The 215,859-nt window shown below is 43.4% G+C and overlaps 4 protein-coding genes across 11 annotated transcripts in view; 3 read left to right on the top strand and 1 right to left on the bottom strand.

Moving 5' to 3' along the window:
- The first annotated feature begins 2,099 nt into the window (after window positions 1-2,099).
- Window positions 2,100-70,618, top strand: cdkl1 (cyclin dependent kinase like 1 (CDC2 related kinase)). 3 transcript variants are annotated; one of them, XM_070877505.1, is made up of 9 exons: window positions 2,100-2,267; window positions 26,220-26,341; window positions 50,113-50,185; window positions 55,751-55,841; window positions 58,132-58,332; window positions 59,711-59,793; window positions 61,592-61,648; window positions 66,213-66,374; window positions 70,517-70,618. In XM_070877505.1, exons 1-9 carry the CDS (start codon window positions 2,100-2,102, stop codon window positions 70,616-70,618), a joined length of 1,059 nt encoding a protein of 352 aa, XP_070733606.1. The 3 variants fall into 3 exon arrangements, with proteins under 3 accessions (XP_070733606.1, XP_070733605.1, XP_070733607.1); XM_070877504.1 differs by having other exon boundaries at window positions 66,213-66,362; XM_070877506.1 differs by having other exon boundaries at window positions 66,213-66,359.
- Window positions 70,619-73,271: 2,653 nt separating this feature from the next.
- On the bottom strand, window positions 73,272-85,349 carry dmac2l (distal membrane arm assembly component 2 like). The gene is made up of 5 exons (XM_070879244.1): window positions 85,196-85,349; window positions 84,846-84,962; window positions 84,558-84,766; window positions 78,713-78,884; window positions 73,272-73,835 (listed from the first exon to the last, which is right to left on the bottom strand). Exons 2-5 carry the CDS (start codon window positions 84,947-84,949, stop codon window positions 73,721-73,723), a joined length of 600 nt encoding a protein of 199 aa, XP_070735345.1. The 5' UTR covers window positions 84,950-84,962; window positions 85,196-85,349; the 3' UTR covers window positions 73,272-73,720.
- Window positions 85,350-85,423: 74 nt separating this feature from the next.
- On the top strand, window positions 85,424-129,106 carry l2hgdh (L-2-hydroxyglutarate dehydrogenase). Of its 4 annotated transcripts, none has more exons than XM_070879240.1 (10): window positions 85,424-85,554; window positions 89,558-89,673; window positions 93,382-93,533; window positions 106,378-106,509; window positions 110,348-110,510; window positions 112,033-112,067; window positions 115,668-115,835; window positions 122,187-122,344; window positions 123,987-124,118; window positions 128,560-129,106. In XM_070879240.1, exons 1-10 carry the CDS (start codon window positions 85,460-85,462, stop codon window positions 128,753-128,755), a joined length of 1,347 nt encoding a protein of 448 aa, XP_070735341.1. In that variant the 5' UTR covers window positions 85,424-85,459; the 3' UTR covers window positions 128,756-129,106. The 4 variants fall into 4 exon arrangements, with proteins under 4 accessions (XP_070735341.1, XP_070735343.1, XP_070735342.1 ...); XM_070879242.1 differs by having other exon boundaries at window positions 128,540-128,675; XM_070879241.1 differs by lacking the exon at window positions 106,378-106,509.
- A 46,089-nt stretch (window positions 129,107-175,195) lies between these two features.
- sos2 (son of sevenless homolog 2 (Drosophila)) overlaps window positions 175,196-215,859 on the top strand; it is a 165,754-nt gene continuing 125,090 nt past the window's right edge. For all 3 annotated transcript variants that reach the window (XR_011593122.1, XM_070879245.1, XM_070879246.1), the window contains exon 1: window positions 175,196-175,874. Coding sequence is in view for 2 of the 3 variants with exons in the window: in XM_070879245.1 (XP_070735346.1) it covers window positions 175,797-175,874 (78 nt within the window). In the remaining variant the exon portion in view is untranslated. The remainder of the gene's footprint in view (window positions 175,875-215,859) is intronic.

A 215,859-nucleotide genomic window follows, 5' to 3' on the forward strand; every position in this document is an offset into this window, starting at 1 on the left:
CCCCCCCTCCCTTCCTTTCTCCCCCCCATACCCGCCCTCCCTCACTTCCCTCCGCTCTCCTTCTCCCCACCCCTCATCCTTCTCCCCCCCCTCCCTCCTTCTCCCCCCCTCCCTCTTCTCCCCCCCTCCTCCTTCTCCCCCTCCCTCCCTCCTTCTCCCTCCCTCCTTCCTCCCTCCTTCCTCCCTTCTCCCCTCCCTCCCTCTCCTCCCTCCCTCCTCCCCTTCTCCCCCTCCCTCCCTCCTTCCCTCCCCTCCCTCCCCTCCCCCTCCTTCTCCCCTCCCCTCCTCCCTCCTTCTCCCCCTCCTCCTCCCTCCTTCTCCCCTCCCTCCCTCCTCCCTTCCCCCTCCCTCCTCCCTTCCCCCCTCCCTCCCTCCCTCCCTCCCTCCTTCCCCCCTCCCTCCCTCCTCCTTCCCCCCTCCCTCCCTCCCTCCTTCCTTCCCTCCCTCCCTCCCTCCTCCTTCTCCCCTCCCTCACCTCCCTCCTTCTCCCCCCTCCCCCCCTCCCTCCCCTCCCTCCTTCCCCCCTCCCTCCCTCCTTCTCCCCTCCCTCCCCCCTCCCCCTCCCCTCCCTCCCCCCCTCCCCCCCTCCCCCTCCCCTCCCCCTCCCCCCTCCCTCCCCCCTCCCCCCTCCCTTTCCCCCCTCCCTCCTCCCCTCCCCTCCTCTCCCCCTCCCTCCCCTCCCCTCCCCCTTCCCCCCCCTCCCCCTCTCCCCCCTCTCCCCCCTCTCCCCTCCCTCCCCTTCCCCTCTCCCTCCCCCCCTCTTTCCCCCCCCTTCCCCCCTCTCCCCCTTCCCCCTTTCCCCCCTCTCCCCCTTTCCCCCTCTTTCCCCCCTTCTCCCGACACCCAGCTCTATCACCACCACCTCTCTCAACCCTTCCACTGTCCTTAATTTGTCATATAGCTTGTCCAACATCCAGTACTGGATCAGCAGAAATTTGCTCAAACCAGATATTAGGAAAATCCCGACCACCAACTCCGTTCCCTAGCCTTTAACTCCATCCCTCTCCCTGACAACACTCTGGGGCTGAATCATACCGTTCGTAACCATGGTGTCATATTTGACCCCGGGATGATCTTCCAAACACATATCTGTGCCATCACCAAGACCACCTACTTTCACCTCCGGAATATCAGCGACTCTGCCATTGCCTTAGCTTATCTGCCTGCACCTGAAACCCTCATTCATGCTTTTGTTACCGTTAGACTTGGCTATTCCAATGCTCGCGCCTGACTGGCCTCCCATCTTCTGTCCTCCATAAACTTGAGCTCATCCAATACTCTGCAGTGTGCATGCAAATTCCCTCCCTGAACCACTCTGCTCCTTTAAGCTGCTCCCTAAAACCTCTTCGACCAAGCTTTTGGTCTTCTGACCTACTATCTCCTTAAGTGACTTCGTGAGAAATTCTGTCTGAATACGCTACCGTGAAGCTCCTTGGGACGTTTAACTACATTAAAAGCGCGATAGAAATACAAGTTCTTGTTGATTTCTGAAACGCACTGGTTCTGCCACTGGCGATTTCATTTCACAAATGGAGATCAGGAAAATGCTCCGATGTACAAACAGACCTATTTAAAGACAATGAAATGTGCAGTACCTTCTCGCCGAGCACCTGGTGCCCTGAAGGTGAGAATGCCCCGCCCCGAGTCCTCGGCGATTGGCGGCCGGCTCTCTGGGTGTTGGAGCCGGGCTCTGGCGGAGCTGCTGATCACACTTTGGGTCAGGGCAAGCGCTGCTGTTGTGCCTGCGAGTGAGGACAGACACAGGGGAGGTGAGGGCGGCCCATCGCCCCTCCGCTAGAGCAGGAGCAGCGATTCTCCACTGCCTCCTTGGGGTGACGAACTGAGCCCGGGAGCGGAGCATCTTCCAGCGGCGCCGTTCGGGTCCGGGGTGCGGTGAACGGAGGGGCGGGCTCTGGGCTCGGGGGCCCTGCCGCTCTCCCTCCCCCCCCCCCCACCCCCCATTGCCGGGCGGACACTCACCCCGAGCAGCAGCCCCGCCGCGATTTCCGCCCGTTCCAAGTTTCCGCCTTAACGCGCCATTTTTGCCCTTTGGCTCGCAGCATCAAGTGGCGGAAACGCCACCGCGGGCACCTGCCGGGATGGAGAAATATGAAAAAATCGGGAAAATCGGAGAGGGCTCTTACGGCGTTGTGTTCAAGTGCAGGAATAAAGACAGCGGCCAAATAGTGGCGATTAAAAAGTTTGTGGAATCGGAAGATGATCCTGTTATTAAGAAGATTGCGCTGCGGGAGATCCGGATGCTGAAGGTAATCGGGAGCCTCTCAGTCACTCCCCCTTCACGATACTAACCCTGTTTAATACACAACCTTTGTAGGACGTTGAGTGTGAGGCCCTTTTATATAAATTAATGACAGCGTGGGATTATTTTGCATTAGACAAATACTACTTCACACATTCAGGATTGTCCGTACGATTTGAATAGATAGACATTCCTAATGTTTGGCAATTCACGGTCGGTTTTTGTGCAGGTTGGAAATCAAACTCGCTTCTTGCACATCACCAAAGTGCAGATCCCGTGTGTTTAAGGAGTAATCGCTGGGTGTTTGCAGTAGCAATGCACAGGTGGCACCTCCCGCTTTCTCTGTGTATGAGGTACAGGGAATTTGAGCTTTTTGTCATAGTTGTGTGGAAGTGGTGACCGACTCCAGAAAAATGCTGTGTAACTTGCCCGGCGCTAAAAACCTGGGCGCCCCGTATAGGCACTGGACTCCTGCTATTCGACTACGTTGCTGATGGTCTCATTCCGTGATTGTCGATAGACCACTAACCGATTCACATCTCAATAAAATGCATTTTTTAAATGTCTTGCAAATCATCGAAATATGATGGCACCACACTAGTCTCGCTGTGTGTTGTTTCATTGGCTATTTTTGTTCAAAAATCAGACTGTTGCAAAACATTGTCTTGCAGTACAAATATAGTCATGTACTTCAATTACATAAGCAAAATCATCTGCTTGCCCTTGTAATTTCTCAGTTCTAATCCTTTAATCATGACCTGCTTTGACAGCAAATTCCCCATATATGTTACATGTTTGAAGACTTCCCAAAGTGTTTTATAACCAATCAAATACTTTTGAAGTGTAGTCACTGTTGTAATGTAGGAAATACCATGGCCAGTTTGTACACAGCAAGCTCCCACAAACAGCAGTGAGATACATTACTAGATAATCTGTTTTTAGATGTTCGTTCAGAGATAAATATTGGCCAGAATACCAGAACTCCCCTGCTCTTTGAATATTGCCAAGGGATCTTTTACATTCACCTGACGGTTTAACGTCTCATCTAAAAGACGGCAAGTGAAACATTCCTTCTGTATTACACTGGAGTGTCAGTCTAGATTATGCGCTCAAGTCTCTGGAGTGGGAATTGAACCCATGACCTTCTGACTCCGAGGCAAGAATGCTACCAGTGAGCCAAGGCCATCACATTTTTGGTGCTGGATGTGTCCAAATAGTTCTCCTTCATGGTTCAGAACAGCTGGTCACACAGAGAGACCATTTGTGAGATCCAGAACCAAGCTATGAGGTGTATTGGTGGCAAAAGGGAGAAAAAAGGGGAGATTTCTGGACTTTGCTAACATGTGACTCAATACCCTGGAGGGGAAATCGGCTTCGTGTCATGTCACTTTGTGAAAGCCCTCCCAGGACCTGGATTAAACAGTTGATGAGTAAACCTGGCATGTAGCACTGGACTTGGAAGTATGGGACATCAAAGTGGCTGGTACGTCACAAGCTAATCTTTTTATGTTCTCCCATCATGCTGAGGATAGATATATGTTCTATAGTTGATGAGGAAGCTCTGAGAATCAGGTTAACAGCTGCTGGGAAACATTACCTGCAGGCCATGTATGAGAACGTGCTCATATATCCAGGGATTAGAGCCTACCATGATTGGGTTACAGAAAGATAAAGAGAAGCTGCTGAAACTACACTGCCAATTGGTGGGAACACCAACCAGTGTGAGTTGTTGTGTTCAGGAGGATGGTGACAATGCTTTTACATATGGTGACACTTATGAGGAACTACTTGTACTTACTGTCCACCTAGCATAGGCCCAGACCTGTGTTTGTCAGACATTTAATGACCAATATGTAACAGACTTTTTTGAGGTAGCGAGGTTAAGCAGAGTCTCCTTGGGTTCAAGTTGTATACCTGGCAATAGAGGTTTACAACCAAGTTAACCCTCTGTAGTAATCTAATATTTGATGCAGGCAGGTTCACAGTAGTTCCGGGCAAGATTGACAATTGACCAGCCAGCGATCCCACTAATAGAACTTGGGTTAGGCATTGGAGGAAGAGATTCTTCCCACTTGGCTCCAGATAGCCATGCAAGCCATTACCCTAATGTAGGGTGGTTTTGGCTGGACAAGAAGTTGGAAATTTGCAAGTGTTCTGTACTGATAGGCTGTACGATTTTACCTGGTTAAACTCTAGGAATATTCAACGTGCATTTGGGGGTCCTTAAGACTTGGCGCTACCAACTGTGCCTTAGCATTCTGGGCTTGGTTGGGTTGGCCCTCCAGGGAGAGTGTGTATTCCATAGCAGGCAAATCGAAACACTACCTGTGTGGATTTTTCAGTAGCTTGATTTGGAGACTTCTAATTATAGCAATTGGCTTGCATGCATAAAACAAAAATCCTTTCATGATTGAAAATATCAATCAACCCAACAGCTCCTAAAAGTTGATTAATTATGGAATGACATTTTATAAATAACTGTAATCTTTAATTTACTGTAACATTTGATCAAAAGCATCTGGTTTGAGTATTTCAAGTTGAAGAAGTATTATTTGGGAAATTTCTCCCCCTCCCCGTTAATAGTTTAAGGTGATTACATTATCATTTATTAAGGTAGAGAGGTGGAATTACAGTAGACTGTGAAGGAGCATAATTATCAGTAAGAAATTATTTTAAATGTAATTACAATTGCAAATGCTAGCAACATATATTTTACAGAAACAACTTTTTGAATGATTTTTGTTATTTATGACTCTCTCCCAATTACAGCCACAATGGGTTTGAGCCAGATATATTAAAGACTGTTTCATCCCATTGGGCATTTGCACTTCTACTGGAACAGTTAAGGTGGTTGGCTCTAACAACCGTATATTTCCAAAGCTACCTACATTGTTTACCCAATGAGAGTGTGCACACACTATCTGTTAATGCGCTCGCTCTTAAAGCTAGCTCGGATACAGAGAAAGGCAAGAAGAGATGATTCTCAGATGCAAGCAATGCGGAGACAGAGCTGAGCTTTGTTTCATTGGAGAAAAGATTAAAAAAGAGAGGGGAGAACATGAACCCTGTCCTTAAAATTCTGAGAAGCACTAATTATGTGCTATTTATTTGGATTGAACTCTGGACACAGTGAGACTAGAGATTGGAAGGTTTTTTTTGTCATTATGGTGTGGATATGTAGAATAGACTTCTAGAAAAAATAGCTGAAGCTCTGCCAACTGACTCATTCAAAAAAATCTAGTAATTCTGGGATGATCAAACATACATTACTACTGCAAGTTATTGTCTGTGGAGAGAAACAAGCCAGGATTGAATTGTAAAGGTGCGGGAATCAAGTTTTCTTGATTATAGAGATCAAAAAATATTTTGGCAGATTTTTTTTCTCGGTATATAAACAAATACAATTGAACCCAGCAAGTGTAAATAATGCACGTTTATGGAAGTGTTAGATGGGCTGAATTACTTTCTCATTTATTTTAATATTTTCTTAAATGTTCTAGTTATATCACACCGCTTAATGGGGCCAAGTTTCGGCCTGAGTTGCTCCTGTTTTTTTGGAGCAACTGGTTTCGAACGGAGTATCTTAGAAATTTGAATTCTCGGCATTTAGTTTGCTCCAGTTCTAGTCAGTTAGAACAGTTTCACTTTGGAACAGAATTTTTTTTTCAAAAGGGGGCGTGTCCAGCCACTTACCCATGTTTTCAAAGTTTCGGCAGTGAAAATTTACGCCAAACTCACTTAGAATGGAGTAAGTGAAGATTTTTGTACGTTCAAAAAAACCTTGTCTACACTTTAGAAAATCAGGCGTAGGTTACAAATTAGGCATAGGGAACGACGGTGGGGGGAGAGGGGCGAGGGGAGGGGGAAGGGAAGTCATTAAATTCTACAATCAATCCTTAGTCATACTTATACAAATATTATACAAATAAATCCAACCTAAATAAAAATTTATAAGCAAAGAAAAGATTAAATAAACCATGTTCCTATCTGTGTGAAACAGCAGCAGCCTTTGAGCTGCTGGGCTTCAGGCAGGCCTTTCATGTTGGAAACAGGCAGGGGTGTGGCATCAGTGTCTCGATGGCAGCCCCAACAGCGGCAGCAAGCAGCCTTCGAGCATTCTCTTAGTAGCTGGCCGTGACGAATCAGCACCAGACGGATGTGAGGCCATTCGGCCATGGGATAGCAGTGGCGTCAGTGGCTGCCCGGCAGTCGAAGAATCAACACCGGACCGACGCAGCTCTTTAAGGTGCTTGAGGCCATTCGGCCATGGAATAGCAGCGGCATCAGTGGCTGACCAGCAGCCAAACAATCAACACCGGACGGACGCAGCTTTTTAAGGTGTTTGAGGCCATTCGGCCACACTTAAGGGGCGGCGTCAGTGGCTCGATGGCAGCCGAAGATACAGCAGCAGCTTTCGAGCTGTGAGGGGGACTGAGGCCATTTGGACAGGGAGAGGCAGCCACATAGACAGTTTTATACTTAAATTTGCATAATGGGTGCTGCATTGTCAACACCACGTATTATGCAATGGTTCGCCTTCAATTCACTGCATAGGAGAGAATTGATTAGAGCTCACCGCACCTGGAACGTCGTAGCCCGTAGGTTGATGGGCAGGAGACCTTACCTACATCGACAATATCGAGCCAGGCGCTCGTACCTGGATATGAGCGAGACTGATTGTGTGAAAAGGCTGTGTTTTCGCAGAGAAGTTGTCACTGAGATCTGTGATATGGTGAGAGCAAATTTGCAACCCAGAAGCAGAACGCCAACTACCCTGTCTGTTGCAGTGAAGGTAACAGCTGCACTTTCTTTCTATGCCTCGGGATCGTTTCAGGAAACAACTGGAGATGTGTGTGCCATCTCGCAATGTGCAATACATGCCTGCATTTACCAGGTCACGGCTGCACTGTATGCGCGAAAGAATGACTTCATCAATTTCCCAATGACCGCACAAGCGATCCATGAGAGGGCTGTGGGCTTCTTCAGGATTGCCGGCTTCCCAAAGGTGCAAGGCTGCATTGATTGTACCCACATAGCCTTGTGAGCACCTGTGGAGGATTCTGAGCAGTACCGAAATAGGAAAGGTTTCCACTCTATCAATGTGCAGCTCGTGTGTGACGACAAGCAACGCATCATGTCAGTCGATGCGAGATACCCTGGCAGCACCCACAATGCGTTCATCCTACGTGACAGCATTATATCTGACATGTTTGAGCAGCAGCCAAAAGGGCAGAGCTGGCTATGGGAGCCAAAGGCCTGACCACCTGGTTCATGATGCCCCTATGCGTGACACGGACAGAAGCTGACCGTCAATACAACATAGCGCACATTGCAACGCAGCATCATTGAGAGGACCATTGGCATATTGAAACAGCGATTCCGATGCCTGGACCATTCCAGAGAACAGTTGCTATACTCTCCTCAGATTGTCGGTCACTTCACTATTGTGTGCTGCATGCTCCATAACTTAGCCATCATGAGGCAGCAGGAGCTGGTAGTGGAACCAGAAGACCTACGTTAGGGTCCAGTGCATGATGATAGTATTAAGGAAGAGCAGGATGTGGATGATGACCATCAGGAAAGCATGCAAGTGCCTGATGCCGGAGCACGTGGTCGGAGGAGGGCCGTCCATCGTGCCCCTTTAACGATTGCTTGAGCCTTGCGCCAGTAGCTCATCCATGAACGCTTCAACTACTGATGCCTGAGGGCTCTGCGACCACTTTTGCATATGGACATGTTTATTCTTTGCAGTTGTTCCTACGTTGTGTTGTGTTAGTGGAACATGAAACAGTTTTAATGAAAAAATATTTTATTGAAAAGTTAATGTCACTGTAATAAAATATTTGTATCAAACTATACTTTTTAATATGACTCTTGAAGATCACTTAAAAACTTTAAGATCACTTATAAACTTGTAAAGTTACAAAACAATTTCTACGTGAAAAATCTTACACTCTGAAGAACACTTAAACTTCAGGATCACTTTTTAAGTGCAAAATTAAATAAGATACAAAAAAATGTGAATGCATTTACACTATAAGATCACTTAAAAACCATAAGATCCCTTATAAGTTGTAAAGTTACAAAACTTACAAAACAATTTCAATTTGAAAAATGCTACTATAGCTACATCAAGAACAAGAACAAAAGCAGCAAAGAAAGGCTGCAACCATGTCTCATCCATATCTAAGTGAATGTTCACTTCCTCATGGGGGTGTCATTTGATTGGCTGGGCTGTGTGCCCTTATTGTAGCAGCTACCTCAACTAGGCCCTCCCTGATGGCCTGTGCCGACACTTGCATGCCCTCCCTGACGGCCTGTGCCGTTGATTGCACTCCCTCGGACATTCCCTCCTAAGTTCCCATGTCATTACTGCTATTTCTCCCGTCAGGACCGTCAACTCTTCAACCACTGCACTGACGCCACCGATGAGTGATCGGGTAAGCTCATTGGTCTCCATACCCAATGCCACAACCTGTTGCACGCTGCATCTCAGGAGAGCGTGTCTCCAATCTCCTTCTCCTCTGCCTGGGTCTGCCTCATGGCACCACTACACTGGGAGGCGCGGGCACGGACGGTGGGACGCTTGGTGTTGCAAGCGGCACCACTACACTGGGAGGCGCGGGCTGGGACTGTGGGACGCTCTGTGTTCCAGACGGCAGAACTGGAGGGAGAGGCTCGGGCTGGAACGGTGGGATGCTCTGTGTTGCAGACGGCAGAACTAGAGGGAGAGGCTTGGGCTGGAACGGTGGGATGCTCTGTGTTGCAGACGGCAGAACTAGAGGGAGAGGCTTGGGCTGGAATTGCAGACGGCAGAACTAGAGAGAGAGGCTTGGGCTGGAACGGTAGGACGGCAGTACTAGAGAGAGAGGCTCGGGCTGGGATGGTGGGGCGCTCGGTGTTCCAGACGACAGCATTCGAGTGCGAGCCGTGGGCTGGGATGTTGGACAAATGGGTGTAAACTGCTCCATGATATCAACAGCAGCACTGGGACCCGCAGCGTTGGAATCAAAACCATAGTAGGTGGAACCAGAACCTATGCGAGAGGGAGGCGCAGGCTGGGACGGTAGTGCACTGACTGTAGAATGCTGCATTATACCAGCAGCACCACTGGGACCCGCAACATCGGAATCAAAACCATGGAAGGTAGAACCATGACCTATGCTAGGGGTTGAAACTCTGATGCCCCTTGATGGGAGCTCATGAACATTAATTTGGAAGCTCTCCCCTGCAGACATTTCAGTCATCGCTGCCACCATCCAGTCTGGTTCGTCCGCATCTGATTGTACTCGTTCTTGTTCTGTATCCTCAGGGTTGGCAGCAGCAGCATCGTCATCATCATCATCGTTCTGCAAAATACATCAGAACAGTCAAATGCTTAACAGCGAGGGAGGGGGCCGGATGGGTGGTATGAGTACTCTCACACATAGCAGGTTAGGCAGCAGGTTGATTTAAAGGGCCACGATGCATTTTCAGGACTTACCCTCTTCCTCGCGTGTGGGCCCAGCTTGTGCTGTACCGATTGCTTTTCTCCATGTACGACTCATCATAGCAGCTACCCTTTGTTCCAAGGGTGTCAGTGGATGCAGATTGGGAACGCCTCCTCCTGTCCGAGTTGCCTCCCTTTTGCTCTGGGCCAATTTCTTCTGCAAAGAGTAAAATATAACTTTTTACAGAGTATGTCAGTCTGCAAGGTGGGACATACAGATAGCCAGGTTACAATTACGATTACATTAAAAATGGGAAATATTACTTACACTAACTACTTGACCAAGGTCGTGCCATTTCTTTTTACACTGGCTTCCAGATCTCATGGTATGCACCACTGCGCAGTAATCTTCTGCAACTTGGTTCTAGCGTTTCTTCATTTCTTTTGGTGGCACTTTTATGCGACCTCTGTTGCTGGTATTTAGCTCCTGCCATCTCTGCTCAATTACATTGACTAATATCTCTACTTCCTCATGCAAGAAATTCTTTGTTCTTGGTGGATGTTGATCCATTGCAAAGTTGAATTGGCACTCTTATTTCTCAAAACACACAGTCCTTAATTTGCATGCACCAATGCAGCACCGGTTCTGCAAGTTTAGCAGTGAAAAGCTGAACTCACTGATTGCTTTTATTCAACAGTGCTGCTAAAAGCACTCCCTCACTCACAAAAATATCACAAAAATTAAATTACAAGTCTTTCCAGGGGGTCCAAGAGACAAATCTTCACTTTTTCTCCAGTCCCTTTAAAAATGGCCGAGTGCCAATGTTCGTTTGACACTGCGTGTCCGCGCACGCTCCAACACGCATGCGCAGGGTTGCCGGCACGACGTTGGCTCATTTAAATTAGACCCGCTCCCCCCCCCCCCCCCCCACTGCTGACAGAATCAGCGCGAGTGTTTGGCTCCGCCCCCCCCCAGCTGTGATGAGTGTGCCGCGCCAAGCTGAGATCGAGCTCTGAGGAGCCGGAGAATGTCGCAGTTTTTTTCATGCGCACTTTTAGGCGCGAAGAACAGGCGTGCAGCTCGGGGCTGCGCCGTTTTCGCCGCTCCGGAAACTTGGGGCCAATGATTTTATTCCCACATTTTAGGTCAGAACGAAAGAGCAGGTCGTTAACCCGTTCATAGACGGCAGCTTTTTAACTGACTTATTGGAGATGTACAAGAATGGTCAAGGGTAACTCATTTACCTTCTCTTTGCATAGACAATAGCTCAACGTCCATTTGTTCAATGTCTACCGAATGCCATTATCTAAATTGAGAAGACACCATGTGGAGAAACCTGTTGTCCTACTTCTCCACAGCAAATCTATTGGTGCACCAGTGTTATCTCTCCAAAGCACTGTTTATGAACACTATTTTCTAGCTTGCAGGAAATTGACAAATTGAGTTTATGGTCAAGACCTATGGCAATAATCGAACAAGGATTTGAACTTAAGAAAGGAGAGGGATAAAGGTGTGAGAAAGGGAGAATTGTAGAAATACTCTTAACTTAGCCCTGCTTCCGGCTTTGTGGAAAGAAAAATCCAAATCGTTCATATTTTGTTAGTGTCCGAAGATGAAACTGCTAGTGCATGGAAGACTAAACCAGCATGCAATGCATTCTGTTTCTATTCATTCTGAATTTATCAAATTAAGTTGCTCAGTGAATGATAAAACTGACATAGAAACATAGAAACATAGAAAATAGGTGCAGGAGCAGGCCATTCAGCCCTTCTAGCCTGCACCGCCATTCAATGAGTTCATGGCTGAACATGAAACTTCAGTACCTCCTTCCTGCTTTCTCGCCATACCCCTTGATCCCCCGAGTAGTAAGGACTTCATCTAACTCCCTTTTGAATATATTTAGTGAATTGGCCTCAACTACTTTCTGTGGTAGAGAATTCCACAGGTTCACCACTCTCTGGGTGAAGAAGTTTCTCCTCATCTCGGTCCTAAATGGCTTACCCCTTATCCTTAGACTGTGACCCCTGGTTCTGGACTTCCCCAACATTGGGAACATTCTTCCTGCATCCAACCTGTCCAAACCCGTCAGAATTTTAAACATTTCTATGAGGTCCCCTCTCACTCTTCTGAACTCCAGTGAATACAAGCCCAGTTGATCCAGTCTTTCTTGATAGGTCAGTCCTGCCATCCCGGGAATCAGTCTGGTGAATCTTCGCTGCACTCCCTTAATAGCAAGAACGTCCTTCCTCAAGTTAGGAGACCAAAACTGTACACAGTACTCCAGGTGTGGCCTCACCAAGGCCCTATACAACTGTAGCAACACCTCCCTGCCCCTGTACTCAAATCCCCTCGCTATGAAGGCCAACATGCCATTTGCTTTCTTAACCGCCTGCTGTACCTGCATGCCAACCTTCAATGACTGATGTACCATGACACCCAGGTCTCGCTGCACCTTCCCCCTTCCGAATCTGTCACCATTCAGATAATAGTCTGTCTCTCTGTTTTTACCACCAAAGTGGATAACCTCACATTTATCCACATTATACTTCATCTGCCACGCATTTGCCCACTCACCTAACCTATCCAAGTCACTCTGCAGCCTCATAGCATCCTCCTCGCAGCTCACACTGCCACCCAACTTAGTGTCATCCGCAAATTTGGAGATACTACATTTAATCCCCTCGTCTAAATCATTAATGTACAATGTAAACAGCTGGGGCCCCAGCACAGAACCTTGCGGTACCCCACTAGTCACTGCCTGCCATTCTGAAAAGTACCCATTTACTCCTACTCTTTGCTTCCTGTCTGACAACCGGTTCTCAATCCACATCAGCACACTACCCCCAATCCCATGTGCTTTAACTTTGCACATTAATCTCCTGTGTGGGACCTTGTCGAAAGCCTTCTGAAAGTCCAAATATACCACATCAACTGGTTCTCCTTTGTCCACTTTACTGGAAACATCCTCAAAAAATTCCAGAAGATTTGTCAAGCATGATCTCCCTTTCACAAATCCATGCTGACTTGGACCTATCATGTCACCATTTTCCAAATGCGCTGCTATGACATCCTTAATAATTGATTCCATCATTTTACCCACTACTGAGGTCAGGCTGACCGGTCTATAATTCCCTGCTTTCTCTCCCTCCTTTTTTAAAAAGTGGGGTTACATTGGCTACCCTCCACTCGATAGGAACTGATCCAGAGTCAATGGAATGTTGGAAAATGACTGTCAATGCATCCGCTATTTCCAAGGCCACCTCCTTAAGTACTCTGGGATGCAGTCCATCAGGCCCTGGGGATTTATCGGCCTTCAATCCCATCAATTTCCCCAACACAATTTCCCGACTAATAAAGATTTCCCTCAGTTCCTCCTCCTTACTAGACCCTTTGACCCCTTTTATATCCGGAAGGTTGTTTGTGTCCTCCTTAGTGAATACTGAACCAAAGTACTTGTTCAATTGGTCTGCCATTTCTTTGTTCCCTGTTATGACTTCCCCTGATTCTGACTGCAGGGGACCTACGTTTGTCTTTACTAACCTTTTTCTCTTTACATACCTATAGAAACTTTTGCAATCCGCCTTAATGTTCCCTGCAAGCTTCTTCTCGTACTCCATTTTCCCTGCCCTAATCAAACCCTTTGTCCTCCTCTGCTGAGTTCTAAATTTCTCCCAGTCCCCAGGTTCACTGCTATTTCTGGCCAATTTGTATGCCATTTCCTTGGCTTTAATACTATCCCTGATTTCCCTTGATAGCCACGGATGAGCCACCTTCCCTTTTTTATTTTTACGCCAGACAGGAATGTACAATTGTTGTAATTCATCCATGCAGTCTCTAAATGTCTGCCATTGCCCATCCACAGTCAACCCCTTAAGTATCATTCGCCAATCTATCTTAGCCAATTCACGCCTCATACCTTCAAAGTTACCCTTCTTTAAGTTCTGGACCATGGTCTCTGAATTAACTGTTTCATTCTCCATCCTAATGCAGAATTCCACCATATTATGGTCACTCTTCCCCAAGGGGCCTCGCACAATGAGATTGTTAATTAATCCTCTCTCATTACACAACACCCAGTCCAAGATGGCCTCCCCCCTAGTTGGTTCCTCGACATATTGGTCTAGGCATTCCAGGAAATCCTCCTCCACCGTATTGCTTCCAGTTTGGCTAGCCCAATCTATGTGCATGTTAAAGTCACCCATTATAACTGCTGCACCTTTATTGCATGCACTCCTAATTTCCTGTTTGATGCCCTCCCCAACATCACTACTACTGTTTGGAGGTCTGTACACAACTCCCACTAACGTTTTTTGCCCTTTAGTGTTCTGCAGCTCTACCCATATAGATTCCACATCATCCAAGCTAATGTCTTTCCTAACTATTGCATTAATCTCCTCTTTAACCAGCAATGCTACCCCACCTCCTTTTCCTTTTTTTCTATCCTTCCTGAATGTTGAATACCCCTCGATGTTGAGTTCCCAGCCCTGATCATCCTGGAGCCACGTCTCCGTAATCCCAATCACATCATATTTGTTAACATCTATTTGCACACTTAATTCATCCACCTTATTGCGGATACTCCTTGCATTAAGACACAAAGCCTTCAGGCTTGCTTTTTTAATACCCTTTGTCCTTTTAGAATTTTGCTGTACAGTGGCCCTTTTTGTTCTTTGTCTTGGGTTTCTCTGCCCTCCACTTTTCCTCATCTCCTTTCTGTCTTTTGCTGACAGAAGTAGCATACATATTAGCAGTAATTTGAGTGAGCTATGCCTTCATGTGGGGTTTAACAAGAGATTCAATGGGGTCAATTTTCCACATGGCCAATTTTTGGCGCCGTTGTAGTATACGTCTTTTTTTTTTAGTGGCCCGACTGCGCCAAAAACAAGTTCCAAGTTTCGCCGGTATAACCTTTCATTTTGGAGCGGCGCAGATTGTCCTTAAGCTCTGTGGGTGGAGCTTAAGGTCTGAGCCGAAAAACTGAGGTTGCCAGGGTAACGAGGGACGCACTGAAGGGCTGAGGCACAAATAAAGCATTTCCCCTTTGTAAAATAGACCACTAAGTGAGACTTGGGACAACAGACTGATATCTCAAAATATGAGACCAGGAGCCTATGAACGATATGTAGAGAAATGTTGCACAACATGCAAGTGTTCACACCATAATGCCCAAACTTAATATGAAATTCTTTTATTCCGTTTTGGTAATGAGATGAAACAAACTTTATCAATTCTCCTTCCAGATGCAACACTCAAAAATTATCATAAATTCAGAACCAGGGTTCTGTGAACAATGTCTCCAGTCCATCAAGAGTCAAGAGTTTTTGTAACAGCAGTTCATAGCATTTATAGATTTTTTTTTCACGTTTATGGTGCTGGTGCCACTGCTATCCCGAACCAAAAGGCCCCCCCTGCTGGTGCTGCTACTATCCTGGGCCGAATGACCCCCTGCTGGTGCTGCTACTATCTGGGCTGAATGACCCCCTGCTGGTGCTGCTACTATCCTGGGCCGAATGACCCCCTGCTGGTGCTGCTACTATCCTGGGCCGAATGACCCCCTGCTGGTGCTGCTACTATCCAGGGCTGAATGACCCCCTGCTGGTGCTGCTACTATCCTGGGCCGAATGACCCCCTGCTGGTGCTGCTACTATCCTGGGCCGAATGACCCCCTGCTGGTGCTGCTACTATCCTGGGCCGAATGACCCCCTGCTGGTGCTGCTACTATCCTGGGCCGAATGACCTCCTGCCGGTGCCGCTGCTATCCCGGGCCAAAAGGCCCCTGCCCCAGGTGCCGGTGCCGCTCCTGCTCCTATCCTGGGCCGAAAGGTCCCCCGTCCCTGGTGCCTTGTCTTCAGCCTCACTAAAACAATGGCATCTGCTCTGCGGTGAATTTCTTAAGTGCAGGTAAGGTTTTTCAGAACGGTGCACTGTGTAGTTTTTGAAAAAATCCTACTTGGCCAAACTCGCTTAAATGGCTCGAAGTGGCACACCCGACAGGTTCTGCGCCCAGTGACCTCAAAAAATCGGGAACTAAAAATGGACATAAATAGTTTAGGATGGTACAGAAACTTTGGCGAAACTTGCAGATTTTAGTCTTCTCCAAAAAAAAACCCAGCATCGGCCAAAAAACCGGCGCAGAATGGTGGCGCAAATTCAGCCCAATGTTGCTGCAACTCTTTGATTGGAAATTAGATTGGAAATTGAGCATGTTGAAGCATAAGCTGTGAAGTAATACGTCATCTAGAGCTTGCTGGTAATCCACTCATCCTGCCTCAGAATAATAGGTGCCAGTTTGTACTTTTGATTCATCACTAGGGCTCATTCAATTTTAACAATGCAACTTGAGGGGAGAAGCACAAAGTAGAGGCTAAACATGTTACAGGCAGGAAAAGAAAGTCTTATTGAAAGTCAACCTGGGTGCCGCTTGCACACTTCCAGCAGCTGGTTTAAAGAGTGGTACAGTTAGAAGCCTGAGAGCAAATTGTCTCTTACTGGCTTTCAAAAATGGTGCAGGAAAAGGCAACTAATCATTCGAAAAAAGCAATCTAAGAAACAGTAAAGTTAGAGATGGTCTTTTGTTAATGTACTTAAAAAGCGGATGTCAATTGTATGATTTCCTTTACCTTGGATACGTTAAGATGTCATTTAGAATCTGGTTCCAATAGATCTTTGATAGAGGGCATTGACTCCTGGTCTAGCACTGCCTCCTATTTAAAATTCTCATCCTTGTTTTCAAATCCATCCATGGCCTAGTCCCTCCCAATCTCCAACTTCCTCCAGCACTACAACCCACCGAGATTCTGTGGCCCTGCAATTCTAGCCTCTTGTGCATCCCCGATTTTCTTCACTCCACTAGTGGTGGCCGTGCCTTCAGCTGTCAAGGCCCTAAGTTCTGGAATTCCCTCCTTAAACCTTCGTTCCTTGAAACCTACCTCTTTAACCAAACTTTTGGTCACCTATCCTAATAGCTCCTTGTGTGGCTAGGTGTCAAATTATATTTGATAACGCTCCTCTGAAGCGCCTTTGGACATTTTAGTATGTTAAATGTGCTATATAAATGCAAGTTGTTGTAAATGTCTGTGTCCCATAAAATAGGATACATTTGTTTTAGCTAAAATACAAACATAACTAAATTACATTAGTCAATAAGATCACATGGAAGGAAAGCATTAACAAAATGGGTGTTAGTTGATGGCTTACCTGATTATGTGAAGGTTAGGAGAGCCATTCAGCCCAGCAAGATTGAACTCTAAATTAAATCCATACACGGATCCCACTCACACTAACTTGCTTCTCTCTCCTGTCTTAGTGGTAAACATGTATCTGTTTACTATTTTTGCATGATACCTCTGTGAAGGTTTTCTAAGTTAAAGGCACTATATTAAAGGCAAGTTGTTGTACTTCCTGTTGAATCAAGGATCTGTCCATTTTTTTTATTGATTATAAACTGAGGCCACATTCGTTATATTTCATTCCAAAATGAATAACTTGGACTAATGATCTAGAAACCTGGACGAATGCAGAGCGTGTGAGTTCAAATCACATTTGAATTCAGTTTAAATAATCTGGAAATAAAAAGCTGGTGTCAATAAAAGTGACATGAAGCTGTTCAATTGTTGTAAAAACCCATCTGGTTCACTCCTGAACATTCAGGAAAGAAACCTTGCCTGCTCTAGCCTATATGTCACTCCAGTCTCATATCAAAGTGGTTGACTCTTAACTGCCCTCTGATGTAGCCAAGTAAGTCACTAGGTTGTATGGAAGCGCTCACGACTGGAGCGGTTCAAGATCGCAGATCACCACCACCTACTGGGGCAACCAGGGATGGGTAATTAATGTCAGTAATGCCCACATCCAGAGAATGATTTTTTTTTTTTAAACTTGAGTGTAATATATTTTACTCCAGAAGATATGCTTTCCTTGGGTTCTCTTAGATTATAGTTATGCCACCTCGTTCATAAACAAGTTTTCAAAATTCACCTCGCTGATTCCCTTGGTGATTTTAATACTTGGGCCATGCTTTGCTCTTTAGTCAATACATGGCAATGGAGAGTAAATGTGTACATTTGTGTGCAGTGTGTATTCATATGGAGCAACTATACTTTTAGTAAATGACATTTGGAACTCGGGAAGAGACTATTCAACATTCTTCCTTGACTCTTCCCTCCCTTCTTAGTTTTTGAGTTTTATCTTAGTTTTTATTTTCTCTGGCGAATCCACTTTAGCCTCTCCTCTATTGTTTTAAATCCGGCACTATTTTTGTTACTCTTCTTTGAACATTTTCCAATGGCTCGGTCTTTTCATAAGTGGACATCACAATTGGACACAGTACTCGGTGTGTCCTTGCCAATGCTTTCTAGAGTGCCAGTCTTGCGTCTCCAGACCAATAAATTATGGATTTACTTATATAACCGAACATTCAGTTGACGTTGGCAATTGCTACTTTATAATGTGATGCATTCAACGTTTTTCCCACTGCCCCAAATTAATGACTCTAAAGGTTTTTGCTGTTTTAATGATATAAATGGCCTTAAATTTCTGACTAGTTCGTCATTGCTAAATGTCTGCAGATGCCTTTGAATAACATATTTTCCCAAGAACATCCTTCTTTTCCATGACACTGCTTGTTATTAATCTTTTTGTCATCACAATTAAGTATCATCTTAACAGTGATCAGATAATGTGAGAAACCCTAGATTTTCAAATTGACGTCATGGAACGCAATATAGTATCATTTTCTAGTGATGGCAAAATCACTCAGCAAGTTTACTTTTATTAGAAAAGGTAGTTTTGGCACATCATTTTCTATCAACCAATGTTTTCCTGTTCTATTGCATTATTTGTTTTCATTTTTCACATCTGTATAGATGTTGACTAGCAACCAAACAACAGAACAGATTTCCAAGTAGTGTTGCCAGTACATGTTTGTCAGTAACTGCCAATTGTATTAAATATTACATTACCTATGTGGATATTGTGAATATAAACATAATTGATTTTGTTGATCAGGAGATGTGTTTCTAATGTTCTAACATATGATAGATTGTATGATATATTCCTTGGTTTCGTTATCTAATGTAAACAGTAACACAAGTACAGAACTACCTCCAAATATGTACCACATTGGAACCTAGCAATGATCTGTTTTCTTAATGCGGCTGTTGCTTAGAACAGGTTGGCATTTGCAGTAAGTATCCCAAATTCATTTTTTATAGTATGTTTGAGAATATATTAAGTTTGTGGGTGTGTCAAACCAAGCCATTTCCTGAACTACTGGTGTATATCTGGCACAAACTATATATTTCTATCACACTACTTTTGTAATTCACATATTTGTGGATTGCATAGTATTGCTATATTCAGAAAGTAAGTAATTGGCAAAATTGCAAGCCCTCACTACACTTGTGTATTTAGTTAGTGATCATTTGTTAATTGTAGTATATATAACACAATGCTATTATAACATGCTATACTCCATTCATTAAATTATGCAATTTGAAAAGTGAAGTGCAACCTACATTAAGCACAACTCTTGCTGAAAAAGTTACTTTATATGTACAAAGTCTTTGGGAACACTGATTTATATTTTCTGAATGGATGAGGCAAGAGGCATTCTCATCTGTAACAACATTCTGATCTTTCCTATATACAACTGTACAAAGTGTCTTAGCTGATATCTTATGAGGAGCCCAATTTTGATTAGTTTTTAAACCATCATTTGACCCCATCCAAGTTCCTTCCTTCGTGAACCATACTGACACCCAGATTTCCTTATTCAGTGCACCACTTTATAGCCAAAATAATGTTTGATCACTTACTCCCTGACATTTTCTCAGTGCCACTAAGAGGAGTGAGCTGAAGATGAGACAAATCGATTTAAGCCGCCGCTATGGGAAAGCACCTATCTACATATTTCAATGCTCCCTAATGACCCAGAATGTTGCCCTGTAGAAAATTGTAGTTTTGGACCAATAGGCCCACTTTGGGGCACAGCGTTGTATATGTTAGGCTACATTGTTTTAAACTAAATGTTTAATATTTAAACTGAATCTTTAACTTATTGGCAATCACTTAATATTAGCAATATTTGTTGGCTCTTGCTTTAGTCATACTTAGGTTAGGGCCATTTTAGTAACTTTGCTTTGCCTTCAATACACAAATATTTGTTTCAAAATTGAATCTAGGTTCTTATAATTGCCACTAAATAGCTTTAACATTATTTGAAGAGCTGTACTGCAACCAAGTGAGCACATTACATCTAATAATAGAAAATGTATGTTATTCTGATGTCTTTTACTTTCTACATGCTAGTCAGAGTAGAAATAGCAGGATAGCTAAGATGAATACGTGGCTTGAGGAGTGGTGCAGGAGGGAGGGATTCAAGTTCTTGGGACATTGGAACTGATTCTGGGGGACGTGGAACCAGTACAAACCGGACGGTCTGCACCTGGGCAGGACCGGAACCAATGTCCTAGGGGGAGTGTTTGCTAGTGCTGTTGAGGAGGGGTTAAACTAATATGGCAGGGGGATGGGAACCTATACAGGAAGACAGGGAAGTAAAATGGGGGCAGAAGCAAAAGATAGAAAGAAGAAAAGTAAAAGTGGAGGGCAGAGAAACCCAAGGCAAAAATCAAAAAGGGACACATTACAGCAAAATTCTAAAGGGACAAAGTGTGTTAAAAAGACAAGCCTGAAGGCTCTGTGCCTCAATGCGAGGAGTATTCGTAATAAGGTGGACGAATTAACTGCGCAGGCAGCTATTAACGAATATGATATAATTGAGATTACGGAGACATGGCTCCAGGGTGACCAAGGCTGGGAATTCAACATTCATGGGTATTCAACATTCAGGAAGGATAGACAGAAAGGAAAAGGAGGTGGGGTAGCGCTGCTGGTTAGAGAGGAAATTAACGAAATAGTAAGAAAGGATATTAGCTTGGATGATGTGGAATCTGCATGGGTAGAGCTGCGGAATACCAAAGGGCAGAAAATGTTACTGGGAGTTGTGTATAGACCACCAAACAGTAGTAGTGAGATTAGGATCAGCATCAAACAAGAAATTAGGGATGCGTGCAATAAAGGTACTGCAGTTATCATGGGTGACTTTAATCTACATATAGATTGGGCTAACCAAGCTGGTAGCAATGCGGTGGAGGAGGATTTCCTGGAATGTATTAGGGATGGATTTCTAGACCATTATGTCGAGGAACCAACTAGAGGGCTGGCCATCCTAGACTGGGTGATGTATAATGAGAAATGGACTAATTAACAATCTTGTGCAAGGCCCCTTAGGGAAGAGTGACCATAATATGGTAGAATTCTTTATTAAGATAGAGAGTGACACAGTTAATTCAGAGACTAGGGTCCTGAACTTAAGGAATTGGCTAGAATAGACTGGCAAATGATACTTAAAGGGTTGGCGGTAGATAGACAATGGCAAACATTTAAAGATCACATGGATGAACTTCAACAATTGTACATCCCTGTCTGGAGTAAAAATAAAACAGGGAAGGTGGCTCAACCGTGGCTAACAAGGGAAATTAAGGATAGTGTTAAATCCAAGGAAGAGGCATATAAATTGGCCAGAAAAAGCAGAAAACCTGAGGACTGGGAGAAATTTAGAATTCAGCAGAAGAGGTCAAAGGGTTTAATTAGGAGGGGGAAGATAGAATATGAGAGGAAGCTTTCCAGGAACTTAAAAACTGACAGCAAAAGCTTCTATATATATATATATATATATATATGTGAAGAAAAAAAGTTTAGTGAAGGCAAACGTAGGTCCCTTGCAGTCAGATTCAGGTGAATTTATAATGGGGAACAAAGAAATGACAGACCAGTTGAACAAATACTTTGGTTCGGTCTTCATGAAGGAAGACACAAATAACCTTCCGGAAGTATTAGAGGACCGAGGGTCTCGTGAGAAGGAGGAACTGAAGGATATCCTTATTAGGCGAGAAATTGTGTTGGGGAAATTAATGGGATTGAAGGCCGATAAATCCCGGGGCCTGGTAGTCTGCATCCCAGAGTACTTAAGGAAGTGGCCATAGAAATAGTGGATGCATTGGTGACCATTTTCCAACAGTCTATCGACTCTGGATCAGTTCCTATGGACTGGAGGATAGCTAATGTAACACCACTTTTTAAAAAAGGAGGGAGAGAGAAAACTGGTAATTATAGACTAGTTAGCCTGACATCAGTAGTGGGGAAAATGTTGGAATCAATTATTAAAGATGAAATAGCAGTGCATTTGGAAAGCAGTGACAGGATTGATCCAAGTCAACATGGATTTATGAAAGGGAAATCATGCTTGACAAACCTTCTAGAATTTTTTGAGGATGTAACTAGTAGAGTGGACAAGGGGGAACCAGTGGATGTGGTGTTTTTGGTCTTTCAAAAGGCTTTTGACAAGGTCCCACACAAAAGATTGGTGTGCAAAATTAAAGCACATGGTATTGGGGGTAATGTATTGACATGGATAGAGAACTGTTTGGCAAACAGAAAGCAGAGATTCGGGATAAACGGGTCCTTTTCAGAATGACAGGCAGTGACTAGTGGGGTGCCGCAGGTCTCAGTGTTGGGACCCCAGCTATTTCCAATATACATCAATGATTTAGATGAAGGAACTGAGTGCATTATCTCCAAGTTTGCAGATGACACTAAGCTGGGTGGCGGTGCGAGCTGTGAGGAGGACGCTAAGAGGCTGCAGGGTGAATTGGTTAGGTGAGTGGGCAAATGCATGGCAGATGCAGTATAATGTGGATAAATGTGAGGTTATCCACTTTGGTGCTAAAAACAGGCAGGCAGAATATTATCTGAATGGCGACAGATTAGGAAAAGGGGAGGTGCAACGAGACCTGGGAGTCATGGTACATCAGTCATTGAAAGTTGGCATGCAGGTACAGCAGGCGGTGAAGAAGGCAAATGGCATGTTGGCCTTCATAGCTCGGGGATTTGAGTATAGGAGCAGGGAGGTCTTACTGCAGTTGTACAGGGTCTTGCTGAGGCCTCACCGGGAATATTGTGTACAGTTTTGGTCTCCTAATCTGAGGAAGGACGTTCTTGCTATTGAGGGAGTGCAGCAAAGGTTCACCAGACTGATTCCCGGGATGGCAGGACTGACCTATGAGGAGAGACTGGTTCGACTGGGCCTGTATTCACTGGAGTTTAGAAGAATGAGAGGGGATCTCATAGAAACAAATAACATTCTGACGGGACTGGACAGGTTAGATGCAGGAAGACTGTTCCCGATGTTGGGGAAGTCCAAAACCAGGGGTCACAGTCTAAGGATAATGGGTAAGCCATTTAGGACCGAGATGAGGAGAAACTTCTTCACTCAGAGAGTTGTTAACCTGTGGAATTCTCTACCGCAGAGAGTTGCTGATGCCAGTTCGTTAGATATATTCAAGAAGGAGTTAGATAGGGCCCTTATGACTAAAGGGATCAAGGGGTATGGAGAAAAAGCGGGAAAGGGGTACTGAGATGAATGATCAGCCATTATCTTCTTGAATGGTGGTGCAGGCTCGAAGGGCCGAATGGCCTACTCCTGCACCTATTTTCTATGTTTCTATATTTCTATTTATCGTAGGGTTAATGCTCGAAGAATTAATCCTGAATACGTATTTCTTTTGGGGAGTTTTACTACAGCATTGAACTTTCAATGTGAAGTTACTTAACCAATAAAATATATATTTTTTTCACATACCACAAGAACATTGATTACCTGTTTAACACTTAAACCATTGTTTTTTTTATGACGGTACTCGTAAGTATTAGCCTTTTGTATTCAGTGCTTTGTTCAACTTTTCTGGATTCTAGAGTTATGAAATATGAGTTGTACTATTCTGGAATGTGAAAAGGAGCCAAGTAAAGGCACATCAGTGCAAAGTTAAGGGCATCGGAATACAATTACATTTTATAAATTGTCCTGGTTGCCATATTTTATGTACATTCCAGGCACTTCTCTGCATGTTGGGATAGAACTGGTGCTCCTACTTAGTCAAGAGCGCCTTGCGATGTAAAACAAATTATAGGTCACAAACCATAATATTTAATATAGATGATTGACAACCAAATTAAGTAGAGGACTGAAGAGAACAATTCGAGTGCTTTTATTTTGTATAGAAAATCCAGTGCAATATTCTCACAGACTACAGCACTCTTTGTTGTGCATTGTAGATTTTAATCAAATAGCTGTTTTTAATCAGTAGTGTTTTGTCTGCCAAAGTACTTTTCATTGTAAGTAATGCGATGCCTTTAGTCTTTGCGAAACACCACTCCTTTCCATTTCTCATCTGGTGAAAGGACCTGTGTGGTTCCAAAAGTTTGGAAAATAATCAGTTACTCAATAGTCCACTGAATAAGTAGTATCACATTTACTACCGAACAGTGTATCTATATCAAATAACTAGTACTTTAGCTTGTTCACAACCAATTCAGATTCTGATCTGATGATTATGTCTTTCAGTAAGTGTACAACCAGGAAATCTCATTCCAAAGGGACAAGAGAAGGGAGATATTTGGATTCTTCCTGCAAGCGAAATTAGTTTCTCCTACCAAAAATTTAAACTTTTGAGGGAACATATAAACTGTTCACATTACTGTGTTTCAGTCTGATGCTTTGGTATTTTGAAGTGTTCTCCAATAAGGTTTCCTGTTCAAAATGTAAAAAGATGTCCCTCCCTGTGCAAAGGAGTGGCTGAAGTGGAAATTGAGTTGGTTCCAATCCCAACTGAATAACATTGGAAGTATTCAATCAGCAAACATGCTGTTGTAAATATTGATGTTGAAAATCGGATCTATATTTCAAGATCTATATTTTAAAATGTTGTTGCTATATAGTTGCAGTGTTTTTTTTTAATGTAATGCTTCACTTGCAACGAACATTTCGGTATGTTTCTTGTTTAAAAAGAGTAGATGGAAAGCTAATTTGAAACATAAGGTACAGCCAACTGATATGTAGTAGTGGCCATTTGTCCCCGCATTCTGTGATGATCTTGTAAGAGAAATTTGGCATTAGGGGTACCAGCGGGACAAGGGTTAAAGTGCTGGTTCCTGCACAGACCCATAAGGAGGAAAAAGGCCTCTCTTCGGCCTTGTACCAAGGCTCCAGAAGTTATCAATTCAATAATATTCCGACAGGATACGATGTGAGAACCTAAACAGACATTGATAAGACCTTGCGAAGAGGCTCGAGGCGGACTCACGGGCACCAAGGAGAATTAACAAATTCTGACCTAATGAAGTCATTCTAGTCACGGCCTAAGGTGGTCACGAGGGTCTTGGCCTGTCAATCCAAAGTAGCACTAATAAGGTAGTCCAATTAGAGAAGTAGCACTGATAAGGCAGTCCAATTAGAGATCTAGGGAAGTCTTACCAGGGAACGTAGGGGTTTTTGAAATGTATAAAAGTTGTATGATTGTGCTGTTCGGGGAACATCTCCACTCATAGGCGGCTGTGATAAGAGGTGTTCCCGGACATTCGTAATAAAAGATCGTTATACCTTGCCATCCGTCTCTCTGCTAACTCTGGGGCTGTTACGCGGGTTGGGGCGAGCGTCGACCCTCTATATCAGGGGGCCCGCTCGTGGGAGGAGAAGCCTTCCCATTTTCCCCTTAAAATCTCGGTCTTTCAAGTCAATCAACATTTTCTCTAACTCGGAATTTAATTGGTTAATTATCTTTCCAGGACTAAGATGAGCAGTATTAACCACTATTGATTCTAATAATGACTACTCTGTTTGTAATCTAGGCCATTTTTTATTCTGCATTGCCCAGAACTGGATTTGGAAGAATCTCTATCTCGAGGGCTTTTTTGAAGTTTTTTAACTGCATTCCAAGAGGATTTTGCCTTTAAACAGTCTAAAAGTAGGTGGCGCAATGTGGTTTTGTCACCAACAACAACGGCTGGAGAAAGGAGAAGCTACTTGCTGTTAGAGCTATTGATTTTTCATGTGGCAAACAATGTTTGGCTAAGTGTAGCAGTTTTACTGACTGGTAATGGTAGCTTTAATATTTATGTTTAATTCTGACTAAGGAATAGTTAATTTAAAAAGAATACACACTGCAATTAATGTAAAGCAAATCTGTGGGAAAAATATTTAAAGTTGAAATACTGTAATTTTACTTCCTGATCAAGAACAGCTTCATCACTACCCATTTATAACTTGTACTCTTTAAACAGTAGCAGGTAGGGGTGTTTAAATTGATGCAATGACTACATTAAGAAAAACACTTGAAACTTAAAGGGATGAAGACTCTCTTTATTATTATGTATCTATTATGTTCTTTTCTCCTCCTCTCCTCCACCCTGAGGACTTTATGTATGTGCAAAGATACTCTGCCAAACTCCAGATATATCTGCAGGTAGACAAGTGTAATTGATTTATAACCATTAAGCTCTTGATCCCCATATCCCCAACTACAATTGGCTTACATCATGTAAGATCTATTTTAATATTACAGAAGGGGAGAATTATCAACAAAAAAGGCGAGTGGCATATATCTCTAAATATTAAATTATATTTTATTTTTCAGCAACTCAAACATGCCAATCTTGTAAACTTGATTGAAGTGTTCAGAAGGAAACGAAGGCTTCATTTAGTTTTTGAATACTGTGACCACACTGTGTTAGATGAATTGGATCGATACCCTACAGGGTAAGTAACATTGATTGTAGTGTACATAGTAGACCTGACACAGAAACAGAAGCAGAACATGGCATTCTAAGTTTGAAAACTAGACCTTTTAATGGTCAGTGCCCTGGATTTTAGATCTATGGCACTGATTTCTTCTCAGCACTAATTATAGTGACTAGACATTAGTAGCAGTGTAAATCTGGAGCAAGATAGTAATAAATAGAGTATTAATTTTAGTGCTCTTCATAGTTTCCTTCAGATGCCCACAATGTCAGCTTAAAATCTAATTTCCAATGTGAACAAGTTCAGCTTCCCTATCTTTTTTCTTCAAAACTGCTAATACAAGTTTGACTTAATAATTTATTATTGCTCAGAACTATCTAAAAGCAAAATCATTGTATGCAATATCTATCACAGATGATCTCAGAAAAGCTTGCTCAATAGTTATAAGAACATAACAAATAGGAGCTGGAGTAGGCCATTTGGCCCTTCGAGCCTGCTCTGCCATTCAATAAGATCGTGGCTGATCTTCTACCTCAACTCCGCATTATCCCCAAAACGCTTAATTCCCTTAGTTCCCAAAAATGTATCGATCTCTGTCTTGAATACACTCAAAGACTGAGCATCCAGAGCTCTCTGGGGTAGAGAATTCCAAAGATTCACGACCCTTTGAGTGAAGAAATGTTTCCTCGTCTCAGTCCTAAATGGTCGACCCCTTATTCTGAGACTGTGACCCCGTGTTTTAGATTTCCCAGCCAGGGGAAACATTTTCTTGGCATTAACCCCATCAAGCCCCTTAAGACATTTATATGTTTCAACTAGATCACCTCTCATTCTTCTAAACTCTAGGGAATATAGGCCTAGTCTACTCAATCTCTCATCATAGGGCAATCCCCTCATCCCAGAAACTAGTCTTGTGAACCTTTTGCACTCTCTCCAATGCAAGTATGTCTTTTCTTGGGTAAGGAGACCAAAACTGTACACAGTATTCCAGGTGCGGTCTCATCAAGACCCTATATAATTGCAGCAAGACTTCTTTATTCTTATACTCCAATCTCTTTGTAATAAAGACTAACATACCATTTGCCTTCCTAATTGCTTGCTGTACCTGCATGTTAACTTTCCGTGATTCATGTACAAGGGCACCCAGGTCCCTCTCAACGCAAACATTTTCCAGTCTCTCACCATTCAACAAATATTGTTTTTTTGTTTGCTTAGCAGATCTTTGACATCCCAAAACATCACATTAAATGAACTACTTTTTGAAGAATAATAACTTCAAAGAGTATAGCGAATAAGGCAGATGAGCTAAGAGCACAGGTAGACACTTGGGAGTATGACATTATAGCCATTACAGAAACATGGCTGAAAGAGGGGCAGGTTTGGCAGATCAATATTCTTGGCTACAGGATTTTTAGACAAGATAGAGAGGGGGGTAAAAAGTGGGGGCGTTTGCGGTACTGATTAAAGAAACTATTACAGCGGTGAGGAGGGATGATCTGTTAGAGGGATCATCAAATGAGGCCATATAGGTCGAATTAAAAAATAAAAAAGAGGCGATCACACTGTGTATTATAGACCTCCAAACAGTGGGAGAGAGATAGAGGAGCAAATATGTAGGCAAATTGCTGTGAAGTCTAAAAACCGTAGGGTAACAATAGGGGATTTTAACTATCCAAATATTGATTGGGACAAATTTAGTGTGAAGGGTATAGAGGGTGCCGAATTCTTGAAATGCATTCAAGAGAACATTTTTAGTCAGTATGTAACAAGTATGCAACGAGAGGGGGCGGTCTTGGATTTAGTTTTGGGGAATGAAGCTGGGCAGGTTGAAGAGGTATTAGTGGGGGAGCACTTGGGTGCCAGTAATCATAATTCAGTCAGATTCAAGTTGGTTATGGATAAGGACAAGAATAGGCCTGGAATAAAAGTTCCAAATTGGGGGAAAAACTAATTTTGCTAAGTTAAGGAGTGATTTAGCCATAGTGGACTGGAAACAGCTACTTGTGGGTAAATCAGTGTCTGAACAGTAGGAGGCATTCAAGGAGGAGATCCGGAAGGCTCAGGCCAAACATGTGCCCTTAAAAAAAAAAAAAGGCCGGGAAAAATAATTCTAGAGCCCCCTGGATGTCTAGGGACTTACAGGGGAGGATTATGTCATATATCAATGGCTAAATACTTTAGAATCTTTAGAGAAATATAGAAAATTAAGAGGCAAAATTAAAAAGGATATTAGGAATGCCAAGAGAGAGCACGAGAAATTCTTGGCCAGTAAAATTAAGGAAAACCCTAAGATGTTCTATAAATATATTAAGATTAAGAGGGTAACTAAAGAAAGGGTACGGCCTATTCGAGACCATGAGGGTAATCTTTCTGTGGAGGTGAAAGATGTTGGTAGGGTTCTTAATGAATACTTTGCATCTGTTTTCACAAAGGAAAGATGTAATGCAGATACTACTATAGAGGAGGAGTGTAATATTCTGGATGAAATAAATATAGTGAGAGAGGAGGTATTACGGGGTTTAGCAGCTTTGAAAGTAGATAAATACCCAGGCCCGGGTGAAATGCATACCAGGTTACTGAGCGAAGTAAAAGAGGAAATAGCAGAGGCCTTGACCATCATTTTCCAGTCCTCTTTGGATCTGGGCATGGTACCGGAGGATTCAAGGACTGCTGATGTAGTACCCTTGTTTAAGAAGGGAAAAAGGGATAGGCCGAGTAATTATAGGCCTGTCAGCCTAACCTCAGTGGTGGCAAAATTATTGGAAAAAATCCTGAAAGACAGGATAAATCTGCATTTGGAAAGGCAAGGATTAATTAGGGACAGTCAGCACGGATTTGTTAAGGGACGATCGTGTTTGACTAACCTGATTGAATTTTTGGAGGAGGTAACTGTTATGTATGTAACCCTTGGCAACCTGTATCACACCACCACCAGAGGGCCTACCTGTTGGAGTCCCACGGGATCCCTGCATCCCTTAGGACCACTGTATATAAGCAGGCCTCCCACGCTGTACTCTGGAGTTGAATTAAAGGAGCTAAGGTCACACTTACTCATTGCATACAGTACTCCGCTTCATCCTTTATTATGAGCATAATAATTGGCGACGAGGTAATGAACAACTGCGCGAAAATGCAAAGGACTGTTGATATCCTGGAGAAATTCTCAGAAGGAGATGATTGGGAGGCCTTCGTGGAGAGACTCGACCAATACTTCGTGGCCAACGAGCTGGAAGGGGATGAGAACGCTGCCAAACGAAGGGCGATCCTCCTAACTGTCTGTGGGGCAACAACCTGTGGCCTCATGAAGAATTTTCTAGCTCCGGTGAAGCCAACAACCAAATCCTACGAAGAATTGTGTACGCTGGTGCGGGAGCACCTAAATCCGAAGGAAAGTGTTTTGATGGCGAGGTATCGGTTCTATATGTGTCAAAGGTCGGAGGGCCAGGAAGTGGCGAGCTAAGTCGTCGAACTAAGGCGCCTTGCAGGACATTGCAAATTCGATGGATTCCTTGAACAGATGCTAAGAGACTTGTTTGTGCTTGGCATTGGACATGAGGTAATCCTTCACAAACTACTGACTGTTGAAACACCGAACCTGAGCAAAGCCATAACGATAGCCCAGGCATTTATGTCCACCAGCGATAACACTAAACAAATTTCGCAGCATAAAGAGGTTTCGGCTAGTACTGTGCATAAAGTAATGTCATTTTCAAGCGGACTATACATGGCAGAATGTACAAGCTGGCTGCTGCACAACCTCAGATGACCCAGAGTCTGCCATCAATCGTTAATGAGAGGCAGTTAACACCTAGTTGGCGCAGTGGAGTTGATCATCGGGCCCATCAATGCCGCTTCAAACACTATACGTGCAGTGGCTGCAGAACAATGGGACACCTCCAGCGAATGTGCAGGCGAGCTGCAAACTCCGCAAACCCTGCAAACCACCACGTTGCAGAGGAAGATCGATCCATGGTGGATCAGGCTGAACTAGACACTCGAACAGAGGAGGCAGAAGTGTATGGGCTACACACCTTCACCACGAAATGTCCACTGATTATGTTAAAAGTTGAACTGAACGGAATTCCAGTATCCATGGAACTGGACACGGGTGCAAAGCAGTCTATAATGAGCAAAAAGGCCTTCGACAGGCTGTGGTGCAACAAGGCACACAGGCCCAAGCTCAGCCCCATTCATACCAAGCTAAGAACTTACACCAAAGAGCTGATCCCTGTAATTGGCAGCGCAGAAGTAAAAGTCTCCTATGATGGAGCAGTGCATGAACTACCACTATGGATTGTGCCAGGGGATGGCCCCACATTGTTCGGCAGAAGCTGGCTGGGAAAAATCCGCTGAAACTGGGATGATATCCGAGCGCTTTCACCCGTCGATGACGCCTCATGTGCCCAGGTTATGAGCAAATTCCCATTGTTATTTGAGCCAGGCATCGGAAGTTTCTCGGGGGCGAAGGTGCAGATCCACTTGGTTCCCGGTACACAGCATATCCACTACAAGGCACGGGCGGTACTGTATATGATGCGAGAGAAAGTGGAAATTGAGCTGGACAGGCTGCAGCGAGAAGGCATCATCGCGCCGGTGAAATTCAACAAGTGGGCCAGTCCGATTGTCCCGGTACTCAAAGGTGACGGCACGGTCAGAATTTGTGGGGACTATAAAGTAACGATTAACCGTTTTTCGCTATAGGACCAGTACCCGCTACCCAAGGCAGACGACCTATTTGCGACCCTGACTGGAGGAAAGATGTTCACCAAGCTGGACCTGACCTCTGCCTACATGACGCAGGAGCTGGAGTAATCTTCGAAAGGCCTCACCTCCATCAACACACACAAAGGTCTGTTCATCTATAACAGATGCCCGTTTGGGATTTGTTCAGCCGCGGCAATTTTCCAATGGAATATGGAGAGCCTGCTAAAGTTGGTTCCATGCATCGTGGTTTTCCAGGACGACAAATTGGTCACAGGTCGGGACACGATCGAACACTTGAAGAATCTGGCAGAAGTTCTAAGTCGGCTAGATTGCGTCGGACTCGGTGTGTTTTCCTGGCGCCAGAGGTCGAGTTCTTGGGAAGAAGAATTGCAGCAGACGGCATCAGACCCACTGGATGCATTCGAAAACGAAAAGTCATCCATTACGGCCCGTCAGATCAGGACCAGCCAGGATCCTTTACTGTCCCTGGTAAAAAAAAAACTGTATCCTCCATGGGAGCTGGTCCAGCGTCCCAGCGGAGATGCAGGAAGAGATTAAGCCGGTCCACAGGCGCAAAGACGAAATGTCCTTTACAGTCGGACTGTCTTTTGTGGGGTAATTGTGTGGTCTTGCCTAAGAAAGGCAGAGAAACGTTCATATGTGACCTACACAGCGCCCACCCAGGCATAGTAATGATGAAAGCCATAGCCAGATCCCATGTGTGGTGGCCCGGCATCGACTCAAATTTAGAATCATGCGTGCGCCAGTGAAACACTTGCTCTCAACTGAGCACCCAGAGAGGCACCGCTAAGTTTGTGGTCGTGGCCCTCCAAACCATGGTCCACGTTGACTTTGCAGGCCCATTTCTAGGCAAAATGTTCTTGGTTGTTGTGGATGCTTATTCAAAATGGATTGAATGTGTAATAATGTCTGTAAGCACGTCCACTGCCACCATCGAAAGCCTACGAGCCATGTTTGCCACACAGGGCGTACCTGATGTCCTTGTCAGCGACAATGGGCCATGTTTCACCAGTGCTGAATTCAAGGAAGTCATGACCCGCAATGGGATCAAGCACATCACATCTGCCCCGTTCAGGCCCACATCCAACGGCCAGGCAGAACGGGCAGTTCAAACCATCAAGCAAAGCTTGAAACGCGTGTCAGAAGGCTCCCTGCAGACCCGACTGTCCCGAGTCCTGCTCAGCTACCGCACCAGACCCCACTCGCTCACCGGGGTTCCCTCAGCCGAGCTGCTCATGAAAAGGGCGCTCAAAACAAGGCTCTCTCTTGTCCGCCCTGATCTCCATGATCACGTTGAGGGCAGGTGGCATCAACAAAGCATGTACCATGATCGCGCAAACTTGTCGCGATATTGAGGTCAATGACCCTGTGTTTGTACTCAGTTATGGACATGGTCCCAAATGGCTTGCTGGCACTGTCATAGCCAAAGAAGGGAGTAGAGTGTTTCAGATCAAGTTGGCCAACGGACTAACGTGCAGAAAACATTTGGACCAAACCAAATTGCGGTTCCATAACAGCTACGAACAACCTGAAGAGGACACCACCAACTTCGACCCTCCAACACACACACAAGTGGCAACCAATATCACGGTTGACCACGAAGCCGAACTCACCATTCCCAGCAGCCCGGCAAGGACAGCTGTCCAGCAGCCCAGTGAAGAACCAACCAACTCATTCACACCTGCATTTGTACCGAGACGATTGACAAGGGAGCGAAAAGCCCCAGATCGTCTCGCTCTGTAAATAAGTGTACTATTGACTTTACGAGGGAGTGATGTTATGTATGTCACCCTTGGCAACCTGTATCACACCACCACCAGAGGGCCTACCTGTTGGAGTCCCAAGGGATCCCAGCATCCCTTGGGAGCACTATATAAGCCGACCTTCCACGCTGCACCAGCATTCTGGAGTTCAATTAAAGGAGCTAAGGTCACACTTACTCATTGCATATAGTACTCAGTTTCATCCTTTATTATGAGCATAATAGTAACCAAGAGGTTCGTCGTCTGAGGCGAGAGTCTGGGGTTGGCGAGAGGCCTATAAAGGCCGCGAGAGCAGGAGTTGGGAGTTCGTCATCGGAGGTGAGAGTCCTGGGTCGGCGAGAGGCCTATAAAGGCGTGCTTGTGCAGCTACAAGGAGAAGGCAAAAAAGAAGTAGAAAGGTGACATTACAGCCAAGGGGGTAAGTGATTGGCTGGTGATTGGTAAGTAGCTTTTCTTTTTTCTTTTCTATATCAGTGAATAACTTTTAGCACTGTTGTTGCCAATTTAAGTGTATCTAAGGGTTAAGTCAGCAGGAGAGCTTGGACACGTGTTATGCTCCTCCTGTACTATGTGGGAAATCAGGGACGCCTCCGGTGCCCCTGACGACTACGTGTGCGGGAAGTGTATCCGTCTGCCTCCAGCTCCTGACGGACCGCGTTGCAGAATTGGAGCTGAAGGTGGATTCACTCTGGAGCATGCACGATGCTGAGAATGACGTGAATAGCACATTTAGTGAGTTGGTCTTACCGCAGGTAAAGGGTACACAGCCAGATAGGGAATGGAAGACCAACAGGAAGAGCAGTGCAAGGAAGGTAGTGCAGGGATCCCCTGCGGTCATCCCCCTGCAAAACAGATACACTGCTTTGAGTATTGTTGAGGGATGACTCATCAGGGGGGAGCAGCAGCAGCCAAGTTCATGGCACCGTGGCTGGCTCTGCTGTACAGGAGGGCAGGAAAAAGAGTGGGAGAGCGATAGTGATAGGGGATTCAATTGTAAGGGGAATAGGTAGGCGTTTTTGCGGCCGCAACCGAGACTCCAGGATGGTATGTTGCCTCCCTGGTGCAAGGGTCAAGGATGTCTTGGAGCGGGTGCAGGACATTCTGAAAAGGGAGGGTGAACAGCCAGTTGTCGTGGTGCATATAGGTACCAATAACATAGGTAAAAAAACGGGATGAGGTCCTACGAGGCGAATTTAGGGAGCTAGGAGCTAAATTTAAAAAGTAGGACCTCAAAAGTAGTAATCTCAGGATTGCTATCAGTGCCACGTGCTAGTCAGAGTAGGAATCGCAGGATAGTTCAGATGAATACGTGGCTTGAGGAGTGGTGCAGAAGGGAGGGATTCAAATTCCTGGGACATTGGAACCGGTTCTGGGGGAGGTGGGACCAGTACAAACCGGACGGTCTGCACGTGGGCAGGACTGGAACCAATGTCCTCGGGGGAGTGTTTGCTAGTGCTGTTGGGGAGGAGTTAAACTAATATGGCAGGGGGATGGGAACCTATGCAGGGAGACAGAGGGAAATAAAAAGGAGGCAGAAGCAAAATATAGAAAGGAGAATAGTAAAAGTGGAGGGCAGAGAAACCCAAGGCAAAAAACAAAAAGGGCGACATTACAGCAAAATTCTAAAGGGGCAAAGTGCGTTAAACAAACAAGCCTGAAGGCTCTGTGCCTCAATGCGAGGAGTATTCGGAATAAGGTGGATGGTCAGAGGGTCTAGTAAGAAGGAGGAATTGAGGGAAATCCTTATTCGTCGGGAAATTGTGTTGGGGAAATTGATGGGATTGAAAGCTGATAAATCTCCAGGGCCTGATGGACTGCATCCCAGAGTACTTCAGGAGGTGGCCTTGGAAATAGCAGATGCATTGACAGTCATTTTCCAACATTCCATAGACTCTGGATCAGTTCCTATCGAGTGGAGGGTAGCCAATGTAACTCCACTTTTTAAAAAGGGAGGGAGAGAGAAAACAGGGAATTATAGATCGGTCAGCCTGACATCGGTAGTGGGTAAAATGATGGAATCAATTATTAAGGATGTCATAGCAGCGCATTTGGAAAGAGGTGACATGATAGGTCCAAGTCAGCAATGATTTGTGAAAGGGAAATCATGCTTGACAAATTTTTTGAGGATGTTTCCAGTAGAGTGGACAAGGGAGAACCAGTTGATGTGGTGTATTTGGACTTTCAGAAGGCTTTCGACAAGGTCCCACACAAGAGATTAATGTGCAAAGTTAAAGCACATGGGATTGGGGGTAGTGTGCTGGCGTGGATTGAGAATTGGTTGGCAGACAGGAAGCAAAGAGTGGGAGTAAATGGGTACTTTTCAGAATGGCAGGCAGTGACTAGTGGGGTACCGCAAGGTTCTGTGCTGGGGCCCCAGCTGTTTACATTGTACATTAATGATTTAGACGAGGGGATTAAATGTAGTATCTCCAAATTTGCAGATGACACTAAGTTGGGTGGCAGTGTGAGCTGCGAGGAGGATGCTATGAGGCTGCAGAGTGACTTGGATAGGTTAGGTGAGTGGGCAAATGCATGGCAGATGAAGTATAATGTGGATAAATGTGAGGTTATCCACTTTGGTGGTAAAAACAGAGAGACAGACTATTTTCTGAATGGTGACAGATTAGGAAAAGAGGAGGTGCAACGAGACCTGGGTGTCATGGTACATCAGTCATTGAAGGTTGGCATGCAGGTACAGCAGGCGGTTAAGAAAGCAAATGGCATGTTGGCCTTCATAGCGAGAGGATTTGAGTACAGGGCAAGGGAGGTGTTACTACAGTTGTACAGGGCCTTGGTGAGGCCACACCTGGAGTATTGTGTACAATTTTGGTCTCCTAACTTGAGGAAGGACATTCTTGCTATTGAGGGAGTGCAGCAAAGATTCACCATACAGATTCCCGGGATGGTGGGACTGACTTATCAAGAAATACTGGTTCAACTGGGCTTGTAGTCACTGGCGTTCAGAAGAATGAGAGGGGATCTCATAGAAACGTTTAAAATTCTGACGCGTTTAGACAGGTTAGATGCAGGAAGAATGTTCCCAATGTTGGGGAAGTCCAGAACCAGAGGTCTCAGTCTAAGTATAAGGGGTAAGCCATTTAGATCTGAGATGAGGAGAAACTTCTTCACCCAGAGAGTGGTGAACCTGTGGAATTCTCTACCACAGAAAGTTGTTGAGGCCAATTCACTAAATATATTCAAAAAAGAGTTAGATGTAGTCCTTACTACTAGGGGGATCAAGGGGTATGGCGAGAAAGCAGGAATGGGGTACTGAAGTTGCATGTTCAGTCATGCACTCATTGAATGGCGGTGCAGGTTCGAAGGGCCGAATGGCCTACTCCTGCACTTATTTTCTATGTTTCTAATTAACTGCGCAGACAGCAGTTAACGGATACGATGTGATTGGCATCACGGAGCCATGGCTCCAGGGGGACCAAGGCTGGGAATTCAGCATTTAGGAAGGATAGACAGAAAGGAAAAGGAGGTGGGGTGGCATTGCTGGTTAAAGATGAAATCAATGCAATTGTATGAAGGGTATTAGCCTGGATGATGTGGAATCAGTGTGGGTGGAGCTGCGGCATTCGAAAGGGCAGAACACGCTAGTGGGTGTTGTGTATAGACCACCAAACAGTAGTAGTGAGGTTGGGGACAGCATCAAACAAGAAATAAGGGATGTGTGAAATAAAGGTACAGCAGTTATCATGGGCGACTTTAATCTACATATTGATTGTGCTAACCTAACTGGTAGCAATGCGGTGGAGGACGATTTCCTGGAGTGTATTAGGGATGGTTTTCTAGACCAATATATCGAGGAACCAACCAGGGAGCTGGCCATCCTAGACTGGGTGATGTGCAATAAGAAGGGACTAATTAGCAATCTTGTTGTGTGAGGCCCCTTGGGGAAGAGTGACCATAATATGGTAGAATTCCTTATTAAGATGGAGAGTGACAAAGTTAATTCGGAAACTAGGGTCCTGCACTTAAGGAAAGGTAACTTCGATGGTATGAGGCGTGAATTGGCTAGAATAGACTGGCAAACGATACTCAAGGGTTGACGGTGGATAAGCGATGGCAAACATTTAAAGATCACATGGATGAACTTCAGCAAATGTACATCCCTGTCTGAAGTAAAAAAAGATCTGGGAAGGTGGCTCAACAATGGCTAACAAAGGAAATTAAGGATAGTGTTAAAGCCAAGGAAGAGGCATAAAAATTAGCTAGAAAAAGCAACAAACCTGAGGACTGGGAGAAATTTCGAATTCAACAGAGGAGGACTAAGGGTTTAATTAAGAGGGTGAAAATAGAGTACGAGAGGAAGCTTGCAGGGAATATAAAAACTGACTGCAAAAGCTTCTACAAATATGTGAAGAGAAAAAGATTAGTAAAGACAAACGTAGGTCCCTTGCAGTCGGATTCAGGTGAAATTATAATAGGGAACAAAGAAATGGCAGACCAATTGAACCAATACTTCGGTTCCGTCTTCACAAAGGAAGATACAAATAACCTTCCGAAGGTACTCTGGGACAGTGGGTCTAGTGAGAAGGAGGAACTGAAGGATATCCTTATTAGGCGGGAAATTGTGTTAGGGAAATTGGGATTGAAGGCCGATAAATCCCCGCGGCCTGATAGTCTGCATCCCAGAGTGCTCAAGGAAGTGGCCATAGAAATAGTGGATGCATTGGTGATCATTTTCCAACAGTCTATCGACTCTGGATCAGTTCCTATGAACTGGAGGGTAGCTAATGTAACACCACTTTTTAAAAAAGGAGACAGAGAGAAAATAGGTAATTAGACCGGTTAGCTTGACATCAGCAGTGGGGAAAATGTTGGAATCGATCATAAAGGATGAAATAGCAGCGCATTTGGAAAGCGGTGACAGGATCGGATCAAGTCAGCATGGATTTATGAAAGGGAAATCATGCTTGACGAATCTTCTGGAATTTTTTGAGGATGTAACTAGTAGAGTGGACAAGGGATGGATGTGGTGTATTTGGACTTTGCAAAGTCTTTTGACAAGGTCTTGCACAAGAGATTGTTGTGCAAAATCAAAGCACATGGTATTGGGGGTAATATACTGACGTGAATAGGGAACTGGAAGCAGAGAGTCGGGATAAACGGGTCCTTTTCAGAATGGCAGGCAATGACTAGTGGAGCGCTGCAGGGCTCAGTGCTGGAACCCCAGCTCTTTACAATATACATTAACGATTTGGATGAAGGAATAGAGTGCAATATCTCCTAGTTTGCAGATGACACTAAACTGGGTGGCGATGTGAGCTGTGAGGAGGACGCTAAGAGGCTGCAGGGTGACTTGGACAGGTTAGGTGAGTGGGCAAATGCATGGCAGATGCAGTATAATGTGGACAAATGTGAGATTCATTTTGGGGGCAAAAACACGAAGGCAGAATATTATCTGAATGGCGGCAGACTAGGAAAAGGGGAGGTGCAACGAGACCTGGGTGTCATGTTTCATCAGTCACTGAAAATGGGCACGCAGGTACAGCAGGCGGTAAAGAAGGCAAATGGTATGTTGGCCTTCATAGCTAGACGATTTGAGTATAGGAGCAGGGAGGTCTTACTGCAGTTGTACAGGGTCTTAGTGAGGCCTCACCTGGAATATTGTGTTCAGTTTTGGTCTCCTAGTCTGAGGAAGGATGTTTTTGCTATTGAGGGAGTGCAGCGAAGGTTCACCAGACTGATTCCAGGGATGGTTGGGCTGTCATATGAGGAGGGACTGGATCAACTGGGCCTTTATTCACTGGAGTTTAGAAGGATGAGAGGGGATCTCATAGAAACATAGCAGATTCTGACGGGACTGGACAGGTTAGATGCGGGAAGAATGTTCCCGATGTTGGGGAAGTCCAGAACCAGGTGACATAGTCTTTGGATAAGGGGTAGGCCATTTAGGACTGAGATGAGGAGAAACTTCTTCACTCAGAGTTGTTAACCTGTGGAATTCCCTGCCGCAGAGAGTTGTTGATGCCAGTTCACTGGATATATTCAAGAGGGAGTTAGATATGGCTCTTACGATTACGGGGATCATGGAGTATGGAGAGAAAGCAGGAAAGGGGTACTGAAGGAATGATCAGCCATGATCTTATTGAATGGCGGTGCAGGCTCGAAGGGCCGAATGGCCTACTCCTGCACCTATTTTTCTATGTTTCTATGAGGGTAGTTTGTATGATGTAGTATATATGGACTTTAGCAAGGCTTTTGATAAGGTCCCGCATGAAAGACTGGTGATGAAGGTTAAAGCCCATGGGATCCAGGGCAAAGTGGCAAGTTGGATCCAAAATTGGCTTGGAAATAGGAAGCAAAGAGTAATGATTGATAGAAGTTTTTGTGACTGCAAGGATGTTTCCAGTGAGGTTCTGCAGGGCTCAGTACTAGGTCCCTTGCTTTTTGTGGTATATATCAACGATTTAGATTTGAATATAGGGAGTATGATTAAGAAGTTTGCAGAAGACACTAAAATTGGCTGTGTGGTTGATAATGAAGAGGAAAGTCATGGGCTGTAGGAGGATATCAATCTACTGGTCAGGTGGGCAGAGCAGTGGCAAGTGGAATTTAATTCAGAGAAGTGTGAGGTGATGCACTTTGGGAGGACTAATAAGGAAAGGGTATACACATTAAGCAGTAGGTCACTTAATAGTGTAGATGAACAAAGGGACCTTGGAGTGCTTGTCCACAGATCCCTGAAAGTAGCAAGCCAGGTGGTTAAGAAGGCATACGGAACGCTTATCTTTATTGGCCGAGGCATAGAATATAAGAGCAGGGAGGTTATGCTTAAATTATGTAATACTTTGGTTAGGCCACAGCTGGAGTACTGCATGCAGTTCTGGTCGCCGTATTATAGGAAGGACGTGATTGAACTAGAGAGGGTGCAGAGGAGATTTACTTGGATGCTGCCTGGAATGGAGAATCTTAGTTATGAGGACAGATTGGATAGGCTGGGTTTGTTCTCATTGGAACAGAGGAGGTTGAGAGGAGACCTCATCGAGGTGTACGAAATATTGAGGGGCATGGACATAATGGATAGTAAGGGTCTATTTCCATTGATGGAGGGTTCTATTATGAGGGCGCATAGTTTTAAGGTGGTTGGTGGAAGGTTTAGAGGGGATTTGAGAGGGCGTTTCTTTACGCAGAGGGTTGTGGGAATCTGGAACTTGCTGTCTGGAAGAGTGGTGGATGCAGAAACCCACACGACTTTTTTAAGAGAGGTTGGATGGGCACTTAAAGTGCCATAACCTGCAGGGTTACGGACCTAGAGCTGGTAATTGGGAGTAGACTGGATGGATGGCGCAGATATAATGGTAAGTACTGCAGGGAATAGAATACAGCCAGGGTGATCTGGACTCGTTTTGATCACCTGGATGGGTCGGAGAGGAATTTTCCCAGATTTTTTCTCCCTAAATTGACCTGGGTTTTTATCTGCTTTTTGCTTCTCCCAGGAGATCACATGGCTCCGGTTGGGGTGGAGTGTGGATGTTTTCAGTATAAAGGATGACGCAGTTGTGTGAGACGGACTAGTTGGGCTGGGTGCTCTTTGCCTTTCAGTCATTGTTCGTAGGTTTATATGCAAACTTTAGGACTGCTGACCAAGGGCCATACGGCACTTTGTCGGCCGGCGCGGACATGATGGGCTGAAATGGCGGCCTCCTGCGCTGTATATTTCTATGTTTCCAACTGTTATGAAGGTAAACATGGTGACTAATTCATGCCACAAAATCCCACTAACAGCAAACCGAGAGTCGGGATAAATGGTTCATTCTCTGATTGGCAACCAGTAACTAGTGGGGTGCTGCAGGGATCAGTGCTGGGTCCCCAACTATTTACAATCTATATTAATGACTTGGAAGAAGGGACTGAGTGTAACGTAGCCAAGTTTACTGACGATACAAAGATGGGAGGAAAAACAATGTTAACGACACAAAAAATCTGCAAATGGACATAGACAGGCTAAGTGAGTGGGCAAAAATTTGGCAGATGGAGTATAGTGTTAGAAAGTGTGAGGTCATGCACTTTGGCAGAAAAAAATCAAAAGATTGCAAAGTGCCGCAGTACAGCGGGACCTGAGGGTACTTGTGCATGGAACACAAAAGGATAGTATGCAAGTACAGCAAGTGATCAGGAAGGCCAATGGAATCTTGGCCTTTATTGCAAAGGGGATGGAGTGTAAAAGCAGGGAAGTCTTGCTACAGCTATACAGGGTATTGGTGAGGCCACACTTAGAGTACTGCGTGCAGTTTTGGTTTCCATATTTACAAAAGGATATACTTGCTTTGGAGGCAGTTCAGAGAAGGTTCACCTAGGTTGATTCTGGGGATGAGGGGGTTGACTTATGAGGAAAGGTTGAGTAGGTTGGGCCTCTACTCATTGGAATTCAGAAGAATGAGAGGTGATCTTATCGAAATGTATAAGATTATGAGGGGGCTTGACAAGGTGGATGCAGAGAGGATGTTTCTGATGGGGGAGACTGGAACTAGAGGGAATGATCTTAGAATAAGGGGCTCCCATTTAAAACAGATGAAGAGGAATTTCTTCTGAGGGTTGTAAATCTGTAGAATTTGCTGCCTCAGAGAGCTGTGGAAGCTGGGACATGGAATACATTTAAAACAGAAATAGACAGTTTCTTAAACAATAAGGGAATAAGGGGTTATGGGGAGCGGGCGGGGAAGTGGAGGTGAGTCCATGATCAGATCAGCCATGATCGTATTGAATGGCGGAGCAGGCTCGAGGAGCCGTATGCCCTACTCCTGTTCCTATTTATGTTCTTATGTTAAATGTAAATTGTTTTGTTTTCATTTATATTTTCAAGTACTGGCTTCATTGAACAAATAAGGCAGAAAAGATTATTAGTTCTTATATTTTTTAATGTGTTTTTATACTATTGTGTTTTTGAATAAGACCACAAATACTCTATGGGTCTGAATTCGCGCTCCCCATAGGCGCATACGAGGTGCACGCGCCCATGCAGTCCCCACAAGTTCTAGGTTTAGGCATGCTGTTAGAAATTGCCTTTTTATGGCTATCTCTGGTCACTTTAAATAATCAGGTTCGAGTGCAAACCAATATGGTGGATATATTGTGTTTGATCAGAGTTGAAGACGGAATATAACATATTAGTTATACAGTAAAAACATACAACCATAACAATAGTTGAAATCGATCTGATCAGACAGATGGTTGACACACATGAGCAATTCTGTTGTTCCTATCGTATAGGGCTTCCTTCTCTCTCTCTCTCTCTCTTTCTTTCTCCTGCGCTCGCTCTCTTTCTTCCGTCTGTGTCTACAAACTTCCAGGAGGTCACTTTTAACCTATTTTTAGGGGTAGGCCTGAACCTGAATATTGACAAGACCTTTTGACCTGTAGAAGTTCCCCTAAAAACATAATATCCAATAAGGTTTCCAGTTCTTTGTGTCGATTCTTGAAACAAAGCCCACCCTAAAGATGTCTTACGATTTTGGTCACATGTCATAATTTATACCTTATAGAAATCGCTTTTCAGTAGAATTCCTTTCATCTCTCTCTCTCTCTCTCTCTCTCAACCTATTCCCTCGGGTACAATCAATACAAAGCCTAGTCCTCTATCCTTTGAACTATGAGGCCCAAACCAGAGCTTTGTCACCTCAACTGTTCTTTACGACACAGCAAACTGCCTGTGTTTACATTAATTCCTACAAACTTCCTTCGATTCTAAGCCTTTTCATACAAATTGTCTTAAATCTTCAGTTTGTTTATGTATCTTTAACTTGAAAACCACAGATAATTAGCATTTCTGAGCATTCCCTATCGTTCTAAGGACTCACCTCGTCTCCAGTCCAAAACAACGATTTAAAACACGGCATTCATGTAGTTTTATACATTTTTAGACATCCTTAGTTTCTAACAGTCCCCACCTTGAGAAAGAGAAAACTCTACTCGATCTCTTATTTACGAACTTCTACTAACTGTGCCAACTCTAAGGGCCCAAGTTTCCACAGGATAAAAAACGGGCGCCCCTCCGAGCTGGGTGCCCGTTTTTTGCGCCTAAAACGGCGCCAGAAAAAAAACGCGCTATTCTCGAGCGCTCTGCAGCTCCTTGTCTGTTTGGCGCGGAGCCTACACTCGCGCCGATTTTGTAAGTGGGAGGGGGCGGGTACTATTTAAATTAGTTTTTTTCCTGCCGGCAACGCTGCGCGTGCGCATTGGAGCGTTCGCGCATGCTCAGTGTGAAAAAAAACATTGGCACGCGGCCATTTTTGTAGTTCTTTGTCGCTGTTTAATTTTTGAACATTTTTTAATAAAACCACATTGCCATCAGCACATCAGCACTGAGGCTTCCCTTCTCACTGTCTCCTTCCCCTCCCTCCCCTCCGCGGCAACAAGCCGCTGTCTCCTTCCCCTCCCTCCCCTGCGCGGCAACAAGCCGCTGTCTCCTTCCCCTCCCTCCCCTGCGCGGCAACAAGCCGCTGTCTCCTTCCCCTCCTTCCCCTCCCTCCCCTGCGCGGCAACAAACCGCTGTCTCCTTCCCCTCCCTCCCCTGCGCGGCAACAAGCCGCTGTCTCCTTCCTCTCCCTCCCCTCCGCGGCAACAAGCCGCTGTCTCCTTCCCCTCCCTCCCCTGCGCGGCAACAAACGGCGGTTTCCTTCGAACGATGGCTGAAGCACTTTCACACAGGTAGGAAGATGGTTTATTTAATCATTTCTTTGCTTATAAATGTTTATTCAGGTTGGATTTATTTGTATAATATTTGTATAAGTATAAATAAGGATCTATTGTAGAATTTAATGAGTTCCCTTCCCCCCCCCCCCCCCCACCTCGTTCTGGACGCCTATTTTGTAACCTGCGCCTGATTTTTTAATGTGTAGAACAGGTTTTTTCAGTTCTACAAAAATCTTCACTTGCTCCATTCTACTTTAGTTTGGATCACGTTTTCACTGTGGAAACTTTGAAATCAGGCGTCAGTGGCCGGACACGCCCCCTTTTGAAGAAAAAATTCTGTTCTAAAGTCGAACTGTTCTACCTGACTAGAACTGCAGAAAAAAAAATGTGGAGAATTGCGATTTCTAAGATAGTCCGTTCTCCACCAGTTGCTCCTAAAAATCAGGCGCAAATCATGTGGAAACATGGGCCCTAAATTTCGATAAGGGAGACTCAGAAATAAAGATTTCCCTCCTTTTTGCAGTCCATTTCTTTGAGGGGGAGAAGCAACTTCTGACCCCTTTTTCAAATACAATTCATTGTTCCTGTGTTCCAATTCTGCCCCGCCTGGGATATCCTCTGTTTCTTGGATCTTTCCTGATCTTACCCCACTTGGGGTCTCTATGTTTCTTCGGATCTTCTACCATAGCATGTGAAATAATTCGAATCTAAGAATGTGCTGATATATTAAGCCCAATATCCCACCATTATGAATGTTGTGCCACATAATTGTGCAGCTTATACTTAAGTATCTCATTTACTGTCGGTTTCACTTGATCATAGATTTTGAAACAGGTTCTATAAGACCCGTTAAACATGGTACAGAAGGCACCACCAGAACCCTCATACAGGATGCATTCTGGCTTTTCCCACGCTCTGATACCTACAAAACACATTTACAGATAAAGTTATTATTCAGTCTTATAATCAGTAACACATTGACAAAGTATATACACTTCCAGCAAAATTATGCAGACAAAGAAAACAGATATTGTAAAGAAAGCTGAAGTTTAACATCTAATCAACAAGTCATGGACTTAAAAGATTCTCCGGATCTCTTTTACTCGTATCCATCCATTATTCTTACTAAATTCTTACTAAATTTATTTCTCCGTAGCCTTCAGTTGTCCCAATCTTAATTCTATATCGTTTTTACTTAAACACATCTTCACTTATTTTTTTTCATGAATTAGATAGTTTCTTGACGGAGTACGTGTCAGTTGTCTCACTTCCCTGAGCCACATTAACCATTTCATGTCTTGCTGTTGTCAAGTATCTCAACATGTCTGAGACCCGTTCTTCAGTGCAAATTCGCCATGCATTTCCACATGCTAGTTGCCTCATGCGCAACAAATCACATCGGCACTCTTACACTCTTGTATCTCTATGCCATCCGATACAATTCATCTCGGGCTTTCAGGTAATCTCATCAAAAAATTGTCTGGAGATCTTTGCTCATTTTCCACTGCATGTCTCAGGTAGTGGCCATGTTATCAGTGCAATTTTCTTAAAACATTCACAGGCAAGGACACAAATATCTCAGAGAAAGCTATCGCTTTACTATTCTTAACTATGCTTTCCTGACTTTCACTAGAATATTAGAAAAATTCCCATTTGGTGGTGTAATTTTCCTGTTTCTATCTTGCATCTTAAGTTGGCATCCTATTAATTACTATTCATATTCATGAGCTCTGGAGAAACCTTACTATCCAAAACAATATTAAAGATTAACATTTTTTTAAATTCTTTATAACCAGCTATTTTGTAAGTCCATTTTATCATTTCAAACTTATCACAAATCCAAACAGCAGTATTGTCTTGCACTGACAGGTTTTGTCAATATTCAATTTTATTTTTCCACAAACTTCTTTCTTGATTCACAGCAATCATCCCCTTAAATGTCAGCTAGATTTTCCTTTCTCGAGAGTTTGAATTGTAGCTCGGCTTAAGAGCCCAAAGTATTCACTTAAAATTGAGAAGCTTAAATTAGTAATGTTCAATATTTTTAAAATTTCATTCAACAAAAGTTGTTTGGTGAACAAATAAAAGATAGCTATCAGCGGAAAGGGTCAATTCCTTTGGAGTGCTCGCAATTCAATTACAAAGTCACTTCCCCACCTTGAGCACGTCTGTCTCTCATCAAAGAAAACAGCATTTTAGATTGTTTCCAAACTTTTTAGTATGGTTTCTTTTTTTTTTAAGTTTCCAAACCCAAGATTTTCCAGTACAACCAAAATATTTAACAAGGAAAATTGCTTCAAATGTCTCAAAATTCCAATTCAAATACTGCCAATCTTTTTCAAATGTAACCAGAATGTCACTGTGGTCGCAATGTAAGTCAAGTTTTTCACAATTTAATAATTTCAAGAAAACTTTCAGTAATCAAATTAAGAAAGCAATGCTTTGTTACAATTTGAATTGATTTAAAACAAAACCACACCTGTTAATTAACAAACTTAACAGCACTCAAATGGTTAACAGTTTCAGCTCTCGGTACAGAAAAGTGGGTGGAGCTAAAACAAAGTCACAGACACTTTTTTTAAAGACAGCTTTCAGACACAAGCTTTTTAAACATTCATACTTGCTTTGTAAAAAGACATTAACATTCACACTGGAAAAAAAACTGTGCAACATCAGAATAGGGACAGGATCTTCCTTCTCCTTTATTCCATCATAACTATTCTATCCTTTCACCCATAAGCTAATTTTCAATTTTTGATGTTTTCAACTGAATCCCATTCTGTAACCGGAATCCTCTAGTAAAACATGGTGGCAACCTCCATGATCAGTGATCTTGACAAAGGGTCGGCCGTCCTCCCCATACCAGACAGGAGAAGATGGGGTCACTGCGGAGGCCTGTGACCGTCACTGGGGCTGTGAGTCTGGGAGCGCATCTCCGCTACGAGTAACAGACGAAACGTTTTGCTTCCTTGTCTGCTGCCAGAAGACTTTCTAGTTGTTGCTGCACAGAGTTCCAATCAGGCCCATTACTTTCACGGATTGAGGGGTGGTAACGTGGGCCATTATTCGGATATTGACTATAACGGCATTCACGAGCATTCTGTCCGGGCTTACAGCAGTTATAACAAATTAAGCTGCATCTGTTTCCTGGCTGGGAGGAGTCTGTGGAATCAGAGCACCCTCCACCACCAAAACTTTGGACTCAGAAGGGGCAAAGGACGATTTAACTCGGTCCCAAGCTCGAGTGCAAGAGTCCAACAGATCAGCCCACGGGGTTTCCTGTTGGCCGGTAATACCAAGAATGTCCCTTACAGTGGGTAAGAGAGCATTGATGAATGTCAGTTTAAATCCCTCAGTTTCCCAAAACTCTTGACCACCGCGGTTTTCCTGGGACTGGTCGTACAAATCATATAATTGATTTGCAAAGGCCATGGGGTGTTTGTTAGTCTCTTGCTGGGCTTCCCCAGCTGCATGGGTAAAATTGACTGATTTCATGCCCAAACGGTTACAAATTTCATCCATGACATTCCACAACCCTTACTGTTATCATAGAATTCTCGTGGGAGTGACGTCTTCAGTTGCCCTGAGGCACTTGCCAACAGAATTTGTTTCAAGTCTTTAAATTCTAACTCGGGGTGACACTGCGGAAATCACCCCAGTCACTTGTTAGGGCAACTGGGTTCGTCTCCCAGTTTATTTGCCCCAAATTTTCGACCAGTGCTTTGCACTCCGGCAGAATAAAACTTCTATTGATAATAGATATATCCTCATTTGGAGGTAGGTTGTAGACTACAGAGGTATCATTATCAGCCTCACTGTCCGAAAGTGTAGGGTCACCAAATGGTGTAGTAGTAGTGATTATATTAACCTACTTTGTTCCTACCGGGGCAATGGGTGTAGTAACTATATCCTGCTTGGTTTCTACTGGGGCAATGGGTGTAGTAACTATATCCTGCTTGGTTTCTACTGGAGCAGTTTGTCCTGGATAGAGAGGGGGATGCGCAGAGATTGAGGGACTATTTTGGAAGATGAGGTTATTGCACTGGACTTTTCTTATTAGATTGTCCCAATTAATAATGGGATTTCCGGGTTTAAGACGACTGATGGCTGCAACAGTGGCCATTTGTCTCCCCAGTTTTCCCTTCAGCTTCATGATTGAGTACGGTCTGTGCTCGCCAAAGGGTGTTTCTCAAGTAATTCTCTCAGGGTCCCCCTGGCCTTCTCAAGTTGTGAGATCAGGGATTCATTTTTAATTTCTAAAGCCTTGTTATCCTCATAAACCTGATGGTGGCATCTTGAAGCAAGTTGTGCTTCATCTGCTGAAGCTTGCTCTTGAAATAAAAGCTCATAGGTTGTGACGTGTCTGTTCTGTCAGTCCTGTAACTCCCTTTCAAGTTGTGCATTTCTCTCTTTGACTCCCAAGTGAGTGGTACATAAGTGAGCTGTGTATGCCAGCTGATTCTAACTTCCTTAACTTTATATTTCTTCACAGCTACCTGGGAAGCTTTCTCGCCCCAAATCTCAGAGTAACTCTTCTTGTCATCCTGCACTACTTCGGTTACTGCTTGGCCCCTGGGGCCCCTAACTTGTCTAAGAGACTGTTCACAACTCTGTCTCTCAAATACGCAGCTGCCATTCCGATAACAATGCCTAGTATCTCGATAAACCGAAACTGTCTTCAACTCTTTTCAACCTTTTGCACTCCTAGCTGGCCCGATACTGTTAGAAATTGCCTCTTTATTTAAAGTGACCAGAGATAGCCATAATCAGGTTCGTGTGCAAACCAATATGATGGATATATTGTGTTTAATCAGAGTTTAAGACGGAATATAACACATTAGTTATACAGTAAAAACATACAACCGTAATAATAGTTTTTTTCTCTCGCTTTCTTTCTTCTGTAGTCTGTGTCTACAAACTTCCAGGAGGTCAATTTTAACCTATTTTTAGGGGTAGGCCTGAACCTGAATATTGACAAGATTTTGACCTGTAGAGGTTCCCCTAAAAACTCAATATCCAATAAGATTTCTAGTTCTTTGTCTCGATTCTTGAAATAAAGCCCGCCCTAAAGATGTCTTACGATTTTGCCGTTTATACCTTTATCGGTCGCTTTTCAGTAGAATTCCTTTCATCGCTGTCTGTCCCTATTCCCTTGGGTCATCAGAGGCAGTCCCTCGGAATCGAGGAAGACTTGCTTCCACTCTAAAAATGAGTTCTTAGGTGACTGAACAGTTCAATACGGGAATTACAGTCTCTGTCACAGGTGGGACAGACAATCGTTGAAGGAAGGGGTGGGTGGGACTGGTTTGCCACACGCTCCTTCTGCTGCTTGCGCTTGGTTTCTGTATGCTCTCGGCGATGAGACTTGAGGTGCTCAGCTCCCTCCCGGATGCACTTCCTCCACTTAGGGTGGTTTTAGGGCGCCCTCGGGTACAATCAATACAAAGCCGAGTCCTCTATCCTTTGAACTATGAGGCCCAAACCAGAGCTTTGTCATCTCAACTGTTCTCTAGGACATAGCAAACTGTCAGTGTTTACATTAATTCCTACAAACTTCCTTCGATTCTAAGCCTTTTCATACAAATTGTCTTAAAGATACATAAACAAACTGAAACTTTAACTTGAAAACCACAGATAATTAACATTTCTAAGCATTCCCTATCGTTCTAAGGAGACACCTCATCTCCAGTCCAAAACAACGATTAAAACACAGCAGTCGTATCAGTTTTATACATTTTTAGGCATCCTTCGTTTCTAACAATGAGAAGTGCATGCGCCTAAACCTGGAACTTGCGCTTTGTCAAGAATTGCACGCCTCCGAAACTAAAGAAATCACTTTGGGCCTGAATGGGAATACCCCAACTCTGATGGGTTGGGCCGGCCCATGTGATCCCAGTGATGCGTACAAAGCGTGTACGCTGCTGGGATATGTGGGCTTCTATGCCAGCCTTCGCGTAGAGACCCAGGACTAGAAATTTCTGAAACTCCGGGAACGACAGGTACTTTTACAGAAATCTTTGCAGTCGGAGGCATCCGCCTGCAGGAAGCCACCGACCCCAAATTCTGGGCCTAAATCTTTGTATATTTAACATATGTGATCAATATCAAACTCCAAACAAGGAAGGTTGTTGTTTACATTTCAGATATATGGATTCCAGTCTAGAAAATGTTACTAACTTGAGTCACTGGGTATGTTGTAAACATCGACTCTGCCATACTTGTTGGTTTTCAGCAGCTTTTTGCAGGTTGCACTTTGTCTGGTCTTGACTTATTATTATGAGCTATGTCTTTATTGTGACTATTTCATTGAACCCCCAATTAATAATGCATGTTATTGAAGGAATCTCTGCAGACCATAGAGGCCAGTGAAAAATACCATCTATCTTTTTAGCACATGTCCCTCCCTTTCCAGGCTTTTTATTAGATTTATGTGCACTTCCATTCCTGATGAATCTTATAAAAGCTAATGAAATCACAGTTCCTGTATTCTCATGCTTATTAAAGTGGAACATGGGTTCTTTAATAAACATTTGTTTACGAATGTGGTTTTACTTTGTGCATTTTTCTTAAATTTCTCTATGACAAATGTAAAATTACTACAGGAAGTAAGAAAAGGAAGAAACATGTGTAATTTGTATTATGCTTTTCTTTTTTTAGGGTACCAGATAACTTGGTGAAGAGAATCACTTGGCAGACGCTACAGGCTGTGAACTTTTGCCATAAGCACAATGTAAGTTCACACACTACTTTTGTATATAAAGTATTTTACATCTCATAAAGTAGTGCACCTAGAGTACTGTTTTTACAATGCTGATTCACTTTCAGAATGTTTAAAGCTTTTATTTAAATTCAAATGCTACAATTAAATAAACATATATGAAGATTTTAGAATGTGCAATTCCTCCATTTAGACCGAAGCCAGATGTAAAAAAAAAATGACATATTCCATCTACTAAACTATTAAATAACTTTTGATTGGTTACCTTTGACTATTAATTGACAATGCTTTGTATAAATATATAAAAATAATAACCAAACTAACCAGGCCACTAATTGGTTTCAGCCTTTGGGCTAACCATTCCAAATGCTGTTTCATACAGTATGATGAGTAGTTCAGGTATAAGTGACTCTTTTTAAATGAAAGGTATATTTTTATGTCACTAGGTGGTTTGAGTGTACATTACAGAACAAATTTGTGTCCTTCATTTTTGTCAGCTGAAATAAAATGTTTTACCCAAAATATAATAGTAAAACTGCCTGTAGTGTACCAAAATATAAGATGGATAAACATAGTCTTTTAGGAAATTTGTTTTAGTGCAATACTACCAGATGTTGTATTTGTTGTGTTTCTGTAAAGCATGCACTCCCATGTTCCACCACCAGGGAGCTCATCCCCTGAAGTCCCAAGGGATTCCAGCATCCCTTGGGAGCACTGTATATAAGCCGGCCCCTAAGGCCCGTTCCTCACTTTCGAGTGTCTTATTAAAACTGAGGTCACTGTTATTTTAACCTCCCTGTGTGCAGCCTCATCTGTGTTAGGAACACAATAACTGGCGACGAGAATACGAATCCAATGCAAAGGTGCAACAAACTGCGGCATCTTGGAGAAGTTCTCGGAGGGTGAAGACTGGGAAGCCTATATCGAATGGCTAGACCAGTACTTTGTAGCCAACGAGCTGGACGGAGAAGGAAGCGCTGCAAAAAGGAGAACGGTCCTCCTCACAGTCTGCGAGGCACCGACCTACAGCCTCATGAAGAATCCTCTGGCTCTGGTGAAACCCACAGATAAGTCGTATGAGGAGCTGTGTACACTGGTTCGAGAGCATCTTAACCTGAGGGAGAGCGTGCTGATGGCGAGGTATCGGTTCTACACGTGCCAGCGATCTGAAGGTCAGGAAGTAAGCTAAAGCGACTTGCAGGACAATGTGAATTTGATGGCTACCTGGAGCAAATGCTCAGAGACTTTTTTGTACTGGGCATTGGCCACGAGACCATCCTACGGAAACTTTTGACTGTAGATACACCGACCCTCGCTAAGGCCATTGCGATAGCACAGGCGTTTATGTCCACCAGTGATAACACCAAACAAATCTCTCAGCACACAAGTGCTAGCAATGTTCATAAATTAACTGGAGCTGTGTTTGCGAGCAGAAATGTACAGAGCAGAACCCACGAGTCTGCAACTGCCAGCAGGCTTCAGGTGACTCAGAGTCCCCAACAAAGGATGAATGCAAGGCAATTTACACCTTGTTGGCGTTGTGGAGGCTTCCATTCAGCCTATTCATGCCGCTTCAAAGGGTATGTTTGCAAGAGCTGTGGAACAATGGGGCACCTCCAACAAGCTTGCAAATGAGCTGCAAGCTCTGCAAAACCTGCTAACCACCACGTGGCAGAGGAAGATCAGTCCATGGTGGATCAAAGCAATTTCGAGCCTCAGAGAGGAGGCAGATGCTGAAGTACACTGGGTGCACACATTTTCGACAGAATGTCCACCTATAATGCTAAACGTAAAATTGAATGGCTTACCCATAGCCATGGAACTGGACACTGGCGCTAGCCAATCCATCATGAGTAAAAAGATGTTTGAGAGATTGTGGTGCAACAAGGCATTCAGACCAGCCCTGAGCCCCATCCACACGAAACTGAGAACGTACACCAAAGAGCTTATCACTGTCCTGGGCAGCGCCATGGTCAAGGTCACCTACGAGGGCACGGTGCATGAACTGCCTCTCAATTGTCCCGGGTGATGGCCCCACACTGCTTGGAAGGAGCTGGCTGGGCAAAATCCGCTGGAACTGGGATGACATCCGAGTGCTATCACATGTCGATGAGGCCTCATGTACCCAGGTTCTTAACAAATTTCCTTCCCTTTTTGAGCCAGGCATTGGAAACTTTTCCGGAGCGAAGGTGCGGATCCATTTGGTCCCAGAGGCACGGTCCATTCACCACAAGGTGCGAGCGGAACTTCACATGATGAGGGAGAGAGTGGAAATCGAGCTGGACAGGCTGCAACGCGAGGGTATCATCTCCCCAGTGGAATTCAGCGAGTGGGCCAACCCGATTGTTCCAGTACTCAAAAGTGATGGCACAGTCAGGATTTGCGGCGATTATAAAGTAACTATTAATTGTTTCTCACTACAGGACCAATGCCTGCTACCTAAGGCAGATGATCTATTTGCAACGTTGGCAGGAGGCAAAACATTCACCAAGCTCGACCTGACTTCGGCCTACATGACGCAGGGAGCTGGAGGAGTCTTCGAAGGGCCTCACCTGCATCAACACGCACAAGGGACTGTTCATCAACAACAGATGCCCGTTTGGAATTTGGTCGGCTGCAGCGATCTTCCAGAGAAACATGGAGAGCCTACTCAAGTCGGTACCACACACAGTTTTCTTTCAGGACGACATATTCATCACGGGTCAGGACACCGCCGAGCACCTACAAAACCTGGAGGAGGTCCTCCAGCGACTGGATCGCGTAGGGCTGCGGCTGAAGAGGTCAAAATGTGTCTTCATGGCAACAGAAGTGGAGTTTTTGGGGAGAAAGATCGTGGCGGACGGCATTCGGCCCACAGACGCCAAGACAGAGGCTATCAGGAACGCGCCCAGACCACAGAACGTCACGGAGCTGCGGTCGTTCCTGGGACTCCTCAACTATTTTGGTAACTTCCTACCGGGGTTAAGCACCCTTTTAGAGCCCCTACATGTGTTATTGCGCAAAGGTGAGAACTGGGTATGGGGAAAAAACCAAGTAATTGCTTTTGAGAAAGCCAGAAACATTTCATGCTCCAACAAGCTGCTTGTATTGTATAACCCATGTAAATGACTTGTGCTAGCATGTGACGCGTCGTCGTACAGAGTCGGGTGTGTATTACAACAAGCTAACGTTGCGGGGACGTTGCAACCTGTCGCCTATGCTTCCAGGAGCTTGTTTAAGGCCGAGAAAACCTACAGCATGATTGAGAAAGAGGCATTAGCGTGTGTGTTCGAGGTAAAGGAAATGCATCAGTACCTGTTTGGCCTCAAATCTGAGCTAGAAACCGATCACAAGCCCTTCACATCCCTGTTCGCTGAAAACAAGGGGATAAATACTAATGCCTCAGCCCGCATACAAAGGTGGGCACTCGCGCTATCAGCATATAACTATACCATCCGCCACAGGCCCAGCACCGAGAACTGTGCGGATGCTCTCAGTCGGCTACCATTGCCCACCACGGGGGTGGAAATGGCGCAGCCTGCAAACTTGTTGATGGTGGCGCAGCCCGCAGACTTGTTGATGGTCATGGAAGCGTTTGAAAATGATAAATCACCTGTCACAGCCTGACAGATTAGGACTTGGACCAGCCAGGATCCTCTGCTGTCCCTAGTAAAAAACTGTGTGCTGCATGGGAGCTGGGCCAGCATCCCCGTTGAAATGCAAGAGCTAATCAAGCCGTTCCAGCGGCAAAAGGACGAGCTGTCCATTCAGGCAGACTGCCTGTTGTGGGGTAACCGCGTAGTGCTACCAAAAAAGGGCAGGGAGACGTTCATCTCGGATCTCCACAGCACACACCTGGGTGTAGTAATGATGAAAGCGATAGCCAGATCCCACGTCTGGTGGCCCGGTATCGACTCTGACTTAGAGTCCTGTGTACGGCAATGCAGCGTGTGTGCTCAGTTGAGCAACGCGCCCAGAGAGGCACCACTAAGTTTGTGGTCCTGGCCCTCCAGACCATGGTCGAGGGCCCGTTTCTCAGTAAAATATTCCTGGTGGTGGTGAATGCTTTTTCAAAATGGATTGAATGTGAAATAATGTCGGGAAGCACCGCCACTGCCACCATTGAAAGCCTGAGGGCCTTGTTTGCCATCCACAGCCTGCCTGACATACTGGTCAATGACAACGGGCCATGTTTCACCAGTGCCGAATTTAAAGAATTCATGACCCGCTATGGGATCAAACATGTCACCTCGGCCCCGTTTAAACCAGTCTCCAATGGACAGGCAGAGCGGGCAGAACAAACCATCAAACAGAGCCTTAAACAAGTCACAGAAAGCTCACTCCAAACCCGCCTGTCCCGAGTACTGCTCAGCTACCGCATGAGACCCCACTCGCTCACAGGGGTGCCCCCGGCTGAGCTACTCATGAAAAGGACACTTAAAATCAGACTCTGGCTGGTTCACCCCAACCTGCATGATCAGGTAGAGAGCAGGCGGCAGCAATAAAATATAAACGATGGTCACGCCACTGTGTCACGGGAAATTGATCTGAATGACCCTGTATATCTGCCAAACTATGGACATGGTCCCAAGTGGATCGCGGGCACGGTGATAGCTAAAGAAGGGAGTAGGGTGTTTGTAGTCAAAGTAGACAATGGAAAAATTTGCAGAAAGCACCTGGACCAAACGAGGCTGTGGTTTACAGACTGTCCTGAGCAACCCACAGCAGACACCACCTTTTTCGAGCCCACAACACACACCCAAAGGATCAACGACATCACGCCGGACCAGGAAATCGAACCCATCACGCCCAACAGCCCAGCAAGGCCAGGCTCACCTAGCAGCCCTGCAGGGCCAACAACACGCCAGCCCAGCGAGGACACAGCCAACACACCAGAACAGACATTTGTACCGAGGCGGTCCACCAGGGAAAGAAAGGCTCCCGACCGCCTCACCTTGTAAATAGTTTTCACTTTGACTTTTGCGGGGGCGGGAGGGGTGTGCGGGGTGGGGAAGAGTTCCGCCACCAGGGGGCTCACCCCTGAAGTCCCAAGGGATCCCAGCATCCCTTGGGAGCACTGTATATAAGCCGGCCCCTAAGGCCTGTTCCTCACTGTGGAGTGTCTTATTAAAGACTGAGGTCACTGTTACTTTAATCTCCCTGTGTTAAGCCTCATCTGTGTTAGGAACACAATAGTATTCTACCAGCTTCAGATCAAATTTTGCAATTGGCTGAAAGTCCAATTCCTCCTCCGTCATTTCGATTGATTTTCAACCTTCAAGATGAATTGAGTGGTAAACGTGATTAGCTTAGTAAAAAAATAGAAGGCAAAGACAAGGGCACAATGTTTTAAAATAACAAATCTCTGAGAAGAAGTGATGGGGATATAATTAAAAATTGGTTGGATCAGCGTCTGTAATGTCATCAGAGTTCCCCAGTTAAATTAAAACTTTTTAACATTCTCCAAGAAGTCTTTTATGGTATCAAGAAATTAACTGACCTGCATTTTATAACCTGGCGTATTGTTGTCATTTATGCATCTGTTTAGAATCCTTGAAGTAATCATATTTTTGATTATATTTACTTGTATTTTTGCAGTGTATACATAGGGATGTAAAACCGGAAAATATCTTAATTACGAAACATCGCGTCATTAAGCTTTGTGATTTTGGTTTTGCCAGGATATTGAGTAAGTGAAAGTCCAATATTTTCAACAGGTATTTACTGCTGGAACTACTATCTCTTTATACTCGTGTTAATCCTGTGCATGTTGTGTGTATATATGTTTAAAAAACTTCTCCGATTGTTGTTTCATCATCTAAAAAAGAAGCAGTATTATAATTAATGATTTGTACAATGCAAATGAGATTTATCGCAACTGTTTAACCATTTTTTGAGTAACATTACAGTACTGTTAAATAAAAGCAGGGAACAATCTTAGTGATTGAGTGGGACAGTATGTGTAAAACTGAGGAAAATGGACGTGTTGCTATATTGCACTCATGGTTATGAGTTCATTACAATACCAACAACAACTTGCATTTATATCATGCCTTTAATGTAGTAAAATGTCCCAAGGTGCTTCACAGGAACATTCTCAGTCCAAATTTAATACCGATTCACATAAGGAGATATTAGGATGGGTGACCAAAAGCTTGGTCAAAGAGGTAGGTTTCGAGGAGCATCTTAAAGGGGGAGAGGCTTAGGGTGGGAATTCCATAGCTTAAGGTCTAGACAACTGAAGGCACAGCCACAGTGGTGGGGCGAAGGAAATGGGGGATGCAAAAGAGGCTAGAATTGGAGGAAAGCAGAGTTCTCAGAGGATTGTAGAGCTTGAGGTTACAGAGATGGGGAGAGATGATGCCATGGAGGGATTTGAACACCAAGATAAAAATTTTAAATTTGAGACCACGATCTAATGAAGATCATCAAGCTTTGGTGTGATGGGTGAATGGGACTTGGTGCGAGTTAGGATACAGGCTGCAGAGTTTTGGATCAGCTAAAATTTATGGAGGGTAGACGATGGGAGGTCAGCCAGGAGAGCACTGGACTAGTTGAGTCTGGAGAGAACAAAAGCATGTATGAGGGTTTCAGCAGCAGATGGGCTGAGGCAAGGGAGGAGACGGGCGATATTACGGAGGTGGAAGTTGGTGGTCTTGGTGTTGGAGAGGATATGGGGTCGGAAGCTCAGCTCAGGGTCACATAAGACGCCAAGGTTGCGAGCAGCCTGGTTCAGCCTCAGACAATGGTCAGGAAGGAGGATGGAATCTGTCGTAAGGGCCGAAGATAATGGCTTCAGTCTTCCCAATATTTAATTGGAGGAGATTTCTGCTCATCCAATGCTGGATGTTGGACAAGCATTCTGACAAATCAGTTGTAATGGACTGGTCGAGAGAGGTTTGATTTGGATCCAGGCGCCAAGAAAGAATAGACTTTGTTCGAACCCCCTATGCCAGCTATTCCCGTGGTTTATATAATTCACTAAATTCACTGGTTTAAAAAGCTGCAAAACTACTTTAAAATGAGAGTTAGTGTGAGGTTTATTTTCAAAAAGAAATTCACTATTGGGATCTAATCCAATACTTTAAGTGCTGCTCTGCCTTGGGTTTTGTTTTTAAAACATCTTGGAGAATAAAAAGATTCAAAACTGCGTTGAAATAGAAATTTCTCAATTGTCCAGTTCCAAAGTTAAATAGTGGACAATTACACAATGGTGGTTTTAAGTATCGCTCAATGTACTTTGGCCAATTTCGTACATGGAATATATTGAGTATTTTTTCACAAGGAGATATAGGATTTTTTTAGAAGATGACCCTTACTTTGAAGAATTTATTTAAAAACAGGACAGATATGGAAGAGGAAAGCACTGATTAGGGTGTTGGATTTTGGAAAAATATCTTGATTAATTGCTAGCACTTTTGTCTCTGTCAGGAGATTGTTGGGTTAGATCCGTGTCCAAAAATTGTGCACATAATCTCGGCTGACACTTCAGTGCAATATTTAGCTTGTGCTATTCTTTTAGAGGTGCTATCTTTTAAATTAAATGTTAAACTGAGGTTCCTTCTGATTGTTCAAGTGGACATAAATATCTGTTGGCAGTATTCAAAGAGCAGAGAGTTCTTTAAATATCTTGGTTCATATTCCTTCCTCAGTTAACATTACCAAAACAGATTATCTCAATACTGTTTGTGCGACTTTACTGTTCAACAAATAGCTGCTGTATTTGCCTACATCACTAAAGTAACTGCACTTCAAAAGTAATTCATTGCCTTGATCCATTTTGGGACATGCTGAGAAATGTGATAAGACATTGAATTCAAGTTATCCTTTATCTTAAAGGAACATATGGTTTTGTTAAAGCACTATTTCTTCCCATAAAGGTAAAGCTTGGTTGCCTACGATCATTCAGCATTTTCTAGTTTGATGTAAAGGATCCTTACATAATATTTGAAATACATAGTCCTTGTTTTATTTTGTAGCTGGTCCAGGAGATTACTATACAGATTATGTAGCAACCCGGTGGTACCGTGCTCCAGAACTGTTGGTTGGAGACACTCAGTATGGCCCGCCAGTGGACGTTTGGGCAATAGGCTGTCTTTTCGCAGAATTGTTATTTGGAGCCCCGCTGTGGCCAGGAAAATCAGATGTTGATCAGCTCTATCTGATTAGAAAAACACTAGGTGAGTACTGTATTCAAAATATTAGAAAATTATTCAACTTTTGCCCAAGTCAAATTAGATTTCCAAGAGATTCAAATCATTAGTAGTAACATTTTCAAAAAAACTAATTTCTGATATAAGAACATAAGAATTAGGAGCAGGAATAGGCCCCTCAAGCCTGCTCCGCCATTCAATAAGATTATGGCCGATCTACCTCAACTCCACTTTCCTGCACAATCCCCATATCCCTTGATTCCCTTAATATTCAAATATCTATTGATCTCTGTCTTGAATATATTCAAAGACTGAGCCTCCACAACCCTCTGGAGTAGAGAATTCCAAAGATTCACCACCCTCTGAGTGAAGAAGTTTCTCCTCCTCTCAGTCCTAAATGGCTGACCCCTTATTCTGAGACTGTGACCCCTGGTTCTAGACTCCCCCGCCAGAGGAAGCATCCTCCCTCCATCTACTTTATCAAGCCCTGTAAGAATGTTGTATGTTTCAATGAGATCACCTCTAAACTCTCTAGAATATAGGCCTAGTCTACTCAATTTCTCCTCATAGGACAATCTCCCCATCCCAAGAATTAGTCTGATGAACTTTTGTTGCACTCCCGCTATGGAAAATATATCCTTCCTTAGGTCAGGAAACCAAAACTGTACACAATACTCCAGGTGCGGTCTAACCAAGGCCCTATATAATTGCAATAAGATGTCTTTACTCTTAGACTCAAATCCTCTTGTAATAAAGGCCAACATACAATTTGCTTTCTTAATTGCTTGCTGTACCTACATGTTAACTTTGTGATTCATGTAGAAGGATTTCCAGGTCCCTCAGAACGCCAACATTTCCCAATCTCTCACCATTTAAAAAAGACTCTGCTTTTCTATTTTTCCTACCAAAGTGGATCACATTTCTCCACATTATATTGCATTTGCCATGTTCTAGTTAACTAGTATTTAATTTACTAGTGGGTCTGCTATGGCATTGCACAGGGTATGCCACAAGATGCACGTTCTTGTAAATACAGGATTATACCATACAACACAAATGTATTCTGATACCAAAGTGTGTGTCGCTTGAAGGCTACAAGGTGTAATTGCTCTGCATTCTTGAACTCCACCCTTGGATTAAAGACCGGTCAGACTGGCTTTCTTTTTCTCTTTGAATCTAATTGTTAAGCAAATATAGGCTAAGTTATTCAGAGTTTAATTATTGTAGGGTCTCCTGACTGAGGAGATTGGACTCTGCTTGTCAGTTTCACATTGTAGCTAAGATGCACAAAACATTTTAAGATTATTTGTATCATTCTGTGCGACTTCATGCCCTCACTGACGCATTGTCTTTAATATATTCATTATGAATTTAGTAATTACTATTGCATCTTGTTTGCCTACAGGTGATTTGATTCCTCGGCATCAACAAGTCTTTAGTTCAAACCAGTTCTTCAGTGGAGTGAGCATACCAGTGCCAGATAATGTGGTACGGCATTGTATTAATCTAATGAAATTGTCCTTGGGAAATGTAACATTTAATACAAATGGGTTATTCACATGTTAGAGTCTGAGTTTTTGATTCAATACCCTAGACTTTCCAGCCCCCTTTGATTGGGGCATCTCTGCCTACCATGGAAATGCACCCTTGACTCCGGCTGAACTTCTAACCTCAGGAATCATTTAAATAAAAAAAGGCAGGTTTTCCTGTCTCCTCTGGAGATTCCCGTGAAAGAGGTAGAGGTTGGCTTTAGCAGCCTCCTCCGGGCTGTCATTAAAATGGCAACATTTTATTTCCTTTTTTGTAACTTGGGGCCTATGCAAGGCTACGTTCTGAGCAGGAATTTTTTTTTAGCTCAACTGATCTTTGAACACTGGATGCTTGAGCCAAATGGGAGTTCATTGTGTTCAGCATTCAAATGATGGAACATATTATTTCCATACACTTGCCACATATAGGTGGGCTCATACTGCACCGCCCAGCATTGGGAAATGAGGGGTGGCGGTGCAAGTAGCTGGGTATACAGCAGAGCATATCCATGAGCACACTTCCTCCTTCACCTTCCCCAGATCTGCCAAAAAATTGACATGGGCGGGTGGATGATCTAAGCCAATACGTTTAGTTGGACAACCACATCCATGTTGCAGATTAATTTTTGAAAGTGTTAATAAAACTTCCTGAAGTAGAATATCTGATTCCCTTCTATTCAGCACAATCATATTAGCAATATGCCAAATAAATTACCAGTGAATTATACAGATAAACATCAATCTTAAACCCAGAAGCCCTCAAGTGTAAATCTTCAATTATGAACTCTGGTGCCACGCTGGCCCAAAAGCTTACCTCCTTAGACATAGACCATCTTATTCCAGTATGCCTGTGGAGCTAGGGTAACACAAACTGACCTGAGCAATTACAGTACAAGGGAGTTACCAAGAAGAAGCATGAAGAGTTGATGTGATCTTGTTCTTGAAGATTAACATTGACAGAACCAGTCCCATAATGAAATTAATGTAAACTATAAGGTGCATTGTAAAACCTTTTTGCCTTTTGGAGTTTTGAAAAATATTTCAGTTTATCTTTCTCGTGTAATTGGTCTCGTTATTCTGTCAGATAAATATATACAATCATTACGACAACTGAAATGATACTAACGGAGTGTACTAGTAATTTAAGTATTTGACTTCCAGCCAGAAGGCGTTAAAGTTTTAATTCTAAGATCACTGCCTGTGGTGTAAAAGTTGCATGCAGTGTAAGCAACTGTACACAAATTAATTTCAACATTGTCTCTATGACAGTGGATATTGAGATAAGTAGTCATTCGTCGTCATTTTAACTATAGGATAGGAAGTGGCACATACAGTGATCTGTATTGAGTATGAAGGAAGCCCTATATGGTGTGCCTCAGGAACATTCATTACACAGTGACTGCCTGTCACTAATATATAATGTTGGCAATTAATGCTGAAATTAAAACAAGTTAGAAGGGGAAGTATTAAATTCCCACCATTTAACTTGGATTGTACATTCTGCTGGCTAATCAATGAAATTGTTGGCTGGTAGACTATATTTTACAACCAGCCAACTTAAAGATAATAGAGAGGAAACATGAGGAAAACAACCATATTGTGGGGAAACTTAACATTTGCAGTTGGTATGCCAATTATTACTACTGATCACCTGTTTACTAAGTTAGTTTCTTAATGAAAGGTAACTTTTGAAAATTCAATTTTTCTGTGCTTTTTGAACAATATGTTGGTATAACTAGAATTTATTTTCTGTACAGGAGTCTTTGGAAATGAAGTTTGCAAATATTTCCCAACATGCCCTTGGAGTAATGAAGGTGAGTGCTGTTTGTGACGTGCACATTAATAGCCAAGTAGATCAGTGTTGTAATACATGGAGTATAATAAATGGCAAATGTTCTGAGACTGTTTGCATAATTGATTTAAAAAGTGATGTTACTTCTAATATTCCTTCCTAAGAAAATATATTTTAAACTGCTAAAACTCACTTCACGTGCACTCATGGCATTCTTGTTTTGTATTTTACTGGCTCCGAGTTTCAAGTATAAATGCTGTACAGGTATAGAAAACAATCCTAACATAATATGTTTTAAAATAATGATTCAGAAAGACACAAGTAAGACAAAGACCAAAGTAGTAGATTGGAAAAAAGCAAATTTTGAGAGGATGAGAATGGAACTAGGGAAGGTAAACTGAAAAAAGATTTTGACAGATAAAGAGATAGAACAGCAGTGATAAATTTTTTAAATGGTGATCAGTAGAGTTCAGAAGATATCTATTCTGCCAAAAAAATCAGCCAATAATGAAACATCATGGATGAATAAAGAGATATGGTTAACATTGAAACTAAAGAAAAAGGCATACACTAAGTAAATAGACAATAGAGAGAATGTCAAAAGGGAATGAAAAGCGGTTAGAAAAGGAGGCAAAAAACAATTAGGAAAGCAAAAAGGAGCTACAGGTTGAACCTCCCTTATCCGGAACCTTCGGGACCTGGCCTGTTCTGGTTAAGGGATTTCTTTGGACGAGGGGTGGTCACGTTAAATTGGATGGTACAGGTCTTGAGCAGGGGGATATCGGGGCTGGCTGGCTTGGGGCTGGGAGTGCGGCAGAGAGATCATGGTGGGGGGGGCGGTGGATCGCGGGATAAGGCCAGCGATTGCGGGAGTCGGCAGCGAGGAAGGACTTCAATTTGTTCATGTCGGAGTTCTGCGCATGCGCCACCCGGTGGCTGAGAATGGTTCTGGTCGAGGGGTGGTTCCGGATAAGGGAGGTTCAACCTATATTATCAAGGAATATAAAAATAAATAATAAAATATTCTGCAGACACACAAATGACAAACAAAAAATCAGGATCGGGATAGGGCTACTAAACGATGCACAAGACAAATTATTAGATAATGGCAGAAATCTTGAATAGTTACTTTGCCTCAGAATTTACCAAGGAAAATAACAAGGTGGGCATGACATTTTTAGAATGTGACAAAATACAGGAAGACATTAATAAACTTGCAGAATGGATGTGTCATTGGCAAATGAATTTCAATGCAGATAAGTGTAAAGTGGTGCATTTTAGTAGGAAGAATAAGAAGATCACATACTGCTTAGATATTAAGAGTCTGAATGAGGTAGAGGAGCAAATGGATCTAGGGGTAGATACACAAATCACAAAGTAGTGATGCAGGTTAATGAGGCCATAAAAAGCAAACCAGCACCGGGGTTCATTTCTAAAGGGATAGAACTGAAAAGCAGAGAAGTTATGTTAAATTTGTATCTAACCTTGATTATACCACACAGAATACTGTGCATATTTCTCATCTCCATATTATAAAAAGGGTGTAGAGGCATTGGAAAATGTGCAAAAAGATTCACACAGATGATACCAGAGCTGAGAGGATATATACTTATCAGGAAAGACTGAACAGCAGTGGGGGGGGGGCTCTTTTTTTCTAGAGAAGAGAAGGCTGAGGGGTGACCTGATAGGAGTCTTTAAGATAATGATAGGGTTTGATCAAGGGTAGACTTAAAGAAAATGTTTCCACTTGTTGGGAGGGGGGGGGGGGGGGGGGGGAAGTCCAAAACAAGAGGTCATAATTATAAGAAAGTCACTAATAAATCCAATAGGGAATTCAGGAGAAGCTTCTTCACCCGAAGGATGGTAAGAATGTGGAACGAGCTACCACAAGGAGTAGTTGAGGCAAATAGCATAGATGCATTTAAGGGGAAGCTAGATAAGCACATCAGGGAGAAAGGAATAGCAGGATAGGGTGGGACGAGGTTCGTGTGGAGCATAAATGCCAACATAGACCAGTTGGGCCAAATAGTTGCACACGCAATTTAACCTTGCTGAGCCTATAATATAGTCAGACCTCAGGCATTTTACACAGATCTAATTTTACTTGGTGTCTCCAACTGAAATTCCCAATAGCATCTATAAACAATATGTGCTATGACATTTTACATCAGGTGTCCATGATCTGGTCTTAGCCCACCAGTACAGGCCAACAATGATTTTTTGGAATCCCTGGTTTGTATAGACTTTCCCCTTGTGTTTGTTTTCTAGTTGTTACCAAGTTGTTCCTAAACACAACTCAATATACAAGAGCACCGATATAAAACCTTGTCAAGATTCCATTCTAATTGGACTCTCAATAAAGCTTCTTTCTTGCTGTAATAGGAACATAGGAACAGAAGTAGGCCATTCAGCCTGTTCCACCACTCAATGAGATCATGGCTAATCTGCGACCTAACTCCATATACCTGCCTTTATCCCATATTCCTTAATACCTTTGGTTAACAAAAAGCTATCAATCTCCGATTTAAAATTAACAATTGATCTAGCATCAATTTCCATTTGCGGAAGAGAATTCCAAACTTCTATCACCCTTTGTGTGTAGAAGTATTTCCTAATTTCACTCCTGAAAAGTCTGGTTCTAATTTTTAGATTATGCCCCCTAGTCTTAGAATCCCCAACCAGCGGAAATAATTTCTCTCTATCTACCCTATCTGTTCCCCTTAATATCCTGAAAACTTTGATCAGATCACCCCTTAACCTTCTAAATTCAAGGGAATACAATCCTAATTTATGTAATCTCTCCTCGTAACTTAACCCTTGAAGTCTGGGTATGTATCTGGTAAACCTACGCTGCACTTCCGCCAAGGCCAATATACCCTTCCTAAGGTGTGGTGTCCAGAACGGCTCACCATACTCAAGGTGTGATCTAACCAGGGTTTTGTATAGATGCAGCATAACTGCTCCCCCCTTGTATTCTAGCCCTCTAGATATAAATGCCAGTATTACATTACCCTTTTTGATTATGTTCTGTACCTGTTCATGACATTTTCATATATGTACCTAAACCCCCAAGTCTCTTTGGACATCCACTATTTTTAGCTTTTTACTATTTAGAAAGTACCCTATTCTATCCTTCTTCAGTCCAAAGTGGATGACCTCACATTTCCTTACATTGAAATCCATTTGCCACAGATTTGCCAATTCACTTAATCTATCAATATCCCTTTGTAATTTTATGCTTACATCTACATTGCCTACAATGCTGCCTATCTTTGCGTCATTGGCAAATTTGGATATATGACTTTCTATGCCATCATCTACGTCGTTAATAAATATTGTGTGTGAATAATTGAGGCCCCAAGACACATCTCTGTGGGAAACCACTAGTCACATCCTGTCAATTTGAGTGCCTACCCATTATCCCTACTCTCTGTCTTTTGCTGCTCAGCCAATTTCTTAACTAGGTCAATAATTTGCCCTTTACTCCGTGGACTTCTATCTTATCTAAGTCTCTTATGTGGGACTTTATCAAATGCCTTCTGGAAGTCCATATAAATAACATCCATGAGAGGAGATGGTTGACTACAGAGATCAATGTTCAGAAAAGGTCAACAGTACGGTATTACAAAAGCAATGTGCATAAGCTAACCAGCAATTTCGGGGAATTACTGATTCAGGCCAACCAGATTTTAACTCGCACTGTGACACTTAATTCTACAGTAATAAAGCTACTCTGGTGTCAGGAGTAACTTTATTAATGTAATTACATTACTAAAAGAAAATTATTTTAATATTTTTAATACTTGCCCTGAATTCCATTTTCCCTGTTATTAAGACCAGTTTTGAGCCAAGGCTAATACAGCACTGTAGTATCAGTCTTTGAATATATCTTCAGGGGATGAAATGGCTGCCCACTATCCTTAAATTTAAAATTGTTGGCTCCTTCATTTTATTCCTAAAGTTTTTAAACCCCTGCCTTTAAGATTCCAAATCAAATCCTAGACTTAATTAATATTTACAGTCTGATCTCTTCTTAACGTTCGATTTGCCAGCCTTAAGGTCGCCTATGTCCTAACACTCACCAAGTCGCATTCACCCATCACCTCTGTGCTCGCTGACCTACACTGGCTCCTGATTAGGCAACACCTCAATTTCAAAATTCTCGTCTTTGTTTTCAAATCCCTCAATGGCCTCGCCCCTCCATGCCAAAGCCCTAAGCCTCTCTACCTCTCTTTCCTTAAAACTTAGTTCTTTGAGCAAGTTTTTGGTCATCTGCTCTAATATCTCCTTATGTGGCTCAGTGTCAAATTTTGTTTGGTAATGCACCTGTGAAGTGCTGAAGGACTTTTTACTACATTAAAGTTGCTATATAAATGCAAGTTGCTGTTGTAGGGAGGGAATTCCTCCAGTCTGCCTTCTGCACCAGTTAAGTACACCTGCAGTAGGTGAGGATGTCTGAAGACCAGACTCTTGCCCTCCTGATGTAAACAAGTGATGTAGGAAAAAACATTTGGAGGGAAAAATTGACAGGTGTGTCTAAAATATTTGCATAAGGAAACAATGTTCATTCTGATTTGTACACACAGGGCTGTTTGCACATGGATCCTGCTAATCGTCTAAATTGTGAACAGTTGCTGGATCATCCATACTTTGATAGCCTCAGGAAAGAACTGGAAATGGGCAAGCAAAAAGTTCTCAAAAAACGTGTGAGACCACCACGCAGAAATGTACCAGCAGTAAGTGAGATGGCTACATGCTAAACTGAATTAAGGAAAGAAAGACCTGCTTTCATGTAACACTGTCATTCACAAACGATTACACACTGAATTACTTTTGAAATGCTATGACTGTTATCTAGGCAACGTCGGTAACCATTTTATGCACAGCAAAATCCCACAAACAATAATGAATCCCACAAACAATAATGAATCCCACAAACAATAATGGGATCTTCAATGTCCATCTGAACAAGCCAATAGAACCTCAGTTTAACATCTTGTGCAAAGGATGGTATCACTGATTGCAGCCTTCTCTCAGAACTGCAATGATGTGTTGATTTAGATAATGGATTTTGCTAGAGCAGGGCATCTCTCAGCATGCCTGGTTAGTTAGACGTGTTGCTGATAATGGCGCAATGAGGATAATAGGATATCTGGGACCTTGATGAACAATGGAACATCTCCTTAACCAATGAGATTTAAGGACTGAGAAATAAACAGAGGAAGGACTAAGAAGGAGGGTGAATTAGAGTGAGTGAATTCAATGTCGAATTCAATGGGTACATAAAGAGAAATAGAACGGGAAAGAAAGATTGGATTAAGAGAGATAAGAGCCAGAAAGGAAAATAATTTTGTTTTTTAAATTGATATTTTTAAAATTTCCCGGAACAATTCACAACCTGAAGGAATGAAAGACTTATAATTGTTTACTTTCTGAGTAAGAGGTTGATTGGAATTCATGAATAATTATCAGTCCATTAAAAGGGTACTTGTGCTGTTAATTACTTGACCTAACTTTCTGTGGCGAATTGAATGGGCAATTCATATACAAATGTTGCAACTTCATGAAAGTCACGAGGTTAAATGGAGAAAGATTGCAAAGTGCCGCCGTACAGCGGGACCTGGGGGTACTTGTGCATGAGACACAAAAGGATAGTATGTAGGTACAGCAGGTGATCAGGAAGGCCAATGGGGATGGAGTATAAAAGCAGGGAAGTCTTGCTACAGCTATATAAGGTATTGGTGAGGCCACACTTGGAATACTGCGTGCAGTTTTGGTTTCCATATTTACGAAAGGATATATTTGCTTTGGAGGCAGTTCAGAGAAGGTTCACTAGGTTGATTCTGGGGATGAGGGGGGTTGACTTATGAGGAAAGGTTGAGTAGGTTGGGCCTCTACTCATTGGAATTCAGAAGAATGAGAGGTGATCTTATCGAAACGTATAAGATTATGAGGGGGCTTGACAAGGTGGATGCAGAGAGGATGTTTCCACTGATGGTGGAGACTAGAACTAGAGGGCATGATCTTAGAATAAGGGGCCGCCCATTTAAAACAGAGATGAGGAGAAATTTCTTCTGAGGGCTGTAAATCTGTGGAATTCGCTGCCTCAGAGAGCTGTAGAAGCTGGGACATAGAATAAATTTAAGACAGAAATAGTCAGTTTCTTAATCAATAAGGGGTTATGGGGAGCGGGCGGGGAAGTGGAGCTGAGTCCATGATCAGATCAGCCATGATCTTATTGAATGGCGGAGCAGACTCGAGGGGCCGTATGGCCTACTCCTGCTTCTATTTCTTATGTTCTTATTTCTTAGCTTCGAGAAAATGGTATAACGGCGGAGTGGCGCAAATCAGCAACGTGTGACGATTTGCAATTCATGTGTATCTTTTCCTCACTACAAGTTGCTGACCAATTTGCACATTAATAATGATGTGCACTGTTCAAACGGCATTATTTTTTCAACAAAATCTGGCCCAATGTGCTCAAGTCCTGGCGATCATCTTGAACCTTCTGACCAAGAACCCAAATCAACTAGTTTTTCCAGTCTGTAATTAAAGTACAGGATTGCGTCTGGGATATATGGTCATGTTTCAGGATGTTTCGATTATTTTTTTCACACAAAGGATTTGGGGGGGTTACTTTCAAATGTTGGTTTAACGCAAAAATATATCAACACAAATTTTTAAGATAACTTAAGCTTTGTTGCTTCCCTAAATTCTACAAATGATGAGCAATTTATTAGCCTGTCTTGATAATCAGTAAACACCTCCCACCCAGTGTGTGTGGTGTTTGCTGATCAAGTGTTTGATTCTTAATGTTCTCAGAAGACTAGTAAGCCACACAGTTGTATCAAAGCACTACTGCATGCAGTATGGTCATTTTTAATTCCTTTCTAGAGGCTTTCCCCTCCTCTCTGGAAAATAGCTTCAGTTCTACTTTAGTGCTGAGAGTTTACAGCTCCTGTGGGCAAATTTTGTTTTGGGGAGTGATGTATCACTTTTCTCTCATTCTTGTAAACCAATAAGCCTGAAGTACACCATGACCAGCAGTTAGAAAATTATGTTTCAATACTGGTGCAGTGGCTGTACTTCAGTAGTGGGTCGTTGGCTGCGAGGTGTTTTGGAATTGTGAAAGGCGCTTAGGAAATGCAAGTTTGTCTAATGCATTACTGGCTTTGACACAAAGGCCTTAAGTTTGCTGCCCAGTCTGTGTTACTGAGTCAACTGGCCTTCGGTGGGCGGGCAATAGATGGGGCCTCAGTGCCTTTTAGGCTAGAGGTGGGAGGGGGGCGCGGGGAAACTAGGCAAAGTCCCCTCCCCGATGGTTATTTAGTGACCCCCTTTTGGAAAGTGCAGGCGTCAGGTGAATACCTCCAGTGCTTTAGTGCACTTGTTCTCGCAGCTCATGGTGATGAAGTAGCGGAGGAGTCTGTGGGATTCAGAGTAAGCTGGAGTCTTCAGGAAATTGGGGGTGGGCGAGAGAGGGAGGACTGAAATACTGAAACATGCAGAGTTCTAGATGCAAACCAAGTGTGGCTCGTTGCAGACTGAGCAGCGATCCAGACCACCAATGCCGGGAGTTAACCCTGTGCAGGGCAAATTATTTAAAGGTTTTTGCAACAGTCATCTAAAGCCAAGAACATATATGCATTTAAGGAGAAGCTAGATAAGTACGTGAGGGAGAAAGGAATAGAAGGATTTGGTGAAGGGATAGATGGAGAGGTGGGAGGAGTCTCGTGGAGCATAAACACCAGCATAGACCTGTTGGGCCAAATGGCCTGTTCTTGTGCTGTAAATACTGTGATTTTCAGGAATCAATTTGTTTTGGGAATTTTATATCGTTTAAGCTGCTAAACAAAAACAATGAACTAAAGATTTCTCCTTTGCAAGTATCAGTTTGATTAAAAAGCATTCTATTGTTAACTTCTCTCAACCCCTCCACGGTCTATAAATTGTTAGACTGCTTGTCTGACACCCAGTTCTGGATGAGAAGAAATTTTCTCCAATTGAATATTGGGAAGACCGAAGCCATTGTTTTTGGTCCCCGCCACAAACTCCATTCCCTAGCCACTGACTCCATCCCTGTCCCCAACTTCTGTCTGAGGCTGAACCAGACTGTTCACAACCTTGGTGTCATACTTGACCCTAAAATTACCCTCCGACCACATATCCCCAGCATAACTAAGACCGTCTATTTCGACCTGCATAACATCGCCCGTCTCCGCCCTTGCCTCAGCTCATCCGCTGCTGAAGCCCTCATCTATGCCTTTGTTACCTCTGGATTTGACTATTCCAAGGCACTCCTGGCTGGCCTCCCACATTCTACCCTACGTAAACTGGAGGTGATCCAAAACTCGGCTGCCCATGTCCTAACTCACACCAAGTCCTCACCCCTGCGCTCGCTGACCTACAATGGTTTCCGGTTAAGCAGTGCCTCAATTTCAAAATTCTCATGCTTATTTTCAAATCCCTTCATGTCCTCGCCCCTCCCTATCTCTGTAATCTCCTCCAGCCCCACCCCCCTCCCCCTGAGATGTCTGCGCTCCTCTAATTCTGCCCTCTTGAGCATCCCTGATTATAATCGCTCAACCATTGGTGGCCGTGCCTTCTGTTGCCTAGGCCCCATACTCTGTTACTCCCGGCTTAAACCTCTCTACCATCTTTCCTCCTTAAAACATACCTCTTCGACCAAGCTTTTGGTCGCCTGCGCTAATTTCTATTTATGCGGCTTGGTGTCAATTTTTTTAATCTCATACTATTGTGAAGTGCCTTGGGACGTTTCACTATATTAAAGCGCTATTGTTGTTGTTGTAAATAGCTGAAATTGGGTACTATTCTTAGATTCATTCCAATTATTGTACTTCATGATTTTTGTTGTTTTTGTTTTGTATAGTTGCAGTACTTACCGCAGCTTACCGGTAGCAATATATCTCCATCCATGGAAGGCAAGAAGTATTTCAAGCAGAAATATAATTGCCATCTACCTAATATTTGACTAAATGGCAGTAACACCATCAAAGTACAGAAGATACCTACCTGAAAAACCAATACAGTGTCCAAAGGAAATGTTTAAGTAAGGGCTTTTAAACTATGGCAAAGTGAAGACTTGCACCATAACATTACCTAGCCTGAGATTATATGCACTTTTTAAAAAAGTTCAGTATCTTGTTTTTCTTTGCGTGTTTGAATTTTAAGAGCATAAACTTACAATAAATGGAAATGACTAAACCAGGAAATACTTATTCAGAGGTTTTGTTTTAAATGTGTACAATGTTTGTATAAAGAAATATTCTGTGCACTACTACCTGCTTGAAAAATGTTTTAAACTGTAGTCCCACTTGCTGCAAAGAATCCAAATCATGTCTGCATTTATGTCCTAACTTATCTGAGAAGTGCAATGTTTCATTACATGTATACCTAATAAAAGTTGACTGTTGAATCAAGCATACTGCCAACACTATTCTTGCACAGCTCTAAGAACATCAGGCCAAAGATTCTATTTTTGAAAAGATAATTTGTTATTTAGCTTTTGTTGGCTGCGAGCAGCATATTAAGGGGCAGAAAAGTTGGATTCACAACCTCCAAGTCCAACAGATAAGAACCAAAATATTTTTGTTATGTTTTCAGTCCTAACCTGACTCCCACATTAATTTATTTTTGAATCGTTTGATTTGCATTTCTGATCAGTTCGAAGTCGGCCATTTCAGGCACTCCCTGTTGTTGAATGGAATTTTCACTTCCTTTACACTCTTGCCTGGTTCAGATTCCCAATTCTAGCGCAGTATTCAATGTAGTCAAAAACACAACAGTTTTAGTTTAGTAGGTAACCTAAATTTGAAGTAATTCACTTTGGTTGCTTTAAAGTAATTGTTTGGTTGCTCGGCAAATATTTGATTGTAGATCTATCAATCAATCGATCAAATACTGTACAAATAAATGACACTGCATGGCAAGCAAAATTCAGGAGTGTTCTGCTTACTATTTTTACATGTTAGTGAGTTTTTTTTAATTCATTCCTGGGATGTGGGTGTCACTGGCATCTCCAGCATTTATTTTGTATCCCTAATTGCCTTTGAGAAGGAGGTGGTGAGCCGCCTTCTTGAACCGCTTAAGTCCATGTGGTGAAGGTACTCCCACAGTGCTGTTCGGGAGTTCCAGGATTTTGACCCAGCGATGAAGAAGGAACGCGATATATTTCCAAGTTGGTTATGGTGTGTGACTTGGGAGGGGAACTTGCAGGTGCTGCCCTTATCTTTCTAGGTGGTAGAGGCCACAGGTTTGGGAGGTCCTGAAAATGTCTTGGCAAGTTGCTGCAGTGCATATTGTAGATGGTACACACTGCAGCCACGGTGCGCCGGTGGTGGAGGGAGTGAATGTTTAATCTGGTGGATGGGGTGCCAATCAAGCAGGCTGCACTCATCCAGGCAAGTGGAGAGTATTCCATCACACTCCTGACTTGTGCCTTGTAGATGGTGGAAAGGCTTTAGGGATTTAGGAGGTGAGATACTTGTTGCCGAACACCCAGCCTCTGACCTGCTCGTGTAGCCATAATGTTGATGTGGCTGGTCCAGTTAAGTTTCTGGTCAATGGTGACCCCCTAGGATGTTGATGGTGGGGGATTCAGCAATGCTAATGCCATTGAATGTCAAGAGTTGGTGGTTAGGCATTCACTTCCTGGAGATAGTCATTGCCTGGCACTTGTGGTGCAAATATTACTTGCCACTCATGAGCCCAAGCCTGAATGTCATCAGGTCTTGCTGCATGCTGACATGGGCTGCTTCATTATCTGAGGAGTTGCAAATGGAACTGAACACTGTGCAATCATCAGCGAACGTCCCCTCTTCTGGCCTTATGATGGAGGGAAGGTCATTGATGAAGCAGCTGAAGATGGTTGGGCCTAGGATACTGCCCTGAAGAACACCTGCAGCAATGTCCTGGGGCTGAGATGATTGACCTCCAACAACCACAACCATCTTTCTTTGTGCTAGGTATGACTCCAGACAGTGAAGAGTTTTCCCCCCAATTCCCATTGACTTCAATTTTACTAAGGCTCTGTGATACCACACTGTCAAATGCTGCCTTGATGTCAAGGGCAGTCACTCTCACCTCACTTCCTGGAATTCAGCTCTTTTGTACATGTTTGGACCAAAGCTGTAAAAGTCATCTGGAACCTACTTCTCAAGTCAATATTTGACATGAATGAAAATGGATAGTTACAAGTTACTCTTTTTTCTGAAATTACACTGGCACAGATAACCTAACACAATATTTTAGTGTTGGAAAGTTGATCTACCACATTTAAATCAGACATTTCGAAAAAACCTGCAGCAGGTGTGAATACGAATAGATCATAACTTTTATAAAAAGTTAGGTTTTAATCTTGATGAAGTATATTACTTCATAGTTGTAAATGTGAACTGTTTTAAACAGTTACAATTGTTACCCACAGAGATGATAGAATTTGCATTATTTATAGTATCCTGCTTTGATTTCAAAATCTCTATATATATATATATATTTTATACTTAATCACGAATCTGTTAGTATGGGAATAACTTCAGCATCCAGTTTATATATAAGAGCAACAAGTGGATATCGCTTCATTTCATACAATGCTGTTCTTGATAACAAATAAAGTGATAAAATAATGCAGTTTCCTGGTAACTTTATGTATATCCAAGACCAAGGTATTTTAATGTAATGACCACCAGGGGAGAAGGATTTTTTTCCATAATACATTGTTTGAACATTTTCAGCATAATTATAATTCATCCATGTACTTGCAACACTATTGCCACTTTTACAATCTTGATTCACGGATGTTTTGTGTTTTATTATCCATTTGTCAGGACTATAAGGTACTGTAGAGTAACTTGCATTCTCAATTTAAAGGCTTAAATCCAATTTTACAGATGAGTATAAAACACCTTGGGCACCTTCTGTTTTTACGTGAGCACAATCTCATTTCTACATAACACTAAAAAAGCATAAGTTTAACATTTTTGCAGATACTTTCATGTAGTCGCATCTGTCATCCATCCTGCTTATTTGCAAAGTAGCATTATTTACACTATACATAAATTTCCAAATTGTAGCTTTATTCAAGATCAACTTTCACCTCACAGGCAGGTAGAGCTCTTTGTAAAACCTGAAGTGCTTTTTCTTTATCTTCTATGCCAGGTAGATCACACAGAAATAAGTACCTTAAGTTTCTGCAGTAAGACGAGGAAAACAAGATTTTACAATACGCACATAAAAAAAGTGACCGTTAAACATTTCACTGTACCTCAAATCAAAACTGTTAAAATTGGTAGCATTTCCAAGGTATAGCTAATAGATTATCACTCATTTGTGCATTTGTCTGGTTGCACTACAATTTTCATACCTAAATTACACTTATCAGCATACACGCACCATCAAAATTTTCATGCACTTCAGCTGCACATTGGCTATGAAATGCAGAGGCCATGTCAACTTCTATGAACAGATAGATGGTTGAAGGAAAAAAGAATTAAGAGATGCAGAATTGGGACGAGCGCACGTGATTAGGATGACTGTTAGTGTAGAGGATAAACATCAACTCAAACTGATTTGTACAAGGAGATGTATAGGAATGGCTTGAATTGATTCACCGTCAGAATTTCCCATATTCTGAATAGTTAGAGGGTTTAAATCTAAGCCAATTAATACAAATAAGTATCACTGCCATTTTGACCAGGGGAATGCAAGGAATTGAGACCATGAAGCAGACATGCCAACAGAGATAAGCACGGTATCCTTTTACCAAAGAAAGTTAACAGGTAAGCCAGTTTATTTTAACAATTTGATGTTACTTATATGCAGGCTTGAATGTAGAACAAATCTGAATTACATAATTGATAATCACCTTTTTTTCCCAATTAACTTAGGGGATTTTAGCCGTTTGAGTCTTTGGTCATGACACTTCCAGATGCAATAGGCTAGAAAATCCATGGGCCTTTGATCTCAGTGTAAATGCCACTGCCCCATCCTCGTTGGAATATTCCAGGGCTGGGAGATTTCCTAATATTTAATATTATTGGTGGGAATCCGTACCATTATAGAAGCATTGAGAGCCCACCAGATCAGTGGAGGTGGGCAATATAGTGCTGGCCAACCTTTCAGTAGTTTCCTGGCTGCCCTGTCCCGAGTTCCCAAATGTTCAAACGGCTTGACCCAATAGTTGGCTGAGTTCTTTGAGGGTCCAGGCTAAGACTTGGGCCTGGACCCTCTAATGGTTCCAACTTAAGGTCTGTATGACATCCATTGTACCCTGAGGAAATTAACCTGAGAATTTCCTCTCCCGGCCAGGCCCATTCCGAGATAAAGGCTATGTTTAAGTTAGACAATGGTTCTGATCCCAACAGGACCTCCAGAAACTCCAAATACTGACAGTGATCCAGCATATTGGAGTCCGAGTCCAATATCTGGGCCTTCTGCCACATTTCCGGCGGACTTGTACCAGGTATGTGCCAGAATGGCTCGTAGATGTAATGGGGCTAAAATTTCCAATGGCATCTCGGACTTTGGTATGTTGTAATGATGTAATTCTACACTCTGCAATTATAAAATGTAAATCTGAAGTATTCAGTAAACACGTGATTTTTACAAAAGGCCCTTAAATGCCATGTGAGTCATTACAGGATACACCTTGAGGGTTCCTCTTTAGGTTTTTTTTTAGCCCCTTCCCTGACATTTGCTGCTTCAAAATTTTTCTTGTGGGAATATTGTGTTGCTTTTTGCTTCTTCCAAATAAATACATTTCTACAGGGGAGAAGGTAACTTCTGCCACGTCCCTAAATCACATTTTATGCTGGTGAAAATATTTTCAATTTGCTCATAATTCCAATCAATGAAAATGTTTGTGATTTCTGGCTTTCATAATTATAGCTATTAGAATTTATAGTCCAACAAAACACTGAGCTTTGGCCAATTATTTTACAACCTGATTTAAGAAACTTCAGTTGGGTCAGAGTTTAAAAAGCTAAACAAAATTACACATGACAAAAATTTAGTATTAAGATACTGATATTTTTCTCTTTCAACTATTCATGCATTCAAAATATTCAGCTACTCCACTGGACTGATTTTTGATCAAATGTTATTGCCAGTTCTGTTCTCTGTTGCACACTATGCTTATTAATAACTTAAATTCAGTAAAGGAGTGTAGAGAAATATTTTCTAGAAATAAGAAATGGGCTCCACTGTATGATATTCCATAAAGTGTTCTTGACCAATAACAGGCAAGATGTTGTTTCTGCACTATTAAAGCTGAAGCATGGGGGGGGGTGGGGGGGGAGGAGGAGTGAGAGGAACAGTATAATGTATGACATAAGCTAACAATCAAGTATGAATGGAACGGTGTGGAAATGAAGGTATCAGTTTGGCTCATCCGGTCTTTTTTGGATAATTCTATTTGTTACTGCAAAATAGTAACATCCACGATTACATGTAAGGGTATGTTACAATAATTTCTATTGATCATTGGTTCAAGTACCCGAATATGCTTTAAACTGCTAGTATTGTGTTTCAGGATGTCTGGTTTAGTGGTTGAAGGTGTGGTTGTGAACCATACAGACCTGAAAATCCTTAATTTAAATCTCTGGTATGTATTAAGGTAGTTAGTTGATCTCTCCATCCCAGGCCAGGGAAGGAAGAAATCTGCTGGTATTCTCACTCCTGATTGCTATTCAGTGACTCTTACTGAACTGGATATGTAGATGTCGGGAAAGAACGGAATTGGACTCAGCCATAATGCCACGCACTGTAAAACAGCCTGATACTTACAAGCAATGGGGGCTTAGTTGAGGTATGCAGGGCTGCTGGCCAATTTTCCCGTTAATTCTTTTTGGGTGCGCGGCCTCTTTAAGGGACTGCGTGGCCCATTCAAAATACCACACATATGTGGTTGGCGAGTCAACTGCCCAGGGGGTCCAGAGCAAAGGGAACATTGCTGTTGGCATTGTAGAACTTTAGTCCTCAAGGCCATGCCTTCAGAAGAGAAGGCCTGTGCAGTCAAGATTGCTTAACCAAAACCCCGTCTTGGATGAGCCAGAATTTTCTCCAGTTAAACATTCCATGGACCAATGCCATCGTCTCTAGGCACTGCCAAAAATTCTTTCCCTTGCTGCCAACTCCATCCCCCTCCCTGGACATTGTCTCAGGCTTAACCAGCCTATTCACAACCTTGGTGTCCTATTTGATCCCAAGCAGTACTTCTGACCCCCATATCCTTTCCATCACCAGGATTGCCTGCTTCCACCTATATTTTTCACCCAACTCATCACTTTCTCTGCTCATCATCTGCTGAAACTCTCATCCATGCCTTTGTGGCCTCCACACTTGAGTATTCCAGTGCTCACCTGGCCGGCCTCCTATTCTCCACGATCTGTAACTACCTATTCTGTGCCAAGTCCTGCTTGTCCATCACTCCTGTCCTTGCTAAGCTACAATTGCTCCTCATTCCCTAAAGCCTCAAATTTGAAATTCCCATCATTGTGTTTAAATTCCTTCATGGCTTCGGCCCTTCCTAGCTCTGTAACCTCCTCCAGCGCTACAACCCCTCCCCTAACTCTCCGTTCCTCTGACGCTGTCCTTTTATGTTCACCTTTCTCCCTTTGCCCCACTATTGATGGCCATGTCTTCAGTTGTCTAGGCCCTAGGCTCTGGAATTCTCTCCCTAAACTCCCCTGCCTCTCCACTTCCCACTCCCTCGCCTTCTTTAAACCTACTTCTTTGACCAAGCTCCTAACATTTTCTTCTTTAGCTTGGACATCCATTTTATTCCTCACATCTCTGTGAAGCATGTTGGGATGTTCTTCAACATAAAGGTGCTATATAAATGAAAGTCGTTGCTGTTGAAGTAAACATTTTTGGGGGGTGGGAAGGGGAAGGATGAAGTTGGGCTGTGTTTTCACATACTTTAACCAGAGTTCCGATCACTGGGACTCCAAGTTCAAATGAGTTTAGCGTTAGGCACAATCTAGTAAGTTGACTAACAAAAACAAATCTTACTCCTGGTATTGTTGGGCCCAAGTGCGGCAACTTTGTGCACTGGAAAGGGCGCCGGAAAAAAGGGGCCCCATCCTGGCTGCTCTTCGGAGTCCCTGGAGTCCTGGCGTGGGGAGCGGAGCAACAGACCAGCGCCGAAAGCAGTGCCGGCACCTGCGCGCATGCGCAGTGAGGTCTGCGCGCATGCTCCTGCCCTCCCAGCATGTCCTGTGAGCGTGACCCGATGCTCGCAGCCCCTATCCCCGGCCGAAGGGACGCCCCAATCTCGTTGCACCCTATCCCCGGCTGAGTGGCCTCCCGCACTGGCCGGCCGAGTTCCCAGGCGAGGTAGGACTTCGGTTTTATTTTTTATTTATTGGTTGTGCTTGAGAGTTTTCATTTGTGGGGTGGGGGGGGAGGTGGGAAGGAAGAGAAGAGAAAAGAGGAGAGTGTTGTGTATACCAGCATATATATTATATATATATATATATCTCTCTCTCTTAACAATCCCCCCCGCCCCCGCTGACATCGCAGCCAGCAGTTCGCATTTCTCCAGTAGTTTTAATTGTTTGAGCTTTTCCTTGCAATGTTTGGTCGTTGAGGCCCTCTCCAGTTCACTTCCCTCCCCTAATATGCGCTGCTTTTTCTTCACTGCCCGCGAGGTTTTTCAGAGCTGGTCACATACGCTGACTTAAGTCGATTTGGAGTAAGTTTTTGCTGGCAAAAGTGGCATAAATGGCCAAAACTGGCGTAAGTGTCTGGGAACGCCACCTTTTGGAAAAAAAATCGTACCTCACTGACTTACTCTGGAGCAAATTTGGGGGGGGAAATGGCATTTTTTTAAACTTACGCCAGAAAAAACAACTTGCTCCAAAAAAATTGATGCAAGTCATGGCCAAAGTTGGGCCCATTAACTCAATTATCAAATTAGCTGCATAGCAAGCAGTTAGAATAACACTGACTGTCTTGGTTAGCTAACTGCTGTAAACTGTCTTGTTATGGAGGCATGATGCTAGTATGTTTAATGTTACAGGTACTACTATCCTTTTCACAGTATCTTATTCTCTCCCAATATACTTACTTAAGATGGTGAAGAGTTATGATTCCCCGGTCTGTGACATTTCCACAAGAAATAATTTCCAGCCATTGCAGACTCTTTTGCAAATTTTCTATCTTGCATAGTCTCTCAAGACATTCATCTTGAATGTATATACATTTTTGGAATTTAATTTCTTCAACATGTTCCAGATGATCTGCAACAGAATGTATAAATGAGAAATCTTTCAGTAGATCATTAATTTGTCTCCCAACAAATATCTTCATATTAAATAAGTATTTTCACCATAAGGATTGAGTTTAAAAGATCAGGCATACAATACGATCAATAACATCCTTGTCCCTATTTGTTTAAAAAGTATATTAAAAGTGACTGCTGGGCTCTGGCAGTACTCATGGCAGGGGAGATTGTGGGAGGGGCTTGGAATTGGAAGTTCTTGTAGTTTGTGGTAAGAGACCTGGGAGCACTAGTAGGAAGGAGCAGCCAGGCGAAACTTGGGGGTGAGGGGAGGTTGGAGGTTTCAGTAAACTGGTGGAATGCAGCAATTTTGAGGCACTGAGAAATTGGCGGCTATTGCGTGGGAGTAATTGAGGGGAATAGACTGTGGAAACAATTAAAATTGTGGTCTTGGGGTGGATGGGCATGGGAGAAATGATTGGGGGCCGCTGGGGCATAGGAGAAATAGAGTGGGCTAGAGTGGAAACATTAGAGTGCAAGAACTGAATGTGGAGTGGGTTGAAGGAGTTTATGGCAGATGGCCAAGCCCCAAGTACTGGCTTAGGTCTGGTTAGACCTCTGAACTGACCACAGACAAGAAGAAGAAACATGTTTTGCGAAAGTGGTGGCGTAACTGAGGCAGTTGGAAAGAGGCACTACAGAGAAGGAAGGCATAGCTGGAAGAGACTGATGTTTTAGATCGGGAGCAGGCCAATGGTGCTGGAAGGGAGTGAGCACAATTAATAGTCACTATATTTCTTAGAAGTAGCTCGAGTGAGAACAATATATATATATATATATATATTTAAGCCTGCCTTCACTCGTAGTTTATTTAAGCAACATATCCACCTTTAATAATTATCACCAAAAACAATTTAATTCAATAGTTAAATTTAAAAGAAAGATATTTTATGTTCAAGTTCTCAAACATTTTAGGCCAAGTGCTACCAAAAAACTTTTCATACTCCTCTTCTGTATCTTTCTGCTCTTCCATGTCTACCTTTCTTCCCCTGCTTTTTTACCACTCACACCTGCATCACTTATTCACTCTCCTGCATCACTTCACGCTTTTTGTTCGCCTTTACTTTGTGCATTCTTGCACTCTTCAATTCTTGATTTCTTACTCATCACTGCACTCTATTTCACTTGCCTTTCACATTTCATCAGGCTGGTAAGCATTCCTGACAGGAGGGCAGGGAACCAATGGTGGGCCAGGGAGCAGTTGAGACCAATGGGCAAATTGGGAAACACACGGTCAGCTGGAAAGCATTCAGGGTGGCAAGTGGGCTGGGATGCACATAGGATTGATGGGCAACGAAGCATTTGAGCTGGGAAAGTAAAGAGACAGCCAGCAGGTACGCAAAATGGATGGACTGAGAATCACTTGAGCTAGGCAAGTAAGCATATTAGCCAAGAAGTACTCAGACAGGAAGAAAATACGTTTCTTATTAGTTGTTGCAGAATTCAGTCCTTTGACTATAATTACCAATTATAATTGCAATTACAGTCCATGCAGCATAAACTGCAAATCTGGAAATGACTGGGTAGGTAGTATGGGCTATCTTCTTCTAATACTCAAGGAGCCACCTTGAGAAACCTGATTGAGGGCATGTACATAGTTTGTTCTAAATAAGCTATTTAAACAGCACTTCAAACCTAACGGTAATTTTATGTCACCAGAGGGTCATCAGGCAATGTCACACCTACAGAAGGAGTTTGATATGGAAGCCATGCCACAATATAATCCAGTTCCCTTGCTGCTCTTTAATCTGCCTTGTTTATACTGCAGCATCATGCTTTCTCTTCTGAGTTCACTAGCCTTCTATCCTCCCTTAATCTCTCCCTTCATGTAAACTCCCCAACCCGTATTCACGGCCACCCCTTCGACCTTGCCATCTCTCGTGGTCTTGCTACTCCCATCGTGTCAATCGCAGGTAAGGCTATCTCTGACCACTTCTCGTATCGCTCTCCACCCACACCCACACCCCCTTCCACCACCACCGTGCCCCCATCCTTCTGTGACCGCCCCTGGAAAAAAAAACTCTCCTGACTCTCTTACAACTGCACTTATGAACTCTAATTGTCCAGCCTTTGGCCCTCCATTCACCATGACATGTATGCAGCTACAGACCTGCTCAATCTCACCCTCACCGCCACCTTTGATGTCCTAGTCCTTGTTAAAGCAATAACTCTCACCCTGGCCGTTCCCTCTGGTACAGCCCTGATCTTCACTCCCTTAAGTCCAAGGGACACAGAATTGAACAGATATAGCAGACAACTGGTTTAGCCATTCACTGCTAGATCTGGCTGGACCACAAAGCACTATCGGGTCCTGCTCTCGTCTGCCTTAAATTGCTCACTATTCCAGAATCATTCTGGAATGTAAAGATAAACCCCAGCTTCTATTCTCCCCTGCTAACCATCTTTTTAAACCCCTCTCCCCAGTCTCCACCCTCACCTCCGACAATAAGTGTGAGGAGCTCATGGACTTCTTTGTCTCCAAGATTGAGACCATCCGTTCGGCCACCTCTACCTCTTCCCTTCCTTCCCCTAGCCCACCCGTAAAACTTCCTCTATGGATCCCCTCTGCCCTAGCCCTGACCTCACATCTTTCTCCAGTTTCCGATCTCCTCTCATGACCTTTCCGAGCTCATCCTGTCAATGAGACTTACTTCTTGCTCACTTGACCCTATTCCCACCAAACTGCTGACCACCCAATTTTCTTTTCTGGCTCCCATGTTAGCTGACATTGTTAACGGTTCTCTCTCCTCAGCTACTACTCCCCTCTCCCTCAAATCTGCCGTCATCACCCCACTCTTCAAAGAAAACCCCTCGACACCTCTGCCCTTGCAAACTACCGCCCCATCTCCAAACTCCCTTTCCTCTCAAGTCCTTGAACGGGTTGCCCCTCCTAAATCCGTGCCCATCTTTCCAGCAATTCCATGCTTGAATCCCTCCAATCCGGTTTCTGTGCCTGCCACAGTACCGAAACGGTTCTCAAAGTCACAAATTACATCCTTTGTGACTGTGACAAAGGCAAACTATCTCGCCTCGACCTTCTTGACTTGACTTGAACACGGTTGACCACTCTATCCTTCTCCAACGCGTCTCCACCGTCATCCAGCTGAGTGGGTCTGCACTCGCCTGGTTCCATTCTTATCTATCTAATCGTAGCCAGAGAATCACCTGCCCTTCCCTTCCCGCATCATTACCTCTGGGTACCCTAAGGATCTATCCTTTGCCCTCTCCTATTTCTCATTTACATGTTGCCCCTTGGCGAAATCATCCGAAAATACAGCGTCAATTTCCACATGTATGTTGATGACATCCAGCTCTACCTCAGTACCACTTCTCTCGACCCTTCCACGGTCTATAAATTGTCGGACTGCTTGTCCGACATCCAGTTCTGGATGAGCAGAAATTTTCTGCCATTGAATATTGGGAAGTCCGAAGCCATTGTATTCGGTCCCCGCCACAAACTCCATTCCCTACCCACTGACTTCATCCCTCTCCACAACTTCTGTCTGAGGCTGAACCACACTGTTCACAACCTTGGTGTCATACTTGACCCTGAATTAATCTTTCAACCACATATCTGTAGCATAACTAAAACCGCCTATTTCCACCTCTGTAATAGCACCCTTCTCTGCCCTTGCCTCAGCTCATCCGCTGCTGAAGCCTTTGTCCATGCCTTTGTTACCTCTAGACTTGACTATTCCAACGCACTCCTGGCTGGCCTCCCACATTCTACCCTACGTAAACTGGAGGTGATCCAAAACGCGGCTGCCCGTGTCCTAACTCGCACCATCACCCCGGTTAAGCAACGCCTCAATTTCAAAATTCTCATCCTGATTTTCAAATCCCTTCATGTTCTCGCCCTTCCCTATCTCTGTAATCTCCTCCAGTCACACAACCCCCCCCCCCCCCCCCAGAAAAGATGTCTGCGTGCTCTAATTCTGCCCTCTTGAGCATCCCTGATTATAATTGCTCAACCATTGGTGGCTATGCCTTCTGTTACCTCGGCTCGAAGCTTTGGAATTCCCTTTCTAAGCCTCTCTGATTCTCTTTCCTACTTCAAGACACTCCTTAAAACCTACCTCTTTGACCAAGCTTTTGGTCACCTGCCCTAATTTCTGTGGCTCAGTGTCAAATTTTTTATCTCATAATACTCCTGGGAAGCACCTTGGGACATTTCAGTACATTAAAGGTGCTATATAAATACAAGTTGTTGTTGTTTTGTACATGTCCAGTTTCATTAGTCTAACCATAACATTTCCCAAAGTGAAAACCAGAGCTGTCCTTTAAATTAGACTAAAAACAGTTTGCTGGCACCCAGATTTAAAATGGTAGACATAACCAAGGTTGGTAGCAACCAAGGGTTGGAGAAACCTAGTAAAACTCTCTCCCAAAAAGAGTGTGGTGCAATCAGAGGTTACCCTGTGAACTAAGTGGGGTAGAAAACAATCATTAACTCCTGGTTCTGCAGAGATTGATATTTTTAAAATGTATATTAATTCAAATCTCTTGTGCACAGCAACTTCAAGCCGGTTCCCCAAAGATATCATCAACAGTTAAATATTTAAACCCCATTCTTCTTTTAAATGAACAAAACACAAGAATGATGAAGTTAATCGTGATTCCTTTGGTTTTTCTCTTTCTAACTAAATGTTAGTCACTGTCCCATGGTGTTGCACATAAGGAGGCAAGACCAAGTGTAGTTCTTGGGTAAAACAGGATTAGAGGGCATGAGTTAATTGAGCTAATATGCAGTCATAATTCAGTCACCATTGTGTCCTTATTTGTATATTTCCATTGTAAATTCCTACATCCAAATTTATAATGGAAACCGTCTATGTAAAATTAGTCACACTTCTGTGCTGCACTGCCTCTTAATGGGTGTAATAATAGCCTGATAAGTGTACATGGAGTTTCCATTATAAATGTGGATGTAGGAATTTATAATGGAAAAAGTTGATAGTATGTGCAGACATAAGATCTTATTTTTTTATATGTAGAGCTGAGTCTTTTGATTTTTTGCGTTATATTACTAAGGGCTAGAAATTCGGCGATTTTGCGACTGGGTTTTTGGTGCAAACCCAGTCAGCGGAAAATTTGGTGACGTTTTGAGGCGGTGCTTTCCATGTACTGCTGGGCAGAGGAGCGCCGCCGTGCAAGACCCAGAATACCGACTGGGAAAAACCTGTCATAACAGCCCTGCCAGCACGGTAAGTATGAAGACCTGCAAAAAGGTAAGTTAAAGTTTTTATTTTTTAATTCTTTTTCACCGATCCGATAGATAAGTGTCTTATAAATGTTTTGTGATTTTTTTTTTCCAATTTAGTTTTTGGTGTTTTTCCACCCTCCCAAGGTCTCTCTCGTAGCGGTATTGGCCTTGGACTAAAGTTGGCGAGGATCACGGTTAGCGCCGCGAATCCTCGTGCAACGCCGATTATTACCGCAGCACAAACTAAAGGTTGAATTTCCAGCCTGATAGCGATAGCAAAAACATTAAATTTGGCGAGAAAATACTGTTTTTGCTGAGAACCGAATTTCTAGCCCTTAAAGGGTGTTAGTGATTTTGAACAAAATTTCTAAGAGAGAATGTTATACATAAAGTGTTAAGAACTATTACTCAAGACAATCTAAACTGTACCCAGGTAGTCAAATCCTTTGAACATAATGCATGATTCTGTGGCATCAATTCTTTCAATTTTGAATTTCTCCAGTGGACCAGTCGGTAGGTGACTGTAATCTTTTTGCCACTTATCAAAACCTTTGTAACGTACACTGGCACCACAACGAAGCAACCACTCCGATGCTGCTCTGTCTGGACCAACAGCCTTTATACGATCATAATCCACCCTATTTGAAAGGAAATGTATTGTTAAATGCATTATTCAAAGATTTAAACCTGATCAATTATTTTTTCTTTTACCCTTACTGGTTGAAAACAGCATTCAACCATCCCCAGAAACTCCTACAGCCAACTTGAGAATGTGTAATCCGCAGAGCCCTCAAATATTCCGTTGTCTTTGAAAAGAGCATCTTGGTAGATTTCCTGAAATTATAAGATATACGGATTAGTACAGCCAAATGTTGCACTATATTCTGGGAACACTAGGATCAAGGTTTATGCTTGCAATTCGCCATATTGACAGGTTTCATGCCGCTGTGAGAGGGTGATAACAAGCACAGGCCATTGCTTCCTGTGTTATTTTGAGAAAGCAAGTGAGCCAAGCATTAGAAGCGGTGGACTGGATTGTGCAATGTCTTCACATATTGCTCGGTCACCTCCAAAAGGGCAATGTGAAACTAGCTTTAGCTGATGGGTCAATCTCCTTGCTCCCTGCCGGCCGGAAAACCACAACTGGTCGGATTTGGAAAAAGCTCAGCCACCCAGTTGACGCCGCCCTCCGGCTCCGAATTCAAAGCGCAGGCGCACTTACCGTCTGTCCTGCCCACCTCGAGCTGGGGGGTCAAAGGTGGCGGGGCGGGGCTGGTGACAGGTTCAAAGGGGGCAGGGCGGGGCGGCCGCCGAACCTGTTTTTGGCAGCGATGGCCACTGGTGTCAGGCTGGTTTGCGGGGCTTCGCTGCTCAGCAGACGATTCAAAGGGCTCCGAGCTGGTTACGTCTTGCTTAGAAAACACAGGTAAATAATGGAGCAGGATAGGTTGTGGGCTGGGCTCACATAGGTTGCTAGGGTAATACGACTAGTCAGAAAGGTGGTGGGACCTCAATTAATATTTGTGGAGGAGGGATGGCGACCTTAAGGAATTCGAACACTCCTTATTCCGTGGCCTTGGTTTAAGTCTCTCCCAAATTTGTGGAGTAACAGTCCTGAGTGAAATGACTTGGGTTTAGCCTTTGCCACAGGTTTGCGAGGGTGGTATTTGGTGATTGTTAGAGATGGCAGTTTGGGGTAGTTGTTAAAATCCGTGTCTTGTCCTGGCTCGGTTGAGTCGGCATGTGCAGTCTCGCTATACTCCGCCAACTTTTAAATGGGTGGAGACTGTTTAAATGTGCCCAGTGAGTTTGCTGGTACTATTTCGTTATCCAACTGGTTCTAGTCGACAATTGTGGGGAACCTGTGTTCGTTTTTCTTGACCAGTCCTCTCGTTAGTTGCTGGCTGTTCCCGCTTGTTGATCGGTGCAGGTTGTAGCACGCTTTCCATTTTGATTCCAATTTGTCCACTGATGCATCAAGTGGAGCCTAGGGTTCCTCCTCCTCCTCAAGCATTTCCCACTCCAGGGCTTTCGGCATTGCAGTAACTCCACTAGTCTGTTTGTAGTCGTTCGTACAGAATCGAACAGTTTTCCTCTGGATAGTCTCAAGCATCTGGATGTCTCCCTTGTGGTACGGGTCCCATGCAGGGCTAGCATATTCCAGAGTTGTCTAACTGGCGTCGTGCAGATGTTACTCTTGTGATTTGTGTATTCCATCTTAGTTTATTGTATATTTCCACTCCCAGGTATGTATTTGAGGATACTTTCTGCAGCGGATGGTCACAAAAGGTGTAAGTCATATCAGGTGGTTGTGTCTTGGCGATCTTCACGACTACACATTTGGTTGCATTGAAGGATATTGACTATCTGTTTTGCAACTCCTGTCTGTCAGCCAGTGGCTCAGTTGGTACCGCCATCGTCTCTGCGTCAGAAGGTTGTCAGTTCAAGTCCCACTCCAGAAACTTGAGCACAAAAATCTAGACTGACACTCCAGTGCTGTACTGAGGGAGTGCTGCACTGTCGGAGGTCATCTTTCGGATGTGATGTTAAACCGAGGCCTTGCCTGCCCCTTCAGGTGGACGTAAAAGATCCCATGGTTCTATTTTGAAGATTGGCAAGGAATTATCCCCGGTGTCCTTGCCAATATTTATCCCTCAATGAACATAACAAAAACAGATTATCGGGCCATTATCACATTGCTGTTTGTGGGAGCTTCCTGAGCGCAAATTAACTGCTGCGTTTCCGACATTGGCTGTAAAGTGCTTTGGGATGTCCGATGGTCGTGAAAGGGGCTATATAAATGCAAGTCTTTTTGTTTTTCCTCGCGTCTTCTCCGGTCGTCTTGGAGTACTTCAAAGACTTTCTTTGCACGATGTACACCTCAGGAATATCAATCCTGAGCAAACAGTCTAACTCTGCTGCATAGTTTGTCTGGCAGGTCATTGATGTAGGTAAGGAAGTCCAGTGGTCCCATTACAGTTCCCTGGGGAACTCCTGAACAGACTGGTGTTAACTGAATGGGAGTACACGGGACTGTTTTCTTGATTTAAGGAAGCGTATTATCTATGATGTAAAGAACTTTCTTCTCCATGTGAGAATAGACCCTCGAATGCGGTATGCTTGTAGTTTGGTGTGATTTCTCTCTTTGGGCACCTTGTCAAAGGCTTTTCCAAAGTTGAGGAAGGCGACATGGACTGTTTCCCCTTTCTCAATGCAACCAGTGATGTTGTTTATCGTCCATACCAATCCCTCCGATCCAGTTTCTATCCCAGCCACAGTACCGAAACGGCTCTCATCAAAGTCGCAAATGACATCCTGTGTGACTGACAAAGGTAACCCTCCCTCCTTGTCCCTTTTGACTTGTCTGCAGCCTTTGACACGGTTAGCCACTCCATCCATCTCTAGCGCCTCTCCACCGTTGTCCAGCTGGGTTGGACTGCACTCACCTGGCTCCATTCTTATCTATCTAATCGTAGCCAGAAAGTCACCTGCAATGGCTTCTCTACCCACTCCTGCATCGTTGCCTTTGGTCTGGTTCAACTTGAGACATTGGGCAGGGAAGGGTTGGTGGTGAGGGTACAAAGTTTGTGGCAGGGGGTCCAAGAAGATGGCTTCCCAATATTTAATTGGAGGAAATTGTGGCTCATTCAAGCAGTCTGACAACACCGAGGCAGTGGAAAGGTTGAAAGCGGTGATGGAGAGATAAAGATAAGTAATGTCCGTGTAAGTGTGGAACTGACCCCATGTCTTAAGATGATGTTGCCAAGCGGCTGTATGTAAATGAGAAAGGGGGGCCAACAATAGATCCTTGGGTGACTACAGAGGTTACAATATAGGAGTGGAAAGAAAAGCCATTGCTGGAGATTGTCTGGCTACAATTTGATAGGCAAGAGTGGAACCATGTGAGAGTAGTCCTACTGAGCTGGACAATAGATGAAACACACTGGAGGAGGACCGTGTGGTCAACTATGTCAAAGGTTGCAGATAAAAATGAGGAGGGATGGTACATCAGCTCACAATCACAGAAGATGTAATTTGTGACTGATTATGGCCATTTCAGTGCTGTGATGGGCGGAAACCTGATTGGAGAGATTCAAACATGAAACTGTGGGAAAGATGGCCATGGATTTTGGAGGCAATCTTGGAGAGGTAGGCCATTCAGCCCTTCGAGCCTGCACCACCATTCAATATGATCATGGCTGATCATGCAACTTCGTGCATTCTCGCCATACCCCTTGATCCCTTTAGCCGTAAGGGCCACATCTAACTCCCTTTTGAATATAATCTAACGAACTGGTCACAACAACTTTCTGTGGTAGAGAATTCCACAGGTTCGCAATTCTCTGAGTGAAGAAGTTTCTCCTCATCTCAGTCCTAAATGGCTTACCCCTTACCCTTAGACTGTGACCCCTGGCTCTGGACTTCCCCAACATCGGGATCATTCTTCCTGCATCTAACCTGTCCAATCCCGTCAGAATTTTATATGTTTCTATGAGGTCCCCTCTTATTCTTCTAAATTCCAGTGAATATAAGCTTAGTCGATGCAATCTTTCTTCATAGGTCAGTCTTATCATCCTGGGAATCAGTCTGGTGAACCTTTGCTGCACTCCCTCAATAGCAAGAATGTTCTTCCTCAGATTAGGAGACCAAAACTGTACACAATATTCAAGGTGTGGCCTCACCAAGGCACTGTACAACTGCAGTAAGACCTCCCTGCTCCTATACTCAAAGGAAGATTGGAAATGGGGCAGTAGTTTGCAATGACAGAGGGGTGATAATTTTGAAAAGGAGGAGCATAGCACCTGAGGAGAGGGAACCATTTATAATGTCAACTAGCATAGCGGCCAGGAAGGGAAGATGAGCTGGCTGCAGTTTAGTGGGAATGAGGCTGGGGAGCAGGAGGTGAATCTCGTGGACAAGATGAGATGGAAGAGAAATTACAGAAAGATGAGGGTTCAGGGTGGAGTGGGTGGGGTAGGGAGAGCTGGTGGTTAGCTACATGTAGCTAATGGTTAATATATTTGACAGAACTGTTCTAAATACATATGTATTGTGTTGGTACCCTCTGGTGGAAGTAAAAGGAAACAAAACTTTTAGAAATTATGTTATGCGTTGAAGGTTTACCCCAAGTAAAAAGGTTTGGCATCAGTGAACCCTCAATAATGGACATAAATTACTTCCATATTTGAAAAGTTGGGAATCATTTACCAGAACTCATCAATAGCAAAATTAGGGGTTAGCAAAGGTGTTTTGAGTACATTTTCAGTTATTTAGATATTTTTGCATGTTTAGTGAAAAGTATTCATGCAACATTTGCATCAAACAAAGTCTGTTGTGGGAGCATGTTACATATAGAGACTTGAGCTTGTTACAGGTTTGGATTTTGAACAATTTGGATGTTTGATTTTGATTGCACTTCCCTTTTCTAGTTCTTGTGATGTGGCCATTGTTGGAGGAGGAATTGTTGGACTGGCATCTGCTAGAGAACTTATACAGCGACATCCTAAGTTGACCTACATTCTACTAGAAAAGGAAAAAAAACTCGGTACATTCTGGCAATAGAACTATGTTAGAAATGCAAACTTCTGAACATGTCCTATGCCATCAGTTTTCTGCTTTAAACTAGTTTGAAATATTTGTATCACAAAATTCTCCCCAGTAATGTTTTTAATATAGCGAATCCTTGCGTATAGACGGTGAATTAATATATTGTTCTGAACCTGTTCTGTTGAATTTATAACCGCACAGTTTGGGAGAGGGAAAGTAGATGGTTAAAGTCTTTGCCACTGGTAGTTGAGTGGAAAAAAAGAGGGAAATATACAATAGAGTAGAGTTGTAAAATCATAAGGTGTAAACCAGCGTTGTCCAGTGGAAATTGTTGACTAACAACAGGTGTGGCTACAGTGACATGCACTAATTTTAGTAGAAAAATTACACAATACAGATAAATGTACTTCACATGTATATTTACTGAACAAACATCTATGACCATTCAGTAATCAAGGAAGTAAAGCATTCAATGATTTTCCACATTCCCGATTTTAATTGCTTCACCATTGGTGGCCTTGCCTTCAGCTGCCTAGGCCCTGAGCTCTGGAATTCCCTGCCTAAACCCCCCCCCCCCCCCCCCCTCTCTCTCTCTCTCTCTCTCTCTCTCTTTCCCCTCCTGCTCCTCCTTTTTAAGATGCTCCTTAAAACCTACCTCTGACCAAACTTTTGGTCATCTGTCATGATATCTCCTGTGGCTCGGTGTCAAATTTTGATTGATAACCCTCGTGTGAAGCGCCATAGGATGTTTTGCTACGTTAAAGGCGCTATATAAATTGCATTTGTTGCTGTTGATCAAAAAGCACTTGCGCACACTGTTTTTTATCTTATCATTTTATGCATAAAAAGGTTAAAGTACACATGCTATTTGAATATGAGTATTCAGGTCACATGGCCAGTGACGTTGTCAATTGCTCATTTTTTTATTTACTAATCAAAATTGCAATTATGTACATCTGGATTCCCAATTAACCATATGTAGAATGTGGCTAATGTATTGGACAACACTAATATAAGCAGTGATGTGGATTTGGAAGAAATTGTAGAAGTGGGATAGAGCTTTTTACAGGGAGGGACCTGTAAATAAATACAGGAATTTTGAAGTTGCTTCAATAGGACAGGGTGATAAGTGAGTTTAGCTTTGTGAAGGATAAGATACGGGTGGTGGAGTTCTGGAGTTTAGGTAGGATGGAGACAAGGAAACTGGCAAGGAGGGGGTTGAGAAAATTGAGTCCAGTTTGAATGAGGGATTCGATGATAGTGGGGTGAAATGAATGATATTTTGAAGATGATTAGATAGGGGTTTGAATCTCAGGTCAGCTTGTAAGTTTTCCTACTGTTGGGCTTGAGTAGGAATAGAGATGGAATACAGGCTAAGCTGTATAATTTCTGGTGAGGCTGACCAGGATTGTTTCAGTCTTGTCATTGTTGAATTGCAAAAGCTCTGGCTCACAAGATTCATATAATTGAGGATGGTGGAGAATGAAGCTTGGTACTGTTGGATATGGATAATGTTGCAATAAATAGATAAGGAATGGGGGAGGGGGTGACTGTGGGCAATAGATGAAAAGCCATTTCAGCAGATAAGCTCGTTGTGTTGGAACAGGTAGGAATAGAATCATATAAGGACAATGAAATGGAGATATAACAACAGAGGGGAGGTGGTGGAGCAGGGTGCATAGTTGAACATGTCGAAAGTCACAGAGGAGAACAAGGGAAAATGCTGCAGTCAGTCATACAAAATGTCATTGAATTTGCCCAAGAGCTTCGGCATTGTGAGTGGGATAGAAGCCTGAGTAAACTGATTTTGAACAGTCGGAATTAGACATAGTGTTGGTTGGTGATGACCTGTTTCTTAACCTTAGAAAGAAAGATGTTGGAGATGGAATGGTAGTTTGAAAAGAGTGAGGTGTTGAGAATAGGCTTTTTAAGGAATGAGTTCTGAAAGCGGGAGATAATACCCGAGGAGAGAGAACAGTTATTGGCATATATTGAGAAAAGAAAGGGTAGCTGAATGGTTAGAGTCTGAGTCAGTAAGGGATCAAGAAAGCAGGTGGTGGGCTTCATGGAAGAAATTAATCTGGTAAGGGCTGGGTGGAGATTAGGGAGAAGCCATACTATGTTGTGAGGTTTGAGCTGGGATAAGGGGTGAGCTATAGTTGATGGGAGGAGGGCAAAGAAGCTGGAGGAGGCAGACGCAACTCAGCAGGTAGCCTCAATGAATTACCGACATCAAATGTAAAGTTGGAGAAGGGAGATGGTTAGTAGAGGAAAAGCGAAATGTTTTAATTTTCTTTGTCCTCAGGATGATCTATGAGAGGATTTGGCTGGAGTGAGGAAAAGTAATAATGTTTCAAGTCGTTGAGCCAAGTTTGGCAATGGTCAACTAGGCTTCTTGTATACCATATGCTTTCAAACCTGTGACCCTCAAACTTGAGACAACTGTTGATGTTGTACAGGAGAGTGGTGGGGATGGGAGATCATGAGGGATCTGGGGGTGATGAAGGTATCAAAAGTGGAATTCAATTGAGTAAGTCAATAAAGGCAGCAACTGGTCCTTCTCTTCCCCACCCACCAAAAAAAAATTGAGTGTAATCTCCTCGTTCCTTAAAACGTTGACTCTCAACCCCTTCATCTTTACATCACACCTCCAACCTCCTCTTCCCCTCAAGTTTGGGAGCATATCATCGCAAACCAACTCACTGTCCACCCCTGCCTATTCAAATAGTGAGTGGAGAGCAAGAGAAGTGCAATTGGAGAGTTATTTTTCCAGAGCACAATAGTGAAATGTTTGGAAACAGATAGGCAAATGTTAATGACAAGGGAAACAAATAAATGGTTGGAAATGTCTTGTCAGAAATTGAGACCTAGGAGGTAAGGGGAAGAGTTAATATGCAGCATGAGGGTCAGTGAGGACAAAAGAGCAAATAAGTCAGAATAGAGGAGCAAAGGAAATTTATGTCAGTTGAAGTTATCAAGGATGAGGAATCACTGTCTGATGTACTTAATATATCTTTTATGAGTGCTTTTTAAAATGTGACAGGAATATGTTTGTTTTAACTTGGACCCCTCCCCCCCCCCCCCCATTAGCAGTGGTAATGTTAGAAACAATTAGCATTTTAAGTCATTACAAAAGTTTGAGGAATTGTTTGGCTGTAAATAATTATGTACGGCATTTTAAGATCTCAGTCTAAAAATTGAGCAAACTGGAGTAATAACTCAAGTTACTAGCCTGAAGTTATATTATCCATTTATTTAAATTTCAGTATGGGGAGAAGATCTTGCATCCTCTAAGTATCTGTTTTTTCCTTTTGTCCCTTTTTATGATTTGATGCCACTACCCTGCATAATCAGATCAGCCATGATCTTATTGAATAGCGGAGCAGGCTCGAGGGGCCATATGGCCTACTCCTGTTCCTATTTCTTCTTTTCTTATAATAAAGTGGTCAGAATCACTCCATGTGGGAAGTTGATCCAATACTCTACAGCAGTGATTTTGAGTACGAGTGCACTGTGCCACCAAATTGCCTAAATAGTATCATGTTCGTTTTAATGTGTCAATACAAAGAGCAGGGTCAGTGTTGTTACCCTTATAATGTGTTTTTTCAATCGAATTCACTTATTTTCATAAATACTACAGTAACTAGTTTATTATAAATTTAACCTTTTGCTTTCTGACCCAATAATTATTTGTCATCTTGTTCAGCTTTCCATCAGAGTGGACACAATAGTGGGGTTATTCACAGTGGAATTTACTATACACCAGGGTCTTTGAAGGCCAAACTATGTGTGCGGGGTGCTGAACTAAGCTATGCTTATTGTGAGAAGAAAGGTATCCCTTACAAACGATGCGGCAAAGTGAGTATACCGACTGCTGTATAAATGTTGATCACATTTCTTTTTCTATTGCTCGCAATGATTATGTGACTGCACCTGCAAATTACTTATCACTTATCTACAAATTACTGAAGGGTCATCAACCTGAAACGTTAACTCTGTTTCTCTCCATAGATAAGTGACTAGCTGAGATTTCCAGCATTTTCTGTTTTTATTTCAGATTCCAGCATCTGCAGTATTTTGCTTTTGCAAATTACTTATACTATTTTATCAGATATAGTGAACTATGGTTTTAAAATGGGCTGCCAAAATTTCACCTGGGAGAACCAAGATGCAACTCTTAATTATTGATCCACACAATTACTGAATTGGAACACATTTTTAGTTATGAAACCCAGCATATTTATTTCCTACAAAATATTCCTAATTTTTTTCATCTATATAGGTATATTAGCCATCAACAATATTATGGCTGTATAGTTTGTACAGTGACACAGAAAATCAAAGACTGGGGCTGCAGTTTCCTAATATACACTCCGTGTGCACCAGGAGCATGCAATTTGTGAGTTTGCTAGCATTATAATCTTTAATAAACACTAATTTCCATAAACAAACAAAATTATCTCTCAATGCTCAAAGTTGATCACTTATGCAGTTTCCAAATTTTTGTGTGAAAAATAATTAATTAAATCTCAAATGGTTGAGGGAAGATTTTTGAACTGAATATGTACAAGCAAAAGAGATGATTGACTTCAAGTCCATACTCTAGATACAATCTCTCTCTCTTTATTTAACCATCAACAAAGAACTCTCAATAGCATCTATTACTGTTGGCATGTGTTGCTTCTGTTTTTTTTTTGGGGGGGGGAGGAGCTCATGACCAAAACACAACTGTGATGTGTTCATATAAATTTATCACTTGCCTGAAATAAAGTTTTGAACATTCAATCTGTGGTTTCTTTGAGTGTTTTCAAAAAAGCAAAGTAACTTTCATCCTCGCAGGATGAGAGGACTATCTCTCCTACCTTTCAACTCTTAGTATCCTGGAAAATTCTGCAAGCTACACATTTTCAAAATGCACAGATGTGATTGAAAGCTCTGGACAACTGTTGAGGTAAAATGTCAGTCGTAGCCCAGCCTTTTGAGAAAGGCGGAGTCCTTCAAGTTAAAACTTTACTGAAGGTGTTAAAAGATGCAAAATACAATTCAGTAATCACATTTAATCATTTAAAAAAATATCTTGTTTACAAGCTTATTTTGGAGAATATAAATTTCAATTAGTAAGAAAATTGGCATAGATATTTATAAAGACACATATATTGAGTGGTTTCATTGATTCATCAGCAGAGAGTTGAGCAACTATTTAAATAGGGAATTTTAATGTTGGGATTTGAAATAAAAGTATGACAACAGGAAGTAAAGTTCTCCGACGACACTCTGGGGCCCAAGTCCTTCATTGGATATATTCAAGAGGGAGTTAGATATGGCCCTTACGGTTAAGGGGATCAAGGGGTATGAAGAGAAAGCAGGAAAGGGGTACTGAGGGAATGATCAGCCATGATCTTATTGAATGGTGGTGCAGGCTCGAAGAGCCGAATGGCCTACTCCTGCACCTATTTTCTATGTTTGTGGACAGGAAGTGTGTCCATACACAAGATTTTTAGTACGATACTAGTGGATTCTCTGTGGCATTGCTCACCGAAATGTCATTGCGAGTTCTCTTTTTTTCCTGAAAGATGTTTTTTTTTCTTGTTTTCACTACAATCTTTTTTTGTAACTATCTCTTTGTGCCTCTATTCATCTCTGTCACTCAACCTCTTTTTCTGCTTGTTCTCCTAACTTAGGTGTTCCTCTGTCCACCTAAGCCCCTCTCTGTTTCTTGAATCTCTCTTTCTCTCACCCTCCAATCTGCAGCTCTGGCCTCAGACTCTTTGGGGCTGAAATTCAGATATGCCAGAAAACTGGCGCACCCACGATTGTTTACCTTTTTTTCCCACCGGGAGTGATGAGGCAGCCTTCGGAGCAATTTTCTCAACTTTAAACTTTTTTCCCCGTTGGACCGGAAGTCGGTCATAATGGTGGAATTTGGGACGGTAAGTCCTGGTGAGGGGCGGAAGTTGGGGTGGGACCGTATCTCAGCTACTGTCACTCAGCAGCGTAGCGGAGATGACGCAACGACGCATGTGTGTTGCCACGCTCTCTCCTTCACTTAAAGGGGAGAATATTCGGCATTTGTAAACTTCAGCCCACTGGGCCATCTGGGAGGATTTCAGCCAGGCCAGCGGCCTGGCACCCAAGAGTGGGTGCCAGGCTGCCTGTTGGTGGCCCAGCCGAACCCGGGGCAATAATTGGCAGGCTAATTCGGAAGTCGGCCGGCAAAAATATCAACATGGTGGCAGTGGGCCCTCCCCTTGAAGGGTCGCTACGCTGCTGGGCCACACACCGTCAGGAGAAGGTGCACTGACAGAACAAGCTGTCGGGGGCACCGTCCAGCGGCTCGTGGATTTTTGCAATTAAATTTGGGGCGGATTAAAATGTAGGTGCAGGATAGCTTTGATGACGCGCTTGCGGCAGTCGGCAGCAGCGGGGTTGAAGTGGGGACAGGCCGAAAAATCCCAGAGCTGAATTTGGGTCGAGGCAGCCCATCGACTGCAACGCGGCAGCCACTCGATTCCACTGCAAAACGGCGATAACGGGCCTTATGTGGACCCTGAATTTTGGCTCGTTTATCTCTCTCTCTAATTTCTGTTTGGATTAGGCTCTAGAGAACAGCATTTGTAACAAGCAGCAACACAAGAATGGGCCTCCGTTGAGGAGCCCCTCATTGGCTGGTTCGACAGTATGTAGAAAAAAAAAGAATGGGGAAAGAACACCTAGAAGGGTAGGAAAATAAAGATGCCAATAAAAAGAGTAAAACATGAAAATGTTAAATAACTGTCAATTTGCCTGTTGCTTACCTTGCACAGACAAAAAAACAATATGACTGTCAGATCGAGCTTTAGACAGAAGAACCTGTTCTGCAGGGACACCCGGTGACCAGACTAAACTGTTTACAGCCTAAACTTTTTTTATATCATACACTCTCACTGTAAAATACAGTTAATCTGTGATAGCAAGCATGATTCATTATATGACATGCAAGCTGTAACACCATTAACAAATCACCAGGCCACCTACAAGTGCAACAGGCCTTCCAGGTAAATTTGGAGATTTATATAATGGGAATTTTCATAGGACTAGGATGACAAGGGAGTTTTGTGTGTGCCATGTACCAGAGTAAATACACAAGGGTAGCAGTTGCAGTTGGAGGCTTCCTGCGGGTGGATGCCTCTGACCTGCAAAAAATCTACGAATTTACTTGGTCCGGCAGGTTCGTAGATTTGCGCTTCCCGGGCGTCTACGTGTGGGCCTGCGGAGAGGGAGGTTTGCAGATTTGTGCTCCTGGGACTACTCGTAGGCCTGCGTAGAGGCCCAGGTATGCCAAGGGTGCATGCGGTTCGCAAATGCCTCTGAGATCACATATTGGCTTGCCTAACCAATAAAAGAAGGGAATCTCCATTTGTACTTGAGGGGTTCCCATTTGTACGGAAACCCCATAAATATGAATGAGAATAACTTAAAAAAAATACACAAACACGTGAAATACATTAAAAAAAATTACAGGCCAGTCAGCCTAACCTCAGTGGAAGGAAAATTATTGTAACAAAATCTTGAGGGACAGGATAAATCTTCATTTGGAACGACATGGATTAATCAAAGACAGTCAGCATGGATTTGTCAAGGGAAAGTCGTGTCTGACTAACTTGATTGAATTTTTCGAGGAGGTAACCAGGAGGGTCGATGAGGGCAGTGCATATGATGTAGTGTATATGGATTTTAGCAAAGCTTTTGATAAGGTCCCACATGGCAGACTGGTCATGAAAGTAAAAGCCCATGGGATCCAGGGCAAAGTGGCAAGTTGGGTCCAAAATTGGCTTGGAGGCGGGAAGCAAAGAACAAACATAAGAACATAAGAATTAAGAACAGGAGTAGGCCATCTAGCCCCTCGAGGCTGCTCCGCCATTCAACAAGATCATGGCTGATCTGGCCGTGGACTCAGCTCCATTTACCTGCCTGCTCCCCATAACCCTTAATTCCTTTATTGGTTAAAAATCTATCTATCTGTGATTTGAATACATTCAATGAGCTAGCCTCAACTGCTTCCTTGGGCCGAGAATTCCACAGATTCACAACCTTCTGGGAGAAGAAATTCCTTCTCAACTCGGTTTTAAATTGGCTCCCCCGTATTTTGAGGCTGTGCCCCCTAGTTCTAGTCTCCCTGACCTGTGGAAACAACCTCTCTGCCTCTATCTTGTCTATCCCTTTCATTATTTTAAATGTTTCTATAAGATCACCCCTCATCCTTCTGAACGCCAATGAGTAAAGACCCAGTCTACTCAATCTATCATCATAAGGTAACCCCCTCATCTCCGGTATCAGCCTAGTGAATCGTCTCTGTACCCCTCCAAAGCTAGTATATCCTTCCTTAAGTAAGGTGACCAAAACTGCACTCAGTATTCCAGGTGTGGCCTCACCAATACCCTGTACAGTTGCAGCAGGACCTCCCTGCTTTTGTACTCCATCCCTCTCGCAATGAAGGCCAACATTCCATTCGCCTTCCTGATTACTTGCTGCACCTGCAAACTAACTTTTTGGGATTCATGCATAAGGACCCCCAGGTCCCTCTGCACCGCAGCATGTTGTAATTTCTCCCCATTCAAATAATATTTCCTTTTACTGTTTTTTTTTTTTTTCCCAAGGTGGATGACCTCACATTTTCCGACATTGTATTCCATCTGCCAAACCTTAGCCCATTCGCTTAACCTATCTAAATCTCTTTGCAGCCTCTCTGTGTCCTCTACACAACCCGCTTTCCCACTAATCTTTGTGTCATCTGCAAATTTTGTTACACTACACTCCGTCCCCTCTTCCACGTCATCTATGTATATTAATGGTTGATGGATGTTTTTGTGACTGGAAGGCTGTATCCAGTGGGGTTCTGCAGGGCTCAGTCCCTTGCTTTTTGTAGTATATATCAATGATTTGGACTTAAATGTTGGGGGTATGATTAAGAAGTTTTGCAGATAAGACTAAAATAGGCTGTGTGGTTGATAATGAAGAAGAATGCTGCGGAATGCAGGATGATAGCGGCCATGATGTTTCGGTTGGAGGCTTCTTTCGGATGAACGCCTCTGACCGGAGAATTTGTACGAAAGTACCTGGTGGTCCCAGAGGAGCCTGTGATTCCGGTGGGGAGGCCTTCTCTTCCTGCGCTGCAAATCTTCGGGAATTTTTTGAGGATGTTTCCAGTAGAGTGGACAAGGGGGAACCAATTGATGTGGTGTATTTGGACTTTCAGAAGGCTTTCGACAAGGTCCCACACAAGAGATTAATGTGCAAAGTTAAAGCACATGGGATTGGGGGTAGTGTGCTGACATGGATTGAGAACTGGTTGGCAGACAGGAAGCAAAGAGTAGGAGTAAATGGGTACTTTTCAGAATGGCAGGCAGTGACTAGTGGGGTACCGCAAGGTTCTGTGCTGGGGCCCCAGCTGTTTACATTGTACATTAATGATTGAGACGAGGGGATTAAATGTAGTATCTCCAAATTTATGGATGACACTAAATTGGGTGGCAGTGTGAGCTGTGAGGAGGATGCTGCAGAGTGACTTAGATAGGTTAGGTGAGTGGGCAAATGCATGGCAGATGAAGTATAATGTGGATAAATGTGAAGTTATCCACTTTGGTGGTAAAAACAGAGAGACAGACTATTATCTGAATGGTGACAGATTAGGTAAAGGAGAGGTGCAACGAGACTAATGGTACATTAGTCATTGAAGGTTGGCATGCAGGTACAGCAGGTGGTTAAGAAAACAAATGCATAGCAAGGGGATTTGAGTACAGGGGCAGGGAGGTGTTACTACAGTTGTATAGGGCCTTGGTGAGGCCACACCTGGAATATTGTGTACAGTTTTGGTCTCCGAACTTGAGGAAGGACATTCTTGCTATTGAGGGAGTGCAGCGAAGGTTCACCAGGCTGGTTCTCGGGATGGCGGGACTGACATATCAAGAAAGATTGGATCAACTGGGCTTGTATTCACTGAAGATCAGAAGAATGAGAGGGGATCTCATAGAAATGTTTAAAATTCTGACGCGTTTAGACTGGTTAGATGCAGGAAGAATGTTCCCAATATTGGGGAAGTCCAGAACCAGGGGTCACAGTCTAAGGATAAGTAGTAAGCCATTTAGGACCGAGATGAGGAGAAACTTCTTCACCCAGAGAGTGGTGAACCTGTGGAATTCTCTACCACAGAAAGTTGTTGAGGTCACTTCACTAAATATATTCAAAAAGGAGTTAGATGTAGTCCTTACTACTAGGGGGATCAAGGGGTATGGCGAGAAAGCAGGAATGGGGTACTGAAGTTGCATGTTCAGCCATGAACTCATTGAATGGCGGTGCAGGCTCGAAGGGCCGAATGGCCTACTCCTGCACCTATTTTCTATGTTTCTATTTTAAAGCGTGCTCCCATCCTCCAGGTTCGGACGCAGAAGGTGCAGTCATGTCACGTGTGACTGCACAACCAACCAGATACAGTATTCCACAGCTTTCTCATATTAATAGCAATGAGAACTCTATATCTACGCGTTCTCATTACTATTAATAGAAAAAAACAAACACACTAAACACCATTTATAAAAAAAAACGCCTCATTAAAATTAATTGAGTCTTAGGGGAAAAAAATTCCGACTTTTAAAGTTTTTAAATTATGGTTTAAAATAAACTTACCGTAGTGGGCAGGGTTTTTAAACAATAAAATGTGTTTTTTAAAATTTTATTTTATTATGTTTGTCTGTTTTAAAACTTTTATGCCTGTAAAAGTAGTCTGTGCCTGCTTTTATCAGGCATAAGAATTTTCAGGACCTCCCGCTGGGCACAATATGGGTAAATAACGTAATCTTGCCCATGCGAATGTCCTTGCTTCAGAGATGCAGGGGATCTGTGAAGCTGGACTTGACCGATCAGCAAAGCCGGTTTTCAGTGCATGTGCGATGCCTTCCCGGGTCCATACACACTCAGTACAGATCCGGGGAGGCTGGGATTTCTGGGCCATCAATGTACTTGTCAGGTGGGCAGAACAGTGGCAAATGGAATTAAATCTGGATAAGTGTGAGGTAATGCATTTGGGGAGCTCTAACAAGGCAAGGGAATGCACATTAAATAGTACAACACTGAAAAGTGTAGAGGATCAAAGGGACCTTGGAGTGCAGGTCCACAGAGCCCTGAAGGTAGCAGGCCTGATAGAGAAGGTTAAGAAGGCATATGGAATACTTGCCTTTTATAAGTCGAGGCATGGAATACAAGAGCAAGGAGGTTATGCTTGAACTGTATAAAACAATGGTTAGGCTGCAGCTTGGAGTACTGTGTGCAGTTCTGGTTACCACATTACAGGAAAGATGTGATTGCACTGGAAAGGGTTCAGAGGAAATTTACAAGAATGTTGCATAAACTAGAGAATTTTGGCTGAGGTAAGATTGGAGATGCTGGGTCTGTTTTCTTTGGAACAGAGAAGGTTAAGGGGAAATCTGATTGAGGTGTATAAAATTATGAAGGGGCCTGGCTAGAGTGGATAGGAAGGACCTATTTCCCTTGGCAGATGGGTCAACAACCTGGTGTCATAGATTTAAAGTAATTGGAAGGAGGTTTAGAGGAGATACGAGGGGAAATTTCTTCACCCAGAGGATGGTGGGGGTCTGGAACTCTCTGTCTGAAAGGGTGATAGAGATAGGAACCCTCACCACATTTAAAAGATACTTGGATGTGCATTTAAAGTGCCATAACCTACAGGGCTACGGACCAAGAGCTGGAAAGTGGGATGATGGGCCGAAATGGCCTCCTTCTGTACTGTAAATTTCTATGGTTCTATCATTCATTTCATATTTGAAATTAAGTAAAATGCTGTTAAATTAAATATTTTAAACAAAAATGTATTTTTCTTAAATAAAAATTTGTTTTTAATGGGGCTAAAAATAAACTTGCCTTATTGGACAGGATTTTTAATGTATAAATGAGTGACAACATTTTATTTTTCTATTTTTTTTTAAACTCTTGCGCTGCTAAAAGCAGACCTGCTTTTATCAGGCATAAGAATTTCAGAAGTTTGGCAAATAGCTCGCGAATGCCCTTTTCTTTCAGATTCGTACGATCTGTCAAGAGGATGCCTAAACCTGGAACTTGCGAGACCCCTATGGGCACGTACGCACCCATAGGGGCCGCAAATTCAGCCCCATAATAGATAAATGTGTAGATTGAGGACTGCATTCCATGTTAAAGTTGCCTGTTCAACCTCCTTGATTTTGAGGAAGTCACATCCGAAGTGGACCTAAACTTCCAGAAATCGTTTGGCAAAGTTCCGCAGGGGAGGCTATTAGTTAAGATCAAAGCTGTAGTGATCGAGAGTAAATCTTGGGTATGGTTAAGAAATTGGCTGATTGGTAGAAAATAGGCACTTGTTCAAAGAGTTAGATTTGGGTAGGGTGGGGTGGAGTACTGATTAAGGTACCCAAGCATAGTTTCTCATTTATATCAATGATTTGGACTCAAAACCTAATTCATATTGGTCAGATTTTCAGATGATGCCAAACTAGAAATTGGCAGTGTTCTGAATGAGCTGTGCAAAATATGTAAGTGGACAGAGCAATGGCAGATTAAGTTTAATACAGACAAATGTAAAGGGCTTCACAATGGAAGGAAAAGTAGACAAGACTCGTACTCTGAATAATGCAAGAAATAGCAAAGGAAGTTGAAAAAGATCTAGGAGACACTGTACACTTGACCGTCAAAGCATCCAACCAATGCAGATGAGCAATCAACAAAGCACATTGAATGTTGAACTATGCAGCTAAAACAGTAGAATACAAGTCAGGAAGTAATCAAACTGAACAGTGCTCTCATCAGACCACACCTTGAGTAATGTCCAGTTTTTGTCACCGAGACACAGGCAGATATTCAAGCACGGGAGGCAAGCAGAGAAGAGCTGATCCCCAATCTCCGGTTTCATAAGAACATAAGAAATAGGAGCAGGAGTTTGCCATTTGGCCCCTCGAGCTTGCTCTGCCATTTAATAAGATCATGGCTGATCTGATCATGGATTCAGCTCCACTTCCCTGCCCACTCTCCATAACCCTTTTTTCCCTTATCGCTCAAAAATCTGTCTATATCTGCTTTAAATATATTCAATGACTCCACCTCCACAGCTCTTGGGGGCAGAGAATTCCACAGATTTACAACCCTCCGAGAGAAGAAATTCCTCCTCATCTCCGTTTTAAATGGGCGGCCCCTTATTCTGAGACTATGCCCTCTAGTTTTAGTTTCCCCTATGAGTGGAAATATCCTCTGCATCCACCTTGTCGAGCCCTTTCATTATCTTATGTTTCGATAAGATCAACCCTCATTCTTCTGAACTCCAAAGATTATAGGCTCAACCTATCGTCATAAGTCAACCCCCTCATCTCCGGAACCATTCCAGTGAACCTTCTCTGAACTGCCTCAAAACAAGTATATCCTTCCTTAAATACGGAGACCAAAACTGTACACAGTACTCTAGGTGTGGCTTCACCAATACCCTGTACAGTTGCAGCAGGACTTTTCTGCTTTTATACTCCATCCCCCTTGCAATAAAGGCCAACATTCCATTTGCCTTCCTGATTACTTGCTGTACCTGCATACTAACATTTTGTGTTTCATGCACAAGGACCCCCAGATCCCCCTCTACTGCTGCATTTTGTAATCTCCATTTAAATAATTTGCTTTTTTATTTTTCCTGCCAAAGTGGATAACCTCACACTTTCCGACATTATTCTCCATCTGCCAAATGTTTTCCCACTCACTTAGCCTGTCTATATCCCTTTGCAGATTTTTTGTGTCCTCCACAATTTGCTTTCCCACCCATCTATGTACCATCAGCAAACTTGGCTACATTACACTTGATCCCTTCATCCAAGTCATTAATATAGATTGTAAATAGTTGAGGCCCCAGCATCGATCCCTGCGGCTCCCCATTAGTTACTGTTGGCCAACATGAAAATGACCCATTTATCCTGACTCTGTTTTCTGTTCGTTGGCCAATCCTCTATCCATGCTAATAGATTACCCCCAACCCCGTGAGCTCTTCTCTTGTGCAGTAACCTTTTATGTGGCACCTTATCGAATGCCTTATGGAAATCTACATACACTACATCTATTGGTTCCCCTTTATCCACCCTGATCGTTACATCCTCAAAGGACTTTATCAAATTTGTCAAACATGATTTCCTTTTCATAAAACCATGCTGACTCTGCTTGATTGTGTTCTGATTTTCTAAATGTCCTGCTATTACTTCCTTAATAATGGTCTCCAGCATTTACCAAATGACAGATGTTAGGCTAACTAGTCTGTAGTTTCCTGCTTTCTGTCTGTCTCCTTCCTTGAAGGGGCGTTACATTTGCGGTTTTCCAATCTGCTGGGACCTCCTCAGAACCCAGGGTATGTTGGTAGATTACAACCAATGCATCCACTATCTCTTCTTTTAAGACCTTGGGATGCAAGCTATCAGGTCCAGCAGACTTGTCCGTCTTTAGTCCCATTATTTTACTAGTACTTTTTCTTTAGTGATGGTGATTATTTTAAGTTGCTCCCTCCCTATAGCCCCTTGATTATCCTCTATTGAGATATTTTTAGTGTCTTCTGCCATGAAGACCGATACAAAATATTTGTTCAAAGTCTCTGCCATTTCCCTGGTCCCCATTATTAATTCCCCAGACTCATCCTCGAAGGGACCAACATTTACTTTAGCCACTCTTTTCCTTTGTATGTACCTATAGAAACTCTTACTATCTTTTTTATATTTTGTGCTAGTTTACTTTCATCTATCTTCCCTCTTTCTTTTTTTAGTCATTCTTTGCTGGCTTTTAAAAGTTTCCCAATCCTCTGGCCTCCCACTAGTCTTGGCCACTTTGTATGACCTTGTTTTCAATTTGATACCATCCATTGTTTCCTTAGTTAGCCATGGATGGTTATCCCTTCTCTTAGTTTTTCCTTCTCATTGGGATATATTTTTGTTGCAAGTTATGAAATATCTCCTTTTTTGTCTGCCACTGATCATCCAACCGTCCCACCCTCTAATCTATTTTCCCAGTCCACTTTAGCCAACTCTGCCATCATACCTTTGTAGTCTCCTTTATTTAAGCTTAGGACACTGGTTTGGGATCCAACTTTCACACCCTCCAACTGAATTTGAAATTCAACCATGTTATGGTCACTCATTCTTAGAGGATCCTTAACTAGGAGATCATTTATTAATCCTGTCTCTGTACACAGTACCAGATCCAAGAGAGTCTGCTCCCTGGTTGGTTCTGCAACATACTGTTCAAGGAAATTATCCCGGGTACACTCTATGAACTCTTCCTCAAGGCTACCCTGGCCAATTTGTTTTGTCCAATCAATATGAAGGTTAAAATCGCCCATGATTATTGCTGTTCCTTTTTTTACAAGTCTCCATTATTTCTTGATTTATACTCCGTCCAACAGTGTAGCTGTTAAGGGGCCTATAGACTACGCCCACCAGCGACTTTTCCCCCTCGTTCCTTATCTCCATCCAAACTGATTTAACATCTTGATCTTCTGAGCCAATATCGTTTCTCACGAACGCACTGATCTCATCCTTTATTCACAGAGCTACACCACCTCCTTTTCCTTTGTCTGTCCTTCCGAAATGTCAAATACCCCTGAATATTTAGTTCCCAGCCTTGGTCACCTTGCAACCATGTCTCTGGAATGGCTATCAGATCATACCCATTTGTATCTATTTGTGCCGTCAACTCATCTATTTTGTTACGAATGCTGTGTGCATTCAGTCAAAGAGCTTTTAAATTTGTTTTATTACCATTTTTTCCTGCTTTGACCCCACTTTCTGATGCACTTTTATGTTTATACATTCTGTCCCTTCCTGTCATGCTCTGGTTTTCATTTCCCCTCATTGCTACCCTGCTCTATTGCTTTCTCCATATTCTTTGACTTTTTATATTTTCGTTCGCCTGAACCCTCTTTTTTCCCCCCCCCCACTAATTAGTTTAAAGCCCTCTTTGCAGTCCTAGTTATTCGATTTGCCAGGACCCTAGCCCCAACTCAGTCTAAGTGGAGCCCGTCCCAACGGAACAGCTCCCTCTTACCCCAGTACTGGTGCCAGTGTGCCAGGCTCCAAAACCCATTTCTCCCACACTAGTCTTTGAGCCATGTGTTTAACTCTCTGATCTTATCTACCCTATGCAAATTTGCTCGTGGCTCAGGTAGTAAACCTTTGGTTCTGCTTTTTATTTTGGCCCCTAGCTGCTCATAATCCCTCAGCAGAACTTTTAAGTTGTGAGGAAAGACTGCAGAAACTTTTAAGCTTAGAGTTATACAAGGTTGTAAATGGTGGGGAAAAGGTAAATCTGGAAAAACTTATTTTAAATTAAGCTGAGGTAGAAAACAATGAGTTCCAGGTTTAAATGAGTTAAAGGAGATTTAGGACCGATAGAAAATTGTTCTCATCCAAAGAGTGATCAACTCATGCAGGAGACTTCCAGAAGGTTAAGAGGGAAAATCGAAAAGAAGTCTACTGGAGGCTTTCATACAAAAAATACAAAAGTAAACTATTGTGGATGATCTTGTGTTGTATTCAGTTAAATACAGAAAATTAATTTTATAAATTCAAGACTTTAATCACTGAATCAATTGGTAGTTTAACTTAAGGGTTTTATTTTCGTTCCAGATACTACAATTGATTTGTAAATCTCATTTTTATTAAAGCTTATTGTTGCTGTTGAGCAAGAAGAAATCTCAAGACTAAAGGCTTTGTATGAACGTGGACTGCAGAACAATGTCCGTGACCTGAGACTTATTGATGCAAAAGAAATCCAAGAGCGAGAGCCCTATTGTAGGGTAAAATCTTCTAAATGTTTTAATTTCCTTCTCTACCAAACTTCTCCTTCCCTGAATGTACAGGCTCATGCCATTGTACAGTTCCAGAGTGATGGCACCCTCTGACCCTTTACCCAAGTGGCCATTTTTCATATGTGGCTCGACAGTGATGGTGGGAGACTTTTTATTGTTGAGCTTGAACATATTGCTGCCAATCTATCCTTTCCCCAACATCCACATGCATGCTTTTCAACAAGGTTACTGGTTAATCATTAGGAGTGAACACCCTGACAGATCTTTTTTGTTCCCTTTGGCGTTCCCTATGACAGGGTGCAGTGGCAACTATAGTGCCCGAACTGTAGCCATGACTGAGATTAGCTAACTGGCTGGCAATCGAATGTGGGACATTTTTTTTTTTGTCTTGACTCAGCTACTTGCTGCCTTTTCCAACCAGGCCATTAAAGAAACATTAGTATTGAGAGCATTTGTAGAAGATTATTTTGTTTCTGCTCCCTTAAAGTATTTTAAAACATCATTTAAGAGAGGGTTCCTTTTTGGAACTTTAAAACATATTTTTTACATCAAGATATAAACCATAGGTAAATGCAATCTGCTTTAACATGGTAGAATCAAGAATGTGTATATGAAAAGGATATTGTAGCATTTGTGCTTTTTACTTGATATCAACTATTTTTTTAAAGAAAATGAACAAATGCCTTTTTACAAAGGTAACTCCTCAAATTACACATGCTTTTCATGGATTTAAATCTTTTGAAAATTGTATCCACTATAATAAAACTAAAAATTAACTTGCGCTCATACGGTATGGAGTCTTGACCTTGGTGGAGATACTACACACAGTGGAAGATGGTTTGATTCTGCACAATTTAGGATGCGTTTACACACTAGTCTGAAACGAATTGCTACTGAATTAGTTCCAGTCAGGCAGCACCTTGTTTATAATACCCGGTTCCCTATATAATTCTCACAGCTAAGAGAGAGCACATCATGGGTGGCGAAGAGCTTTTGTGCTTCGCCATTAAATTTTAAATCATGAGAGCATTCATTTACAAAACATTCAAACAACTCCTTAAAGGCTAGAATTTGCACACAATTCAATTGCCACCCAAAAAAACGCTAAGATTATTAAATTAACGCCAGCGAAAAATTGATCAAAAAAAGGAAAAAATTCTGCCCGGCAGGCAAAAATGGGTCTTACACACGGATTCTTGGCGGAAAAAGCAATACTGGGCAAATTGGGCGGTACTTACTCAAATTTAGTCCAAGGCTGCGGGTTGGGCCTAGCGAGGGAGGAAAACACGCACACTATTTTTCCCAAAAAAAAATCGGAGAACATTCTCGGGACCCTTTTCCACTTAATCGCGGTAAAAGAATTTTAAAAAAAGTTAACTTACCTTTTTTTGCAGGGCTTCATACCTACTGCCCAGCTCCGGCTGGTTTCTCATGGGCGTCTTTTTTCTACGTGCCAATGGGTCACCATTGTGACCAAACTTGGGCGGTAGTGTTTTTTTTGGCGGTGCACGCCGGCGGTCTGCTCCCCAGCAGTATTTCGAGACCGCCGGTGGAACTCTTTGAAGAAATTCCCGCCGGGTGGTTTTCTGCCAAAAACGAAGAATACCGCCGAAAAGCCCAGCGCAGATGGTGCTGAATTTCTAGCCCCAAGTGTTGATGATCTGACCGCATAATACTTTTTAAACTAGGTTTGACAAGAACTGCTGTTATATTTCATGTCATATCAAACCCAAGTGGTTATCTTCTCCAAGAGGTTTCACACTGCTTTCCTCTGGAGTCAGATTGAAACCTGACTCTGGAGGTATACTTTTGACAAGTATCAGTATAACTGCACTCTTGGTCTCCAGCAAACTTAGAGAAGGCCATCTCCCCACCATTGACTGCCTTCAGGCATCTAGGCCCCAAGCTCTGAAATCTCCTCACTAACTCACTCTCTTCATTTAAGACACTCCTTAAAACCTACCTCTCTAACCAAGCTTTTGGTCACCTGTCCTGATGTCATCTCCTTTGGCTTGGTATCAATTTTTGTCTGATTATGCTTCTGTGAAGCGCTTGGGCCATTTTAATGCACTAAAGACACAATATAAAGGCAAGCTGTTAATATCATGTACTGTAGTTATACACTTGATGACTTCACAAATGGAATTCTAGGATCTCTGAAACATGTTGAAGAGGATGACAAGGAGCCAGAGTGGCTCTCTGTCTTTTACACTTGTTCCGTGGGCTGATCTTATTAGAATGTTATAAGGTGGAAGAGACTGGATTCTCTTGTCAAACTGGATCCACTTCTTTGTTTTCTTGGACTGCCTGTGGATGTCTCCTTGGATCCTGGCTCAATTGTACTGCTTAACATCTTTATTATCTTGTTGAGATTCACCGAACTCCATACCTTGTATCTAATTGCCCAATTAAAGATAATTATATCTCTTGATCATTTTTGGCCTGATTTCTGCGGTTTGTGCCTTCGTGGTGTACAGCTGTAGAATGTGTGTTTGTGAGCCCTTCCATTAGTCAGCCTATTTGTTTGTTGACTCTTTGAATAGGACCAGCCCAAGTGGACCCTCTGAGAAGCTGGCTGTAAACAATAGAGATAAAAAGAAAAACTGAAAATGCTGGAAATTTGAAATAAAAATATAAAGTGCTCCTTGAATGGAATGAACTCTGTAGCCTGCCCAATCTTTGCATCCTGTGTTAATTTTTTTTGACTGCCACTTCAATAGTTTTATTTGTAATTCCATCCACTGAGTGGTTCCATTGAGGTTGTATGTGGCTGAGTGATACCTTAATAGGCATCAATATGATACTTTTGCAGTTATTAATTTCTGCTACATCTCTCAATTCTAGATACTGATTCGGTCTTAATGTCTTACAGCATTGCTCATAGATAATGTAAATCAGTTGAGGTGGATCACCTTCTTGCACATTTGTCTCATAAAATGCACTGCAAGCTCTTCAATACACTTGCCTTCCTTCTAACTTCACCCTCACTCAGCATAGTATATATCTTTCATTCCTCCTCAAAAGCTACCTCTTCACTATCCTGCCTCTTTCCATCACTTCTGCTTCTTTCCCTTTCCTCTCCTGTCAATTTCCTCTTTCCCAATTTCCTCCTTCGCACTTTGATTTTCTTCTCCTCCTTCATGTTCCCTGAAAGCATAATATAGATAATGCTGATAAACTACTGGTTATCATTTCTTAATATCCTCAATCATAAGGGGTTCCATTACCCCCTCTTATTTCTTTAAATCCGCCTACTGTTCCTCATACTTGTTTCATTTCTTCCGACTCCTCTTCAGTGAGGCCATGATGCAGATAATGTCCATAAACCACTGGAGCTTAATAGTTTCTTGATAACTATAAAGGCTTATTTTACCTCGATATGCAGATAATCTGCGGTAGCAAGCTAATCAATCTCCTGATAAATGCCAAATTTCCAGTAACCTTCCTTATGTTTTTAATCCTGCATCAGCAAACTTAGTTGTTGGCTTTAGCTCATGGGCCAATCAGATACTTGCTCTTGTGTTTTCATATATTGTGTTCTCATTGTAATTATTCTTGGAAAAAGACTTGATTTGTTTCTTTGAATATAACATTTTAATTTGCTGAATTTCAGATTTCATTTTCTGAAATTATATTTTCATTAAATATTAACCTATGATTTACAGGCTCAAACAAAAAAGCTGCTCTGTTTTAAAGGAAGAAATCTATTTTACTGTGAAAGTACATAAACTAAGGAATGAACAATGTTAGTTGCACAAAAAGAGTCTTTGGTAATTTGTACTGAATTTTCATGTATAACACTTTCTATTTTTTTATTGTAATGTAGGGTTTGATGGCTTTGGATTCTCCACAAACGGGCATTGTAGATTGGAGGGAGGTGGCCCTCTCGTATGCAAAAGAGTTTTCTGAAATGGGTGGGATTATAAAAACGCAGTTTGAAGCAACTGACTTTCAGATAACTAAGGAAAGTTCTGAAGGCTGTACAGATGGTAAGGACTACCCACAATTCCTGATGACATGTCACTGAACAGATTAAGTTATTTGCGGTTTGTGACAACTTAGGCACATTTGTTAAAATGGAAGTAAAGCAAGCTACTACACTTCTTAAAATAAATAGTATACCTCTTCAATTGAGGCAAGGAAATGCTGATTATCTCAACTATCCTCTCTAAAGTCAGTAAAATAGTAATTTACAAAAAAAACTGTGCTGCAGTTAAAGGGCTTCTTGATGATGCTAAAACCACACTTATATTGGAGAACCACTTTTTCATAATATGATCAAGTTGTAACATGCTCGGAATCACATTGTTGGCCATTTACATTGTGGTGTGGATCCAGAGCACTGACAGCAACATTGAAATGCATATACGATTTTGTGATTGTGCAGTTTTGATTAAAAGTCATGTTCGTGACTTTATGGCTTTCAGACTGTGGACCTTCCTGAGGAAGGCCTGTATGGGGTCAACAATGTATAAACTTCATTACTGGTTTGTACAGGTGGACTGGGAGCTTGGCCTATTCGGTGACCAATATTTTAAGTGTTTTGCTTCCAGAGGCAGGGAATACCAAATTTGTGAATTGGGGTTCTGTGCCTTTGGAGACATTTATGTCATCTCACTATGATTTATTATACCATGGAAGTGCCTCTGAAGAAATTGTTCCTGTCTGAAGTGGCTTCATAATCAAATTAAGTATTAGTATGTTTATTTATTTAGAAAGTTGGCTTTGTATGCAATGTAAAAATATCAGACACAAATGGAAGTTAATATTGATACATGAGAAAACTTAATAAAAAATGTGTGGCAATGTTTTAGACAAATGGACACCTGACGCAGTAAGTTGGCATGCTGTCCTTTTGTGTCTGATGAGATGAAATTGCTCTTGCCTGCACTTTCTTACAAACTTAAACACTTAACCTAGTGACTGCAGACTGATGGCATAAAACTGCTCACAAGTTATTATTAAAATCTGCAGTCTGTGGATGTCTGGTGTGGAAATTGTTGGGGGTGGGGGGTGGAAATCAGACTATTTCGGTAGGGAATACTCTCTTAAAAGTGGGTTTTAGGCACTGATGGGATGAAGTAGAGCAAACTTAATCTCCTCTGTTCTGTGCAATTCTGACCCAGAAGTATTGGATATCCAAAAGTGTAAAATGAAATCAGGATGAATATATTTCAAAAAGCAGAATACTTCATAAATTTTCTTCATCTTGATGAGCATAATATCATCAAAAATAAATTTGAAATAAACTTGCTTAGCAATTTGATGCATCTTAAATGATTTACATTTAACTTGATTATCAGTATAACTTGCAGCACAAAATGTACTAAAGCTATTTTTAGTTGATATGCTTATTCTTTGAGATGCACAACTTTTGTTTGTAAAGCTTTACCTCTTTGCCTACATAACTCTGCAAGACCCTTACTCAAGAAGTTCAGCATTATTTATATAGTCCTAAGTAGCCAATTATTCCTATACTTTTATTTGAGAGATTGTTTTTTTTTGTTCTAGGTCTAAAATATCCAATAACAATCAGGAGTTTGAAGGTAAAAAGTTTTTATTATCTAAAATTGAGCAAGATGGTAGATATAATAATGAGGTACTGGCAGTACATTTCCCAGCTTAAATTAGCAAGCATGGCTATTTTTCAGTAGTTAACCCAAACCGCATGTTTTCTAAGTAAATGAGAAATGGGGATCGGGAAAACAATGATTTTGGACATTGAGACCTGGATATGAATGCAGCTCATGATTAGGTACAGACTCCTTCCCCTGCTGGCTGCAATGGTCTGTGTGCAATTATTTAGGGCAGTTTCAATCCAATTCTCAGAAAATAGAGGACCAAAGCATCAAACTGTTCATAATTCATTGCAAGTTGTCAATCTTGCATCAAAAGGCAAGAAGAATGGATATTGTAGTAAGTGAGGTTGGAGTTGAAGCAATTTTGTTAAGGCAGAATGGAGGCGACTTTACATACTTGGCATACACAACTTGGGAATGCTTCATGCTGACACTGGTGGATAAAAATTGAAAAATATTGCATTCCTGATAAATATTTAGGCATGTATGACCTAAATCATATAAACTTTTTTGGTGAATTTCTATGAGCGGTTACAGTAACTTACATTTGTATGACGCCTTTAACATAGCCGGACACTCCAAGTTGCTTCATAGAGTTACAGAGGTAACCAAAGGCAAGATCAAAATGGCAGGTTTTGAGGAGGTTGCAACTTTTGATTAGTGAAGTCAAAAATAGGTCCCTTGCAGTCAGATTCAGATGAATTTATAATGGGGAACAAAGAAATGGCGGACCAGTTGAACAAATACTTTGGTTCTGTCTTCACGAAGGAAGACACAAATAACCTTCCGGAAATACTAGGGGACCGAGGGACTAGTGAGAAGGAGGAACTGAAGGAAATCTTTATTAGGTGGGAAATTGAGTTGGGGAAATTGATGGGATTGAAGGCTGATAAATCCCCAGGGCCTGATAGTCTGCATCCAAGAGTGCTTAAGGAAGTGGCCCTAGAAATAGTGGATGCATTGGTGATCATTTTCCAACAGTCTTATCAAATCTGGATCAGTTCCTATGGACTGGAAGGTAGCTAACATAACACCACTTTTTAAGAAAGGAGGGAGAGAGAAAACGGGTAATTATAGACCGGTTAACCTGACATCAGTAATGGGGAAAATGTTGGAATCAATTATTAAAGATGAAATAGCGCATTTGGAAAGCAGTGACCGGATCGGTCCAAGTCAGCGTGGATTTATGAAAGGGAAATCATGCTTGACAAATCTTCAACTTTTTGAGGATGTAACTAGTAGAATGGACAAGGGAGAACCAGTGGTGTATTTAGACTTTCAAAAGGCTTTTCACAAGGTCCCATACGAGGATTGGTGTGCAAAATTAAAGCACATGGTATTGGGGGTAATGTACTGACGTGGCTAGAGAACTGGTTGGCAGAGAGTCGGAATAAACGTGTCCTTTTCAGAATAGCTGGCAGTGACTAGTGGGGTGCCGCAGGGCTCAGTGCTGGGACCCCAGCTCTTTACAATATACATTAATGATTTGGATGAAGGAGTTGAGTGTAATATCTCCAAGTTTGCAGATGACACTAAGCTGGGTGGCGGTGTGAGCTGTGAGGAGGATGCTAAGAGGCTGCAGGGTGACTTGGACAGGTTAGGTGAGTGGGCAAACGCATGGCAGATGCAGTATAATGTGGATAAATATGAAGTTGTCCACTTTTGGTGGAAAAAACACGAAGGCAGAATATTATCTGAATGGCGGCAGATTAGGAAAAGGGCAGATGCAACGAGACCTGGGTGTCATGGTACATCATTGAAAGTTGGCATGCAGGTACAGCAGGCGGTGAAGAAGTCAAATGATATGTTAGCCTTCATAGCTAGGGGATTTGAGTATAAGAGCAGGGAGGTCTTACTGCAGTTGTACAGGGCCTTAGTAAGGCCTCACCTGGAATATTGTGTTCAGTTTTGGTCTCCTAATCTGAGGAAGGACGTTCTTGCTATTGAGGGAGTGCAGCGAAGGTTCACCAGATTGATTCCTGGGATGGCCGACTGACATATGAGGAGAGACTGGATCGACTGGGCCTGTATTCACTGGAGTTTAGAAGGTTGAGAGGGGATCTCATTGAAACACACAAAGTTCTGATGGGACTGGACAAGTTAGATACAGCAAGAATGTTCCTGATGTTGGGGAAGTCCAGAACCAGGGGACATAGTCTAAGGATAAGGAGTAAGCCATTTAGGACTGAGATGAGGAGAAACTTCTTCACTCAGAGTTGTTAACCTGTGGAATTCCCTTCCGCAGAGAGTTGTTGATGCCAGTTCATTGGATATATTCAAGAGGGAGTTAGATATGGCCCTTACGGCTAAAAGTGATCAAGGGGTATGGAGAGAAAGCAGGAAAGGGGTACTGAGGTGAATGATCAGCCAAAATCTTATTGAATGGTGGTGCAGGCTCGAAGGGCTGAATGGCTTTCTCCTGCACCTATTTTCTATGTTTCTAGGAGCTGTAGATATTTGCAGGTGTAGGATGAACTGAGACCATATAAGGATTTCCACACGAGGATAAAAATTTTGAATTCAGTGCACTGGAGGAGGCAAAGCCAGTGGTAATTGTCTAGGAAAGGATGATAGGTGAGCACGACTTAGTATAGAATAGGATGCGGGCAATGAAATTCTGGCTGAAATAGAGTTTGTATAGGGCAGAATTCGAGACACCACGAAGTCCTGGAGTTAAGTGCCAGCAGTTCTCCAGTGTCTCTCAAAATTGGTCATTTCTCATGTGTGAATCTAAGCAAACTATTGAACCTAAATAAACCACGCACACACACACACACACACACTCTCTCTCTCTAGCTACAGGTGTGGTGCCAGAGGACTGGAGGACTGCTAATGTTGTACATTTGTTTAGAAAGGGATAGATTGAGTAATTATAGGCCAGTCAGCTTAATCTCAGTGGTGGGAAAATTATTGGAAAAAATCCTGAGGGATAGGATAAATCTTCATTTGGAAAGACATGGATTAATCAAGGACAGTCAGCATGGATTTGTTAAGGGAAGATCATGTCTGACTAACTTGATTGAATTTTTCGAGGAGCTAACCAGGAGGATTGATGAGGGCACCGCATATGATGTAGTGTATATGGATTTTAGCAAAGCTTTTGATAAGGTCCCACAGGCCAGACTGGTCACGAAAGTAAAAGTCCATGGGATCTAGGGCAAAGTGTCAAGTTGGATCCAGAATTGGCACAGAGGCAGAAAGCAAAGGGTAATGGTTGATGGATGTTTTTGTGACTGGAAGGCTGTATCTAGTGGGGTTCTGCAGGGCTCAGTGCTGTAAATTTCTATGATTCTATGAAAAGCTGGGACCTTCCTGCTCTGTATGGCACAGCTGCTCACTTCCTCAATCAATTGTGTTCACTTTTAAAGAATTTATATTCTTTTATACTTCAAAGCTAACTAAAAGAACCACATGGGAAAGTTTGGCAATAAAAGCTAATCCTAACACCGCCTTACCTGCTGAGATTTCCAGCATTTTCTGTTTTGATTTCTAACACACTTTATCACGTGATCTATGCTTATTCCATTTAATTGGTATGTATGTGGTTGTGTGTTTTTTTTTGAACAGGGAGCTGCAGTACGATGCAGCTATGTTGTGACATGTGGAGGTCTCTATTCAGACAGGCTGTCGCAGAAATCGGGCTGTAGTCGCGAACCACGTATAGTGCCATTTCGGGGAGATTACCTGGTGCTAAAACCAGAAAAGCATTATTTAGTCAAAGGCAATATTTATCCTGTAAGTATTTGGGGTGTATGTGGTAAGTTTATTTTGCCATGAGCAACCACACAAGCGATTGGATATTTTTAAAATCTCTTGTTTTTCCTTTCTAATAGAATGCAGAATTTAATAATTGGGTACAAATATTGAAATACATGTTTGGAGTGGGGAGAGGTTAAGGGAGAAAAAAGGTAGGGTGGTTGGGTAGCAGTTAGCAGCTTTGGAATCCTAGCCAGAAAGAGAAGCTCCAAGGTTTCATGTCTCTTCTGTTTCCCTTGCCTCATTTGGATATAAACACTAATTTCTGTCCAGCTGACTAAATGGAACACTATGATGAGTTTTTGTTCAGTGAGATAAGAATGCATTCCCCTCGAACAATTGTTGCAATTCCAGTTTCTGCTGAAGTCAAAAAATTGAGTTAAATTATGATATTTCTTGCCCAGTTCCATTTCTGATTTAGGTGCATTCTTTAGTTCAATTTTGTAGTCTATTCCTGCTACTTTGTTATAGTCTCTTTTTTAAAAATCTATTCATTAGTGATGATTCTTGGCACATTAAATATATGTACTTGTACAAATTATATATTTTTCTCATTTGGATTACTATTCATGATCTTAAAATTATCAATGTTTTCCTCAATGGTGTTCTTCAATCTGGTGCCTGCTGAATTCATTCTATGTATTTTTCATATTGACTGTCAACATAAATCAGAGAATATTTTATTTTCAAATGTAGAGCCCCGTCTTTATTGGCTAGGGAAGACGATGAATTGTAGCAATTGGTTTACAAAGACAGGAAAATGGGAGAAAGGCTCTGGCAAAAGCCCCAAATCAAGGACTATTGTGGTAAAAGCTTAGGCTTGCTATTTATATTTTTGATCCTGGATGCTAAAATGCTGATAAAAAATATTGTGACTGGAGCACTTCAAGCACTATCGGGTCCTGCTCTCGTCTGCCAAAATCGCTCACTATTCCAGAATCATTCTGGAATATAAAGATAAATCCGGCTTCTATTCTTCACTGCTGACCATCTTTTTAAACCCCTCTTCCCCAGTCTCCACCCTCGCCTCCGACAATAAGTGTGAGGAGCTCATGGACTTTTTTATCTCTAAGATTGAGACCATTCGATCGGCCACCTCTACCTCTTCCCTTCCTTCCCCTAGCCAACAGAGCCAAACCTCATTGAAGGAAGCCCCCCTGCCTTAGCCCTGACCTCACATCTTTCTCCAGCTTCTCTCTGGTCTCCACTCATGACTTTTCCAAACTCATCCTGTCCATAAGACCTACTTCCTGCTCCCTTGACCCTATTCCCACCAAACTGCTGACCACTTAACTTCCTTTTCTGGCTCCCATGTGAGCTGACATTGGTAACGGTTCTATCTCCTCAAGTACTGTCCCTTAAATCTACTGTCATCACCCCTCTCAAAAAAAAAAACAACCCTCGACCCCTCCGTCCTTGCAAACTACCGCCTCATCTCCAACCTCCCTTTCCTCTCCAAAGTCGTTGAACATGTTGTCGCCTCTCAATCCGTGCCCACCTTTCCCACAATTACATGTTTGAATCCCTCCCATCTGGTTTCCGCGCCTCTCGCAGTACCGAAATGGCTCATCAAATTCACAAATGACCTCTTTTGTGACTGTGACAAAGGTAACCTATCCCTCCTCGTCCTTATTGACTTGTCTGCAGCCTTTGACACGGTTCACCACTCTTATCTTTCTCCAGCATCGCTCCACCATTGTCCAGCTGGGTGGGACTGCACTTGCCTGGTTCCATTCTTATCTATCTAATCGTAGCCATAGAATCACCTGCAATGGCAAGTTACCTCTGGTGTCCCCCAAGGATCTATCCTTGGCCCCCTCCTATTTCTCATCTACATATTGTCCCTTGGCATCAGAAACCACAGTGGCAGTTTCCACATATACGCTTATGACACCCAACTCTACCTTACTAACACCTCTCTTGACCCTTCCACGGTCTCTAAATTGTCAGACTGCTTGTCCGACATCCAGTTTGAGATGAGCAGAAATTTTCTCCAGTTGAATATTGGGAAGACTGAATCCATTGTTTTCGGTCCCCGTCACAAACTCCGTTCCTTAGCCACTGACTCTATCCCTCTCCAACTTCTGTCTGAGGTTGAACCACACTGTTCGCAACCTTGGTGTCATACTTGACCCTGAAATGCGCTTTCGACCACACATCCGCAGCGCAACTAAGACTGCCTATTTCTACCTCTGTGACATCGCCCGTCTTCTACCTTGCCTCAGCTCAACCGCTGCTGAAGCCCTCATCCAAGCCTTTGTTACCTCTAGACTTGACTATTCCAACACACTCCTAGCTGGCCTCTCACATTCTACCCTACGTAAACTAGAGTTGATCCAAAACTCAGCTGCCTGTATCATAACTCGCACCAAGTCCCACTCACCCATTACCCCTGTGCTCACTGACCTACATTGGCTTCCGGTTAAGCAACGCCTCGATTTCAAAATTCTCATCCTTATTTTCAGATCCCTCCATGGCCTCACGCCTCCCTATCTCTCTCATCTTCACAACCCCCCGAGATGTCTGGGCTCCTCTAATTCTGCGCTCCTGAGCATCCTTGATTATAACCACTCAACTGTTAGTGGCTGTGTTTTCTGTTGCTTAGGCCCCAAGGTCTAGAACTCCCTGCCTAAACCTCTGCCCCTCTACACCTCTTTCTTCCTTCAAGACGTTCCTTAAAACTTATCTCTTTGACCAAGCTTTTGGTCACCTGCACTAATTTCTACTTCTACGGTTCGGTGTCAAATTTTTAATCTCATAATGCTCCTGTGAAAAGCTTTGGGACGTTTCACTGCATTAAAGAACATAAGAAATGGGAGCAGGAGTAGGCTATTCAGTCCCTCGAGCTTGCTCCATCATTTAATAAGATCAAGGCTGATCTGATCTTGGGCTCAGCTCCACTTCCTTGCCCACTCCCCATAACTCTTCACTCACTTATTGTTCAAAAATCTGTCTATCTCCACCTTAAATATATTCAGTGACCTAGCCTCCACAGCTCTCTGTGATTCCACAGATTTATGACTCTCTGGGACAAGAAATTTCTCCTCATCTCAGTTCTAAATGGATGACCCCTTATTCTTAAACTATGCCCCCTAGTTCTAGATTCCCCCACAAGTGGAAACATCCTCTCTGCATCTACCTTGTCGAGTCCCTCAGTATCTTGTATGTTTCAATAAAATCACCTCTCATTCTTCTGAACTCCAATGACTATAGGCCCAACCTGCTCAACCGTTCTTCATAAGTCAACCCCTTCATCTCAGGAATCAACCTAGTGAACCTTCTCTGAACTGCCTCCAATGCAAATATATCCTTCCTTTTAAATAAGGAGACCAAAACTGTATGCAGTACTTTAGGTGTGGCCTCACCAATAAGCCTGTACGGTTGTAGCAGGACTTCTCTGCTTTTATACTCCATCCCCCTTGCAATAAAGGCCAATATTCCATTTGTCTTCCTGATTACTTGTACCTGCATGCTAACTTTGTGTTTCATGCACAAAGACCCCCAGGTCCCTCTGTACTGCAGCATTTTGTAATCTCTCCATTTAAATAATTTGTTTTTTTATTTTTCCTGCCCAAGTGGATAACCTCACACTTTCCACATTATACTCCAACTGCCAAATGTTTGCCCACTTACTTAGCTGTCTATATCCCTTTGCAAATTTTTTGTGTCATCCTCACAACTTCCTTTCCCACCCATCTTTGTATCATCAACAAACTTGGCTACATTGCACTCGGTCCCTTCATCCAAGTTATTAATATAGATCGTAAATAGTTGAGGCCCCAGCACCAATCCCTGCTAATTACTGTTTGCCAACCGGAAAATGACCCATTGATCCCGACTCTGTTTTCTGTTGGTTAGCCAATCCTCTATCCATGCTAATATATTACCCCCAATCCCGTGAGCACTTGTCTTGTGCAATAATCTTTGATGTGACACCTTATCGATTGCCTTCTGGAAATCCAAATACACCACATCCACTGTTTTACCCCTTGTCCACCCTGCTCATTACATCCTCAAAGAACTCCAACAAATTTGTCAAACATGATTTCCCTTTCATAAAACCATGCTGACTCTGCTTGACTACATTATCCTTTTCCAAATGTCCTGCTACTGCTTCCTTAATAATGGACTCCAGCATTTTCACAACGACAGATGTTGGGCTTACTGGTCTATAGTTTCCTGCTTTCTGTCTCCCTCCTTTTTTTAAATAGGGGCGTTACATTTGCGGTTTTTGGTAGATTACAACCAATGCATCCACTATCTCGGCAGCCACTTTTAAGACCCTAGGATGCAGGCCATCAGGTCCAGGTGACTTGTCCACTTTTAGTCCCATTATTTTACAGAGTAATTTTTCTTTAGTGATGGTGATTATTTTAAGTTCCTCCCTCCCTATAGCCCCTTAAAGGCGCTAATTAAATGCAAGTTGTTGAACAAAAAATTTTTAATGGTTTAGGCAAATTTTAGTTATTTTGAAATGCATTTTCACAAACACTTAATATTTAAAGCTGTTAACACTGATGTTTTTTTCTTTATGAAATAAAACAATATTGTAGACTTGAATGGTTAGTTCCAAGCAGAATCATTCATGTCATAACAATTTGCCTTCTAATTTGCTGAAAAAGTTCTTGTGAAAAATAATGCAAATACCTCGGAGTTAAACAAAGTAAACTGAATACATAGGCCCAAAAATTCTCAAGTTTGTAAAGGGCATAAAGGAAGATTTCCACTTGGGCTTGGAATTTGGGGTGGAGCCAGATTACGCTGGGTTTCCAGTGGGAGTGGAGATGAACGGATCTTCCTCCTGTCTGCTACATGTCGATTCCATGTGTCTGAAGGAATTCCACCCATTCTTTTTCTTAGGCAGTCCCTCGGCATCGAGGATGACTTGCTTCCACACTGAGTTCTCAGGTGACTGAGTCCAATGCGGGACCTACAAGTCTCACAGATGGGAGGGACAGGGGTGGGGTGCTTAGGTTGTCGTGCGCTCCTTCTGCTGTTTGCGCTTGGTTTCCGTGTGCTCCCAGCGCAGAGACTCGGTGTTCGGCACCTTACCGGATGCTTCTCCTCCATTTTGAGCAGTCTTGGGCCAGGGATTCCCATGTATCGGTGGGGATGTTGCACTTTTTCAAGGAGGCTTTGAGGGTGTCCTTGAAGTGTTTCTTCTGCCCATCTGGGGCTCGCTTGCTGTGTTGGAGCTCTGAGTAGAGCACTTGTTTTGGGAGTCTAGTATCGAGCATGCGGACCATGAGTTACATTATACCCTACATAGATCTCCATGGAACTCTCACCAATTGAAAACTGGTGTGAGTACTAGGGGCTTTAGAAAGGCCAAAGATCTTTACCAGACTAAGGTGAGCTCTGCTGGAAGTTTTTTTTTTAAAAAAACATTTATCTCTGGGCTTTGGAGCACCTCAGGGGGACTGGCTTTGGGCTGCTTTGTCTCACAAGGGCACATCGAGGCAGGTGCTACTGAGGGGTTCTCGCAAATGCAACATGCTCACCCTTCCCATGCAAATGACCTCATCCCTTGTCCCTGTAGAGCAGTCACCAAAGATTTCAAGGTCCACAGAGGATAATGGAAGGCTGAGTGAATTACAATAATTTAGTCAATGGGTTCAGGTAACATTATACATGAGTCTAATTGATTACATATTTTTGAATGTTGTCTGATAGTGAATTTTCTTTTCATTTTCTTAATGGTGCAATTTGTTTTGACATAGATGTTTAAAGTTCAAAATACTGCTGTGTATCTTAGTACCTGACACACTTGCAATGTGTTGGTCTTGCAGTTTGACCAAACTATTATTGTTTTTGATTATCTCCCCTCTCATGAAGGCAGTTAAACTATTAGCGTGTGCAAAGCAAGGTAGTGGGAAGCATGTTGAACTGATGCTGGTTTTGGTAAAGTTCTGCTTATTTTGTTTTGCTGTAAGTTGCTTCATCGTGTTGCAAAATGTACAACATACCAGCACCATGAATGCCAGTATATATTAAGAAAATCAATTATGAGAATTTCATTGTAATTTGGCAAACCAAGTAGAATGGCACTTTAAGATAACTGCTTCTCTTTCCATAAATGGTAACAGTAGCTGGTGTGATTGTATTGCTTATGGATAGGCTGTGATCATTGGCTTATGGTCATTGCAATACAGTAGGCCAAATCCCACTGAGCTCATCATCTAATCAACACAGCCTTTTGTTAGAAATTGTGTCTGATCCTTCCTGGTTTTTGAGTAATTAATTAAACAATCAATGAAAAATGTTTCTTCAATGGAATTATTTGAATATTTGTATTATGATCATTTAAACTGTGTCTCTTTCTTTTTATAGGTCCCAGACCCAAAGTTTCCTTTCCTCGGTGTGCACTTTACACCCAGAATGAATGGTAGTGTCTGGCTTGGGCCCAATGCAGTCTTGGCATTTAAACGGGAAGGTTACAATGTTTTTGACTTTGACCTGCATGATTTTACAGATGCAGTAAGCTATAGGTATGCACTAGATTTCAGACCTGAATCTCTGCAACATATTAACAGATTAGTGAAGTATTTAATTTTAAAACTTTCAACATTGACTAAACTGTTAAATCTTCAGTTCATCCTCTTTAGGATGCAAACTATTTATTCGACTTACTCATTAGCTGCAAACTGTAAATTACTCATGATGAAAATTAATCCTGTTGCAGTTCAAAACACATGTTCCAATAACATTTTTAATCACTTCAATTAAACTGCTTTTAAGAATTTGTTATCTGTCTTTGATATGATGTCTATTGGTGATTTTAAAATAAACATCTGAAACTTGCATCACCCATGAATGCTAACTGTATTTTATAAGAATAACACGAGATGGATTGCCTTTCAAGAACGTTGGAGTTTATATATACTTCCTTCTATAACTATTTTTGATCTATGTGGTGTTACACATACACTTGTTTGAAATGGGAGAAGGGAGGCCCAGCCGCCGATAGATGAAGGGAGGCCTGGTTGCCGCCGATGGATGAAGGGAGGCCTGGATGACACCAATGGGTGGAGGCCCGGAGGGAAGGCTCGCACGTGAGGTAGATTCAAACCTGTTTTTGAAGCTGGTCGAAGGTTCACCACTGTTGAGATCACCGGGGGTCGCTTGGAGCAGCTGAGTCGTCCATGGGGAGCGAGAAGCGAGGAGGTCGGCCTGGAAGGTAGGCCGCCGGTGGGGGATGGGCAGTGGGTCCTTACAGCATGGTTTAAGGGGTAGGTAGAGTAATTTAAGTGAGGAAGAGAATGTTCGAAGATCAGGCCTTCAAATCTGCCATCAAGCTCATGGTCTACAGAGCTGTAGTGATACACGCCGTCCTGTACGGCTCAGAGACATGGACCATATACAGTAGACACCTCAAATCGCTGGAGAAATACCACCAACAATGTCTCCGCAAGATCCTGCAAATCCACTGGGAGGACAGACGCACCAACGTTAGCGTCCTCGATCAGGCCAACATCCCCAGCATCGAAGTACTGACCACACTCGACCAGCTCCGTTGGGCGGGCCACATTGCTCACATGCCTGACACAAGACTCCCAAAGCAAGCACTCTACTCTGAACTCCTGCACAGCAAGCGAGCCCCAGGTGGGCAGAGGAAATGTTTCAAGGACAACCTCAGTGCCTCCTTGATAAAATGCAACATCACCACCAACACCTGGGAATCCCTGGCCGAAGACCGCCCTAAGTGGAGGAAGTGCATCCGGGAGGGCGCTGAGCACCTCGAGTCTCGTCGCCGAGAGCATGCAGAAAACCAGTGCAGACAGCGGAAGGAGCGTGCGGCAAACCAGTCCCACCTACCCTTTCCTTCAACGACTGTCTGTCCCACCTGTGACAGAGACTGTAATTCCCATTATTGGACTGTTCAGTCACCTGAGAACTCACTGAGTGAAAGCAAGTCTTCCTCGATTTGAGGGACTGCCTATGATGATGATGATGATGATGTTTGAAAATTTCATTTTTAAATTAGAGCGGTTTGATCATTTATGTTAATAAAAGTAATTAAATTCTTAGTACGTTAAAGTTTGGTAGTGGGTTCCAGTTTGTATCTGGATCTTAAATTAATTTGAGATTTTCAGAGGCATAGAAAAAAATTCTCCACCTTCTCTTTACCAGCGGAGTTCAAAAACTTGTGCTGAAAAATGTAGCATTTGGTGTAAAAGAAATGTACAGAGGAATCTTTATCCATGCCCAAGTGAAGCAGCTTCAGCGGTACATACCAGACCTCACCGTCAATGATGTCATGAGGTGAGTAGCAAGAGCGTATGAAGCACATGGAAACTCAACAGTTATCACCTCCACTTTGCATTTTTTCTCTAGATGCTTTGTGTTTGCAGCCACCACCATAATGATTTTATCTGTTACTCCATTAGATCCCTCCAAAGATCAGTTTGTATTTGTCAGAGAAAATGTTGACTTTAATTTTTACTAATCTCCAATTAAAATAGAAAATGTTGGTGGGGATCATGCAATCTACCAATAAACTGTTGCTAGATTTAATTGATTACTACAACAGGACAAAAGCAAAATACTGCGGATGCTGGAAATCTGAAATAAAAACATAAAATGCTGGAAATACTCAGCGGGTCAGGCAGCATCTGTGGAGAGAGAAAGAGTTAACGTTTCAGGTCAATGACTTTCATCTCTAACTTTTTCCAGTTTTGATGAAACAGGTTTTAAGCAAGCACAGAGGCAGGGAAAGGGGGAGGCGAGGAAAGGAAAGAACAAGAGAGAAAGTTGGTGATGGGATGGAACACAGGAGAGATTAAATGACAAAAGAGATGATGGTTCAAGGCAAAAAGGGATAATAATGGGACAAGTACAGAAACAAAAAATGGCTCTAAGGGAGGTGTAAATGGCAATAGCAGAATCATTTGCTGCCTGAAAAAGTGGCAGCAGTGGTTATGATCTGAAATTGTTGAACACAATGTTGAGTCCGGAACACTTTAATGTGCCTAATCGAAAGATGAGGTGGTGTTCCTCAAGCTTCCATTGAGCTTAATTATAATAATGTAAGGAGACCAAGGACAGAGAAATCAAAGTGGGAGTGGGGCGGAGAATTAAAATGATCGGCGACTGGAAGATTGGGGTCACACTTGCAGACTGAACGGAGGTGTTTTGCAAATCGATCACCCAATCTGCGTTTTGGTCTCCTCAATGTAGAGGTATCCTCAGTGGGATAGAGAGCCATGTATCTAAGCTTGCCGATGACAAAAAGATAGGCATTCTAATTGGTGTAGATGGAAGCGCAAAATGACAAAGATATTAATAAATTAAGTGAATGGGCAAAATTGTGGCAAATATATTTCAATGTAGGCAAATGTGTTGTCATCCACTTTGGACCTAAAAGGGATAGAACAGGGTACTTTCTAAATAATGAAATGCTAGAAACAGTGGATGTCCAAAGAGACTTGGGGTCCATGTACATAGATCAGTAAAATGTCATGGACAGGTACAGAAAATAATCAAAAAGGCTAACTGAATTCTAGCCTTTATATCTAGAGGACTAGAATACAAGGGCATAGAAGTAATGCTACAGCTATGCAAAGCCCTGGTTAGACCACACCTGGAGAACATAAGAAATAGGAGCAGGACTAGGCCATACCACCCCTCGAGCCTGCTCTGCCATTTAATACGATCATAGCTGATCCGATCATGGACTCGGGTCCACTTCCCTGTCCGCTCTCCATAACCCCTTATTCCTTTATCGTTTAAGAAACTGCCTATTTCTCTCAAATTTATTCAATGTCCCAGCTTCCACAGCTCTCTGAGGCAGCGAATTCCACAGATCCACAACCCTCAGAAGAAATTTCTCCTCATCAATTTTAAATGGGCGACCCCTTATTCTAAGATTATGCCCTCTAGTTCTAGTCTCCCCTATCAGTGGAAACATCCTCTCTGCATCCACCTTATCAAGCCCCTTCATAATCTTAGATGTTTAACACCTCATTCTTCTGAATTCCAATGAGTAGAGGCCCAACCTACTCAACCTTTCCTCCATAAGTCAACCCCCTCATCTCTGGAATCAACCTAGTGAACCTTCTCTGAATTGCTTCCAAAGCAAGTATATCCTTTCGTAAATATGGAAACCAAAACTGCACGCAGTATTCCAGGTGTGGCCTCACCAATACCCTGTATAGCTGTAGCAAGATTTTCCTGCTTTTATAATCCATCCCCTTTGCAATAAAGGCCAAGATTCCATTGGCCTTTCTGATCACTTGCTGTACCTGCATACTAACCTTTTGTGTTTCATGCACAAGTACCCCCAGGTCCTGCTGTACTTCAGCACTTTGCAATCTTTCTCCATTTAAATAACAACTTGCTCTTTGATTTTTTTTCTGCCAAAGTGCATGACCTCACACTTTCCAACATTATACTCCATTTGCCAAATTTTTGCCCATTCATTTAGCCTGTCTATGTCCTTTTGCAGATTTTGTGTGTCCTCCTCACACATTGCTTTTCCTCCCATCTTTGTATCGTTGGCAAACTTGGCTACGTTACACTCAGTCCCTTCCTCCAATATAGATTGTAAATAGTTGGCATCCCAGCACTGATCCCTGCGGCACCCCACTGGTTACTGATTGCCAACCTGAGAATGAACCATTTATTCTTACTCTCTGTTTTCTGTTCGTTAGCCAATTCTCTATCCATGTTAATATATTACCCCCAACTTCGTGAACTTTTATCTTGTGCAGTAACCTTTTATGTGGCATCTTGTCAAATGCCTTCTGGAAGTCCAAATACACATCCACTGGTTCCCCTTTATCCACCCTGTTCGTTACATCCTCAAAGAATTCTAACAAATTTGTCAAACATGACTTCTTCATAAATCCATGCTGACTCTGCCTGACTGAATTTTGCTTTTCCAAATGTCCTGCTACTTGCTTTAATAATGGACTCCCAACATCTTCCCAACCAAACATGTTAGGCTAACTGGTTTATAGTTTCCTGCTTTTTGTCTGCCTCCTTTTTTTAAATAGAAGTATTACACTTGCAGTTTTCCAATCTGCTGGGACCTCCACAGAATCCACCGAATTTTGGTAAATTACAACCAATGCATCCACTATCCCTGCCGCTACATCTCAAGACCCTAGGATGCAAGCCATTAGGTCCAGGGGAATTATCTGCCTTTAGTCCCATTATCTTACTGAGTACCACCTCCTTAGTGATTGTGATTGTGTTAAATTCCTCCCCCCCCCAACCCCCTATAGCCCCTTGAATATCCACTGTCGGAATATTGTTAGTGTCCTCTACCGTAAAGACTGATACAAAATATTTGTTCAGAGTTTCTGCCATCTCCATGTTCCCCATTACTAATTCCCTGGTTTCGTCCTCTAAGGGACCAACATTTACTCTAGCCACTCTTTTTTCCTTTTTTATATACCTATAGAAACTCTTGCTATCTGTTATATTTCGTGCTAGTTTACTTTCATAGTCTATCTTCCCTTTCTTAATCATTTTTTTAGTCATTCTTTGTTGGCTTTTAAACGCTTCCCAATCTTCTGTCCTCCCACTAGTACCGTTTAGTTCTGGGAATCACACCTTTGGATGGATATATTGGTCTTGAAAGGAGTGCAGCATAGATTTACCGAAGTGATACCTGGACTCCAAGGGTTAAATTACAAGGGGAGATTACACAAACTAAGGTTGTATTCCCTGGAATTTAGATGATTGGAGGGGTGATTTGATCGAAGTTTTCAAGATATTAAGGGGAACTGATAAGGTAGAGAGAAACTATTTCTGCTGGTTGGGGAATTTAGGACAAGGGTACTTAGCTTAAAAATTAGTCAGATTTTTCAGGAGTGAAGTTAGGTAACATTTTTACACGCAAAAGGTGGTAGAAGTTTGGAACTCTTTTCAGCAAATGGCAGTTGATACTAGGTCAATTAATTTTTAATTTGAGATTGATAGATTTTGGTTAACTAAAGGTATTAAGGGATCTAGGGCAAAGGCGAATATGGAGTTAGGTCCCATATTAGCCATGGTCTCATTGAATGGCCTAACAGGCTCGAGGGGCAAAATGGCCTACTCTTGTCCATATGTACCACTAAATTAAGTGGAGTACTGCAACTTCTAGAAGAGGGAAGTTCAGAGATTTTCCCATCTCACAAATTACATTGTCTGCCTATTACCATAATATTGAACTATATTTGGAGTGTATGACCCAAATCGTCCCAGCTATAAGGGGACAGTAGAAAAGCAAAGTGGATAAAAATAAGACCATAGGTACAAAATAAGAAATTGAGTTTCTTAAGATTGCATTGAAGGAGTTCACTGTTAATGTCATTCAATTTTTTGATATGTTTGTTTTTATATTGACTTAAGTGTTTGTGAAATTATCTTTACCATCTGTTAGCATCTGTAGCTGCATATATACTTTCAGGATTTGTTTGGTTAGTTCACAAGAGTCAATGTAAACAGTATGGAATTAATAAATCTAGTCATAGCTCAGATTAAAAAATCTTAATGCTGATTTAAAGTATGTAACCAGACTTCACAGCAACTTTCTGCTAAAAGAAAATGAAGACAGATAATTTGGTATAATCTGATGCATGAACTGATTAGAACACAGTATAATTGAAATTGGAAATAAATGTAATCTCCACATAAAAGGATTTTAAAGCTATCATCATTGTTTTGTATACTGCTATACTTTAAATTACCTCTAGGGTATGCTATATTTCTGCAGAGGGCCATCTGGAGTAAGAGCCCAAGCCTTGGACAGAAATGGCAATCTAGTGGATGACTTTGTGTTTGATGGAGGCTCTGGAGCTATTGGGAGCCGCGTTCTTCATGTTCGAAACGCCCCTTCTCCTGCAGCAACTTCATCCTTAGCTATTGGTGAAATCATTGCTGACGAAGCAGAAACAAAATTTAATTTGTAATGTTACATTTTTTATGTTTTATAAAATGTTGGTAAATTGCACCCACTACAAAATATGGCACTCCAATGCAAGTATATCCTTCCTTTACATGTCCTTCTACAACATTGAGACCTACAGATTTGTTTGATTTAAAATGGTTTTCTCAGCATAATTTTTTTTTAAATGTATCTGACGGCTGTTAAGCAAAAGTCTGTGCAATGCATTTTAGTAACTGAATTTGATGCCTTTTTCCAAACAAGTTCAGACACACCTTATTTGAATATATGAAGAGCTACAATTTATTTTGTATTTTTTAACTCTGCTCAAACTGTTATAAAATGAAATAATTGTAAAACTTGTATGAAAATTAATTTGATGCACAAATGAATCATACTTCAAACAACTTGACTGTATTTGAGTATTTTTTAAGTACTTTATTGTTCTTTACTCAGTGGTGAGAATGTGGAACTCACTACCACATGGAGTAGTAGTTGAAGCGAATAGCATAGATGCTTTAAAGGGGAAGCTAGATAAGTACACGAGGGAAAAATTAAGGTATGTTGATAGGGTGAGGTGAAGTAAGGTGGGAGGTGGCCCGTGTGGAGCATAAACACTGCCATAGACACGTTGGGCAAATTGCATGTTTCTTTGCTGTAAATTCTATGCACTAATAAAATAAATAATCATCAGATACAGAAAATGCAGAGAAACTATAATGCAGTATAGCTTGGAGATGAAGAGTATGTTCTTTTAAAAAAAAATTAAGTTTCCAATTTTCATTCCTCCTATCTTGAAGCTGTTGATTCCTGAAATATATTGCAAACCTGTAGTGTGTCCTCCTAGTTCCTTGCCCAAGTGACCAATTATTCATGCATCAGTCTTGATGGTGAGTGTTTGTAGGCTACTGGATAATAGGGACATCAGTGCTGAGCCACTCCTTTCCACATCTGACATACACGTGTATATATATATAGTGTGTATATATATATATATATCTGCCAAATGTTACTGAATAGCAATCCAAAGTGAGAACTCTGAGGAATTTCCCCCCTGTAGCTCAAGTGCACTGAGGCCAATTGTAGTACCCATACTGATGTCCCAGCTGAAGTAAAATAACAGCACGTAGCAGGAAATTAAACCTGGGACTATCCCGATCTGTACGATTCAGCTACTCGCTGGATAAACCTGCTAAGAACATAAGTAGGCAGCTATTTGGCCCCTCGAGCCTGCTCCACCATTTAATGGCTGATCTGATCATGGACTCAGCTCCACTTCCCTGTTCGCTCCCCATAACCCTTTATTCTCTTATTGCTCAAAAATCTGTCTATTTCCACCTTAAATATATTCAATGACCCAGCCTCCACAGCTCTCTGGGGCAGAGAATTCCATAGATTTACAACCCTCCGAGAAGAAATTCCTCATCTCAGTTTTAAATAGCCGGCCCCTTATTCTGAGATTATGTCCCCTAGTTTTAGTTTTGCCTATAAGTGGAAATAACCTCTCTGCATCCACATTGTCGAGCCACCTCATTTATCGTCTATGTTTCAATAAGATCACCTCTCATTCTTCTGAACAATGATTATAGGCCCAACCTACCTTTATAAGTCAACCCCCTCATTTCCAGAATCAACCTAGTGAACCTTCTCTGAACAGCCTCCAATGCAAGTATATCCTTAAATACAGAGACCAAAACTGTACACAGTACTCCAGGTGTGGGCTCACCAATACCCTATACAGTTGTAGCAGGACTTCACTGCTTTTATACACCATCCCCCTTGCAATAAAGGTCAACATTCCATTTGCCTTCCTGATTACTTGCTATACCTGCATACTAACTTTTTATGTTTCATGCACAAGGATCCCCCCCCCAGGTCCCTCTGTACTGCAGCTTTGCAATTTTTCTCCATTTAAAGTATAATTTGCTTTTCTTTTTTTTTCTGCCAAAGTGGATAACCTCACATTTTCCCACATTATACTCCATCTGCCAAATGTTTGCCCACTCACTTAGCCTGTTTATATCCCTTTGCAGATTTTTTGTGTTCTCACAATTTTCTTTCCCACCCATCTTTGTATCATCAGCAAACTTGGCTACATTACACTCTGTCCCTTCATCCAAGTCAGTAATATAGATTGTAAATAGTTGAGGCCCCAGCACCGATCCCTGCAGCACCCCACTGGCTACTGCTTGCCAACTGGAAAATTATCCATTTATCCCGACTGTTTTCTATTAATTAGCGAATCCTCTATCCAAGCTAATATATTACCCCCAACCCCGTGAACTTTTATCTTGTGCAGTAACCTTTTATGTGGCACCTTATCGAATGCCTTCTGGAAATCCAAATAAACCACATCCACTGGTTTCCCCCTTATCCACCCTGCTCGTTACATCTGCAAAGAACTTTTAAATTTGTTTTTTTACCATTTTTTCCTGCTTTGACCCCACTTTCTGATTCACCTTTTATGTTTATACATTCTGTCTCTTCCTGGCATGCTCTGGTTTTCATTTTCCCCAGTGCTACCCTGCTCAATTGCCACCTTATTCTTTGACTTTTAAAATTTTCATTCACCTGAATCCTCCCCCTACTAATTAGTTTAAAACCCAGTGTGCAGTTCCACTTTTTATAATATAAATAAATACATTTGAAACAAGTGTTAGATACACAAACCAGGAATAAGGTCCAATAAAAACATAAGAAATGAGAGCAGAAGTAGGCTATTTTGAATAAGATTCTGGTCAACTCCACCTTTCTGCACTATTCCCATATCCCTTGATTCACTTAATATCCAAAAATCTATCTTAAATATACTCAATGACTCAGTATCCACAGCTCCCTGCGGTAGAGAATTCCAAAGATTCACAACCCTTTGAATAAAGAAGTTTCTCCTCATCTCCGTCCTAAATGGCCGACCCCTTATGTGATTGTGACCCCTCGTTCTTGACTCCCCAGCCAGTCTGTGGTTTAGCAATTTGATGGGTAGTATTCAATTCAGAGGAATGTGGAGGGTTTTTAAAAAAAATTGCACTAGCATAAAAGTTCAAGCCACAGTAACTTAAAACTGTAATGCCCAAGTATTTGAAATAATCTTAGTGCATTTGTAACAATGCAATGAACGATAAACCTGAATTGGTTCATTAACCGGATCTTTCTCCAACCACCTATGAGTATTTTGTTTGGAGTATATAGTTTAAGTAGTGGGTGAGGTTATTTAGTCTGTCCTACACATCAGAAGCAGGAGGAATTGTTATGGTGGAAATTCATTCATCGCCTATCAACAACTAATGTCAAAGATCATGTTCATCCACACAGCAATGCTATCCTCATCACATTGTACATCAACAACCAAATAATGCATCACTGAGGGGAGCCCTGTATAAAACACGTCATGGTGGGACACCTTCCCATCCTGCTCCTTTCCAATCCACATGTGGATTTTTAAAAAGCACACCAGTACATCACCACCACACAAAGGATGTTTCAAACTGCATTATTTTGAGTTGAAAAACAAAATTTTATTTTAGTTTGATTAGTAATTCAGTCATTTGGATGTTTCTCTTGCACAAATCATGTTTATGTTTTGTCACTAGGCAGTTTGAAGGAGGAGTTCAACTACTCAATTCAAACATAAAACTTAACTGATTTGTATCTGGTAGTTTTTTTAATGTAACAAAGTTGTTTAAATAACTTTTTGGATCCAGTTACTGTTTTGGGATATTATCCTGCACTTAAATCAATTAGTTTGATCTGGTGTCTTTGAAAAGTGACTGACTAGAATCTCTGGCAAGAATAAGCTAAACCAGATCATTTCCATAGAGGAAATGACTAAAGACTAAAAAGTTATAGTCATAGTTTTAGCAAAGTTTTAGTCATAAACATACAAAGAGCTAGTTAAGTTAAAGTACTACTGTAAATGTTCTTTTATTTGTCAAACATTTATGAAACAGCAAAGCCCTAAAACAAGGTGTAGTGTTGTTGTGCCACTTCTGAAGATTTGGCCCAAAAGTTGCGTCTGTGGCATAGTGCCGGAGTATACCGAGGACCTGCGAAAAGATGGGGGCCCTCCTTTTTAAACTTGCTCACTGACACTGTGTAATGGAGGGCAGTGTAATGGTCCACGGATCCAGGGGTGCAGCTTGTATGGAAGCGTACCTGGGATCACCTGGGCCTGGTCACTCAATAAACAGAATTAGATTTTACATTATTTCAGAAGAGAATCCTGTAATCTGATTTAATGACAATTTACAGGATGGGAATATAATTAGCTTCATTCCACCAACTTCACTACATCTTAGTTCTGTTTGTAAAAATTTCATTTTGCTGACAAGTACCAACATCATTAAAACCACAAATTTTGCAGAAACAAGAAACACTCGTGATACAATTAAAAACTCTGATTTCTGAGATGAAAATGGTTAAAACATACCTGAAGTATCCCCTTACGCTGATGTAAATGGGCCCTGCACCTGTTTGCATCAACTATAAAATTTTTGTACGTGATGCTGGGCAGTTGGTGGGCAAATAGCCCAACTCTGTGCCAGCAATTGGTTTTGCTTTGGCCGTGCGGATGGTCTGTCAACGCGTATATTGACAGATTGCAAGTTCGGGATTTAGCACATGCGAAATCCCAAACTTGCAGGTCATTTTAAAAGTGGTATGATGGCATACTCGATGCCATTATACCTATTATGTCTGTAATGTACTTATGAATGACTCCATGAGGCAATGTGTTATACTCAAACTGTAGTGACCATGGTCCTTTATTCGTAACTCCAGAATGAGACCGCCGCATGGAGGCTACCCTTTTATACAGCCCCTGCCACCAGGGCAGGAAACCCTGATCTCCACCAGTTGCACCCTCTAGTGGTGCCAGCATAGTATATATACACAGTGTAAACCTTATTGATAATACATCAGGTAAACAAGTCTCCATCTTATGCAACTATACAGTGACTAAACAGAGAGCATATCTAATGTCTGCATATATAACAGTGCCCACCACAAATTCTGGCCTAATGAGAATACTGCGGAAGCACAGGATGAACCAATAGTTCAAACAATCTTTAAGGAATTTCTGTTTATTATCCTCAGTGTGCTATGAATTTTACCGAGGTATCAGGGAGTGAAAATATTCTAGGAAATAGGGAGTGAGAATAGGAAGCAGGGTTGACCTATGACAGTAGTCTGAAAAATAATTACAATGAAAACACCCAAAAACATTACAATCTGGGGACAGGTCAGAGGGAATCTTACAATATAGACCTATCTATGACGCTATAGTATTCTTCATGTTTCATAATTTTGACTTCCAAAAAGACATTGGCATGGAGCAAATGGAGAGACTCGACCAATACTTCGTGGCCAACAAGCTGGAAGAGAACGAGAACGCTGCCAAACAAAGGGCGATCCTCCTTACCGTCTGTGGGGCAACAACCTATGGCCTCATGAAGAATCTTCTAGCTCTAGTAAAACCAACAACCAAATCCTATGAAGAATTGTGTACGCTGGTCCGGGAGCACCTAAATCCTAAGGAAAGTGTTTTGATGGCGAGGTATCGGTTCTACACGTGTCAACGGTCGGAGGGCCAGGAAGTGGCGAGCTACGTCGCCGAACTAAGGCGCCTCGCAGGACATTGCAAATTTGATGGATTCCTAGAAAAATGCTGAGAGACTTTTTTGTGCTTAACATTGGCCAATAGGTAATCAATCCTTCGCAAACTATTGACTGTTGAAACACCGAATCTGAGCAAAGCCATAATGATAGCCCAGGCATTTATGTCCACCAGCGATAACACCAAACAAATTTTGCAGCATAAAGAGGTTTCTGCCAGTACTGTGCACAAAGGAACGTCGTTTTCGAGCAGGAATATACATGGCAGAAAGTACACACCGGCTACTGCACGACCTCAGATGACCCAGAGTCTGCCATCAATCATTAATGCGAGGAGGTGATCATCGGGCCCATCAATGCCGCTTCAAGCACTATGCGTGCAACGGCTGCAGAACAATGGGACACCTCCAGCGAATGTGCAGGCGAGCTGGAAACCTTGCAAACCACTTTGTTGCAGAGGAAGATCGATCCACGGTGGATCAGGCTGAACTAGAGACTCGAACCGTGGAGGCAGAAGTGTACGGGGTACACACCTTTACCACAAAATGTCCACCAATAATGTTAAAAGTTGAACTGAATGGAATTTCAGTATCCCTGGAGCTGGACACGGGTGCGAGTCAGTACATAATGAGCATAAAGGCCTTCGACAGGCTGTGGTACAACAAGGCACACAGGCCCAAGCTCAGCCCCATTCACACCAAGCTAAGAACTTACACCAAAGAACTGATCCCTGTAATTGGCAGTGCAGAAGTCAAAGTCTTCTATGATGGAGCAGTGCACAAACTCCTGCCAGGGGATGGCCCCACACTGTTCGACAGAAGCTGGCTGGGAAAAATCCGCTGGAACTAGGATGACATCCGAGCGCTTTCGTCTGTCAACGACGCCTCATGTGCCCAGGTTCTGAGCAGATTTCCATCGTTGTTCGAGCCAGGCATTGGAAGTTTCTCGGGGGCGAAAGTGCAGATCCATTTGGTTCCCGGTACACGACCCATCCACCACAAGGCACGGGCAGTACCGTATATGATGCGAAAGTGGAAATTGAGCTGGACAGGCTGCAGCGAGAAGGCATCATCGTGCCGGTGGAATTTAATGAGTGGGGCAGTCCGATTGTCCCAGTACTTAAAGTTGACAGCACGGTCAGAATTTGTGGGGACTATAAAGTAAAGATTAACTGTTTTTCGCTACAGGATCAGTACCCGCTACCCAAGGCAGATGACCTATTTGCGACCCTGGCTGGAGGGAAGATGTTCACCAAGTTGGACCTGACCTCGCCCTACATGACGCAGGAGCTGGAGGAATCTTCGAAAGGCCTCACCTGCATCAACACGCACAAAGGTCTGTTCATCTATAACAGATGCCCGTTCAGGATTCGGCCGGCAGCGGCAATTTTTTAATGGAACATGGAGAGCCTGCTAAAGTCAGTTCCTCGCACCGTGGTTTTCCAGGACGACATACTGGTTACAGGTTGGGACACCATCGAGCACTTGAAGAATCTGAAAGAGGTTCTAAGTCGGCTAGATCGCGTGGGACTCAGGTTGAAACACTCGTAGTGTGTTTTCCTGGCACCGGAGGTCGAGTTCTTGGGAAGAAGAATCGCAGCAGATGGCATCAGACCCACTGATGCCAAGACGGAGGCCATCAAGAATGCACCGAGACCACAGAACGTGATGGAACTGCGGTCGTTCCTGGGACTCCTCAACTATTTTGGTTAATTTCCTACCCGGGTTAAGCACCTTGCTAGAACCCCTACATGTGCTACTGCGCAAGGGAGACGACTGGGTATGGGGGAATTCAAAAGAGGCTACCTTTGAGAAAGCCAGAAGTCTGTTATGTTCAAACAATCTGCTTGTTCTGTATAACCCATGTAAATAATTAGTGCTAGCTTGCGATGCATTGTCATACAGGGTTGGGTGTGTGTTACAACACCTAACGAATCGGGGATTTTGCAACCAGTCGCCTATGTGTTCAGGAGTCTGTCCAAGGCCGAAAGGGCCTACAGCATGATTGATTGAAAAAGAAGCTCTGGCGTGTGTTTGCAGGATGAAAAAGATGCACCAGTATTTGGTTGGCCTCAAGTTTGAGCTTGAAACTGACCATAAGCCGTTCATATCTTTATTTTCAGAGAGCAAAGGGATTAACACCAATGCCTCTGCCCGCATCCAAAGATGGGTGCTCACGCTGTCGGCATACAACTATGTAATCCGCCACAGACCAGGCACAGAGAACTGCACTGATGCTCTCAGTCGGCTACCATTGCCCACCACTGGGGTGAAAATGGCACAGCCTGCAGACTTGCTCGTTGTGATGGATACATTTGAAAACGAAGAGTCACCCGTTACGGCCCGCCAGATCAGGACCTGGACCAGCCAGGATCCTTTACTGTCCCTGGTAAAAAAAAACTGTGTCCTCCATGAGAGCTGGTCCAGTGTCCCAGAGGAGATGCAGGAGGCATTCAAACCATTCCACAGGCTTAAAAGACGAAATATCCTTGCAGGTGGACTGTCTTTTGTGGGGTAATCGCGTGGTCTTGCCCAAGAAAGGCAGAGAAATGTTCATTCATGACCGACACAGCACCCATCCAGGCATTGTAATGATGAAAGCCATAGCCAAATCCCATTGACTCAGATTTAGAGTCATGTGTGTGCCAGTGCAACACTTGCTCTCAACTGAGCAATGCACCCAGAGAGGCACTGCTAAGTTTGTGGTCGTGGCCCTCCAAACCGTGGTCGAGGATCCACATTGACTATGCGGGCCCATTTCTCGGCAAAATGTTCTTGGTTGTCGTGGATGCTTATTCAAAATGGATTGAGTGTGTAATAATGTCTGTAAGCACGTCCACTGCCACCATGTTTACCACAAACGGCCTGGCTGATGTCCTAGTCAGCGACAATGGGCCGTGTTTCACCAGTGCTGAAGTCAAGGAATTCATGACCCGCAATGGGATCAAGCACGTCACATCTGTCCCGTTCAAGCCCGCATCCAACGGCCAGGCAGAACGGGCAGTTCAGACCATCAAGCAAAGCTTGAAACGTGTGTCAGAGGGCTCTCTTCAGACCCGACAGTCCCAAGTCCTGCTCAGCTACCGCACCAGACCCCACTCGCTCATCGGGGTTCCCCCAGCCGAGCTGCTCATAAAAAGGGCGCTCAAAACAAGGCTCTCACTTGTCCACCCTGATCTCCATGATCACGTCGCGGGCAGGCGGCATCAACAAAATATGTACCATGATCACGCAAATTTGTCATGCGATATTGAGGTCAATGATCCTGTGTTTGTACTCAATTATGGACATGGTCCCAAATGGCTCGCTGGCACGGTCATAGCCAAAGAAGGGAGTAGGGTGTCTCTGGTCAAATTGGGCAATGGATTAACATGCAGAAAGCATTTGGACCAAATCAAAATTGCGGTTCAGTAACAGCTACGAGCAACCCGAAGAGGCACCACCAACTTCAACCCTCCAACACACACACAAATGGCAACCGACATCATGGTTGACCACGAAGCCGAATTCACCATCCCCAGCCAGCCCGGCTGCCCAACAGTCCAGTGAAGAACTAACCAACTCACCCACACCTGCATTTGTACTGAGACGATCGACAAGGGAACGAAAAGCCCCAGATCGTCTCATCCTGTAAATAAGTGTACTGTTGACTTTACGAGGGAGTGATGTTATGTATTTAACCCTTGGCAACCTGTATCATCACCACCAGAGGGCCTACCTGTTGGAGTCCCAAGGGATCCCAGCATCCCTTGAGAGCACTGTATATAAGCAGGCCTCCCATGCTGTACCTACACTCTGGAGTCTAATTAAAGGAGCTAAGGTCACACTTACTCATTGCTCACAGTACTCAGTTTCATCCTTTATTATGAGCTTATCACCCCCAACATCTGGGAATGCATGGCCTCCACCCTTCTCTCATGAGGTTGCCTAGCCCCGTCACCATGCTGCAGCCCTCTATGCCCCGTGCAACACCCAGTACAGACCCCTGTACTATCTGAACTAGGTCGGACCGCGCACTCCCAGTATCCGATCTGGCGCGTGTGGGTGGAAGCAGTGACTTGTTGGTGCCAGCAATGGCCTTCTCTTCCTCTTCCTCATCACTGAAGTCCCCAAAAGATGGAGTGCGCTCCAGGGTGTCAGCAATGCTGGAGCCCTCAATGCTGTCAATAGGCATATTGGAACTTGTGACCTGAAGGATGACATCGAGGCCTAGCACTGGGCTGACAGGTGGTGCCTCTGGGCTCCGGGGTTGTGTCTAGGCCTGGCGCTGGTCTCACAGGTACTGGCTCTCTCTGTCCTGTGTTGCCACTCAATCTCTCATCTGCAAGTATTAATGGGAGAAAGGCTGCCGCGGGCGGGAGGTAGAGGATTGACACATGGAGGCTGTAACTAGCACACTTTTGGAAGGAAAGGCACAGTAGGCGCTGGCGCTATCAGGGAGAGATAGCATTAAAAGACGGCCTCACTTACCTATGCTGCCCACATTGGCATTGCCAGTACCAGAAGCCATAGGGGCAGTCTGATCTGCAAGCATAAATGAGACCAGGGCTGCTGTGAGGGGGAGGTGTGGAATTGACGCATGGAGGCTGCAACTAACACACTTTGAGGGAAAGGCACAGTAGGCGCTGGAGCATTCAGAGAGAGATAGCATTAAAGGAGGCCCTTCACTTCCCCACATCAGCATCGCCAGTACCAATGGCCAGAGGGAAGGCAGCATGTCTCCCACGAACGCCTTGACCCTGTCGTCCGAGGGTGTAAGGATTTGAAGCTGGGGTTTGCCACCACCAGTCCTTCTTTGCTCCATTCTATTATGAGCAAGTTTGGCCTGCAAAACAAAGAATGGTTGGTGAGTACCTCTGTGATGATGCATCAGAAATGAGTGCACAAGTGTGTCCATGAAATGCAGCTGTAACTGTGAGATGAAAGGGAGCCTCCATTGCGCAAACCCACACACACACACACATATATGTATATATATATAGAAAGAGGCCTCAACAATGAAATGCTGCGTCAGTGACTATACAGTGAAGGTGGGAAATAAGGGAAGGGTGAAGGAGTGGATGGAAGTTAAGCAGTTGGTGGAACAGCTACTCACTTTCATCAGATGGATGATGTCGTTCAGCCGTTTTCTGCATGCGTGGCGGTGCGGTTATGAATGGAGGTCCCGGAAACCTCCAGAGCAATCTCCCTCCATGCACTTGTAAAGACCTCGCGAGTGGGCCTCCCCGTGTCTGAGTAAAGGACTCACCTCCTTCCCTTCACACCCTACATCAGGGTCTCCAACTCAGCATCGGAAAATCTACTTGCCCTTCTTGGTCCAGCAGCACCAGCCTTCCTTCAACAGAACTCCTTCCCTCCTCAGGGTCTAGCTGCAAACCCTGGCCTTTAAGAAGGTCAGGGAGCCACTGGCTCATTAGCTGTACATGATCAGAAAGCTGAATTTCCCCGTGGTTACTCCGCCCCAATTAACCCACCACACCGCTGCAAACTCCCGATTTCCTCCGGTCATTACCGCCGGAAGCCATTTATAAAACTTTTTTTTTTAAATCGCTGAAAATCGATCGACTGGCTGCTGCAAAAATAGCAGCAGTAATCACACAAAAAAGATGATAGGTGTGCCAGGTTTGTGGCGGCTCTGAATTTCGGCCCCCTGATCTCCAGGGGAGCAGACTTCTAAGCAACAACGACAGTAAAGTCCTGCATAATAACTGTTTCCATTCAATTACCCTCCATATTAAAACTGGACAAGGAAGGGTCTTGAAGATTGTAAGCTAAGATCTTTATTACAGCAGTCTGGTCATTCATGAGAGATAATCAAGCAAGGCTTAGGACTTATGTCATTGGGGCCTGGCTGCAGTTGGCCACGTTGTTGTTCCTTACTGAGCTACTGTTCTGAGTGAGTGAGTGGTGGTGAGTGAGAGAAAGAATAGAGTATGGTGCAGGGCTCTGGGGAGGCATCCAGCTTCACTATGGCCCATCCTGTTATGTTCTCAGGTCCTACCATGTCCAGCGTAGTCTGTTCATATTGATTTAGGCGACTAAAATAAAAAGGATCTCATCCATGTCTGGTCTGCTCCTCCTGTTATATGCCTCTTTGTCCTGCAATGAGAAAAACAGTGCTAAAATGTTAGAAGTTTTTAGATGAGTGACATTAATGATTTAGACGAAGGAATTGAATGTAATATCTCCAAATTTGCAGATGACATTAAGCTGGGTAGCAGTGTGGGCTGTGAGGAGGATGCTAAGAGGCTGCAGGGTGACTTGGACAGGTTAGGTGAGTGGGCAAATGCATGGCAGATGCAGTATAATGTAGATAAATGTGAGGTTATCCATTTTGGTGGCAAAAACAGGAAGGCAGAATATTATCTGAATGGTGACAGATTAGGAAAAGGGGAGGTGCAACGAGACCTGGGTGTCATGGTACATCAGTCATTGAAAATTGGTATGCAGGTACAGCAGACGGTGAAGGCGGCAAATGGCATGTTGGCTTTCATAGCGAGAGGATTTGAGTATAGGAGCAGGGAGGTCTTACTGCAGTTGTACAGGACCTTGGTGAGACCACACCTTGAATATTGTGTTCAGTTTTGGTCTCCTAATCTGAGGAATGACATTCTTGCTATTGAGGAAGTGCAGCGAACGTTCACCAGACTGATTCCCGGGATGGCAGGACTGACATATGAAGAAAGACTGGATCGACTAGGCTTATATTCACTGGAATTTAGAAGAATGAGAGGGGATCTCATAGAAACATATCAAATTCTGACGGGATTGGACAGGTTAGATGCAGGAAGAATGTTCCTGATGTTGGGGAAGTCCAGAACCAGGGGTCACAGTCTAAGGATAAGGGGTAAGCCATTTAGGACAGAGATGAGGAGAAACTTCTTCAATCAGAGAATTGTGAACCCGTGGAATTCTCTACCACAGAAAGTTGTTGAGGCCAGTTCGTTAGATATATTCAAGAGGGAGTTAGATATGGCCCTTACGGCTAAAGGGATCAAGGAATATGGAGAGAAAGCAGGAATGGGGTACTGAAGTTGCATGATCAGCCATGATCATATTGAATGGTGGTGCAAGCTCGAAGGGCCAAATGGCCTACTCCTGCACCTATTTTCTATGTTTTTTTATTTTATTTATTTATTTTTTTATTATATTCGTAGCCAATCTTTCCAATTCTTTGTCAAATCACAAACGCCAGGGGTCACCTTGCACACATCAAGGATCACTCTGCGCCAATGCTCTTAGCCAAAAGGCCTAGAGCCACTGCACCGTTCCTGGAAGTACTGCAATACCAGGTTCGTGCCATGGAGGTGGATGGGTCAGCAACCCCCCCCCCACACACCACCTCCTATTTCCAAAAAGCATAGGAGAACCACCTTCCTGATCCAGGGAGAACCACGTTGGGGTCATGGTTACTCCCCTGTCAGGTCAGTTATGCATGATCTTCCATCCTGCATTCTAATTAATGTCAGAGTAATTGAATATGCATCATGCAGAGTATGCATTAAGAGATCACCTTTCTAAAACGTCTTCTAACAACATTTTGTTTTCAATGGCAGTAATATATTGTGCCCTGTTGCAGTATGAACAGGCATATGAAGGTAAGAAAGGAGGTGTTTTGTGAAAGAGAGAAAGGATGAAATGGGATGTGAGAAAAATTCTTTTTTTTGTCTAGGTTTTCATTTTAGTGGCTGTCTCTGTAAAATTCAGTCATTGTGGTTCAGTTTAACTGGCATCTAAGCCAAAATCTTGTACCTTGTACCATCCTGATACAGCTTTGCAAGGTTTGTTGTTTTGAACCCCTCATAACAGGCTTGTGAGAAAGTCTAACACACAATTTTCAAATATACACAGGCCTTGTGACTAATTCAGTTTGTATTTGGCTGATAGTTCCTTTTTGAGAAGTTAGAATTCAAAGGTAGTTGGAAAATTCTTTGAGAAAGTAAGTCTTGAGATTTCAAGGAAGCGAAGAGCCTGTATGAAAATCTTGAGAGACAGGTTCATTTTCCTGACAGAGAAATACTGACAGGGCTATGAAATTCGGTTGGTTAGTGCCCCAGAGGAGTGCTAAGCACCTCCCGCCCGTCAGTGCCTGCCGCGAACGTCAGTGAAAGTTTAGCGGCGCGCTGACAGTTTGCTCTGCGCTCGCAAGCGGCGCCCATTCGGTGACGTCACCAAGTGTGCAATGCCCTGTAGGCGCGCGTTTGCAAAATTCAGTCTTTTGCCTGCCGTAGCGCCTGGCACTGAGACCGACTGGGAAAAGCAGTTGGTCCAGTGACAATCCCGGGGCGATATCGGCCGGAGTACAATGTACATGCTGAAATTTCACTTTTTCAACTTTTAATTTATTTGTTGCAGTAGTGGGGAAGTGAGGGTGAAGTTTATTGAATTTTTCAACAGGAATCTTTTTTCATCTTTAGGCGCTAGAATGCCAGCATCCTAGCACTAAAAATTGAGTAGGCCTCCTGCGCTATCGTTCCATTGGTGCCCGAAGAGGAACGCTTCTCTTAGGGCTCCACTCTCCTCTTGAGGGCAATGCAACTGAATATCCCACTTTGAGGCGGTAGACATCGCCCAGCGCTAAAGGTAGCATCCCGGGGGCATCACCGTCTCAAAGCGGGCAATACCGAATTTCTAACCCAGAGTGTTTTAAAAGTGATTTATAAAGAATTAGATTAGATCTTCATTTTATTATTTTCTCTATTGTAATTAATATAACAAGGGAGATTATTAATTTGTTCATTTTGGAATTTTCTTTCATATTTTAAACAAGGTCTCATGATGCTCTTCCACATTTGAAGACTGAAGTGAGATCTTATGGAGCCAGGCAGGAGAGATTAAATGACAAAAAGGATGTTGGCTTTCCAGCTCTTGGTCCGTAGCCTTGTAGGTTATGGCAGTTTAATTGCACATCCAAGTACTTTTTAGTGTGGTGAGGGTTTCTGCCTCTACCATCCTTTCAGGCAGTGAGTTCCAGACCCCCACCACCCTCTGGGTGAAAAAATTCCCCTCAAATCCCCTCTAAACCTCTTACCTAAGAACATAAGAAATAGAAACAGGAGTAGGCCATACGGCCCCTCGAGCCTGCTCCGCCATTCAATAAGATCATGGCTGATCTGATCATGGACTCAGCTCCACTTCCCCGCCCGCTCCCCATAACCCCTTATCCCCTTAGCGTTTAAGAAACTGTCTATTTCTGGCTAAAAATTTATTCAATGTCCCAGCTTCCACAGCTCTCTGAGGCAGCGAATTCCACAGATTTACAACCCATGAGAGAAGAAATTTCTCTTCATCACAGTTTTAAATGTGCGGCCCTTTATTCTAAGATCATGCCCTCTAGTTCTAGTCTCCCCCATCAGTGGAAACATCCTCTCTGCATCCACCTTGTCAAGCCTCCTCATAATCTTATACGTTTCAATAAGATTGTTGTGTATGTATATACCCTGTACACTCAATGTACAGTTACATAAGACCACTGAATGTATCTTCACACTGTATACACTATGCCTGTACCACCAGAGGGTGCAACTGGTGGAGACCTAGGGGTCACCTGCACACTGCAGGTAACCAAGTATAAAATGGAGCTCACCTTACTGTACCCTCATTCAGGAGTTGCAATAAATGGAATAAGGTCACAACAATTCAAGTGCAATACCTTACCTTGTGGAGTCATTACTAGAGTGCTTACAGAGACAATAACTGGCAACGAGATTACGAATTTTCACGCGAGAAATGGCTAACCTTGGCAACTTTCAACAATTCGCGGATGGGGAAGATTGGGATGCCTTTGTGGAAAGGCTCGAACACTACTTCATCGCGAATGACCTGGCTGGAGACACACCAACCTCGCTGGCTGCTAAGCGCAGAGCCATCCTGCTCAGCAGTTGTGGGCCCACCGTTTATAGAAACATAGAAAATAGGTGCAAGAGTAGGCCATTCGGTCCTTTGAGCCTGCACCACCATTCAATATGATCATAAGAACATAAGAATTAGGAACAGGAGTAAGCCATCTAGCCCCTCGAGCCTGCTCCGCCATTTAACAAGATCGTGGCTGATCTGACTCAGCTCCACTTACCCGCCCGCTCCCCGTAATCCTTAATTCTCTTATTGGTTAAAAATCTATCGATCTGTGATTTGAATACATTCAATGAGCTAGCCTCAACTGCTTCCTTGGGCAGAGAATTCCACAGATTCACAACCCTCTGGGAGAAGAAATTCCTTCTCAACTCGGTTTTAAATTGGCTCCCCCGTATTTTGAGGCTGTGCCCCCTAGTTCTAGTCTCCCCGACCAGTGGAAACAACCTCTCTGCCTCTATCTTGTCTATCCCTTTCATTATTTTAAATGTTTCTCTAAGATCACCCCTCATCCTTCTGAACTCCAACGAGTAAAGACCCAGTCTACTCAATCTATCATCATAAGGTAACCCCATCATCTCCGGAATCAGCCTAGTGAATCATCTCTGTACCCCCTCCAAAGCTAGTATATCCTTCCTTAAGTAAGGTGACCAAAACTGCACGGAGTACTCCAGGTGCGGCCTCACCAATACCCTGTACAGTTGCAGCAGGACCTCCATGCTTTTGTACTCCATCCCTCTCGAAATGAAGGCCAACATTCCATTCGCCTTCCTGATTACCTGCTGCACCTGCAAACTAACTTTTTGGGATTCATGCACAAGGACCCCCAGGTCCCTCTGCACCGCAGCATGTTGTAATTTCTCCCCATTCAAATAATATTCCCTTTTACTGTTTTTTTTTTCCCCAAGGTGGATGACCTCAAATTTTCCGACGTTGTATTCCATCTGCCAAACCTTAGCCCATTCGCTTAACCTATCTAAATCTCTTTGCAGCCTCTCTGTGTCCTCGACACAACCCGCTTTCCCACCAATCTTTGTGTCATCTGCAAATTTTGTTACACTACACTCTGTCCCCTCTTCCAGGTCATCTATGTATATTGTAAACAGTTGTGGTCCCAGCACCGATCCCTGTGGCACACCACTAACCACCAAATTCCAACCCGAAAAGGACCCATTTATCCTGACTCTCTGCTTTCTGTTAGCTAGCTAATTCTCTATCCATACTAATACATTTCCTCTGACTCCGCGTACCTTTATCTTCTGCAGTAACCTTTTGTGTGGCACCTTATCGAATGCCTTTTGGAAATCTAAATACACCACATCCATCGGTACACCTCTATCCACCATGCTCGTTATATCCTCAAAGAATTCCAGTAAATTAGTTGAACATGATTTCCCTTCATGAATCCATGTTGCGTCTGCTTGATTGCACTATTCCTATCTAGATGTCCCGCTATTTCTTCCTTAATGATAGCTTCAAGCATTTTCCCCACTACAGATGATAAACTAACCGGCCTATAGTTACCTGCCTTTTGTCTGCCCCCTTTTTTAAACAGAGGCGTTACATTAGCTGCTTTCCAATCTGCTGGTACCTCCCCAGAGTCCAGAGAATGTTGGTAGATTATAACGAATGCATCTGCTATAATTTCCGCCATCTCTTTGAATACCCTAGGATGCATTTCATCAGGACCAGGGGACTTGTCTACCTTGAGTCCCATTAGCCTGTCCAGCACTACCCCCCTAGTGATAGTGATTGTCTCAAGGTCCTCCCTTCCCACATTCCTGTGACCAGCAATTTTTGGCATGGTTTTTGTGTCTTCCACTGTGAAGACCGAAGCAAAATAATTGTTTAAGGTCTCAGCTATTTCCACATTTCCCATTATTAAATCCCCCTTCTCATCTTCTAAGGGACCAACATTTACTTTAGTCACTCTTTTCCGTTTTATATATCGGTAAAAGCTTTTACTATCTGTTTTTATGTTTTGCGCAAGTTTACTTTCGTAATCTATCTTTCCTTTCTTTATTGCTTTCTTAGTCATTCTTTTCTGTCGTTTAAAATTTTCCCAATCTGCTAGTTTCCCACTAACCTTGGCCAACTTATATGCATTGGTTTTTAATTGGATACTCTCCTTTATTTCCTTGGTTATCCATGGCTGGTTATCCCTTCTCTTACCGCCCTTCTTTTTCACTGGAATATATTTTTGTTGAGCACTATGAAAGAGCTCCTTAAAAGTCCTCCACTGTTCCTCAATTGTGCCACCGTTTAGTCTGTGTTCCCAGTCTACTTTAGCCAACTCTGCCCTCATCCCACTGTAGTCCCCTTTGTTTAAGCATAGTATGCTCATTTGAGACACTACTTCCTCACCCTCAATCTGTATTACAAATTCAACCATACTGTGATCACTCATTCCGAGAGGATCTTTTACTAGGAGATCGTTTATTTTTCCTGTCTCATTACACAGGACCAGATCTAAGATAGCTTGCTCCCTTGTAGGTTCTGTAACATACTGTTCTCAGAAACAATCCCGTATGCATTCTATGAATTCCTCCTCAAGGCTACCCCGTGCGATTTGATTTGACCAATCGATATGTAGGTTAAAATCCCCCATGATTACTGCCGTTCCTTTTTCACATGACTTCATTATTCCCTTGATTATTGTCCGCCCCACCATGAAGTTATTATTTGGGGGCCTATAAACTACGCCCGCCAGTGACTTTTTCCCCTTACTATCTCTAATCTCCATCCACAATGATTCAACATTTTGTTCATTAGAGCCAATATCGTCTCTCACAACTGCCCTGATATCATCCTTTATTAACAGAGCTACCCCACCTCCTTTCCCTTCTTGTCTATCTTTCCGAATAGTCAGATACCCCTGTATGTTTAACTCCCAGTCTTGGCCACCCTGCAACCACGTTTCTGTAATGGCCACCAAATCATACCCATTTGTAATGATCATGCAACTTCAGTACCCCATTCCTGCTTTCTCTCCATACCCTTTGATCCCTTTAGCCGTAAGGGCCACATCCCTTTTGAATATATCTAACGAACTGGCCTCAACAACTTTCTGTGGTAGAGAATTCCACAGGTTCACAATTCTCTGAGTGAAGAAGTTTCTCCTCATCTTGGTCCGAAACAGCTTACCCCTTATCCTTAGACTGTGATCCCTGGTTCTGGACTTCCCCAACAACGGGAACATTTATCCTGCATCTAACCTGTCCAATCCCGTCAGAATTTTATATGTTTCTATGAGATCCCCTCTCATTCTTCTAAATTCCAGTGAATATAAGCCTAGACAATCCAGTCTTTCTTCATATGTCAGTCCTGGCATCCCGGGAATCAGTCTGGTGAACCTTTGCTGCAATAGCAAGAATGTCCTTCCTCAGATTAGGGGATCAAAACTGTACACAATATTACAGGTGTGGCCTCACCAAGGCCCTGTACAACTGCAGTAAGACCTCCCTGCTCCTATACTCAAATCCTCTCGCTATGAAGGCCAACATGCCATTTGCCTTCTTCACCGCCTGCTGTACCTGCATGCCAATTTTCAATGACTGATGTACCACGACACCCAGGTCTCATTGCACCTCCCCTTTTCCTAATGTGTCGCCATTCAGATAATATTCTGCCTTCCTGTTTTTGCCACCAAAGTGGATAACCTCACATTTATCTACATTATACTGCATCTGCCATGCGTTTGCCCACTCACCTAACCTGTCCAAATCACCCTGGAGCCTCTTAGCGACCTCCTCACATCTCGCACCGCCACTCAGCTTAGTGTCATCTGCAAACTTGGAGATATTACACTCAATTCCTTCATCTAAATTATTAATGTATATTGTAAATAGCTGGGGTCCCAGCACTGAGCCCTCCGGCACCCCACTAGTCACTGCCTGCCATTCTGAAAAGGACCCGTTTATCCCAACTCTCTGCTTCCTGTCTGTCAACCAGTTCTCTATCCACGTCAGTATATTACCCTGAATACCATGTGCTTTAATTTTGCACACCAATCTCTTGTGTGGGATCTTGTCAAAAGCCTTTTGAAAGTCCAAATACACCACATCCACTGGTTCTCCCTTGTCCACTCTACTAGTTACATCCTCAAAAAATTCCAAAAGATTTGTCAAGCATGATTTCCCTTTCATAAATCCATGCTGACTTGGACCGATACTGTCACTGGTTTCCAAATGCGCTGCTATTAAGTCTTTAATAATTGATTCCAACATTTTCCCCACTACTGATGTCAGGCTAACCGGTCCCTGTTTTCTCTCTTCCTCCTTTTTTAAAAAGTTGGGTTATATTAGCTACCCTCCAATCCATCGAAACTGATCCAGAGTCTATAGAATGTTGGAAAATGACCACCGATGCATCCACTATTTCTAGGGCCATTTCCTTAAATACTCTGGGATACAGACTATCAGGCCCTGGGAATTTATCGGCCTTCAATCCCATCAATTTCCCCAACACAATTTCCTAATGAGGATTTCCTTCAGTTCCTCCTTCTCGCTAGACCCTTGGTCCCCTAGTATTTCCGGAAGGTTATTTGTGTCTTCCTCAGTGAAGACAGAACCAAAGTATTGTTCAATTGGTCTGCTATTTCTTTGTTCCCCATTATAAATTCACCTGATTCTGATTGCAAGGGACCTACATTTGTCTTCAGTAATCGTTTTCTCTTCATGTACCTATAGAAGCTTTTGCAGTCAGTTTTTATGTTCCCTGCAAGCTTACTCTCGTACTCTATTTTTCCCCTCCTAATTAAACCCTTTGTCCTCTTCTGCTGAACTCTAAATTTCTCCCAGCCTTCAGGCTTGTCGCTTTTTCTGGTCAATTTATGTGCTTCTTCCTTGGATTTAACACCATCCCTAATTTCCCTTGTTAGCCACGGTTGAGCCACCTTCCCCGTTTTATTTTTACGCCATACAGAGATGTACAATTGTTGAAGTTGATCCATGAGATCTTTAAATGTCTGCCATTGCCTATCTACCGTCAACCCTTTTCGTGTAATTTGCCAGTCTATCCTCGCCATTTCACGTCTCATACTATCGAAGTTACCTTTCTTTAAGTTCAGGACCCGAGTATCTGAATTAACTGTGTGACTCTCCATCTTAATGAAGAATTCTACCATATTATGGTCTCTCTTCCCCAACGGGTCTCGCACAACAAGATTGCCAATTAATCCTCTCTCATTACGCAAGACGCAGTCTAGGATGGCCTGTTCTCTAGTTGGTTCCTCGGCATTTTGGTCTAGAAAACCATCCCTTATACATTCCAGGAAATCCTCCACCACCATATTGCTATCAGTTTGGCTAGCCCAATCTATATGTAGATTAAAGTCATCCACGATAACTGCTGTATCTTTATTGCACGCAACCCTAATTTCCTGTTTGATGCCATCCCCAATCTTACTACTCCCAGTAGCGTTTTCTGCCGTTTGGTGTTCCGCAGCTCTACCGATACAGATTCGACATCATCCAAGCTAATGCCCTTCCTTACTATTGCATTAATCTCCTCTTTAACCAGCAACGCTAACCCACCTCCTTTTCCTTTCTGTCTATCCTTCCTGAATATTGAATACCCCTGGATGTTGAGTTCCCAGCCTTGGTCACCCTGGAGCCATGTCTCCGTAATCCCAATTACCGTATATACTCGCGTATCCTGCGATCTCGCGTATCATGCGACCCCTAAATTTTCGTCCCCAAAACATGATTTTACCATATATCTCATGTATCATGCGAGTCACTTTTTTGAGATCGAATACAGACCTTAACATGAAACATCGAGTGGATTCTGCTCTCTCTCCGTGCTCTCTCCCCGTGCTCTCTCCCCGTGCTCTCTCCCCGTGCTCTCTCTCCGTACTCTCCCCCCCCGACCTCCACGACTCTCTCTCCCCCCCGACCTCCGTGACTCTCTCTCCCCCCCCGACCTCCGCGACTCTCTCTCCCCCCCGACCTCCGCGACTCTCTCTCCCCCCCCCCAACCTCCGTGACTCTCTCTTCCCCCCCCCCCCGACCTCCGCGACTCTCTCTTCCCCCCCCCCCCCGACCTCCGCGACGCTCTCTCTCCCTGAAGAGAAGAATTTCAGCAGGAGTCAAATGGATTTTTTTTGGCTTGTTTTCCACATAAACTAATGATTTGGTCATGAGTATCGAGGAACTAATATCAACCAGGGATATTCGATTTACAACCATCATGGAGAGTGAGAGGAGAAACCAAGAGAAATGTCTTTACATAGAGGATTGTTGGAGCATGCCGAGATTCAGCGTGGATACGGTCTGCTTAACAGCCTAACAGCCTAATCTTGGCCAGCACTTCACACCCACAAATTTTATATCTCGCGTATCATGCGACCCCCCCAAATTTAGGTTACAATTTAGGTCTTCAAAAGTCGCATGATACGCGAGTATATACGGTACATCATATCCGTTAACAGTTATTTGCGTAGTTAATTCATCCACCTTATTACGAATGCTCCTCGCATTGAGACACGGAGCCTTCAGGCTTGTTTTTTTAACACTCTTTGTCCTTTTAGAATTATGATGTAATGTGGCCCTTTTTGATTTTTGCCTTTGATTTCTCTGCTCTCCACATTTCCTTATCTCCTTTCTACCTTTTGCTTCTGCCCCCATTTTACTTCCATCTGTCTCCCTGCATAGATTCCAATCCCCCTGCCATATTAGTTTAAACCCTCCCCAACAGCACTAGCAAACATTTCCCCCAGGACATTGGTTCCGGTCCTGCCCATGTGCAGACTGTCCGGTGTGTACTGGTCCCACCTCCCCCAGAACCGGTTCTAATGTCCCAGGAATTTGAATCCCTCCCTCTTGCACCATTCCTCAAGCCACATATTCATCTTAACTATCCTGCTATTTCTACTCTGACTAGCACATGGCACTGGTAGCAATCCAGAGATTACTATCTTTGAGGTCCTACTTTTTAATTTAACTCCTAGCTCCCTAAATTCAGCTTGTAGGACCTAATCCTGTTTTTTACCTATATTGTTGGTACCTATATGCACCATGACAACTGGCTGTTCACCCTCCCCCTCCAAAATGCCCTGCAGCTGCTATGAGACATCCTTGACCCTTGCATCAGGGAGGCAACATACCATCCTAGAGTCTCGATTGCGGCCGCAGAAACACCTATCTATTCCCCTTACAATAGAATCCCCTACCACTATAGCTCTCCTAACACTTTTTCCTTCCCTCCTGTGCAGCAGAGCCACTCATGGTGCCATGAACTTAGCTGCTGCTGCCCTCCCCTGATGAGTCATCCCCCCCAACAGTACCCAAGGTGGTATATCTGTTTTGGAGGGGGATGACCGCAGGGGACCCCTGCACTACCTTCCTTCCGCTGCTCTGCCTGATGGTCACTCATTCCCTATCTGCTTGAGCAATCTTTACCTGCAGTGTGACCAACTCACTAAATGTGCTATTCACGACATCCTCAGCATCGCAGATGCTCCAGAGTGAATACATGCGCAGCTCCAGTGCCACAATGCGGCCTGTTAGGAGCTGCAGCTGGATACACTTCCTGCACATATAGAAGTCAGGGACACTGGGAGCGTCCCTGACTTCCCACATAGCACAGGAGGAGCATGACACGGGTCTGGGCTCTCCTGCCATGACTTAACCCTTAAATTAACTTAATGTCAAAGGTTATCTACTGATAAGGAAATAAAAAGAAAAAGATTAAATACTCACCAATCCACCAGCCAATCACTTACCTTCTTGGTGTAAGCGTGTGGAAGTGTTTGGAGCTTTCCAGAGTTGTTTAAAGTTGGTGAGATGGCAGGGAGTGGTGCTGCAAGTGGAAAAGTCTTGGTTCTGATTTCAAGGGTTCTGGTCAGACTTCTTGCTGTAGTTGTCATCCCCCTTGGCCTGTAGCATAACAGGTTGATGGAGAAGAGGCAGTAAAGAAGAGGACAAACTGCTCGAAGAGTGGGGGGGGGGGGGGAGGGGGGCTCCCAGCAGGAGGCCTTACCCACCTAGGGTCTTCTGAAAGCAATTATCTTTGTTATGTAATGATGTGTGTATCGTCCCAGTACCTTAAATGTAATGTAAGTACTATGCCACACCACAGAGGGCGCTGCGGTGGGAAACCCTGGTAGCACCTGTAATAAGGACTATATAAGGCTGACCACCACACCTGGGAGGCACTCTGGAGCTGAACAATAAAGGACGAAGGTCACAGCAGTTAGACTTACACCAGACCGTGTGGAGTCAGTGATTTGTGTGCTACATACACCACATTGGCAACGAGGAAGCGGACGAACTCCACGCAACCATGGCTACTCTGGGCTCGCTAAAGGATTTTACCGTGGGCAATGATTGAGAGGTCTTTACGGAAAGGCTCAAGTACTACTTCACAGCAAATGATCTGACGGAGGACACATACGCAATGAGAGAAGCGTAAGGCGATATTGCTCTCCAGTTATGGCGATGAGGTTTACTGTCTCGTCAGGGATTTGCTGGCACCTGGGAGCGCCAGGGACAAGTCATACGAGGAGCTGACTGAACTCATTCGTGACCAGTTGAAACCGAAGGAGAGCATCCTCACGGCCAGATACAAATTTTACTGTCGCTGCAGACCCGAGGGCCAGGATGTCACCAAATATGCTGCGGACCTCAGGAGACTCGCGGCGCCGTTTTGATTTTGGGGCGCACCTTGACGAGGCTTTGCGGGACATTTTCGTCATGGGGATTGGCCACGAGGGCCTCCTTCACAAGCTGCTAGCCACGGAACCCACAGTCACTCTGACAAAGGCCATCGCCATCAGCCGGGCACATATGACCTCGACTTGCAGCACCAAGCAAATGATCCACACAATCTCGAACCCGGCAGGCACTGTCCACAGGATAGCGCCCACCACGGACAAAACTGCAGAACGTGGCTCTGCCCGGGGCAGAGAGCACGGACCTCGGGATCCTGGAGCTCAGAGTCCACCGAGGGGGGCCAATCAAGCAGCACCATGCTGGCGTTGTGGAGGAAGCCATGGGGCTCACCGGTGCAGGTTTGCGGAGTACACATGCAATACCTGCCACGTTAAAGGCCACCTTCAGCGTATGTGTAAAAGAAATCAGACTCACCATGTGGCTGAGGAGATGGGGGATGATCCACTGTTCAGCGAGGAGCAGGTAGAAGATGATGAGGTGCTTGGACTGTATACGTGCATCGATGATTCGCCCCCAGTGGTAAGGGAAATAAAAATCAACGGAGTCCCTGTGAGTATGGAAGTGGACACGGGCTCGGGTCCGTCGTTGATGAGTCGGAGAACTTTTGATAAACTGTGGATTAACCCAGCTGCACTACCCAAGCTGGTCCCGGTCACGGTGAAGCTGCGTACCTACACCAGGGAACTGATTCCTGTTCTTGGCAGAGTGATGATGCAGGTATCCCACGGGGACGAGACGCACGCTTTACCTCTGTGGGTCATTGCAGGCGATGGGCCGATGCTCCTCGGCCGGAGGTGGATGGGGAAGGTCCGGGGGAGCTGGGAAGATTTAATTCCTCCACAGGCTGCTGCTCCCCGGGGTGCTGCCGTGCCCCAGGTCCCCAGAGAGCAGCTCCGACCGAGCTGGAGCTGCAGCCTCAATCCACCCACAGGCAAGTCCCAGGCCCGGACCTCACACAGTGATCCTGCAGCCTTAATCCCCACAGGCAAGTCCAGGCCCGGATCTCACACAGAGACCCTGCAGCCCCAGCCCCCACAGGCAAGCAGCCCTGCACAGAGGGGCCTAGTGGGGGGGGGGGGGGGTGAGCCAGCGGGGCGCTGAGGGATCCAGGGGCCGGCGGTTCGGAAGAGCCCCGCAGAGGAAGAGGCCGTTGGGCGGGCCCCGCTGAGGAGCTGGTAGCATCGGGCGGCCATGGAGGCCGCAGGGGAGGCCGCGGCAAGTCAGGTGGCAGCGGAGGGCATTCGGAGCGGCGGAGAAAAAGATGGCGGCGGCATCGTGTCGGAGGTGCAGAGCATCAAAGATGGCGGCACCCAAGGAGAAGCCTCGTGGAATCCTCCTGCATCAAAGATGGCGCCTTAAAGAGGACATGCACCTGGGAGTCTTAAAAGGGCCTTACAAAGAGGTGGTCCCCACAAAGGACTTCTGTTTGGCAGAGCGAGTCTAAAATGAGCTATGTTAATGTGAGATAGTGAATTTATAATAAGAATTACCTTTTTTATGCTGAATGGCCACTGTATTTGTGAAAATAATGGATTAAGTACAATTAATGATAACGGCTAACAAGGAAATCAAGGTTCCGCTACCAGTCAATAACCAGTTAATGTACCAGATAATATGTACCATACTAACGCACTGTCTATGCCCACCTGCCTTCCGTTGGACAAGTGTGATGTTATGTAATGATGTGTGTATCGTTCCAGTACCTTAAATGTAATGTAGGTACTATGCCACACCACAGAGGGCGCTGTGGTGGGAAACCTGGTAGCATCGGTAACAAGGACTATATAAGGCTGACCACCACACCTAGGAGGCACTCTGGAGCTGAACAATAAAGGACGAAGGTCTCAGCAGTTAGACTTACACCAGACCGTGTGGAGTCAGTGATTTGTGTGCTACATACACCACAATCTTAACTCAGCCTAAGCCAGGAGCAGTGTATGAAGAGTCTATGCTTTATAGAGGAAGTGCTCACAGAACTCTGCCACCTCTTGCCACCAGACCTGCAGCCTCTCTCCAGGGCAAGGACAGAGCTGCCAGTCGCTGTGACCTGAATTTCCTTCCGTCAGAATCCTTCCAGGCTGGAGCAGGCGACATCTGTAACATCTCTCAGTTCGCTGTCCACTGCTGCATAATAGACATGACAGATGCTTTTTATGTCAGTAGAGGGGAGTTTATTGTCTTCTCTCTGACTGTGCACATGGCTTTGTCAGGATAGTGGACTTCCCCATGGTGCCATCTGTTATGTATGTAAACTTGTACAGCCACCAGAAGGCTCATCCCCTGGAGTCCCAAGGGATCCCACAATCCCTTGGGAGCACAGGTACTTAAGGAGGGCTCTTAGGTTGGAGAGGCACTCTGGAGACCTGCAATAAAAGACTAAAGTCACACTTCACTTTGAGCTTACAGTATCCAGTCAGACTCTTTATTCATAGATAACAACTGGCGACGAGATACAGATGACGAACCCAACGATGCAGAGAACAGTGGGCATCCTGGAGAAATTCTCAGAGGGAGATGACTGGGAAACCTTCGTGGAGCGACTCGACCAATACTTCGTTCTACACCTACAAAAAATCTGAAGGCCAGGAAGTGGCGAGTTATGTCGCCGAGCTAAGACGCCTTGCAGGACATTGCGAATTTGAAGGCCATTTGGAGCACATGCTCAGAGACTTTTTCTTACTTGGCATTGGCCATGAAGTGATACTTCACAAACTTTTGACTGTAATGACCCCAACCTTGAGTAAGGCCACAATAATAGCCCAGGTGTTCATTGCCACCAGTGACAATACTAAGCAAATCTCTCCACACACGAGTGCTGCTACAAGTACTGTGAACAAAGTGATGTTGTTTCCAAATCGCAACGTACAGGCCCCACTTGCCTGCAGCTGCACGTCCGCAGAAGGCTCAGAGTCCACTATCAAGGGTGATGAATGCAAGGCCATTAACACCTTGTTGCTGCTGCGGGGGTGATCATCGTTTCCATTCATGCCACTTCCAAGGGTACGTTTTCAAGGGCTGTGGAACAATGGGACACCTCCAATGTATGTGCAGGCGAGCTGCAAACCCTGTTAATCCTGCAAACCACCATGTTGCAGAGGACAGATCCACGGCGGATCACGACGAACCAGAGCCTTAGACCGAGGAGGCAGAGGTATATGGGGTGCACACATTTAGCACAAAGTGTCCCCCGATAATGCTGAAGATTGAATTAAATGGACTCCCGGTATCAATGGAGCTGGACACGGGCACGAGCCAGTCCATTATGAGCAAAAAGACTTGAGATAAATTGTGGTGCAGCAAGGTCTCAAGGCCAGCCTTGACTCCCATTCGCACAAAACTGAGAACTTACACAAAGGAACTGATTCCCGTAATCGGCAGTGCTACTATAAAAGGTCTCCTACGATGGAGCGGTGGCACAAGCTACCACACTGGGTGGTACCAGGAGCTGGCTGGGAAAGATACGCTGGAACTAGGACGACGTCCAAGCGCTCTCGCCCGCTACGACACTTCGTGTGCCCAGGTCTTAAACAAGTTCCTTTCGTTGTTCGAACCAGGCATCGGGAAGTTCCAAGGAGCAAAAGTGCAGATCCACCTGATTCCGGGGGTGCGACCCATCCATCATAAGGTGAGAGCAGTACCGTACATGATGAGAGAGAGAGTGGAGATCGAGCTGGACTGGCTGCAATGAGAGGGCATCATTTCGCCGATCGAATTCAACGACTGGGCCAGTCCAATTGTCCCGGTCCTCAAGGGAGATGGCACCGTCAGATTCTGTGGTGATTACAAAGTAACTATCAATCATTTCTCCCTGCAGGACCAATACCCACTACCAAAGGCTGACAATGTTTTTGCTACGCTGGCGGGAGGAAAGGCATTCACGAAGCTGGACTTGACCTCGGCCTACATGACGCAGGAGCTGGAGGAATCATCGAAGGGTCTCATCTGCATCAACACGCACAAAGGTCTCTTCATTTATAACAGATGCCCGTTTGGAATTTGATCAGTCGCGGCGATATTCCAGAGAAACATGGAAAGCTTACTGAAGTTGGTCCCGCGCACGGTGGTCTTCCAGGATGACATCTTGGTTACAGGTCGGGACACAGTCGAACATCTGCAGAACCTGGAGGAGGTTCTTAGTCAATTAAACCGCGTGGGGCTCAGGTTGAAATGTTCGAAGTGCATTTTCCTAGTGCATGAAGTGGAGTTCCTGGGGAGAAGAATTGCGGCAGACGGCATCAGGCTCACCGATTCGAAGACGGAGGCTATCGAGAACGCACCGAGGCCACAGAACGTGACGGAACTGTGATCGTTTCTAGGACTCCTGAACTACTTTGGTAACTTCTTACCGGGTCTCAGCACACTGTTAGAACTACTGCACGCCTTACTGCGTAAAGGACACGAATGGGTTTGGGGCTAAAGCCAAGAAAATGCCTTTGTAAAAGCTAGAAAATTGTTATGCTCAAACAAATTGCTTGTGTTGTATGATCGATGTAAGCGTTTAGTACTAGCATGTGATGCGTCGTCGTATGATGTCGGGTGTGTATTGCAACAAGCTAATGAATCTGGGAAGTTGCAACCGGTTGCTTATGCATCCAGAAGTCTGTCTAAGGCTGAGAGAGCCTACAGCATGATTGAAAAAGAAGCGTTAGCGTGTGTCTATGGGGTAAAGAAAATGCATCAATATCTGTTTGGGCTGAAATTTGAATTGGAAACAGACCATAAGCCACTAATATCCCTGTTTTCCGAGAATAAGGGGATAATATGAATGCATCGGCCCACATCCAGAGATGGCCGCTCACGTTGTCCGCATACAACTATGCCATCCGCCACAGGCCAGGCACAGAAAAGTGTGCCGATGCTCTCAGTAGGCTGCCATTGCCCACCACAGGGGTGGAAATGGCGCAGCCTGCAGATTTAGTCATGATTATGGAAGCATTTGAGAGTGAGCAATCACCCATCACAGCCAGACAGATTAGAACCTGGACGAGCCAGGGCCCCTTACTATCCCGAGTAAAAAAATTTGCGCTTCACGGGAGCTGGTCCAGTGTCCCAGTGGAAATGCAGGAAGAGATAAAGCCGTACCAGCGGCGCAAAGATGAAATAACTATACAGGCAGACTGCCTTCTGTGGGACAATTGGGTAGTGGTCCCCAAGAAGGGTAGAGACACCTTCATCAGTGACCTCAACAGTACCCACCCAGGCATCGTAATGATGAAAGCGATAGCCAGATCCCACGTGTAGTGGCCTGGTATCGATGCGGACTTAGAGTCCTGCGTGTACAGATGTAACACATGCTCGCAGTTAAGCAATACTCCCAGGGAGGCGCCACTAAGTTTATGGTCTTGCCACTCCAAACCGTGGTCCAGGGTCCATGTCGACTATGCAGGCCCGTTTTTGGGTAAAATGTTCCTTGTGGTTGTAGATGCGTACTCCAAATGGATTGAATGTGAGATAATGTCAGCAAGCATGTCTGCTGCCAAAACTGAAAGCCTGCGAGCCATGTTTACCATGCACGGACTATCTGATGTCCTTGTGAGCGACAACAGGCCATGTTTTACCAGTGCCGAGTTCAAAGAGCTCATGGCCCATAACGGGATCAAACATGTTACATCTGCCCCATTTAAACCAGCATCCAATGGTCAGGCAGAGAGAGCGGTGCAAACTATCAAGCAGGGCTTGAAGAGGGTAACTGAAGGCTTACTGCCGATTCGCCTATCCCGAGTCCTGCTTAGCTACCGCACGAGACCCCACTCGCTCACTGGGATTCCACCTGCTGAACTGCTCATGAAAAGGGCACTTAAGACAAAGCTCTCGTTAGTTCACCCTGATCTACATGAACAGGTAGAGAGCAGGCGGCTTCAACAAAGTACATATCATGATAGCGCAAATGTGTCACGCGAAATTGAAATCAATGAGCCTGTATTTGTATTGAATTATGGACAAGGTCCCAAGTGGTTTCCCGGCACTATTGTGGCCAAAGAGAGGAGCAAGGTGTTTTGGGTCAAACTTTCAAATAGACTCATTCACTGGAAACGCTTGGACCAAATCAAACTCAGATTTACGGACTATCCTGAGCAACCCACTTTGGACCCTATCTTCTTTGACCCCCCAACATATACACCAGTGGCAACTGACATGGCGGTTGGCCACAAAGCAGAACTCAGCACCCGCAGCAGCCCAGCAGGACTCACCACACCTAGCAGCCCAGCATGGCCAGCTGCACAGCAGCTCAGCGAGGGCCCAACAAACGATTCACCAAAACCAGCATTTGCACCGAGACGATCAACCAGGGAAAGAAAGGCCCCAGATCGACTCACCTTGTAAATAGTTACACAGTTGACTTTGGGGGGGGGGGGGGGGGGGGGGGGGAGGGAGTATTGTTATGTATGTAAACTTGTATATAGCTTGTACAGCCACCAGAGGGATCATCCCCTGGAGTCCCAAGGGATCCCACAATTCCTTGGGAGCACATGTACTTAAGGAGGCACAGGCTGGAGAGGCACTCTGGGGACCTGCAATAAAAGACTAAGGCCACACTTCACTTTGAGCTCAGTATCCAGTCAGACTCTTTATTCATATATAACACCATCGACTGCATGCATGTGGCTTTGCAGGTGCTGCATCTAAATGCTGAGATGTACTGCAACCACAAAGGTTACTTGCTGAATGTGAACTTGTTGTGGAACCATGCTCAGCACATCATGATGATGAATGCCCAGTATCCTGGCAGTAGTCATGATGCTTTTATCCTACGCATGTCTGCTGTTCCCTCAGTCTTTGAGCCACCATGACAAACCAGCGGGTGGCTACTGGATGCTGCACAACCCTCTCATATGTCAGTAGCATGCATATAATGAAAGCTGTGCTGCCACATGGAATCTAATAGAGCACACCATTGGCATCCTTAAACAATACTTCAGCTGCCTGGACCGCTGTACTCACCAGAGCGCAACTCAAGATTCGGCGTGGTCTGTTGCATGCTGCACAACCTCACCATCATGAGGGCACAGTCTTTACAACCAGACAAATGGCAACCAGCTGAGGAGGAGGAGAAGGGACAGGAGAAGGAAGAGGAGGAGGAAGCAGAAGGGAAGAGGCAACCCAGATAACCCCTTTCTGTCCAGGCTGTCGGTGACTGACTCATTCGACTGCGGTACTAGTAAATGCAACCCCAATTCCCCATTCAATAGTAGTCCCACACCTTACCATCCCCCTGTTCCTCTTGGCAACAATGCTGAAATAAAATTCACCACCAAAGAACTATTGCAATCCAACTTTATACATCAGTCTATCCAATATTACATAACAAAGTCAACCAGTCACCCTTGTGCCTGTCTTCAATGTGCCTTTGCCTGTCCATATGCTCCTACAAATGCTACCCCAGTGGCTGCAGAATGGGTGATGGAAGGCTGCTGACATTCAGTGGGGAAGACTGCAGATGGCCATGCAGGATGACCCAGAGCAGCTCTGGGCCAAGAAAGCCTGGCTGTGGACTGCACCGCCTCGGCATGGGCAGCAGCAGTCTGAGCTGGCTGGCTGACAGGCAACAGCAAGGGCACTGGTGGAGTGGCAGTGGTGGAAGAACATTCTTAATAATCTGCTGGAGGACAGATTGCTGGGCTGCTGTGACACCCTGCAAGCCCCTTTCCACACTGTTTAACGCAGACACAAAGACAACAGTCTGAGCTTGAGTAGCAGCAAGCTGAGCCTGCACGAGAGCAGTCTGAGCTTGCATGACCGATGTCTGAGTTTGCACTGCAGCACTCAAATATTGGGTGGCCTCTGCTTGTGCTGCAATGAAAGCTGAGACATTGGCAATCAGACGCTACTCATGGTTGGGTCCACAAGTGCACTAATGGAGTTGCCCATCACTTCCATGCTGGAAATCATGGGCTGGTGCCGGACTCATCCATGCCCCTTGATATTGCACTCAGGCTTTCTGGCAGGCCTGCCAATGTACCAAGCATTTCATTGTGCATACCCATTAGCATTCTTCTGTAGGCCGCCCCATTGAAGTCCTCATCTGAGTCCTCTGCAGCAGAACTCACATGCGACCTTGACCTCTGGGGAGCTGGCACTGGCGTTACCCTTTCTTCCTGCCCTGGCTGCAGACCACTCATGCCCGGTGTCTCATGACCTGCAGATCCCGCCTATAACCTATCCTCTAAACTGCATGGAATGTCAGTATCTGAGCTGGAGGCTGCGTGAAATTGAGTGACGGTCCTATATCTTCATCAGTGCCCTAGTACTCTTCTATTTCATGCTCCCCCACCCGAGTCTGGCCAGGTGTCCATTCTTGACTATCTGAAAGGAGAAAGGCACAAGGGTAAGTTTGTGGTGAGGTGAGTGGGGAAAGCATGAGGTGCATGTCTATACCATGTGTAGCTTGTAAATCAGAAGAGATTGTGGGATGAGGGGTAAATGGGATATGAGGAGGAGGAATACGTATGAGAATACCAGCATCTTGTATTCTTTCAGCCCCACCGCTGGCCACGGGTTCAGCGATGGCCCTCCCAATAATGACCAGCACCATCTCCTCCATCGGGGTCAGGTTATGCAGATGCACCTATCCCCCGCCGGTTAGGTCCTGCTGGACCCATCTTGTCCTGCAAGAGAAAGGGACGTGTGTCAGTGAGTGTGGTGTAATGTGTTTGGGTGATACGCATGTCATGGTTGAATAGCTGACAGCTTGTGCAAGCTATGGGTGTGGGTGTAAGGCTTGCAGCAGTGGTAAGTGAGTGAGGGTAAGGTGAAGATACGAATGTGAAATACGAGTCGTATTTGATAGAGATTGTTGCTAGATGAGTGATGGGTGTGGTGCATTGAGCAGTGTGTGAGGCTAGTGGTGCATATGGTGAGATATTGGAATTTGAAGATGAATTCACTGACATTGACAACTCCTGTGAGTCATGAGACTTCTCTTCCTCAAAAGCTTTTCTATGGTTTAATTTTTATGTAATTATAATGATTTTGGCAAAATATTAAATGATTTCTAATCAAATACATAATAGAATGTTAGAATATAAATATATGAAGGCTGACTGATTTTTGAATTGCAGCCTATCTTTAAAGCACATACAAAAGCTAATAGAGGAAAAAGTGACTCAGAAACATGATGTAATTACTGAGTTATGCAATAACTTTATGTGCTGTGTTCATTTTTGGGAACAACACAACAAGAGGTCAATAAGCTTCCTGTACTCTTCATGATAAGGTCAGTTAATACCTCCAGGGACATGTTACAATTTCTTTACAAGTCTCAACAATTAACAATGGCATTTACCTAATCCATTTTGCAACAGGTTTAGTTTTGTTTTATTTACCAAACAATGCAATTATAAAAGTTATTATAAAATCATGCAATTTAATTCTAACACATGACTTGAAATAATACATCACAAATATTGCATTTACCTTTGTGTCCATATTTACAGATGCCCGCTGGGTTATCATTCTGCGTATACTAGCACAAGGTAAATGCCAGTGTGCCCATATGCTAACTGATTCTTCTCACTGAAAGTCGTATCTGTCACACATTCTATAGATCATCATATTTAGACTCACTCAACTATCCTTCATTTATTGAAATGTCACATATTTAAGGATTGCTGCCTGTGACTATAGAGCAAATCTCAGTTAATATGGATTTAAGGAATTATTTAAATAAGGATCAAGGTGCAGTTTGTTGCATATTCATTTGTTCTACAACATTAAAGAATTAAAGCTTGGTCTTGAATAAAATTTAAATCCAGTTACCTTGTGCAGGTGTTTTACTGGTTCTCTTCATCGAATCAATGAATAACATGCATGATTCGATGTTAGAGTGTTCTATTTCCTTTTTGGGGGTGAAGAGAAAGAAACAAATTGCAATGGGTTAAATCAGGTCAGGTAATACAAAGTCGGACAGAAATCTCTCAGTGGTAAATGACAGACTGTCTTTCTTCACATCCTTCCTGACTTCTCTTTTGGATTACAACCTAATATCGGTACTACAGGACATTCTGGCCCTGCATTTTCATGGGTTTCTCCTGCCATAACTCTGGCCCACAAGCAATGTTGTAAAGGCACTTAGCTTTTCCATCCACCAGTCCTCACTTCCTTTCAGCTGCTGGGTTTCCCGAGGCCTGGGAAACCCAGCTAGCCAGCGTTGAAGCTGGGAGAAAGCTAAAATGCTAGGCAGCAGCTTCATTAATTGAATAACCCGCCTCCAGAGAGCGGGTTAGTCATCTGCCCCCAGCCCCCCACCCCACCCCCCTTTTGCCTCCGTTAAAAGCCTAAGTGGATGGGTTCAAGACAGGTGTTTGGGTGTTAAAATTACCCTCTCAGAGTCTGAATCAGAAAGTGTAAGTTAGAATAGTTCATTAAATGCCAAATCATGTACAGAAATCAACAGAAAGAGAGAAAGAAAGTTGGTATTAAGAGAGAAAGATAAAAGAGAAAGAAAAAGTAAAAATATATTTAATTTATATAAATCAACAATAATTAAAATCTGATGGAATGAGACTTCACACTTGTAAAAGTAAATTTTCAGTGCCAGAGAGGTTATTTGGGAGTAATTAAGACTTATCACGCTGTTAAAAATTCACTTGCACTTGGATGGACAAGCCTTAACTTTTCCTACCATGTTTGGTGAGTATCTAGTGTACAAGTACTGCAACTTCACGCCCTTCCATGCAGTTGAATGCCGTGTCTCTCGGCAAGATACTGTTATAGCGAAGCTTCTGGAGGAGCAGGGCAACTCGGACAGCAACTCCCTGATTTCTGCATTTCACTGCACATGTGCAGTCGCTGAAAGTTGTTGTCCAATTTATTTTTTAATAACAATGAGCACTGATGACCTCACCATTATTTTTACTGCAAAATCCGAGCTGATGAGTTTCTGTGAGTGTCACACATCCAACTGATCAAAAGAAAAATCTCTATATTTACATTTTTAGAATACTTTTAAGCAAAATGTTTTATGTTAGCTTCGCTTTTTTTTCCCTTATGTAATGCATGCTTGTTTAGAGTTCAACCAGTATTCAGTTAACTAAATAGATGGGAAGCAACTGTATCTTGTGGGGCCTGTCAGTCATCAATTGCCAGTTATCCTCATCGTAACTAAAGGAGGACTGGCCAAAAGCAAAAAAGGAGGGAAACCTTAGAGGTTGGAGCATTTCTTTTGTTTATTAAACAGGCAAAGTACCAAAAATGTTTTTATTCACTTTTTAAATAGATTTTGGTACTGTATGTCAAAGTTTAACTTTTTACTTTTCCTTGACTTCTTCTCCATGAAGCCAATTTTAAACAAACAAACAAGCAAAACAGGCTCATGTGGCTGAATGGCATACTCCTGCTCCTATGCTCCGAACAGAAATTGAAAATCAGTTTCATATAAAATGAATGATGCATTTGATGTGTGTATACTCAGGTTAAGGGCTGGATTTTTGGCTTTTGGGTTTTTTCGACAAAAACGGTAGCGATACGCAACCGTTTTTAGGCCAAACTTTCGGGGTTTACATTTGCGCCCGGTAAGGGGGCCGTTGCACGAGAATTTGCGGTGCAAAAATGTGAGTTTCGCCAAATTTAGTCCAGGGCCAGGAGTGTTGCGAGGGAGTCCTTGGGAGGGGAAGAAAATTCCAAAAAACATTTACAAGACACTTATCTATCAAATCGCTGAAAAAAATTTTTAAAAAACTTTAACATACCTTTTTTGCAGGTTTTCATACTTACCACTGCTGGCAGGGCTGCACTGAGAGGTCTGACCTGTCGGTATTCTGGGCGTGGCGTACGGGTCGGCAGAGAGTCGAAAGTCCGACGGTAGCGCAATCCTTGGCGTTGCACGTCGGCGCACCTCCCCCCGGTGGTACGTCCCATCGCCGCCGCAAACAAGCCGAGGATCCCGCCCGGGCTTTCGCCGTGGAAGGTCAAATCACGGTGAAAACCCGGTCTCAAACTTCTCAAAAATCCGGCCCTAAATTGGTGCACATCTGTGAATGATCCTTGACCATGGTTATTTTGTAAAGAAAAAGAACTTGCACTCGTATAGCACCTTTCACATGCTCAGGACTTTCCAAAGCACTTCATAGCGCAATTGGAGTCAGTAATTTTTTGTAGGTAAGCACAACAGGCAATCTGTACACAACAAGGTCCACAAACAGCAATGAAATGAATGATCAATTATTCTGTTTTGGTGGTGTTGATTAAGGGCTGAACGTTGGCCAGTACTCCAGCATAATTCCCTGCTCCTCTTCAAAACATGCCAGGGAATCTTTTACATCAACCTGAACAGGCAGACAAGGTCTTGGTGTGATGTCTCATCCAAAAGACGGTAACTCCAATTGTAAAGTCCTGTCCCCTCAGTACAGATTCACACGAGGCATGTAGTGAAGTCAAGGTCACTTTGGACCTGCACCTTTATTTCCTAGCTCTGGAATGCTGCACTTGCGTGAGACCTGTCCTTATATACCTGTCTCTTGCAAGTGCACCCCTGGTGGTAAGGTATGCTGGTGGTTACAGGTCATATCTTATTACAGTCATGTATAGCATGTTAGGATACAGTTATATATAATAATGTAAGATACATGACATCACCCTCCCCCAAGGTCTTATTGTCTTTATAGGTTCAGTCTCTCAGGTGGTCTATGCTCTCGCGTGGTGTGTCTGAGTTGTGGTTCAGTTGTTTGCCTTGGTGTCTGTTTTTCTTTGGGTGTGGTTGCTGGTATCTCGCCTGGGCTGTCTGTTTTGATTGGTGTGATTGTTGTTGACTCGCCTGGGCTGTCTGTTGGGATTGCCCTTTCCTCAGGTTGTTCCCTCTGTCTGTCCACCAAGTGTGGTGCGAGTTCCACATTGTAGTCTGCCTCTGGTTCCGCAGTGTTGTTGGTGAATCTGCTTTTGATTTGGTCTACATGCCTCTGGCAAGTTTTGCCATTGTCCATTTGTACTACCAGTAGCCTGTTTCCTTCCTTGCCCGTTACTGTCCCTGCAAGCCATCTGGGACCCCTGCCATAGTTTAGTACAAACACTTTGTCCCCTATCTCATTCCATCTCCCCCTTGAATTTCTGTCATGGTACTCAGTCAGCTTACGGCACTTTGCCTCAACGATTTCGTGCATGTCTGGGAGGATTAATGAGAGCCTTGTTTTTAAAATCCTTTTCATCAACAGTTGCGCGGGGGGGATTCCAGTCAGTGAGTCCGGACGAGATCTGTATGCCAGCAACAGTCGCGACAGGCGACCCTGCAGCATGGGACCTTGGATTTTAAGCATGCCTTGTTTAATGATTTGCACTGCTCTCTCCACCTGGCTGTTGGAGGCCGGCTTGAACGGTGCCGTCTTGACGTGATTTATGCCGTGGTCAATTATAAAGTCTTGGAATTCTGCGCTGGTGAAGCACGGACCATTGTCACTGAGCAATATGTCAGGGATTCCATGCGTTACAAACATGGTTGCGAGGCTCTCCACAGTGGTGGAGGTTGTGCTCGTGTTTAAAATGGTGCATTCGATCCACTTTGAAAATGCATCGACAACTACGAGGAACATTTTGCCCATGAATGGGCCCGCATAGACTACGTGCACCCGCGACCACGGTTTGGTAGGCTAGGGCCAGGGGCTCAGTGGAACCTCCTTGGGGGCATTGCCGAGTTGGGCACAAATGGTGCACCTTCGGATGCAGAGCTCCAAGTCCGCGTCAATTCCAGACCACCAGACGTGGGATCTGGCTATGGCCTTCATGAGAACAATCCCCGGGTGCTAGCGGTGGAGCTCCTGGGCAAATGTCTCTCTGTCTCGCAGAGGCATGACTACTCGGCTGCCCCACATCAGGCAGTCTGCTTGTAGTGATAGCTCATGCGTGCGCCTGTGAAAGAGTTTAAATTCCTCGGGGCAGGCATCACGAGCCTCTGCCCAGTCACCGGTTAGGACACATCTTTTTACTAAGGATAACATGGGGTCGCTGTCCGTCCAGGCTCTGATTTGGTGAGCCGTCATGGGCGAACCTGTGGACTCAAAGGCATTGATTGCCATGACTATCTCACAGTCCTGTTTGTCAGACCCTTCCGTGGTCACCAGGGGTAGCCTGCTGAGCGTGTCGGCATAGTTGTCTGTGCCTGGTCTGTGCCTTGTGGTATAGTCGTAGGACGCCAGTATGAGCGCCCACCGTTGAATTCGCGCCGAGGCGTTGGCGTTTATTGCCTTGCTCTCGGATAGGAGGGACGTGAGGGGCTTGTGGTCAGTTTCTAACGCGAACTTGGCCCCGAAAAGGTATTGGTGCATCTTTTTGACACCGTACACGCACGCAAGTGCCTCCTTCTCTACCATTCCGTACCCACGCTCCGCCCGCGAAAGTGACCTGGAGGCATAAGCTATGGGTTGTAATTTGCCAGCACTATTGACATGTTGCAAAACGCACCCGACCCCATACGCTGACGCATCGCATGTGAGAACTAGCTTTTTATCTGGGTCAAAGAAAGTCAAAACACTGTTGGAACACGGAAGGTTGCGTGCCTTATTGAAGGCGCGTTCCTGGGAGTCCCCCCAAAACCAATCGCACCCCTTCCTGAGTAGCACGTGGAGAGGCTCCAGCAGCGTGCTTAAGTTCTGCATAAAGTTCCCAAAGTAATTGAGTAGCCCGATAAAGGCGCGCAGTTCTGAGACATTCCGGGGCCTGGGTGCCAGGCGAATTGCTTCTGTTTTGGATTCTGTTGGGAGGATTCCATCAGCGGCAATTCTTCTGCCCAAAAATTCAACCTCGGGTGCGAGAAACAGGCACTTGGATTTCTTGACTCGTAGGCCTACCCGATCCAACCGCTTTAGTACTTCCTCCAAATTACGGAGATGGGAGTCGGTGTCTCTGCCCGTGATAAGTATGTCGTCTTGAAATACAACCGTCCCTGGGATGGACTTGAGCAGACTCTCCATGTTGCGCTGGAATATGGCAGCTGCCGACCTGATGTCGAATGGGCATCGATTGTACATGAAAAGGCCTCGATGTGTGTTGATGGTGGTGAGTAGCTTGGATTCCTCGGTCAATTCTTGCGTCATATACGCAGATGTGAGGTCTTAATTTTGAGAAAAGTTTACCTCCAGCCAATGTGGCAAATAAGTCCCCCGCTCTGGACAGCGGGTACTGGTCCTGTAGGGAGACTCTGTTTATGGTAGATTTGTAGTCCCCACACATTCGTACGGATCCATCAGGCTTCATGACTGGGACGATGGGACTTGCCCAGTCGCTAAATTCCACAGGTGATATAATGCCTTCCCGTAGAAGCCTGTCTAGTTTGTGTTCAATCTTTTCCCCCCATCACATAGGGTACAGCTCTGGCCTTGTGATGGACCGGTCTAGCATCCTGTGTGATGTAGATTTTGACTTTGGCCCCTTTGAAAGTGCCCACACCTGGCTGAAAGAGATGTTCAAATCGCTTTATAACTGTTGAGCAGGAGGTCCGTTCCTCTAATGACATGGCATGGACATCATCCCATTTCCAGTTTAGTTTTGCCAGCCAGCTTCTCCCCAGCAGTGCTGGGGGGGTCTCCGGGGACAATCCACAGGGGAAGTCGGTTCACTGTCCCTTTGTGTGTGACAGAGAGCATGGCGCTGCCGAGGACTGGTACGATTTCTTTGGTATAGGTCCTTAGTTTGGTATCGACCCTTGTGAGTTTTGGTCTGTCTCTTTTATGCGGCCACAGTTGTTCAAATTGTTGAGCGCCCATGAGAGATTGACTCGCTCCCGTATCCAGCTCCATGTTGACAGATATCCCGTTGAGTAGGACCCTCATCATTATAGGAGGCGTCCTGTTGTAGGAGCAGTGGCCATTGATCATGTTGACCCACTGTACATCGGTGTCCCGGGTACTGTCCCCACCATCTTCTGGTCCGCTTTCCAACCCATCCGATTCGTATACCAGCCAAGCTGCCGTTTTTTTGCACATGTGGGCCAAATGCCCTGTATATTCACAATTTCTGCAAATAGCCTGCTGAAATCGACATCCCCTTGATGAGTGCCCACCCCCACACCTCCAGCACAGACCTGTTACATTGTTCAAAGTGTTCCCAGAGAATGAGCTGCGCCTGGCTGATCTCTCTTGAGCTTCTCTCAGTTTGTAGTTGATTGCTCACATTGTGGGTTGATGAGATGTCAACGGCCGTTCCTGTGGCCCTTGATGGCTTCTGCCTGCTGTCGAGAGCGTGTTCTCCCAGTTTTGTCTGTGTGTGGGGGTAGCAGCTTGTTTAGTGCTGTGAACTTCTTGTTCCGATATTTCGTTAGTTGTCGTACCTGCATTGTAAATCAACATAGTTTCTTCTTCCCCTACCAAAAATGTCTATGCAACCAGTGCTGCTGCCTCTAACGTCTGGTTCTTGGTCTCTAAGAGCTTTTGGAATATGCCTGTGTAGCCTATTCCTTCAATGAAAAAGTCTCTCAGCATTTCTCTCCTCAGCTCATCGGAGAACTCACATAAACTAGCCAACCTCCGAAGTTCCACCACAAAGTCGGGAGTGCTCTGGCCCACACAGCGTCTGTAGTTGTAGAACCTGTGTCTGGCCATGTGTAGGCTGCTCGCTGGCTTCAGGTAGTCTCTTACCAGTGTGCTCAATTCTTCAAACAACTTGCTTGCTGGTTTCTCAGATGCCAACAGATCCTTCATTAAAGCGTATGTTTTCGAGCGACAGCTGGTCAAGAGATGGGCTCTTCTCTTGTCTGCCTTATCGTCACCTAACCAGTCTTTGGTTACAAAGCTTTGCTGGAGTCTTTCTATAAAGTCCTCCCAATTGTCTCCCGCATTGTACTTTTCATCTGATCCGTTGTTCACCATTCTGTGGATTCTGTAATCCCGTAACTCGTCGCCACTGTAAAGTCCTGTCCCCTCAGTACAGATTCACACGAGGCATGTAGTGAAGTCAAGGTCACTCTGGACCTGCACCTTTATTTCCTAGCTCTGGAATGCTGCACTTGCCTGAGACCTGTCCTTATATACCTGTCTCTTGCAAGTGCACCTCTGGTGGTAAGGTATGCTGGTGGTTACAGGTCATATCTTATTACAGTCATGTATAGCATGTTAGGATACAGTTATATATAATAATGTAAGATACATGACACCAACAATGCCATGCTCCTCAGTACTGCATTGAAGCATCAGCCTAGATAGTGCTGGATAGTAAAGCAATAAGGTATGAACTTCACGGTGAGAATGCTAGCACTGAGCTAAGATGACAAATCTATATAATGTATACAAGTAATGTCTCAGTATCCCAGAGCAGTAGGATCCAGGTTCATACTGCAATTCTTCATATATGTTCCCAATATCTCAGTTTGGTTGTCTTGAGAAGGAGGAGAAGTACCTTAGCTACAAGTCATAGGTACGGTACTTTTCATTTTTAGGGCCTTTTCTTTCCCTTCTCAAGGGATGTGTTGTGGAGAAATCTTCCTTTCTCCCGAGAGGACCCACTGAAATAGAGGATCGATGCCCGATTGATGACAGACTCCAGAAATGATCTTTATTCAAGTATATGCAGGGGAAGAACCCTTCTCGATCACTCCCGAGAGGGACTTCATTGATCCATAAATCAACAACGTTTATATATATATAATTATTTGGCAATCTTACAATATTTCATATGCAGCTGTCAGGCATTCTGTCTATGTTTCCAGACAGATAACTCCCGACTGTCCTTGGAGATTTTCTTAGTAGGTGTTGTCAACTCCCTTGAGTTCTGCACTTCGTTCCCTTGCCAGCCAAAACTGTCCCTTTCCCATGAGCTTAGCTGCTGATAAAATTTAGCTATTTATTATTTTTAACCCTTACAGGAGCAAAAATTAAATTATGAGTCTACCTGAGTCACATACTTACTTACATCTTATATTAGCTAACACTACTAATGTTGGTAGGTTGCCTGTCCTTCCTCTTGGGAAAGATGCAATGACGAGGGGATAACAAAATGGAAATCAAAAATATAAATGAATATACAACATTGAAGCAATGTGTTTGGTGCATTTTATTATCTGTTACAAACATCTAAATCTGCATTCATCTTTTAAAATTGTTCCCTATTGGCTGTGATCAGCAGTTTTAAAATTACAACCTGTTGAAGCAGTTTCGGACATGAAGAAGATTTAAGTGAACAAATAATTTATTGTGTTAAATCAAGTGAATAAAATAATCAGCTCTAAATAAAATGATTCCATCAGTTAATGTGCCTTGTTAGTATTATTTATTAACATCCTAAAAAGTTAGTATTAAAACTTCAGACCCAAAACCTAAACAAGTCTGAAAACTTTTTGGATTTTTCAGGCTATGGGTGAAATTTTGTAGAAAATATCTAAAAGCCAAAGAATACCACACATTTTTGATTTTGTTAAACGTCCTTACGGCCCTCTGTAGCTTGAACTATATTCAAAAGAAATGACTCGATAAACATGTGTTTCAGATACAAGCAAATCATTTAAAGAACTGAAAAGGGGAACCAGTTACAAACTGCATTATTTACAATATAATCAGTCAAGGTGGGAAGAAAAACTTGCATAGCGCCTTTCACAACCTCAGTACATTCCAAAGCATTTCACAGCTAATGAAGTATCTTTTAACTGTAGGGAATCACAGCAGCCAATTTGCACACAAGGTCCCACAAACAACAATGAATGACCAAATAATCTGTTTTAGTTGGTTGAGGGATAAATATTGGGTGGGACAACTGCCTTGCTCTTCTTTGAAAAGTGGCATGGAATCTTTTAATGCCACCCAAGAGGGCAGACAGATCTCGGTTTAACCTCATCACCTCTGACACTCATGTCAACCTAAATTAAGTGCTCAAATTTATGGAGTGGAGCTGTGAACCCATGAGCTACTGACTCAGGCAAGAATGTTAGCACTGAATCAAGGCTGACACTTTGTTAGAATACAGCTAGATAGAAAATCGGTAAAGGGCACTGCAGAACGTTTTGATCAATACGTACACATGAAAATGATGGGCAGGAAAAGACAAGATAGTCCATTAAGCCTGCCCACACACATGATGGCTGGAAAACATGATTGGACACTTCATGCCCACAAACTGCCATATAAGCTTCTGGGAGAAGCAAAATAAAATCAGAGAAAAACCCAGGGCCAATAAGGGCAAAAATATTCTGGGAAATTCCTTTCCGACCCCATCAGATGATCAAAACCAGTTCAGGAGATCACTTGGACCATGTGTTATCTGTTAATCCATATCCTGCATCCATATGATACAATTTCTGCCCCAGTCAAGAACTGGTCCAGCATGTAACAACCAGCTTATCAGTTGAAAGTTATAATTGTCTTGTATGTATCTGTACTCATCAAACTGAAGGATGACACAGCACAATTTTGATAATGGCAAATTTTCCATTTGCACTTAGTGATAACACAAAGCAATTCTGGGCCAGATATTGCACTAGCTATATGCAGTGCTAACTTCTTGATATTATCATGAGAAATTACATGAACTTCAGCAACCAAAAAAAAACGTTTTTCTATTTCCCATGCTTCATGGGTTGTCTCAATGAGGTTGCTTAAATTATAGAACTGAAAAGTTTTAATAGGAAGTATGGTCATAGGGCTAGAAACAGCAATGCCTTACTAAGTTTCTATTTCAATGTTCAGCACATTCAAGGCTAATTAGTGTTTCTGAATTAATTGGGAAATTATAGCAAAATTAAGTACCATGATGAAACTGTAATATAAGAAATCTGGTAACACAGCATGAAAGTTGGTAATTATTTAGGTGTTTCAGACACAAAATTATTTATTTACCTCTTCAAGGGTGGTATCAAGTGCTCTTTATGATTCATTCATTCATCAATCATCATCATCATCATCATCATAGGCGGTCCCTCGAACGAGGATGACTTGCTTCCACATGAGTTCATAGATGTTTCAATGAAGGATCCGATATTCCAGTCCTGAACTCCAGTTGAAGGGTGGAAGATGCCTGTGCGTGGATTTTTTTAACGTGTGGTGACGTTGCACGTCAGTCACCACAAGGGCTTGACAGAGCTAGGTCTTTATCCAGTGGTAAGGATTAACCAAGATGACTGGAGACCTGCTCTGCTGCATGGACCTAGAGCGCACACGTATTGCAGTGTCGGCTGGCCTGTGCTGCTGTGGACTCTCGGCTATTCTGGGCCCCGTACCCTCATTTGCCATACCTCCGCCACGATCTCTCGCTGCTCCTCCGCCACAAAACACTTGCCGCACTTCGCCACGATCGCCTACCACACGAAACATTCGCTGACCCTCCGCCACGATCACCCACCGAATCTCAGCCACGATCCCTTCCCACTCCTCTGCTTTATGAGGGCCCCACCGATGCTCTTGCCCATGCTCCAAACAGCGACCTGGGTCCTGATGACGTCACCCAGTCGCCAACCTCAAAGCCATCGCACACGTGGAGCAGCTTGTGCTGGATGATGTAGTGGTATGCTCCAGCTCTTACACTTCCCGACTTGTGGAGCTGTTCGCTCACAAGTTGGGGGGCCACGATGTTCTAGAGCCCGTCACTCCAGCTCTTATACTTCTTGACCTGTGGAGCTGTTCTCTCACAGATCGGGGGGGGGGGGGGGCACGGAGCTGGGAAATGGTCTCTCCCCAGTGCAAGTACGTTGGTATTTCAGCAAGGTGGGAAGGGATTCACTCAGTCATCCACCCTGCTGAATCATCAGCGAGTTCACACTGATTAGAGACCTTTTAAATGTTGTGACTGAAGAGATTTAAAAGCAAAAGGAATCTGCTGAGACACCAGCGAGTTCTCTCTGGGGAGAGGCCATTCACCTGCTCTTTGTGAGAGAAGATTCACTGATTCATCCAACTGCTGAAATGATTCAATACATTATAAGTGACATAACACTCCCTCAATATGACCAAATATATTAACCCTGAGATTTTCCTTCGAATAAATTGTGAATAAAAGCTGCAGAACCATTAGTAGTAATTATAATTAACTGTTCAACTTTATGAAAATCTTTCACCACTCTCATATTTGATCTGGTGGCTGAACACTGAATGTTTGTTTTGTCTCATTTTATTCTTTCTCGTGTATTGTATCACAGCTGAATGCTATGTATGCATTTTTATCCTTTGAGGATCTTTATAAAATAGTTTTTTTTAAGAATAGCTCCTGAAACATACACAACGTTGTGTTTAGCTAACCATTCACTGTTCTGGACATTTGAGGAAGTGAAACGTTGTATCCTTTCTTGTAGTGTATGCTTTATTGTAAACTGTACACCCCACAATAACTCAACAAAAGATTGTTATTTTTCACCATCATTATTTTAAGATATTCCTTCTTTATCGGTACAGCACATTCTCAATAGATATTGATACATTCTTTGGCATGTTGCTTATGTCTATATATGCCTAAAGCTGCAGCCAAGGCCTTCATTAAAATGTCGCTGCTCTTTCTTGGCAAGGCTACTCCTTTGGGCCCTAAGCTCCTACTCTAGCCAGAAATCTTCACAATGAGATGTCAAGCAATTAAATGGTAATGACTACCATCAAGGACACCATATAACTAGACTTTGTAAGAATGAATTACCTTCGGTAGAAATGAGTCCTCAAGTAATCCAGCTGGAAATTAGATATACAAACTAGAAAATAAAAATTGTTGTAGAATCAAAATACTCAGACCGGCAATTTAATACAGTTTTTATTCTATGAGGAGACTGATATGCACATACTCATGTTGACGAATATTTATTTCGTGAGTTATACGTTTAGTCTTGCTCGTAAAATAAATGTAATACCATAAATAGGTGATAGAACCACAAGCCTAATTCTGATGTCATAAACCGCAAATGTGAACCTCCAATGACTTGGATTAAATATTTAGTCTCACTCGCAGCTATTTATTATCGTCTAGATTTTCTTTTTAAAAATCTAGTTCGCTCTCTGTGCAAAGGTATGCTGAACGCATTAGGAATTTGACATAGGGAAAGGGCAATGCTGCAATTTGTGGCATTTAGTGCAAAGCTCCTCTTGTCGGGGACATTTGCATTTTTTTACAGCGAGGATTATCTGGAAATAAATGTGTAGATAAATATAGTGTGTATCGATATCTATACACTCACATAGAATACAAAGTATCGAACTGCCATACATGATGTTTTAAAAGATATTTTCGTAATTAACATTACGTCCATGTATTCCTAAGACGGGAGAAATAGGCATTATAACCCCCCCCCCCAAAAAAAATATATCTGAGCAACAAAATAAAGCGGCTTGGGTTCAGTAGTGAGCGAGTTAAGTGAAGTGCAAACCTCATCGTCTTCACTGTCTGCTACTGATGTTCTCAGCCTCGATCCTCAACTCTTTCCGCATTTGGCAGGAGTGCGTAAGGAGGGGGCCGCCCAGCTCGCGCGTGCGCACTGTGGCCTCTGCGGTAAATAGAATGCCCTGGGAGCGCGAGTGACGGGTTGTGATTCTATTTGGGTTTTTATTGAATTTATAAAATGGGTCCGCGAGCCAGCGAGGGAGAATGAAGCGGCGCGCGGACACCGCGAGGCCGGGGAATCGCCATTCGCTGCAGCCCCAGCGGAAAGCGCTTCTAAACAGCACAGAGCGTTGTGCCTTCAATGGGTGATCACAATATTAATGCCATTGTTTGTCCAACCAAGACTTGATTCAATCTGGGAGGAGACTAATTCACACAGCAGCAAAGCGGAGTGAAGTTAGACCCGTGCTGTGCGGGGAATTATCCAGGGATGTCTGAACTCTCGGCTCGGCCGCCGGATCAATCATTTCTCTCGTATTTCAGCTCTCCTTTCTGTCTGCGACTGCCATGCTAAACAACGTGAGAGCTGCGAGGACTTGCACTTGATATGAATTGTTATTTGATATAAAAACAAACGGAGGGGAAATATTTCTGCTTTCTTTTTTGAGACTCAAGTGTGGTCGCCGCCGGTTGAAGTAGAGGCCGATGCCGAGTGTTGTGTCCAAGAGCCATGCAACAGCCTTATGATTTCTTCAGTGAGGAGAACAGTCCGAAATGGCGGGGGCTGTTTGTACCAGCTTTACTCAAGGTAATGATAATATAATGCATACTTTTTATGTTTTAAATGTGCAACGTCGATATTTGGGAAAGGGAAGGAAGATAATGGTGGCAAAGTGTCTCTTGGACTGCAACTTGTTGTACGCTACAGATTCGCCTCGCGCCACTGGTCTCAAGTGTAATCATGTCTGATTTTGCAGCAGGTACAAGTGAAGTATTTAAAATGGAATTATACAAAACGATTTTTGGCTGCAAGATTATTATTAACCAATAACAATAATTGATGTATTTCTTTATCAGATTGCTTCTGGCTTACTTGTTTTCTACGTATGTAGTCTACTCCTGATAATTCAAAGTCGTTTTTGTGATTAAAATTGACATTTCCAATAATTTAAATTCATAATGATGTGAAAAATTAGTACTAAAATTTGAATTATTAGATAAATTGAATTAGGACGAGTAAACTGCATTAGGCAAGTTGTTGGATTTCATTTGACCCCTGGTGTAAATTAAAGGAATCCAGGTAATAGTTTTTAAAAACTTATGCATAATTCCATAAGTAATCTAGTATTATCATTTGTAAGTAAAGTGTACTAGATACACCATATTTTCAGTTTTAAACTACTGGTGTCACATATAACTTGTAAGTACATCTAACGACAATTGTTCATTAGCTTGTAGCCAGTAGGATAACACAGATCACTTGAAACGTACATTAGCCAAAGTTAATGAATTTAACACTGGGAGTCATAATTCTATGTTAACAATGCATTACCACAATATTGTGTTGAACAAGTGAAAAATGGGCAAGCATTTCTGTTTGGGAACTTGAGACCAACAAAAAGACAACTTTCCTTCAAATTTGATATTTATAATTTACTGTTTTTTTAAAACTGCTACACACTACAGAATTATTAATACAAGTATGAATTATAGCTAAAGTGTTTTCAGTGAAAATATTGTGTTTTGGATGTGTATTTTTTTCTCCACAGGATCTGATCTTGGTTAAAAATGTAAAAATATGCATTGTAACTTGCTGCAATTATTTTATGGCAGATGCTTCAGAGCTTTGTATTTCTGTACTAATAAAATGAGCAATAGATGTGCCAGAGTGGTTGAAGATTAATGATCAATAGAATTGCAATATTGCTACTGACCATACATGTATCATATTTCTCAATTGGTAGCAGTGATATCCTGCATCATTTATAATTATGGTCTGTATCATAGACAATGAGTCCTTGTGACATTTTCTGTCTGGGAATTAATAACATTATAATTCTATATGTAAATCATAATCTATGTTGCTGGTTCACAACTCCACTTAAGAAGGGGGTTATATAAAATGTTTTCCATCATACCCAATATTTACTTTCCATTTTTACATGGCTGCGCTGCAGCAGTCTGTGGATTTAATTATTTTTTAACCATAGATCTATCCAATTCATCTCAAACAAAAATTGCCCTACATGCTTTTATTGAACAATATGTATTTTTATCATAAAATAATAAGCTTTAAATAATTAGGATCTTACTGTGTGACTTTTGTGGATACACAAGAAGTAACTTAGTAGATACAAGCCTACTCATGTCCGTGTGATGTCCCAAAAGGAAATAAGTAAAATAAGAATAAAAGGAATACAAGAATTCACTTTTCATCTGTACTGGACATTTATAGGTTGAGTAAACTCTTGCAGGTGCAATTTAAGCTATTTTTTTGTGGAATTAATTAGGAATGTAAATTCCAACATTTTCGGTGTTCAAGCAAGTTATTTTTATTACTTAATCCTTATGTTCTGGAATAAATTTAAATGCAATTAGAGCACTGCCCCATCGAATATAGCAGTGTATTGCAGGCATTTCTTTCTCATAAGGGACTTCCTTCCTCATGAAGTAAGTATGGTATGCCGTCATCAGTATGATAATCTGTTTTCATACACTGTGTTCCAAATAGGGCTGTGCAATCTGATTTAATTCTGCTCTGTGGAATAATAAAGACTGGTCACACTACAGACACTAATCTTGCACCTGTAAAATGTCATATGGAACAGTCAGACTCTCATTATTCCTGTGTCATTGCTTAGTGACCATACAGAACATAAGAACATAAGAACATAAGAATTAGGAACAGGAGTAGGCCATCTAGCCCCTCGGGCCTGCTCCGCCATTCAACAAGATCATGGCTGATCTGGCCCTGGACTCAGCTCCACTTACCCGCCCGCTCCCCGTAACCCTTAATTCCCTTATTGGTTAAAAATCTATCGATCTGTGATTTGAATACATTCAATGAGCTAGCCTCAACTGCTTCCTTGGGCAGAGAATTCCACAGATTCACAACCCTCTGGGAGAAGAAATTCCTTCTCAACTCGGTTTTAAATTGGCTCCCCCGTATTTTGAGGCTGTGCCCCCTAGTTCTAGTCTCCCGGACCAGTGGAAACAACCTCTCTGCCTCTATCTTGTCTATCCCTTTCATTATTTTAAATGTTTCTCTAAGATCACCCCTCATCCTTCTGAACTCCAACGAGTAAAGACCCAGTCTACTCAATCTATCATCATAAGGTAAACCCCTCATCTCCGGAATCAGCCTAGTGAATCTGTACCCCCTCCAAAGCTAGTATATCCTTCCTTAAGAAAGGTGACCAAAACTGCACGCAGTACTCCAGGTGCGGCCTCACCAGGTCCATGCATATCTTTGGACTGCCAGTTACATTCTAATGAGAGTGTGGGATTGCTTGATAAAGCTTAAAAATTAAGTTTTTTTTTCAATTAGAAATAAATGCTTGTGATCCAGTGGATTGTCTGGGAACTCAACTTAACTTCACACTAGACACAGTTAACACCATACCTGGTGCAAAGCTCAAGCAGTACAAGGATTGCCTCCTAGAATTATGCTACCTGTACTGGTATTGGCTTGATTCCTATTCAATATTTTGTATTTGATGCTTTCATTTATATATACCTTTCACGACCTCGGGACGCCCCAAAGCGCTTTGCAGCCAATGACATACTTTGAAGTGTAGTCACTGTTGCATGTTGGGAAAGTTTAAATTGTTGAACAGTTTAAATTTTTGTTAGATACTGCATTTAGAATTACAAGGATAATGTTACTAATGAAGGAAGCAATTGGAATTTTTAACAATACATCCTGCTGATAAATTTTGTTGATCAAAAGTACAGCTATAGTCAGCTGTAAACACCACCAGTTTTCCAATTATATGTTTTAACCTGTGTTGCTCCGCTCCCAGTTAACTGAAATTAGAAAACCGTCCGTTATGTTGCAGATGGAAAATGGGGACACTTAAAATTGTTGATCAGTGTCCATTTGCAAAATGTAAGCAAGGCCACACACTGTCTCCCACATTTTAATTGTTTTGGTCAGTCATAACGTTCTCTCCGCTGTGGTCATACTGCACTTCTTATCTGAGACTGTTGCAAAGAATGGTGTGTAGCTGGCAAGATCCCTGTTACATTAACTGGTTGTGAATTGCAGCTCCTTGTTGTAAGAAAGCTCTGCTTAGGTGCTTGCATCGGGCTGCACTTCTGGCTGATAAGTTTTAAATATTTCAAGAGCACAGGATGGAATATTCTCTTTCTGAAAATAATTTTTGAAATTAATTCTGCTTGTTTATTGTGTTTATTTTAGTTGCCATTTTATTATCCCCCACTTATTTTATAAAGAAATTCTGTTTCCAGACCTATCGTAGTCAGATTTTTACCCATATCACTTGTGTAGCTGGTTGCAGGAAGTATGCGTGTAGTAACTCCCTCTGGTTTTTCTTCACTTGTATGGGGAAGTACATTGCTTTTTGCCTTCAGTTTTCCATTTTGTCCAGAGGACTCACATGAGATTAGTGTGGGAGACGAGAACGAATATATATTTTTTAAAACCTATAATGCAAAATCTCCCGGATGGATGAACGTGTATGATTTATAGTACTGAGTTACAATTTAAACTTTCCCAACATGCAACAGTGACTACACTTCAAAATATGTCATTGGCTGCAAAGCGCTTTGGGGCATCCCGAGGTCGTGAAAGGTACTATATAAATGAAAACAAATACAAAATATTGGATAGGAATCAAACCAATACCAGTACAGGTAGCATAATTCTAGGAGGCAATCTTGTACCGAGAGGCTCTGCATTTGATTTTTGCGTTGGCTGATCTCAGTCAGGACAACAATGAAAAGTGCACAGCTGACCTTGATGTAGACACAACAAAGGCTATGGGCCCGGACAGCATCCTGTGGTGCGGAAGACCTGTGTACCAGAGCTAGTTGCTTCCTTAGCCAAGCTGTTCAGTACAGCTATGATATTGCCATCTACCCAATAATGTGGAACATTGCCCAGGTATGTCTTATCCACAAAAAATAAGACAATCTATCCTGGTCAATTCTTAGCCTATCCGCCTCCAACAAATCATCAGTAAACTGAAGGAACAAGTCATCAATAGTACCATAAAGGGACTAATAACTTGCTTACTGACCAATACCAATAACTTGTTTACTGACAGTCAGTTTGGGCTTCACCAAACCTTACCTCAGCCTTGATCCAGATGTGATGCAAAAGCTGAATTCCAGAGGAGAGGTGAGAGTAGCAGCCCTTTATATCAAGGCAGCATTTGATTGAGAATAGCTCAAAGATCCCAAGCAAAACTGTGAGAATTTTGGTTGGCGGGGGATTGAGGATGTAGGTGGGGTTGGGGAGAGGAGAGCAGCAGTTCAAAGGGGAAACCCTCCAGTTGCTGGAATCATACTTGACACATAGGAAGGTTGTCAGAGGTCAATTATTGCAGCCCCAGGATATTGCTGCAGGAGTTCCTCAGCCAAATTAAAATTCAGCTGCTTCAACACTGTCCTTGGCTCAACCATCTTCATCTGCTTCAACAATACCTACCCTCCACCATTAGGTCAGGAGTTGGACTGTTCATTGATGCTTTCATAGTGTTCAGTATCATTCGCAACTCCTCCAGTAAAAAAGGTTGCCCATGCCAGCCGACAGCAGGACCTGAGTGACCACAATATGGTGGAATTCTACATTAGGATGGAGAATGAAACAGTTAATTCAGAGACCATGGTCCAGAATTTAAAGAGGGGTAATTTTGAAGGTATGAGGCGTGAATTGGCTAGGATAGATTGGCGAATGATACTTAAGGGGTTGACTGTGGATGGGCAATGGCAGACATTTAGAGACTGCATGGATGAATTACAACAATTGTACTTCCCTGTCTGGCGTAAAAATAAAAAAGGAAGGTGGCTCAACCGTGGCTATCAAGGGAAATCAGGGATAGTATTAAAGCCAAGAAAGTGGCATACAAATTGGCCAGAAATAGCAGCGAACCCGGGGACTTGGAGAAATTTAGAACTCAGCAGAGGAGGACAAAGGGTTTGATTAGGGCAGGGAAAATAGAGTACGAGAGGAAGCTTGCAGGGAACATTAAGACGGACTGCAAAAGCTTCTATAGATATGTAAAGAGAAAAAGGTTAGTAAAGACAAACGTAGGTCCCCTGCAGTCAGAATCAGGGGAAGTCATAACTGGGAACAAAGAAATGGCAGACCAATTGAACAAGTACTTTGGTTCGGTATTCACTAAGGAGGACACAAACAACCTTCCGGATATAAAAGGGGTCAGCGGGTCTAGTAAGAAGGAGGAACTGAGGGAAATCCGTATTAGTTGGGAAATTGTGTTGGGGAAATTGATGGGATTGAAGGCCGATATATCCCCAGGGCCTGATGGACTGCATCCCAGAGTACTTAAGGAGGTGGCCTTGAAAATAGCGGATGCATTGACAGTCATTTTCCAACATTCCATAGACTTTGGATCAGTTCCTATGGAGTGGAGGGTAGCCAATGTAACCCCACTTTTTTTAAAAAAAGGAGGGAGAGAGAAAACAGGGAATTATAGACCGGTCAGCCTGACATCAGTAGTGGGTAAAATGATGGAATCAATTATTAAGGATGTCATAGCAGCGCATTTGGAAAGAGGTGACATGATAGGTCCAAGTCAGCATGAATTTGTGAAAGGGAAATCATGCTTGACAAATCTTATGGAATTTTTTGAGGCTGTTTCCAGTAGAGTGGACAAGGGAGAACCAGTTGATGTGGTATATTTGGACTTTCAAAAGGCTTTCGACAAGGTCCCACACAAGAGATTAATGTGCAAAGTTAAAGCACATGGGATTGGGGGTAGTGTGCTGACATGGATTGAGAACTGGTTGGCAGACAGGAAGCAAAGAGTAGGAGTAAATGGGTACTTTTCAGAATGGCAGGCAGTGACTAGTGGGGTACTGCAAGGTTCTGTGCTGGAGCCCCAGCTGTTTACATTGTACATTAATGATTTAGACGAGGAGATTAAATGTAGTATCTCCAAATTTGCGGATGACACTAAATTGGTTGGCAGTGTGAGCTGCGAGGAGGATGCTCTGAGGCTGCAGAGTGACTTGGATAGGTTAGGTGAGTGGGCAAATGCATGGCAGATGAAGTATAATGTGGATAAATGTGAGGTTATCCACTTTGGTGGTAAAAACAGAGAGATAGACTATTATCTGAATGGTGACAGATTAGGAAAAGTGGAGGTGCTACGAGACCTGGGTGTCATGGTACATCAATCATTGAAGGTTGGCATGCAGGTACAGCAGGCGGTTAAGAAAGCAAATGGCCTTCATAGCGAGGGGTTTTGAGTACAGGGGCAGGGAGGTGTTGCTACAGTTGTACAGGGCCTTTGTGAAGCCACACCTGGAATATTGTGTACAGTTTTGGTCTCTTAACTTGAGGAAGGACATTCTTGCTATTGAGGGAGTGCAGCAAAGGTTCACCAGACTGATTCCCGGGATGGCGGAACTGACATATCAAGAAAGACTGGATCAACTGGGCTTGTATTCACTGGAGTTCAGAAGAATGAGAGGGGATCTCACAGAAACGTTTAAAACTCTGATGGGTTTAGACAGGTTAGATGCAGGAAGAATGTTCCCAATGTTGGGGAAGTCCAGAACCAGGGTCACAGTCTAAGGATAAGGGGAAGCCATTTAGGATCGAGCTGAGGAGAAACTTCTTCACCCAAAGAGTGGTGAATCTGTGGAATTCTCTACCACAGAAAGTTGTTGAGGCCAATTAACTAAATATATTCAAAAACGAGTTAGATCTAGTCCTTACGACTAGGGGGATCAAGGGGTACGGCGAGAAAGCAGGAATGGGGTACTGAAGTTGCATGTTCAGCCATGAACTCATTGAATGGCGGTGCAAGCTCGAAGGGTCGAATGGCCTACTCCTGCACCTATTTTCTATGATTCTACCCCTTATCCTAAGACTATGTCCCCTGGTTCTGGACTTCCCCAACATCGAGAACATTCTTCCCGCATCTAACCTGTCCAGTCCCGTCAGAATCCTATATGTTTCCATGAGATCCCCTCTCATCCTTCTAAACGCCAGTGAATAAAGGCCCAGTTGATCCAGTCTCTCCTCATATGACAACCCAGCCATCTCTGGAATCAGTCTGGTGAATCTTCGCTGCACTCCCTCAATAGCAAGAATGTCCTTCCTCAGACTAGGAGACCAAAACTGAACACAATATTCCAGGTGAGGCCTCACCAAGGCCCTGTACAACTGCAGTATGACCTCCCTGCTCCTATATTCAAATCCCCTAGCTATGAAGGCCAACATATCATTTGCCTTCTTTATCATCATGATCATAGGCAGTCCCTCGGAATTGAGGAGGACTTACTTTCACTCCCAAAGTGAGTTATTTGATGGCTGAACAGTCCGATACGAGAGCCACAGACCCTGTTACAGGTGGGACAGATATTCGTCGGGGGAAGCGGTCGATGGGGCTGGTTTGCTGTGCGCTCCTTCTGCTGCCTGCGCCTGGCCTCTTCATGCTCCTTGCGCCGAGACTCAAAGAGCTCAGCGCCCTCCCGGATGGACTTTCTCCACCTCGGGCGGTCTGCGGCCAGGGTCTTCCAGGTGTCAGTGGTGATGTCGCACTTTACCAGGGAGGCTTTGAGGGTGTCCTCATAACGTTTCCGCTGTCCTCCTTTGGCTCGTTTACCATGAAGGAGCTCCGAATAAAGCATTGGCTTCGGGAGTCTCGTATCTGGCATGCGTACTATGTGGCCTGCCCAGCAAAGCTGATTGAGTGTGGTCAGTGCTTCACTACTGGGGATGTTAGCCTGGTCGAGGACACTGATGTTGGTGTGCCTGTCCTCCAAGGAGATTTGCAGGATTTTGCGGAGACATCGTTGGTGATATATCTCCAGCGACTTGAAGTGCCTTCTGTACATCGTCCATGCCTCAGACCCATACAGCAGGGCGGGTATTACTACAGCCCTGTAGACCATGAGTTTGGTGGTAGATTTGAGGGCCTGGTCTTCAAACACTCCTTCCGCAGGCTGCCGAAGGCTGAACTGGCGCACCGGGGGCGATGCTGAATCTCTGCAACAATGTCTGCCTTTGTTGATAAGAGGCTCCCGAGATATGGGAAATGGTGCACGTTGTCCAGGGCTGTGCCGTAGATCTTGATTATTGGAGGGCAGTGCTGTGCGGCGATGACAGGCTGGTGAAGGACCTTTGTCTTACGGATGTTAAGCGTAAGGCCCATGCTTTCATGTGCCTCAGTGAATACATTGACTATGTCCTGGAGTTCAGCCTCTGAATGTGCACAGATGCAGGCATCGTTCATATACTGCAGCCACTATAAACCAGAGCCTGTGAAGAGATACTTGGTTACTCAACCAGAAAACATCAGGACTGGTTTGATGAAAATGATCAGGAGATTGAAGAACTAATAGATCGCAAGCGTAAAGCATTTCTGAGCCTTAAGCAACAGCCCAACTCGGGAGCTGCAAAACAACATTACAGATGGCTCAAGGCTCAGGTCCAACAAAAAACTCGGGACCTAAAAACAGATGGTGGATGGAGAAAGCACAGGAGATACAACAACTGGCTGACAGCCACGATATGCGAGGATTCTTCACTGCAGTCAAGGCCACCTATAGTCCAAACTCCCAAGAACGGGGAAACACTCATCAAGGACGCAGAGGCTGTCAGGGCCCAATGGAAGAAGTACTTTGAAGATTTCCTCAATCATGACTCTGCCTTTGACTCGAGTGTTCTCTATTCCATCCCGCAGCATGCCACCCGCCACCCACTCAGTGAAACGCCAACGTTGCACGAGGTAGGCAAAGCCATAAAACAGCCTAAGAATAACAAGGCTATGGATGCGGATGGAACCCCTGCTGGGGCGCTAAAATATGGCGGAGAGGCACTGTTGGCGCGGATACATGACCTCATCTCTCATCTGGAGGGAGGAGAGCATGCCGGGAGATCTCAGAGATCAGTGATTGTGACCATTTTTAAAAAGGGGGACAAGTCCGACTGCGGCATCTACAGGGCAATCTCCCTGCTTTCAGCCACTAGGAAGGTTGTCGCTCGAGTTCTCCTCAATCGTCTTCTCACAATCAGCAATGTGATAAATGATCAGATAATGTGTTTTAATTATGTTAATAGAGGGATAAATATTGGCCAGGATAAAAAGTCTCTCAAAAGTCTCCTGAGAGTGCAAATGGGGCCTCGGTTTAACATCTTCACAAATTGCTGGATGATTTGTGCTGCTCCACCATTGGTCTCGACAAAACTAAAAGAATTGTACCCTTGCCTTGAGCCTCTCCCTTGAAGTTCAGTGCACATCATGAAATTGCTGGACTTGCGTCTTTAATGCAAATTAATCTCGTTGCAGTCATTTAGGGCTGGTAATGACGTGATTTATGGTGCTGACGTGATTTATGGTGCTGACATGCCACTCAACCTTGAAGGCCCTGAAAGGAACAATTAAACTGTGGAAAGTAAAAGCAAAATACTGCGGATGCTGGAATTCTGCAATAAAAACAGAAAATGCTGGAAATAGTCAGCAGGTCAGGCAGCATCTGTAGAGAGAGAAACTGAGTTAACGTTTAAGGTTGATGATCTTTCATCAGAATTGGAAAAAGTTAGAGATGTAACAGGTTATAAGCAAGTATAGAGGCAGGGAAAGGCCGGAGGGGAGGAAAGAACAAAAGGGAAGTCCTGTGACCGGGTGGAAGGCAGAAGAGATTAAATGATAAAAGTGATGATGGTGTGAGCAAAAGGGGATGATAATGGGACAGGTCAAGAAACAAAAGATGGGTCTAGGGGAGGGGTAAATGGGAATAGCAGAATCATTACTAACAGCTGCTACCTGAAAAAATGGGGACAGTGGTTATGATCTGAAATTATTGAACGCAATGTTGAGTCCGGTACAGTACTGTAAAGTGCCTAATTAAACTGTGGTATCTCATCCTCTCAAGTAGTAAGTTGTTCCTTGAGGTTTTTAAAAAAACTTTAAAATATCTTGGTAGTATTTTTGTGCCAGTCTTGCCATTCACACTCCTGGTGGTGTCTGAAGGAAATAATTTTCAGGATGCAATGCTGCTTTGACACTCAGAAATGCAAATTAGTTTTTTTTTAAATAAGTATGAGTAATTTGAGACATGATAAGTGTAACATGCTTAGGAGGAAAAAGGTGACTTTGGACCGATGATTCCCAAAGCTCTCCTTTGGTTTTTTCACCTTTTTAACATTTTATTTGTTCATGGGATGTGGCCGTCACTGGCAGGGTCAGCATTTATTGGCCATCCCTAATTGCCCTTGAGAAGGTGGTGGTGAGTCACGGTTTGTTAGGCCATTTCTGAGGGCAGTTAAGAGTCAACCACATTGCACTGGGTCTGGGGTCACACATAGGCCAGACCAGGTAAGGATGGCAGGTTTCCTTCCCTAAAGGACATTAGTGAACCAGACAATCTAGTAGTTTCACGATACTAGCCTTTTAATTCCAGATTTATTTAATTAATTAACTGAATTTAAATTCCTCCAGCTGCCGTGGTGGGATTTGAACTCTCATCTTCGGATGATTAGTCCAAGCCTCATGATTACTAGTCCACTATGATAACAACCACAATGCTACGTACCCCTCGTGTCTGAGTCTGTTGTAGACTAATTGATAGAGATTGTTTGCTAGGATTAGTTAGCAATTCTATCATTCCAGAAGAAGGCAAACTAGATGGATTTTAGTCTTTTTTCATCCAGTAATTCCTATGTTCCTATGAAGGCAGTTCCACTGTTCCTGATGATGATCATGCTGGTTCAATAATTCATGGCTCAAGAAGGTTTGTATATTTCGCACACATACCCTGCCATTCATTCATTCATAACTTCTTGAGGACTAATACAATTCCCAAACACAGCAGGGTTACAATGCCCTTCTTCTGTTCTTTTTAATTTTTTTTCCTTTTCTTTACCTTTCTGTCTTTTTTTTCTCCATCTCTTTAATTGCTCTTTATTTCCCTCTCTATAATTCCTTTTCTGTCTCTAATTTACCCTATTTCCTTCTCTGTTGTTTGTTCTATTTCTTTCTTAAATTTCATTTGTTAAGGAGAAAGACCATTGGGCACCATATTCATGAGGTGCCAGATGTGACGTTAACATTGCTGTGCCAATGTCAATTCACACTTCTAGCAAATCTGAAGGGTAAGGTAAAAAAGTGCAGTTCACATCGCTCGCTACGAGATATGCCATTCCAGCAATTTCTGGGCCATTAATCCTAAACCAACCCTTGTACACGATCATAATATAAAATGTTTCAAATTATTTACCTGCACTCACCCTGTTCCTTTTTTCCTTCTGTTTTCTCGTCTGTAATTCTTTTCTTAACCAATCTAATTATTTTTAACTTTAAAATATTTACCATACTTTTATCTCCATGCTTCCATTGCCCATTTTGAAGGATGTTCTGGTTTTAATAAAAATTGGCATTCGGCTTAAAAATTAGTTCCAAAAGTACTTTTCCCCCAGCCATTTAATAACAAAGACCTGAATGTTAATTTTAGTGTAATTTTGATGTTCGAGAATGGATAAGCAAACTTATCCAGGATGTGCTTAGAGCTGAAATAGCACATAAATACCTTTTTTTAAAAAAAAAATAAAGCAAAACCTTTTATAATGGAAATTTCTTACTTGATTCAATTCGGTGTATATAGATTGGGTGTGAGCTTCTGTATGGAGATTACTGGTAAAGTCTTGAGAGCCACTTTTATGTTTAATATGTTGTCCCACAAGAGTAACACTGTGTGACTTCAGCACGCTGCTCTTCTGTTTGTTTAATGTGACTACCACTCTTCAAAAAAAAACTTAGCATTTAAAAGCTGTGAAATATGTTACAAAGAAACGCTGTATTTCCTGATGTTGCCTCAGGTGAAACTTCATTTTATTTGGAAATTGATTCAATTACATTTCTTGTGGAACAATATTTAGGCGTATTTAAATTATGTTTCTAGTACGTAGTTACGTTTTATGGTTAGGAGGTATTGGATGAAGTTCTAATACATTGAGGTGGCGTCCATAAATAAAACCGTAGGGAGATTCCTGTGACAACAGCATACTGGCAATACTGAAAGTTTTTTTAAAAAGATGTGTCTTGGTTAAGAACTTCTATATATTCTTATTCCTCCCCATGCAGTGATGCAAGGAGATGAATGCATGATATGCTGCTGCAGCATATAGTTGTTGACCAGACTTGAAGTATAATACTGTACTAGCTTTACACAGTAATAACTTTAAAACTGCTATTTGATTTTAGCCAATCTTCATAAATGATTGTCAGCAGATGTCAGATTGCTCCGGTAAATGATTTGTAGGTTACAATAATGCTTTTGTTTTAAATGTTCACAGTATTTTAGTCTTGTATGGTACAATTTGAATACAGTTGTATTTCTGATCCAAAATCTTAGAATCATAGAATGGTTACAGCACAGAAGGAGGCCATTTGGCCCATTGAGCCCATGCTGGCACTCAGTAAGAGCACTTCAGCTAGTCTCACTCTCCTGCCTTTTCCCTGTAGCCCAGCAATTTTTTTCCCTTCAAATACTTATCCAATTCCCAAAACAGAATTGGGCGAGGGTGTCTTTTTTTTTAAGGCAACTAAATTGAGATTTATTTTCTGTGTACTATATTCTACAAATGTACTTTTAGAATTAACACTAGCAGACGAGTAGTGTTGGTACTGGGAGTACAGTTTCTGATTTACTGTAGTTCAGCTTCAATCTAAATATGATTGGTTCACCTATTACTGTAATACTGTAAATTTACTGAAGCAGTATGTTGCATGATTGACTTGAGGGAAAAATGACATGCCTTACTGATACTGAAAGACTCATTCCTCACATATATATTACAAATTTTTAAAAACTCAGTTTTAAAAAAAATAGTTTAAAATGCAAATAGCTTTGCTCTTTCCTCTTGCACACATATCAAAGAAATAAATCGTTCAAAACCATCGGCTCCATCAAGCCCACCCTATCCAGATGCCATGCAACACGTACACCAATTAACTCTTCAACCACACAATTTTCTGTTTGAGGCAAAATACTGCAGCCAATTTAGGAAAAACTTCGCAAAATTCCTTTCCAACCCCCTAAGGCAGACTGCCATAGCTCATTACCCATCATTGTCCCACCTGACTAACAATTCGCCTTCTAAAACTGGAAGTGACCTTTTTGCTCAAAGTTGTCCAGGTCCGTTTTTAAAGAACTGCAGAGCTCAAACCCACTGTGTTCAGTTAGTCTGTTCGATGATTATAAAAAAAATCTCTCCCTTATGTTCCATGGTGGATTTTTAGTTATTTCTGAAGCTATCATTAACGTCACTTTTGAGTTTCTAATGACAAGCACCTAAAACAAGTGGTCGTTTTCCATGGTCGAAGTCTACTAAGTTGACTTTGGCAGTCAGAGGCCAGCATCAAAGCATCTTAATTACTATATCCCTCTGATCTCGTGGTAAACATTTTCCAGACTGATGCTAAAAGAAAAGCTTTAGCTCAAGTTGTTGTTTTGTTCTCCCTACCACAGTTCTTTGTGAATTTCTTCCCCAGGTTATTGCAGTACACTCTGGGATGCTATAGTTTGATGGGAGCAAAACGAAAAATACAACTATAATGATGCATATATTTCCCACACACAAAGTTTATCAACAAGAAGTGAGAACTTCCCAGTCCTAATTCTGTATAGTTGTCAAGTGACTTGGGTTTTTGTGGTGCAACTCCCATGATGCATTTCTCCACACATACTTTGTCCACAGCAGTTGGAAATCCCCAGGAACCAAAGCCAAGATGAGATTTTCAATTCCAGCCCTGGTCCCTAGATCAGAAGGGCAGGCCTATCTGGAGGAGAAACAGCTTTTTTAGACATTTGTAAAATTAAACCATTTTATAGAATCTTGGTGTGTTGCAGTATTGAAACAGACCTACACTAGTAATTTTCTCCATATCGGCCACCAAGGGGCTTACTTCTTTGCTCTCCTCTCCACCTTGCATCCCTTCCTTCTTGATCCCCATCCTGATTTATTCTGTACCCCCCCCCCCCCTCTGACCTGAATACTGCACTCAGTCTTAACTCACTGTGTGCAATGCCAGTGAACATTGACTACTAAAACTATAACATTAGTGATTCTGTAAGGTGTGTATTACTCTTAAGATTTGTCTTATATTGTTTGCTTGTGATTATTATAAAGCTTCAGCTGTGAAGCACTGAGTAATTGTAGATGTTACTTGTTGGGATAGTTTAGAGAGTTGATAAATTTAGTCTTTGTATACAAAATGTATTCCAAGGTGGGAACTGAATGATTTTTCCACTTGTATGACAGATATTAATATAAAGTTAGTCGAACTTCTTAAATGCCAACTCGTAGCTAAACTCAAGAACTACCCAATTTCATTATAACTGGATAGCTTTGTTTTGTTCAGTGTTTGTAATTTCCCCATAGCAGCCTTGGCATTTTGCCTGTATAAAGGTAGTGATTGGATAGAAATGATGTGGAAACATTTACAGTTCTGTATATATAATATAAACATCTTCCTGTGACCACACAAATATGGTAACAATCAAGTTCAAGGGTGGCCAATCTTTCATGGCTCGAGTCAGAAGAAGACAATTGTACCTGATGAAAAGCTGCAAGTGTTGGGACCCTTTTTATGTTACAGGTCTGGTCTTGGGAAAGCAGTGCTGTTAGTCTACAGATATAATCAGGTCACTTATATGCAGGAGTGCTGCCAAAAGTATGGAAATCGTGCATCTGTACTTTTTAAAACACTTGTTTGGCACAGCTGTAGGCTTGGACTCCATTATGGAGAGACTTCTGTTTAGCACCGACAATTAAAACACTCCTGGTACACATTATGGATTTTCATCAAATTTGTCATTTTCGCTCACCACCTCTGAGAATGCATTGAACAGGAAACTAGCAATTTATACCTTGAAAGTTATCTTTTTTAATAAAAGGTATATTATATAGAAGGCTTTACCACTCTCTAGAAAGAATCCAATTAAATAGTACTTCACATCTTAAAGTTTTGGGATATAAACAGAAAATGCTGGAAATACTCAGTAGGCCAGCGAGAAATAGAGTTAAAGTTTTAGGCCGGTGACCTTTAAGATCACAAGAATTAGGAGCAGGAATAGGCCAATAGGCCCCTCGAGCCTGCTCTGTCATTCAATAAGATCATGGCTGATCTTCTATCTCAACTCCACTTGATCATCACTCAACTCATCTCAATATCCCTTGATTCTTTTAAATATTCAAAAATCTATCGATCTCTGTCTTGAATATACTCAATGACTGAGCCTCCACAGCCCTCTGGGGTGGAGAATTCCAAAGATTCACTACCTTCTGAGTGAAGAAATTTTTCCTGATCTCAGTCCTAAATTCTGACCCCTTATTCTGAGCCTATGGCCCCTGGTTCTAGACTCCCTATCCATCCTCCCTGCATCTACCCTGTCAAGCCCTGTAAGAATTTTGTATGTTTTAATGAGATCACCTCTCATTTTTCTAAACTCTAGAGAATATAGGCCAATTCTACTCAGTTTGTCTTCATAGGACAATCTCCCCATCCCAGAAATCAGTCTGGTGAACCTTCGTTGCACTCCCTCTATGCCAAGTATATCATTCTTTGGGTAAGGCGACCAAAACTGTACACAATACTCCAGGTAAGGTCTCACCAGGGCCTTATATAATTGCAATAAGACATCTTTACTCTTGTAATAAAGGCCAACATACCATTTGCTTTCTTAATTGCGTACTGCACCTGCATGTTAACTTGCATTGATTCATGTACAAGGATACCCAGGTCCCTCTGAACACCAACATTTTCCAATCTTTCACTGTTTAAAAAATACTCTGCTTTTCTATTTTTCCTACCAAAGTGGATAACTTCCTATTTCTCCATTTGCCATGTTCTTGCCCACTCACTTAGCCTGTCTATATCCCCTTGCAGTCTCTTTGTATCCACCTCAACCTACATTCCCACCCAGCTTTGTATCATCAGCAAACTTGGATATATTGCATTTGATCCCCTCATCCAAATCATTGATATAGATTGTGAATAGCTAATGCCCAAGCACCGATCCTTGCGGTACAACACTAGTTACAGCCTGCCAACCCAAAAATGAACCCATATATTCCTACTCTCTGTTTTCTATCTGATAACCAGTCCTCAATCTATGCTTGTATATTACCCCCAATCCCATGAGCCCTAATTTTGTTCCATGGAATGCCTTCTGAAAATCCAAATACACCATGTCCACTGGTTCCCCTTATCTATTCTGCTAGTTCCAACCTTAGAACACTTTTAACAGATTTGTCAAATATGATTTCCCTTTCATAAATCTATGTTGACTCTGCCCAATCCTATTATTAATTTCTAAGTGCCCTGTTACCACGTCCTAAATAGATTCTAGCATTTTTCCTACTACTGATGTCAGGCTAACTGGTCTGTAGTTCTCTCTTAATTCTCTACCTTTCTTAAATAGCAGGGTTACATTTGCTACCTTCCAATCCGCGGGAACCTTTCTAGAATCTATGGAATTTTGGAAGATTGACAATCAATGCGTCCACTATCTCTATAGCCACCGCTTTCAAAACCCTAGGTTGTAAGCCATCAGGTCCAAGAGATTTATCGGCTTTCAGTCCTGTTAATTTCTCCAGTACTATTTTTTTTAACTGATACTAATTTATTTCAGTTCCTCATTCTCACTAGACCCTTGGTTCTTCACTATTTCCGGGAGGCTTTTTGCATCTTCTCCTGTGAAGACGGACACAAAGTATTTGTTTTAATTTCTCTGCTATTTCCTTATTCCCCATTATAATTTCTCGTGTCTCAGCCCGTAAGGGACCCATATTTACTTCAGCTAATCTTTTCCGTTTTACATACCTACAGAAGCTTTTACAGTCTGTTTTTCTGTTTCTCGCTAGTTTACTCTCATTCTATTTTTCCTTTCTTCATCAATTTCTTGGTCCTCCTTTTGCTGAATTCTAAAATCCTCCCAATCTTCAGACTTGCTTCTCTTTTTGGCAACATCATTAGCCTCTTCCTTTTATCAGAAATGGGGAAAGTTAAGAGATAGATGTAATGGGTTTTAAGCAAGCACAGAGGCAGGAAAAGGGGGAGGGGAGGAAAGAATAAAAGGGAAGGTTTGTGATGAAGTGGAAGACAGGAGACTGCACCTGCCGTTTGGGGAAAAATGGGAGCAATGATTATGATCTGAAATTGTTGCACTTAGTGTTGAATCTGGAAGACTGTAAAATGCCTCATCAAACGATGAGGTGCTGTACCTCGTGCTTCCTACTCTGTTCCAAAGAAGCTCAACAGAAAGCTGAGGACGGAGTGAGACGGAGAATTAAAATGGTAAGCGACAGGAAACTCGGGGTCATGCTTGCGGACCGAACGGAGGTGTTTAGCAAAGCGATCGCCCAATCTGTGTTTGCTCTCCCCAATGTAGAAGAGAGCGCATCCTGAGCAGCGAATACAGTAGCTGTATATTAAAATAAAGAGGTACAAGTAAATCACTGTTTCACTTGGAAGGAGCGTTTGGGGCCCTGGATAATGGGAAGAGAGGAGGTAAAAGGGCAGGTGTTGCATCTTTCCTCCCTTCTTCCTCACCCCCCCCCCCCCCACCCCCCCCCGCCTCTGCTTGCTTAAAACCTGTTCGTCTGTAACTCTTGCTCACTCCACAGATGTTACCTGGCCTGTTGAGTATTTCCAGCATTTTCTGTTTATATTTCAGATTTCCAACATCCGTTGCCTTTGTTAAAGTTTTGAGATTTGGGTTAATAAGACTGAAACACCATGATCTATTATCAGCAATATGTCATACTTTGAAATTAAAATCATCTCACTCTTAATCCCCACTTGCACCCTTTTCAAGGACCTGCTACCTAAGTTTCTTAATTACTAATGATGAATTGCTGCATATCGGTGATTATTTGACAAAAATGTTTTCCTTTTGGTGGACCAGGAAATGTCCATTGCTTTCATATAAAAAAAATTCAGATACATTTTGACACGTTTGTTGCTTGGCTACAGCTAGGTTCAAATCTGATTTCAGTTGTGCATTTGCAGAGATTTTCAAGGACTAGGCAAGATTCTCAGCTTTGGATGGACAATGTTTGCTATTTACTGAAATACCATTATTTCCACTTTGTGTTTGTTCAGATTATTTCAGTTCAAAATTAATTTAATTAGCAGGTGAAGCACCTTGGGCTGTCTTTATCATGTGACACACATTACATACCTGCATCTTCTATCTTTGTATGTTTACTGGAACTTACTGTGCACAAATTTGCTGTCATTTGTCTTACATTGCGACAATGACTGCCCTCAAATGTAGCTAATTGGCTGTGAAGTGCTTTGAAATGTCCTGAGAGCATGAAAGGCTCTATATAAATGCAAGTTTTCATCTTGTGTGTGAATTTTTGTACATATCGTGAAAAATGTTAATGCTGGGAAATGAAAGGTTTTCCATTTTTGAGACCTTGCATCATAGCACTATGGACGTACCTTCACTGCATGCACTGCAGCAGTTTAAGAAAGCGACTTGCCATCATTTTCTCAATGGCAATTAGGGATGGGCAATAAATGCTGGCCTTGCCAGCGACGTCCATATCTTAGGAACGAATTTAAAAAAAATGTCCGCACCAAGCAATTCCAGATTTGGTATAAGAACATAAGAAATAGGAGCAAGAGTAGGCAATACGACCCCTTGAGCCTGCTCCGCCATTTAATACGATCATGGCTGATTTGATCATGGATTCAGGTCCACTTCCCTGCCCGCTCCTCATAATCCCTTATTCCCATATTGGTTAAGAAATTGTCTATCTCTGTCTTAAATTTATTCATTGAACTAGCTTCCACAGCTCCCTGCGGCAGCGAATTCCATAGATTTACAATCCTCTGAAAGAAATTTCTCCTCATCTCAGTTTTAAATGGGCGGCCCCTTATTCTAAGATTATACCCCCTACTTCTAGTCTCCTCTATCAGTGGAAACATCCTCTCTGCATCCACCTTGTCAAGACCTCGTATAATCTTATACGTTTCGATAAGATTACCTCTCATTCTTCTGAATTCCAATGAGTAGAGGCCCAACCTACTCAACCTTTCCTCATAAGTCAACCCCCTCATCTCCGGAATCAATCTAGTGAACCTTCTCTGAACTGCCTCCAAAGCAAGTATATCCTTTCTTAAATATGGAAACCAAAACTGCACGCAGTATTCCAGGTGTGGCCTCACCAATACCCTGTATAACTTCAGCAAGACTTCCCTGCTTTTATACTCCATCCCCTTTGCAATAAAGGCCAAGATTCCATTGGCCTTCCTGATCACTTGCTATACCTGCATACTAACCTTTTGTGTTTCATGCACAAGTATCCCCAGGTTCCGCTGTACTGCAACACTTTGCAATTTTTATCCATTTAAATAATAACTTGCTCTTTGATTCTTTCTGCCAAAGTGCATGACCTCACACTTTCCAACATTATACTCCATCTGCAAAATTTTTGCCCACTCACTTAGCCTGTCTATGTCCTTTTGCAGATTTTTGTGTCCTCCTCACACATTGCTTTTCCTCCCATCATTGTATCGTCAGCAAACTTGGCTACGTTACACTCTGTCCCTTCTTCCAAGTCATTAATATAGATTGTAAATAGTTGGGGTCCCAGCACTGATCCCTGCGGCACCCCACTGGCTATTGATTGCCAACCTGAGAATGAACCATTCATCCCGACTCTCTGTTTTCTGTTAGTTAGCCAATCCCCTATCCATGCTAATATATTACCCCCAACCCAGTGAACTTTTATCTTGTGCAGTAACCTTTTATGTGGCACCTTGTCAAATGCCTTCTGGAAGTCCAAATACACCACATCCACTGGTTCCCCTTTATCCACCTTGTTCATTACATCCTTAAAGAATTCCAGCAAATTTATCAAACATGACTTCCCTTTCATAAATCCATGCTGATTCTGCCTGACTGAATTATGTTTTTCCAAGAATCCAGGGAATTTTGGTAAATTACAACCAATGCATCCACAATCCCTGCTGCTACTTCTCAAGACCCTAGGATGCAAGCCATCAGGTCCAGGGGATTTATCCGGCTTTAGTCCCATTATCTTACTGAGTACTACCTCCTTAGTGATTGTGATTGTGTTAAGTTCCTTCCCCCTCCCTCCCAATAGCCCCTTGACTATCCACTGTTGGGATATTGTTAATGTCCTCTACTGTAAAGACTGATGCAAAATATTTGTTCAGAGTTTCTGCTATCTCCATATTCCCCATTACTAATTCCCTGGTCTCGTCCTCTTAAGGGACCAACATTTACATTATAATATGGCTACATTAAAGCTCCATCTGCTTTGTGCCAACAATGTGTCTCCGTCCTTTCCTCTCCTAAGGTGGCAGTGTGCCATTTTCCATTTTCCACAGCAAATATCCAGAGGTTTTCGAGTTAGTTTGCCAATTGGTGTGAAAGGATGTGCAGTATACTAAAAACATGAATGAGACTTTAGTTTTCCACTTAGGTCCCTTACAACCATTAGAGAGAGAATTTCATCAGATCGGTCTTGCTGGATTTGAGCCCATGCTAGTGATGTTAGGCCAATATTTGACCCAGTGTACCACACAGAGCCGTTGAATTTAAAAAAAAAAGTTGGATAGATGTAGGAATTGATGTTGCAACAGGAGACTGACATTCTGCAAGCGTAGAAATAGATGACCTAAATCCTCATCTATAAATTCCTCCATGGTCTTGCCCCACCCTATCTCTGCATTATCCTCCTGTCCTACATTCCCTCCTGAGCACACCGTGCACCCGCACCTCCAGCAAGTGTGAGGAGCTCATATACTTCTTTGTCATCAAGATCGAGATAATCTATTCAGCTGCCTATGCTGTCTCCCCTTTTTGCTCACCAAGCCTAACTCCATGTTCTAATTTTGATCCCATGTGCTCCCTGAACTAATTTCATCCATTAGACCCACCTCCTGATCCCACAATCCCATCTGCAGTAAACTGTTGGCCACCCAACTTCCTTTTCTGGCTCCCATGCTAGCTTCCGGTTGGCAAACAGTAACTAGTGGGGTGCCGCAGGGATCGGTGCTGGGGCCTCAACTATTTACAATCTATATTAATGACTTGGATGAAGGAACCGAGTGTAATGTAGCCATGTTTGCTGATGATACAAAGATGGGTGGGAGAGCAAATTGTGAGGACACAAGAAATCTGCAAAGGGATATAGACAGGCTAAGTGAATGGGCAAAAATTTGGCAAATGGAGTATAATGTGGGAAAATGTGAGGTTATCCACTTTGGCAGAAAAAATAGAAAAGCAAATTATAATTTAAATGGAGAAAAATTGCAAAGTGCTGCAGTACAGAGGGATCTGGGTGTCCTTGTGCATGAAACACAAAAAGTTAGTATACAGGTACAGCAAGTAATCAGGCAGGCAAATGCAATGTTGTATTGGTAAGGCCACACCTAGAGTACTGATGCAGTTTTGGTCTCCGTATATAAGGAAGGATATACAGGTTGAACCTCTTATCTGGGACTCTCTTATCTGGCACCATCCCTCGTCTGATACCATCCCCGGCAGGGGGTCGGGTCTGTGCGTGAAAGCGGCGGGAGCTACTGCAGCGTGGAATGTGGGATGGCCTGTGATCTGGAAAATCAGTGCCGGCCTCCCCACTCTCTCACCGAACCCCCCCCCCCCCCCCACTCCACACCTAGAGAGAGAGAGAGAGACCGGCACTCACAGCAACTGCAGCAATCAAGCTGCACAGTGCCTGCCATTTTGTAGCATTTTGGCGTCGGCAGACCCGACCCCAGGTCACTTGGTGCAAGGTCGAGCCCAGCGGCGATGTCGGGGCCCAGAAGAGGTCGGCGAGCAGCGGGAGGTGAGGAGGTCAGCCCGAGGACACAGTGTGGGTGTTGTTGGTGCCCCAGGTCAGCAGCACCCGGTAAGTGTGGGGGTGGGCGTGACCTCCCATCGTCTGGCAAAATCCCTTATCCGGCATAGGCCAATTCCCGAGGGTGCCGGATAAGGAGGTTCAACTTGCATTGGAGGCTGTTCAGAGAAGGTTCACTAGGTTGATTCTGGAGATGATGGGTTAATTTATGAGAATATGTTGAGGAGGTTGGGCCTATACACATTGGAGTTCAGAAGAATGAGAGGTGATCTTATCGAAACATATAAGATAATGAGAGGGCTCAACAAGGTGGATGCAGAGAGGATATTTCCACTCATAGGGGAAACTACAATGAGGGGGCATAGTCTCAGAATAAGGAGCCACCCATTTAAAACTGAGATGAGGAAGAATTTCTTCTCTGAGGGTTGTAAATCTGTGGAATTTTCTGCCCCAGAGAACTGTGGAGGCTGAGTTTGTATATATTTAAGGTGGTGATAGGCAGATTTTTGAACAATAAGGGAATAAAGGGGTATGGGAAGCGGGCAGGGAAGTGGAGCTGAGTCTAGGATCAGATCAGCCATGATCTTATTAAATGGCGGAGCAGGTTCGAGGGGCCAAATAGCCTACTCCTGCTCCTATTTCTTATGTTCTGACATTGTAAATGGTTCTCTATCCTCAGGCACAGCCCTCTTCCTTTTCAAAACCATCATCATCATCCCCTGACCCTCTCTGCCTTTCCAACTTTCTTTTCCTCTCAAAGGTCTTTTGAATGTGTTGTTGCCCCTTGCATGAATACTCTTCTACATAAGAACATAAGAAATAGAAGCAGGAGTAAGCCATACGGCCCCTGGAGCCTGCTCCGTCGTTCAATAAGATCATGGCTGATCTCTTTTGCAGCTCCCTGTTTGAATCCCTCCAATCAGGTTTCCATCCCACCCACAAAATTGAAACGGCCCTGGCCAAGGTCACGAACAGACTTATCTGTTATTGTCGCCCTGCTGCATTATCCCTCCTCAGTCTCCCTGCAACCTTTAGACATGGTTGGCTACACCATCCTCTTTCAATATGCCTTTTTTTGTCCAGTTCGATGGGACTGCCATATGTCCTTCTACTCTTATCTGTCCGATCATAGCCAAAGCTTCTCTTCCCACCCCTGCATCATCACCTTTGGAGTCCGCAAGGATCCATCCTTGGCCCCCTGCTCTTCATCTACATGATGCCTCTTGCTGACAATATCTGCAGATATGGGATCAGCTTCCACATGCATGCTGATAACACTACCTCTATCTCTTCTCCACCCCTCTAAATCCCTCCACTGCCTATGCTGTCGGATAACTTGTCCAACATCCAGTCTTGGATGAGCTGCATTTCTTTCCAGGTAAACATTGGGAAAACCAAAGCTATCACCTTTGGCACCTGCCACAAACTCTATATTCTTGCCACCAATTTCACATCTTCCCTGTTCACTATTTGTTTAAAACTGAACCAAATTACTCAGTATCGTATTTAACCCTGAGCTGAATTTCTGATTGCATAACCCCTTCATTACTAAGATCGCCTACTTCCAGCTTCAGAACATTGACCGGGCCACCTCAGCTCATCTTCCCTTAAAACCCCGATCTATGTCTACCTTCTACTTGACAACTTCAATGCTTTTCTAGTTAGCATCCCATCCTTCACCCTCTAAGCTTCAGCTCATCCAAAACCCTGCTGCCTGTACCCTATCCTCCTTGTCTGTCATCTCTATACTAGCTAACCTACATCAGTTCCCGGTCTCCCAATTCCTCAAATTTTAAATTCTCATCCTTGTGTTTAAATCCTCCATGGCTTTGCTCTTCCCTATCTCTGAAACTTCCTCCAGTACTACAATGTGCTCCTGAAATCTTGTTTCTCAGTCTGGTCTCTTGAATACTTCCCTCCTTTTTTCCCACCACCGGCTGTCTTGCTTTCAGCTGCCTGGCACTGCATTCTGGAATTGCCGCTTTAAACCTTTCCACCTCCCTCTCCTCCTTTTAAAACCCGCTTCTTTGACCAAGCTTTTGCTGCCCTCCCCCCTCCTCCCCCAATAGTTCCTTTGGTTCAATGTCTATTTCCCCCCCATATGTCTCTGTGAAGTGCCCTTAGGTGAGCATAGGAACAGGAGTAGGCCATTCAGCCCCTCGAACCTATTCCACCATCTAATGAGATCATGGCTGATTATCCTAACTCCATCCACCCGCCTTGGCTCCATATCCCTTAATACGCTTGGCTAGCAAAAATCTATTGATCTCAGATTTAAAATCATTAATTGAGCTAGCAACTACTGCTTATTGTGGGAGAGTGTTCCACACTTCTATCACCCATTGTGTGAAGGACCTGGCTCTAATTTGAAGGTTACATTCCCTTCTCCTAGACTCCCCCACCAGTAGAAAAAGTTATTCTCTACCCTATCAAGTATTTCAAGATCCTAAAACTTCAATCAAATGACCCCTTAACCCTTATATATTCCAGGGTAAATGAGCATTGTTTATGTAATCTCCCCTCAATTTCACCCTTGGAGTGTTGGTAACATTCTAGTGAATCTCCTTCCATGGCAAATATATCCTAAGGTGTGGTGGCCAGAACTTTACACAGTACTCCAGATTGTGTCTAACCAGGGCTTTGTATAGCTGCAGCAAAACTTCCTCCTCTTTATATTCTAGCCCTCTAGTTATGAAGACTAATATTTCATTAACCTTTTTGATTATTTTTTGTACCTGACTGATCTGTGTGTATGGACCCCAAATCTCTTTGGACCTCCAGCTTTTCTAGCTTTTCACCATTGGAAAAAAGTACTCTGATCCAATATTTTTTGGTTCAAAAAATGACCTCAGTGGCTCAGATGATAGCAGAGGTTCTGACCATCATTTTCCAGTCCTCTCTGGCTACAGGCCTGTTGCTGAGGACTGGAGGATTGCTAACATTGTACCTTTGTTTAAAAAGGGAGAAAGGGATAGACCGAGTAATTACAGGCCAGTCAGCCTAACCTCTGTGGTGGGAAAATTATTATTTTTTTTAATTCTGAGGGACAGGATAAATTTTCATTTAGAAAGACAAGGATTAATCAAGGACAGTCAGTATGGATTTGTTTAGTCAGTATGGATTTGTTAAAGGAAGGTCGTGTCTGACTAACTTGATTTAATTTTTTGAGGAGGTAACCCGGAGGGTCGATGAGGGCAGTGCGTTTGATGTAGTGCATATGGATTTTAGCAATGCTTTTGATAAGGTCCCACAGGGCAGACTGGTCATGAAAGTAAAAGCCCATGGGATCCAAGGTAAAGTGGCAAGTTGGATCCAAAATTGGCTCAGATTCAGGAAGCAAAGAGTAATGGTCGATGGGTGTTTTTGTGACTGGAAAGCTGCTTCCAGTGGGGTAAGGCAAGGCTCAGTACTAGGTCCCATGCTTTTTGTGGAATACAGGTTCAAACTCCAAAATCCAGAGTTCCGGAATCCGGACACTAGGCCGATCTGTGGCGGGGTCATCCGGAAACTGGAAAATGTTCCGATATCCGGACTCCGCCCCCCCCACCCCTCGGCGAACCGACTTCTCCCATCCCGACCTCGGCTCGACCCGACTTCGCGCGTCTGATGCCCCAGCCCCCCTCTCTTCCTCCTACCTTGGGTGCCTGACACCACCTACCTCGGGCCAGACAAGGAAGTCCTCCACTGCGGGGGGCCTCGCCCGAACACTCGAACAACTCATCGACGAGCACCCCCCCCCTTCCCCCTCACGCCCCCACTTCTGACATTCTGAAATCCGGAAATACCTGGACTCTGGTGTTTCCGGATTCGTGACGTCAAAGATGTTCCAAAATCCGGCAAAATGCAAAATCCAAAACGGCCTCGGTCCTAAGGGTTCTGGATTCGGGTCGCTGCACCTGTACATCAATGATTATGATTAAGAAGTTTGAAGATGATACAAAAATCGGCTGTGTGGTTGATAAGGAAGAAGAAAGCTGTAGATTGCATGAAGATATCAATGAACTGGGTGGGCAGAACAGTGGCTAATGGAATTCAATCTGGAGAAGTGTGAGGTAATGCATTTAGGGAGGGCTAACAAGGCAAGGGAATACACAATAAATGGTAGAACACTGAAAGGTGTAGAGGAACAAAGGGACCTTGGAGTGCATGTCCACAGATCCCTTAAGGTAGCAGGCCAGGTGGATAAGGTGGTTAAGAAGGCATACGGAATACTTGCTTTTATTAGCTAAGGTATAGAATACAAGAGCGAGGAGGTTATGTTTGAACTGTATAAAACACTAGTTAGGCCACAGCTAGAGTACTGCATGTAGTTCTGGTCACCACATTACAGGAAAGACGTGATTGCACTAGAGAGAATACAGAAGAGATTTACGAGGATGTTGCCTGAATAGAATTTTAGCTATGAAGAAAGATTGGATAGTCTGGGTTTGTTTTCTTTGGAACAGAGCGGGCTGAGGGAGGACCTTATTGAGGTGTGTAAAATTATGAGGGGCCTAGACAGAGTGGATAGGAAGGACCTATTTCTCTAAACAATGTGGGATAGAAAAAGACACAGACCAAGCACAATATAGATATTTTTTGTGTATCGAAGTAATAGTAAAGTTAAAGGGTGTTCAAAGGGAAGAAGAGGAACTAGGAATTTAGAATATTCTACATATGCAAAACATAGTGGTTCATAGAAATGCAAGGAGCAAGATTTCTGAAGTATTAACAGTTGTCATGAAGGATTGAACACTTGGAAGGTTCTGCTAGATTGAAAACTACTCATTTTTCAAATGGGATAACAAAACCTACACAAGAAATGTCTGACCCATTAGTTGTGCATCAATAATGGAGGAAAGAAAAAGTTTTGTTTTTAATTTAAATTAACGACATTGATTCAGAAATTTAAATTCACATGTGATGCCAAGCTAGGCGAAGTAGTTGAATCTGATGAGTCAGTCCAGAAAATATAAAATTAGTTGGACAAAACATGCAAATAGCCAGGATGATGGCAGTTGAAATTTAATATAGGAACATAAGCCATTGAGCATGTTTTGCCATTTTGTTATTCATGGCAGTTCCATTTTGTATATTCCAATTTCCTGTCCCCACTCTATATCCCTTGGTACCATTACTTCCCAATGAAGTAGTTACCTACTTTTTAAACACCTCAATTGATTCTGCATTGCAAGAAGACTATATAGGAAAATAGGAGCAGGAGTAGGCCATTCGGCCCCTCGAGCCTGCTCAGTCATTCAATAAGATCATGGCTGATTTTCAACCTCAACTCCACTTTCCTGCAATATCCCTATATCCTATGATTCCCTTATTATACAAAAATCTATCGATCTCTGTCTGTCTTGAATATACTCAATGACCTGAGCCTCCACAGCCTTTTGTAGTAGACAATTCCAAAGAATCACCACCCTCTGAGTGAAGAAATATCTTGACATCTCAGTCCTAAATGGCCGATCCCTTATTCTGAGACTATGACTCCTGGTTCTTGGCACCCCAGCTAGGGGAAACATTCTTCCTGCATCTACCCTGTCTCAATGAGATCACTTCTCATTCTTGTAAACTCTAGAGAATATAGGCCGAGTCTACTCGATCTCTCCTCATAGGACAATCCGCCATCCCAGGAATCAGTTTGGTGAACTTTCTTTGCACGTCTTCTGTGGCAAGTATACCGTTGCTTAGCTAAGGAGACCAAAACTATACACAGTACTCCAGGTGTGGTCTCACCAGAGTCCTATATAATTGCATTAGGATGTCTTTACTCTTCGACTTAAATCCTCTTGTAATAATGCCGAACGTACCATTTGCTTTCTTTTTTTCAGTGATTTGTGTACAAGGACCCCCAAGTCCCTCTGAACACCAACATTTGCCAGCCTCTCACCATTTAAAAAATACTCTGCTTTTCTATTTTTCCTACCAAAGTGGATAACTTCACATTATATTCCATGGGCAAGGACATGGCAAGTTCACTTAGCCTGTCTATATGCGCTTGAAGCCTGCTTGCATCCTACTCACAACTTACATTCCTACCTAGTTTTGTGTCATCAGCAAACTTGGATATACAGCTGTATTGCTTTTGGTCCCCTCATCCAAATCATTGATATAGATTGTGAATAGCTGAAACCCAAGCACTGATCCTTGCGATACCCCACTAGTTACAGTGAAAATGACCCGTTTATTTCTACTCTGTTTTCTGTCCGTTAACCAATCCTCAATCTATGCTTGTACATTACCCCCAATCCCATCCGCCCTAGTTGTGTGGCACCTTATCGAATGCCTTCTGAAAATTCAAATACACCACATCCACTGATTCCCCCTTATCTATTCTGCTAGTTCCAACCTCAAAACACTAACAGATTTGTCAAATATGATTTCCCTTTCATAAATCTGTTGACTCTGCCCAATCCTATTATTTTCTAAGTGCCCTGTTACCACTTCCTTAATAATAGATTCTAGCATTTTCCCTACTACTAATGTCAGGCTAACTAGTCTGTAATTCCCCATTTTAGAAACATAGAAACAATGGGCCCAAGTTTCCACATGATTTGCGCCTGATTTTTAGGAGCAACTGGTGGAGAACGGACTATCTTAGAAATCGCAATTCTCCACATTTTTTTTCTGCAGTTCTAGTCAGGTAGAACAGTTCTACTTTGGAACAGAATTTTTTCTTCAAAAGGGGGTGTGTCCGGCCACTGACGCCTGATTTCAAAGTTTCCACAGTGAAAACGTACTCCATACTAAAGTAGAATGGAGCAAGTGAAGATTTTTGTAGAACTGAAAAAACCTGTTCTACACATTAAAAAATCAGGCGCAGGTTACAAATTAGGCGTCCAGAACGAGGTGGGGGTGGGGAAGGGAACTCATTAAATTCTACAATCAATCCTTATTTATACTTTTACAAATATTATACAAATAAATCCAACCTGAATAAACATTTATAAGCAAAGAAAAGATTAAATAAACCATCTTCCTACCTGTGTGAAAGTGCTTCAGCCATCGTTCGTTCCCGCGGGAGGAAACCGCCGTTTGTTGCCGCGGAGGGGAGGGAGGGGGAAGAAACCGCCGTTTGTTGCCATGGAGGGTGGGGAGGGGAAGGTGACAGTGAGAAGGGTAGCCTCAGTGCTGATGTGGTGATGGCAATGTGCTTTTATTAAAAAATGTTCAAAAATTAAACAGCTACAAAGAACTACAAAAATGGCCGAGTGCCAACGTTTCCTTCACACTGCGCGTGCGCGAATGCTCCAACGCGCACGCGCAGCGTTGCCGGCAGGAAAAAAACTAATTTAAATAGTACCCGCCCCCTCCCACTTACAAAATCGGCACGAGTGTAGGCTCCGCCCCCCTGGGCGCCGCGCCAAACAGACAAGGAGCTGCAAAGCGCTCGAGAATAGCGCGTTTTATTTCTGGCACCGTTTTAGGCGCGAAAAACGGGCGCCCAGCTCGGAGGGGCGCCCGTTTTTTATCCTGTGGAAACTTGGGCCCATAGAAACTAGGTACAGGTGTAGGCCATTCGGCCCTTCGAGCCTGCACCACCATTCAATAATATCATGGCTGATCATTCACCTCCGTTCCCCTTTCCTGCTTTCTCTCCATACCCCTTGATCCCTTTAGCATATCTAACTCCCTCTTGAATATATCTAACGAACTAGCATCAACAACTCTCTGCGGTAGAGAATTCCAAAGGTTAACAACTCTCTGAGTGAAGAAGTTTCTCCTCATTTCAGTCCTAAATGGCTTACCCCTTATCCTTAGACTGTAATCCCTGGTTCTGGACTTCCCCAACATCGGGAATATTCTTCCTGCCTCTAACCTGTCCAATCCCACCAGAATTTTATGTTTCTATGAAATCCCCTCTCATTCTTCTAAACTCCAGTGAATACAGGCCGAGTCGAACCAGTCTCTCCTTATATGTCAGTCCTGTCATCCCGGGAATCAGTCTGGTGAACGTTCGCTGCACTCCCTCAATAGCAAGAACGTCCTTCCTCAGATTAGGAGACCAAAACTGAACACAATATTCCAGGTGAGGCCTCACCAAGGCCCTGTACAACTGCAGTAAGACCTCCCTGCTCCTATACTCAAATCCCCTTGCTATGAAGGCCAACATGCCATTTGCTGCCTTCACCGCCTGCTGTACCTGCATGCCAACTTTCAATGACTGATGTACCATGACACCCAGGTCTTGTTGCACCTCCCCTTTTTCTAATCTGGCTCCATTCAGATAATCAGCCTTCCTGTTTTTGCCACCAAAGTGGATAACCTCACATTTATCCACATTATACTGCATCTGCCATGCATTTGCCCACTCACTTAACCTGTCCAATCACCCTGCAGCCTCTTAGCATCCTCCTCACAGCTCACACTGCCACCCAGCTTAGTGCCCTCTGAAAACTTGCCGATATTACACCTAATTCCTTCATGTAACTAGCTGGGATCCCAGCACTGAACCCTGCGGCATCCCACTTGTCATTGCCTGTCATTCTGAAAAGGACCCGTTTATCCCAACTCTCTGCTTCCTGTCTGCCAACCAGTTCTCTATCCACATCAGTACATTACCCCCAATACCATGTGCTTTAATTTTGTACACCAATCTCTTGTGTGGGACCTTGTCAAAAGCCTTTTTAAAGTCCAAATACACCACATCCAGTGGTTCTCCCTTATCCACTCTACTAGTTACATCCTCAAAAAATTCTAGAAGATTTGTCAAGCATGATTTCTCTTTCATAAATCCATGCTGACTTGGACCGATCCTGTCACTGGTTTCCAAATGCGCTGCTGTTTCATCTTTAATAATTGATTCCAACATTTTCCCCTCGACTGATGTCAGGCTAACCGGTCTATAATTACCCGTTTTCTCTCGCCCTCCTTTTTTAAAAAGTGGTGTTACATTAGCTACCCTCCAGTCCATAGGAACTGATCCAGTGTCTATAGACTGTTGGAAATTGATCACCAATGCATCCACTATTTCTATGGCCACTTCCTTAAGTACTCTGGGATGCAGACTATCAGGCCCCAGGGATTTATCGGCCTTCAATCCCATCAATTTCCCTAACACAATTTCCCGCCTAATAAGGATATCCTTCAGTTCCTCCTCCTCACTAGACCCTCGGTCCCCTAGTACTTCCGGGAGATTATTTGTGTCTTCCTTCGTGAAGACAGAACCAAAGTATTTATTCAACTGGTCTGCCATTTCTTTGTTCCCCATTATAAATTCACCTGAATCTGAATGCAAGGCACCCAGGTTTGTCTTCACTAATCTTTTTCTCTTCACATATCTATAGAAGCTTTTGCAGTCAGTCTTTATGTTCCCAGCAAGCTTCCTCTCATACTCTATTTTCCCCCTCCTAATTAAACCCTTTTTCCTCCTCTGCTGAATTCTAAATTTCTCCCAGTCCTCGGGTTTGCTGTTTTTTCTGGCCAATTTATATGCCTCTTCCTTGGATGTAACACTATTCTTAATATCCCTTGTTAGCCACGGTTGAGCCACCTTCCCCATTTTATTTATACTCCAGACAGGGATGTACAATTGTTGATGTTCATCCATGTGATCTTTAAATGTTTGCCATTGCCTATCCACCGTCAACCCTCCAAGTATCATTTGCCAGTCTATTCTAGCCAATTCACGCCTCATACCATCGAAGTTACCTTTCCTTAAGTTCAGGACCCTAGTCTCTGAATTAACTGTGCCACTCTCCATCTTAATAAAGAATTCTACCATATTATGGTCACTCTTCCCCAAGGAGCCTCTCACAACAAGATTGCTAATTAGTCCTTTCTCATTATACATCACCCAGTCTGGGATGGCCAGTCCTCTATTTGTTTCCTCGACATATTGGTCTAGAAAACCATCCCTAATACACTCCAGGAAATCCTCCTCCACATATTGCTACCAGTTTGGTTAGCCCAATCTATATGTAGATTAAAGTCGCCCATGATAACTGCTGTAACTTTATTGCACGCATCCCTAATTTCTTGTTTGATGCTGTCCCCAACCTCACTATTACTGTTTGGTGGTCTGTACTCAACTTCCACTAGCGTTTTCTGTCCTTTGGTATTCCACAGCTCCGTCCATACAGATTCCACATCATCCAAGCTAATGTCCTTCCTTACTATAGCGTTAATTTCCTCTTTAACTGGCAACGCTACGCTACCCCACCTCCTAGGATGTGGGCCATCAGGTGCAGGGGATTTATCGGCTTTCAGTCCCATGAATTTCTGCAGTACTATATTTTTTTTGACTAATACTAATTTCTTTCAGTTCCTCATTCTCACTAGACCCTTGGTATTCCTCTATTTCTGGGAGGTTTTTTGCTGCATCTTCTGTGAAGACGGACACAAAATATTTGCTTAATTTCTCTGCTATTTCCTTTTTCCCCATTATAATTTCTCCTGTCTCAGCTTGTATGGGACCTGCATTTACTTTCGCTAATCTCTTCCGTTTTACATACCTATGGAAGCTTTTACAGTCTGTTTTTCTGTCCCTCGCTAGTTTACTCTCATTCTATTTTCCCTTTCTTCATCAATTTCTTGGTTCCCCCCCTTGCTGAATTCTACAATCTTCCCAATCCTCAGGCTTACTATTTTTTACAATATTATAAGCCTCTTCTTTTGATTTAATATTATCTAACTTCTCTTGTTAGCCACAGTTGGACTACTTTTCTTGTTAGGTTTTTGTGCCTTAAAGGAATGTATATTTGTTGTAAATTACGTATTAATTCTTTAAATGCTAGCCATTGCTCGTCTAATGTAGTTTCCCAATTTACCTTGGCTAAAAACTCGCCCCTCATACCTACATATTATTTACTACTTTAGATTTAAGACTCTAGTTTCAGATTTAACTAAATCACTTTGGTTGATGGGTGTTTTTGTGACTGGAAGACTGTTTCCAGTGCGGTTCCGCGGGGCTCAGTACTACGGGCTCTATTTTCGCCACCATTGGGCGCCGTTTTTTTGGTGTCTGACTTTTTTTTGGAGTAATCGTGAATTTGCAACTTTCCTCAAACTTTGTATGCCAGTAGCAACTGTCAGTGCCGGATTTTTTGTACGGCAGATTTTTTGGCTGATTGAAAACTGGAGTCCGTGCCGTTTTTTTTTTCCCATTTTGGCCATTTAAGTAATTTTCCCCCAACACCAATTTTATTTTTAAAAGTACCGTTCAGAAAAACCCTATATTAACTTAGGAAAATTGTCGCTCAGGTCTAACTGAGCTTTTTCTTTGCAGTTTAGTTAGTCTTGCTCGTAAACATAGTTTATAATGATCATGTTAAAAGTACCTTCCTTTTTCAGCTCTTTACATTAAAGATTACTTGTTTTGGTGTTGGCCCCCTGCTCCCGGACACCGCTGCAACCCCGGGCCGAATGCCCCCCCCCCCCCCCCCCCGCTCCCGGTTCTGCTGCAACTCTGGGCTGAATGGCCCCCCCCTCCCGCCACTCCCCTGCCACTGCAAATCCTGGCAGTGGAAATTCAACTTGCAGTGGGAGCATCAGCCCTCAATGTGTCTCTCGTTACCCTGGCAACCTTTCTCAGTGTGTGTCTCGTTACCCTGGCAATCTCAGATTTTGGCGCAAACTTGAAGCTCCACTCTGTGATTTAACTTTAGGTACCGCAGCGCCAAAATGAAATTTAACTTTGGGGAAAGTTGCACCTTGTTTTTTTCCCGGCGCAATCAGGCACAAAAAATCGGTCGTTAATCCTCATGGGTGCCACAATCGGCAAAGCGGAAAATTGAGCTCTAGGTCCCTTGCTTTTTGTGGTATATATCAATGATTTAGACTTGAATATAGGGGGTTTGATTAAGAAGTTCGCAGATGATACTAAAATTGGCTGTGTAGTTGATAATGAAGAAGAAAGCTGTAGACTGCAGGAAGATATCAATGAACTGGTCAGGTGGGCAGAACAGTGACAACTGGAATTCAATCCGGAGAAGTGTGAGGTAATGCATTTGGGGAGGACTAACAAGGCAAGGGCATACACATTAAATGGTAGGACACTGAGAAGTGTAGAGGAACAAAGGGACCTTAAAATGCATGTCCACAGATCCCTGAAGGTAGCAGGCCAGGTAGATAAGGTGTTTAAGAAGACATACAGAATACTTGTCTTTGTTAGCCGAGGCATAGAATACAAGAGCAGGGAGGTTATGCTTGAACTGTATAAAACACTAGTTAGGCCACAGCTAGAGTACGGCATGCAGTTCTGGTCACCACATTACAGGAAAGATGTGATTGCACTGGAGAGGGTACAGAGAAGATTTACGAGGATGTTGACTGGACTGGAGAATTTTAGCTATGAAGAAAGATTGGATAGTCTGGGTTTGTTTTCTTTGGAACAGAGGAGGCTGAGGGGAGACCTTATTGAGGTGTATAAAATTATGAGTATCCTAGAATATTTAGTTCCCATCCATGATCACTTTGCAACCACATCTCCATAATGGCTATTCGATCAAATCTATTAATTTCTATCTGCGCCATTAATTCATTGAATTTGTTACGAATGCTTCGTGTATTTAGATATAGTGGGGCTGAAATTTCAGCTCCCCAATAAGGCCCTTAACCGCCAGATTGCGGCGGCCAGGTGGCGGAATTGAATGGCTGCTGATTTCTGGTTGAATGGCCGCCGCCAGCCAAATTCAGCGGGGAAGGGGGGGGCGGGGGGTGGTTCTGGTGGTCCCCACTTTCGCCCCGCTGCTGCCGAGCGGTCGTGAGTGTGTCATCAGTTCGCGCACTGCCGAGACCCCCCCATGTCCCTCGAAATTCAACCTTAAAAATCTTATGCCTGTCGAGTTTTTTCTGTCGGTGCTCCTTTCATTCCCTCTATGAGCCCTGATGGTGCGGCGGCCATTAAAGGCAAGGGCCCATGCCGCGGCCGCCATTTTTTTTTGCCGGTCGATTTCCGTGTCGGCGGCCTATTGTGCCCCTGGTTCGGTGAGGCCACCAACATGCAACCTGGCACTCCCTCTTGGATGCCAGGCCGAAACCCTCCCTGGTGGCCGGCCCAGTGGCTGATCCTAAATAATTGCTGATTCTCTCCTCTTTTTAAAGGAGTGGAGATATGTGGTGATGCAGACGCGCAATGATATCGCCGCCGCAGCAGCAGAGAATCCATCCCGCCTTCACTTCCGGCCCTCACCAGCACTTACCGCCGCACTTCCTCCCCCATTATGACTGACTTCCTGGCCGATGAAAAAAAATGACTTATTTCAATTTTTCCCTGATGTCACCTTAGTCACTGATGCCTTATTACCTTTGTTACTCTCTCTCTGTCCCTTCCTGACCCACTCTGTATTTTTACCCAAAACTCTCTCTAGAGCCTTGACATTTCTCTTGCTGTTTTTAAATTTACTCTTTCCTGGATCCTCCCACCTGCCCTTCATTAGCTTAAAGCACTGTCTACTGACCTAGTTATTCAGTTCACCAGGACACTGGTCCCAGCCCAGTTTAAGTGGAGCCCGTCCCAACAGAACAGCTCCCTTTTCCCCCAGTACTGGTGTCAGTGCTCCATGAACTGAAACTCCTTCCTCCCACATCACGCTTTGAGCCACGTATTTAAACCTCTAATCTGTTCCTATGCCAATTTGCGCGTGGCTCAGATAATAATCCAGAGATTATTACTTTTGAAGTTCTGCTTTTTAATTTGGATCCTAGAACCTCAAACTCGCTAGGCAAAACCTCATTCCTAGTTCTACCTATGTTGTTGGTTCCTACGTGGACCATGCCAACTGGATCCTCCCCCTCCCACTCCAAGTTCTTCTCCAGCCGCGAGGAGATATTCTTAACCCTGGCACTGGGCAGGCAACACAACCTTCGGAACTCCCTGTTGCAGCTACAGAGAACAGTATCTATCCCCCTGACTACTGTCACCTACCACTACCATATTCCCTTTTACACCCCCCACTTCAATGGCCTCCTGTACCACGGTGCCGCAGTCAGTTTGTCCATCATCCCTGCAGTCCTTGTTCTCATCCATACTGGCAGCAAGTACCTCATACCTGTTGGACAAAGTCAAGGGCTGAGGCTCCTCCATCACTATATACTGGGTCTCCTTACCTTCCTGACTCACAGTCACACCCTCCCTTCCCTGACCATTGACTAACTCTAAAGCACTGCCTAACCTAAGGGGTGTGACTGCCTCCTGGTCCAGGTAACTCTCCCCTTCCCTGATGCATCGCAATGTCTGCAGCTCAGACTCGAGCCCAACAACTCGGAGCTGAAGTTCCCCAAGCTGCAGGCACTTACCGCAGATCTCATCCGTCTCCAACAACTCCCACATGCTGCAGTTACGACATTGGCTTATAAAGTACAATAGAAAGAAATGAACAGCATAAGTAATTCATGAATTACGTTAAAATAGCTATTGACAAAATTGAGAAAGGTCCCAGAGAATTGGTGGACTTGGTGCTCATCATGTCCAGTCACTGTGAAGCAGCATTCAGTAAAGCAAATCGAATGCAGAACTCTATAGCCAAAACAGTAGAATGCAAGTTGGAGGAAATTATGCTTGTATTGTGCAGTACTCTAGTCATACTGCACTGTGTTCAGTTCTGGTCACCAACCCATAAGGGAGACATTCTAACTGCAGCGAAAAGCCATGCGACTGATTGCTGGTTATAAGAAAAAATTGAAGTATGGGAAAGAACTTTGTGTTGCTGTGTTTAGTATCTGTAGCTGATCTCATTTCCAGATTTCTTTTGCCCCCTGTTGCACACTCTTTTATTCATCCCAGTGTTTCCCTTCATCTTTCTCCCTGAAGGATTTGTAGAGTTTCTTTTTTGTCCTCACTTCACTTTACATAAAATATACAACACAGAAACAGCCCATTCGGCCCACCGATGTATTGTTTTGTTAATCCATTTAAGGTTGCATTTGTTTAGTCTATGTTTGCTAATCCTAGAGTACATATTTATCCTGCATGCTCAGCATTATGCTTTTAAAGGTATTTCATTATCATTGGAAGTCTTGAGCAATCCCCCATGATTAATAGAATATATGTATATCTGACTGCTAGTTCTCAGTAGTGCTGAATTCCAAATCGTGATGAACTTAATTGGCCTGTAATAATTATCACACAAGGGCACCATAACCACATTTTCCTGTAATGTGGATCCCTTAATTACCATTACCAAGTTATACCCGGTTTGCATTGTCTCTGGTGATTTTCCTAGTGCATGAAATCATAAGAATATATTGGAAGCAAGAGTCGGCCATACAGCCCTTCGAGCCTGCTCCTCCATTCAATAAGATCATGGCTGATCTAAGACCTCACTCCACTTTCCCTGCCGATCCCCATATTCCTTTATTCTACTAGAGTCCAAAAATCTATCTAAGCTTGAATATATTCAACGACTCAGCATCCACAGCCCTTTCGAGTAGAGAATTCCAAAAATTCACACCTCTGAGTGAAGAAATTCCTCCTCATCTCAGCCTTAAATCGCTGACCCTTTAACAAGAGACTATGTCCCCTAGTTCTAGACTCTCCAGTCAGGGGAAACAACCTCTCAGCAACTGCCCTGTCAATACCCCTGAGAAACCTATATGTTTCAATGAGATCAGCTCTCATTCTTTTAAACTCCAGAGAGTATGGGCCCGGTCTACTCAATCTCTCCTCATAAGACAGCCCTCTCATCCCAGGGATCAATCTAGTGAACCTTCGTTACACCGCCTCTAAGGTGTGTATGTCGTTTCTCAGATAAGGAAACCAAAACTGTACAGTACCCCAGGTATGGTCCCATCAAAACCCTGTACCATTGCAGTAAGACTTCCTTACTCTTGTACTCCAATCCCCTTGCAATAAAGGCCAACATGCCATTTACCTTTCTAATTGCTTGTTGTACCTGCATACTTACTTTGTGTTTCCTGTACGAGGACACCTAATTCTCTCTGAACACCAACATTTAAAAGTTTCTCACCATTTAAAAAAATATTCTATTTTTCTATTCTTCCTGCCAAAGTGAATAACCTCACATTTCCCAACATTATACTCCATCTATCACCTTATTGCCCACTCAATTAGCCTGTCTGTATCCCTTTGTAGACTCTTTGTGTCCTCCTCATAGCTTACTTTCCCACCTAGCTTTGTATCGTCAGCAAACTTGGATACATTGTACTCAGTCCCTTCATCTAAATCATTAATATAGATTGTAAATAGCTGAGGCCCCAGCACTGATCCTTGCGGCACTCCTCTAGTTACAGCCTGCCAACCCGAAAATGACCCTTTTATCCCGACTCTCTGTTTTCTATCCATCTGTCCATTATCCAATTCCTCTATCCATGCCAATATATTACCCCAAACCCCATGAGCCCTTATCTTGTGTAGCAACCTTTTATGTTGCACCTTATAGAATGCCTTTTGGAAATCCAAATATACTGCATCCACTGGTTCCCCTTTGTCTGCCCTGCTAGTTACATCCTCAAAAAACTCAAATAAATTTGTTAAACATGATTTCCCTTTCATAAAACCATGTTAATTCTACCTAATCAATCATATTATGATTTTTTAAGTGCTCTGATACCACTTCCTTATTAATGGATTTCAGTATTTTCCTGCTGACTGATGTCAAGCTAACTGGCCTGTAGTTCCCAGTTTTCTCTCTCCCTCCTTTCCATGTGCCCAAGTTTCCGCCCTCTGGAAAAACGGCTCAAGTCGATCAGGTGCGACAACTTTCTGGAAGAAAAAGGGCGCGACAACGTACCTTGTGATTCTGAGAGTTCTTCAGGACATCTTCGTGCTCGGCATGGCACAGCACAAGGGGTCGGGGGCGGAGCCAGGTCCCGGAGCTGAAAACAGTGCCGGGACCTATGCTCATGCGCGCTAGAGTGTGCGCGCATGTGCAGTAGCTCCAGGCCCCCGAGGCTGTGTGGGAGGGGCCCGACGCACGCCGCCATTAGCTCTGGCCGAATGGGCTCACTGGGGCGGCGAAGATCAGACTCTGGCCTCCCTCCTCTTCAGCTTCCGGCTCCCTGCCCCAGCCCCCCCGTTCAAGTCCCGCTCCAGCTCCCCGCCCGCTTCAGGTCCCACTCTGGCCGCTTCCCCCCCACCGGCCCTGTTCAAGTCCCGCTCCAACTCCCTCCTGTTCAAGTCCCGCTCTGGCTCCACCCACCTCCCACCCCCTTGCTGCCGGCCCTGTTCAGGTCCAACTTCGGCTCTCTTTCCACTCTTTTTCCCCCCCCCCCCCCTTCCTTCACTCCCTCCCCCCCTCCCCCTTCCCTCCCTCCCCCCCCTTCCTTCACTCCCTCCCTCCCCCCCCCTTCCTTCACTCCCTCCCTCCCCCCCCCTTCCTTCACTCCCTCCCCCCCCCCTTCCTTCACTCCCTCCCCCCCCCCTTCCTTCACTCCCTCCCCCCCCCTTCCTTCACTCCCTCCCCCCCCCCTTCCTTCACTCCCTCCCCCCCCCTTCCTTCACTCCCTCCCCCCCCCTTCCTTCACTCCCTCCCCCCCCCTTCCTTCACTCCCTCCCCCCCCCTTCCTTCACTCCCTCCCCCCCCCTTCCTTCACTCCCTCCCCCCCCCCTCCTTCACTCCCTCCCCCCCCCCTCCTTCACTCCCTCCCCCCCCCTTCCTTCACTCCCTCCCCCCCCCCTTCCTTCACTCCCTCCCCCCCCCCTTCCTTCACTCCCTCCCCCCCCCCCTTCCTTCACTCCCTCCCCCCCCCCTTCCTTCATTCCCTCCCCCCCCCCTTCCTTCACTCCCTCCCCCCCCCCTTCCTTCACTCCTCCCCCCCCCCCTTCCTTCACTCCCTCCCCCCCCCC

Source organism: Pristiophorus japonicus, chromosome 4, assembly GCF_044704955.1.
Source record: "Pristiophorus japonicus isolate sPriJap1 chromosome 4, sPriJap1.hap1, whole genome shotgun sequence".
NCBI classification, from domain to species: domain Eukaryota; kingdom Metazoa; phylum Chordata; class Chondrichthyes; family Pristiophoridae; genus Pristiophorus; species Pristiophorus japonicus.

Coding starts and splice junctions, on each gene's coding strand:
- cdkl1 (XM_070877505.1), top strand. CDS start 2,100: ATGGAGAAATATGAAAAAATCGGGAAAATCGGAGAGGGCTCTTACGGC. Junction 2,268..26,219: donor GGGAGATCCGGATGCTGAAG/GTAATCGGGAGC, acceptor TTTATTTTTCAG/CAACTCAAACATGCCAATCT. Junction 66,375..70,516: donor TACCAGCAGTAAGTGAGATG/GCTACATGCTAA, acceptor TGTTTTGTATAG/TTGCAGTACTTACCGCAGCT.
- dmac2l (XM_070879244.1), bottom strand. CDS start 84,949: ATGCTCTTTTCAAAGACAACGGAATATTTGAGGGCTCTGCGGATTACA. Junction 84,767..84,845: donor TTGAATGCTGTTTTCAACCA/GTAAGGGTAAAA, acceptor CCTTTCAAATAG/GGTGGATTATGATCGTATAA. Junction 73,836..78,712: donor ATAACTCTTCACCATCTTAA/GTAAGTATATTG, acceptor GTCTTACTGCAG/AAACTTAAGGTACTTATTTC.
- l2hgdh (XM_070879240.1), top strand. CDS start 85,460: ATGGCCACTGGTGTCAGGCTGGTTTGCGGGGCTTCGCTGCTCAGCAGA. Junction 106,510..110,347: donor AGCGAGAGCCCTATTGTAGG/GTAAAATCTTCT, acceptor ATTGTAATGTAG/GGTTTGATGGCTTTGGATTC. Junction 112,068..115,667: donor TAACAATCAGGAGTTTGAAG/GTAAAAAGTTTT, acceptor TTTTTTGAACAG/GGAGCTGCAGTACGATGCAG.